The sequence below is a fragment of the Fringilla coelebs genome (genome assembly GCF_963513975.1).
Source record: "Fringilla coelebs genome assembly, chromosome: 12".
NCBI classification, from domain to species: Eukaryota; Metazoa; Chordata; class Aves; order Passeriformes; family Fringillidae; genus Fringilla; species Fringilla coelebs.
In genome coordinates this window covers 2,636,836-2,883,533 of record NC_140038.1, presented here as the reverse complement: position 1 = coordinate 2,883,533, position 246,698 = coordinate 2,636,836, and the positions used below count along the sequence as shown (strand labels likewise).

Sequence of the window (246,698 nt, the reverse complement as noted above, 5' to 3'; positions counted from 1 at the left end):
TCCTGTCTGCTCTCCCAAACCTCCCACTAGTTTAGGAATTTGTAAAGTTACAGCTGAGTCAACCAAACTTTTCCAAACCTATGCAAAGCTGTGCTGCAGTCGCACCTGTATCTGAACAGAGCAATGTGCTCACACCAGGCAGGTGTGCTTGGACTGGACTCACTTCACAAGAAGGCAGGTAGGAACAGGGTAGCAGTGCTGCACAGGTAGTTTAGTTGAAAAGCCAAAAAAATGACTTGCCAGGGAAGTGTTGAAAACCCTGCATCTCCTCTATGCAATATACAAAAAGCTTTAAAATTACTACAGGTAATGCCATGAGGCATTGAACCAGCTTTATAGCGCATGTTTTACAAACAGGTTAATTGTTGGTTCATCTGATGGAGGGTAAGGGAAAGAACATCATGAATCATAAAAGCATGGAATAATTCAGTCCAGGAAGCACCTCTGGACCACCGTGTTCAGATAACTTGGAACCTCTGGAGGCATTGTCTAGTCAAAGCCAAGTGCAAGGTCCCCTGCCACACTGATTCCTCCTCGCTCCCCTCCGCCCAGTGCCCAGAGATTCCAGCCTCCTCTTTTGCGGCAGCTCCGGTCGGGTTTGGTGTGAGAGCTGGCAGGGGCTGCTGGCCACGGGCTGAGGCTGCCTGATGGTGCTCCCCACTCTCTACAGAGCAGCTCTGGGGTTTGCTCCCAAAGAGATGTACAAGTTCCCTCTAGAAGGGGGAAACGGTAACTTTTGTTTTGTTTGCGGCAGATTGCAAAGTCAGTAGATGCTGATTCTTTCAGAGCCAACCATGGATTAAGTCCATTATAAAATTAAAACAGATGGAACGCAATTTCACTTACATTACAAAAAAGGACAGGAACCATCTGCAATAAGATTTAGCATTGCAAAGCTATTGTTATCATGTTACCATTAAAACCTTTGATGAAGAGTTTTCTTTCTTTCACAAACTTGTTCACATGAAACAAATGTTTTATTTATCCATGTTCCTAAGATAGTCATATTTTATTAAAAAGATGATGTGTCTCAAAAAACCTCCCTTGGTCCTAGCAGAATATGGCAAAACAAAGAAATGTTGTCAAACTCCAAGACTGAGATACTGGGAGTTTCGATGGGGAAGATGTAGCAAAATGAGAATTCCCTATCCATTTTCCTTTAAAAAACATTTCCTTGTGTTTGGGCACAATGGCTGATACTGAAAATAGATAATTAATGAGATAATGGGATACTGCATGTCACCTCCTGTCCAATGGGATTATCTGATGGCTAATTATGGACAGATTGTGATTAATGTGATTATGGATTGGATATTAATCTGATTCTGGATTGATCTAGTTATGTTTTAGTCTGCTCCAAATGGTTAATTGGATCTGAGATAATAGAAATGCAGCTTGCACCAGATTTTGCCACATCAGTTGATGAAGTATCTTTTGATCTGGGTGGGTTGCGAACAATAAATTATTTACAGCTGTTGAGAAAATGACTCTTCCTTAGAATGTAGTCATTCATTTTATTTTCGAGAGCCTTTGAAAACAAAATCAATATCCTTTCTAAAAGGAGATGTTGACAAAAGAAAGGCACGTACATAACTCACAAACAAATGTGACGAAATTAAACAGTGGTTAACCCGGTGGCCTAATGTCTGGTGATGCATTTGAATTGCTATGTGGAGCTTTGGGCTCAATTCTTCTGAGACCAGCAGGGGTTGGGAGCATTGCAGGGGAACAGGGCCCAGCGCTGGGGAAAGTGGTGTTGCACAACAGCTACTGCCAGCCCTGCTAGTGATTAAGAGTCAGCCATGGTAACATGGCAAAGGGAGCCCTTGCCATTTTTCCCCTCCGGATAAGAAAGATTCAGAAAGTTCATGAGTGCAGAAAAGACTTATTGGCCCACTCCTCTGGTCTCCTTCACCATGCAATTGGACACAGAATTATTATTTTTTCCCTCAAAATGAGCCTGTTAATTTATGGTTGACCTCAGTCATCTCTTCCAGAGATGCATCTGGTCTTGGTGTCACCTGCCAGTGCAGGAGAGGCCGCCTTGCTCTCACATCCTGCCTGTTAACTACTTTCACTGGAATGCACACCAAGTGTATACTTTAGGTTCAACCCCCAGACACTGGATCTTGTTATGTTATCTGCAGGATTAAAGGCAATGGGTAAATTGCAGACTTTGTAGACTTCATCTTAGACATTGTGACAGAGCAAGAAGGAGGTACCTTAACCTTTGTCACCAGGTGCTATAAGTGGCAGGTAGCTCACCAGAAGGTTCTCCTCCCTAATGGGCTCTGCAATAAAAACATAAATAAAAATATCAAAGATCAAGCAGGTTCCAAAACACTGAAAACAAGGCCTACTGCAGCTGCTGTGCTTACACAAAAGTGCTATTGACTGAGCTGAAACAGAAAGAAAAAAGGAAAAATCAACTTTCCTTGAAAAGTCCTTAGAGGCAGGGAAAGAGTTTTTCCCCTGGAGTGACTGTCCCTGCTGCTGCAGGAATGGCTCAGGCTGGTGTGAGTGGGATCTGGATTCCTTACCAGCAGTGTAATGGGCAAAAAAGCTCAGCTATCCCTTTAAAAAATATTGCTGGTACAACCTGTCAGAGAATTTTACACATATCTGCCATTAAGAACAAGGTTAGCTGCATGCAGAAGGAGGCTGGCAGGTCGTAAAACCCCATCCAGGTGTCTGCACTGGGAGGGCAGCAGAGCTCTTCTCACCAGCATTGTTTCCTTGTCCTCCACAAACCACCATCACTCCTGGGCAGGATAAGCTGCCTTCTAAGGTAACCTGAGCCTTTGCTTTCAGAAGGTTATGAGGGTCCCATCTTGCCTGTGAGCTTGGTAGAAAGGATTTCTTGAACTCCTTGGGTGATCTTGTTCTTTAGGAATATGCAGCCTGATGTTACTCCCAGGCTCCCTGGTTACATGACTGGTAGATGGAAATTATTAGCAAGGGAGAGTAGTTTATCCAAAAGAGAAAATACCTGTCAGTGGTTTTGTAGGCTCAGTTTTAGAAGGTTGCCCCTGCTATGGGGTAGCTTTGGGGGAGCTCTTTCCTCTGTGCTGCACTTTGTAAACAGGGCTTGTGGCATTGTCCCCTTCCAAAGGCTTCCATAAGGCCTCATGAAAGAGCAGCTGCTGCTCTGAGCCATGCAGGTGAGTGGCTGGAAGGTGATCTGAGCAGAGCACTAAGCACACCTGTGGTGGTCTGTTAGAAAGGACCTTCGATGTCAGACACGTGGAGATGAGTCTTTGTGCCAGTGATGATGAGGGGCAGAGAGCAGGGCTCTGGGGACACACGTCCCTCCTTGTGTGCAGCTCGTGAGGGGGCGAGGGGTCACTGCAGGGGGATTGGCAACATCCTGGGATGCCTGAACCACTGGGAACCTGTGAGCTCACAGCACTTGGGCACAAAACATTTCAGCAGCAGAAACCTCTCCTGCTGCTGCTTCCAAGGTGGGTTTTAGTCCTGTCCGTTGGTTTGGGGGCCCTGCTGAGCTGTCAGCAGGTTGCAGTTGCTTTAACGTTATTGGATTTTGACAGATTAGGAGGCGAATCCTTTCGTGTGCTGGGGAAGCCTCCCAAATGAAGCTCTTTTAATTTATCTGAGTCAGCTATCTCCAGGGTGATTGCAGGAGGAGTAAGCTAAGGATGACCTGTGACAGAGGGGACCATCATAGCAGTAATAAAAAAAATTCCTGCTCTTCACTAAATCCCTTAGTCATGAGGCTGTATTAGCTGGATTCCATATGTTTTAATTAGGAATTATGTATTTTAAGAAAACCAAAATCCGATTCTAGGGAAGACATCATTACATACTTGTAATGGTCCTCGTTTCATTTGGCTTTGTAGAGATACCAATACAGGTACGTCCCCTTGTTTGCAACCATATTTTTAAAAGGTTGAATAATCTATGTTATTATTTTTTCTTTTCCCCCAATCCCAATAGTGTGAAAAAATGTAATTCTCTTTCCAATGCAGAAATTAGGTCAGCAGATCCTAATGAAATAATCCTGGATAACAATGCACCATACAAGGATCTGCTTCCACTAATTAATGACTAATTTTTCTTTCAAAATAAAAAGTAGTAACTTCTGCCTGCAGTGGACAGCGATTCTACTTCAGCGGCATCTGTTTGTTGCATGTTTTCCATTTCTATTATTGTCATGGGAAGGTCAAATAGAAAAAAGGTTTTTGCCATGGTTCAGCTTGTATGGATCATGCTGATATAATCCCTACCTGATTACAGTTATAAGCTCCTAAAACACTGGCCATAAGTGATAAAGACTTCCTTTGTGCTTCAGGCTGTAATCCGCATCAAGCCAGTTTCAATAAGGATTTGTGCATCTGAAGTGTTGCTGAGGATTTGAATCAAAATTATAAACAGAAAATACAATAAAAAGCCTGTCATGTCTCTGAATTGGTGACACTACACCTTAAAATCTGACCTGAAGAGCAGCAACGTCACTCTGTATGAAAATACAGTGTGTGTGCTGTGAAGCCAGACACACAGAGAATGGATCAATTTATTATTGGCTATGATGCATTTAGTTAATTTTGATAGTAGATCACTTTTGTTTTAGTGCAAGGCAGTAAAGCCCCAGCTTGAATGAGATCACTTTGTTTATTCTTGGGGTTTGGGGGTTTTAGGTGTATGTTTGTTGTAAAGATTTCATCTGCATGAGATGTGCAGGTTGGAAGCTTAGTTTTGGAGCCCAAAATTGGATTATGAAATTACATGCCATGCTTTTAATGAGTAAAACACCCCAATTAAAAAGACATAATGGGCAAATTAAGGATGCCTAGGATGTTCTTATTTTGCCTTTGCTGTTGCATTTGTTGGATTACCTAGGGTGCAGGTGGGGATTTCTATACTCTATAAATAAACTCTACATCTCTGAAGAGTTACACTGCACCATAACCATCATTCAAGCTGGTGATAAAGAGCCACAGCAAATATTAATCCTCTTTTTAGACCCCTCTCAGGGTACTGTGGCTTCTGCAAAACCATTTCCCCTCTCATCCTCATATAAACAATTTGTTTATTTCACTTGGTCATTTGCACAGATGATGCACAGGCAGTTCCAAACACTCATTTTGTTTTCTTCCTTTTTTGGGGACTGAAGGGTGGATCCAGACCAGGCAGAAGTCAGAGCAGCCCTGGAGTTACTTTAACCCATATAATCAGGCGCAGGCCCTGAAGGAGGTTTGCCACCTCCTTTAGCTCTTCCCTTCACAGCCCTCCTTTGGGGCCTGAGGAGTTAAGGTTCTGCTCTGGGGCCAGGGAGCTGTAATGTGCAGGACAGCTGCTTTTCTTCTGTTCTAGAGACATTTGAGACGAAGTAAATTGTCCATTTAGATGCTTGAGTTGCTGGACCTGGTTAGCATTTGCTGTAAAGCAGCCCTTTTTGGCATCTGATGTGAAAATCACATGGCAGAATAAATTTAAAAGGTGATCCTGTGCCAAGACTGTGGCAAAGTCGAAGAGCCTTTTTGATCAGTCTGCCTTTTGCCTTCTTATGCAGCGCCCCAGCAATGCAGAACGAATCACTGACGTGCTGAAGATCACCGCTGATTCTTGGAGGAACAATCCAATGGCCATAATTGCTGGGGGCAGGGGGAGGAATGCTTGGGGTTTTTTTACACTCTAAACCACTTCAGGATGGGAAGGAAGAAACTGCATTAGTGGCTCACTAATCTTGTGATTTCTGGGATGGGAATTCCATCCTGGAGCATCCCAAATCCATGTGTGCTTGGGGCTCCTGGGCTGACAGAACCAGTTGCTCCAGTGTGGCAGCTCCTGCCAGCTTCTCCAGGACATCGGGTTTTCAGAGAGCCATAGCACACAGCACAGTGAATTTGGCCTGAAACATTTTGCTTCATTGATTTTTAAGTCCCTCTTCTTACCACCCAGAAAAAAGTACGGACAGAAAAAGACATATGGAAAACCAGCAAGTTTCAGTCTGGTCCCTGGAGCACCCTGGCGCCGTGTAAGGGACAGGCACAAGATGTCTTGCCTAGGGTTCTGGGAAATCAGAATAATAATAAAATAGATCTATAAATTATTCAGAGCTCATGAGCTATTGCCTAATGTTGCTTGCGGCCAAGCACAGGGGTGTGGGTGAGGCAGCCAGAAATCTGTCGTGGTGAGAGGATGCCATCCGGGGCTCGTGGTACCTGACCGGTCTGTGAAGTTTAGCTGTGTTTTGGACAGCTGGTGGGGCGCGACATTTGGGAAGCACGGTGACATCTGGCCTTTCCAGCGTGCCACGCACTCCGTCCCTGCGTTATCGCTCCTGCTTCTGCTGCGCCCACGGCGCGGGGAGCGCGCCCGGGGGGAACTGGCGGCGCACGGGCAGCCACAGGCGGGGGCCGCAGTCTCCCAGGCTGCTGCTGGCTCCACAGCCGTAAATTCAGTCTTCTCCTTTCTCCTCGCAAGGCGCATTTCATTGGCTCAGGATAGGATCTGGCAAGGAGCGCCGGCATTTGAAGGCATAACTCTGCTCTCCGGCGTTTTCTTCTCTTTCAAGGCTGTAACCCTTTGCGGAGGCGGCGCGGGGGAACCGCGCAAAGGCGGCCGGAGGAGGCCGGCGCTGGTACCAGGTCAGTTCGGGCTGGAAGGGGTCCGCTACCCTCGAGGCGCTCCGCGGCAGCGGAAAGGGCCCCCTACGGCAGCGGCAGCTCCGCCCTTCCCCGCCGGTACGGCCCGGACCGTGCGGGGCGGGCGGATACAGCCAGCCGGGCCAGGGGACAGAGCCCTCTGTACCGGGGGAGCGGTGCAGGGGCCAGCCGGCTGTGCGGGGGACGGCGAGCGGTGCTGGGGAACATAGCCAGTGGTGCGGGGCACCGCAATCGGCAGTGCGGGCGGCTCGGAGAGGCGGCCGGGCCGTGCGGGGCTCAGCGCGCCCCGCGGGCCGCTCCGCGCTCTCCGCTCCTTTCCGCCCGCGCCGCCGCCGCCGCGCATTGGCCCGGCGCTCGGTCCAATGGGGCGGCGGGGCGGGGCCGGCCGTGCTCTCGCGAGAGCGGCGCGGTGCGGGCCGGCGGAACCATGTTGCGGGCGGTGGCGGCGCAGCGGCTGCGGCGGGCGGTGAGTGCGGGGCGAGCCCCGGGCCGCGCCTCGGGCCGCGCGGTGCGCCCCGAGCGGGGCCTTCCCGCCGCCCCGGCCGGGCGGGCCCTGCCCTGTGGGGCCAAGGGGGCGCGGGGCGGGGCGCGGGCCGAGCTCCTCCCGCCCGGCAGCGGTGGTCGAGGGGGTCTCTGAGAGGCGAGCGCCCCGCGCCGCCGAGCTCGGACTTCTCGGCTGGGCTCCCCTCACAACCCGTCTGTTAAAAATAAAGTTTCGAGTGAACGCAGGGTGTTCCAGAAGGCCTTCCTGCAGTCCCGGCAGGACTGCTGTCCCGTGTGGAAAGCTAACGTAGGTGTCAGGAAAGTCCTGAACTTCTGGGAGTGCTCGCTCGCATCCAGCCTTGAGCAGGGCATGCTGAGCAACAGGTGGAGAAGACTTCTAAAGTTTGTTACTGTAAACTTTTAAGACTACTAGAAGAATCTTAGAGGCTCAAGGAGAGGCTTTCTGCGGTATTGCAGTTAATCCAGCGTTTCTCAGTCACACCTATGCAGAAATGCGATTGCCTTAATTTTCACAACTTGTGGATGAAGCTAATGCAAAGCACCTGTTGCTTCTCCGGTTTGACCTTCGTGTCGCTCAGCTGGGAGGAGTGCTGGGCTTTTGAAGGCCGTTTGCTGCTTGGTGTGTCATCGTGGCTGTGTTACCAAGGTCTAGGTGAACTCAAGGTTAATTGGAGTAGATGATTGATGAGATGTCCCCGAATATCTGTTCAGTCTCTTATTGTGCACTAGGAGATATCCCCTCCCCTAGAATGTGAATTAATAGCCCTTGCAAACAACTTTAAGTCTTGCAAGTCTCTTTTTGAGCTCTTCAAGGCTTTTACACCTACTACAGTTCAGTACAGCTCTAAAATAGTAGTTATGCATATATTAAATGGTTTCAGATGATGAAAATTTTTTAAAAGATGAACAAAGGTAGACCACGTCAGACATGGTTGAATTAATCAGAGAATTTTTACTGTTGTAATCATGAGCATGTGTCAGTTGCCATTAGGCTGCAGGCTTTGTAGAGCAAAGGTCTTGATGATCTCTGAATCATACGGCACTGCTATGTAAATAGTACTTTACTCACATGCTCACTGCACAATTCAGCTCTGTGGCCTGGACGTGCGAGTTCAGCTGCTTGGTTTTCAGCCATGCACATCTAAACGAGTAACTTTATAAAATAAAGCCAGTAAAACATAGCTGCATCTTCAGTGTATGTGTAACAGTGTAGTCTGTGACAGAAGTGAAACAAACAGTTTGTTTTTGTTTACTTTTCAAAAGTGCAAAGTTTAGCCCTGCTGACGCAGTTCAAGAGTGAGTGGAGTCTAGAGAAAAAGAAGATGAGAGAAACCTGTGAAGTATGAGCAGGAAGGAAAGTTGAATTTTTGTGCAACTTAAAGATGGGAGTACTGAGGAGGAATGAGACTGCAAGTGCACAAAAACTTGGTGCAGAGGTGGGAATAAGCAATTTAGGGACTTCCCTGTGTTGAAATACAGTGTTGTATTTCAAAATAGCTCTGTTGATTTTTATTATGGGTTTGCAAGGAGTATATTTGGAAAAGTTTATTGTATATTTCATCTTTCTCTTCTGCTTCAATCTCTTTGTAATATTAAATCTTCATTATGATTGCCAAATCCTTTTTGCAAAGTGGTTTTATTTTTTTATCTTTATTCTTTGCTGCAGTTATAGCTCCTTTTTAATTCAGATGCCTTTAGTGTTTCCTGGAGTTATAGAGCTGTCTTTTAGACCTCTTTTGTAGCCAGGTCTTTAGAGAGGTTCTAGAAGTATATGCTTGAGTTCCTGTCTCTCTCTGAGTTTACCAGATTTATTTAGTTAAAGTTTTACAGCTACAAGACTGTGTCTTGCTAGAATTAGGCATTGCTTTGTTGTTTAGGAATGTAGCCTTTATCTTTAGTAGTACCCCAGTTCCTAGTTTCTGGCGTTCTTTCTTGGGAAATTTGCCCTGTGTTAATGGCTCTCCATGAGATCCAGAATTCCTGATAAGCAGTTTTAAAATTATAGGTTCTGGCCAGTTTGCTTTTACAGCTAAGAAAATCAGCTCTAGAGGTACCTTTTAGGTCCAGTTGTTTGGTGCTCTGCCTTGTGAATGTCTGTTTTGGTTTTGTTCCTGTAACTCCCAGTAGCTCTTCTAAAGAGAGACAACCTTTCTTTTCCCACCTGAAGTCTCTAGCACCCTGTTTCTTATTGATGCATGTTTGAAGCATGGGCCTATGTAGAATTCACCTGCTGCCTCACCTTCATCTCTGGCATTTCTTGGAACAACTTTTTGGCTGACTCATCTTGTGTTGCTGTGCCTGCCACATGTTTTAGTTGGAGCTGCTTTCCCAATGCCGGTGTTGTTAATGAGTGTCCTTGGGGCAGGCTGCAGGCAGTGAGCCACCGCTGCTGCCAGCAGAGGCCACGGCTGCTGCACACCAATCTCACCAAGCACGGATTTACAACGCTTCCCTCTGGGTTTTCCAGCTCTTGATGCAGCTGTTTTTTAGCATCCAAGCAGCAAATCTATATGTCAGAAGCACTGGGCATGTGTGCTGTTCAGGTGGCCTGTGTGTGTGCTGAAAGACCAAGAGATGCTCAGTTTGCAGTGGTGTGTGGAGGGCAGATCACCTGTGCACATTCAGTGGGTGCCTGGATGTGTGTGCTCTCGGCTTCACCTGTGCCCAGATTGCTGATGTTACACTGTGACAGTGTAACTGTAGCAGTGACCAATATCTGGTATTTTGTCTGCAGTCTAGAAATCCAGATATTGTGCTTACATTTTTCATGCTCTGGTTGGGAAATATCAGTGTGTTCCTCAGTGGGGAGCAAAACGGTGCTTTGAGGAAACTTGAGACAATCAGGGCAGGAATCTGTGGCTATTTTGCAAGTGGCTTAATTGATCAGTATTGTACATCTGAGTTAATCTTAGCAACTTTTAGACATCTGGAAGTCAGAGGCCAAGTTTGCTGTACAGTAAATACTGGGGAGGGAAGGGAAGTTGGAAATGCTGGGTGGTTTTCATTCACAAATGTTAGTTGTGGTATAAACTGAGTCACTGTCCAGAGTTTCCACCAGAGAGGAAGTGCAGATGTTTCTGTTGTAGAGGAAACATAAGGTGTGTAGCTGTGATTTGTACCTAAACCTGAGGAAAAAAACTTCCCAGTTGTGCCTCCCTGTTGCTGGGATGTCATTACCTGCTGCCGTGCTGCAGGTGCCCGAGTTGGTGGGCTGTTTATCTGGAGGTGGGTGGCCTCATTTTCCAGAGCTTGGTTTTCATCAGAAGCCTTCTGTGGCACAAGCACTGAGTGCTGTTCCTTCTTAAGACATTGTTTTCAACAGTTTGATTGATCTGTGTGTTTTATTTCTTGTGCTTTCTTTCCTTGCTGCCAGCTGGTTAGGTTTATTCTCTACCTTCCTATTTTATTTTGCTTTCCTGAGTAGGCATCCTGCCCAGGAGCAGCAGTGATGTCAGTGAAGTGATGGGCTGTTCTCCCACACGTGCAGCTGGACAGTAACTTCATCAAAATAACCACTTGTCCTATCATTGACTCATTGCTGCTGCTTTGTTTTCAGGACCACATGACTGGATGAATTACCGTCTGGTTTTACTGCAGATTCTTTATTATAACAAAAAAAAGTCACTTTGGTTTGGTTTTGTTTATAGGGAAAATTATTTCATGTGTCCTAGTATATAAAATTCAGACTCACATAGAAATCTCGTTTGTCATGTAGATTTTTACCCATAATATATAATATGACTTTAAATTTATTTTGAATCTGGTCTTGTCTTTATGTCCAGAAATGTCACCCATGAAGTGACCTTCTGGTGTGCATATTGTGTATATTCCTACAAATATAAAATGTGGGATTATTGATTTAGAAATAATACCTGATTAATGCTGTAATAGCCAGTCTGCTTGAGCAACTTCTATTGCTTGTGTTATTTTTGGTTAAAAACCAATTATTTCTCAGTTTATTCTAGAATGGTTTGACAGAATGATGGTGCTGGTGCAGTGCTTATTTAGGGAAAAAATGATAATATAGGCAGAAATAAGTGTGTGTTTAAAATGCATGTGTCTCCCTTGGAAATTTGAAAACTTGAGGATTTTCCAGGAGTATGGTCCATTTTACCCCACGACGCAACTGTAAATCATTGGAGAGTGGGCTTTTTGCCACAAAGGCATGGATTTATTCTTCAAATGGTGACTAAAATTTCATAACTTTTATTGTAGATGATGTGTGAAACATAATCAAAAATACGGCATCTGATCTATAGTGGCAGTAAATATTTTGTTACTGGCAGTTGGTTTCAAAGGAGCTTAGAGTATTTAGTGACAGCAAGCATAAGCATTATGCTTAACCTTAAGCATAAGAGATCAAATGCAGAGCACTTCTAGAAGAATCCTTATTCTTTTAATCAAAAGGACAAATTATGATCCAGATTCTGCAAAAACTTATCTTTGTATTTTTTTATTTGTGCACTGTGATTTGCTTCAGGGAAGTCCTTGGGATTTGCTTTCCATGTTTGAAATTCAGTATGTTGGTAGGCTTTGTGGGGTTGAAGTCCAGGTACAAATTTTAGCCTCTGCTATTTTCTGAAGCTTTTTTTATTTGAAGTTGTAGGCAAGCGTGTGTTTGGCATGAGGGGAGATGGGCTTGGAATGTAAATTTTAAAAAGTAGTGTTTGGCTGTGCGTCTTCAGGGTTGTGTTAGTATTTGTTCCTTGGTTATTGTAATGAATTTACTTGGTTTTCCATGTGTTCCATCCTACACTGATCATCGCTCCAGTCTTCAGCTGCGCTTTATGTAGGGTAAACAAACACTTGAGGGACAATATTCCTGTTCCCATCCAAAATGTTTTCCCTATCCTAATATTAGTCTTGGAGGAATAGTGCTTTTCACACATACACCTAAATATTAGAGAGGAAGGTCCCAGAATTTAGAATATTTTGGTTTGGTTTTATGGCAGTTTTGTGCCTTTTTTTGTTTTTTGTTTCTTTCATTTTTGCTTTAGAAGCTCAAGTTTGTTTATGCAGGGTGAATTTGTCAAAGTTGTTATTGAAGGACATTAAATTGTGGTGGTAGACTAAGTGCTCAAATGTTTTGAAGGAAAAGAGGGAAAAGTGAACCTTATGCCTGCAAAGATTTCTCCTAGTGTGTTTTCAGGCTGTCAGCCACTGCAGCTTAATTTTCATTCATCCACTGCATAAAATTTTGCTTCTAAATATAAAGGTGGATTCTGTAGCTAGATTTTGTTTAAAACTTATAATAAAACACTGCCAGAGAACCACCCTAGAAAACCAAGTAAATATTCATTTGCAACTGTTGATTTCCTTGTCTAATCCTCAGTCTTTAAGGCACTTGGTTAAGTTGATCAACTGAGCTTGAATGTAATGTGTTAGAATGTTTCTCTTAATTTTGTTCAGTATTTTCCTGTGGAGTTTCAGTTTAAGCACAGCATGTTACAGACAAGCTGAAGTCAAGCAGGTTTGTCTTTACTTAATAAAAATTATCTAGAACGAGCCTAGCAGTGTTTTACATCTCATCTAAGTGATGAATTTCTGTAAAGCCTTGCATGCCCAGAGGAGCAGGTTTTTATTTCAGTGCCAAGTTTCCCACTGAGCGTGTCCCCTGCTTTGCAGGCGTCGGTGCTGCGGAGGTCCCAGAGCACCTTGGTGGTGGCAGAGCACAACAACGAATCCCTCGCAGGCATCACCCTCAACACCATCACTGCGGCAAAGCGCCTGGGAGGGGAGGTCTCCTGCCTGGTGGCTGGCACCAGCTGTGACAAGGTAGGAAATGCTCTTTTCATACCAATGAAATAAAGAACGCAGTGAAACAACGCTTGGCAGCGTCTCGGGCAGCCTGAAAAATAATCTGTAGTCAGGAGAAACTGTGCCAGGAGTTGCTAATCTGCCAGAAAAGTCCTGCACTTGGAACTGCTTCTCTTCTAAAGAGAAAATACGGGTATAGATTGCATTTCACAGGGGACGGTATCAATAATGGTTGTTACATGCTTGAGCAAGCAGATTTTTATGGGACTGAAGGACAATTAACTTTTAAAACGAGATATATCTCTGTAAAGTTTAAATGACAAATATTGCAGTGCTAAGAATTTGGAAAGAAGCTTTTGCCTGTTTAAATGGAAACCAGCAGAAGTGAAAGAACAGCGATAAATTGGGCTTTTGAGCAAGTTGCTGGTACTAACCAATCACTGGTTGTGTAGAGAGTGTTTGCAACCTGAAATTCTGAAATTAGTGCTTCTTGACTTTATCACCCAGCTCATGTATGTAAAAAGTTCCTTGTACATTAGCTGTGCATTTTTAGTGTAATTTTGCTAATTCTAGAGATGATATAGTTAGTACATTAGTGGCACTTCTATTCCAGCATGACTTGGTACTGTGTGAACAGCAGAAGTACAAAAAACTATTCCTAATATTTACATACTGTTTATGCACTGTTGTTTTGAAAGCAACATGTAAAAGGTGTACTTAGAGCAGCTTATTCTCAAATAGGTGGAGAAAAACCTCAGTAGCTATTCAGGTGTTTGAGGTAGAGATGAAGCAAATATTTATCTAAATCAAGAAAATTAAAAAGAAAAAAAGACATAATTGCCTGCCATATGTATCTTTAATTTTCCTTATTCTATGCACTTGCACAGGAGAAAAATGATTGTGAATGTTTTGTTTGTTTTAATGCTAAATATATAAAGTCTGTGTGTTATGGTGGGAAAAAGTATTTTGTAAAAAATGAAGGTTTAGAGATTTTTATTTAAGAGCCAGTGACTCAAACAGCTATTCTGCAGCAGCTACTAAGGATTTTTTCTTTATTTCCTTTTGTTAATTTTTGAGGGTAAACTGATACTCATCAAACTCAGTAAAACTACTCTGTTTCTGGACGATGCATGTGGTCTCCAGACCTCGCTGTCAGTCCTGTTCTCTCTGATCTGTAGTAACCCTTTTATCATTTAAACTTCACTTGTGCCAATTCAAACGAAAAAAATGCATAAATATAAATTGAAAATACACGTTGCTTCAGTGGGCAAAAAATCAGATGCAAACAAAGAGTTGCTCTAGAATTTGGATAAAAATCATAACAGCATTGTACATTTGTATTTGTTTGTATGGTGGATACTGACTGAACTTAAAGTAGGATTTGTTTCTTGGTGATTGTATTGGAATAATCCTCAAGTGTGGCCGTTGTTGGCTGCTGTAAGAAATGCTGGGGTTGCTGTGAGCCCTGCATGCAGGAGGCAAGTTTTCCCGAGCTTGATTTGCTCCGTAGTTCTCTTATTCGCAAACTCATTTTCATTATCCCGTAAGGAGCCGTGCTGTGGATCAGAAGACCAGCATTTTATCCTGTTCAGGTCTGTTCTGATTTTGAAATTCATGGACTTTCGGTTCTGGTTTTATGAATCTATAGGCTGTGGGCTATTTGCAGTGGGGACTCCCTTCTTGTATGTTTGTGGTGCCTGTTAAAACACAAACTAATAATAATTCACTTGTAATCACAGGTAGCATCAGAACTCAGCAAAGTGCAGGGAGTTGCAAAAGTTCTCGTGGCTCAGCATGATGCGTACAAGGGATTTCTAGCAGGTGAGAGTTGTTCTTACCTATTGACAAAAGAAATTTATTTGTGTATTTGTGTTTGTAAATGAAAATAAGATGGTTGTAAATTCTGAGCAATGTATTTTTATTCTCAGAGGAGCTGACTCCCTTGATTGTGGAAACTCATAAAAAATTCAATTACACCCACATTTGTGCCGGAGCATCTGCCTTTGGGAAGGTGAGTAGATCAAAGAGCATCAAAGAGTTCTTGTAGAAAAGAGAAACACACTGCTGTATGTAAGAGTGTGAATCAAAGGCCTGAGAGAGATCAGCCATGGACAGTTCTGCATTTGCAAACTATTTTACAGTAGTTTGCCTAAGAGGTCGTTAGTTAGATTTCATGATTTATGTTTGAGTTCTTTTATGAGCTGATGTGAATAAAACAGTGTAGAAGAAATATTCGGTGGTAACCAGCCAATCCTATGGACACAAGGCAAAATGTGCAGTAAGGCAAACCAGGTTAAGTGATCTGAAAGCATGAAAATTGTAAAGAAAAGCACAGCAAATTGGGATGAAAAATCTGTTATTTGCATGTTGAAAAGAGAGTGTGCAAACTTATTGGAAGCAAACTTTTTTTTGGAGTGGGATTTGCATCTGTGTGATATAAGCCATGTATGTTGAAATGTCTGTAAACATATATAAATAGCACAGAGCTAAGTTCCAGCCAGGATGGTTTTTAATGAAAATACAATTTTTCATAAAATTTTTTTTTTGGGAATGTGTTTATAAGTACATGGAGAGCCTCAGTACTGAGAATCTGGGCAGCACTGTGGTGCAGTAAATTAGAGAAAAGGATCCTTCAGAAATCTTGTCGCTGTAGGACGAGTAATGGCATTGGCCTCCATCTGCCTGCTTTCACTTCAATCAATAGCACTCCATATGCTTGTGTTTTTGCTAACAGAAATTAAGCCTTAGGTTTTAAATTTTTAAAAATTTTTTTTCCTTCTTTTTTATTGCAGTGTCATAGTAGGAGTTAATGGCTTTTGCTTTAAAGCTTACACTGCCATTTTTGAGTGTTTCATGTGAGTGAAGATTTCAGACCTGGGACTTTTTTTCTTGTACCAGATTAGGAGGCAGACAAAAAGCAAATAATCATCTTATCATTGATTTTTTCATAATTTCTGCTGTTCTTTTTATCCTTCTTCCCACTCCTAAAGGTGCTAAGTAATTTTCTAGAGTAAATTTTGGAGCAAGAGAATATCTATTTTAAATATTAAAATAATTTTTTTTTTTTTTGCTTTGGAGGGAAGAGTGCAGGGTTTTTTTTTCCTATAATTTCTGCCATCTAACTTCCAAAAGCACAATTTTTTTTTCCCTTGAAGTGCCAAGATCTCAACAATCCATAACTGTCAATTTTCTGAGTAAGTGGCATCTATATTCAGTTTTAGAATATTTGAAGCAAATAAGTCTCCTAATTTAAGATATTGAATTACGGGTTTACTTACAGTAAGTCTCATAAAATGTCTAATGTTATTACAGTAATGGGGTTTTATTTGGCTGCTAAAGCTACATGAGTAGCCCTTCAAAAATCTCAGTTCTATATGTCTCAGAGACAGCATTATGTGAAATTGGGTCAGCAGTGTTCTTTTACTGACCATGTACATTTTAGTTAGCTTACTTTGCTAACTTTTCATCTCTAATTTCTAGAATCTTATTCCCAGAGTGGCTGGCAAGCTTGATGTTGCCCCTGTTTCTGACATTATTGAAATTAAGTCCCCAGATACTTTTGTGAGAACTATCTATGCAGGTGGGTAATCACAAAAGCTGTGTGGTATTTGTCCAGTGAAGAATCCAGTAGTGCTCATTTTTCTACATGATCCTAATGTTAAAACCCTGGAAAGGGATAGGAATTTTCCCTTTACAATCTCAATTGCTGTGATTCATAAAAAATGAAGCCTGGGGATGGACATGATGCTTCCTGTGTGGGAAAGGAGTAATTCCAAGAATTCCAAGGGCTTTGGCAGAAGCATGTCAGACCCATGTCTGTCACCTTGAGGAACAGAATTTGGTCCCATCCTTTCCATGTACTGTGTTTGTTAATGCCCTTCTGATCAGGTTCTGGAAAGCATAAGACATCAGGTTAATTGTCCAGCTTTATTTAATAGGACTGGCATTAGCTCTGATTTAAGATACCACAGGGTTATTTTTTCTAATTATGAAGACATTGAATGAATCATTTCTAATATTTAATTACCTTAATTTGTAATTATTTTTTCAGTCTTGTTTCTCTAATGCTTGGCTGACACTGTGTGTTATTTTAGATAGTAGCTCATTAGCTTGTGTTTCTTAAATTTACTGTAAAGATTGTACCAGCAGGGTATTACATGTTGAGTTATGGTCCTGGGATGGGGTTTAGTGCTGCACTTTAAGTTACTTCCCAGTAACTCACAGTTTCAAGATGACTTTGTTTGTGAATAGTTGAATGTTTATGAATGTCGCAGCATTTTTTCTTTTAGCATTCCCTGCAGCCTCCAGTGTGAAGTATTGTATTATATTATAGAGAGAAGCACAGTCCCACAGATACTTGGGGGAGGCCTCATTGTCTTCAGTTCTGATGAATTCATGCGACAGGCTAAAAGAGCTACTTTGAATTATAGACATTCTTTATGTGTAAGAATGGCACTTTCAAAGTTGTTTTTTTCATCCCTTCTGAAATTTAAAATCTCATTCATAAGAGATGATTTGAATGCTTTGTATCCTTTAAAAATAGAGGATTTGTATTCATACTTTAGAAACATGGGGCTAGGACATAAATGAAAGTATTTGTAATCTCTATTTAATAAGTGCTAAGTTTTAGTCATCTAAAACTGCATTTTTGGGAAGTACCTTGGTGGATGTTGCATATTCTAGTACAGCTGCTAATGTGGTTTTGATATTAATTTTGTTTTTTTTTTTTAAAGCACGATATGTCTCATAATCTTTAAATTTTTCATGTCCCTTTTTTTAGGAAATATTATTTGCACTGTGCAGTGTGATGAAGCAATCAAAGTGTTTACTGTACGGGGAACTTCATTTGAGGCTGCAGCAGCGAGTGGTGGCAGTGCCAGTATAGAAAAGTGTGAGTATTTGTTCTGGGGTGCTGTTGTTTTGTTTAATGAGTTTCTTTTGCTCACTGCCTGATGATGTTTTGTAGGAGTATTTGTCAAGGCAAACTGATTGTCAGGTGCTTGCACTTTTTAGTGATTTCTGATAAGAGAAGATAGAGATTATGGGCACATTTATATCCTTTTCTTTGACCAGAAAAGGAGATGATCTGTGCTGAAATCTGTGCTTGTTCCACTCGCTGCCTAAACTTCTTCCACTGCAGTCTTGAAACTTTAAGGAAGGACAAGTTATAGCTGTTTGAATAACCAGATGGGTTTTCAAAACAAGACTGAGCAAAAATAGAAGTTTTGGTTTAATCATATTGCAACTGAGATAGGTCATTACATCATCAAGCTAAATTAGTTTAAATTGATTTGAGAATACAGAGTTTTAGATCAGTTTTAACTATATCAGTTCAGTTTACAATTTAATGAAGCCAGTGTAGCTCGGATAATTGAGAAATCCAGTCACAGAATGACAAAGTAGTTGAGGTTGGAAGGGATCTCTGGAGATCATCTGGTCCAGCCCCATGGAGCAGGTTTCCCAGGATTGTGTCTAGTGAGGCTTTGAGAATGTCCACAGGTGGAGACTTCACAGCTACTCTGGGTAACCTGTTCCATTTTGGTGACCTCTGCTGTTTTTCACTGGGGGCCTTTTTGTTTTGTGGCTTATTCCTGCCTCTGAACCGTCCTGTATTTCCTAATGTCTGTGGATGGCAGAAGTCAAACATTCTGAATGAGCGTGTTGCACTGTTGGTGTGCTGCCTGATTGACCTCTCTGCCTGGGATAGTGAGGCTCACACTTGTTCTGCTGGGCTGGTATTGGTGTGTGGCACCTGCAGAGCAGAATTCCTTGGGCTGCAGAGTGTACTGCAGGATCCCTGAACACAGCAGGATTCCTTGGGGTGCAGTGTGCACTGTAGGTTCCTGAACACAGCAGGATTCCTTGGGGTGCAGTGTGCACTGCAGGTTCCTGAACACAGCAGAATTCCTTGGGGTGCAGTGTGTACTGCAGGATCCCTGAACACAGCAGAATTCCTTGGGGTGCAGTGTGTACTGCAGGATCCCTGAACACAGCAGGATTCCTTGGGGTGCAGTGTGTACTGCAGGATCCCTGAACACAGCAGAATTCCTTGGGGTGCAGTGTGCACTGTAGGATCCCTGAACACAGCAGGATTCCTTGGGGTGCAGTGTGTACTGCAGGTTCCCTGAACACAGCAGGATTCCTTGGGGTGCAGTGTTCCCTGAACACAGCAGAGTTCCTTGGGGTGCAGTGTGCACTGTAGGTTCCTGGACACAGCTGTTGAGCGAGGCTCGTTCCTCAGTGCCAGCAGCAACTGCTGAGACTCAGCGAAAGCTTGCGAGAGAATCGGTTCTAGAATGAACTCTGAATTGAGCTTGAGCTCAGGTTTCAGCTTGAAAACCCAAGCTTGAGCTCAGGTTTCAGCTTGCAAACACATTCTTTCTCCTTTTCCTGGTGGGCTTTGCTCATGGGGTGGATGCAGTGACGCCCCCGGCGCCCGTGGGGATGTCGGAGTGGATCGAGCAGAAGCTGACGAAGAGCGACCGGCCGGAGCTCACCAGTGCCAAGGTGGTTGTGTCAGGGGGTGAGTGATCACAGAGAAACTGACTGCTGCTGCATTGCAGTCATGGGACCTCTTGGTAAATCGTGGCTTTAATGGGATGCATTAGAAAAAAGAAGAAATTATGATGTAATTCTCAAATATTCCATGGGGCTACTGGGGAAGCACCCAACATGTATATTTTGTAAAGAGATAACACATGAATTTAGCATATGCTGGGAGGCTTTGTAAGAACATGTTCATATTTGATGAGCCTCTTTAAAATTTTAGCAATATGAATTGTTTTTTAGATGGAAATTTATCATTTTTTTAATGTATCAAAATTTATCATGTATCAAAATTACTGCTGATCATTTCAGTCAGTCTGAACATTATTATATTAATGATTTAAAAACCTGTATTGATTGCATTCTGCTCCTTAGGTATCAAGTGATGGACTGTGATTTTTACTGTATGCCTACAGCTAAAATGATTTCTTACTAATCCCTCTACAGTGTTTTGTTCCTGAAGCCAGCAGAGGGAGCACAAATTAGTTTAAAAAATTGTTTCCCTGGTTTTGGAGAATGACCTTGATGGTACTGTGTACAGGAAGTAAACAAGACAGAGTGGTGTTGGTTTATACATATGAAATATTAATGGCAAAAACAAAAGCTAAATCTCCAAATATTAAATACTGGTTATTAATGTATCCAGAAATACTCCGTGCAACCATATCTTTGAGTCTTTGCAAATGCTAATACTCATACAGAAAGTTTACATAGGCAAAAAAAAAAAAACTTAAAAAAACATATTCTTCTTTCTTGATCTTCTTTTGTTCTTAACTTTTAAGGGAGGGGCTTGAAGAGTGGTGAAAATTTTAAGTTGTTGTATGAACTTGCGGATCAGTTGAATGCTGCAGGTAAACTTGTTTTCCTCCTTTTTTTTTACCCTGTTTATTATATTGAAACAGGTCACATTAAAACCAGAATTCATCTTAAGTCTTTATCAAATGGTTAAAATGCTCTTGGTTTAGTAATAGATAAAGTTTTGTCAAATATACTTAAATGCTTGTTTATGAAGCAAAATACTAACCTGTAATATTCCCTGTGCTTCTCACATCTCCAGAAAAGAAGCTTGCAAACAAAAAGTGAAGTAGTCCCAGCTCATTTTGAAGAGCTGATACTTTCTGCATACTTCCTTTCTAGTGCTTCTATACAGAATCCCACTCACATTGTTGTAGTTTGAGTGGCTCTGCCCTTTTGCTGTGCTTTTGTATTAACAGGAGAAAATCAACTACATACAATGTCTCAGTGAAGTACTTTCTATAAAAGTTGGGAAAGAAGGAAAAACTGTTTGCTCAATGTTTTAATTCCATTAATTTTAGCACTCACTTGGCTTAGCTTTTAAAGTGGTGTTTTTGCTAACTAAATGTCCATATGACATTTTTGAGTTTACTGTGATATTTTTCTTTACCATGCCTGACTTTTGATATTCACAGCAATACTGGGTAGCACATATGTTACATTCAGACTTGAAGGAACATTTTGGGAAGGCATTTATGGGAAAATCTTCTTTTGACAAAGCAACAAGAAAAAAATCATGGAAATATGCCAGATTGAAATCCTTGGTTTAAATATATGGCCCTTTGGTCCTGGGAGTAGGGATTTCCTGTTGCTTATGAAGTGCATTAGCACTTAGTATTTGGAAGTTTTTAGCTGGTGGTATAGAGAGGGATTACCATAAGAGCTTTTAAGAGGGAAGTTTTTAAATATGTGCCCTTAGAGTGTGGGACTCTTCAGTAAAATACATGGGCTTTTATGGTGATAGAAATTTGGCTCACAAGTATTTTAAAAGAAAACATTGAAAATATTTTCTTTCAACCAGTTGGAGCTTCCCGTGCAGCTGTTGATGCTGGCTTTGTTCCTAATGACTTGCAGGTCGGACAGACGGGCAAAATAGTAGCACCAGTAAGTATGGAAATATCCTCAGAGAGCTGGGATGGTTTCTAGCATGCATTTTCCTTCAGAGCAAGCACTTAGAGATGAGCTGAGTCTTAATTCCAGGCCTAGCAGGAGCATCAGTGTGCTCACTGTGATACTGTCACTTGATGGATTTTTGTTTACAAAATGACAGAAGCGAGCTGGGATGGAAACCTCTGCTTTGGGTGACTGGGATGTGTTCTGACACTGCTTTGTCAGGGTTTGCATGCTGCCTTCTCTCATAGCTGCCTGAACCTTTCTTAGCTTCCTAGCAGCTGGCATTGATATGCTAAGAGATGTCATACTGACATAAAGTTACATCAATCCGTGGCTTCATCTCTTGCAATTGTGTGTTCTGGGTTTTTTCAGGTAATGATTGTTAAAAGCTTTTAATAACTGTCACTGAATTATTGCAGTACAGTCAAAGCAAGATTTTTGTAAGAAATGAAAGTGCAAGAAATTTAAGAGAGGAATAATCTGCAGCTTGGCTGCTGTAGAGTGGAATACCAAGAAGGACATACTCTGAATGGCTCAGTATTGGGCAATAACGTGCTGCACGTATTTTTCTGCTATTTCTGCATCCCTGTATCACAGGGAACTGATTTCTGTGTCTTTTTGTGTCTGTGTGGGCCTTTCTGTCCTGCAGAAGTCTGAGACTTCCTTCACTGTTCTTTATGACCCGAGGACATGCAAGGAAAGCTGCAGCCAGATGAGGCACATTTGAGTGTTTGTGAATAGGAAGGTACAAATGTAGCTCACATGAGATGGGATGGTCTGTCAGGGGTACCCTGAGCTCCTTGACTGGAGTAAAGGTTTTGCCTCTCAGTAAGCAGCTCTTTGTGAATGGCACAAAAGTACCAAGGAGCAGCTTTTTACTTGTTAGTGGCTTTATGAGACCAGAAGGGAAGAGTGAGCTGAAACTTAATAGAAAAACTCATTGTATTTCAATTGCTACATTTACCAAATCACAACAATTTAAATAATACTAAAAAGCTGTGTATGTTCAAAGCCTTGATAGGATCCTGAAATGTTTTGCCTTTGCCATTGCTGCAAATCTAAGAAATTCAAACTATGACCATTATTTTTCTAGTAATAAATCCATAGAGTAATACTTGGATGTCAAAGACAGGAAATTGTGATTCTGTTGTCAACTCTGTCTGCTGGATTTTCTTGAACAAATGCTCCATGCTTTTGATTTCTTCTGTCTTAAGTTGTGGATAGGGATGTTTGCTACTTTTTTTGAAGTCCTCATCATAGGCCATCTGGTGATAGCCCTGTGGGCCTGAGTTGAGCTGTTTCCAGACATGCTAGTGTTTAAACCTGTAAATCTGTATGATAACCAACTGCTACAAAACACTCCTTCTGAGAAGTAGACCTGTTGGTAAGACTAAGGTCATTCAAAATCTTGATAGCAGTGATGTTAACCTCTGCTGTGTAAGGAAATTGGGAGGTTCTGTGGATTATAAATGCAACCCCAACTCTTTCTGCTTACCAGGGTATAAGCTAAGTGTCTTTTAAGCGTGTATTTTGAAAGGGCATGAGATGGGACTAACCATCCTTAGTTCTTCTCTACCTAAATATCCATTAATGAGGTGGAGAATATTAATTTGAAGACAGCTCAGCTCTGGTTTGTGTATTAAGGCTCAACAATGAACATTCTTTCCAGAGTCAAGGGCATTTAAACAATTATGTTGAAACAAAAAAGGCTGGTTTTTGATGATGATACAAAGCTGTATTTTGCCACAGATGGCCCATAGCAACATGTGAGAGTAGTAAGAACATAAAGCCACATCATAGGATCACATCAGTGTTGTCATTGTCCTCTCCTAGAGGACTGTTAAATAGCCTTTAGTCAGGAGTCATGAATGAATGTTAAACTCTGGTGTCATAAATGGTCTGAACTGGCACAATTGCATGGTGCTCTATTTGTCTGCAGGCTGATGCATTTTTCTCTCATCTCACTTCTTAACAAGTATTTATTAAATAGTGAGTTGTGCTGAGTACTGGGAATTATATGCTTCTTCTTTCAAATTTCAGATCTTTATTGTGGATCTCAAAATGCATGCAAGGATAGCATTCAGTGCCTTAGAAATGTAGAAAATATGGAATGTTAATTGTAATGGAAGTGCAAGTTGAACTGATATTAAGCCCACAGAGTTGCTGACTAGAGGTTTTAGTTTTTCTGGGTAGGCATCTTAAATATGAAGCAGTTGAAAGCTGCAAATTCTTAATTTAACATTCCTAATTCTACTTCACTGTGTTTTTGGTACTTCAGCTAGAAAATGATTCTCTGCAGTGGAAAATAGAGTTGACTTGAAGAACTGAGCTCTTTTGGTCAGGTCAAGATGACACTGGCTATTTTAGCAGTTCTCAGAAGATGCTTTCTCCCTGTGTGAGCTGGGCTCGGTATCAGTTCAGGGAGAGCTTGTGCTGTTCTGTCTGGGGAATTGCAGAGCAGCTTTGGACCCTGGGCAGGTGGAGTAGCTGAGCCCTGAGTTTTGAGTTCAGTTCTGAGCTGACATGGTGTGTGCCCTCTGGCTGTGTGGGTTTTTAGCAGGGGATCAGTCTCAGGTCCGAGAAGCTGTGGAGTCTGAGGCACGCCTGTGCTCTGTGCAGCTGTTGGCTTCTGCTGGGAAAGCATCTCAGGGTGTGCTCTTCCACTTCTATTAATAGGCTGCCCGGTCTCAGTGGAGGGGGGGATGCATTGTTTGCCAGCACTCTGGAACTGGGTCAGTTTGAGACTGCAGAGGGACAGGGGTTACTTCCAGGCTCAGGAAGAGGGGAGGTGCCCCTGCTGCTGCTTCTGTGCCTGCTGGGGGCTGTTTGTGCTCATCATAACACAACTGGCTGAGAGGGCTGCTTGCTCCTTCCCCGTGCCTGAAGGGCACTCTTGCTCATTGCTCCTTCATAATTCTGTGACTGGCTGCAGTTTTTGAGAGTACAGCCCAGACAGTGCATCACAGAACCCAAGAACTCACAGGCACAGCAGCTTTCCAAATTGCTGAGGTGTTAATACACAAACACACTGCCACTCAAGGGGCAGCTGGAGTGCATGTCACTGAAGGGATGGGGAATGCAGCTCATTAAAGAGCACAGATTGCACCTTGTGGCTGTTTGAGCCCTGCTTCTACACAGCACATCTGCTCTTCCAAAGTAGCCTTGGACTGGTAAACTTCAAGGTTTTGTTCATGTCAGTGTTTATGCATATTGTTGGGTTTTCACTGGATCCTTGGCAATTTTTCTTTTGTACAGTTTTAGTCCAGTTAAAATATTCAGTGTATTATGTTTGTTTCTGTTAGTATCTTTTTTTTAACCTCTTGCTTCCAGGTGATTGCAGCTCCTGTTTGAACATTCTGTCTTATGAAAGAGAAGGCTGATCTGTATTATTTGATGAGATGGAAGGAAATTTTTAGACATAAGTGGATATATTAAAATATAAAATGTTTTCTTCCTAATTAAAAAAGCAATTTAGTATATTCAGTGTCTTTAATCAGTGACAGCCATTTTAGCATATCTTTTACAATTAGAAGCCAGTTTTTCCCACTATTTCTTACATGCAGGTGTTCTGCTGAAAAATGAAATTTCTTTCTCAGGTTAAGTACTGTATGTATTGTCTGTTTAAGGAAAAAGTACTTGTAAGAATGTTAAAATAGCTGGTTTTGGATAAAAATATCCTTCCTATTAGTGCTTAGTACTAAATATTAGTTAAGTATATCCAGTTAGAAAATACGAAATTCCGTAGAGAAATCAAGCCTACCACCATTACCCCAGTGTAACTGCTATTTTTAGATAAGAAATTTCAAATAGTCAGGGGTGTTACTTTCCATGGTAAAAATCTTCCCAGTTCTTTCTCTCATGTTCATAAAGAAAGAAACAAGAACAAAACAGGTGTGCCCAAGAAAGAAAATAAAAGGTGGTTTTTTTCAGTTATTTAAAACTTGTAAATGGAACATGAATGCTTCATTTATTAGTTCAGTATTAGCTTTCCTTACCCAAGGCATAATTAGCAAGATTTCTAGCATGCAAAGCAGTGTGTAATCTTTCTCAGGTGCTTGTGCAGTTTGTCTGATATTCAACCAAAGACTAAACTCTGACTTGTGAGGAAAGGCAAGCGGCTGCTCGGAACCTCTCCTGCCTTCTGTGGTGCTGTGGCCTGTGCAGGGGGGGCTGCAGGTCCCTGATGGGGTCCAGCAGTGCCCCTGAGCCAGCTGGGCTGGGAAAGGCATTCCCAGGGCTGCTGGGGATGCCTGGGACCTGGACACCTCTCGTGCAGCACCCGTGAGCCAGGGGGGCAGTCCTGCACTGCAGGGGCCCCAGGCAGCGCCTCTGAGTGCCCAAGCTGTTCCCATGCAGGTTTGCCCTTGCTGCCTGTTCTAATTAATGATGTTCTTCCCTCAGGTTTTGAGGGAAGGTGGGCTTGTACTGGGATTATCTCACACTCAGCTTCTTGTCCCCAGAGAACAGCCAGAGCCCCAGTGACCCTGAGAGGTGCTTTTCTTGGCAAGTGTGTGTGTGTTTTGTTATCCTCTGACCTTGTGAAGGATCAGCTGCTGCCTGAAAGGGGTCCTTCTAATTTAATCTCTGCAGGGTTTAAATCTTCACTCTTCTAAAATTGGTGCTCTTTCAGGGTCTAACTCTAGAACTGCCTTAGTTTCTGCTGTAGGATTTCCTAGCTGGCAGAACTACTTTCTTTTCTAAATTTTATTATTTATTTTATTTTAAGGTGTTCAGTTGCTGCTCTCTTGTTACTTTCAACATTAGGTACAAAACACTAATAGATGACAAGAAACTGAGGTGGAAAACTCAGGAAGGCACAAATTAGGAAATATGGTGTAGCAATAAGTGACACTGGGTGAAATGATTGTGCTAGAATGTGCCATGATTGCACAGAAGGCAGGTGCATGGTGGGCAGGGTAGAGGGGAGTGTAGGTCTGATGTGATGGCCAGGAGGAAACTGCTGGGCTTCACTGCTTCAGTTCCATGCTAGAGGATCTCTCTGGCTGTAAGAGATTGCAGGAACTTCACAAGGGGGGCAATTTACAGCTGTCAGGATTTGACAGTAATAATGAGAGGAAAAGAGGCATGTTGGAGGTGCAGCTTCAATTGAGACACTGAGGAGTGAGATACTGGTTCACTGGAAAGGCACCAAAGCTGTGTAAGGATGCTGGAATTCTTGTTGCTCCCCCTCTTCTAGAAGAGAATGGGATCCTTTCTGAGCCTCTCTGTGCCCCTAGTATTTTCCTGAGCATCCCTTTGACTGCAGTGAGTGGCTTTTTAGCACTTAGTCATCTTGCTTTGGGAGGAGAGGTAGGGAGAGGCACAGTATCATTTACATCATTTCCATAATTCCTGTATTTTCTGTTTCTTTGTAATAAGTGAATGCTGACTGTCCTGGAGTGTTACTTCCTTCCCATCATTTTCTTAGGCATCCTTTGCTTGTTCAGATTAGCTTATCTGCTGTTTCCCTTCACTCTCTTGTGAGGAAGCAAAAGGAAAGTGAAACAAGGCGTATTTTATTCTAGCATTTCTCTTCTTTTTTGTTCTCTGGCCCTTACCTAAAATTACTAACAACAGAACAAACTAATTAGTTCCCTTGACATCATGAGAATTGTCACTCCTCTTGTCTGGATTTTACTTTTTTAAAAAAGTGTTCTACTCTTTGCTATCAATGATAAGATCTTAATTACTTCCTCATTTGTTGCACATACAAAGGAATATTGAGATAGCAAAGTTTCTCTCTTCAGAAGCATGGTACCTAATTTCTGCTCCCTTCAGCTTTGTAGGAATGTGTTATTTGTGCACAGGTTTGTGGGTGTTATGAACAGACCAGCAGGTGCACTTTGCATGGTATAAATGGTTGGGGCTGTTAGGTAGGTGGCAGATGGGATTAGCCTTGGGAAAACCAACTGTGCTTGGGAAATTGTTTTTGGAATATCTCCTCTGATAATTCACTGTTGTTGAAAAGTAGCTTTATGGTGGCAAACTTTAGAGAGCTGTTTGTATGCAGCTGGGACTGAATTTACAGACTGTCTTTCTCTGACTTGCTAAAAAGCTAAGGATTGACAACCCCTTTCATCCTGCATTATCCAGTGTAGCTTTTAACTCCAAGAAAACTATGTTCACAAATTGATGCTCTGCTCCTTTGGGGTTGGTGCAGAAACATTAAATTGTACTAAAATATTCATATGTGAGTGCATTTAGCTGAAAGCAATTGATGTGCTTTTCCCTGGAGAGAGGGGGGAAAAAAATGCTGTATGGCCCTGCACTCCAGCAGACACCCTGGCCACGCTTAAGAGTAATTACACAGCTTGGCTGATCAAAGGTTCTTAAAGTGAAAAAGAAACTGCACTGGGGCTCCAGTTTAGTGATGTGTGCTTCCTGCATGGAGAGCCTTCAGCTGCACCAAAGCTGGAGAAGTGTGTGAGGTACAGTGTAGCAGGCATGAACTGCTGTCAAGCCAGAAAATATTTTATTGGCCTAATAGCTTGTAAGTGGAAGGAATCTCTTGTACAAAGCAATTTTGATCACAAAGATTTCTTTCTAATTTCATTGTCCTTTCACTCTTGCAAAGAAAATAAAGTATCTGAGCTGCCTTTAAAAATAGTGTGTATGCCAGAGGGGTTTATTAAAGTGGCCTGTTTAAAAGCATGCCATTGGTAGGATGATAAATTGGTGTGTGTTGGAGGTTTTCAGCATAATTCAAAAATTGTCATAAAAATCAATATCAGTTGACAACATGCTTGCAAAGTAGCTACCTCAGCTTATGGGGCACCTGTGGCTGCCCTGTGGGCTGTCACAGCACCATCAAAGCTCTGGAGTTGAAATAAAAACTGTTCTTGTAGTTCTCTTAAGCAAATGTCCCTTAACTGCCCCAAGGCAGCCTAAGGCATATTTAAATATTCTCATAAGTATAAAGGAAGTAATATCATATGCCACAAATTATTCTATAAATAATTGCAGGAGTCTGTATGAACAGGCAAATAACTGCATTGGTATTTTGGTACCACATACAGCACTCCTGTGCATTTGTCCAAACAGCATGTAACTGGCTGTATGGGTTCTGGGGCCAGATGGGCAGGCTGGTGAAGTCTGCCAGTGAAGATGGGTATGTCTGAAGCAGAAAGAGAGTTTAAGGAATGGCCAAGGAGGATTTTTTTTTTTCAATTTAATGATTAGCATGTAATGACTCTAAGACATACTACAGTCATTTCTGTTGGAAAAATGTAAGCCTTGATGAATACTTTAACTAGCAACTGAGAAAATGGAGTTTTGATTTGGAGTCTTGACTTTGAATAGGATCAGTTTGGGAGTTGGAGTGGTGGGGGTTTTCAGGGTGGTTGTGATGCAAGTCTGTGCTTCTAAACTTGGAGGTCTCTGTGAGGGTCCTGCCCGCCACCAGCGTGGTGCAGGATGTGTGGCAGGACAGATGAAAGCCCCTGGCCTCTGTGCCAGTCTGCTGGCAGAGACACCTTGGGCTGCTGCTGTGGCCCTTGGGAGAGGCCTCGTGGGTGCTGGTGACCCCCTCCACATCTGCCTACTGCTGATGTACTGAGCCCTCCCAGCAGCACATCTGGAGTGCTGGTACCTCCCCATGGTACCTCCCTGTGCTCTGCTTTGCAGTCTGGCCTGTTTGGTGCATTCAGTGTTCCCTGTTCCATCCTGCTCTCCTTGCCATCAGCTCTCTTCTCTGGTGTCCTTTCCCCATGCTGACGTCTGCCAGCGACTTCATAAAAATATTTGTGGCATGGCTGTGATGTTTGTACAGTATCTCTGTGTGAAATGAAGTTACTGAGAGCCAAGGCAATTTTCTAAGCTGATGTCATGTCCATATTCCACCAGTACGTTCACTTCCTTGACTTCAGTTGCTTTTGGCACTTCATTTGTTCACAGTGCTGTGAACCCTTTGCTCTGCAATATGTGTGTGCTGTTTTGCTGCCTGTTCTCATGTGGCACAGTGCTGGCAGCAGCCCTTCAGTGGAACTCTGCCTGTGCCCAGCTCTGGGGAGTTCACAAACGCTGCTCCATGGCCTGGGCTGTGCTGGAAGTGCCTGTGCCTGGGGTCTGTGGACCGGCTGCCTGGCAGCAGTGATTAGAGCAACTGCCAGGGCTCCAAAACACTGGGACTTGACCTTGCTGTAAGGCCACATCTGCCCCTGAGAGGTGGGACCCAGCCTCGGGTTCATCTGCTCTCTGCCTTGCCTGGCTGTTCTGCCCAGAAGAGCTCTGAAGGACCCAGAGCTCCTTGCAGAGCCTGCCCTGCCCTGTGCTGCCATGGCCCAGCACCCTCTGCAAGGGGCTCTGCCCTGGGGTACCCAGCTCCTTCCTGCTTCCCTCCCTCACAGGGCTTGGGGCTGCAGTCCTGACCTGGGACTTGGAACTCTGACTCAGCAAAAGGCCTGACAGAAGTTACTGATTTCAGAGAAAACATCAAAACAAGGTTATTACTCTGAAAAGAAATAAAGATTTGAATTTCTCAATGCTTTATGTCATCTCTGGATAACCAGTTGAATTCTCCTCAGGACAGCAGTGAACAGTCCTGAAGCTTTATCATTTAGACATTGTGGGTCCTTTGGGTCCCTCCTACTGAACTGCAGAATAGATTAAAAGGAAGATTTAAGCAGTCCTGTCCCTTTGACAGCACAGAAGTGTTGCTAAGAACCCTGCTGTCCTGTGTGCTCTCTGTGAAAACCTTGCTGAGGTGATCTCCTGTCAGGGTTAGAGCTGACTGGCAGCACCACTTGGCTGAAGCAGGGAGCCCCAAGCACATAACCTGGAAGGCCATGGCCTAGATGCATAATAAGTGCTTTTAGACAAGCCTGGTGATTTACAAATGTCCTTTTAATGAAACATCCTTGTCTTTCCTAGATATTTTAATAGAATATATTCATAGGCATCTGGCTCCTGGTTAGCTGGATTCTTTCCAAAGATTGAACTTCACGATGTTAAGCAGACTGATAAGAGTATCTGGTAGTCTGGATGACTGGCACTTAATGAATTGCTCAAAAAAAAAATCAAATTACAGTAATGTGTCTTTAAAAAGAGCTTGTATTAAAGACAGCATGATGTTGGAATAATTTCTCCTGTAACATCTGTTCTTTTATTTGGTATAATTAAAATATTGCATTCTTACCATGAGTTCTAATGTGGATGTATTAGGTTACATTGCAGCTGTGGTTAAAATGGATTGACCTCCAATAGTAATCCACTTGGTAAAAGCCTGCTGAGGCCAAGGAGTTTCTGAGTGTGTTCACCAGCTGTGTGGTTTTGTGGAAGTACAGGGACTAGATTCCATGATTCAAAGGCAGCCTTTTTGATAGGAAATACTTTGTTTCTGCTTTATTTCCCCTCCCCTTCAGTTTTTATGCTAGAGAGGTTTTTTAATAAAAATACAGAAAAACTTCATTAATTTCATTTATCTATTCCTGTTTAAAAAAACATAGTGAGCAGAATCTGTGGTTGAAGAAACAACAGAAAGCATTTATTTCTTTAATTGCTGTAATGACTCTGAGGCCTGTGTGGCAGAAGCCTCTGTGGGTCTGTGTTTGAACACCTTTGTTTGCCACTCCTGTGTCACTCTGTGCATGTCCCACAGCTGGGCTTGGCTCTTCCATGCTAAAAGCCCCTTAACTGTAATGCAGTTTCAGCTGCACAGTGGTAAGATTGGTTTTGATCCTCTTACCCTCCCTGTGGCCCCCCCAGTACTATTTGAGTTAAATCAGATTTATATTTTCTTGGATATGGAATACCCTTGGTATTTTTAAAAGAGAAATTATGTTAATATTTGGGGCTGTCTTTTGTAAGCACTTGTGAAGTGCCACCTTTTGACTGCTTTTGGTAGATGAGCCCCTAACTAAATCTATGTGTCAATTTTCTGTTATTGAATGAGTTGGTGAAAAGTACTTTCCTTAGTTTTTTCTGTAATATTAGTTAGCTGAGGAGTTCAGCTCTGACTGGAACTGAACTGTCAGGGCCCTGAAATACCCTTGGTTTTGGGTAGATGATAGAATGGGTGACTTTCAGCCCAAGGAGAAGTGATAGTTTTCAGCTGTGACTAAAACAGCTGACACAGATCTATTTATCTCTAAATTGCAATCTCTTTTGCTGTCAGACTCTGTGGAGATGTGAAACTGGAAGCCCCAAGGTGTAGAGCTGCTGGTGTGCCTTCTGTACCCATCACTTCTGGGAGTGGGCAGTGAGTGGGGAGGGAGGCTTGGGAGGGCTGGGTGAGGAACACAAACTGCAGGTGTGCAGGGCACCAGCCACTGGGGTTCCCCAAAGGTTTGTCCTGCTCTTTGGGAAGCCTTTCAAAGGCCTAACACCCAAATTTCAGCTTTGAGCGTTCTGTCTGAGGCCAAGGCTCTGAGGGGCTTCGAAGAAGAGCCCTGGTTTGCTCTTCAGGCAGCTGCATTATCCATCTGTAGGTTACCTTCCCTAATATTTGCACTGGCAATCTCCAGGGTGGTGGGAACATGGATTGCCCTGGCCTTCAGCTGAGCATGTCGTATGTTTTTGATGCAGACTTTGTTTCTTTTTTTCCCCTAATCTGTCTTTGCTGGATGCTCCTTTGGGATTCTCCTTTTGCAGTCACATTGCATCCCCAGGTGGGGAAGGGAACCAACCATCAGCTGCCTTTAGTACTGGAAACTGCTGCATGTAATTGGTTTGGGTTAAGCTTTGGGAGAGCTTAGTGAGACTCTGGTGTGGGGACCAAAAATGTCTGTCTCTTGTTTTCTCCTAGGAACTCTACATTGCTGTGGGAATATCTGGAGCAATCCAACACTTGGCTGGAATGAAAGACAGCAAGGTATGTGAAGGTGGATGTACTAGAAGAGATTTTTGAGCAAGGAAGTGAGCTGACTCCTTTGCTTTTGCATCAGTGCTTTAGATGGTTTTTGTATTTCCTGCTGCCTTAAAACTCTCTTTGACAAAACAAGATACTGTGGGAATACATCTCATGCAGTAGCAAAACCTTTGCACTACAACCCAGAGTGATCAGTGGAAGCAGCTAATTGACTTTGTTTAAAAAAACCCTACCCAAAGCACATATGCCTGAATTCTATACAATAGTTCCATTTGCCTTTATTCCAGACTATGACATATTAATTCATGCATAACAATGCACAATTTGAATTATGAACTTACTATTCCATAAAGTAAAAGATGTCTCTGACATTCCTGTATTTAGCCATTCAAATGGAAACCTGCAATAAAAGGGCAGTAAAACTTTAAAAGGTTTAACTCATTAGCTGCCAAAGCAAATAATCCAAAATTGGAATTGCCAGTTTGGCAGTGTTTGAAAAGAGGAGCAGAGTTACCTGCTGATTGATACTACAAATGGCAGACATCAAAAACTGGAGGTCCTGCCTCCCACAGTAATTTTTTAAAAAGGCTACGTGTTTTTTTTTTTTATTTTCAGAGAATGAACTTAACCAAGCCACAGTTGTGAATAGTTTTTAAAGCTGAGGAAGAGGGTTGCACAACTTTTCAGGTCATTTCTTGTGTTAACCAACGACAGGCCAGTGAGTTGGTGACTGGTGATTGTCCTCACAAACCAGCCTGTGTGGAAGGATGATCTCTGCTTTCTTACCATTTTTTTTTCCTCATGTATTATATAAATATTTAGGGGGGGAAATGATAAGCTTTCTAAAAGCAGAGACCTGAGTGGTGTTAGCATTTGCTGATGCAGTGGAGAAGAAGCAACCAAAATTCAAGATATTAAAGGTGTGTGATGGGCAGAGGTGAAAGTGTCTCTTGAGAAGTGGGAATTATGGCAGTGTATTCCCAAGAGCTTTGGTGAACAGCACTGCCACAGCTTCTGCCACATTCCTGCTTGCAGTGCAGCAGAGGGGGAGCCACTGCTGGCCACAGGTGCTTTGTTTGGAGCTTTGTTTGCAGCAGTTCAGTCTCCAGCTGTGCCCTTGGCTGGGTGAGGAGATGGGCAGGTGGGGTGAGCAGCAGCCACTGCCTGAGAAGTGCATATTGGAAGCTGCATAGACTTGGTGTGACCCTCTTTGTGTTTATCTGCTACCTCAGCTCAGTTCAGGCTGCCAGCAGCACTGGCAACCTCTCACTTGAAGATCCAGAATTTCCTTTGTCACAAAAACACTGAGCAGTGATATTGACCTGCACTGTAACAGCAAAACCTCTGCTTTTATGGCTTTTCCAAAGGCATGCTTGATATTTTGAGGTATTCTGCTATAACAAATAATGACAGATGAAATTTGTTCATATGAGATACTATTTACCCCTTCAATTTCTCCCATAGCTGAGTTTTTTAGTGTAAGCTAATGTGGCTGTTGTAAAATTCAGATTTAGTTATTGGTATTTGGAATGTGTTCTGCCTTCCTTTTAGCTAAAACATTTAGGTGGGGTAGTTATGGAGAAGATCCAGTTTTCCCAAACAAAGAATTCTGCAGCCATGGGAGCTCTCTGGAGCGTCCCCTGTCCTCCCTCAGCACTCTGAATTATCTGGCATTGTGAACTTGCACACTTCAGGATATGTTTTCCAAAGCAGTCAGATGCTTTCTACCAAGTGAAATGTATAATTTATTTGTTCTTTTACAGCAAGGTAGAAAATGCAGCTTTTGAGGAGATCTGAAGAATTGTTGTTGCTTTTTTTCCTTACTTCTAATTCCCTCATGAGAGTTCCCCTATCTTTTCTTACTCAGAGATTTAACTCAGAAAGTTCTGTTGTGAGCAGGGTGGTGCTTTTGCTGCTCACCTGAGTCAGCAGTGAGGTAGGGACCCAAATCTTACTGAAGTTACTTCAGCTAAAGGAGGCAGAGGAAGGACTAAGCTGCCAAACCAAAGCTTCAGACAGTTTTGCAAGCAATTTGTTAATTATTTTTGTGCTGAGGACAGAGCTGGCAGCCCCTGTGGTGCTGGCCTTGGCCAGCATGAGCCCTGTGGATGGTTCTGTAGGGAGTGGCAGGGCCTCAGAAGGGTCAGAGAAAGGCTTCACTGGGCCAGTGCCCTCGGGGATCACAGCCTGGATTGGCTCCCTGCACTGCAGCTTGTCTGGGCAACCTTGCATTTGCAAAGAGGGGTAACTGAAGTAAACTCTGGAAGAGAGGAGAGCTCTGGGGAGAACACTTGGAGGGCAGCATTACTGCAGCACGTGCACGTCCTTGCCAGAGGGCAGGGCAGTGCTTGGGTACTGCCTGTGTGCTGGGGTCCTCTCGGGGACTCTCAGGGGACAGATGGCCAAGAAATGACATTGCTGGGGCCCAAAACCACGGGATTTGTAACGTTCCTCTGAGTTACTGCCACTGGGCCCCTGCTTACTGAGCCATTAATTTTGTTGGATTTTCAGTGGAGGGAGTAGAACAGAGGCAGGGAGTTGTGGTTCCCTGGGTGGGGCAGCAGGGCCTCAGCTGCCTGGTGGGTCACAGCTGTCCCCAGCCATTGTTCCCTCTGGCAGTGTGGATGGAGGAGCAGGCACTGCCCAGTCTGTGCTCCAGGCCCCTGCTTGCTGTAAGGCTCCTTCTGGGGGCCTCTGGCTTTGCTTCAGGATTCTTTTCCCTTCCTCTAGGAGCGCTCCCCAGCCTGCTGCAGATTTTGATGGGGACACCCAGCCAAGCTGATCTTGCTGGGAGCTGTCACAGGCAGTTAAGGATGATTCAGTGTAGGGCAGGGTTTAAACCAAGACGTTTTCTGGATCATTGTGCTGGGATTTGTTGTGCTGTTGTCTACTGTGTGACCAACTAAATGCTGTCCCATTTTAAGTACAGAGGCCTTTTGGGCAGGGCTTTATTGTGCTTGTTGTACCTGCTGCCTCCAGGTTAGTTCTGCAGTGGTGCAGCTTAGAATGTGCAGGTAATCCTTTGTAGTAATTTTTTTCTAGGCTTTTCAACAGGGGAGGATAGCAGAGATGTGTATGATGAGCAGGGAAGGGAGGGTTTGGGTTTTTATTTTCAGGGGATTGTGGTGTATGTGAAGGGAAGGAGGTGCTTGTTTTTGAGATGGACAAATATTAAATGCCCAGATAAATCTTCTGCATGTGGGGGCTTGGAGAGAATATAGCCCATTTCCTGGCTAAGAGCTGGCCCTGTAACCCAGCCCCAGAGGATGATCAGTATCTAGATTCATATGGTGCTTTAACTTTGCTTGCAGACCATTGTTGCTATTAACAAGGATCCAGAAGCTCCGATTTTCCAAGTGGCAGACTATGGACTGGTAGCAGACTTATTCCAGGTGAGGCTAAACTTGATGTAAGGGTAACTTTGGGAGAGCTGACGGGAGCTTACATAATATAATCCAATGAGTGTTAACCATGTCTGTGTGAGGGTGTTTGTTGTTGTTTAAAAATTTGCTTTCTGATGTCATGATTTGCATGCTTAAAATCAAATCCCTGCAAGTAGGTTTTGTTTGGGGGGTGTCACAGCCAGCCCGCCTCAGTTCTGGTCTCCTGAGGTTGAACCATTTTGGAAATAACCACACATTGCTTGCATGTATTTTTAAGCCTCATAAAGTTTGGAAGTAGGGAGTTGGCAGGAGGTGTGATTATTTCTGCCTGGGCTTGCTGCCTCACAGGCTGATGCCCAGGAGGAGCTTGCAGTTCCCTCTGGAGCTCCGAGCCAGCCCTGTCCCAGTGCCTGTGTGTGGCCACACGTGTGAGTGGCGGGAGTGGCTCTGTGGAGGCATGGGCAGAAACTCTGCCAGCACTTAATGCCATTCCTGAAATAATGCCCACTGGCTCCGTGGTGAGCACGGGCCTCTTTGTGAGCCAGAGACAAAGTCACATTCTGAAGAAACACCATGTAGACAATTTCCTTAATAAATTTTGTACGAATGCATTATTTCCACCTAATGGAAATGTAGCTCTCTTAAATAATTAAGAGGCTTTATTCAGCAGGAGAGAAGTGGGGAGTGCTGTGAGCCTGGAGTGCTGTGCTGGGTGGGAGGGTGGGCAGTGTAAGTGCAGGGCTGGGAACTGCACTGGGTGAGTTTGTGGGGGTCAGAGGGGAACGTGCACTACCCTGGCACTGGTGTTTGCAGGCGGTGCCAGAGATGACCAAGCTCCTGAAGAAGAAGTGAGTGCTGGTGATGGGACCCGGCACTGTGGAGTAAGGGCAAATAAAGGATTTTACTGGAAAGAGGTGGGATCGGTCACTGCGCTGTTGGGATGGTTGTTCTTTGTGTTGGGGTTTTTTTGGTGGCAGTTGCATGGCACATGGAGTGGTGGGGTGGAAGGAAGCAAGACAGGGAAAGCAGGTAAGAGACGAAGGCAAGAGCAATAGAAGGCAAGAGGCTGTTTGTCTTTGTCAGTGTTTATTCCCATCTCCACACTCCTCCCAGCCGCGCTCAGCCCCTGGGCAGGGTCAGGCTGGGGGGCCAGGCTGGGCCCAAGCTGTCCAGCAGCTCTGTCCTGCCCCTGGCACCACGGGGCTCGTGCTGGCCCTGGACCGGTGGAAGTTCCACGGTGTTCCCGGCACAGTCTGTTTGTCCCTCCAGGCCCCGTGGGTCCATGCTGCCCTAGGGCTGCTGGAAGGTCCGTTGTTCCCAGACGGCCACTGGAGGTCCCAGCTGGCCCAGGGCTGGCGGCAGGGCAGGTAGGTCGTGGGCACTGGGGAGCGGAGGCGATGCTGGCCGCGCCCCAGGCTGGTGGCCATTGCAGCAGGTGCCACAGGTGACTTCAGCACCGCCACCTCAGCTGTGGCAGCCTCATGGCTGGCAGGGTGAGCGTGTCTCCTCAGGAGTCCCCACTGCCCCAGGCGGGCCCTATGCCTCGGGAACCCTGCCCAGCCGTGCCTCTGGGGGCCCCAGCGCCCCGAACTTCTCCTCGATGGTTGGGGCACCCTGGGGGCAGTCGAGGAGCGGCTTGAGCTGGAAGACATCAAGACTCTCCTGGTTCCTGCGGTTGTAGACGCTGAGCCGGTGGCCCAGCTCGGGGCTGGCCCCCACCGAGCCGGCCGGGCTGGGCAGCTTCAGGTTGACGGGATCCAGCCCCTTCTGCGCCAGGCACGCCTCCTCCGACAGCGACGAGAGCAGCTCCTGCACCGCGCGCTGCCGGGCGGGCGCCGCGGCGGGCCGGGGCTCCTCGCAGGCCGCGCTGCAGTCCGGGGACGAGCCCAGGGTCGGGCTGCTCTCGCTGCAGCCCCGCGTGCCCGAGCTGGCCGTGGAGCGCGAGGCGCTGCCCGACGTCAGGCTGGCCGAGGTGCCGGTGCTGCCCAGGCGCAGCGGCACCTCCACCGCGAACAGCTCCGAGGAGATGTTGGGCCGGTGCACGTCGATGGCGGCCGTGGTCACCACGCAGATGGCGGCCTCGGGGACTCCGCTGTCTGCAGGGACAGAGCACAGAGGCGGCTGAGAGCCCTGCGGGGACGGGCTGAGGGGTACAGAGAGTGAGCGAGTCCATGGGCAGCATTCTGTACCCACAGTGATGGACACAGACCCTCTGAGCCATACACGTGCATATATTACATGTTCAGCAACAGCCCTTTTCTCTATCCCCAGCTCCCCATTTGTTTATACAGAGATACTGTATGCCTGTATATATGTGTGTATATATACACCAACACCTAGAGGCTTGATCATATAGCCAGTGTGTATGTGTGCATAAGAAACTGCATCTACATCCATTTGGCCTGCCTGTGTAGATGGGCAGGCAGTAGGTACCTGTGGGCCACAGTCCCTCCCTTAAATACTTGGAATTAGCTACTGCTGCAACAGCATGCAACCCCCCCCAAAAATAGTACTGGAGATACAGATACACACACATTTATACCTACACATTAACAGCCCCCCTCTCCTAAGCCAGTCTTTAAATTATGCACACATGCCTTGTATGTATCCCCTGTATCTATGCTGGGGCTGTATAGGCAGGGATGCACAGCCATACCTAATGCCACATACCTGCATATACGTACATGAACACACATTTATTACATACAATACACAGATACAGGCTCTCACCCCCTCCCCACCCCATTTTATATACAGAGATGAGGAATCATGTCTGTATGAGCCCCATATAGAATCCATTGTACACAGACCTTCTGTTTTACACACACAAGATACAGTGTCCCTTGAAAGGCAGACAGCTGTCTACCACTAAATAAAATACATACAACCCCCCTACCTTTCTACAGAAATGTGTACATACTTCTCTGTATATATATTTATTGGCTCCCTCTGTATTTACATAGCTGTTGATCACAGAAGGGCCAGGCTGGAAGAGACCTTCAAGATCATCCAGTCCACCCAGCCCCAACACCTCAGCTGAACCCTGGCACCCAGTGCCACATCCAGTAAACACACCCAGGGATGGTGACTCCACCGCCTTCCTGGGCAGAACATTCCAGAACTTCATGGACATACTTTATTTATATATATTTTTTATTTATATACACATCTTTAGACTATTTGGAGATCCATATGTGATAGTGTACACATACATATAATATATAGACTAATAATACATGCCTTCCCTTTAACTACATAGAATTATTATCTATAAATAGAACACACCTGTGTTTTCCCTCACAAGTATACTTACCTTAAAATACATAGATTTCTCACTGTGTGTGTATGGCTGGGGAACAGTTACAGGGATATACAGAATACATTTTACCTATACATGAGCAACATGAACACCCCCTCCCCCTTTTAATCTTTTGATGTGTACATCTATGTAAATATATATACACACATGTACCTTTTTACAGCTTTCCAAGTAAATTATGGGGATCTAGAGATACATATCAATATATAATACCACATACCTCTCTCTACACATGTGCAGACACACACATATATAATACATAGGTGTATCTACACAGTCTTAACCCACATTTTATACATACCTAATCTTTAAATATAGATTTAAGCAGACAGATATGGGGAAGAGCTGTATCTGTGCATGTATATGTACAAGCCCCATATGTAATACATTAGACCTATACACACATATGTACATTTTCTACATACATAGCTGTGTGTCTGTGTACATCTATGCACAGATATATGAAACCGTATATATGTACTAGCTATAGGACAGTTGTTCTCCCCCTTTGAAAATGTAATTGTTACTCTTTAAATAGAATGTATACAATTACACACATGTATACTTACCTTTGTGTAGGACTACTTATGTCTTATAGTGGGTATATATAGATCTGGATTGTATATACATAAGATATACATATAACACATGTATAACTCTATAGCTCTACATGACACCCCCAACCTTTAGACATGTTTTAAATTATATACAAACACCCTTTTATAGGCAGCAAAGTTTATTATGGGGATCTACACATAGGGATATACATCTCTGTGTAATGCAATATGCACCTACATAGATGTGCCTGTCCCGTGTAAATCCATATAATTTATACTGCATAGCCTTCTCCATACAGCTATGGGGAGTGTGGGTGTGTCCATATGACAGACTGCACATACATGCACACACACAATACCTCACACCTGTGCCTATGCAGCCATTTACAGATGCACTCTGCAGTGCCCTCTTTAACTCCATCCAGCTGTCACTTGCAGCTGCACAGCCTGACTGTGTAGAAATGCACAGGCTCATCATGGTGTGCACACCCAGGGACAATGTATAGATCAGGATATACACTGCAGCTACACCTGCACACACCTTACATGTAACAGGTGAGATGTGTGTGCACACACCTGGTCAGAGAGCGACACAGGCATGCAAGGCTAGAGGGAAATCCACAAACAGTAACAGTGCTGCACACCTGTAGCTACATGCACATACATGCTCTGTAGGATACACTGCTACACATGTGCAGTCTGTCTCCCCCTCTCCCTTTTTCATACACAGAATCCATAGATGTCTCCATACAGATATGGGCAATATGTGCATACATGAGCTCCATACAGAGTATTTTACACACACACACGTATATACACCAACATATACACTCTTAATACATAACCCACCCCTTAAATATATATATTTATTACTAAATAACAAAGATCCCACCTCTCTATGTGTGTATATTTATTTATAAGATGCATGTATTTATATACAAATATATGTTAAAAATCCATTGTAACTTTACTTGAGAACTTAAATATATCTTTATTGCTATTTGAATAATGGGGGTTAATATCAAGGGACCTGTGTATATATACACATGCACTTGTAAATAAACAGGATATGCCTGTATATACCTGCTCACTATACATATATATGTATGCACACACACAGAGGCTCTTGCACACAGTCATTCTGCAGACATACAGGCAGTGTGTACATGGATGAAGAGTCCCCTGAACAATATAGCATACAGACATATGGACTTCTGATACATGGAACACACAATACCCCCTCTGCTCTCCTTAAATAGAACACAAATCCCCACATATGTAAGTGTATGTACATACACACATACATATACACACCTATAAATTTGTGTGCACATACACAGGGGCTGCAGCTACAGGGATATACATATATAGTACATTATACATAACACCAATGATACATATTATACATATAAAATTGTATTGCCTCCCCCTTTTAATGTCTCTCAATGTATGTTATGGGGATATACATCTATAAACAGTACCATATACCTGTGTATATATCTGTCTCTACACACATACACATAAAAATACATAGGTATATACAGGGTGTCCCCCCCCAATTTTATATTTACATTTATCCATATAGATGGGGGAATATGTGTGCCTATCTGCCCCATATATAGGACACAATGTATATATCTGTAATGCTTACACACACAGAGACTCACACATATGTGTATATCTTTGTAGATACGTGTGCAATGTATACATACAGAGGTACAAATATGAAATACATCATACTCATGCACAGACACAGTGCCTCACACCTTTCCCTTTTTACATACCCTATACCTCGGTATAGATTCATACCTCTTTATAATATAGTCCTGCAGAGCTTGGGGATGTATGTAGAGGGATAGACACAAATAAAACCAATACTTTATACCTCTATATGCATGTGTGTACATTTTTTAAATAGCTCTCTATGTAATTCATCTGTCTACAGATTCATAGGCTTTCTCTCTCACACATACATATATACCCATATACATAGCTTTATATATAGACATCCATATTTATGGAGGGAATGTCTCTATGCATGTATCTGTGTTTCCCCTTCATAATACATCTACATATGTACACATATTCTATATATAATACATATGTCTCTATATATACACTCATGTCCTTTCTAATACATAAACCATATGCATATTTAAATGGGCTCTCACATGCATCTCTCCCTGTATCCATAGAAGTATCTTTACATATATTTATACACATATAAATACTAAAGTAGTACACAGATCTTTACCTGTCGTTGCATCTGTCTGCACATATATGCATAAATAGCCTCATTTATACACACACAGATATGGGATAAGCCTATACATAAAACTCCATGTACTTATATAATTCTAGAAAAACAAGTATATATTTTTCATATGAAAGATACACACACTTTTTCCCCTCTATGTCTATGTGAGGAATTTATATATATGGGGATGTAATTTATAATATATATACATGATACACACACAGAGATAGGTCCACATTATATGTCATACATATTATACATATTAAAAATATGTGTATACAGCCATTCACATCCCCCTTGATTTATATTACCTAAGAAATATAAAATATGAATATACAGTTTCTCTTACACATCTATAAATATGTGTCTATCCCCATATATATGTGGGATAGACATACATATATACACAATATATGCCACACTGAAAGCATCTTTATATGGACTATGTACAGACTAGATGTATGTATATACAGACTATACACAGCCATATCCAAGTACAGAGCTCTCCATCTATACATGTGGCTATAGACACATCATACATTACAGCTGTATATGCACACACACATGTTCTGTGATGCATATAAAACAGAAATCTATAGACACAAACATGTACAAGTGCCTTCACAGATCTTTAAATGCAGGGGAACATACTGCAGCCATATTCATAGGCACAGATCCTGATCTATGGGCACACACAGAAGCTGTCCTCAGCAAGCACATCCATCTGCCCAGGTACATAAGGACACAGTGTAGGAATTCAGTACAATAGCTGTGTGCCCACAGAGTCACTGAATGCTCTGGGTTGGGAGGGACCTTCCAGGCCACCCCTGCCATGGCAGGGGCACCTTCAGCATCCCAGGGTGCTCAGCCTGGCCTGGGCACTGCCAGGGCTCATCCCTCAGCGCTGCCAGCCTGGCCCAGGGCAGCCCCGGGGCCTCCTCAGGCTCGCTGCAGCAGATCCACGTCCTGCTGATGCTGATCCTCATCCTGATCCTCATCCTCATCCTCATCCTGATCCTGTTGGGGCAGAGCTGGGCCAGCTCTGCAGGTGGGGCTGAGCGGGGCAGCAGCTCCAGGTCCTTTCCTCAGGGCTGCTCCTGATCCCGGCCAGGCTCGTGCTGGGGACGCCCAGGGACAGGGCCAGGCTTCCCCTGGCCCTGCTGAGGGCTGGGAGGCTCCGGAGCCCCTCTCCAGCCTGCCTGGATCCCACTCAATGCCAGCTGGGTTTACAACCAGACGTGCACACTCCCTTCTGGTTAGTATTTATGTAGCCTCAGTTCCATATGAATCTATTTCCAGGATTAAAGATATACAATACATGATACAGAGATATATTTTCATTCCTGTAATATATACACATGTATTTCTATAATATATACATATATATTCTGACCATCTCTCCTCTCACACTCCTTTCTGCATTGGATATATGCATTCTAATAAAATATCTCAGTATGTACAGACACACAGTCTTTCCCACATCTTTATATTTAGATCAAGATCTACCTATATATGTAGACACAAAACCAAAAATACCTTTATAAGTGCACAAATATACTTACATAATACCCATATGGGGATGTGTGTATGTTTGGAGAGACATATAGGATACATTATATATATACATATACAAACATGGTTTATGTTTACTTACATCTTTATCCATGTATATCTATCTGGGTTTGTGTGTGTATATAGATATGTATATCTATATTTATGCATATATAGAACACAGTATTGGTTTATATACATCCACACACATTATATATATACTAGGCATATCTTTATATAGAGAAATATATTGATATATACCTACATTTCACTATGTAGGCATACTATATATCGAGATAAAGTATGTAATACATTCTGCTTATGTATATATACATACATAAATGCATATATATGTATATATACACACATACCTCGTGTATATTCTATGTACATGCATATGCAGCCACACACACATTTTCTTTCCTATAACCTGTGTATATATATATATATATATATATATGGGGATGTGTATGTGGAGATATACAGTTATAACATTATACTTAAGCACACACAAGTTTTTAATAAATATACAAAATGTGATATCCACAAGGGGGGTGTGCACACCCCCATCTGTCAGAACTGCCTTCCTCAGCCCCTCCTGCCCCGCTGTGCCCTGGCTGGGCAGGGCTGTGCAGAGCTGCCAGCACAGGAGAGCCCCCCGTGCTGCCCAGCAGGGCTGTGCAGAGCCCCCAGCACAGGCAGAGCCCCCCGTGCTGCCCAGCTGGGCTGTGCAGAGCCCCCAGCACAGGCAGAGCCCCCTGTGCTGCCCAGCAGGGCTGAGCAGAGCCCCCAGCACAGCAGAGCCCCCCCTGCCAGCAGGACTCCTGCCAGGAACATCCATTTGAAGGCTGCCCTCGGGTCAGGCCCAGCCGCTGAGGTTTCCCACCATTCAGTTTAACCTTTCTGAAAGGTTCCCAGCGTGGTGCTGGGCTAAGCTGTCTCCCCACTTCTTTTCTCTTCATTTATTTTGTCCCTACTGTTCATTCTCAGATCCATTTGAACTGCTCTGTGAGCTGGACAGCCCAGCTACAGGGAATTAACCCCTCCAGATCTCCAAACTATCCTGAGTGCCATCAGCAAGAGCAAACTCGGGGCCTTTCAACTTTCAGAGAATGACTGTTGGCACACACTTCCATGGACCAAACCAGAAGACTCTCTGGTGGGTTTCATTTCCAGGACAGATCCACACCACTGCCCAGTCTCACCTGGTTTACAGCACACAAGGCAATGCAAAAATCCCACTCACGTTTGTGTTTGCAAGCAACACTCACCACTGCTGGGCTCGTTGTAGTATCGACTGATGTAATTATTCATGTCATCCTCTGAAAGAACAGAAAAGCAGCCCTTAGAAGAGCATTTATTTAATTCAATGGCTGAATCCCAGCCCATGGAAAGCTTTCCTCTCCCTGCATGCCCAGAGCCACCCGCTGTGCATTTTTAGGCCACAAGGCCTGTGTGCATTACAGCCCATCCACGCTGTGGCTGCAGCCAGCACAGGGCTGGATTATCCTTTGTCACAGTCCTCTGCAGCACCAGCCTGGGAATGGGGCACTTTGGGCTCCAAAGGAAAGGTGCTCTGTCATCTTTCCAGAGGCTGACACAGGGCTGGCCATTCCCCTTGCTCTGTAGAGACAAACACAACACTGGCCTTTCCCTGGTCAGCAAGGGCTTCCCATCCCACCCAGGGCACACAGATAAACCTGGATTTATCCTGACAGGCTGAACCAAGGGCACCATCACAGACAGACAGACCCATTGCTGCTGCACACTGACATCCCCAAATCACCTCCTTCCCCACAGGAGAAAGGGAGGCACCATGTATGATTTTGATGTGTAATTCCCTACCTTCTAAGATAATATCACTTCTTTTCCATTTTGAATGAATGAAGAGGTACTTTGGTGTATATAACACATGCATATAAGTATACAGCATAATATTAACATTACACTATTGGTTGGCTTAAAACCTACTATAAAGAGTTCTACTAATCAAGGGTGTAATACTAAACATGCAGGAGAGCTACACCTGAACTTCAACACCAAGTGAAAAATGAAGATGTGACCACAGAATGGAAAACAGCAGCTCTACTGCATGTACAGATTTTAGATTTACTGTTATCTTATGGAAAAGCAGAACATTTTACCATTGTGGAAAAAACCATAAACTTCTCTTGTTCTGAGAGAAGGCAAACACTGCTGCTAAGAAACAGTATCGGCAGGCCCAGAGAACATCAGGCTTCCAGGCAACCTGACCTGCCCAATTTGTGGTGTATCTGTGCTCTAAAAGCACTCTCTCCTTTTAAGTGCTCTTTTTGATACCATGTTGCAGAAAGCCGTGCTCATCCCTTTGAGCCAGATTTCCTTCGTCCCCCTGGGTCCCTGTGGCTACAGTCCTGCCTCATCACAGCACATTGCGGTTTGCAGGTGAAAGAAACAGATGTTTTCTGGGGAACACTTTCCTCACACAACAAGACCCAAACCACCAAGCACTCTGTACCTGAAATAGCTGCACTCATAAGAAGGCAATCTAACCTGACACTGAAAGGAAATGTCGTTGTTTTCCTGGTTTCATTGGATCTTAAAAGCTTTTTCGGCCCTTGTTGATCTTTAAATGCCTGCAGTCAGAGGTGTGCTTTGCGCTAATGTCTGAATTTAAAAAAGAGGCCTCAGAGTAGCTCAGGGCGATGCCACTGAATTAGGAGTACATTGCAAGGCTTTTCAGCTATCTGCTACTAAAATACACTTCATTTCAGTCGTGCATAATTGATACTCTCAGTGCCACCAAACCTGCCAGCTACAGACACAGGTTCTGGTTCAGAGAATGCCTCTGGAGCTGCACTTCTGGCAGGGCACTTTCAGCATCTTGGAGTCCAATTCTAAGCAGACAAAGGAAAACAGCACAGCACTTTGGCTGGACGAGGGCCCCTCCCCTGGCACCTGACAAAAGCCACCAAGGGGGCCTTGGGTGCTCCCAGCAGAGTCTCTCCAAATGCCAAGACACTTTGCATCAAAGAGGAAGCGCTTGGAGAAGTCACTCACCTGCTTTTTGTGTCTCAATGCTCAAACCAAGGCTGCCTTGGGACTGCAGACTCTGACTGCCCCACCCCTCCCTGCCAGCTGGCAGAATGTACCCGGGCACTGCTCCCAAACAGCAGCTGTGTCCAAGCCAAGCTAGCAGAGAGCCAGGCTGCTCTGGATGGAGAGGGGCTCCAGAAATGCACTGCCCCTGCTCCCTCTGAGCTGGGAGGAGAATTTATGTCATTCTGTGATGGCTTTATTAATGTCATTGCTCACCACTGCTGATCTATTTAGCTATAAATTAAAAATATATGTATAAATATATCCATGTGTGCATGTGTATGTAAATATAAAATACATATATTCAACCTTAAGTAGTTTCTTACAAATAAAAACCAATAAAGAGTAATGGAATAACAGCAGCAGAATAAATATTTCAACAACAGATTAAGTTTCTGAATCATTACATTAAAGCAAACTGACAATTAACAAACTCATCTGAGTCATATGGGAGTCTCAGCTGCTTTGGGCATTGAAGGTTATGAACAATTCCAGTTACCTCCCATTATATTCTACATTGCTGAAAAAAGGAGTTCAAAATAATGCAACAAACACCCAACTGAAAGCACCCATCTGTGCATGCAGAATGTACCCACACAGCCACAGCACCACAGAGCACTGCTGAAGGGACTGTGGGGATTCCCACATGAAGGCCCTGCTCGGACTCCCATGGGATCAGGATCAGCTGGTGGCACCAAGGGAGTTTGCAGGAGCAAGCAGGGAAGAGCAGCTTTTACACAAGGGGCTGAGCACTTGTATTATTTACATTCTACAGTGTTTTCTGCTGTCAATCTAATCCAGTTTCAGCTGCAGAAAGGGAGTTGTCTTAAGAAGTACTTAATTCTTCACAATTTCCATGGGGTTTTTTTTAAACCCTTTAAAAAAAATTTATTTATACCACCTTGGAATTTTCAGGATCCAGATTTAATTTTTCTCCTCCATCTCCTCCAATACACAGGAATGTTACCTGCACTTCCTTTTCCAGAAGGCAGACCTTTTATCTTTAGCTATAAAGATACCCAAATGGCATTTATAGCAAACTAAAAAACTGGCAGTAAGCAGAAAGGAAAAGCATTCCCCTCCTGATTCCCATTTAAATGGCAATCTTATGAAAATGTCCCTGGATGGTGACTGGGATCCTTTTGCTACATGTAGCAGCAGGAATCACAGAAACTTTTCTGTTGGAAAAGCCACTAAGCCATGACCCTCTGTGCCACATCCACCTTAACAAAGGGCCCCAAGGAAATGGGGATGACAGGAAATTCAGTGATGAAGTTCCAAAAGGTGTGAGCTGAGAAGGAAGAGTGTGGCAGCTCTCCCCCACGTGAAAACCTGTGCTGAACAAGGATTTATCTGCAGTCCTCCCTGCAGAGGGGGAGCATGGGGACAGTGAGAGCCTGGGGAGGGATTCAGCTGAGAGCTCTGCAGAGCAGGGGGAGGCAGGAGCAGGACAGGCTGCTCTCTGCAGCCCTCAGCAGAGTTTGCCAAGCACTGTGGGCTGACAGCTCCAAGGGGGAGGCAGAGAGACCACAAAGGGACAGTGGGGCTGACTCCAACACCACCAGAACTCCCACCCCCAGGAGGGAATGTCTGGCTGGAAGGCTGCTCAGACTCTGCCCCATGTCACTGTATGCAGCCCCCTGCCAGGCTGCTCACTGCAGTGCAGTCCCAGCTCTGCCTGCTGCCCAGACCCCAGTTATTGAAAAAACGTGTGGTTCTCAGTCAGGATCTGTCTGACAAGCACTGGATTTTGTCTGATGAAGGTTTCCAAGTTATCTGCTTGTTCTTTTCCTGCAGGACTCCAAATACACACTGCAATGGTTCAGGGAGTGATAAACTACTTAGAGTACAGTGCCATATAATCTCACCTGACCCAAGAGACAACATTGCAGTCTCTCTCTCTCGGCCCCATAAAAACCTAATAAATTTGGTGAAATATATAAATGACATTCCACTCAAGGCAGAGCTCTTTCAGTTCTATAATGCCTCAACAATGATCTTAAATTGTTTCATCAATGCCTTCATGACTGATCTGCAACTCCCCTGCATACAAGAAAAGGCCTTAAAAACAGGGTTTTATTTTGAAATATTTCATGATTAGAGTGTTTTATTTCATATTTTTATTGCCATTGGTTGTACTGCCTTCTGTCTCTCCAAGCTGAATTTTCTGAACTGGAAGGTTCTTATTTCTGCTGTGCAGCCTCCCACTGAGGAAGTGAGTCCTCAGAGTAATGTCTTACCCCAACTTCCTTCCAGAAAAGAGTCTTTACTAGGAGGTTTCTAAAGAAACAGATCTTTCATCTGTTTCAACAGGAACCAAGAGCAGCCAGCTGGCACTTTCCAGGAGACTTCCCCTGCCTCTGGTCTGAAGACAGATTGGTACATTACTGCAAGCTGCAGTACTCACCCCACTGTTCAATTCACACACATCCAGTCCCTGCAGAGGCTGGATGGATGCCTGGGCCTGGATGTCCCATCTTGAGAGCAACTGTAAAGTCAGCTTGCAGAGAAAACAGAGCAACTGCTTCAGCCTGGTTCTAAGTAAGAAATCAATCTGTGGTCAAAGTCCTTGTGCAGAAGGAAGCCTGGGATGTGCAACAGGCTCCATTATCAGCAGATGCTGCTGGGACAGAAACCCAGAATCCTGACAACAAACGGGGGGCTTTGGCCTCACTCGAGCAGAGGATGCAGCAAGAGCACTGTGAGCTGTCTGCAGCAGGGCTGGCATGCAGCACAGCTCTGTGTCAGGGGGGCTGTGGGCACAGCATGGCCTGGGCGACTCTCAGGGCTCTTCCCAACCTGTTTCCCTGAGTATGGATCAGCAGAGCCACATCTCAGCTGGCTCAGGACAGAGAAACTCAGAGGAACTTGGGTTTGTCTTTGAAACAGCAACATTTGCTGAGTCTAAAATACAAAGCTAAGGAAGAATATGGCTGCCACCAAAACAATCATCAAGATAAGAAAAAAATAAGCAAAAGGATTCAAGAACAAACTGTTATAAACTGGCAACAAATAAATGTAATCTGAGAATTAGGAAAAGACTTGTAACGCTTCAGAAGCCAGGCCCCTGGCAGGCAGCAGAGGGCAGAGCAATCCCTGCTGCCAGGGGAGCCCATCTGCTCATGAAAGGGATCCTTCTGAAAGGCTGCATGCTTGGACACTGGAGAGCATTCCAGCCCTGTGTTCCTCTACCTGTCAGCAATGCCTTCACACCTCTTCACATTAATGATGAGAGACAAGCTCACCCTCACAGCCGTGACTGCAGGCTCGCCCCTTCTGGGAGTGAGCAGTTCCTACCCCACCCATTTGGTGACTGTGAAACACAAGAGCCTGACTCCACTAACTGCACACACATTTCTCCAAGTGTTGCTTAAGGTTTAATTCCTTTGATTCCTGCCTGGCTGGTCAGTGCAGAGAACCACAAAGCCTGGAAGAGGCACCTAGAGAGAAGTCAAGCTGAAGTGGTGTGCACTTAGATACTCCACTTCCAGGAGTAGACTTCAAAGTAGATACATTTCAGCATTTGAAAATAACCATAAACTATTTTTTATCTATTGTTTTGCACTAACAGGGTTCTTTTAGAGCACTAACAGATGATCACCAAAGGAACTGGCTTAGAGTTTAAAAGCATCCAACCAGCACAGACTGCCTTGCAAGGAACAACTGACAAAATCCTTTCCAGTGCCCTGCTTTGCCTTCTCAGACAGCTTATGAATAATGCTAAGGGAAGCCCTCTGAAGCTCCAGAAGTTTTCATGCTCCCCTCCCAATATCCTTACTTTCTTCACTTACAAAACTGTGGGTACCTATGGGGAGGGCAAGCTTTACTTTTCTTTAAAGCATGATCATAAATTGCAGCTGTCCCCCAAAGCAAAAGACTTACTGCTAACCCCATAAAAATGGAAATTTGACTCAGAACAGTCAAAAAAAGGTTTTTGGCCATGTGAAGTTCCGGTTCTTGCTCAAAGGAATAGAAGGGTGGTATATTAATCTTACAATATGGCCATACTGTAGAATTTCAAAAACTGAAATGATATATGCAGGAAAATGAGGAATTTCCACTAGGGACTCTAATTCATATGTTATGGGAGAGATTAAAGAATAATAAATTTTGGAAGGAAGTATTAATGGCTGGAGGGGGCACTGTGAACCTGGCATCCCCTGAAGCCTGGAACTTTGTATACCAAACACTAAAAATGATTTGTGCAGAACAAGAAAACATTAGCTATTATTGTCACCATGACCAGCTACATACTGTACGGGCTAAGAACTCCTTTATAATTTAGAACCTCCTTTATAATTTAGAGATTAATAGACAGGATGATATTTGCCATTATGTGAAATGGCAACCATCTCTGGGAAGAAGAAAGGAGCACTCAGGGTATTTCCCTGCTCTCAGAGAAAGGCTGACCACAATGCTCCTGAACATCATTAGCGATGCTGTGTGCACTCACAGGCAGCAGCTTTCAGCCCAAGCTCTTCACAAACAGAGCTGAAGTGCTCTGAGAGTGCAGCAAATGTCAGAGCTCTGCCCTGGGTTTGCAGCCCCTCCAGCCCTGCCCCTCTCTGGGGTCTGTTTGTTTCCTGCAGTTGATACTGGTACCCTTTGACCTGCAGGCTGAAAACTCTTTGAGCCTTCACATTTCTCTGGTTTGGAGATAAAATTCTTGGCAAGAGAAATAAAACCTCAATTCAAAGCAAATTAAAGGTGAAAAAACTTCCTGCTTCTTTACCATATTAATTAGGAAACACCATATATCCATATATTTTCCACAGTGTTGTTCCTACTGTGTCAGGAGGTCTCTTGGTGAACTGCTCTGGGGAGACAGAAGTGGGAGGCAGCAACCAGCTCATGGTTCCCAGAATTAGCACAGGACTGGCCTTCAGGAGGAGGCATGAAATGCAAGCTGGGGAGTCAAGGGACTCTTTGAGAGCCCATTGTCCATCTGACCAGAGCCCTTGCTTCTCCCACTCTCACACCAGCAATTTAGGCACTTAAAATACAAAGAGCAGGAGATCTGCTGCAGCAAAATCTGGGTGAAAACATGGAATTGGAAACTCCCAAATCAGCCAGCACACCCAGAGCTCTCCTGGTGCAGGTCACTGTGTATCCTTACACAAATCTGCAGAGGTGCTGCACGTACCATGTGGTACTGGGGTTACCTGACTTGCTTTACTGAATGCTGTAGTAAATGGTTGCACAAAATCCTGTGTAAATACCAGAGACAAGCTACAGCTGCCCCTGAGGAGCTTTAACTTATGCACTGTCCCATAAAACTTCCAGGTAGGGAAATGAGTAAAAAGTCTCAAAGCTTTCTTATTCCATCAGCCCTTCATGGTGAAGAATTCTGCACTGAATGTTTCCATTGTTCAATATAGATGGGGGAAATAAGATTAGCCTGAGATGGAATATCCCATTTTCTCATGCAGTATGTTCTCTAGCCAACTCAAGCTTGCTGGTTTGGCAGAATTCAGAGCTCTCTGAAGACAGTGATTTTTTGAAGGCTGACAAAGTTTCAGTTGGCAAAAACACAGGCATTCCATTCCATCCCCCAGCCTCAGGTGTTGTATGTAGGGCTAATGTTCTGCCAGAGCATAAAAGAACAGCACATCAGAGCAAGCTCTGCCAAACAGCTGAATGGTGGCTTTGAACTGCTGCCTTCCTCTCCACAGTGGAGGCAACCTAGTCCCTCATTTCTCCTCTCCCTGGCAGTGCAATAGCCATGGCAGGTATGTTCCAGAGCTCCCAAGTGGCACTCAGGATGATTAGCTGCAGCCCTCACTCTGGAATCTTTAAGGATAAAAGACACAGCTTAGAGAAAATGGTTGCAAAGCAATCCCTAAAGTGGTGTTACACACCTTGACCCAAAGGTTAAAACACTGGTGGCTGAAGTTCCAGGCAGAGCAAGTGGTGTGGGAAGCCCTGAAGGCAGCAGAGCCAGAGTGACTGCAGGAGGATACAGGAATTGTCTGGTCTGCCTGTGCTCTGCACGGCCACATCTCTGATATCTCCATGCCCCAGCAGGTGGGGAGAGGGGAGATCCCACCCAGAGGACAGGGAGGCACCTTCAGCCATGCCCTGCTGCCAGCTGGCACAGCACAGGCAGCTCTGGCTGCCACCTGCACTGCTCAGAAGGAGCAGATCCTGCCAGCATGGCAAAGGGAGGATGGAGAGAGCTGCTGCAGCCCCTGCCAGCCTATCACTGGGAATAAAAGCTGCTGCCAGAGAGCTGCAGAAAGCCCCAGTCGAGGTGGGGAGGGAGAACAATGAGGCAGGGCTGGCCCAGGGTCCTTACTGCCTTCTCCAGCTGTGAGCTGAGACTCCCCAGTTACACAGGAGCAATCCCTAAGCCAGCACTGCAAAATAATCCCAGAAATGCTGTGTGAAATCCTCTGCCTGGACTGCCTGTGCCCTGGGCTGTGCACACTGAACACCACTGCTGGTCAGGGTGTCTCAGGCACTCTGGGTGTGCTGGCAGCCCCATGGGGTGACAGACTACCACAGACTGCTGTAGAACACAGGGAATTTCTCCTGTCCAGCTCCTGCCTCATTCCACAATACTCCTTGTTCAAATACTGTAAACGAGCACTCAAGGCACCTACAAAGACTTTGTATGCAATTTATAATACAGTGCACGAGAAACATTATCTCTGGTACTTTTAGATGATTTCCAGGAATTGGAAATTTATTCTGCATATTCAGTATAAATGTTTAAATATAACATAACTGCATTTGACCCAATAAGTGAAGCAATCCATGTTTTCTTATTTGCTCAATGTCTTTTTTATCAGTGAAAAGCACAAATCCCTCTAATCATGTAACCTAAGTGCAGAAATCAATCCTGAAGTTTGGGAGTCTACCTTGTTTCAAGTGTGGGCAGCACTTTACAGGAAGACATGAATAATGAGTAATTCTGTTAACCTGGATGTTGGAACGAGTACCTTGAACAGAAGAATTTTTAGACCAACCTCCACAGCACTAAAATTTCAGCAAGCCTCCTTACAGTGTGCACAACACTCTCCAGTCCCAAACGTAACCCGCAAGGAACACATGCATAAATTATAATATATCCACTGGGGAAACCTCTGAAATACTACAAAAAAGAGGGAAATGCATTTTAGGGGTCAGTCTGCTCAACTGTCTGCTTTTAAACACAATTTCATATCAGGAATAATTAATGGCTTTACTGTAGTTAGTGCTTAGATATTATAAAGTGGAAAAAACCAAAACAATTTTCTACATGCTTTCACTACTCTGTACAGAAAGGAAAGGATTATAATTTGAAAATGTCTAACAGCTTTTAAATATCTGTGCCTTGAATTCTAAGGAGTTTGACCACCATAAAAATACTGTGCAAACTTTGTATTCCAACAGATCCACAATAATTAAGCCAAGATGCCCAAGGAATACTAACACACCACTAAGGCAGAAAGTGTTGTCTCCTCTGGAATATTACATTAAAGCAGGAGAAATTCTGCACTCCACTGGAAGGGCTGGTGCATCACAGGAAAGGAGCTTTGTCTTTTCCAGAAAAAAAATCAGGTCCAGCCCTTAGATAATAAGATGTGATCCAAGCAGATGTAACTGTTGTTGTCCCCGAAGCACAGAGCTGCCAGCAGACACCCCGAGGCAGCAGAGTGCTCCTCACCACGGCCAGGGGCACTCAGACATGCCAGCAGGATGTCCCCACTGCCCTTCCCTCCTTGCCTGGCCCCAGTGCTGCCCTGCCCAACACTGGCAGCTTTAGGGCACTGGTGAGAGCACAGCCTCCAGGGCAGGCAAGCCCCACAGCTGATGCAGGAGTCCTCTCCAAACCACAGAAATGCATGTGGCCAAAGACTAAAACTGCTTTTCAATGTTCTTCCCAATTCCCCTGCTTCTACCTGTGAGTGATTATCCTCTGGCCAACGTTCATTTGGCTGCTGCCCCTCCACATGGATGAGGCCATGAGGAGACTGGGAAGGTACACAGTGGCCATTTGCTTCCCCTCTCACTTCTTTGGCTCCATTTAGAACCTGCTCCCAAATACAACAGCTCCTGCCACTTCAGAGCAGATGCAGCCCCTCTGCAGCTGTGCAGGTGTTCAGTGGGATGCCCTGTGCAGGATCAGCCATGCTCTCACCTCGTGCAGGTCGCAGCTCTGAGATGTTCTCGGTGGTTTCGTCGTCCGAGTCTTCCGTGGCCACCACCTTGTACCTCTTGCTGCTCTGCTTGTTCAGCACGTGTGGGGCCTGCAGGGCAGCCTCTCTCTCTGCAGCCAGGTCCAGGTCCTGCTGAGCAAGGTGGGCCCTCAGCTGCCTGATTTCAAACTGGAGGGAAAACAACAGCACACACCCATGTCAGGTGAGCACAGCCAGAGGTTGATATGCTACAGCTGGGGACCTACCACTCATCCCTGACACTGCAGGTACAACAAACTGTGCTTGAGGCAGACATGAGTCCAAGGTGCTGCTGCTGCTCTCCCAGAGCCCAGGTGAGCTGGACCATTGCTCACACATCTAAAGACAATGACTGCATCCTGAAGGTAATTTTGGACGATTTTAACAAGTCTTAATGCACAACCTCATGTAACCTTTATTGCAAGAGACCACTTTAGGCATTTAGGGAGTTAGGTTCATGACAAATATCCCTAACCAGACTTTGTAATGAGGCTTCCAGTGGAGGGAAGGTTCTCTGAGCAGCACCCAGAATACTCATCACAACAAGGGGAGGATGCTACAGTCCTCTTCTGACTTGAAATCTCCTGTGCTCAGCAGTGTGCAGAAAACCCTGGGGAAGGTTACCACTTTTCTGGCCATTCCTCTCAAACATGTTCAAGAACTTCTGCAGCCACAAGGGGATTTGCTCATGACTAATGTTATAGAGCAGACTCCTGAAAAAAAGAAGCTACCAGGTACAATCTGAGGGATACAGCAGATTTCATTTTTGATGGCCAGTATCTTCTACGATGCAAGAAGAAAACAAATTTTTTTTAATAGGCTGAAAAGGGGTTCCAGTTTGCCACACCTGGAGACTCTGCTTTCCAGAGCAGCTGGGAAGGAACTACACTAACTGGAAGGCCTATTGCAAGACTCAAATTTAGAAAGCCAAAGGGCAGCTCAAGCTTTCCAGATCCCATTAAAGCAGCTAATCCAGGGCTCTAACAAAGCACACAGCCTCTCCTCCATCTGCAATCCAGCTGCAAAGAGCTGGCTGCAAGTGCTCACTGCTTTTAACCAAAGGTCTTCTGCCAGTGGCAGTCAGGTGGAATCAGCAAATGTCAAAATACTGCCCTGCTCCCCGATTTCCTGCAATGAAGCCTCCATAGCAGATTCTTGTTATTGTGTTAACCTACAGCTAGGAAGAACTGGCACTACTAACTCTGGTCCCAGCCAGCCTGAAGCATCCTGAAGCTCAAGGTGCTTGTACAGTATGAACACAGGGAATTTCAGGTTTTATCCTTGACTTGAAAAAAACAAGGAATCACAAAGAATACCCTATATTCCACCTTTAAAGAGAGAAAGATACCCTTGCAGACACTCCTTTGGTTCAATGGAAGAAATGCACTCAAACAAATTAGGCAAAAAAGAAATTTGGAGATTTTTTTTCATGTTGCCTAGCTCTAACATAATTTATGTTTTTCTACCCTTCAAAAACATTCACATGTGTCAGAAAAAGAAATAGCTGTCATTGAAATACTTAATTCTGGCCTAGAGGTATGGTACAATTTCGTTTTTTCATGCAAGACAAAAAATCTGGCTGGTATTTTTTAACACCAAGAGACAGAAGTTGATAAAAGTCAGCTCAATAACTGTCTGCATCAGATCCAATGTAAGGAGCTTCAGGATTTACAAAGATTTGCTGAGCATTGTAACACTCAGAAGCCTGAACGCATCACTGCGTTATACAGGTGTGAAGGAGAAACGGGGAGAGCCCAACTCCTGTGCACTCGCAGTTCCTGGGGACGGAGTGAGCATTTCCAAACAGCACAGGTTACTGCCATGTTATTGCCAGGGTAGTGCCAGGTTATTGCCAAGGTATTTCCAAGTTATTTCCAGGTTATTTCCAGCTCCCCGGCCGCGCAGCGGTTCCGGCCCCGGGGACACGGGCCCGCCGCGCGGCGCTGCTGCCACCTGCCGAGCGCGGCGGGAACTGCAGCCGCGCCGCCAACCGCGACACACCGGGCACCGGGCACACCGGGCACCGGGACATACCGGGCACCAAGGGACACACACCGGGCACCAAGGGACACACCGGGCACCAAGGGACGCACCGGGCACCAAGGGACGCACCGGGCACCAAGGGACGCACCGGGCACCAAGGGACACACCGGGCACAGGGACACACCGGGCACAGGGACACACCGGGCACCGGGACACACCGGGCATCGGGACACACCGGGCACCAAGGGATACCCGGGTACGGGACACACCGGGCACAGGGACACCCGGGCACACCGGGCACCAAGGGATACCCGGGTACGGGACACACCGGGCACAGGGACACCCGGGCACGGGACACACTGGGCACCAAGGGACACACCGGGCACCAAGGGACACCCGGGTATGGGACACACCGGGCACCACGGGACACCCCGGGCACTACGGGACACACCGGGCACAGACTGAACCAGACACAGACACCAACATCACCCTGTCACAGGCACCAAATCTGGGTGCCAGTGTCACCCTGTCACAGGCAGCGGACTGAGGCACTGGTGTCACCCTGTGACAGGCACCAAATCTGGGTGCCAGTGTCACCCTGTCACAGGCACGGAACCTGGATACCAATGGACCTCTGTCACAGATGAGAAACAGAGTTTTTGTTCATAAAGGAACTACAGAGAGCACTGGCTGGGTAGGAATTGGTTCCTAAGCACTGTCCCAGGATCCTGCAGGTGCTGGAGCACAGTGTCAGCCACTGAAAGCAACCCCTAAGCCAGAGGCTGAGTCTCAGGGCGTGTTCCTTACAGGTGACATGCAGCAAGAGGCTGCATGAGCAAACTGGGTTGTAGGCGCTTCTATCTACTGAAGATTATATTGCACACTGACCCCAGGCAGCTCTAATGTGTACAAGAGCTAATGAGATTGCTCTGACTGCATTCAGGCAGTCCAGAGCAGCTAAAATAAACCATCAAGAGGTATATATAACAGTCTTTTTAAGGTAAAATTCTGGGCCAAGGTAACATGTCCAATTTTTATTTGCAGTAGGAGCTGATGTAGTGATCTGAGCAGACACCTGGAGCAGCACGGCTGGACTGAGGAAACCACGGTCTGTACTTCAGGTACACCATCCTCTCCTCAGCCTGCAGGGCAGGAGCACACTCTACATATCATCAGATGACCAAAGAAACCACATATAAACTTCAACACATGCTTTGATTAGCTTAAATTAACTCATAGGTACTAGCTCTGTGGAAGATACCTTGCAAATCTGAAAGAGAGCCAGTGAGCAAAAAAATGCTCTTGTGTAGAAGATAACTTGTGACCAAGGAGACAAAGGTAAAGCACCTCCTGACACCTAGGACATTCCTGTTCCTTAATTACACATGCTTTGGTAGCTGCTGGTGGGTATTCACCAGTAAGCTCCAACATACTCTGCAATGGAAAAAGTCTTTTTGAAAACTTTATAGAATCCCAGCATAATCTAAACTGCAATGGAACTGGGAGGGCCATCTAATCCAGCACCTTGCTTAAAGCAGTTCCATTTAGCTCAGGTTGCTGAAAGCCTGTCTCTCAAATTCTCACTACCTCCCTGGCAAGATGCTCCAGTGCTTGCCCATTCTCACAAGGAAAATGTTTGTTCTTGGACTCAAACAGGAAGTTTGCACATGCCAGGCTTGTGCACTGTCACTGTGCACCTCTGAGAACTGGCTGGGTACACCCACCACGATGGAGCTGGAGACAGCAACAAAGGTGCAATAAATGTGGCTGATGTGAAAATACACTTATTACCAAGAAAAAGCTTTTTAGAAGAATGAGTAACTAGATTGTCTGGCACAGAGAGAAAGTTCACCAATGGGAATTTTAAACTTACCATTTTCAAAATCTGTTACATGTCCTCTTGCAGCACAAACCTGGCAATGTTTTGTCAGGAAACAAACCAGAAATAATTATGGGGCACTCCTGAGCACTTCCTCACTCAAATGACGTATTAGGTGATTATTTCTAAGCAGGTAAACTGACAGACCTACCTGGAGCTCTAGACAGTAAAACCAGGCATGTGAAAGGAGATGTTAAGTGGGCCACCCATGCTAGCTGATATTTTATAATACACATGTAAGACTTGAAAAAAGACTTAGCAGTGAATCATGGAGTACTCCCCCTTAATGGCCTAACAACACAGTAGGACTGACACAGTTTCTGAGAGATCAATGAACATTTTAGCCAGAAGCTTACTTGTGTTTAATGCAGGAGCAATAACTGCTCAATTCTATTAGTGCTGTCTGTACAGAATGCCCTGCCCTAAAACTCATCTGCCACTGGGATACAATCCAATGTTTATTTCCATTAGTTTAGCCATTGTTGGTAACAATAAAAATCAGGAGACAGTTGCAAACTAATGATTTATGGGTAGAATAAAACATGGGATGACCTTGGCTGCCTTCCAGCCACCAAGAAAATGACTGGTAGTTAGGAATAAATTAAAATTATTGTGAGAGGATGGCATACGTTCTTCCTCCAATAGGTAATTTTACCAGCTAAATAGCCCTGTCATTAAACTGGCAGCTGTTGTACAAATTATATTACAAGATAAAAAAAGAAATTACAGCTCCCATAGTTGTTGCACTGTTAAGAATGCTGCAAACCCCAGTTCTACAGGAACTGACAGAAAAGGAGCTCTGGTGTGATAAGGCTGAGCACATACTCCTGGCTGGGCTGTGTTCAGCTGGATGACTCTTCTGAAAGCTGAGCAGAAAAGATCAGGTAAGTATATCTATTATCACAAATGGAAATTCCTTTACAGGTGATTCCAGAGAAAAAGGAGCAATCTTCCCTGACTGGAATTTGTAGCTAATGAAACTTTAGAACTTTGTTTTGCAATTTAAGCTATCCTGATAAAGCAAAACCATCAGCAATATACTCTGCATATTCTTGACAGTGACTGCAGTGAGCCTTCTTTTCCTTTTACCTTTACCCATTTTTAGAAATCCCTTGTGCTCCATTCCTGTTTAATAACCTCTTTTTTAGGCCAATGGAGAATAAATTTAAAGCAAACTATTCAAACAGTTGCAGTGGGGTACTACAGAGAACAAAGTGGTGGTCTGTGCAAGTTTAATTTATAAATACATTCTGTTTTTCAGATGTACAGCTAGCCAAAAAGCAACATGTGGAAAGAGCAACATATTTGCAAAAGTACATCTCCAAAGTCAGTCAGGAATGGAAATGTACTTTATAGTTGTGATATACCATCACTGGTCAAAAAAATCCACAACTGACAAAAGAAAGAGAATTCAAAAAGATGAAGGGAGGTTGTATCTTTCCTGCTTTTAATTTTTAAAACAGAAATCCTGTTTTTGTCTGCCTAGCATTAAGCACCAGCTTCAAATCAGCATGGGACTTCTCAGAGAACCAGCCACCAATTATTTTTGTTTTAAATCCCAAGCAAAACAGGCTAACTATTTTTCCCAATTCCTCTAATGAAATAATTAATACTTTGCTTGAAACTTTCAAGATCATTTCATCTGCAGAACATGCCAGACCCTGAGAATTCTAACCCCAACTGCCTGAGCAGCAGCAAAGCAGTAGGAAACCAAAGACAGGAGCTCAGAAAAGGAAGTGCTGGGAAACCTTTCCAGCAGGAATGTTCTCAGCCCACTTGTAACTACTGAATAAAAGCAATTATTAATCCCAGAGTGGTCACAAAGGTGCAGCACAGGGTGAGTCAGGGCCTGCCCCCCTGCTGGGCTGCAGGGAACCAGGGTGACCTGTCTGCCCCAGCACCCCCTGCCCTGGCACAGCCGGCACCACACGGGCAGGGCAGCCTGGAACCCTCTGGCTGCTGCTCTGCTCTGGGCACAGCCAGACAAACCTTCCCCCAAAACAGACAAGCACACAGCAACACCAGGAACCAGCTCAGGAACGATGATCAAACGAAAAAGCAAAAACCTGGCAAAAATTTAGACATGAAATACCATTAGGAGCCATTGTGCCCATCAGATGCTGTACACAACGTTAATGTGAATATTATAACGCTGACAACTTTTTCTTGACTGAATTATGAAGCTAATAATTTACAAATAAAGGATGCAGTACTCCTGTCAATGTCTTATGTTACTAACTGCAGCAAATTAGTACATTTACCTGATATTATACAGCCAAGACAGTTGTTTGGCAGTGAGTCAGGCCAGTGAGAGGGATTTAGCATGCTGTCATCTTTCTATAGACTGTATTTTTCCATAGCAGATGACACTTGAAAGCTGCAAGAGAACCTGCTCTGTTTCCTCAGATTGACTCCTCTCCCAGTGAAGCATTTCTTTGTTTGCTGTGCAGGTTGTGATCATCAGAGCTCAGACTTAGGGTGACTCTGGTCAGACATTCAGGAGTACCTGGCTAAGAATGAAGAGCAGCAAGAGCTGCTCCTGAACCCCACCTGGGATCAGACTCTGAAACTGTAACACCAAAAATTGTTTAGAGATTCGGAGTGTGATCTGGCTGTATAGCAAAGTTCCTAAAAACAACTCTTTAACAATTTATGACTGTCAAGACATTTAATATGGTCTGACAGACAAAATACTGCACTGGGACTCAAGAAATCACAGATTTCTCTCCCTTGTAAAATGGGGTGTACACCATTTACCTGGCAATTTCACAGCCTTGACAGGACCCAAATCACTAAGTGTCATTGTGCAGAGGTGTTATGAAGAGGACTGCAGTTTTGCCACCCAAGACAACATAGCTGGCACTTACTAATTTTTGGCAGATGCCAACCTTAGGTTTAGAACTTGTTATGGTTGAGTGACTCAAAACCAGCATTATGAAATGGCACAGCGTCTACAGCTCTCCCTAATGCATCACACAGACAAAGCAACTCCCCACCACAGCAATTCATCGCAGAACCCTCGGCTGACATCCAGGAGACCTGGACCTAAACCTAAAATTCCATTTGGGGACCTAAATATTGATGGTTTTATATTTCAAAAGTACCTGCCACAAGCCAGGAATGGTAGTTGAAGCTAGAAATCTCCAGGATTTATTTGGGCTATATCTCATAGCTCCCCTTTCACTGAAACAAGAAGTAAATCACCTGGGGATCATCCCGTTGTGGTCTGATGGTCACCTCAACACTCACTTATCCCAAGCCTCAACATCCATCCCTGCTTTCTACTTTAAAGCAAGTTAGTCAAGAACTCATTTGCATAAGACAAATGGCAAAAACTCCTGGCTCGTTGCCCCAAAAAATGGTTTTACACCTTTTTCATGTAAAATATATTCACTTGAGATATTTCAAACTTCACCTTCCCTTACCTCTAGACTGAATCACTGAACATTTGGGGCAGTGGGAAGAGTCTTAAATCTTGACTTGCTTCCAGGAACTAGAAGCTTCTACTGCAACATTCTGAGCTTGCCAGGAGTCTCTGACTGACCTACAGGAAAGCCGCCTCTTGCATTTAAAGCAAGGAAATGAATTTCTTTAAACTGCACATCCTTTTCCTAGGAGTACTAGCTGCAGTCTCCAACAATGGCTTTTGGATGTTAGTACTAAGTCAAGCTAGCTGTTCTCATTTAACAAATGGAACCATTCATTTTCTGTTGCTCACATTTGTTTTCCCCACCTCCGAAAACACAAGCCCAGCAGCAGAGGCAGCTGGCTGCTGTTTGACAAACCCCATGCTGGCAATATCCTGGCTGCAGCTAATGCTCCCTTAGCATGAGACCTGTCACCCCTCAGCACAAGTCCCAGTGGTACTTCTCAAAGCTCAGCCTGCAGCGAAGTACATGAACTGTTTGACTTGCCTTGACAAGATATGCGTAAATAAAGACAGAACTGAACTTTACCCCTTGTTCTTGGCAGATCTGGGTTAGTCTTTCCAGCTGCTCATCTTGAATAACTTTTGCCTTCTCATATTGCTGAATCATCATCTCCATCTCCACTTTCACTGGAAGGACGTAGGCTGGAAAACACAAATAACACTTAAAGCAACCCAGCTGTGATTTGGTTTTTAATCAGGAAGAAAACCTTTACAGGCCAAAGAACATCATCCCTTTCCCTTGCATCTGGAGAACTAGAGTACTTCCAACAGCAGCAGCACCAGAGGACATTTTTCAGGGAAGGATTTCTAACATAGGAAATGCAGGGTCTAGATATTGTTTGGTCAGACCTCCATCTGCCTGGCTGAACTGAAATGCGTGCTGCCTGCTCTTCCCAGATTCCATGCTAGCACAGCTCTTTCCCAGGGTTTACCACAGATTTCCTGAACTACTGGGTAGGAGGATTTTATCTTTACAGTCAGTCCCATTCCCTCTAAACATGAACAGCACAGCTCCCTCAGGAAAAGAACTATCCCACAGCCCTAACCATTTAACTCCTAGACTTTGTGGTAAGAAATCAGTTCTTAATGGACACAGCAGACCAAGAAAGATATTTTGAAGAAACAAAAAGGGCATTTATCTTCTATGGCTTTTCAAGCTACAGCCCAGTTTTCAATATGTTTTCTAAATGGCTCTAGAAATTTTGCTCCTGACTTAACTATGGCAAACTCACACTGATCAGAAAAGCTGGTCAATACATACTGCAATCAGTGTTTTCTGAAGCCACACAAAATCCTGCAATTTTTTTTTATGCTCCAATCAGAGGGCTACGACCTCTCCTGAACTCTGAATACAAAGTTTCCCGGGCATTTAAACCCAAAATAACAACTTAACTCTGATTTTTCACACATGAGCATTCATTTATTTCTTTTCCCTAAGCTGCCTGAAGCTGCTGAGCACACAGTAACCCACACTGAAGTCCTTGCTTCCAGGCCCAGCCACAGACTCTGCTCTCTGCAACCTTGACTTGCTGGGCCCTTTTCATCTGCCCTGGCAGATCCCCACAGAGGTCTGTGCAAAAACACCACCAATATGCACTTCATTCCCAGCATGTGCAGCATGCAGAGAGCACCTCCTGCTGGGAATCCCCCCCAGGGCAAGAAAATCCTCCTGCAATCCCACATAAAACTTATTTACTGACAAAAACTTAGAAAAGGAAGTCCCAAGACAGAGCTGGCTGTATGGTTATGAGGAGGGTGCAGCAAATATCAGCAAAGCAGAGAATCAATTACTTTGCAGAATCAGGAATGACAGCTGGTGGCAAGAGACATAAAGCAGGTAAGGACATTTACTTTACAGGACAGGGGATAGGAAGGTGCCTAACAGGAAAACAAACCAATAAATTATAAAGGCTCCTAGAGAGCAGGAGATACAGCCATGATCTGCAGACCTACTCTCCTCATGGGAGTCATAACTCTCTTCTGTTCAGTGCCAGCAAAATGTAAGAGTAAGGACAATGACAGGAACAGTGGTAGCAAGCAATCTTTCTGTCTTTTTGAAACCTCTTTTCCCCAGCCTGTCAGGTGATGTTGCAATCACAAGCTGAGTCCCCACTCACCATCAATGATCCTCTTCACTCTCCATATCCTCAGAGTGATGATAAGGCTGATGGCATCCCACGGGCTGCTGGGGCCGTTGGCCACTGTGGAGGCCACCATTGGTGCCAAGGACAAGATTATGATAGCACCATCAAACACCTGGAGAGAAATCAGCTTTTTCAAACCTTTCCTTAAAATCATATCCCTGCCATTCTTCTTTGAAATCTGGAAGGAGTCCCTCTTTGTCCAGAAGAAATGCAATTATGTACCTATCTGAAAGGGATATGAGAGGTGGCCAAGCCACAGAAAGGCTGCATCCTTTTTGGGTAGCACAACAGAATTCCTCAGAGCTTTTTATGAGGTGAGGAGAGATAAACTGTGGTGGAAGGGAAGGGAGAGAGAAAAGTATTTGGAAATACTGGCCAAAATCCCCAAGGAGAAGTGATAGTCTAAGTGTTATTACAGCCAAAGAGTTTTATCATCACTGGTATTTATTACCTGTTATTTGGCATAATGCCGTCTAAAAAGAAAAAAAATGCAGTCCCTGCCCATAGATCTTACTGTCTAAATGAAGAGATCAAGAAGACAAGTAGAAAAAGATGGAGCCAAGAGACTTGATGGCTCTTGGCCATGTCCTGGCTACACAACACAACACAACAGAACACGTGTGGGGATGGCTGTGCAGCCAGACAAAAGGCTGCCTGCTCCCACTTCCATGGGCAGCAGGGCTTGGGAGGACTTTGACAACTGGGACTGCTCTGAATGCTTCATGTGACACTGGCTGCACTGGGATTAGGTCAGAAAAAGCAACTGTGCAAAGCACTGGACAGAAATGAGGCAGTAAATGTGTTCCAGAGCAGTGGCAGCAGGGCTGTGTCTGTCCCACACTGGCCCAGCAGAGCAGAACAGAGCAGCACGTTCTCATTCCTGCTGAGAGCCTCCCCTGCTGCCAAGGCCCATTGATTAACTGTTTGCATGAAGAGCCAGGGCACAGATTTTTGTAAGAACTACATATTAATATGTAGTTATATTGTGCATAACAATTCAGTGCATTGAAAAGAAATGCTTCTTACTGCAGCCACTCAATGGGCAGTAAAAAACATCACTATTCCAAATTACCAAGATGAATTATCAGAAACTGCTGCATTTAACCTTAATAATAAGAAACCCTGAATCAACTATTTAAGTTTCATTTATTTTTTTTTTAGCAAAACAAGTTGAAATGTTTACAACTTCATTACAAAAATATGTAAGTCTCTACATTGATTATACTCCAAGAACAGCCAGCTTGTCTTCTGGTTCTTCCTGCACAGTAGTGGTTTATGAGATAGTATCATGAAAGAGCTTTTAATTTTCCTGATCTCCAGATTTCTGCTCAGATTGGGATTATGTATCATTTATTACACACAAATTTCCTTTTCTTTCTCTACAAGAGTATATACATTCTAGGTAATTTTTAATTTGAGGTACTAATTACAATGTTTATGAAAACAATTTCACAGTAAAAATGGGGGTTTTGCCAATCTAGTATTTACTACCAGGAAGCTACATGCAATTTTTCAACTAACTCAACTAATTTCAACTCAATTATGGCAATGGGGATATAAAACTCAGGTGACAATTTTTATATTTCAGGGTAGCAGTATTGTCAGACCAGCACAGTTTTAACAACAAAAGTCACACAAAGAGGAAGAAGACCAAAATCCCTCCCTTCATAAAATATTTTCAAATATTGCAATCTTCTGAGTCTCTCACAGAAAAAGGACTGCAGCACCCAGCTATTGATAATGCACATAATGAAAAGAATATGTGTATTTATCTGCCTTAAAAGATATTGCATTTCACCAGGTTAATAACAAAGCCATCTAAAGCAGCTCTTCATGGTCTTACTGGGGCTGCCTGGAAAACAGTACCAAGAGACAGAGCTTACCTCGATTTTGTTTTCAATGTAATCCCATATGCCAAGGACCACAATCCTCAAAATAGTCTAGTAAAATAGATTAGGGGGAAAAAAGATTATGAATGTTATTGCAGTCTTAGATAAACATTTAGGGAATATTTTTTTGTCTTATTTAAGAATTATACATTTCTTCTAAATAATTATCAGGTTCTAGAAATGGCTGAACTTCTATATTTAAAAAGCAGATATTGCTTCCCAACCAATATATTGACTTAGCAAAACCTCTACAAACAAGTTCCAAGTTCAAATGCTCATCAGTCTTTCAATCTTCCTAAAATTTTGCTTTCAGATTTGTGTGATTTAGATGACCAATCCTCCCCAGCCTCCTGACCCAAGCCTATATAAGATCCACCATGGGGCTCCCTCAGTCAGAATGGGGGAAAATTCTCTTTTCTGGCCATCTTTGATATGCCAGTGCTTACTGATTTTCTAAGAGAACAGGCCCTGTCCTGTCCTGTTGCCTAAAGGTACTGACAACTCCATCAACCTGAAGAGCAGATGCTCTTCACTGCAGTTGAAGGCTTTATTGTAAGATCCCAGAAAGTCACAGGATAAGGAAGAAAAATATCTCTGTGATCCATCTCTCTTTGAAGCAAGACAGCAGTTAAGTAGCCTCAACAGATAAAGAGGAATAAAGAAAAAACACAGAATGAACCAATGGTGAATTCCTACTAAAAATCCAATGGCACCTTTCCTAATTTTTAATTTGGCTTTCAGAAAGACACAATAAAAGAAAAAATCCATCAGTCAACTTGCAATTGATATTGAACTGACATCAAAGCCTAATTGGAAGGGATGTTTCCTGCCAACAGCAACAACAAGGTCAGATTTTGACAGACACGAGGAGTCTGCAGCTGGAGCCCTACAAGGGCCACCAAAGTGCTACTTTCTCCTTTAAGAGCAGCACAATGACTTAGTCAGCAGCCCACATGTGAGGGGCTGACCATGCCCAGAACTGGGCAGAAAAAAGTGACTCTGATGAATAGTATGTATCTCCTCTTCACTACAAAAACAAATCTTAAATCCCAAGCAGCTCTGAATTGATGCCAAACACACCAGCAGTACCTCATTGCAGAACAACCCAGAACTGTTCAGCAGTGCTCCTGTGTGTGGCTCTGCCAACCCCCACGAGCCCAAGTGCCCCAGCTGGCTGGGATGACTGTGCTCTGTTCTCCTGGCACTGCAAACCCAGATAACAGCACTTCCCCTGCCCTGCCCAGGGGGACACTGCTGCTGTGGGGCAGATGGTGCTCCCAGAGCCCAGCCCCACAGCACCAGGGAGCAGGAAAGTGAAGCAGCCCACACCTCAGAAATGGGGGATGAAGAGGAACAGGCCAAGGCTGGCTGAGAAAGGGAGGCACAAACCAGAAGACAAAAAGCAGCATCCTCTTTCCTCTACAAAAATGATGATACTCCACAGAGACAGCAGGATCCACCAATGCTGCCAGTCTGCACTCCTAAAAACACTGTACTTCCAAAGCACTTGACACATGCAGCATGGGAGCAAGGCTCTCTCCATAATAACTTATAAATAAACCTCAAGGTTTATTTATTATGTGGAGGAAGAGATGCACAACAGCAGGTGCTCAAGTCCCTTAATTACCCAAACTGGCCAGCACAATGTGATCTGACACAGGGACAAGGTGCAAGCACACGTGCTGCTGAGCAGCCAAGGCACTCCTGCAGCCACAGCTCAGCTCTGAGCTGAACTCTGCCAGGAACAGCATCCCAGCTCCTCTGCCAGCACCCCCCTCACTGCCCACCCAGGAGCTGCACAAAAGGTGAAGTACAAGTGACCTGTGAGCCGTCAGTTCAGCTGTAGCAGGTTCCACAGCAGGCAGAGCCTTCCTGGGGCACCACCTCTCCTGCAGCCACCTGCTGGGAGCACAGCTCAGGCTCTGCTCTGCTTGGGCAGCACTTACAAAGTGCCAGGTCAACAAGCAACCAACACAGGATGGCTGAGCACTTAGCAACCTTACAGAAACTGAAGGGTGAAAGTCTTCCCTCCTCTGGCCAGGTGTGCACAGAGGTGTTTTCACTGAAATGAGGCATATCTGCACAAAGAAAACAGAAACACCCCCTCACAACCCTAAATCTGATTTAACATCGGGCTGGTGAGGGAATGCAAAAAGGTATTTTCCTTCCTGCCTTTTTAATTCCTGACTGCAGCATTTCAATCAGACTGTGCTACTTACTGCCACCTTCATGGGTGTGAGCAGCTCCAAGGGCTGGAAGCTAACACAAATGTTCCATTTCTGCTGCTGTGAATGGAAGTCTGCTTGGCAGACATTTAATGCAGGATTGGGTGCTGGTGTCCAGCACAACATGCCCAGATGATCAGCACCTTGGGTCTCAGCTGGAGCAGACACTGCAGGAAGGTGAGTGTAAGGGTGGGATAAGGCAGCTCCTCCCATCCCGAAGTGCACCCTTCAGAACCAGCTGGGCACAACTGGGGCTAAGCTCAGAAAACATTTATTCTGCATGGAAGCTGTTCAAGCTGTGCCCCAGCACTGTCACTCACAACACCCATCCCCACTGAAGTGCCAGGAGCCAGGAAAGGCAGCCTGCCCTTGGTGACCTGAGCGAGCCCCAGCCTGGCCACCCCTGGGCCAGCACAGCCCAAAGCAGCCCTGGCTGTGCCCACTCTGTGTGCCCATGGCACAGAGAACATCCACTGCTGCAACCAAAGAAATTTGGATTTATGGGCACCTCCTTGATTGCTTAGTATAATAAATGCTTTGACAGCAAATGAAAGTATTGGTATTTCTTATATAGAACATTTTAGTACTTTTTGCAAAGGAATCAAAAATATGTTTCACACAAATACATACATACTGCATTTGACTGTATACTGTCCCTGTACAGAACTTTAAAAATGAGGACCTGTAGCAGAATCTGAAAGAACACAGAGACAGAAATTAATAACCCAGGAAACTTCCTACCTACTGTTCAAGGACCAAACTGAAAGATGCATATGAATTAGAAGAGAACTGCAACTCTAAAACATTCATCACAGACAAAACCAATGTTAATCACAATTCTACCACTTTTAAGTACAAAAGTCTACAAGAAAAAGGGAAAAACTGGAGTAGCACTGCTGTTTCCTACTGATGTGCAGGCATGTAGCAAATACACACAAACAGTTTTGCACTACACCACAGGCATTCTGCATTTCTGAATACAGATTTGAAAAGAACATTAAGAATCAGTGTGAGTACTTTCCTGTTAAAGGAAAGTACTGCCAGATTGGATTTTTTCTGTACTTGAAAAAGAAAGCTTTAATGTTTTTTGCCTAGAAATGTTTTAATTAGAAATTCCTTAACACATGTATTTTTTAGTTATATCAGAAATACATTTTTCTTCTGCTAAAGCTAATTTATTAATGTGCACTAATAAAATGCAAATGACTGGACAGTTGTGTTAATTTCTTTACGCTAAAGTAAACCCAGATAAAATTTTAGATCATTTTTCAGACAGAAATTCAATCTCCTGGTTACACACAATTGTTTGCACAACATTAACTGTCTGCAGTGAGGTTTAGATGCTGCAGGTTCTCTCTCTAATTTTGCAGGGAACCTTGGCCAAGTCCTTTGCTGAGCCAGCTGTGTGAATTCCCCCAGTCTGCATTTGTCAGCTGACTGCATGATACACCAAGTAATTTTAAGTACTTTTCTGCTTGCACAGTTAATATACAATTTACTGCTCTGTCAGTCACTGCATCCAATCCCTCTGTAGGGTGAAATCAGCAGGAGGCAGCACAGGATGGGACCTTGGCCCAGCAGCATGAGGCAAAGGAGAGAGGAGAGCACCTCTGCATTTCATGATGGGGCACAGCTTGGGCAGGAGAGAGGATGGAGGTGGCTGGAAGGGATATCTGTCTGTCCATCCTTCCTGCCTCTCTCCCTTCCATCCTCCATCACAGAGGCCCCAGAAACTCTGCCAATTAAGCTTTTGCCTTTTGCCTGTATCTCATAAGACCAAATAATTATTGAAAGCTTTCCCAGAACACCTTGTACCCAATCTGTGATTTACAGCCCCTCTCACCTGGGTCACTCCCAGAGGCCTTAGCTCATGCAGCCCTTAGAAGAATCCCCTTTTGCCATCTCCTGGGGTGCCTGTACTGAGGAACAAGCTAGCACACGCTGTCCTCAGGCCAGCAGAGCCCAGAGGAACGTGCTGGCACATGTCAACAAACACATCCTTCTGTCTCCAGGGCACAGGCACCCTCCTCACACAGCTTCTCTTCAACCAAGGCACTGAAACTGCAGCCCCAGTGTCCAGCAGCACCCAACCCCATGTCCTGCTCTGGAACTGCTGGGCTCCATCAGCTCGTGGTGCCACAGAAAGCATTCCCTGCCAAAGCCTGGAGCCATGAACAGACACAAACACACTGTGTCTCTCTCACCAGTACTACCAGGACATCCCATACCCAAATGCACCTTTGCACAACCTTTGCACTTCTAGTTCTTCTTGTGTTCTCCCAATACTCTCACAATCTTAATTCTTAGCATACAGGGAAAACCAAGGAATTTTCAACTGACAATTTTGCTAGATTTGAAAGGGCTTTTCAGGCATGGCAATGGCTCACCAGAGGCTCCACCACAGGTGCAGAGTGGCCAGGGAGCTGGGCTTAGGCAGCCCTGCACCACGAGCTCCTCTGGGCAGGGTCACACAAGCACTCATGCTTCTCTCTGAAACGTGGGGTAGGATGTGCTGCACTGCCACTCTCAGGAGATGAAAGCACAGAGGAAGCACTGACACAGCACACTGTAAGTCAGGTGTATTACTGGAAATGAAATGGGCAGACTGGCATTCAGGCAGATGTCCAGCAAGATTCCCAGAACTTTATGGGACCACTTTCCATGGTAACTACTTTGTGAGGCTGGAAAATTGCTTAGTAAAGAATTTTCCCAGTATATTGAAATTCATTTCATACGCAGTAGCAAAGAAAGAAACTTAAATTTACTTTTATAAATCATATTAATATATAAAATCTGTATCTTTGTTCCTAGACCCCACTACTCACTCCATTTAGAAAACAAAACATACAGCAATGAAGTGAATTTATGCACCATGAGAAAAGTTGTATGTACATGGAATAAAAGTAAACACACAGGAGAGAAACCACAGCTTACAGAAGATTATTGGGAGATTATTATCTTCCCACTCAGCTCTTTGAAGCTCACAAATAATACAACAAAAGTAACATAGCTGAGTTTCTCTAATATAAATTATGTGTTTCTTAAGGAAAAGACATTTTTACTTAGTTTTGTCATTTAGGATGTTTTTCTTTTTTAACAGAACCTTAATAGCAGAGTCTCCCTTTGGAGGTTTTATTCCTTTCAAGGGTTGCTATTAACAAGCAGAAAAATGGCAGGTTACTATGAACACTTCCTTTAAATACACAGGATGAGTAAAGCCTTGGAGTTTTTCCTCCTGTGAGCCACAGCTAATGAAACAGATTGTTTATCAGCTGGCACTGCAGACTCACTCTACTAAATTTGAGAGCTGCCTTCTTGGCCACAGATGCCAGAAGAAAGCTGCAGTTGGGTGCTTGCCTGACCGAGTACACAAACTTGGTTCCTCCCAGGGAAACCCTCAGGTGCTTCCCTTCAGCAGAATGCCTGAGTGCTGGGCTGGCTGCAGCACACAGAGCAAGGAAATCCATTCCTGCACACTCTCATCAGTCCCAGTGGAAAAGCAGAGCTGAACAGCAGCCACAGAACCAGGCACTTGTGGCAATGGGATAGAACTGCTCAGAGCAGATTTCAATCCACTTACCTAAACTCTGAGACCTTCCCCATCTGCTTTTCTCAACCAACAATACCAAGGATGAGTTTGCCCTCTGGAGAGGGTACAACTCTGGGATTTGCCCCAGGGCCTCTCTGTCCTCTTCTGTCTTAATGTCTGGGTAACATTTGGTGCACACACAAATCACGGTGATGTACATAAACAGAGACAAACCACTAGGAAATCCTGTTCAAACACTTTGAAAAAAGCAAATAAAGCTGATGTGCACTTCACTTGAATATGATTTTAATGCTGGGAAGTCACAGACAGTGACAGTACAAAATGAATAAAGTACCTTTAAGGCTTGTGGCTGTAAGACAAGCCTAGGGAAAGCAGGAAGATGCTGTGAGAGCAGCTACTCAGCTCTGCTGGCAGATGTTCTGGTGGCATTTGCCAGCTGCTGGCATGTTTAGCCCTCTCCTTTTAACCAAGCAGAAAGCCAGTGGCTGTTTAACTTCAACTGCACTGCAATTACTTGCAATGCTTTGAGAGCACCACCTTTAATCAGCTGTATTCTTCTAAAACAGATTCAGATTTTGGACTGAAAGTTTTATGGGTCTTAACAAGTATTTGACAACTTTGTTGAGGTCTTCCTCAAGAATTGTGTACCTGTATTTACAACCAATGGGAACCAAATGACAAAATAAACACTAAAGATTCAAACTTATAACAGGGAACTTGCAATGGAAACCACCTTTTTGAACACCAGAAACCTTGAATCCTTGCTTTGAGTCAAAAAACAATGACTGAAGGACTCATCAATCCTCAGCAGTTGCCTGTTATACCCAGGTAAGCTAATTAAACCTGCTGATCTCTGGAATATTATCCTGGCCTGAACAACCACTCACTGTAACATATGATCAAATGATCCCAAAACCAGCTGACTCATGGTATGGGAATCAGAGGGAAAAAAAAACCCCTAAAGGGACCAAAGGAAAAAAAAATTAAAATGTAGGAGGGAAAAAAGCCATTTGCAATTTTTGCAGTATTTTGTAACATCTTGGAAAAAAAATATTTGGATGACAGAAAATGACACCCTCTGTTTTTGCTCTCTTAAGACACAATTCAGTATGAAATCAACCTGGCATAAGACCAACCCCAGGAAACCCAGCAGGAAAGGTACACCTGAATTCTTTCCCAGACTGGTGGTCTCTGAAGCACATCCAGCTGCTCTGTGGAGCCACCTCTATCTCTGAGCTGCCAAATGAACCCATATCCAAAAATCTACCCTGGTCTGTGCACCTCACATGGCTGTCTTGTGGCCTCATTTTTCTTTGATCTAAATTCAAACCATAATCAAATAGCTGAAGGAAGCTACTTTGGAAGAAAGAAGTAGATAATGAAGTGAGTGATAAGTTTATAATAAATGAGAACAGCACGTAGACAAAGTAGTTCCAAATATCTAATAAAGAGAGAAAAGCCAATGCAGATCCAAAATGGGAAACTGTTTGGGCTCTGTGAAACACTTCTGCTACTCTTTTCCTGAAAAATACTTCTGAACAAGTCCAACCACTTTGGAGGGTACCCAGCAGAACTGAAACAACCAGTTCCTTCCTTGAGCCAGATGAGCCCTGGCCTCAGGGTGTGTCTGCAGTGGCACACACAGCCCAGGAGCAGCTGTGCAGGGGAGGGACACAGGAGAAGACACTGCCCCAGGTGTGAGAGTGCTGGTGTGCAGGGAATGAAACCAGAACTGCAGAGTGCAGGGAACTGAGCAGCCCAGGAGAGGTTTTTGGTGAGAGCAGCTGCAGAAAGCAAAGGGGCCAGGTGAATGTGGCTGTGCTGCCAGGCTGCTGGCAGCAGTTCCAAGCTGATCCCACTGGGAAGCTCAGGATTACAGACAGCTCCAGGGTACTAATCCCCACTGAGGAAAGATTCCAAAGGGGAGAGGAAAGTATTTCTTTAAAGGGAATGGACACCATCTAGCAAACCTGAGCCTTTGGGAATTAGGATAATTCACAAAGGAAAGACAGCAAGTTCTTTTAATTGTTTAGAGATTATTTTCAGTCATCTTACAGGTAACCTCCAGCCCAGCAGCACTGTCAAAGGATGGGGCCACTTATGGGACCAATCTGTGTCAGTGCAGCAGAAATGGCATGCAGAGCAGAGTGACATCCCTGCCAGCATCACACAACCCTTTCAGAAAGCCCCCACTGACAGCACCAGCTAAAAAACCCTGCTGAGAAATACAAAATGATACATGGAAATGTTTTTCATTAGGAGCACCATGGAAATTACCAATCATATATGATAAGTATGAATTCAATACAAGTGATCCAATAAATCATTTGCAGATATCATATCTTTGTTTTTTGATTATTGGTTTTTTGTAACCCTTCACCTAGTAACTATCTAAACTTTCTACAGAATGAAATCATTAACAAACCTCTCTGGATTATATTTTCTCCTGTGGAACCTGAAAAAATATTTTAAAATATTTTAAGTCCAAGCTGTCTTCCAATTAATAAACATAAAACTTGTTATTGTGAGAAGTAACATATTAAAACCTGAAAAATAGCAATAAAAGCATTTTGGAATACTTCAGGAGCAGTCTAAATGTCTCAATACCAGTGATTTGTTTCTGGAAAAAAGCTGAAAGCTCAGAAAGGCAGATTATCCCAGTTTGGGATATCATGACTAGAACCTTTCCCAGTGCTTACATTCGTACACATTTTGGCAAAGAAATTCACCATTTGTTTCATTCTCTGACTAGGTCTACATGCAGCAACCTGGAATAGATAAACTACCTTAATAAGTTGTGGAAGGAGATAATTCCATTCTCAAAACAGATCTTTCTGTACAAAACTCCCATGGATCTTTATTCTTGAAGAACATATCTTCATCTAAATCCTATACTTTATACCCAGTGACACTGATAACAAATGGATCAAACAATCCTGTCCAGTGCTTGTAGATTCAGAGATAATTATTTCTTTCTGCAGTTTACCAATTATAATTTTTAAGGCAGTATCTTCCCTTCCATGTTTCCTTACCAATTCTAAGCAACTGGCATACAGTGCTAATCTAAATAACACTTTTTAGTTTCCTAGGTAGAAGCAGCCACAGCACACTATTGCTTGGTTTTTTCCTTAAAAAACACCGTGCTACGTTATTTGCAGTCAAACTCCTGTAAAACTCTTGCTAATTCCAGTGACAACATAACGTGGTGAAAGACTTTGGTTATACATACCTCTGAAAAGAAAACAGAGAGGATGACTAGGCTGATCCAGTGAATTACTCCTGCAAACTGGGAAGCACTTGAAACTGCAATTAACATAATACAACGAAGGGTCATTATAGTAGCAGAGTGCAACTTAGGTTTAGCATAATTAGTACTGCCACAAGTTACATATGGTAAAGCTTGCTTTCTCAGATTTTGCAATGAAGCACCAGGAAGAGGATGGGATGCGATGGACATGGAACTCCAGGCCTGCCAGCTGCTCACCTTCATTCACCATGTTAGCAGCTCTTCCCTGGAGCTTTAACAGATCCTGCTGCTGGTTAGCAATGGCAGACACAGCTCAGGTCTTTGATGCTCTGCCACTGCTTCATGTTCTCACCCCAACGCTGCTTTAGTACGAGATGTGTGACTAATTCCCGTGTACCTAAAAATCCAGATCTAGGACTCAGTAAGGAAACAGAATGCTCTACTATCCTCACATTATTCCTTGTGTTCAGTCTTTGACAATTCATGTCAGATGATCAGTATTTATCAGGAACAGGTGCTTAAAAACTAATCCTCAAAATGGGCTTCAAAATACATTTCATGCTGACAGAAAAATGCAGAAGGCTGACAGGGTCCACTAACCGAACTGCTAGTGATTTCTACTCCCACATGCTCCCAAGTTTGGGCTAAGGGAATGAAGAGCAAACACTCTCTCCTTCCTGCAGGGTATTTGTGAATCTAGTATCTCCACAGCAGACAGACCAGAGCAGTCTGTGCAGCCTTGCAGTGCCAGGGGATGACTGTGTAAGGCAAGCAGTGGCTGTGTGCACAGAGGTGCAGGGCTGCAGCAGACTTAACGATTTCCCAAGAACATACTGGGCACATACTAAATGAAAAACTCTCTTTTAAAATCAGAATCGATTAATATGGGAAGGAGAAGAAAAGCATGTAGGAAGAAATCAGGATACAAATAAAACTGAGTATGCCCTGCCACTGGAACCCCCACTGCTGAAGCTCTTTTGGGGTTTGATGAGAGCATTTACTGTGCTGCAGCAGAGGAACTACTTAAAGGTGAAACAAATCGTCAGAATATAAGAGAATAAAGTTTCCTAAGGCACTGTCTCTATCGGGCAGCCTGAAGGACGGGAAACCCTTGGGATGCAGTGTTTCCAACAGGGCTCGACTGACATACAAGGCTCCAGCCGCCCCCTGGCGACACAGAAACATTCAGCAACCACGGATTTGGGGCAACACTCCTCCTGACAAACCCTGAGCGAGCACTGAAGGAGCTCGGAGAAGCAGCACTTCTCTCAGCGGAGGCTGTTCCTCATTTCCTGGCAGATGACACTGCAGGGCTCTGTGTGTGACGCTGCTGGCTCGGGCAAGCCCTGACCCCGTGGTGCTGAGGCTCTGCAGGGCTCTGCAGGGCACGGCCAGGGCTCAGACGGGCACAGCCAGGGAGCACAGCCCATCAGCCCCACGCTGGTGCTGCTCAGGAAGGGCTGCTGCCTTCTACACATGCACCTGCTACAGCTGACTGTAGAATGAGGATGGTACCACCATCATTTCCCCAACTCCTTTTCCCCAAAACTGCTAAGATGAGGAATGGATCGCACAGTCTGTATTCCTGAGGCACTGGAACCTGCCATAAGATTTATTTTCTTTTAATTTTTAAAATGAGGTGCAAGTGAGTTAATACTCATCTATTTCTGCTTTTGCAAAACATCACAAGGCACTGCAATGTTATTATTGCATGTGAGAAGCTTTGAAGACAGACTTAAAAAACCTGATTACAGAACAGAGACCTAAAACAAAACATATAATATATGTCCCTTGCTTTCTGGGGTTTCTAATTCTGGTATGAACCCACTTTGTGCTAAAATACCCTAAAAGGTCACTGACCTTTTCATGTGTGTGTCTTGCAGTTTGTAAATGTGGTGTCAACCTATGAAACCACCAGCTTTGTGTGTGGGAGAAGAGCAACCAAAGACTGCACTGAAAGCAGGAGAGAAAAGCTCTACTCATGTCACAGCCAAAGAAAACACCAGGTTTTTTGTTGTGGCTTTTCTTTCCGGTTGGTGGGTTTGGATTTCTTTTACTAAAGGGAGGCTTCCTAAGTAATTACAGTCTATAGCATGGATTAGCAGTTGTTATTAAGGACAAACTGGCAGTGATGTGCTGTAAGGTATCCTAATGCACTGCTTGGTTTTATAAAAAATAAGGAACCCTTCAAAACTGTAATTACATTTTTGAGAAGCATAGTTATGGGCTAATGGCTTTTCAAAACCTCAGTGTAAATGACACACATCCCTTACAAGGCACAACTGGAATACTTAGATCAGCCTCACTGAGACAGCCTTTATCTGATTTAAGATAGAAGGTACTCAAACTTGTCAAGGCATAAAGCCTCAAGGCAAGATTCATTAGTTAAAATGTAAAGGAGTAACACAAGTGGAATGGACCTGAGAAAATCCATCCTGGTGGCAGGAGCCACCTCTGAACAGTGAAGTCACCTGGCTCAAACACCTGCAGGTCCTGCACAAGGTGTAAGCTGCAGAGCCTTCAGCAGTGCCATATGCACCAGATACACAGGGGAGCAATGATTCCTAAAGTAAAGCTTTCCTCAGAAGGTTCTTCAGAAAATAAATGGTGAGAAAATGGCTGCTTCCAGAGGAGAGTAACCAAAACTGTTAAAGCTCAGAGAAATCAATAGTCTTTAAAACCCTTTGTCTTTACAGGAAGTGAAAATTCTCTACATACACAGAAAGATGTGACACCTCAATAAGTATTGTTGAAAGCTTCTTCCTTAAGGCCTTATACCCACAATTCGCATGCCTGACTTTTTTCCAAGTGGCAGACTTGTCCAAATCTTGGGCTTCCTCATCCAAAAATGGTGAGTGACCAGAAAGCAGAGAAAGTCACAGCTGTAAAGGAGTGGCCATGCCCTGAACAGTGTGTGCAGCATGGACAGATGGGTGGAAATGGGGAGCAACAGCATGGAATGACACACAGCCATTCACATTCATCTCACAGAGTTTAAGATATGGCTGCAACTACCAATGAAGTCCCTTAAAGTCATCTCACTGCAACTGCAACACCTGAATCTTTATGCCACTATGTTCAATTGACAAATTGCAACAGTAAAAGGACTTCAGCAGAATAAAAATTTGGTTTGCTCAGTTTAAAGCTGCCACAGGAGATACCAGGCACTCTTTCATGCTGTGTACCCCTGCATTTATGGGATTGTCTGAACCCCAGCTGCCATTTCAACACATCTGAGATTGCATGGAGATACTAGAGGCTGCTCCTCAACATTCAGCTTAGAGGAAAGTGTTGGTGGTGTCTGTGGTCATGTCAACTTCATATCATAAATGAAAAAGAGAAAAAAAAAAAGAAAAAAAAGGGGGTGCAATGGAGGAGTAGAAGAGTGGGGGGGGAAAGATGAATTAAGAAGCAAAACAGCAGCATTAAAATTTCCATTGTGGAACCTGTGTAGAGTGAATTCAGATAAAACAAAACTCCATTTAAGCCATGATTTGACTCACAGTGTGTTAGCAAAGTAGAATGAAAATCTGTCTCATTTCAGTGCATTACAAGCTAGAAGGCTGTAATTTCAAGCAGAAGTAATTAATAAGAGGTTAACACCAAGAACCCTATTTATTTTTCTATATTCATCACTTTTATCTCTCCACATGTGGTGGGTATCAGAGATTAATGATGCATGGATTTTTCTCCTGTGAATATATAACATGCCTGTAAAGGACAGAGCTTTTCAAGTACTAATGACAACACATGTGAATCTCTGCATGCACACTCTGCTTGTATCCTTTGAAAATTTGTCCTGTACTGAAATTGTTATTTGACCTAGCTTTGGTCAGAATAATAAAGAAGAGACTGACTTCACTATACCAAGATTCCACAAGAACACATTTCTTACCTAGCCTAGTAATCATTTAAATGGTAGGGAAAAAACATTCCCAACGTCCTCCCCCTTCAAAAACCTCCCAGCAAATATAGCCTTTATATCATCAAAATTGAAAAAAAAAATTAAAAAAATAAAAATAAAAAAAAAATCCTCCTACTCACACTGGAGAAGCTTTATATCTATTAGGAGTTCCAGAGTCAGAAGAATCACCACCAATACTACACAGGCTACCAGGAAACTGTTGAGACTTGCACTGAGCAAAAATACCTGCCACACAGCTGCTCGTCTCCCACAGCACGGTTTTAGCCAGTTAGATCTAAGGAAATAAAATTAAGGGAAAAACAAGAAAAGAAAAGAAGAAGAAGTGAAAAAGGAAAAGAGCTAAAGAGCAGTGAACTCAAAATTTTAAGTTCTGCTGTTATGGATACACTCAGCAATAATGCACAAAGACTTTGCAAAGTTCGCTTTCACTGGATTCTTTTACTGAGAGAAATGTAAGAAAAACCTTCAGCCTGAGACCTCCCCAGCTCTGGAGTGCACTGGTGTCCAAGTGCCCTCAGTGTACTGAGCCATGCAGCCCTAATTATCATACACACATTTCTGCTTTCTCCTGTCTCACTAGTTCTCTTGTGCTCTTATTTTGACACACATGCTGCATTCATTCACCAGTGAGTACCAAGGCACAGCAGGACTCTGCTATTTAGAAGGCAAAGACTTTTTAAAAATAATTTCTCTGCTGCTGAATTTTCTAACCATGCACCTTTATCCCTGCTCTACTATGAGACAGATCTGATACGGGCTGCCAAATGTGGGTTGCAACAATCAGTCCATGACATCATGGAAAAGAACAACAGGAATCTGGGAAACACCAAAGCACAGCTACACTGGACAGTAGCAAAGGTACACAGCCTGGCAGTGTCCAGCCCTCATCAGCCTGTTTGTGCATCAGGCCAAGAATTACCTTGCCAGAGTTTGGGGGACAGCATGCACCAGGGACCACTCCCAAACCTGGTTTGGATGAGGTCACCCTTTTTCAGTGGAAAAATCAGGTTTAGGCAGGATGCAGGAAGCTGTGAGGAGGCTGAGCTCAGAGGAGCACAACTCAGGAGGGAAGCTGATGAAGCAGTAAACGTTGCACTACTGTTGTGCTAATGCAGATACACATTTACGTGAGGGTTGCTAATTTTTATTATTTTTTTAGGAGTATTGGTAATAGGAATAACAGTAGCATGGACTTCTGATGCATAAAGTCCATCCTGATTCTGTTCATCTCCTCACTCCTCACCCTCAGTATCACATCATCTCTCATCACAGTGTTCTGCAAGGTTCCTGTACTGGCTCACCTCAGAAAGTTCAAACGGGATGTTTGCCTGACACTTCAGATTTTCAAAGCACTGTAAATACACATTAGGTAATGAAAAGCTGACAGGATTTATTAGCCAGGGCTTAAAAACCTGCAAGTGTGGCGCAGTAACCCCGGCGTCTGACTAAAATATCCCAACACAGAAATCAGAGGTGCACAAGAAGATATGGTGATACTGATCAATTGCTAATAAACACCTCTAGACTCAGTAACTCACACTATAATCAAACACTTGGGAAAACATCACAAAATGTTCTCTGACTTACTCACAAAAGAGGGAGAAAGCGATGCCAAGCAGTGCTCAGAGACTTGACACTTTCAAGCAGCTTCTCAGAATTAAGCACATCAACAACACTTGTAGTCAGATTGCCTGATTGCCTGACTGTAAAAGACCTCCTCAATTGACTCTCCAAGCTTCAGAGAAGATTTGACAAGTGTTACTATCAGCAACTTGCCCTTAGGTTAAACTTTGTTATGGCTCCAGCCTGAATACAGAATGCAATAGATTTCAAATAGCTTGGGTTAAAATATAAGGTGAAAAAAAAGGCATCGGGATAGGGGCCTTTTTGCCTGCTTGATCTTTTAATGGGGTTTATTTTACATATCTCAAAACAGGGTAATTTGATTTTAATGCAACTATGATTTTAGGCTTAGGGTTGAGGGTTTTTAGTGGCTCTGTTTAAACAGGACAGGCTTTGGCTCTATTCTCTGCTTCCATTTATGTTCCCTTTTCCAAAAGACCCATTATGCCAGTATTTTAATATTGCAGGGCAGCTTTTCCTATTCACAGAATCATCACTAGAGGGCCCAAGTACCTATCTCTAAAAGCTCTGCAAAGTCAAGCTTTTCAAATACACCAAATGCATGAGTAGGAATAAGCCAACTGTAATGCTCAGCATACAATACACATAACCATGATAATTATTACTCAAGCTGCTAATTACTTATAGAATCCTGAATAAGATGGCATTATTCTGTCTGTTCAGTAGTATTACTCCAAATTATTAACACCAATTTAAAAAAGCTTCTGAATGAAATTACCAGTTTACACTGATAAAGCAATCAGCTTGAGAGGTCAAGTGCAGCTCACGGGCCCATTTCCACCTCTACCATACTCATAAAATATAAAAATGGATTTCAAGGACACAAAAAGACAAGGAAAAGACCTTTTTTCCTCACTTCAGACCAAAAAAACCCAAACCAAACAAAAAAGCCCAAATTGCCAAAAACCCACAAACTAGCAAAAAAGTTCCCTATTCTGTTCAGAGAATAAGCACACGTTCTATTGGTGTTTGCTTGAAATCACACACAAGTGTGACTTTGGAAAACTTTCCTGCATGATTTCAAACAGGTTAATCAGGTATTTCAGCTAATTAGTCTCTACAACAGAAATATTTTATTTACCTTTCTTGCAATGCCTGGATGAAGTAAATAAACGTACTAGCACAGGAAATTTTTAATTGTTGGTGACATTGAGCTGTAAAGCTCTGTTCTGAGACATTAAAATATATTTAGTGGAATTTTACCAGGGTAGTTTTTTTTTAAAGATACTTTCACACATGGCTTCATCCAAAACCAATCTGTCATCATCCTGCTAGCCTTACTAATAAACAGCTTGGGAAAAAAAGAACATAAGGCAAAACTGGTAAAGGTTGAACATATTTGTCTGGTAAGGAACCACTACAAACAGTTTTTTCTTGCTGTTAACAGCTGTCACTGTTTCTATTTTGTTTCTATTTTCTGGGCTTGTAAACAAATACCCCAAAATCTGCATTATATCTTACCCTGCTTTTTTTTTTTGTCTTTCCTTTGGCTAAACAGCATGTGTTTGCACCTCACAAGACGGTTATGATCAGAAAACAGAAGGATGGATGAGATCCAAATTGCTATCTGAAGGAGCAGAAAGGCCATGGTCAGGAAGTGGCAGGAACACAGGCTAAATAACAATATGAAATGTGGCTGAGCCAACACAGACAGCAGAGCCTCACAGCAGGCTGCAGGGAGCAGCTGGAGGCCTGGAGCAGTAACTCCAAGGAACACACACAGCTCTGCACCTCTCTTATGGACTTCTACAAGCCTGGTTTAACTACAAACTTTAACTATTGACAACACTCTCATCTTTTTACCCCTAAAACTTGTTCTATTTCAAACCCCATGGCACTTCTTGGAAGACTGCTGCAAAACTCTGCTGCTCAAACGGCAGAAGAGATTCCCCTACTTTTCTCCCCAAACTCACCCATGGCCAGTTTATACACACTCATTCTTGTGCCAATATTATTCTTTGCTTGATGAGGTCTTTTCCCCAGCTGGCAGTCTGTCCGTGATGCACTGCACACAGAAGTGGCAGCCACGTGTGTAATTCAATTAAAGCCCATGCTTTTTGTGGAACAGACACTCTGCTTCTGTAACTACCCTAGCAGCCTCTTCTGCATGTGAATACAGAACGGGAGCAGTAGATAATATTTTACAATAGGCTTAATTAATTCATTACATGAATGCTTCCCAGCTCTATTTGAAGTACTTGAAGCTTTCTAGGATCATTTGTGCTTTCTTTATAGGTGTATGTCACACCCTCTGCTCACAGACATCCCGTGATTACCTGGCCTTTTACTCCTCTCACTAGAAAACTGCTTGTTAGATTCTTTTTTATGCTAAAATCTTTAGTGCAATATAACATCAGCCTCAAAAACTCCCTTTGAGAAACATGAGAACAGTCATACTAGAATACACTGAAGCAAGGTTTGGCACCCTGTCCCAACAGTGGTCAGGAGCAGATGCCTCAAGATGACTGAGAACACAGCAAACATGTAAATCCTTCCCCTTAACATTCTCACAGAATCCAACCCTTTTCCATTTTGTCACTTCCCGAGACAGATGTGTTGTTTCAGGCTGTATTTAGTAAACTCCAGAGACTTTCTCTTCCACAAACTTGTTCAACCTCCCCTTGTGGGGATAAGCTGCTCTCAGCCACACACCCTGCAGAAAGCAGCTTCAGGCATCTACTGCCCTCTGTGCCAAGAGCAAACTCTTTTTGTTTCTTTGGAACTGGGCTTTAATCTATTAATGTACCTTAGAGACTGTATTGGGAGGGGGTGTGTGGGTGTCAAACCTATTTTAACCTCTCTGTGTCACAGACTTTGTAATATCAATCAAATCTCAATCAGCCTCCTCTCACCCAGCCTGCAGAGTCCTAGTTTACACAGTAATCTCCAATGGAAGACTTATCACATCTTTGATCTCTGTTTTTCTTTGATTCTTTTCCAGTTCTTTTACAGATACCATATTCTTTCTGACAGGGATCAGAACTGCACTCGTGTTCAAGACATGGACAAAGCTTGGATATATGGAGAGGCACAACAACAGCCTCTCTTTTATTCTCAACTCTTTCTCCTAAGCAATCCTAAGATCTGATTTGCTTTTACACTGCTGCTCAGCATTTAGCTGGTGGTTTTTTTTCACAGACCTGCCTTCTAGGCAAAAATTCCTCTTTTTACATTTCCTCTTTGTCCTATGGCTTAACCATATTTCAATATTTGCCCCAAGTCATATCTTCCCCAATTTAGACAATTAATTCCACTGTCAAGCCAGACAAATTAGACTCATGTCATTTCCAGTCTCCAATAAAGAGCTTTGCAAACAGTGATCTGTAGGCTACAAATGCTACATTTCTATCCTTACAAACTGTCTGGGAAAAGCAAGTTCTGTTGGAAAAATGCAGAAATATCTCCAAACCAAAAAACTCTTAAAATCACTGAGCTGGAAAATTACTTCTTTGTCTTACTTACAGTACTGCTCTCTCTAGCAACTGATAGACGACATGGGGGGGACACACTCAAAGCATTGAGGTACTGGGATAAACACAGCAATGAGCTACTCTGGAAAACAAAATTTACCAAGAGAAACACTTAAAAGACTGTGAACAGAAACAGAAATTTCTGAATCACTGAACACCTCTAACATAGCCCAAAATTTCATGTTTTCTCTACTGAAAAACTGGGTTCTGTTGAGCTGGCTGCTCCTTTTCTGCTGCAGTGCAGGTCTGTCTTGGACCACAGCACTGAGAGCAGCAGTGATAAAGTGCTGCACAAAGAACAGATCAGCACTACAGTCTCATTCACTGCATCCTCATGTTAGGATTTTGCACCATCTTTCTGGATTCAGACTATGACTGGCAGCTAAAACTAAATTACAACTCACTTTTATAAATAGGAGCTTGCTTGCTACATGAAATAGTTGTGCCCTCCAAAACCCTTGCACTTTATCTTGGGCTTGGAGCTCATTATACAACATTATTCCAGATCCAAGATCTGCAGAGGTGCAGAAAACTTTTCAGAAAATGGACTAGAAAAGCAGAAAACAAGAGAAATGTGATAACTTGATCTTTTAGATAAAGCAACTTTAAGTTTCGTAGAAAGCACAAGTAAAATACATCAAAAAATCAAAGTAGCATCAGAAAGATTGATCTGAAAAGCAAAATAATAGCACCTACTTGGTACAATTGGAGAAGACAGACTGAAGGAACAGTCTTTTTTTCTCCCCCAGATGGGTGAATACATTTACCAGCAGAGTCTTGTAACCAGTTTAAAATGAGAGCTCCCAACTCTTCTCTGTGGTAACTTCTGCATCTCTGTAAACATCTGCTCAGTTTTGGTTTCCCTTCCTTTCTCTCTCTCTCCTTATGGTTTACTTTGACATTCCCACTGTTTAATGCACTTTCTAGCTGTGACCATACAAATCTAAGGCTATGAACAGATATCATAAATTATTAAATTACAACAGCCTATTTATGGCTAATGTCAAGTGAGTTGCATTAACTGAACTCACAAACTTTACAGTTTTGATGTAAAACAGGATTTGAAAACATTTTCATGTTTCAAATGTTCAACATTAAAACTCAAGAGCTGCAATTTAAAACAAATACAACAAATAATTAAAAAGTTGGTGTACATCTCTCCCCCTTGTTTCTCAACTCCAATAAACACAGATCTTCATCAAGAGAAAGGCTGATTGTCTACCTACATATTCACACAATAAAATACACTCTGTAGTGCAACTATCTGTCAATTTTTTAATAATTTATTGTGACTGATACCTTTTAACTGGAACTTACAGAAAATATAGAAAATTTTCCTTCTCTACGTTTCTGCATGTTGTCAGTTTTTCTGCTATTCTCCATCACTTTTATTGGACTTGATGCAAAAAAAGCAGACGAGAGAAACTATTTTTTGAAAAAACAATACTTGACTGGAAAAAAAAAGAAACTAAGAGTGGCATTTAAAGCAATCTTAATATTTAAAAATCATCTCACCTTTCTGGGTGATTAGGCTCCTTAAAGAAATGTTGGCATACTCCTTTCATGCAAACTGAGTTCAATACAACCACAGCCTCTCCAGTAAATTCAGGACAACACATTTTGTATTTTGTTTTAGGGTTTCAGGTGGAGCAGAAAGGTTTTCCTTCCCTGATTACCCTTTCACTACTTACAGGTGTACATCAGGGACAGGCATAACTTGCCTCTAACCTGCAGTCCCTTCTTTCTTGTTTAGCACAGGGATCAGCATTGTCATCTAAATGTCTGACAAAACCAGCTCAAATTGTCCACAAAATCCTTCAACAACACCAACAGACAGGAACTGACTGCCCTGAGAATTTGATATGAAAAGGCAAAGACCTCTCAAACTGCACAAAGTAAGGCTTTATTCCAGCATTAAAGCCATGGGAATGGCAGCTTGTATATGGTCTAACAAGGTAGACAGACCATAACTTTCTTTCCTTTTCCCTCTCATTTCTTTCTTTTCTTGTTGGAGGGGTAGCTCGTGAGATGCCATCTGAGAGTTTCCAGGCACACAACGAGGGTTATGACCCACCTATTCCTGATGACCTATTAATATCAGCTTTATTAAGAGAAATATTCCCTCAGATGAAACAAAAAGCTGCCCCAGGGAGCAACCAGGTCAAATTTGTGCTTGGACCCTGAACACCTTGTAGCCTTAAAGAAGAAAAGGTTGAGGAAAACCTTGTGTGCTCCTTGGGGTGCACAGAGCGAAACCATTAAATCAGAAGACTCCTTTCCTGCCCTCTCCTTCATCCCTAGTCTGAAGTCTCTCTTGCTTCTCCAAGGAAATGGAGACTTGCTGGTGAACACCCAGAGTAAGCAGGAACTGCTGACTGTGGGCAATTCTGTTGTCCAGCAAGGCTGTGGAGAGATGCAGCCTGTAACACCTGTGCAAGCACAGGCACCGCAGCCCTGTGCCATCAGAACAACTTGCCTGGATCAGCTGCACACCTGGAACAGCAGAGCCACACAGAACACAGGCAGGTCCATGCAGGCTGGCATCTCCCCTGGCATTCTCTGGGAAATGCATGCAGAAGGTAACACGTGGAGTCTGCAACAAAAGGCAGACTTCCAGGGAAGGGAATCTTTTACTCCCTGGCATTAGCAGGGCCTGCTGGTCTCTCCACCTGCACAGCAGCACTGGGCTAACACAGCCTCAGTCACAAAGATGGATGCTGGCAGAAGCTACAGGGATTTTTGCCATTTTCTGCCACCTGCTGTGCTGTCCTCCCCACATCCCCCTCTTTGCACCTAAGGCAGATGTGGCTGCCACAGTCCCTGGATCAAACTGATCTGACCTGCCCACCTCCTCCTCACTGGGACTGAAGCCATTCACAATGAACGAGGCCATGGGAAAGAAATGACACCACATCCATAAAACCAGATATATCCCCAGCCAAGCCAGGAGGTGGCACAGGGATAGTATTTTACTTTGCTGCTGGGCTTATGAAGCCCAGCTCTGCTCCTAAATTTCTCAGGGCATCAGTTGTCATGGATGTTTCGGAAAGGAAGAAGCCACCATTCCCACAAGGCAGTTGAACACACTTAGCCAAAATGCATTGGTATGTCCAAACTTAAGCTCTGAACTTTCTTCAGAGAATGTGCTCTACAGCTGGGAGGTGTGGAGGGCACCTGCTTATTTCCATTCAGACTGATAAAACCACAAAAGAACTCTCAGTGAAAGGAAAGATCTCTGCTGAGGAAAAGAATGACAAGCCTATTTCCATGTTTAAAACTGCAAAGCCTCTCAAATGGTTATAGTGAGAGACCAGTGCCCTTTGGCACAGTGAAGAATTGAGTTTCAGATCACAAAAATCTATAAAAATGCATATTTGAACTAAACTGGTACTGACTCAGCACCAAAATAGCCTGAGGATTACACCTGCATACTTAAATTAATTTTCAAGTGCCTCTTTTGCTATGCAGGGTATCTTATGTTACAGTTGTAGCGTACTTACATAACCTACTCGAAATGTATTTCCCCTTGTTTGGAGTAACAGCCTTTTGGAGAAGTTTCATAAAGTCCAATTTGGAAAGCAATTAAAGGCAAGAGCCTTCCCCACATCTTGCTTCCTGAGTGCCACCCAGAATACCTGCTGAGCTCAGATCAAGCAGGTCTCTGCTGATTACAGAGCACAGGTTGAAATATACTGAGCTGTTAATAAATGGAGGCGAATATAAAGCCTTTAAAACTCTTCAGCAGCAAGCATTCTTCATGGCTCACTGGGAAGGGCTCTCCCTGGACCTCAGTGACAGGGGAGTAGCTCTGTGCTCAGTGTGACATCCAGGGGAACAGCAGGCACAGAACCAGGGAGGGCAGGCCCCAGCACTCAGCCCATTTCTGTCCCGAGGGATGTTAAACACAGCGTTATCATTCCTGGCAAATGCACCTTCCTGATCAGCAATCCAGCAATTGTACCTCTATCCCCCTCCTTCCCACACACAGCACAAGTCTACCCCAGCACTTCACTGCCCTCACTACCCTCTGCAGCAATTCAAGCCTTTTACTACTTGTCCCAAACATCATGGAGATCAGTAGCAGGCTGCTCCCTCCCTCACTGAAGTCTCTTGGAAGCTCCCCTCAAAGTCTCTTTGTCATGTGAAACACAGTTATTTCAATCAGCACTCCACAGCAGGTTTTCTGAGCCTCTAATCATTCTCACTGCCTTCCCCTGGATTCTCTCCAGCTGACCCAAATCTTTCATAAAGAATTTAGTACAGCAGTCCACCTACAGCCACTTCAAGGCTGAACCAGGCTAAGGATGACTTCTAATGTCCTGTAGGACAACAGTGCTCCATAATCTGACACTGGGCTATGTTTGGGCACACGCTATTAAGAACTGATTAAGATCTTTTATTGCAATGAACCTGGAACCACCATTCTTTGAAAACAGGAGCAGTATGTATATACTGTGTACATCACCAAAGACAACATTCAAACATTGGCAGACTACACAATTCAAATTACTGGGTGTCAAGTACACTCTCTGTCCTGGAATCAGTAGTAGCAGACATTATCTCTCAGTCAGGAGATGTACAGCAGCCAACTATCATCACCCTGAAACACCTTTCTCAAGGAGCTTTCACCAGACCATTCTGCTTATCTGACAGGCCAGGTATTTCATCTGTTTTTCCCTGAGATAAAGCTTCCAGAGAGTGGTCAAACAGTAGCTATAAACCACTTAAAATGATAAACAGCTCTAAGCCAGCCCAGATTAGTGATATTAGAAAAGGTCTCTTCCATCCTGTGACAATAACTTTACATAGAGTTTAAGGACAACTGGCTACACTTCTCCAGCTTAAGGTTTGCTGTTTTATAGGCCATGAAAGTCCTGTTGCCTAAAACTACAAAAATGACAAAAATCTGCCCTTTGTACTTACCCTTCTCTTTGGTACTCCTCATCCAAATTTGGCAAAAGCTGGGACCCAGCCACAGACAGATCAAGTGCAGCTAAAGGTAGATCTCGATAAGCAAAATTAACAAGCTGCACAGGAGCAATGCTTTTGGTCTCTTCTTCTACTTGTTGGGAAATGATCTCCACTTCTGAAACACTGCCTTCAATTGTAGGCCTGGAAATGTAACAAACACACGTACACACAGAAAGAAATATAAATGAGCAAGCAAGTGAAAGGGAGTTAGAGACAAGAACTTCATGGAATCCTAAAGAGCCAACAACTTAAAAGGCCTCTGCAAGGTCATTGAGGAGGTGTTGTCATTAATGAGGCAGATCAAATCTCTCCAAACTCCACCAGCAGATCTCACTGTAATCAACAGAAACCTCACACAGGAGAACAACATTTCACTCTGCTGAATCTGCCTGAGAAGCACTAAATAGAAACGGCTGTGTTTAAACAAACAGAGAAAAAATGCATAACCCCAAAAGGAAAATATTGATGCAAAAGAGAAAGAAGGCATGTAACTATGCCAACTAAAGACTCACTGCTTCCTAAGTTAGCCTGGTGAGCAATGAATAGCTAGGCTTTTGAATTATTATATACAAACCAACTGTTAGCCACTAGGTGCAGTTAGACCCCTCTTCCAGCAGATTTGAATACCAATTCAAACAGTTTTGACATATGGCAGCTTTGTTACACTCACCTAAAAAGGATCATTCTGTCACAAGTTATTTCAAAATAGTACTGAAAGGGAACAGTGATTCAGAAGAATTATGGCCTCCTCCATAAAGATTATCCTAAGTAACCTTATGTATGTACAGCTTCTAAATCTGAACAGGTATTCTTACAGCAGCCCACAAACGCTAATGGGAACTCCATGCAGCTAAAAACAGTCTGACAATGTGTGTGTCTCCCACATTTACAACAAGACACTACATCTGTAGGAATTTTATCTGCTCCCATTAGTGCATGCACAGGATGGCTTGGCAGTAGGACACAGCTTGCACATCAAGGGCTGATCTTTGCAGCACTCAGCAAAGCTGCTTGCCCTGCTTGATTCCAAAGATGTGCAAGCACAAACTTCTCCAGCTTCCTTCTACAGGAGCCTGGTAACTTTGGAAGAAATCTCAGGCTGCTGTCAGAGGTTTATAGCAGGTGTAAAGATACTCTTTTTCCACAGGGATATAGTTATATAAGATATAGTATAAGATATAAGATATAGTATAGTATAAGATATAGTACCCTGTGTTATTTGACTGCAAAAACTGCATCTTATTTAAAGAAGCTTATTAAAATCTTCCAGCAATTTAAGCAACCTGGTCAGCAGTTCCTTTTTTTTCCCCAAAAATAAGAGGCTACTTTAGAAGACAACTGGTACATCTTGTTAAAGATATCATTTAAGGATGTGGGTGAAGGAACTAAAATTCTATACTGAAAGTTTCCATTGGTCTGAGTCTCACCATTAGACTAATTCTTTCAGATGGAAGACATTCTTGAATTAAAAGGAACTAACTGCTGCCAGAATTACCAAGAAAGTAAAATGCTGTTATATGTATTTGGCAGGGAAAGGCTGCAGCTGGGTCATATTGTGGCAGAAAAAGAAGGTAAAAGGAAGTACAATCTGAACAACCTAAAAGCTTTTATTTTATTCATGTCTAACTAATAATGGAAAGTAATGAGATTCTTTAATTTCCAACAGAACTGTATTTTTCTGTAAACAAGAATCTTCTCATTCTGAAATCAGAAACCCAGAGGTAAAAGCTAATTTTAGCAAGGATTTTCTTTGATTTTCACCTTTAATGCTATCCTGTGGACATGTACCTTTATAAGTCCAAGCTGGCTCAGTTTTGCATGAAATAGCATGCAATGATCCAATTGCCGGCAGTATAAAAGAAACAGGAAATGGGTTGGTGCAACCTTCCCTCCCCCAACAGTACTGAGTTTCTGTATTCTCAGACAGAGTATATGACAAATAAAGTCTGATTTGACTGAAAAGAAAACCAAACAGACTGGTGTTGGCAGACAGATCTGAAAACAACATAACATACTAGTTTTCAGCCACTGCTGTTAGTAATGCACATCAGACATGCTCACAGCATCATTCATGTAGTTTCTGCTAATTCACAATCTTCAGACAAATACAAAACCTCCAGGATGTCACATCATTCTCCCCCCAGTAGCAGCCTGTTCCCTTTCATTTGAAGTAATTTGGATCACATGGTACTTACTGAGGATTGGTCATGTTGGAGGATGCAACCAAATCAGCAGTGGTTCCAACGTTTAACTACTTCCAGCTGCTCTGCATTAGTCCTAGCTTTGCAAGATTAGGTCTCTGTGAGAAGCAAAACAAGGTTATCTAAGGCACAGCTGAAAGAAATCCAAAGGGCTACACTGACTTCTGTTGTCATATTGCAAATGTCATTAATAGGTTAGTTTACCCCCCCATGATTCTTTTTCAAAGTATTTTTATTCCAGGTTAATTCCTCCATATTATGGAAGCTGTAAAGTTACAGTGCATTTACTTTTACAAACTTACACATACATAATTCCATAAGAACACAGGTCTTGTTTTAAACCACTGGATTGCTGAGAAAATAACCAATATCAGAGGGGGAAGGGGATTTTCAGAGAAAGCTTACAGCTTCAGGAGTGCAAATTGTGTTGGAAGACAATTTTTTACACTTCCTAGGCATAACCATTAACATTGTCAATGAAGTTTGGGGGTTTGTTCTCCATTTTCCAGTTTGCTATCTTAGGAAGGCTCTTCTGAAAATTAAATCATGTCATCAAACATTCTAGACGGGCTGTTATCAGGACAGTGTTTTGATCAACAAAACCCAGTAACACCTTTGGAAAAGGCAAAATCTCCACTTGTCCTGTACCCGGAGCAGTGCATGGCCAGCAGAGCAAAAGAGGACAAGCCTGGGAGAATAAAACCTACTGATACACAGGTTTTGGAAGCAGGAAAAACAACAAACACCACAACAAACAAAAGCCATGTCATGAAAGACCTTGTGAAGCCATTGTGAAGATTACATACTACAAAATTTTTAAAAGTAACATAAAAACAAACTCTTATCTTGATTAAACAGAAATAAATATTGGCAAATTGGAATTACTTACAATAACACCAATGATCATGAAAAATGCTTTTATACTGAACTTTACCCCAGAGTCACTTTCAGGCTGAATTGTTAGTCAAGTATTTACAGTGGAGATACAAATGTAGCTACGTTAAGATCCTTAACAATCACTTCATACAAAAAAGTAAAATTGAACTTACATCTTTTGTGGAGCCATTTTCCAAGGCTTTATTTCATGTTTTGTAATTTTACAAAAATGCAAAATGTAGCCAATGCATTTTCACATTTTCCAGATAATGCGCCTGGAAAAGATGCAAGAAAAAAAGTTCTACACTGTGATCACCCTCCTCAGGCAGATAAGTCAGCCAAAACCAATTTAATTTCATATGAAGAGGACAACTTTAAAACAAAAGACTACACATACTTTAGAAAGACACACACCCTCCATTTATTTACAATCTTGTAATACTTCTAAAGACAGAGTAAGAAGGAAATGTTTTTCAGATAAAGCTTTGCTAACACGGCAGAAACTTGATTTCATATCCATTCAAGTATCAATGGGAGTCTATTCCCTGGCCTTTGTACACCTGAAATTATTTCATTTACTATACCCCTTAAGGCAGCAAAATACTAAAACATTTGCCTAAATTTATGAATATTTCAATCACACAGAGCTTTCTGATGGCAACTGCTGCACCTACCAGCACAGCAAAACTACAATACAAGGCTCAGACTTCTTTTGCAATGTTAGCTCCTTAACATCTCACTTTCAGTTGACATTTTTACAACACAAAACAACCCCAAACAATTCTCAATGAAAAATTTTACCCAAATCAATTCTTCTAAGCACTGAGCATGAGAAAATGGTCAAAGCACGAGATACTGTGCACCTGTTTTCTGAGAGTGAGAAAACTGAGAATCCTGCTCTAACTGCATTTGCAAGCCATGGGGATCCAGCTGATTTACGAAATGGGAATAAGACTGATGGAAACTGCCCTTAGAGCACAGGAGGCAAAGGTACGTGTGAAGCTTCTTAACCAAGTAAAACCTCACCATTTGTTCGGGAGACACAGCACAGTGCTGGTAACCACAGTCTCACGTGCAAAGGGCACTTAGAAAAGAAAGCAGTGACACAAACTGTACCTCTGGATTTTACAAAATCTTATTTTTTAGATTAATCCTAAGATTCTGAGGAACTGGCCAGGACACAAACATTAAATATTTGTCCCTCCCTTCTCTTGCTTTCCCACAGCTGGAAGTGTCTTTGCAATTAAACAGAAGTGTGTTTTCCAGCTCAGAATTATGTTTTCCTCTCGGGGCTTTAGCTGCTCACAGTGACCCCAAAATACATTAAAAAGTCTCTTTTCCCAGCCCAGCGGTTGAAGAAGGAGTCAGAACTCTTCAGTTCTTGGTCTCAAGGCTGTTTATTGTTTCTTATCTATAAAATTCCTTCTCTGGCCTGCCGAGGTCCTTTCAGCCGGTCAGACAGAGGCACTCTGCCTGCCCTGGGGAGGTGTTACCTTTTTATACTAAAAGCTACATGTACATTATTTACCATAACTTCCCAATACCTATCATCTATGTCAGACAGTGAGCTTCTACTCTAAACCAATCCAAAGTGCCACCATCACAGCAGAAGATGGAGGCCAAGAAGAAGAAGGAGAAAGGCTGGACATGCCCAGATTCCTCCATCTTGCCCCCTGAACCCCCATTCTAAAAACCCCAAAAAATCTATTTTTCACCCTGTGACAAAGTAACTATTATTCTAGGTAGACTTTCATGGCTTGCAGATCCTTATATAAGGTTGGTCATTTTTTCCATGGGTCATAACCAAAGTCACAGGTGTTTTGGGCTCTGTGCCAAGGTCTCTGAGCCCCATGGCAGGGGCAATCCGGGACAGCCAGAGGGATGCCCTGAATTCTGACACAGCCCCAACTTTTTCTGACTATCCACAGCAATGCTTGAGCTTTCCTTCCCTCTGGCTGCCTCTCATCCAGGGGGCTGGGGCTCAGAGTATAACGAAGCTCTTCCCTTGCTCTTGCCAGCACCAAGGTTTGCAGAGAGGGTAATGAACATCCCTGTCCTGCAGGGGCTGGGGCTGCTTCACGCCAGAGGCTTTATTGCAGCATCCAACTTTGCGCCCTTACAAGGCAGCCACAACACCAAATTCTGACATGTTCTTGTAATAAGTCCCCCAAGAGCAGCTTAAGACAGCTGGACAGGGTCCGAGTTTGCATTCAATTGTGCTTTCCAGCTCGGCCGGGGCTCTGAGCCGGCTGAGAGCAGAGGCAGCAGCACCGAGGCAGGCCAGCCCCTCCTGCTGGAGCTGGCAGCTCTGCAGGCTGAGTTTGCTCAGGCCGGGCCTGAAGGAGCCGCTGGCAGGAGGGCAGCAGCTCCTCTGCAGGGAGCAGAGTCCAGCTGCAGCCCGGGGATCGCTACCATGCCCCAAGGAGCTGAGCGGGCCGGGAGCGCAGCGCCGAGAGAGCCGCAGGGAGAGCCGGGGACCGAGCGCCGCAGGAACCCCCGCAGCCCTGCCGAGCCACGGAGCGGGAAAGGTGAGTGAGTGAGTGAGTGATCGCCGGGGAAACTGCCGATGGATTGGGTATCTATCTGTCTCCTAAATGGATCACTGTGATTCATGCTTCTTTCCAGGCTTTATGCAAGCAACAGAAAGAAGTATCTTAACATATACTGGTATTCTGCAAAAAGATGGTTTTTTACCATCCACTCCACCTTATCTATCTGGTTTTAACTTCCTTAAAAAAATTCACATTTCAGAGCAACATAAACAACTTGAAACTTCCACAAGAAATTTCTTTGCAACTGAGTGGTGTTTAAAGGCAGCAGGGATCAGCAGGGAAATTTTATTCTTTTAAACTTATCTCCTGCTTTCATTCCTACAGGATTTTCCTGTAGGCGAAGTGGAATGACATTGCTCTTCTCCCTGCCAACAAAGATAGGCAACTTTTGGGTATTCCATCCATCACCTCAGTGAAAATTTTTCCATGCAGCCCTTTCCCCACCTAACATACTCAATGTTCAGTAAACAAAAATGCCTCATCTCTCCTAGTCCCATCTGATGGAATTACTAACAGGTCCAGAGTTTTTGGCTTTTCTCCCCACCCCGTAGAATTGCAAGCAGGCAGCACACAGCACTCGGTGAGCTGCCACGTGAGCATGGGCAATGCCCAGCCCCGGAGAGCTCAGCCATTCTGCCTGTTCCGTGCTGTGTGTTCCAGGTGAGATGGCTGCAGCAGGAACACAGTTTCCAAAGTTTAGCAGAAACAGTTTGGAAGTGAGCTCTGACAGAAAGGAAAGAATTGTCCCACTAGTTTCTAGTGCAAGCAGTGCAACAACCAGACACATTCACTGCACTAAATGACTGAGATCTTGGATGTACCAAGAGGACTGTGCAATCTGATGGGAAGCATATAAGTTTGCAACTGGTAGCCCAGCTTAAAACTTGTGGGATCACAGCTCTTCCCCCCTCTTTAGCACTGAAGGCAGTTGTACCCCAACCACTGAGCTCTTTCTGAGGCAAGATCTTCAAAATGCTTCCAAGTGCTGTCCTTGCCTTGCAGATCCTTCAGCTTTGCTGTGTCCTCTGCACCCTCAGTACCCATGCCAGTGCTCCCAAGGCTCCTGTCAGGTGCTGGCTGTGCTTTTCCCCCTCTCCTGTGCAGGGCACTGGCAAACACCTGCTCCCAGCTCCTGCTGTGCAGGGTCATGCCCTGCACCGGAGCAAAGGTTCCTGCTGCTGGCCTTGCCCAGCCACATCCTGCCCCGCTTCATCTGTTAATGTTTACATCAATCTTCTACTGTCAGTCACCACACCTTGGCAGCAGCTTGCTAACAGGAGATAAAATCTCGCTGAAACAACAAAAAGCATGGAACAGTTTGGAAAGTGTATGCTAAATCATAGAACAGAGTTTGGAAAGCACATGGCATACATACACTAAGCTAAAACAAAAAACAAAACAAAACTCCAATAGCAAACTTAAAAAAACTAAAATCTATACTCCACTGGTGCATGAAAACCATGGCTTTTAGCATCGATTCAAGCAGTCTTCCAAAATATGTGTCACAGTGTAGTGGGCCCAATTGGGGGTGGGGAGTAGGAAGATTATTTAATTTAAGCCTTTTGCACCAAAGTCCCTACTAACTTGTACCCTATTCAGCTGAGCTGAAGTCAAGACATGATTCAGAGCTGTTTGCTGCACTTGCTCATGTTCTGAGGCATATTATCATGAATCTGTAAGCTCCTGTACAAAATTCAGATACTAACTGAAGCATCCAGTTTGTGCCCTTACAAGGCAGCTACAAAACCAAATTCTGACATGTTCTTGTAGTAAGTCCCCCAACAGCAGGTTAAGACAGCTGGACAGGCTCAGAGTTTGCATTCAAAGGAAATGCCCAGGCCCCACTCAAGGAGACACTGCTGTTGCTGCAAGGTGGGGTTTTGTGTTCTTACCAGCTCCATCTCCTTCCCCTGCCCACACCCCATCCATCAAAAAAAAAAAAAAAAAAGCAGGATGGCTTCTCTGATACAGGTCATAGTACAGCTCCAAAAATAGCTGTGCCAGCAGAAGTGAGAGTGCAGGGCACGGCACTGTGCACAGCCAAAGAAACAAAGCACACACAGCAGAAAGACTTGAGGTCAGAAATACTCCAAGATGATGTGCAGAGCCCTGGCCATTGGCAGTGTCCAACTGGAGCAAACACACAGCACGAAATCACTGCAGAGACTCAGGAAGGGGTGCAGAGGAGGAGGGCTGCTCTGGGGGTTTTTCTCCTTCTGTGTCACACTGGAGAGTTTTACTCTGAATCTAGTCCACATCAAGAAACAGAATTTTGCTTCCTTTGTGCAAACAAGTTACATCTCTACAAGTCTATACACTGAAAGCCTTATACACTTTGAAGTGTAAATGCCAAGGATGGCTACTGTGCCAGCTGGGCAATCCTAGAGATGTCAGGAGCTATTCAGAAAAACAGGCAGAAAAGGAATAATCTGAAATAAGAGTCAGAAGAGTAGGGGAAACACCTAAACAGACATTACCCCCAATGCTTTCAAAGTGAAACAGCAGGAGTGATTTACACATTGAGCTCTTGGGAATTAGCCAAGCCAGATTTTTTGGTGATGAACACCAAGGATATCATCCTGAGGATCACCACGAACCTGATGTGATCACTCATTGCCACTACTGCAAGTTGCACTTCTCCAAGAACTGAAATTCCCAGGCCTGCTGGGATTACCACTGGTTTTGTCCTGAGAATTTGAATTAGCTCCAATCATCTGCATTTAGAAAGTTTAACTGGTCCTGTATGCCAAAACTGTTCCCTTCAGGAATCCAGCAACTTGTACTTCTGAAGGGGAAAAACTGACAAATTTGCAAACATGGTTCCAGCACTTCCTTGCTTTACTTTGGGTTAAACAAAATCGGTTATTCTTCTTCCCCCAACAGGAAAAATCACAGGGTATGATATTAAAAAAAATTCTTTTGATTAAACTGACCTTCCATAATGCCTTATGTAGGACAAGAATTTGATGAGGTATTAGATTTGTCAAAAAAATTATGAATGCAGAGATGCCACACAGAAAACAAAAAGCAAATTAACTTCCCTAATCTCTAACATTACTATGCAGTGTCCAAAAGAAAAGAGGCACAAGAGAAGGAGCTTTTTATTTCAAGGAAGAAGGGACATTTGAATTTTGCATCTTTTTCATTGAGGAATTGATAGCAAAGTTTTTAAATACACCACATTAAAAAAAAAAAAAAAGGAAAAATTCTTCCATTGCAGAAAAGATATTTAGATTGGGTGAAAAAAAAAAAAAAGTCAGGCATTCACAAATTAGGAAATGGTAGATTTGCACTTGCTCATGCAGTCATAATTCTATTCCCTTGTGGAATCAACCTCTATGCTGAAATTAAGCAGAACACTGTTCAAGGAAAAAAAACCCAGCATGTAATTATGTAACTAAATACCCTCATTATTCCTAAGTGGACTGTCACCTTCTAGAAGTCTAGATGGGCCAAAAGAGAGAAAAAATATCTTGTGCACAGTTACACTGTGCACAGTTAATAATCTCATCACAAATGCAACATGATCATTGGCTGAATCCTGAACATTTCAGTACTGCAAATCTGGAGTACAGAACAAATAAAAGTAGCTGGAACCAAGCCTTTAGAGGATGATTAATGCAAAACAGACTCTGAGGAGAGCCAAGTCAAGCCCACCCTCTTCCAAGGAGCCTGCAGGTGTGCAGCACATGGCACTTCAGACCAAAAGAAACAGGAGGAGCTGCTCTGTTTTGGAAGGTTATAAAAAGACTCCACTCATGCTCCTTCCTTGTGCTTTCTCGCCACATGGAAGCTGGGGAGGAGGGCAGGGATTGTGGAGCAGGTCTCCAGACAGGTTCTGTGACCTGCAAATGCTCTAGCATCAATAGGCTTTCAACACAAGAGCTGCCCACAGCTCCTCTGGGCTCTCATTCAGTTCATGCTACGCGGTGCATACTGGCACTGCTGGAATTCATGGTTCTCACACACTGCCAGGATTCTCCAGAAAAGGCACAGGTCTGGCAGGTGCTGCAGGAACTCACAATGTTGCTAGTTCAGAAGGTGCCATGGGGCAAAGAAAAGGTGTTCTCTGCACTGAGGGCCTTCTGCTTGAGGAAGTTTAATACCACGGCAAATACTGAGAGCAGTGTGGATCTCAAAGATGTGCAAAACTTCCATCCACAAAGGCTATCCAAATAGCAAGCTTGCTCTTAGCTCCTCAATAAATAAAAGGCATTCCTTCAGCCAGATTATTCATTTGATCTCTTTCTCTGGAGTAATTCCAAGCATGCCATTTCCCTTTCCATTTTACAAAGTGCCTTTATTTAGCTGTAATAAATTGGTGATCCCCATACTTATCTATAGTTCCTGCATGTGGTGGAAAAAATCCCCACAGGGGAAAAAGAACACCACAGGGTTCTTGAGTCCAGAGCACAATCAAAAGAGAACAATCACATAGCTAAAAGGTCCCTTCACAGATTTGTCTGGTCTTCCCAGTCTGGGCCTCCTCAGAAAGGGCCAGCCCTAAGCAGGCTGTTCCCCAGCAGGACTGGGCACAGGGCTCACAGCACTTCCCTGCACACCTGAGCATCCCCTGCTCTGCTCACAGCTGCAGCAGGACCTTGGCTGGAGTGAGAGGTCAAACCTGCACACTCAGAGCAGCACCTGGGCCAGCCAGGGCTCCAGGGAGATGATTCCTGTGCTCAGCACAGCACAGGGATGGAAGAGGCACCGCGGGCTGGGACGCCTGTGGATGCTGCTCCTGGGCTCAGCCCTGGCAGCTCAGGATCAGTTTGCATTTGAAATGTGCCACTGCACATGCTGATAGGAAGGAGCCTGGCATCAACAGCTCCACTGGACTGAAAACATCCGGTCTGGGACTCAGCATATAGTCCAATGATCCTCTGGACAAATTTCACAACACAGGCACTCCCCCCACGAACCACGATTTTTTGTATCACAAATTCTGTTTCTCAAAAGAAACAACAAACCCCCTCTAACAAAAAAACACGTGCACACACCCCCATCTGAAATCCAAAGTTGGGTTTATATTTCCTTGGCTAAAAACAACTGCATTTCTGAATTTAAATATTTGGGAATGACACTAACCTAGTCAAGTTGCATTAAACCAAACTGGTACTACTGGAAGCAAATCAAGTACCAATTTAGTTTCAAAGCAGTTTGGTTTGCTTTCATCTGTCAAGAGTCAACTCTTGGATGTTGTTTTTAGTTCTCTTTTTCCCACTCCCTGGAAGTGCAGTGAAAAGCCAAACCAGAAACCTGCAGCCACATCTTTTTGTTTTCAAGCCAAGAAAGATCAGTCCAGCTGCTCTTTAGAATAGTGTAGGAAAAAATACATACCCTTTTGAACATGCCAGAATTCATGTTTTTAGGTCTATTTAGATACCTGGCAGGTCATCTCTGACTAAATTTGAGTTTAGCACACATGAACCAAATATTTGCAGCCTACAAATGGCTTTTGAGGGAAGAACAGAAGTCCATTTGAATCCTACAGCAAATTTCATTTGGACAGAGCTGGAAATTCACTCAGGCTTTTAACAACAGTAGCAGAATAACACAAATCCTCAAGACACCCTGAGTATGAGGTATGTGTCAGTTCAGGGCAGTCTTGGTCATGTGAAAGCACCGGTATCTGCCACCACCTGTCAGAGGAACAGACAAAACTCACTACATTTTAATTTTCATCCACCATACGTGCTGCCCATCTTACTTGGAGCTTAAATCTTGCTTGAGTTTCTGATCATACTTAGATTATTGTAACTTTGAGATTGCCTTTCAGCCATTAGCCCTCAACCTTAAGACTCTTCCTCAAGCTACCAGTTTTAATTTTCTTCAGATCCTGGGCCTAATGGATTCTGGAATTAAAGGCCTTTAGAAATTTTAGAAATATCCTCTAGTGTTCTAGAGAACGTAATGTCAACAAAAATACAAAAGATTCACAACATTATAGTAAGAATGGGAGAAAGTACAGAGAAAATATGATAAGAAATTGTTGTCATCTCTTGAAGCTGAGGATTTCAATGCATCTTGCCAATTATGACTCAGTGAGACCCTTAAATATTATGTTTCTAGCTAGGAAGGAGAGTGAGAAGTAAGTTCTTTAGACCAATTCTGTTTTTCACATAATTAGCAGTACAGAATCAAAAGAAATCTAACTAGACTGGTACTAAATCCAGTTGTTAGACAAATCAAAACAAGCATCTAGAACCAAAGATTTCATTCTAAGAACCAACTAAATCACAAATATTATAATTGTGAGAAATATCTGTTTTGTCATTCCTGGAAAGTATTATGGGCAACCTTCCAGACAAAATGCAATAAATTTATATGAATTTATGGCTTTACTGTGTATCTTAAAAGAAAGTATATAACAATTAGCCCATTGATGTGAAATTTATTGCTCTTCTCTTGGACAGTGTTATGCTTTGTAATACAACTTTTGGAAACAAACAACCCAGCTCTTTTGAATGCAAATTTACAAACAGTTGCAGCATTTAATCCCGGTGATGTACACAGGATAAACTCCACTCTGTAAAAACACACTAAAATTCTTGAATTCACATCTGTCTCGTCCCTCAGAGGCAAAGTTATCTCACAGAGGTATGGGGACACAACAGCTGTACTGCTTTTGGCTGGTAGAGTCTTTGCTGATCACCAGGAGCCTAAAAGGCAAGATTTAACCACCTTATTCCAGCAGGCAGAGTACTGACAGCCATTATTTAATATATGCCTGGTGCATTTAACCAGGTCACCCTGCTTCCTTCAGCAGGTGATGGAATGCACTTACTGCAAATCACAGGCCAGGTTTCTGCCACAAAGTACTGATGGTGAGAGACTGGCTCCAAGCTGTGAGCAAGCAACCCAGCCCAGACAGGCCTGTGAAGCACTTGGAGCTGAGACTAGCCCCCAGATTTCCCCCTGCAGCAGAGTGCCTTCCCCTCAGCCCTGACTTAGCCTGAACACATCACATGGCCAGCAGATGTTTGGAGTCTGCCTAGCCTGACCACTGCAAACTGAACAGATAAGGCAACAGTTCTTCCTGCTGGAGCTAGAAAAGGGATAGGAAGCAAGGGCTCTTTTTTACTAGAAGTAATTGATTTCTTAGTTATTTTGTATGGAATACAAAAAGGATCAGTGAAGTATGCAAAAAAAAAAGTACTTTCTGAAAATGTTAAAAAGCATTTGATCTGCACAGGGCACAGGCATGCAGAATTCCTTCAGAATGAACCTATTTGCTTATTCATATAAATATATATTAAAATGCATTCAGCTACTGGTAATAAAATAAACCATACATGGAAAGTGAAAATGTCCAATTTCTCTTTTTCCCCCTCTCAAGAATACCTAACATCACTATCCCTGCCCAGCCCTCATCTTTTTCAAACTCTGCAAGAACAGAGAGGACTGATATTCTTGTCACATGAGGAAATGCAGAGTATCACAAGCTACTGAATAAATTTCAAAGAAGATGCAGGAACACCCACCCATGCACTCCCTTTGATTTAGAGGGGAGAACTGTCAGCTTGTGCTCTTCCACTGATAGTCTCAGCATCAAGATAAACTTAACATCAACTTTTCAATTGCTAAAGGCTCACAAAGTTCACTATTCACTAGGAAATTAACCTTATTTATTGTGATTCAAAACTGTGAGCTTCGAACCAGCTTTTCCTGTGAGACAATAATTTGGTACTACTGCTAACATACTAAGAAATCCATGTTGTGAAGGAATGAGGATGGTACTCTGGGATCCAAATATAAAATTTACCTCAGTATTCCCTCAGGCTTCTGCAATGCACTTTGAACCACAGCCCTAAAGACACAGCCCCAGAAGAACATGAGCAAGAGAGGCACAGAGCAGTAAGAGCAGTGATATCTTACAGGCAGATAAAATATGCACCATGGTTCAAACAGAAGTGTTAATGCTCTGACACTGCCTCAGCTGTTTGGACTTTGGTGCCTGAATGCCACAGCAGGTGCTTTCATAGGACCAGACCTGGCTTCCTGGACCCCAGTTCTTCCTTTATGGAGGAGGAAAAGAATGAGGAGAGAGGAAAAAAACAACTAAAGAAACAAAAAAGAGAACTTTCCTGCCTTAGAAAAGTTTTGGTAATAAATTTAGAGGAACTGTAGTGATAAGACACAATGATAAGGAATGCAAACTGATGAATCTAGCAGTACATGGATCCAAGCTGGGAGATGGTCCTCCTGAAGTGTCCCCAAGAATCCCAGAGGTTCTGCCCCAGCAAGCTCCTGCTGCCACTCACAACAGCCAGGAAGTTCAGGGCAGGGACTGGCACCGAGAGGGACCTGCCCTCAGCTTCTCCAGCAATTCCACAAGTAAACTTTGGAGTAACTGCTCTACCCAGCACTCATCAAATCATAGCAAAATGGGAAGAAACAAATAGCATATACAAACCTCTCATGTATTTTCAATTAAAAGTCATGCATGTTAATTCCTAGGCTTCTCTTTCAATATACAGCCATAGTCGCTCATTTGCAGTTAGGGACATGATGGAGAAAAGTTATTCTCATTTCAAATGCCTGGCACTAACTTCAAATCAGACCTCAGTGGCTTTTCCCAGTGTATTAAATAATTGTAACAAATACCTATTAAAGGAGATAGAATAATTTTCTGTGAACACTTCTATCACAGTGTCTGCTGGAGAAATGTACAATGGACACTTATGCAACAAACTCTGCTACCCTAGAGCTCAGGCAGTACATAAAACACATCTTAAAAAGCTTTGTTTAGTAACTATTTTCTTCAAAACAGAAGATCACAAAGAAAACAGGAGACCCCAACCACACTGCCCCATGAAAAAACCTCTGTCCTCTATCTTTCAGCATTCAGTGGCACCACACAGGCAGAAAAGCTTTGGTCCCTGTGTGACCCAAGGCAGCAGCCATCCTGCCACCCTCCTCAGCTCCACTGCAGCTGTATCTTGTTTAGTACTTCAAGTCCCATGACCCATATCCAATAAGGAGGTTCTGTCTAATACACTGAGCAGATAAAAGGATGCTTTTCAAGCAAAGGTTATGCAACGGATCCATACTGCAATGCAAGCCCCAGAACAGTAAACAAATGTCAAGATATAAATAAAACACATTTTTGCTCTTCAACCTGTAACATGTACCTGTCACCTGCTTGTAACAGAGCCGTGTCTGTTACAGCTGCAAACATAGATTTTTGTTAAGATTTATCAATTCATCTTTGCTAAAAATTTAAAAAAAAAAAAAAAACAAACTACTTTACCAGTATATTCATGAAACATTTTTAGGATATAGGAAACTCAAAAACATGTTAAAAACAGACAGATGAGAGCAAAGAAGCTACATCTGTATTAGCTTTCTGGATTAAGATCATGAAGAGCTGGTGAAACAGCTCTGAAAATTTTCAGAAACGTTTTGTGTATCACCATTGCACTAACCCCTCCAAACCAACCATTATCTGCTAAACAATCTATCAAACTCAGCTGAAGACTCCCCAGCACCTTCAACAGAATTTAAATCAGCTACTGAAAACATACTTCCTAACTAAACATAAAGCCCAAGACCACATATGAAACAGATGCTAATATCTGGATTAGTATTCAAGTTTCTGACTTCTGACCTAGCATTCTGTTGATAAAAATCCTGCCACTTTCCAATAGAAAGAAAAGCCTCAAGTATTGGAAGTGTAGGTTGTTGAGGTTTTTTCAGATACATATGAAAATATTCCAAAAATATAATTTATTGCTTTTGAAATCTTATTTGAATCAGAAATATAAAAATCCAAATCAATACAAATTTTCCAATAAACCAAGAATATCTGTGAGGTATTAAGATGATACTGGCATCAGGTAAGAGATTTACTGCACCTGTCACTGTAAAAACAAGCACTAGAAATGAGACAATCTGCTGCAAAGACCAGTACAGGATTTAAAGGGGCAATATCTTGTGAGCCTTCATTTCTCATCTTCATAGCTCCAAAACACTGGTCCTTGGTAAAACATTCTCTTGTATAATTCTTCTCACTCTCAACATACACTTTTAAAGCAATGTTGACAATTGGCAGCTTGTGAACTGTAGAGCTCACAACACTTGAACAGTGCAGGGTAGAAAGCTTTCAGATGGTCCCAGGCATCTGCTCTCAGTGAGAGCTGACAAAATCCACTGCAAACTCCACGGCAGCCCAAGATGGGAAAGGACAACCAGAATCCAAAGATTTTTAAATGAACAGAAATGAAACACAGAAATGAACACAAGAAAGTTAGCCCATTCTTTAGTTATTCACGTGCTACTTAGAGACACATTAGGCAATTTAGAATGTGGTTTTTAAAGTGACAGAACCCCTGCTCCAAAGCACTTAATCTAATCTGAGGCATTGTTTGTAGTAATAAGATCACACCGTTTGGAACAAGCGTAGATGATACACCTTATCAACAGAGCCTGGTTTCATGGACCTACCACACCAATGCTGAACAGAGGGCCCTTCAGCAGAAACTGCAGCACAGACAGCATGAGAAACGGGGAGTGCTTCAGGATAGGAACATTTCTGTCTTGACAGGAAGATATTGACAAGATATTCCATTAACAAGAAATTTCAAGAGGCACTAATACTGGAAATGCTCTTCTACGGAGCACAAAACAGAGAGATGTCCAAAGGAAGAGAGATGCCACTCAGCAGTAGCGTCAGGCAGCATCCAAAGGGCAAAAACACAGGCAGGCCAAACCACAGTTCAGCCTCAACCAAGAGCAGAATCCTTCAGGAATGTGATGGGACCAAGGCAACCACTGAGATGAGATGAGATCAGGCATCCCCACAGTTCACTTACACTTCACCAGTGCCCTGCCCACTGCTGCAGGCAGAGCACACAGCTGGAGGGCAGAAGTATTTGCTCCTGCTTTTAACCAGAACGTGCCTCGTTTCAAAATCCCAAGGAATAGTTAGTTGTACTCCAGTGTGCTATGTAACTGTAGCATGCATCACATTTCACTCATATAAGGAGTCAACCCATTCATTTTCCATCAAATGAATATGCCCTCCCTTTGTTCTGGAAAAAATATATGGTGAGCCATAAAAACGAAACACACAGACACATCTTTCCCATCTCTGCTTTCAGAGGCCATGGCTAAGTGAAAGAAAAGATTGCTTTACTGTGTCCAGGCCAATAGCTTTCCTCTCTGGATTAGCACTCAGGATTAGCACACTTTGTGCTGGGCTTTGTGACTAGTTGCCACTGGCCAGTTTAAAGCTAACTCAGGTACAGCTGCACAAACTGCACTCTGCAATGCAGCACAAAATTAACTATTTAACTTGAACCCAAATCCATTTTCCCTACTTACTGAAAAACAGCAGCTGATGAACTATGGATCTGGCATTCTCTCACATGCAATAAAATTTGCTGCAAGTATCTAAAAATACACTTCCTGGCTGGCAGCCTAAGGAACCAATCAATGAAAGTTCAAGAGGTGCGTTTCACAGTCCAGATGTTCTCAAACTCTGCTCCACTGACAACTTACAGAGATGGCTGGTAACATTATGCTGACTTTTCTTCTCTTTGTTGTACCAGCTTGTGTCCAGAAGATGAAAAACACATTTGAAATTCTTTAACTATTTCTCCTTAAACATCTCCTTTTGCTAGTTAGCATAAAAATATCACAGCAAATCAATGGGATAAGAGGCTATCCCAAAGACAACTTTGGAAAGTACAAATCAAACTTGAAGTTCTGCAGCAGGATGAACTTAATGAGAGCTCAGAAGGCAGAAACTTTACAGGATCCACATGTGCATACACACATGACAGATAATGACTAGAAGTCCACCTGGCTGAAATGCTTTTCTTAACCCCACGTACTCACTTTGTCAGCAGATACAGTGTTGAAATTTGTGAAAACTGGAGAGGGGAAAGAGAACTTACCTGCTTATTTAAGGATAAAATTCAGTAGGATTTTCTAGGTAGATAAATTGTAATAGTGAACAGTGTTACTAGATCTTATTTCATTAAAAACCCATGCCTGAATGATTTCCTCTAACACTTCAGTTGTATAATATATAACTTATAACAATCAGTTATAAATTATTATATAAATGCAAAACTATATCTCTAAAAGAAGATGAAAACTAATTTAAACATGCTTATCCATGCACCAAAACAACACAAAATTATCAAAACTGACGAAAATCTAAGCTAGAAAACACTGCCACACTTCTTGCACAGGCGATACACAAACTCTAGCTATGGACATACTAATGTTGTCACCCATCCTTTCATCTGGATTTTAAATTAGCAATTAGCAACTTGAACACCTCTGACACCACCCACCACGACAGGCAAGAAGGGAAGCAGCTTGGTCCAGCTCGTAGGTCCAGTAGCTGCTGCTGCTACACATAGACCTGCCCTTGCTGGAATCACAAGGATGCTCATAGTTCAGTCCTTAGAGGGAAAAAATGAATGGAATGTTTAGCTTGATACAATGAAAAATCGTTAGAAATTATATACCATGCAGCTCCATTGCCCTTAGCAGAGAAATTGAAAAACAGGTCATGTATGGCACCTTTTATACACCATTTTTTATTGTGATCTTGGCTTGCAAGTCCTTTGTCTCTCCCTTCCCTGCAAAGGCACACAAATCTGGGAGCATACCCAGAGCAGCCTCTGAGGCTCCTTTGCTGCATTTTCCAGGGAGCAGCCCTAATCTTGCCAAGTCAGAAGAATCACTGATCCATCGTTTCTGCTGGCATGTTACAGAGCAGAGGACTAAAGCAAAATTCTAATATTCAGTGCTTTTCCATGAAAAAAGTGCTCTGCAACTTAACTCTGCTCCATCTTTCCTTCCCTGAATAGAACTTCTGCCCTTGGTTTTATGTCTCTGCTTCAGACACAGGGCTGCTTGATGATAGCAGAACATGCATTACATTCTGTGATTTCTTCAATCCTAAATAACCCAGACAAACTCCTTGCTTTTAGTAAAACAATTGCATGCACTACAATTTTTCCTTGAACACCAAAATTCCAACTCTTGCCCACTAGGTCACTGAATTATCAAGTAACCATTTTTAATGTAAGCCACAGCACTCTATCCAGGTACTCAATTTCTGGTGTGAACAAGAATTTGTTTTCACCTGGAGGTTCATGTGTCTGCAGCACAGGTCAACAGCTTCATGCACTACACAAACCTTTCAGCCAATATTCTGCTAGCAGATTCCTTTACAGATAGGCTTCTAAATCAACCCAACTCAAAACTATTGCTGTGGCTAAATATGGGGCTCAGGTGAGCAGGGGAGAAGTGATTTCCTTAGCTCACCATCAGTCTTGTTGTCTGAGGGGTTTCTGAGATCATGGATGCTGCTGCCTTGGTCTCTATTTTTCACGTCTTTTGGCAGATATATAGAGCAAGACAGATTCCTTTATGTATGATAAATGCTACAATCACTGCCATCTCCTTAGGGAAGGCAGAGTGCTGATCACAGCTCAAATGGATATTCAGCTCATATGGAAAATACAACTTCCCTATTGCAAGGCAGGCTGATCTTCTGCAGGCTAAACAGTCACAGATAAAGAGTATCTGTTTTGATTAGCTGACTACACTGCACTTCATAAAAAAACATTACTTTGGGTGGGTTTGATCACTTTTGTTGTCCTTTAAGGCAGTAATTTTATCACCTTACTGCTTTTCTTTAAAACTCCATCTTGAGAAAAAGAAAGTAAGAAAAAACTCAGACGAGAAAGGTCTGTTCATCATCACCTGCTCCCCAGCTGTACAAAACAGAGTACTGTAGCACTGGGGATTCTCCAAGCTGACAGTCACCTCCAAGCAGAGGCTTAAAGAAATGAATGCCCAAGGAACATGCAAACTTACCTGAGCTCATATTCTGACATACTCATAAAAATTACCAGCTATTGACACTGCAGTCAATAATTTCATATTACACCTTGGGATCGTTAAGGATTAAAAAGCCTAAGTAAATATTCATACAGCAGAAATACTCTCTCTCCTCTAGATAAGCAAAATAATGTGTAGTGTGTGACACAGAAAGACATGGCATTTCTCTCATAAATCCTATTTGCCTGTAATCATACTCTTCTTCTCCTTCATTTCCCTTTCTGCCCACCAACAGGTCAGAAACCTTCCAAACTGTTGTATTCTTCTGGGCATTTTCTGTGTGGTTTGTAATACTGTCTATGTTTAAACGGTCTATATGGTCCCAAGCATTGCTGCAAACACCCATACAAAATTAAATCCAATAAACCAAAAAAATCTCTTCCAACACCTTCAGAACTGCAGGTATGATATAGTCAGTGAGACATGCCCTGCAGAAGAGGCAGCCTACCATCCTAGAAGCTTTTACTGAACTCTGTTCTATTTAGTTCTTACATCAGCTGGATAACAGATGATTTAAAATACAAATATTCTATATCACATACTGCAAATCTAGGCTCTGAATGCAAACAATACCATTATCTGCTTAACAAAGACCAATTATTCAGTGAATAATCAAGCTACTGTGCAAGTTCTGAATACCTGTAATATGTTATTTGATAATATGGTGCCTTCTGACCTAGACAGTGCTGCCTACAGTATATAATTAAAGGTTTCAGATACATTTTGCTTCTCTTCTGCCAAATGTTGTTCATGCAGTATGCTTTATATACTCAGGGAAACTAAGAGAAAAACAGCCTTTTTCAGACTGAAGTGCTTTGCCATTTAAACACAGCCAGTAAAAGCCCCAAGATCAGATGTCCATCTAGGAAAGCAAAGTACCACTGCTATCAGTTTTTCTTGCAATATCGAATCCTCCATTTTATAACTTCATATTTTGAACACTGGCCTTCCCTTTTTTCTACCTTCATTAAAGAACACTTGGCATTGCCTTATGATAGCATTATAACCAAGATAAGTATTTCATTTCATTAGACATCACCAGGAGAGAAAGCTCCCGCCCCACAAAGCCACCAACAAAAAGGGAGTATGTTTAAAAGTGATTTTTAAAGCTTGTGAAACACACAGGCACTAGGGTATAAAGTCCTCCCTCTCTTGACAAAATGCACTGTGCAAACCTGTATTTCCCAGTTAATTTGTCCCACGTACCTTAATCCTTGTCTGGAGGCATGAAGCAGAAGAAAGCTGGCTGACTTCACTGTTCCCTCAGTCCATGAAATCTCTCCATCAAGGCAGCCCATGAAAGCCAACAGTTAACAGTGCTCTTAGATGAGACTGTGGAGCCTTTCTCACTAGAGATGCACTTACTTCATTTAACCCAGCAAACATCAGTCACATCCCAGCTGCTGCCAGTTGCCTGGGCACTCAGAGACCTGGCTGCACTTGCACATGCTTCAAACAAATAACCAATTAGTCTTTGCTTGCTAGTTCACTATACCCAGTGCTTTCAGATTTGGGCCTTGGCAGGATACCAGCTACTTGGGCTGCAGTCCTTTCCCCATGAAAAAGGGAAATCATCTAATACTGAAAGTTCTTCAAAAGCAACAAGCCTATCTGTGCTTCAGAATGAAGTGTTGCAGTCAGATTGGGTAAAATATCCAACTGCTAACGGAAGAAAAACTCCAAGTTTCTTTCCATCACCCCCAAATTTCAGAAAAGCACAAGGGAGCTGCTGCTGAGCATTTTTAATCAAAAGAGAATGTAATTAAAAAATAAACCAAAAATCACCCTTACAACTGGACAGTCCATAGCTCGAGATTCAAAGGGTTGTAACAGTCCCTGAGCTCCTGTTCCTTGGGCTCTGGAGGGAACCCTTTGCCTGGCACCAGGCCTTCCCAGCATTTCAAAGAATACCTTCATTTACACATCAAAACTACTGCCTTCTGGCAGGATATGAAGCCTGGGTACAGCCTAAAAGCAGCACTTCAAGACAACTGTTATAGTCTCTTCCTTAGCTAGAACCATGGCTTTTTACCTGCACAACAGTCAGTTCTCTTGCTACAGCAGAATAATAGATGCAGGAAGATGGCCAGTATCATTAAACTAAAACTCTTCAGAATCTTTAACTAAATAGAATCTTTTTCAAATGTCAGTCTCAGGAGTCACTACGGTGACTATTCTGACTTCTAAAGCAGAGAGAAACTGCCTAACCAGTTACTTCTATCTCATGAGAAGCAACCTACTAAAGGAATTCTTTCTCATTTTCACATTAAAAAACAATAGCAGGGAGACAAGTTTGGTGAAGATGTCCATGAATCTCACTCAGCATGTAACATTTAGATTCATCACAGATTTATCCCCCCACGAACTCTGAAATAAAATATATTTCAGAAAACTTCGGTACAAGTCATATGACACCATGCATTTAAAAACCTCAACTAGTACTCAGATGTACTCTCCGATGCTCTGAGCTAAAGAACTGGGGTTAAAAGAAAAGCTTTGAATTTCTCTGTGCTACCCCTCCTTTTTTTCTTCTTCTTCTTTTGAACTGGAAAACAATTCTGCAGGGCACAAGTCATTCAGCAAGGCAGTGCAAGGTGCAGCTCAGCAGGGATTGAGCAGAGCCAGCTCCCCCAGTGCCGCTCCAGCAGGGGCTTGGCTGCAGATCACCAGCCACAGCCACAGCCCTCTCCCACAGACTCTAACAGAAGCCATGAAATATTTCCTCCTCCCCAAATCTACTCAGAATTCCCACTGTCAGTCCAGTTTCACTGCTGTGTACTGAGGGTTGAATTCCCATTTTAAAATACTTGGAAGACATACTAATGCAGAGAATATCTGCTCAAAAACAGTTCCTTCGGAGTAAATCTCAAACTTCAGGGGTTTTTGAAACTTAAAATGAACTCTTCCCATTGCATGATGCAGTACAGAACAAAAGTTTTTCAGAAAGCTATCTATAGTCCTTTAAGTAGGCTCTTGTAGGATAAAAGGCAAAAAATCTCAATACTTACAATATTTAAAAACTTGACTGCACTTCTATTCAAAACAAAATGAAAACTTTAAAGAATGCAGTGAAGAAACTCTAGCCACTCTCCTCCACAAAGACAAAACTCTTCTTTCCAATCCACAAGCACTTTCATATCACATATCACAGTGGAATCACTGCAGCAGTTCTATATAATAAATATGCATGTAACAATCAAAAGTGAGGATCACTGATCTAAACAGCAAGGAAGATTGTTTCAGATAAATTACTTTCTTCTGACTTATCTTCTACTTGTGTAGCCTGTTCCAATTTAAAAAAATATATAGGCTTTTCCATATGGGTACATGAAAAACAAGCTCTTGACTTATGCAATAGAAAATGTACAAAAGTTAACCCTCCTAACCATAAAATAAATTGAATTTAAAAACTACTTTCGCAGGTACTCTTGTCTGCAGACAAGGTATCAGAATATTACAGCATAAACATCACCTAATTGTTTTTTTTCCTGTGGTACTCCTTCAGATAACTAGAGGAGAGCAAGGTTATTACTATTTCAGTGTTTGCAATGTGGAATGTGATAACAAAAATGTACATGTGCTTATGGTGCCAAAGACAGTAGGACTTCTCTTTACCAGTGTTGATCCTCTATATGCAGGTAAACAAGAAATACCTGGGCATACCCAAAATGCACAGACCTGAATTAACATCAGCTATGCATTTCAAGAGACTGTGTGACAAGCTTGTGCTAGGATGCAAAAATGCCAATGGAATTTTTCATGACATACATACAGTATTATCTCTATAACTAAGGGGCTCCTAAGCACCTATCACCACTCACTATATTCTCATTAAAATGTATTTAGACTGCAAATCCTCTGGGACAGGACTTGTCTTTTATCTGTACTTGAAGAGCCTACTGTTCACAATGAGGATCTGAGCCTTATTTGCTTTAAATACTAGCATAGCACAAGTTGGAGTTTATTTAATGTAGAAGATTGATAATATTCAGAAAGAGCCCTTTGTGTTCATTCTATGCTTAATTCACATTTACAGCTCAGTATAAACACTTCAGCTGTCATTCTAGTAACAGTTTCTCCTACCTAAGAAATTCAAGATGGGGCCAAATTTGCCTGCATAATGATTTCACAGTAAGTGGCAACCAGATGGACAGCACAGTGCCATATGCTCCCCTTTGCTCAGAGGTGGAAAAGTGAGCAAACAGAACCACAAAAAAAGTACAGAGAGTAGGGAGAAAAATACCTCTGCAGCGTGCCCATTAATTCACGTACACACCCCTTCCTAGCAGGAGCAAGCCCCAACTCCCCCGCTCCTCGCAGCTGAGGATGGCAATTCGGGGGAGCAGCGATCAGGGCAGCTGAGAGCAGCTGCTGTCCCCAGCACAGCCCTTGTGGGAGGCAGCTCAGCAGGGCTGCACTCCTGAGAGCAGCCAGGGCACCAGCACGGGGAAGAGAACCAGCACAGGGCCCTGAGAAAGGAAGGGAACAAGATGAGCAGCCTCTCTGGAGCCTGCACTCTTTAATGAACCACCCAGAGCCCAGAGGCTCAGAAGTTGTGCCCACTCTGCAGCCTCCTCTCAATTTTTATTTTTTTTTTTTGCCCAGAGATAACATGCATCAAAAACTTTTAAGTAAACCTTGATGCTGCCCATGTCCTGTACTGCTCTTTAGTTGGAGGAGACAATCTGGCCATATTAGAATGTCTCCAAGGAGTACCTGCCCTTTTGAGCTAGTTCTAAAAATAACACCTTTCCAAGTTAAACATATCTATTTAATTACACTACTGCCCCTGCTCCCAAAGTCCTTCTTCTTATGACTGAAAAAAAGAGCATTCAGATTTCTGGATGTGGCAGCTGGTAACAGAAGAAAAGCAACAAATATGTGCAAGAAAAATCGTTCAGATTGGCTTTTTTTTAATGCACTCGTGCAATTAACACGTGAACTTTGACTGTATCTCCCTTTCCTGTTAAAAACTGCTTTCAAAGCTGTCTACTTTTATCATTCCAGATAAAAATGCAATTATTTACTACATCTGGGTTGTAAAATGCAGGCAGCTATTATATACAGAGAAAAATCATATACAGAGACACACCACATGCCTCATGTTTACATCCTGTATGTTTGCTAACTTTAATTATTACAGACAGGAGCTCTTTAGCTCACTCAAAGAAGAGCTTTCTTTACATTTGTACCATCAGCTAAATTGACTGGTAGTCCAAAAGACTGCTTTCCTGTAAGAAATTATTTGTTAAACTTGAACAAAAGCATTGAAGGCAAAATTATAAAATAATTCAACAGTAAAGGTCTCACTAACTTCAATAAAACTTGTATTTTGCTATTTTTATGCACGAATTTTCATTTTCTATTAGTGGAAAAACCTGGTAGGCACACTTAAATATCAGACACATAACACTTTCCACTACAAAGACTTTCACAACTTTTTTGAGAAGCTCTGACACTTGCCTTGTCTGCAGGCAGCCTTTGAAGTTCCCTGGAACAGCTGAGATGATCTTTGTCTCACAGCAATCCATTCAAGTTAAACTGAACTGTTTTCCTATGCCTGCTTGCTTTTTTAATCAAGTATTACAAAAGGTGGCCTCTCAAAAGCCAATCCAAATGGACCCAAACTCCCCGCACAAAGGGCTGGGCACCTGGTACCTCTGACAGAACAGTGGCAAGTGTGCTGAGAGCACTGACAGGCTGCTGAGGCTAAAAAGCAGAGGCAGGACACAGAGCAGAAAGGAGGATGAAACAGGTCAGACTTCACCTGTTGTTCCCCTACACAAAGCACAGACTCAAAGGTCCTTTCCCCATTCATCCAGTAACGACCTCACGAAATAAGGCAATTACCCGAATTAGAAATCGCCACTGAAGGCTCAAATCCCATTTAGGGATTTTTTAAAGTCAACGAGGGAAGTTTATTCCTCCGTGTAGTGTAATTTTACAAAATAAAACCCAAACCAAACAAACACACAAAAGGGGCTAAGCCTCCCAATACCAAGAGGTTCCACGTTAGAAACTAATTTGCAAGAAGGTTATTTGGGCTGAAAGTAAAGCTGTTGGAAATTCGGAAGCACCACGTTTAGAACAGCCTATTACTTCAGCTCCATTTGCATTAATCCTCCTCTCCACTATCACATACTACTCTCCTGCAAATCATTGCCTCATTCACTGAGCAGGGTGGCAACACAGAACTGTAGCTGCCCAACCCTACATCAGGTATTTGCTGACTTACAGGTCTAACTCTGCAACCAATGGATTTGAACATGCATTTTCAAAGGTAGTTTCATTTGTGTGTAATGCTGTAGGCATGCACGGTGCTTTACAGATGCAAGGAAAGATACAAAAATTGCCCCAAAGAAATTTTGGCTGAAACACATCAAAGCAACACTGAACTCTAGAACATGATAAAATGCAAGTGAGATGGAGGAATAGACCAAGAAATAGGCTGATGTTGCATTTACTTGATAAACATTGTTGACAAGTATCAGAAAACCTCCACTGCCACTTGAATTTACAATGCCTGACCTCACTCTATTCATGCAAACCCAGTGATTTCAATGGGGTTACATGGAGGCAACAGGTTCCACTGGGACCTTATAAGAAAACTAAGAATTAAACCCTAATACATCAACTTGTCACACCAAATCCTAAGCCCAGCAAATGGGTGGGCTGAAATATGACAGACTGAGGTAACCCTGCTGCTGCCCACAACACAGCAGCTACAAATTTGGAGGAAAAAAGGTTTCAATTCACCTTGGACAGAAACTTCTAGAGCCAAAGAATGAAACACAGCAAAGTTCTACCCCAGAGCAATAAGAAGCCAACCTTTTAGTATTTTTTTACTCTTCTTCTCTTGAACATGGCATTTCACCAAGTATGCTCATATCCACCTACAACAAAAATACTCCCAAAAGTTCAGAATTTTTTACAAGTCAAAAATCCAAGACTCCCCATTTTCCAACACCATTGATTCCAGACTTATCCTCATATTACTGAACCTTACAAGAGCGTGGCAAATACCCTTCAGCAGCATACAGAACCACTCTAGAAGCAGTGATTTCTCTCTAGAGGAGAGAAACAAGAGGATTCAAACCTCAGTGCTCCTCTCATATACCAACTAGCAATGTAGATTCTTCAAATGGCATTTATTGGCGACTTTATATGTTAACACATGCAGCAGAAAGGACTCCAGCTCAGTCTCCTATGTCAATATTGGTTCTGCAGTGCTCATAGGGATAAAGTATTTTTTCCTCTTAGTTAATCCCATTGTCCAGGAAGCAGTTTAGCTGAGCACCACTGTAACTGAAGTAACACCCCGTCTGCTGCTCTGCTAAAAGATGCAGTTTTGTCCTGCATAACACAATTCAATTAACTCCTGTGCTATTGCCAGGTAATGCAACTAATTTAAACAAATACCGATGATGCAGGTAAATTTCAGTCATGTCAGGATCTCGCAGGACAGTGCAGTTTCTCCTCCCAGTGTGGACCTAATCACGCACAGGAACACGGAAACCACGCACTCCATCCTGCTGGAGACTTGGTGAGTCCTGTCCCGCCGTGCTGAAGTGCTCTGTGATGCACCACCACTGCAGTGAGAGCCGTCAGAGACAAACAGCAAGCTGCAGGTAGCCAGGTTTGGGGGAGCCACCACTGAACCCACCTTGGTGTGACAGCACTACAGTACCGGCAGCCGGGAGAGGCAAAGCACAATGAGCTGTAAGCATCTTGTACAGGGCACCTTCAGGACTGGAATCACACTTACATCCAACCAACCTTTGAGAACAGGCACAGGGAGGGGGGAGACAGCTACACTGTTATGTTCTGCATTTATGCTGTCAGTCAAGATCTGAAAATACTTCAGCTGAGTAGCAGCCTTGCACTTGTACTCACACTGCAATCATACGTAGCTCACATCTTAATTTTCTTACTGGCCTTTTCATAAACCAGTCCAAGTTCAGATCTTTATCTTGCCTACTACTCCAGTTTTGTGGCTGAAATAGCAGATCTGTACTCTTGCTTCACGTCCTTGCTGTCCACTGCTGTCTTTAGCATAATTACTACCCGATGACCACATCTCAATTTGTGTGCAACTTCCACCTCTTCTCACCCTTCAGGCAAAACCAGCATCTTTCCCTGAACAATTCTGCATCAGGACAGGAGCTGCAAAAACTCCACTTTGCTCAGAAACACAGAGGAATGAGTAAGATGAGTACATGCATGCATTGCTTCGGGAATGGGCTCCTCACTCACACCATCCCCTCACTGACTGTGGGCACACTCTTCCCAGCATTTAGGAACCATGACACGTTTGAAGCAGAACACACTTGCTTCTTATTCTGCATCCTCTGTAAATGAGAAGTATTCCTCCCCTTCTCTGCACAGAATATTCTGCCTCACAAGACAGACATTGTTCACAGCATCAAGACACACATTTTACCATACAAGATACCTGGTGCTCAATGCTAATTGCAGTTATCTCCTTGCAAAGCACCTATGTGCTACTGTTTTGGACAGTCTAATTTATAACCCCCACCTAACGTGACTCTGGTAGCAATAACCCTTTTACAAGTGTCCTGCAGGAATTCTCAGCATCTTCACAGGAGCTACCAAAAAATTATTATCAGTATTGTTTCATCTAATATCCACACTTGGTTAGTAATGTTATTCCAGCACGTTAAAAGTATAGAGGCTGCTTAGCCCTCTTTGTACAAATTCCAGTAATAAGTGTTGCAAAAATAGCAGGATTCCTAAGAGTCACATAGCAAAGCAGCAGTTTCTGACTATGTGCCTGTGAGAGGTGCCCTGCGTTCCGACAAACGAGCCTTCTCTGCTGATTGCATTCCCAGCTGTAAATACCCCTACACCATTATGCATTTTACTTCTTTTACACATGCAATCTTCTGCAGCTGTTACAACTGGTGTCAGGTGCATGCTCTAACACAGAGCTTGTAGATGGGTTTGCTCTTAAACCTTCATGTAAGAACCAAGAAATTCTGGAGACACACTTAGCAGAACCTTTTCCTAACGTCAGTATACTAACAAGCTTTGAAACCATGCATGTTCTCGTACTACTATTTTTAAGAAAAGTTACTGTAACGTGCTGTCCCATTACAGCTCATCAGTCTCTACAATTTAGATTTCACCTCTACAAATCTAACAAAAAAGGCCTTGTAAGTTTATTACATTTTATGGAAGGCAAACCGAAAACTCCCTAGTAAAGAGCACTCTAATTGCATTCCGACTCCAGAAAAGAAACTACTATTCCTTTTCTAGTTGGAGCAAGCAATGATGCTACTCCAGGACAGGGGGTTTCCAACAAGCAATGCAGCACCTTACAGATACAGAGTACTCTGGCGTGAAGACACTGCTGAGGCACCAGCGTTGGGAGGATTTGCACACACAGACAACAAAAGCAACTTTCACGCTCAGGCATTACCGGGGCTGTTCTTATTCGGGATCCGCACACCCAAAGTTGTCCGCCCGGGCCCGTCCGGAGGCGCGCGGGCCAGGCCGGTGAGCGGTGCCGGGGGACGGCGATGCGTGAGGCGCCCCTCGGCGCCCGGAGCCCCCCCGGCCCCGCCGGAACGCCGCCCCGGCTGCGACACCGCGCCCGCGGCCCCGCAATACAGGCGGGCGCGACCCTCGCACCGCCCCGGCCGGGCCGCGGCTCGGCTGACCCCGCGTGAGGGGGCTCGGGCCCCGCCGCAGGCCGGCCCGCGGCACAGCGCCCTCAGGCCCCCGGCCCCACCGCCGGCAAGTTGGCGGGAGGCGGCGCCCGCCGCCAAACTTTGTCCGCCGCGGAGGGGCTCACCCGCCGCCGCGGCCCCCGCCACCGCGGCGCGGGGAGCCCGCCGGGCCGCCCCGCCCGACCCCGGGGACGGCGGGGCGTGCGGCGGCCCCGAGCGGCGGAGGGACCGGGATCCCCGAGCCGCGCACGGACACGACGGGGCACGGCACGGACCCGCTGCCCGCGCCGGAGCGCGGTACGGTCCCGCGGCTCGGGCACGGCCGAGACCCGCTGCTCGAGCCGGAGCACGGCGCGGACCGGGGCTCCCCGCTCGCCCCTCCGTCCCCGGGGCTCCCCGCACGTACCTGCTGCCCGCGGCACCCGCGCCGCCAGCGCCCGGCGCGCGCCCCGCGCGGGACCGGCGGCCGCGCGGGGAGGAACCCGGGGACCGCCCGCGCGCGATCCCGCGCGCGCCTCCCGCCTTCCTGCCGGGTCGCCTTGGAAACGCGGGGCCGGCGCGCGGGTCGGTCCGCGGGAGCGGAGGGGGCGCGCGCGCGTCCGCCGCGCGTCACGCGGGCGCGGCCGGGCCAATCGCGGCGGCGGGCGGCGCGCGCTGGAGTACTACGAGCCCGGAGCCGGCGGCGCCCCCGGCCCCGCCCCCCGCGGCAGCGCCGCGACCCCCGCGCCGCGCCCGGCACGAGCCCGGCCCTGAGGCTGCCGCCGCGCGCGGGCCGCTGTGGCCCGGCCTGAGGGCGGATTGCGTAACGGCGGCGGGGCCGGCGGCCGCGGGATTACGGCATGCGGATTAGGGATTGCGTTGATTCAGCAGATTGTCCTGTGCCTGTCTGAGAAAGATTACACCCGCAGAGTTAAGAATACCCGCTTGCTGTGGTAAGCCCTGGTTTAAGTAGAACAAATTAACTCAATACAAAATTAAATGTACAGGGGAAAAAAAAAAACCAGAAAAAAAATGAAGTGAAACACCCCGAGGTTAGAAAGTTCTTTATTAGTGCTTTAATTTAAGGTGCTTTAAATGGACAAAATAATAGAGACTGAAATTCAGGTTTTGACAGTTATCTCCCCTGTGTTTTGGAACAGCTGCTGTTAGCATCAGCCAGCTATTAGTGCTGGATGAATATTAAAAAATCAAAATCATTATTATGAAGACTAGTTACACTTGATTCCTGATGACTGCCACGTAAAGTAAATATCTAAACTCTTATGACATTCCTTGCTAGTAACTCAAGATTATTTAAGTGGCACTGGTCTATTTTATTGTGTCACCATGCTCTAAACTGTCCCCTTGTACGTTAGCCTGGAATATGGATTTTTTAGTTCTGATTACTGGATCTGAGATTATTGACATTTGAGAGCTGACATTATGAGGGACACTACGTCTGCCACTGAGGTATGAATAAAAATTAACCATGCAGACTTTAAGTTGCATTCATTTCAGTTGATTTCTTACTAGAGTTAGGGATAAAACTTGGAAGCAAAAGTGCCACACAAGAAATCAGCTAGCACACAGAATGACAGAATAGTGGGGGGTTGTTTTTCAGGACTGATAGTGATTTTTCTGAATGCAAGGGTCTTGTAAGATTTAATAATTCCCTTCACATAAGCACACACTAGCTTGAAACTGGAGTGTCTGTCTCAAAATTACAAATCTGTGGTCTGACTACAGTTACATTGGACAGAAGCCTCAACTTTGTGGCTTTGCCAGTGTCTGCCTGAATATCTCATAGAATAGAACTGGGGTTTCAGATGGAAATTTGCAGTTGTTTGCAAGCTGCTTAGGAAATTTTGGCAATGGGAAGTTTTCCCTAAAATTCACTGTAATGCCTCAAATTTCAATTTCAACACCATGATGAGAGCTTTACCTCTTGTTTTACTATATAATTAATCCTAGACATACATTTTCATTTTTATCCACTAAAGTAAGCCTAAATTTTTGCTGTAGGGATTTCTAAGATAAGAGGACTCAGCCATTTGCTATCATTTCAGAAAACTGCAATGGAAAGAATTTTGAAGAACTGTTCCCAAAAAAATTACCCTGTCAACCAAAGTATGTTGAGATTTGTGAGCTATTTGTCATCTGCTTTAGCTTCCTATCTTTTGTCAGAATTCCCTGATACTGTGGTTGTCCCATCCTAAAAGAAACTTACGGTGTATAAATTTGAGTAAAATATTGTTTTTATATAGATTTGTTATAAGATCTCACCTGGAATTCTTCCTAACAGAGATCCTCATTTGTTTTGATGCCTTAGGTTTTAGCTTTTATATTTTTCAGATTCTGTACTGCTTTAGTGTGTAGTTCTGAGCTTGATACTAAGGGATGGTAAGCTGTCATCACAGAGTGGGGTGACAAAACAATTTCTTTCCTAGCTTGGGACCAAGGACAACCACCCAAATTTCAGACCCAAGAGCATAAAGAACGAGGACTGAAGAGAGAAAAACAAGGATGGGACTCCAGAACCTAGAGCTATAACTGGATAATTAACCCAAATATGCAAATGGACCAGAATTTATTAAAGTGAGAGACCTCATGACCCATTGTCCATTTTGGTCCCTTTTGGGTGGATCCCTGTCTGGGCTTTGTAGTGCTCAAGGTGGATCTATTGAGGTCTTTTAATGAATCCTTTTAACTGCATCCAGCCTCTGTTCTAGGCCAGCATCAGTTTCAGGCAGTTTGATGGATTTTTTCTGATGCCTGATGATTTTCTGTGCTCAGATCAGTTATGAGCTTCAGACACTGAAGGTATGAGAAGTTGTACCTAGGTGAGAAAAACAGACTCCTTTTAACAAGACTTCAGGACAGTTCCTGGCTCTTGGAGAAAGTATGAGACTACTGACTGCTTGACAGGTATCAAGGACATCTCAGAAGGAAATTTATATTTAATCAGAATAATAGGCAGTTTTAAAATTTTTTCCCCTTCATTGTTTTCATGACCAAATATTTGAGCTCAATATTGGGGCAGAATGAGATTTTACCTTTTTTGATTTTTAGAAAGAATACATAATGCAGCAAAATCCCATTCTCAAAGACAGCTGTAAGGTGCAACTTAATCTGAATGTACAAACAATGTGTATTTGAAATAGCCACATGACTGAAATTATCTTCTTTAATTTGGGGGAGCGTTTGTATAGAGATTAATTTTAAGAATGTTTGAATAGCAAAGATCCATAAACCGAAGCCCAAATAATTATTCAGTGCTTGCTTTTTATCTGCCTGTGCTCATCAAGACTTACAGGTACTGTGGATGCTTAGGCCAGCTAACCAGTCAAAGTACACAAAACCAAGAGGCAATACAGATTCTGGTTTAAATAGATGGGGAGTAAAGCACACAGGTTCATTTAAAGACAAATCTAACGAGTTCAAGACTTGTTCCAATATATCTCAGTATACACAGGTGATGTATGAGCATTTCAAACAATGCATTACTATTCTTAACATCAGTTTAGATGACAAAGGTGAGGGGAAAAGGGTAAACTGATAAGATTTTTCAACAAGCTGGCACAGAGCAAAACAGGTTATATTTTAAATTTCAGATTAAATACTCTTAACTGGATATACAAAGTAACATTTCAAAAACTCCCAAGATACATGGGAGATAAACATTTGAGCATTCATACAATTGGATTTTTAGCTTCTGTGAGCATAGGCTATTTCTGCTTCTAGAGGAAGACTCAGTTTGGAAAGTGCAAGAAAGGTGCACAGATGATCTTTGTGTTTCTAGTATGAACCCAGTGCACACACAGACCTGAGTTACAATCAAATTTAGCAACAATTTCTGCTGTAGTGCTTTCTTTTCTTTAAATATCTTATTATCTAATGAGACAGAGAGTCCAGTTTATTCTTTTTAGGACACTGATACATACTTGAACTTCTGTTCAGAGTGCAACACCTCAAAGAAAAACATCTAAATACATGATTACCTAATTATGTACTTTTCAGTCTTAAAAACAAAAAAGTCAAAGCTGCAAATGCTGTCAGCAACACCTCTTTAAAAAAACATTTTTAGACCCATATTGTGATACTTATTATTAGAACTTAAAAAATAAAATTATGCTTTCACATTGGTGGGGAAGTATTTTCACTCCCTCCCTTTGTCACCCCTGTTTCCTTGAATACACAGGTAACAGAATTTGAAAAGAAATGATTGGTTGTCCCACAGCCTTCCTCAAGCTGTCTTGCTTTCTACACTCAGCTTATAAACAATTTGTCTTCCATGGAACAATTAGTCCCAGTCCTAAGAGCTGATGAGTTGCACAGCACATCCATTTAACACACTGATGCAGTAGAAAACCATCAGCTTCCCCTAAGGGATTTTCTATCAGATCACTGCATTTAAGCATCTTCTGAAAAAGTTAAACTTCGACCAGGAGCAGTGCCAGGGATGCTGAGGTACATACCAACAGCAAGATGGAGAGGAGATGGGAGATCTCCTTTTGGCAGTAGCAAAACTCAAGCTGTTTTGTCAATTCAAGGATTCATATCCTAATTAAATCTAGTACAGGAGCTAGTAATGAAATTTAGGCTATATATCCTGTTTATATTTTATGAGTGTTATTGGATATTACACAATTTTGTGGAACTTTCTGTGAAAAGGGAAACTAAATGAACACAGACTATTTGCTCTAATAAAACACAAATTTAAGTCAGATTTTTGATGCAGTGTAAAATATATGTATGATACAATTTATGTGAACTACATTTTGTGAGTATTTTGGATTCAGCCATAAACTCTAGTACTGGTAAACCTAGAAAAATATGCAGGTAATCCTGTGAGCATGAGGGGTGTTACCTATTCTGTCCTTGGCCCCTGTACATGTGTTTGTCTTTGTTGTAGCCTCACCCCACTGCACTGTGTGTAAACTGGAAACCTTTTGAACAGCACATATAGAATCCAGATCTTGCCTGCTAGAAAAAGGAATGTCCTGGATGATTTATTTCTTTTGAAAAGATTTGGGTTCTGAAGTGCCCCATGCTGTGTTAATTGTTCTTGCTTCTGTACACAGAGCAAAGTGGAGCTGTGAGCCAGCTCAAGAGGACACCTTTGGGTGGGCCCCTTGCTGTTACAGCCCAGTGTCACAGGGAGCTGCCAGCTCAGGTTGTCTTGGATGGACAGGACAGTTAAAAAGCTGGAGAAGCCACGTGAGGTCCCATGAAAACCAGAACCATCTACTTATAAAGTAAGTACAAATGCATTACACCTTTTGAAATGGGCCTCTACAGAAAGCTGTTAGTTAATGCTGCAGTATAGGCAACTATTTCTCATAAAGCTGATAGTTTATTTTATTTGCTCATTTAATGGTTAAAAAAAAAAATCTTTCTTCCAATATAGGACAGTTTGCTTAAGTATTTACTTTGCATACACTCTGAAGAAAGAAAGAGCAAACATGAGAAAATGATCTATGATGTTAGACTTGTTCAATAACCTCTTTGGTACAGTAAACCTTGGCTCTATAACAAGAAAACAGTAGCTAGGATAGGTGGTTATAGAGTTGGCATGTCTACAGAATAAGATTCTTTTAACAATGTCAAGTGAACATTGGTTTCTGTCCAGGCAGAGGGTTTCTGTTGTAGATTTAAAAAATCATTGTACAAGTTCTGATAAATTCACAGCTGATATTGCTAATTTCACCTGACATCCAGACATGAGGAACACTCAAGTGAAAACATATTGACTCCGAGAAATGACAAATTAGAAAGTTCTTGTTTGTGGAATGGAAGAGTTCTACCACCAAGATCTTACCTGACTAATTAGCAGTCTGAGGAATGGTTCAGTTGTGTGCACTGTCTTTCAAGGTGCAAGTGTCAATCTAATTAGCTAGCCAGAATCAATCAGACTGCCTAAATGCATCAGGTATTACAAATCTGAATAAGCATGGCACTTTTTAAGAAGTATTCATTGTTTAAACAAGCTTTAGTCTGAATTTAGTTTTTATTCTGCCTTCAGGGATTCACTGAACTCAACAGCAGACTTGAATGTTTGCCATTAACTGTGAATTAATGGAACTTACATTACTGTCAGAGTGCAACAGATGTCCTAGCAGAAACACTGAAAGTTGCATTCCAGTAGCTATTTCTTTAGGGAAAAAAGACAAAATTATATGCTTAATTTCCATGTTTGTCTTTAGGTGCTGCTGCCTGAGACCAAGAACAAAAATTGTGGTGGGAATACTATGCGAACAGGTAACTTCTGCCAGGTGTTCACTTGGATAGCTGCACCTGTATCATTAGAGCTCACTGCAGTGGTGTTGATTTTGATAGCTGCCACTGGGACTGTCACTCTGCTCTGCAGAGATGCCATCCCTCACTAGAGTTTAGCAGCCAGTGGTACAAATCCTGTAAGGAGATGCTTGCTTTGATCAATCCTAACAGTTCAATGTGTGATTGGTTAGTGTGCAGCATGAAGCTGCTTACAAGTGAGCATGCATCACCTTTTACCTTCTGCCAACATTTCCCACTCCTCTCTCTCTCTACAGTCTAGCATTTCAGCCTCTGGACTGGGCAAGGCAGCTGTGTCTGCATGTGGATTATCAAGGCTGGCTGGCTCTTTGGGGTTGAGATGGTACTGAGACTGAATTTGGTTATTTTTTAAAGTCAGGACAGTCAGGTTTGAATACAAACAGACAAGACAGTTTAGGGACACAGCACTGTACCAGCCACTAAGAAGAAAATTAACTCTGTCCCAGCTGAAACCAGGACACCTGCATGTCCTCAAAAAGAACAATTAAGTGTATTTAGAGGCTGCTATTGCCTCAGTCAGTTTTAATTCAGTCTAGCATTAGAAAGAACAACCTCATTTTATTCCTCTTCACTTCTTCCACCAAAATTCAATTTTTTAAAGAAGAAACTTTTGTGTCCTACATCTCTTAAATCTCTCACATAGAAGGTGGTATCAAAATACATACCTATATATTATGTACAATATACATTGATAAATTTCTATTAATTTTAAGGCTAAATCTTTTGTGCTTTTTTAATTGCCTGTCATCTCTTGACTTGTTAAACTTTTCTATCTTCATTATGGAGTCTGACTGTAGTATACATTTGACTTTCAAAGCATACAATTTGCATTTTTAGATTAATATAATGTATTGACTTACCTCATGAAAAATCATAACACATTCACCAATGCTAATGTAATTGGGTTCTGGCTTGCAGTGAACCCTTCTGATTCTCCAGTTTACCCTTTTGCATCATTGACTATTGATTTAAAGGGATAAACTGGTGCTTTCACACTTTCCTGTCTACAAATACAGAACCTGTAACTTTGAAATTTGCAGCAAGCTACTGCATTTCAATATCATAGGTGTGGAGTCAATAATACCTATTTTTGTGTTGTAACAAATTACAATTTGTTAGTAATATTTTTTTCCTGGTGTTCAAGCTTCCTGAATTTCTCAGATTGTCTTTCATAATTCTAACATCTACATTAACTGTGTTACTCAGATAGTTTTACTAATCAGTAGCAAAGTATTAAAACACAAAATATAATTAATGAAAAGCACAACTGGATGGCAAAAAGGGGTGCCTGATCCAGGTGGACATAGATGTTTCTTCAAGTTTCTCATTACTGCTAAAATTAGGGTTACCATTTTCCCCTTAGTATTGGAAGAAAAGTCTATCTCTAGAAAGGAATAGCCTATAGAAAAATTGTCTGTAATTACAATCAAAAAGGTTTCAAAGGCTTCCTAGGCACTTTTTGTTCTCTCTCTCCACCTCTCACTTTTTTCTAATAGACCTAAGGAAAGGGCCTGAGGTATTTTGCCAGAACAGAGGTGTCTGGTTGGGCTGCAGAGCTGGGCCTTGGTACAAAGATCACACCTTAACAGGGTTCATTCTCCCAAATGTTCCAAGGCATGAATGACTCGAGGCATTTAGCATTCTTCAGTGCTCTGCCCCTGTGCCAGTGTGAGGCAGGTCTATTTCTGCATAGAGATGAAAAAATAGAACCAACGAGGCAGGGTTTTAAGGAGGCTAACAAATTCTCATTAATGCTCATGAGAATTCTTTTGAAACCTTTCTGTGAGCTGTTCAAAAGTTTTTTTTTTTTTGCAGGGCCTACCTTCTATCATCTTCTTTTTCCCTCTGCTAGAATTTCAACAGTTAACTCCCTCAGACATGTAATGGAGTTGAGAGCAGGTCAGAGTTGGGAGTTTTGTTTCTCTCACTTGATTCTTAAAATTGTATAGATATTCTGATACACTGTTGATGTGTTCAGTGCCCTCTCTTCAGCTAAGGAAGGTTGTAGCCTTCAACTGAATTACACTGGCACAGGAGGTCCACTGTTCTGTTTGAGTAGACTGAAAATCAACTAAGGTGTAGTTCTTGTTTAAAAACCTCCTCCTTTTCTCCATTCCCATTTTATTCCTGTTGCAATTGTGCAGTTACCCATACAAAATAATTTATAAAGTCTTTTAATTGTGAACTTGTAGTAAATGAATTGCCATCAGACAAGCACAGAAAGATTCAGAGTTAATATAAATTTCCATTTAACTTCTAACAAGGCAGGACAGAACACACATTTCTGTGCAACAAGGTCAAACATGAACAATCTTTCCGGCCTTTCTTCTCCCCTCCTCCAGCTTCCTAATTTATCTGCACACAGGCAAGAAGGTCCAGTTACCATTTGGATGCTGGCACTTCAGTAACAGGAGCATGAAACTGAATTCCTCTTGGGCCCTGGGGTATAACTTCATCTTAAAATAATGTAAGGGCTTACTCACACTTCTGCATCAATAGGCTGTCATAGAAAGGAAAGAATGTAGGAAAAGAAGGAGAGTAGAATTGGTAGAGCTGGCCTAGAGGACAGCAGGGTGCACAATGATTTTTTGCACAGAGGTGGAAGTAGCTGAGCATTTCTGCCACTCTTAGAAAAGCCTGGCTTATTTTAGATAAGAATTTGTAGAAGGTCTCTCTAGGGTAGAATGTCTTACAGACACACTTCTTACTTTTATTTTTGTGCAGGAGTAAAGGGGAACCCTAACTCTTTTTCTTGAAGGACAAATAAGAAAACTAAAATCTTGATTCCTCTTAAGTATGTTATGTATAGAACATGTCTTCTATACATAAATAGTGACACAGCAGAATTCTGGTTTTCAGAACTTCTGAGAGAAATACCAGCAAGAATACCTAAAATGTGAGGCAACATATGACTGTCTCCCCTGTGATGTCAAAGACTGGTCTGTTTTTGTTTTGATTGAGATACTGTGGTTTCATAAGATGGAAGAAATATATAAAAATATTAGGTGCCTATATATGAAATGAGTTACTGATGCATTAAATGTGTCATAAATACATTCAGTCCAACTTCCAAATTTAGACTGTTTTCTGGAAGAGTGAAGTGGTGCAGTTAGATGTACTTTTGAAGCACAAAATGGACAAGTGCTGCTACAAGTGCCAACATTAGTGTCCTGTATTTGGGGTGTTATCAGAATGCCTAGTTATGTTTAACACATTAGGAATTCATCTAAGAAGCCTACTGAGTCAGGAAAAAGCCTTTTTGAGATCTGTGGAAATGATATTGTAGCCATTGTAGCAGGCCTGGACACAAGTGAGTGCTTGCAGGCTGTGCCCTGGTTTGGCCACTGAGAATCAGGGTGGGGAATCCCAGGGTGTCCCAGTGAGCTGCATTTCAGGGCAGGCAATCCCAGGGTGTCCCAGTGGGCTGCATTTCAGGGTAAGGAATCCCAGGGTGTCCCAGTGTGCTGTATTTCAGGGCAGGCAATCCCAGGGTGTCCCAGTGTGCTGCATTTCAGGGCAGGCAATCCCAGGGTGTCCCAGTGTGCTGCATTTCAGGGCAGGCAATCCCAGGGTGTCCCAGTGTGCTGCATTTCAGGGCAGGCAATCCCAGGGTGTCCCAGTGAGCTGCATTTCAGCTTCAGTGCAGCCCAGAGCAGTCTCACAGTGTCCTGGCTCTTTCCTGGCATGGGGGCCTCTGGACTGACTGGCTCTATTGCAGGAGCCAGATATCTAAAGGTAGTTTGTGCCACTGGAGCAGGAGAAACCAGACTTCACACAGAACCCTGTGCTCACTGTGGTGAGTGCTCATGAAAGGCAAAGGAAGTAATGCAGAACTTCTCACTGCAAGAGAAAGTTTGATTTATTCATCCACTTTATCTGTTTCACGTCTGATGCGGGGATAAATTTGTGATCTTTTCTCCATATTGTTACATGAAACTGTTCAGCAAAACAGTGCTCTGTGTTGCTGGCCTGGAAGGCAAGACCTATACCATTTTTGCTCAGAGGCTGGTTTCATTTGTGTGGTAGTTTATTTCTGGGGGTTTTTTGGTTTGAAGTCTATTTTTCTCAGTGTTTCTTTTGGTCTTATTTTTAAGATCATGAAGAACTCTGTGGCACCAGTTATGGATCTTTTTGTCTAAATGGAGGGATTTGTTATATGATTCCTACTGTATCCAGTCCATTCTGCAGGTCAGTGAAACTGAAGTTTGTCTGTCTAAGTATTGGACAATAGCTCTCTAAAGACTATTTCTCCATTTTCCTTCTTTAAGGAATCACTTCTAAAGCATTATCTAAAAGAATATACCAATTACCTGTTACTTACCTAGTTTGCAGAGACATGGGGATTTGAGAAAAATAAATGTGTATACTTGCTTGGCAGGTGGAACAGCATTCAGTTATGTATGCATCGAGGATTATATCTATAATTAGAGCCATATTTCCTTATTACAATACAGAAAGAGCAAAATACCCTTTGCCTCATGGAATATAGACTGTGGGAAAGGCATTCAGAAAGGAAAAGTACAGTTTTTCTTACAAGTTAATTATATTGCAAAACTTTTTATAATATAAAAGGGCCTGACCTGATCAAAATGCAGACACACAAAAAATAATATAATCTTTTAAAAGGGAAAAAAAGAATGTAATTCAAAACTTACTGTGTTCTTGCTGAAATACTCAAAGAGCAGCTTTATAGTGACAGCCAAAGACTACTTGATAAAGAAACATCAAGGCAGCAAATAGAGATACTTCTTACACCTCTCCATAACAGAACCATTCTTCCTTTTTGCCCATGGAGCAAACTGGAAAAGAAGCACTTCCTGGTTTTGCATGTATTTATGCATTTCCTGCATAAATACTTCCCTATCTTTTTATTATCTGGTTTAACAAGACACAAGATGCTAAATAAAACCATCACTTTTCAAAGTCCTGCATTTACTAATTCTGAGTTATTAATCAAAAGAAATTATGGTTGATTTAATGGGTTTGCTTAACAGAAAAATAGGCATTCAGACGAATATTAGATACACTTAAGGATATTATCTTTTTTCTTCCATGGAAACTTTTGTTCCCTCTTCTGTCTTGAGCTATAACTAATGCTAACTGGATAAAACAGTTGAAGAAGGAAACATCTTTTCCCAGATGCCTAATTAAAATATTACTTCCTTTTGTTTGGGACAGTTCAATCTAAATACTTAAACTCAAGCATGTAAACTCATTTACTTAGGGAGAAAAGAGGCAATTTTGTGGTAAATGCTGATTGAAAAATATCCACAGTATATCACTGTCATTGTTCAGTGTCACCATGAATCAGATCCAGAAGTGAGATTAAAGCTCTGAAGTGCTGTGTGATGATTTATTCTATCTGCTAAACCTTGCAAGCTTATGCAGTATAAAATGAATACTACACAAAAAAAGTAAAACATTTTGAAATACACATGTTTTTTCCTAGAAGGAATCCTGTATTATTATACATAAATGAGAAATAAATGGTTAAACTGAAGAGCAGCTGTTACACAATTTCAAAGCACCCTCTCAACTGCTGCTGGACTGTGTAACAAGGAATACGTGTTCAATGCAATAACTGTAGATATGAAGTAACAAATACTCAGAAAAATTCATTCTTCAGGAGCACAAACCAGTCAGCATCGATAATTTCTACTTTAACAGCTCCAAATGAAGTAATTTTCAGTTCAGGTACTATAAGATTTTATAATCTGCTGAAGCAGAAAAGTAACATCTTAAGAGCATTTTTGTTATACTCAGGCAATCTTATTGCATTTAAATTATCAACTATTTTTTTCTGTATCTAGTGGTTGATTATGAAGTTAGATGGGTTTAAATAGCAGCATTCTATTTAAGCACATCCTCATTCTAAGCATGTTCCTTAATCAGTCAGAGAAGGCTAATTATAGATGAGAAAGGTTTTGTTTACACACAGATATCTTAGTAATCAGCAGTGATGTGAATAGAAACAACAGAAAAAATGCATCACTATTCAGCAGAATTCAGAAAATATTTGGTGCTTTGGAACTTCATGACTGGCATCATCACACAGTTGCGCAGTTTCTTTGATGAAGGTTTCTGCCAAATCCCACCCAAAGCTCCCCAGTGCTCTCAAATGATCATGTCCTACTGAAAGGAAACTCAAAGCACTTCTAGAGTCAAGGGCTGAATGATTGTCAATTAAAAGGAGGAGATGGAGAAAGAACAGACTGACAAACTGTAAAAATACCTTAGAACACATTTACCTTGGCATGGTACTTGGTCACACAAATGGGTTGTGCCCAGCAGAGTTAGTCCAGATCACCCTGTGCAACATCATTGGAAGTAATTTCACCTTGTGACTAAGAAAAATGCATCATTCTTTAGAAACATGTGTTTTGTAGCAAGTTAAAAATGAAGAGCTGCTGTTTGCCTTTGGGATTTCAGGGCTTTTTTATCAATCACAAATAGATATATACCAGGCAGAGATTTAATATCTGTTGAACATTAATTGACCCCCTCCATGTGCAACAGTAGCAGATTTAAATAGGGCTGACACATGTTAAAACATGAGGTTGCTCAGCTGCCATCCTCCCTCACTGCTTTCCCAACAAGGAGTTCATGTTCTCAGCAGCAAAAGGCACACCTGGCACCATGAACCAGATGAGCTTCAAACCCAGGAACACTCAAATGAACTTAATAAACAGGTAGCAGGACAGAGGAGGATGGAAAAGCAGCTGCCTCAGGTGCATCATAAAACACAAGGCAGAAAGCTGCTTGCCTCAGCCCTGATGCACAGCTGTCCCATAATCACTAATTAATGCACTGCAGAATTAAGAGATTTTGGGTTCTGAGGGGAAGCTCTGGTGCTCCCATTTTTTTCCTCACACTTGGCAGATTTCTGAGAGCATTCTTTCTGTATTGCAAGCAGAATGCAGATGGGATAAGACAGCACACACAGAGCTCTGCTTCAGAGGGCAGTGCATGCAGAAATTACCAGTGAACGCTTTCATTCTGGGACAGGGATCCTGCCCAGGGCTAAGTGCTGCAAGAGACACAGGTAGACCTTGCAGATCTCCCTGAAATGCCTGTTCATCTTCAGGGACAGCTCTTCCTTTTTCCCTCCTTGCAAATCTCCCTGAAATGCCTGTTCATCTTCAGGGACAGCTCTTCCTTTTTCCCTCCTTGCAAATCTCCCTGAAATGCCTGTTCATCTTCAGGGACAGCTCTTCCTTTTTCCCTTCTTTTGCTTCCATCCTAATGGAATCTCTCCTCCACCTTTCCTACCGTAATCCAGTAAATCCCATTAAAACTCCTTCTACCCCTTTCTGTATGCTCCCTCCTTGCCTGGCTGTCTGTCATGGGCCCTTCATTCCCCTTTCAGACATCCCCACAAGTCACACACTTGCTGTGCTTTCAGCCTTCTGAATGTGCACCCTACAAGTTGCCAGGGAAGGACTTCCCAGTCTGGGCTTTTCTTCTTTCTCTGCCTCCAAAAATACACTTTAATGTACCTCGGGCTCTTTTGAAAACAAACTAACCAATTAGTATTTTTCAGTTCTGTTTTGGCTTGAAAGGTAGTAATGAAAGTTAAAATACACACCAAAAGTATAGCTAATTAGATGAATAATTATAATTTCTTTTTAGTGGGACATAAGATATAAAACACAACACTTTCTTATGTGTTTAAAAATTATTAGCAATCCAAATTAATATAACTGCCATATAGGGAAACCTTCCTATATAAACACATAGCTAAGGGAGGGCAGAATAAGCCATTCTTTTAGAGAAGAATAACCCATTCTTTCAGCTTCTCTCCAGCAGGAGCATTTTATTTTACTCTCTGTGTATAGAGAGTAACAGTTTTGAAACTTCTCTAAATGCAAAACTTTTTTAAAAGTTGCTTAGGTGTCCAGTTAACTTTGCCATTGCTTATTCACTTTGGCTGTAAATTCTTTTTCATCCTTACTAGATGTTCTTAGACTGTATGTATTAGGACAACTTTTAGGAGTCTGCTACAGACTGAAGATCATGATTTTGAAGTTATCAGCCATGTATTGCATTGACAAGCAAATAATTTCTTGTCTTTTTCTGCTCAGGGCTTTGTATTTACATGGAAATAGTTTTTATACCAAGAAGTATCAAAAATTTTCCTGATGAAAGGAAGACTAAATGAGAAGTAAAGTCAACACCCTGATAGTATAATGCAAAGCAGTGAGAATCTGCATATTTGACTCAAATTCTACTTTCTACTTTTACAGTCTATCAGATACCTCCTTATGGCAAAGAAAGAAACTTCCCCTCCTCACTAAATCCCAGTGCCCCAGGATCATTGCACTGTCCAACAAGCAGCATCTGGAAGGAGACAGCAGTGATGCCCATGTTACTGCAAGGCTGTTGGGTTTTAGTTACTAATCAGATTGTAAAGGATCAATGTCATTGCACACCTGTTGCTCATCTCCTGACATCTCATCCATCTCATTTTCTTCCACCTTGCACTGATGCTGATGTGATTAATACCCTGTGCTGAAAGATTCTCTGGATTCTTTTCCATATGCTGGTGTTTTGTCTGGAGCTCCTATAGGACATTTGTGTAGAACAGTTAAGGCTGGCTCATTTCATCTGACAAGAGGTGTGGGTGTGTGTGCACATGTGTGCAGCCATCTAGGAGAGCAGGGATCTGCATGCCAGCTGAAAATGGGAGGGTTTAGTCACAGATTTTCCTCAAACATTGAAGTCTGCTGTCTTTCAACTCTGAATCAGAAATTCAGTTTTCTTAGAGGGGGAAGACCTTTTTTCCATTTTAAAAATCAGCTCTGGAATGCTGCCCAGCAGGGCTGGTTAAAGGTGGCACGGGCAGGTGCAGCAGCAGGTTAACAGCCTGCAGGTGATGTACAACAGCAACACCTGGCCAGGGAACACAGTGAGTGCAACTCCTCCCTCCTAGAGCCTCATTCAGGTGCAGGTGCACCAGTGCCTGCCGTGTCAACAACTGCTCTTAACTTCTGTGCTGCTTTGGGCATCCATTCTAAACAGGATAAAGGCAGCTGCCCCTGGCTTTGAGGGGTGTGTGGTGAGACTGAGTGCCTCTGGGGAGGCTGCACAGACCCCGTGGTTCTGGGCTGTGTTCACAGCCCCCGTGCTTCATGGAGACTGCTTCTGTCCTGCTTAGAGTCACTGCATGTGTAACTCCACTGGAATGACTGGAGCTTTGCTAGTGCAACAGGATAAGCAGGTCTTCTGAGAGAATTCCACTGCTAATTACTCAAGTCTGCTTAGTTTCTTTCTCACCTATTTTAGCAAAGGACTTGCAGAAGAAACCTTTCCTGGTTGTCTTAAAGCATCAGTTGCTTCTATCTTTAACAAAGGCTTTTATCTACTTGTACATCAGGAAAGGTGACTTCATAAAAGCTTGTTCAAACCAATATTTGAACATCTGGATTTTCAGAAATGCCATAACTGTAGGACAGCTTGGTCACATTAGGTATAATTTTATTATTAAAATGTAACACCTCATCTTAATTTTCCTGTTTCTGTGAAAACCTACATAATTTTTAGGTTATATGACAGCATTTTCTAGATAGCACAGAATAATTTTCAGCAAGTGTGTCAACAGGCCAGCCTAGAGAAAGTGAATGGGTAGCTTTGTAATCCCCAACGCATTGCTCACAGTTAAACAGATACTGTCAAACCAGCCAGTCATATTTCTACAACTTGTTTTTGTTACAACCATGCAGAATTAAAAGGTTCAGCATCCATGATGTCTTAAGTTTGGCATGTGCTTCTTTAGTATAGGCTTTTTTCTTTTTGCTATAACCTTGGATTCATGTCACTATTGTTTTCCCCTTACCATCCTAGGCCTTCAAGCTCTTTTCCCTCTTAAAGATTTGTGACTACCTTAAGCATCTGGTTCTGTTTTCTGTTTTGTAGGAAGTGCTACGATCTCAGTGACCCTTTTGCTGTGCTGTCAACACATTCCCAATTCTTTTCCTGCTGCCTTTGCAGAACCTGAATGCAGCTCCCATGCACTGTTCACACCAACTCCCTCCTGCATCACCACATTTCAGTAACCCTTCCCCTTTACCTGATCCTCTGGGCAGCTCTCTGCAGCTGTGACTGTCTTGTCCTCCTGCTGCTATATCCTGCTCTTTAGGCTCTGACTTACTCCCTTTACACTCATTCTTTAGAGCTTTTCCATGAGCCTTAATTTGATGCCAAAACCTACTTTTTTTCTTCCTGTATCATTTTAGCCTTGCATTATTCTCCAGTTTTCATTGCTATTCAAGAATACTCCTATGAATTTCTTATTCCATTTTCTTTCCCTGTTACTCTATTCAGCTCTCCAAAGCTTTTCTCTCTCACTTGCTAAAGAACAATGCCCCACTCAAACTGCACTTCTATTCTTAAAGTATTCTACAGTATTTCAGAAATAGGCCACTGAAAAGCCACTACACTTAGAATAAATATCTGGAACATTATCTCAAGCAATCAGAGCAGTCTGCCTACCCTTGCTTCTCCCAGCAGTGAAACATCATGACTTTGAAAAGCCTCAGATTGTCCTTAGTAAATGCTGTTTGATCAGTTGCATAGCTTTAATATGTGATGATAATTAGATGTCTTTTTTTAGTGTCTAAATCTTCTATTATATTTCCAAAGACAAAGAATTAAAATAAAAGGGTAGTAACTCTCTGTGCAGTGGTTTAGGCCAGCAGGACTGAAATACTGGTCCATAACCTACAGAAAGTGCAGTGGGAGTCACATCAGGCATCATGTCAGAAAACTCACAGGGATCCTTTGGTCTTAGTTAGATATGCTAAACATTCTTCTTTTCTGGCAGTTCCTCCCCTCTCCACCTTCCTACCCCTCATCTGAAATTATACCTTGCAGCTGCCAATGGCAGTTGAGAACTTCAAGTATGTTGCAGAGTTTAGCCCATTTTTCTCAGCTGGAGCCTGAAATTGCTTATGTCACAGATTATTATGACTTCAGTGCCAGAAATAGCAAGAAGGAGCAAGATCTTTAGTAATACAAATAGAGAGAAGCAAATTTACATATATAAAAAATACCCACAGCATCTAGATATTGAAAGGAGTGCCTCCCATTTTCTGTAATGAAATCAATTCCTTAAGAAAACTTAGCAGAAGAAGTGCAAAATACATAACAAATGAAAATTAGTTTAGTTTCAACCTACCTATTTTTGGCTGAATATTAATTACTAAGCCATTAGTTTTATTTACTTTTACTAAAATATCATACCATTTTACCATGGTAGAATACCATATTTGTTTCAATCCTTTCTTCAGAAGAGTTTTTCAGAAGCTGAACACATAAAATAAGCATAGTAGGGAAGACTCCTATGTAGGTTTCTCCAAGAGGGGGTTATTCAGCCAGCATGTAGCATGTTCTGGCATGAATTATTACACTGTATAAACTACTTCTGCAGTTTGAGCTGTACTGTGCCCCAATGAATTCTCATTTCCTTGCTCTCTTTAGCTGACACTACTGTTTTCAACAAAGGAAGCCAGAAAGTTCCCTGAAGCAGGGAAAAGAAAGCATGACTACTGCGTGTGAGCCAGTGGGACGACACAGTTAATATTAAGAAGTAGGCTTAATTAATTAAATCTGTCAGGGATGAGTATATTAAACTTAATATATAAAAGCAGTATGCATCAGAATGTAAACTTGGTGCCCAACATGCCTAATTCCCTTTGTTCCAGAAATACAAGGTGAGAGGAAACTCTGTAAGAAAACTTGCTGTGAAGCAAATACAACCTTTGAATTGAGTGGTAACAAGTTCTGTACCCAGGAGAAGCCTTTTGTGCTTTTCATTGTAGATGACAAGCTACCATCTAATCCAAATATAACTTGGTTTCCCAGGTGTATTGAGAATTACACAGGAGCTCGGTGTGAGGAAGTTTTGCTGCCCAGCATCAAATCCCAAACAAAAGGTGACCTGTTTGCAGCTTTCTTGGCTTCCCTTCTTCTTCTAGGAGTTCTTGTAATTGGAGCATTCTACTTCCTTTGCAGGTAAAAGTGATTCATAAGGCTGAAGCTATTCAATCAAGTAGAAATTTCTTCTGGTAATCATGTACTAATTATTTGAGTGTAAAAGTATGTAATGAATTATCCATAAGGTTGTATGGTTATTCAGCATAATGAATGGGGATTCTCAACTTGTGGCTTGTAATATTTGCTTCCTGCCTTGAAGTTTTCTCAGTGTCATTTCTAAGCTCTTACAGCTTAGACTTACAGCTGCTTTGTAAAAAACACCCACAGTACACCCCTAGCTGAGATTTTACAGTCCATCTAGAGTTAGTGCTAACATTTTAAAACATCAGTCTACCTTATGTTGTCCAGAGACTGAGAAGTAAATTAACAAAGTGCCTAGGGATCAGAAAGTGTCCCTACTGAATTGGGAACTGAAGCAGCTGGTGCCATTAGCTCCTAATTCTTCTACCACTCCCAGTCTAAAAAGAAAAACTAAGGAAAGAATGAAATTGAAGAATATTTCCAGGTGGATGTTTACTATCATCAGGACAACTCAGAGAGCTTACTAATTTGTCCAGGATGATCCAGGTTTGAGTAGAAGGCAAATGTCAGTGCCAGACAGCAAATGCTGCAGGGTTGGTTTTAGTAGCTTTTTAGGCATATTAGGACTTGGAATGAAAACACAAAGATTTCCTGGGATTGAGGCAACTATTTGATGCTGTACATAGATCACTACACTTATACCAAACCCAAACAAACTTAGCATCTTCACTTGCAATGCCCTCTTTATGTTGCACCTGTGCAATGCACCTTTGTCCCCTCTTTATTTTTAGAGTACAGCCCTTTTTGTAAGAACTCATTTTGCCATATACCAGTAATATGAGTTTATGCATCTGTGTCTCTGTGAGGCAACTTATAGCCCCTGTAATTCTTTACCATCCCAGACTTGCAGAGTGTTCTCTTTTCTCCTGTACTGCATTTCTCCTTGCTTATGATAACCAAAGGTTCTTACAATTCTGTTCTTTGTGCTCCCATGGTCACATTGCCAAATCAACTTTTCTGATCTGTGCCTTTCAATGAGCGACCTTTGGAATAGCTGGTCTAGTTTTACCTCAGCTGCTGTCATGGAAACCCACTGAATGCCAGCTTCTCCCACAGCTGAATGGATTTAGAAGAGATAGAGAGCATTTGATAAAACAGTTGGTATAAAAAAATCCCTTGTTGTAAAGGATACCCCCACATTAGCAATTTTAATTAAATTAATTTTGCTTAGCCACGGAATGCCACAGTGGTCGTTTGCTAAAAAACATTTGCGAATTACTATAAACTTATTAGAACAAAATACAGCTTAAACTAACTTAAGAAAAATTTATTCAAGTCTCATAGAGATACAGACAGTATTTCTTTAGAAGTAAAATTGTCTGTGAGAGAAGGAAAAAAAAGTCTTCAGAGAGCAATGTGTTAAAAGATCCCTTTTCTTTCACATTCAGTAAAATTAGGGGAAGCTGGAGACAATCTATTGAGTTTTATGGTCCGAGTACAGAAGCTTAGAGTGACAGCAATGACAGCTCTGTGAAAATTCTTTTATTAGATAGTTAAAACATCAACTTCTCTTTACTCACACTTTACCTGACTGGCAGAACAAGTAGCAGTGCCTCTTTATTAGCAAAATAAAAAGGGCAACAACTCAGTTGTAACATAGTTGTCCTTGAACCCCATCTTACACACAAGACTAATTTGGGAAATATAATAAAACCATTATAAACTTCTTTAGTGCAGATGAAAGAACCTAACTGGCTAAAATTGTCTTACCTTTACACTTCAGAGGCTGATGTAGGGTGGGCATCTGTGAGAGAACTCATCTATAAATGAAACATTTTACATCTCTAAGTCCTTATCTCTTGGCTGGAGCGACCAACACACGAGGAGTCTCAAGGGGATACTTTAATCTCCCCTGTTTTCAGCTGAGTGAGCGAGCAGTATTGCCAAGAGCTGCCATGAATCCCTGCTTTCTTCTCAAACTGCATCAATCACCAATATCTTAGAAGAGGGTGGAGCTAGGGCATGTAGGGGTTAGCTGAGAGTTTGCATCATCTTTGACTTGGCCTCCTGACAGGATATGTTTAAAATTTTAAGAGACATTCTGTGCTAAAGTTTCCACTACTCCACTTGATTAACAAAGACATTTGATCCACAATCAGAGAGCAGAAAGCCTTTTTCCTGATAACTGTGTTAGTAGTGAGCTTTTCCATGGCTCTTTCAGCAGAGGGTTCTAGTGGGGCTTTAGGATAAACAGTAATGTAATCTGGAGGGCTGCAGAAGAGGAGATACTAATGGAAGGAAACTGAATTCCTAAAATTATACATCAAATAGTTTGGAATACAGAACTCAGTGCTCTGTTTTCTTGTCTGTATCATTGTACCTCCCTCCTTTCCAAGTTTTCTTTCTCTCAGGCTGTTTGGGGCAGTTTTGAGGACCAAGCATGTGCAAGTGCATTTCATGCTCCCTAGAAACAAATCCACTCAACATACCAGGGTGGAGGTTGCTGCTTATAAACTAAATCATAACTTACAGTGAAAGTAATCCATAAAAGAGTAGGGCTGCACATGAAAGCTCTGGGTGAACAGTGGGAAATAATTCTCCTTTTGCATTTAACTGAGTCATCACATTTTTATCAGCTCATGATCTATTTTTTCCAGTCTGCAGAGCACATGGAGGCAGGGCAAACACAGATCTAGCAGCTCCCCCCAGCCTCTCCAACAAACAGTGCTGATCAAGCCTGTCCCTCTGACATGGGCAAAAGAGGGCAGTGTACAAACCCTGCTATCACACTGCTGCTGAGGAACAAATGGCAGATTGTGCTCCCAGCAATTCACCTGGCACACCAGGTCCATCTGGTCTTCTTCCTCCAGAAACATATTTTGCCAGGGTTGCTGGAAGAGGAATAAGAAAGGTGATGAGAAGTGATGCCACATGAGCCAGCTTTTCTTTAAAAGCCTAAATGCCACACATAGAGCTCAGAGGAATAGAGCAAACCCTAGGAAAAATCAAAATAAATCTGCAATTAATTTCCATATTTCACTAATGTAAGTGCATGCTAAAATGCCAAATGACCTGTAAAGTAAGTGTAATATTGATGAACAAGAACTCAGCCAGCCAAAACAACAGGGTCTAGGAATAAAGCCATTAAAGCTGTCCAAGACAACAGACTTTGTGGAGGAGTTCCATCACCACAGGACACAAACTGGACAGAACAGAGAATAGCTCATGACTCTTCTCAAGAGAGCAGATGTCTAATTACTATTAAAAGAAAGGGAACTAGACAGCAAATGATCAGCTCCATTTACAAGATTTGCTTCTCTTCAACAAACTGAGGAAAATTTCACACCATTTGCAAACACTAAGAGAATTGATAAATATTTCTGTGCTATTTAATAATTTTTAAAATAAAGACTTAAGAAATCAGACAAACGAGAACATTACCTTCAGGAGAGAAGCCTTGCAAATGCTGCACTGTCCTCTGATCTCTGCTCTTCTCCCTCAAACACATGCTTCTCAAAAGCAATGAGTGTAAATTAGAAAATCATTGGAGAAGATCCATGTCACTTTTTCCAATGATAGAATAATTCTATTAATTTGTCTCTTCCCTGATAATATTTTTCACTCTGTGTGTATTTTTCTCTCTCTCTTTCTGTTGTTTCCTTTTTGTTTTTTATGGTCAGGAAAGTTTCCATTCCAAGGACAAGTTCTTCAGAGTGTGGTGCCAACCTTGTTGAATCTACAAGCAGCAATGGCTGCAGCAGTGAGTATGGCTTAAAATTCAATGACTGGGCTCCACAAGGCAAGTGGGGAAGGAAGGTTTTGGTATTAAAAATCACATTTTATTTTTCAGAAATAACAACAGCCTAAAGCATTAGAGTGGAAGAATGGTGGAGAAACAAAATGCAGAGCAACCCTGAGAATCTAAATTGTAGAGGGTGACATGGTGAGCAAGATGAGAGAAGAAAGTTGACTGAAACAGGAGGCTGACATGTTGGAGAAGACTACACCTAAGGCTTAAACAGTTGCACTTAGTGGAGTTTCTATGTACTTTTAAAACTGTCAATTATACAGAAATCACTATAATTTATGTTTGAATTCTGTGGGATTTTTTTATGCTTTTCAGTAATGCACAGCTAGATGCATGAGATAATCTTGGGTTTTACTACATGGGAAATAAATAAAATACAAATTTTTTTTCACTGCACAGAGAATATGAGATATCACAGGATTTTAGTGTGAGGTGATATTATGAATTTTTGATAGGGGTTTTTCATTTTTCACAGGATTTCCCCAGAGGAGCTGAAGCCTGTCTTGATTCAATAGTTTCAAAGTTGAGATTTGTGATACATGTCCAGAATTTGGCTTGTTTCAGATACCCTTACCACATGTAGGGGGAAAACCCCTACCTTTCTCCCAGCTAATACTTACTTTTCTTTTTTTTTTTTTAATTGTAACACAACATCAGCACGAGGTAGCATTGGTAGTTTATTGCCCAGGTTCCTGGCACACTATTTTAATTAAAATTAAAGGGAAATATTAAGAGATTGATAATGGTTAAAAAAAAATTTAGGCAGAGTTTGGTGTACATTCCTAATACTAAGCAAGACATCTTCCTTGATGGTTTTTAATTTTGTCTTTCTTCTGAAAATCTCACTACTGAGGGAAATTCAAACTTTACCTTGAATATTCCAGTTGACATTTCAGATAGCAGAAATGAGGAATTTTGTTCATCAGGTCAATTTCTGACACAAAATACTATTGAGATAGGTATCTTGGCCGAAAAAAATGCTGCCCTCTCCAAAGATTTCTTTCATTTATTCACATAAGCATCTGTTGATCACACTAATATATTATATCCCACACTTTGGTCTCTTACAGGATTCTCTTACTCAGACAAAAAGAGGCATCTGCCATGGTCCATGTCTTTCTTTTGCCTTCACAACACAAAGAGAATGTCTGGTTAGTCAGAGGCATAGAAAATGTGAACTGTTTTTTTTTTAATTTATTTCTAGCACTGGAGGCAGAAACCAGCAAAAAATCAGATATGTTTCCATAATGGTACATTACCAAGCAGGTCTTATATGGGATTTATAAGGTTGTATTGAAGGGAAGATTTGCTGTGAAAATTCATTAATTGAAAGGAGAGAAAATTCAGAACAGAGATTTCTTATCTCCAAAAGAAACAACCTGAAGATGTCTAAAAACACAGGTGCAGAGAAAATGTTGAATAAGCTTCTATTTCTAGGATGCCTACTGCATGCTTTAGTGTCAGAAGAAGCAGTGTGTGCTTTGTATCAATGTAGGCAGAAGCACAGGGAGGGGGAAGAAAAGGCACGTGGGTACAGTGCCTAAGGTGAGAAGTCAAAGAGAAATCACCTTACAATGGCTACTAGAACAAAATCAGAATGTTTCATAACCTTCTGAAAACCTCTGGCAGAGGGGTCAGAGTCCAGGTTAGTGCTCAGCATGTGAAAGGAGAATCTGAGGGCACCAAATCAGGCAGAGGACCTGATCCAGAGACTGAGTTATATAAAGCACTAGAAGATCACTTTCTCCCCAAATTAGCCAATCATACATGTTATTTTCTGGACTTCAGATCTTCAGCAGATAAGCTGAAGGAAGCTGATAATACAGTTTTAAAGGCTAGGAAAGATAAAAGTCATATTTCATCACCTAGGGACAGGCCACTGTTGTGCAGAGTTCGAGAGATGGGGAGCAGCACTGCCAGCTACATCAGGATCAGCGCTCCCTCAAGTACTTTGCACAGCCTCGGTGAAAATTCATCCCCAGTGACAGCTGGTAGATCCCTTTGCTGTGTGATTGATCATAAGGCAGGCAGGCTCTCAGCCTGGTGTACTGTCCCCACTGAAGAAGGAAAAGGCTTGTGGTCACTTAAGTGGCAATTCAGGAAGGAGATATTAATAGAAGATATAAGAAATAAATGGCCTGAAGTTATTCTGTATAAGCTCTTAGAATCCTCTCAGCTTTCTAGACAGACATGGAATAATCATTGTTACTGAGCTTGTTTGCATTATTTGGGAAACTGTACAAAAAGTGGGGCTGAACAAACTGACCCCATGTTGAAATGTGAACAAGCTGATTGATGGATCACTGTTATCTGGGAAGGAAATGCTGTTAGCAATTCAGACCGCCTCAAACCCATCACATCTGAGAACATTTCAGCTTCTGAAATTATTTCAGTTCACAAACTTTGTGACTATGAAGTTCAAGTCAAAATGGCATCAGGCTACAAATTCATTTTCAGGTGGTCAAATGTCACAGAAAGTGGAGGGTAGCCAGCATTATATATAATTTAATAAAATAGTGCAACACTCTTTAGCAATGATTGCTTACAAAATTCATCAAGTAGTCCTGTGAGCAATTAAGGAAACTCCAGTTCCAATGGATCAGATCTTGTGGTTGGAGTCACTGAAGTCTTTAAAATCATTACATGTTTATAAAAGGGTGAGTAATAAGGGCTCTCTAATCTGTTTGACTCCATTTTCATGAAACAGATAATCTCATCTCTTTGAAATTACCTCTCCACCAGCTGAAAGGATATGTGGGGAAGAAACTGGAAAACACTGATTGCCTAAGAAACTCCATTACTATGATTAGACAACAATCTTTTAGAGTGCTGTGGCAAAACTTCTTTTATGCCTGGGGATCATGTTATCCTGCCAGAACCTTGTAGAAAAAGTGTCTTCATAAGATATTGCAAAAACCTTTTGATCACTTGCAGAACTGACAGCCATTAGCAGGAAATCTCTTTATAGACCTATAAGTAAAAGAGGTTACTTATATGTTACTCAATATAGAATTGTTTTTCATTAGCTGCCCAAACAAACACTGGAGCAAAGTACAGTTAAAGTTACAGTTAAAGAGAGTCAAATGGCCTTTCAAAAAAAATGAGAATTTCTCTGTGCTGCATAGTCTTTTGATTCATAATGTTAAATATTAGGCAGAAAAACCAACAGAAGTCCATTTGGTAGCACTCCCCATTTTAAAGATAACTTCAATGTTGTGTAACTCCTTCAAAATTTACTGCACTAAAAGAAAACATTTTCCTTCTGGCTCTGAATTTTTGAAGAGCTGTAGAGAGGCTCTGATTGTGTAACTCAGTTATTTGAAACTGGAAAGCCGAGAAGAAATGCGGGATAGAACTTCTCACAGCAGAAATGATCATTATTCTGAGTAAGTTATCTGCTTATGCTTATCCAAGCCTGTTCCTGCTCTCCTGGCAACTGCAGCCTGTTCAACATAATCTGTGTGTAAGGCAAGAGATCCATTTCATGATAGCAGAGCAGGCAATACAAACCCTGTGAAATATCAAGAGTCAGGCTGCTGCTCAGTTCCATCTTTGACACTGATACTCCACTAAACCTTCCAGCAGGATTCATTGCTAGAGCTGCAGAACCTGAAATAACAAGAAGATACTGCTGGTTTCGGTCCCCAAATTAAAGCCACAACCAACTTTTAACACTTTTTCATGTACCTATGTCAGTTTCTGTACCATTTAAAAACTTTTTCCAGTGCACATTAAAAGAGACTGTTTTCAAATTTTCCTCTCAATGCCAGTAATATTTCATCTAAACCTCTGTGCAGGCCAACAGTGGGCTGTAAAAATCTGGGTGAGCTTCCACTGGTGGCGTTTTTTTAAGAGGACTGACTTGACTCTATGTTGTACAGTCTCCCTCACAGAGTTTGCTGCCATTCAGATATTTTCTAAGAGAGTTGCTCTTTTGAGAGGATTATTGTTTGCTGTCACCATTGCCATATTGACAACTCAGCTATGATGCATTTATTTCCAAAAAAGCTGTTTCTAACTCATAGCTGTGAAAATTTATCATGGAAAGGTGACATGACCTGCCACTGACTCTGATGTGAATCTCTGAAACATTAATTTTCAGAATTTTGTGCTACCTGCTCAGGGAAGATATACCTGTGAGATGTAGTGATGACAATTTATACATTGTATTTCAAAAGCATTTAAAAGCACAAATCCCAACTATTTGGGAATAAATGTTTTTCACCTAAACAATCAAAGCACTTGGAAAAAAAATCTAATTAGCTATTTCTCTGCTGATAATTCTAATGTGTCTAGGTGATATCACTTCCAAATAATCCAAACATCTCTCAGGCATTTCCTTTGAGGTTCCAATTTCTCGCTGTAGCTGTAAGATCTCTTTAGAATAATACCCCACACTGCCCTGAAGTGCTGCTAAGCATGGAATAATCAATTAAAAGGCCCTACAACGTTTAAACTTCTGTTTGTTTGACCTAAACCAGTAGTACAGGACCAATGCACACCAGCAGCAGAAGCAAGCTTGGTCTGCCTTGCTGCACACCTTGGAGCCCACAGTTCAGAAGCCCCTGGAGCCCTGCTGAAACAGCCTCTCCTGAAGCTTGTCTGGCTGAGATATGGGCTTAGCAACAGGAGAAACTGCAGATGATAACTGGACTCAATGTGTTACCTCCATTTGTGTGCAGAACATACAACTGCTGTATTAAGATTAAATGGATTTTAGAGAACTACCAGAGATTCATAAAGTAAAAAAAAAATTCTCCATCATAAAATCATGAAAAATAATCAGACAGTGGAGGAAATCATTATTTCCTTAATCTTTGCAGAGTGCTCAGAGACTACAATAGATCCTATAAAAGACCACTTAACTGCACACTGAAGATCTTTATAACTTCTAACTATGCAAACTTCCATACTTCAGGTGTTACTTTTCTCTATCATTCTGTTGAGTAAAACAGAAGCAGGGATCCGAATGACAAATGCATTTTGCTTGTTCTCTCACAGGGCCAAACTCCAGAAAACTTAATTCCAAATTCTGATATGAAAGCTAAGAACCCCCACCACAGTTACTTCTGCTAGGAAGAAGTTCTCCATTTTTAGAAAGAAAAATGGAAACTATGAGGGGGTAATGACACTGAGTGAGTTTTGAGGTAAATTTTAAACTAAGAATTAATTCAGAATCATATGTAACTATATGTTGTTAAAAGTTTTACTCCTCTTTATCAATTTATTCTCACTTTATTATGACTGCATGTTACAGAAACATCCTATAATGAGGAGATCTTTGGATGGTAACTTTAAAATAAAAGTGACAGCAGCAATAGCTTTTTGTTTGGTAGTTGCTGCTTTGGTTGTGTGAGTACAGGGTTATACATCACACTGCTTGCCTATTACTTTTTGTGGTTTTGAGACCTACAGACCGATTAATTGAATGATGCATCAACAACAAATGTGCAGCAAAGCATTCATATTCAAAACACTGGAAAAAACAATGTCTTTACCTTTTGTGAACAAAACTTTCACTCCTCCTGCAGGTCTTGTAACTTTGCAAGTTTTACTTTTTTCCTAACGAAGACAAAATCCAGTTGTGGTCGCTTAGGGACTCTATTCTCTTGCTGGAAACACGTTACTGTCAGCCCTGTAACTGCAGATAAACCTTATCTTTAGGTATCTTTTGAGTAGTCCTGCTATTTACATTTGCCTCAATCGCTGAATTTAAGTAACTTTACCCACTTTAAAACCTCATGCTTGCTTCTTTTGAGTGACAGAAGTATAAATTTTGGCGCTGCAAAACTTTCTATCGATTATCTCTGCCTTTTGGTACATGCATCTTGTAAGTAAATATATTTGGGGTTCTCTCAGGGGTTGTTGTGGTTGAAGAGCAAATAACAGCATGGAGGCAAAATGAATCTGGAGAGCAAAACACTTTAATCACAGATTGCAATTTTATCACTTACACCATTTCCCTGTCACATGGAAGGCATAATGTGGCACGGGACAGACGTTCCAGTGGTTCCAGCTATGTGCATGGTTCTGGGGTATTCATCTGCACACTTCCTGATGCTGGAGAGAAGGATTCCTGGATTCTGATGCAGACCCCCCCCACCTTCCACCCCCTTTTCTGCACTATGTCTACCTCTGAAGCTTCCTCAGCTACAGCACCTGCTGAGTGTCCCCTGCAGACCACCCTGGTGGTTCTGGTTTAGCTGTGCCATCGTCCAGCTCAGCATCAACTTCTCTGACCTTCTGGCCGAGTCTTTATTGAGGGCACGTGCTCGATCACTCACAGCACCCAGTTAACCCTCCTAGGCTGCTCAGCATGGCTGACAGCACCAGGAATCCCATCTGCATTACAGAGATGAAACATTTCCTTTCTGTCCTGTTAAACACAAAGATTATGCACGCACAAAAGGCCAAATGTGACATTCTGGTTATGCTAAAATAACACAGTCACCTCCCAGCAAGGGGCTTCTCTGAAAATCAAACCATACTCTACTTCCAGATACGTTTTCCTCTAAATGAAATAACTAAATGTTGTCCAAGTCACACCCACACTTACTAATCTTCCATCCACAGACGGCCACTGGGAGATCACAGCTCATAATATCTTCTAATTAAAAAAACCCCATCACCAGTACAGCCATGGGGAAGTGCTGTCTGTGCTCAACTGACACCAACAGTTAATGCTTAGGACAGATACACCCCTACTAAAGCTCGCTAGGCCAAGTTCAGGAAAAGTTTTAAGTAGACATGGGAATAAAGTTGCTAACAAGTCTTCCTTGGTACATTTAAAGCAAAACTTGTTACTTTGTTGTACAACATACAGGTAAGTATTTTCTTTTTACTACACTGAAAATGGACGGCTGCCATTTTCATTTAGCATTTTGATTTAGCATTTAGAAATCTGGTGATATGGTGCAAAATCAATGTTATTTTCTTGTCATTCTATTACTACGTGAAAATAAAAAGGAGAAAAGAATTTAAAAAGCAGCAAATATATTATTAGCTATACTGAGACTATGCTGAATATACTTACTTGATACTGCATGCCAGCTGCAGCAATCAAAACAGGTGACTGATATAAAAGCATGGGAAAAACATGCAGAAGCACAAGTCTTACTTAAAGGCTCTATATAAATATAATATAGGTAGATCTTGTGTGTCCCACAATTCCAAATTTAAGAGCAAAAAACTTCCTATAGAAACTTAAAGATAGATAGACTTATTTCTAAGCACTCTGGATTTAAAAGATTGTAATCACACTACAGGGGAAGAGGCAACCACTATATTCTGAGCCACACAATTGAGCAACTGAAATTCAGTTCAAGGTGGTGAGCCCAGCCGAACTCTTAGCTGGACAACATCTTTAAATCAGAGCTTTTTCTCTAAGAATAAAAGTCAAGGTACTTCGACATACTTCTATCTTTATTTAACAAGTACTTTGTTACTTTTCTCTAAAGATTTTCATTGATTTTATCTAGTAAAACTTCAGTTTCGTAAATAGGACTCTGGGAAAGTTCTGCATCTCTCTAGAAATAGAATCCAGGAAACAGTAGAGTTAATGCATCAGTAGTTTTTCTAGAGTGGCTTATATGCATAAATAGAGCACATCAAAGTATTGTTTCTTTCTACATTTGGGTTTGGGTTTGCCACTAACACTAAACTGGGGGGAGCTGTCAACTCTCTCAAGGACAGAGGCCCTGCAGAGACATTGGCAAAGAGAGATGGGCAATCACCAGCCACATGAAATGTAACAATGGCAAGTGCTGGATTCTGCTCCTGGGACAGGGCAGCCGCAGTTGTGAGTACAGACTGGGGAGCAGGAGGGTGGAGAGCAGCTCTGAGAAGAGAGCTGGGCTCAGTGGTAAGCTGGCTATGAGCCAGCCGTGCCCTGGCACCCAGGAGGGCCAATCATGTCCTGGGGCATCAGGCCCAGCACTGCCAGCCAGGCCAGGGAGGGGACTGTCCTGCTCGGGGGCCGTCTCCAGTGCTGGGGGCAGTTTTGGGCACCGCCGTATAAAAAAGACATCAAGTTTAGAGGGGGTCCAGAGGAACGCCATGAGGAAGTGAAGGATCTAGAGGAGAAGCCTTATGAGGAGTGGCTGATGACACTGGGTTTGCTCAGCCTGGAGGAGACTGAGGGGAGACCTCATTGTGGTCTTCAGTAACTCTTCACTCTCATGACCATTGCCAGAACTCGAGGAAGTGGCCTGAAGCTGAGTCAGAGAGGTTTAGGTTGGATATCAGGAAGGAGTTTTTCACCCAGAGTGGATGGACACTGGAACAGGCTCCCCAGGAAAGCGGTCAGAGCACCAAGCCCTGCCTGAGCTCAAGAAGAGTTTGGAAACACTCTCAGGCACTTGGTGGGATTCTTGGAGTGTCCTGCTCAGGGCCAAGAGTTGACTCAACGATCCTGATGGGTCCCTTCCAATTCAGCGTACTCTAATATTTGTAGAAACCATTTTCATTTTGGAAGAAAGAGGCTTTCTTCACATGCAGAATTCCATCAAATATAATTTCCTGCAATTCTGATGTGTACAGGGGATTACAAAAAACGCAAGGCTTTCTCACAGATATTACAGTAAATGCTATTGCAACTACAAGACTCAATAACATTACCAAAATGATGTTTATGATTTGGAAGGGGCTTTGACTGCAAGATGTCCACTCTTCCAGACTTCTCAGCTCTCTGGAATGAAACAAACAGCTCACTGCAGCATTAAACCTTACTTATGCTTGGTTTGTTTTAGTTGAACCAAGGTGAATAAGAGTCATAACAGTAGTATAACCATGAAGGAGGTCATCCTTTATGTCATTACATTCTCTTAACACGAAATTCCCAGTAACTATTCGATCACATCCTATTTCCCCATGTCCAAAAAAGCCAAAGAGGGGTACATTTGGAAAAAACTTCCTAAATGCATCCGCTTCCATATTCCTTTTGGTTTTGTAATGCCGATATCCTCTGCCAACACAGGCAAACATGAAGCCAATGGTGTTGTGCTCTGGGATGTTCGCTGCTTTGAGACGCTGCATGGCCGCTTCTGCTGTCCTCTCATCAGCCACATCCTGGTCTAGCAGGACAGTGGCACTCTGGATCTGGGGGCCGCTGAAAGCCAACCCAACCACACCACAGGCGTCACCGGGCTGGGCGTGGTTACTGAAAGGCAACAGGCACCGAGTTAGAGAACGTTTTGGGGGGACCACTTCTCACCACACTGAACTGCTGCTGCAGCAGACCTAGTTCAAAGCAGCTGACACTGCAGTGATTCTGACACCAATCAAAGTTGAAAAGCAAACCAAAGACTTCATATTTTAGCAAAGAAAAACTTCCACATCCATTACTAGGTATTAACCATGAACTTTGTTCACTCATGCCAAACTCAGTAGTTGGTGTATGCCACAGCTCTGTAATTCCAACTAAAACATCAGTTAAACTTAAGCAAAAGCACAGAGGACTTATATATCAAAGCAGGGCAGCAGTCAGTAAAGTTTTGGATTCATGTTGCTTTAAATTGGTTGGCCAGGACACAGGGGGTCAAGTAGTTACGCACTTAACCTTTGTCTGCAGTGACTTTACTTAAGGTCAGCTCTCTTATCTGGGGCAATGGTGCAGCTGGCAAAATCAGATGCAAGAAAAACATTAATATTAGTATGGACTCCAGAGCCACATGGGACCAGAGGAGCTATGGGCATGGCTGCACCGCGCTCCACGGGACAGAATGCCGCGTCCTTCAGCAGCCAGGTAGATCAGGTGAGCTCCTGGGGCACAGCCTTGCTGTGTGCAGCCACTGCTCCGTGCTGTGAGCCAAACTGAGACACATACACACACACATTCACATCCTGGGCTCCTCACAACAGGCACTCATTTACTGGCACTCCAGAGATGAAATGCTGACTGCAATAAACACACAAAGGTATCTGAAGCTAGAAATCTCCTTTTCATTGGGTTTCTCCTAGCTGGGTTTCCAGAATCTAAATTGTAACACAGCCATACCAAGCTTCCAGCTTTTCTGGCTACATCACAGTGTGGCAGTTGTGGCATTTTTCCCTTTAAGAAATTGTTATTTTACTACTGGTAAAGGGGATTTTCAATATAACTAGAAGGCTATGGATCTGCAATGTTTCTCTCACGCTAAATCTTTTTCATCATTTACCTTGAAAAAAATACCTACTTCTCAGAGGTCAGTGATGTAAAGCTCTCCACTTGTCCTCCAGCCAGGATGATACTTTTCTCATTCAATGGATTGACTATTTGATGAAGAAATCGAGTAGCTCCAGTCTTCCAGGAGTTGTAGCCAAACAGAAGAACAACACGGAGATCTGGGTTATTCTTCAGACCTACAAACAAAAGCCAACACTGATCCCCTTATTTTTAAATCCTGAACTCTGAAGTCCAACCATCCTAGTTTCTCCTCAAATATTACATCACACCTCCCTCTGAACAGCTCTGCTTGAAATGTAACTGAAGGAACTGGAAACTGATACTCAGATAACTTCTTACTGCTCCAGAGACTGGGAGGAGCAGACATGCACAGTCACCAGCTGGAGCCCCACAGAGGCTCTTGGAGCCAGTACAGAAGCTGCTGGTTCTACTCAGAACTCCACTGGCACCTCAGAGAGCAGCACCTCACAAAAGCCCACAAAAAGGAGAGAAAAATGACATACCTGCTTCAGCAAATTTGTTTTCATCAAAGACCCTGTTCTTCACGTCTTTAGAAAAATGGAAGGTATGAATTTTCACCCCATCAATTTTGGGAAACAACAGAGCAAACCCAGCTTCGCCCTCTTCAATTTCTTGAGGCTGATTGCTGCTTGAACCCATCGGGGTAACTACAGAGACAAAACCAAGTATCTTCTGTTCAGAGATTCTAATACATTCTTGCACTGACATGAGCAGAAAGAGGTTGAACAGCTCAGGTGACATTAAACATGACAATCTATTTCCATAACAACTTATCTAACTGAAAACTGTGATTTTTTTGTTAATATTTTGGAAAGATGAAACATGTAGGTCCTGTTGGCTATTGATCCCACTGAAGTCAGTTTTGACATGGAGACATGGATATATTTACACATATCTTCCCAGGCACACCAAATATAAAACATTAGGAAAACAAGAACAGTGCAATACAAGCCTTCCTGCCAACTTCTGCAGGCACACAGACATATGCAAGTTTTTAAGGTGTCCTATAAGCATGTGATGACAGCATAAAGCAAAACTGACACAAAAATTGGGGGTGTATTATTAAAATATGGTAATGACAACAATCAAATACCTTACTTATAATGTGGAAAGTGAAATTAAGGTGACAAACTATAAAAAACCAACTTTCTAACAATAAAAATGAAGCATGAGAAAAAGCCTGTCACAGGAGGCTGTGAATTTTCCAGTTACTGCATATGCCTGCAGCTAGACTATTACAAACAGGCATGCCCTCTACAGTTAGTCACAATATGACTGAAATGTATACATACATCCAAGCAACATTCAATAAGTACATTAAGGTGCCAGGGAAAGCTGCCTGCCCAATTCAATCAACCCCTTTAATTATAACTGCAATACACGAAGTAAGCTCCACATCACTTAGCAGCGACACTGTGAACTCCCTGAAATTGAGACCAGTGCTGAACAAGGTAGGAGATGACACCTCCAAGCTGACCTCTCAAAACCCCACACATCTTGCTCCTACCTACGATCCCTGGGGTGACCAGTCCAAGAACCTGACATCGCTTTGGCAACAACTTTTCAAGTGCGAGGGCCGTTTCTTTACTGTTTCTTTTTCGGGCTGTTAAAATAAGAAGAAACCAAAAAAAAACATCACACAGCAGTAAAAGTGTGTTCTGAGCAAATCCCACAGCCAGCCCTGTCCTGTTTAACCAATGCTGCCCATCAGTGGCCGCCGTGGTAACAGCACGCTGCTCTGTGCTGCTCCCTGAGAGCACAGGCTGCCGGGGGGCAAAGACACTCAGCGTCCTCCAGAGAAGGGAAAGGAACCCGTCTGTGCACATTAACAAAGATCTGGGAGCTGCTCCCTGCAACAAATGCAATACTACGCAGTCGTGGTTTCTGCAAAACATTTCCTTTCCATTGAAACCAAAACACAGAGAATCCCCTTTCAGCTGACTACACCCTGCTTACATCCCAGCGTATCCTTAAGTGAGTTAGGTCCAGGCTTTACCTTTCTTTTGCTCGTGACACTCCTCGTGCCCACTGAAGGTCTCTGCATCAGCGATGTAGAGCACGGTCTGGGGCAGCACATGCACCTTCTGCAAAGACACAGGTGGAGGAGTACATAAGACAGGACAGAGTGGAGGGAAAGTGGGGGCAGAAACCAAGGAGAAAGTGCTGCTGCTCCACCGCCAGCCCCCGTCGGTCCCCTCCCCCTTATCAGGCTCCTGTTATCTGTCAGCCGACAGATTACCTCTCATTAGCCTCTGAAGTGCCCAGAGGAACTTCTGCCCACAGGCAGGGAGCTGACCCAAACCTCACAGAAGCTAGAACAGCTCAGCAGACTGGCCCATGACTCCACTCCTTCTTTTAGCACTATCTAAAGTCCTTGCATCCTTGGTTGCTGGCATCTACTGTTCACCAGTGCTGATGCTGGGAAACAGTGTAGAAGCGCTTCCGGCCCTTCTTGTCCCAGTTGCTTTAACACTGATCTGCTGAGGCCAAATTACTGCGAAAGACCCTGACGTGAATCTTTGTGCAGTGAAGACCCAGCACCAGGTTAATAGTGGAAAGAAATCCTGCCAGGCAGAGAAGTCCTGCACTGTTTACTGTGTTTCCCAGCCTATGAGGGTTAGCCTCTTAACAAGATTGCCGCGATGAACAGATGTGCCCTGAACCGCAAATCCTCGGCGTTTTGATCGGTGTATTAACACGCAACACTTGAACTGTCAAAACCACCTACGCCTCCGAACACGTCCCTCCTGCCGAGGGGCTGGAAAGAGCGCGTTCGGCGTTCAAACGAAGGCGCCGGGTTCGCGCCCCTCAGGCGCCCCCTCAGCCGCCGCTCGCGCCCCCTCAGCCGCCGCTCGCGCCCCCTCACCTCGAGCTCGCGGGCCAGCGCGCGCACCAGCGCGTGGTTCTCGGCGGGGCCCGGCTCCAGCGCCGACACCCACGCGATTCGCTGCCGCGTCCGCAGCGTCCGCCGGGCACACTCCCTCCATAGCCGGCACACGCTGCAACACAACACGGACACACCGCGTCGGCCGCACCGCCCCCGCGCCAACCGGAGCCGGCCACCGCCTACCCCACGGCCCCGGCTGCGGCCCCGGCCCTTACCAGGCGGCGCGCAGCAGCGCCTTGGTGGGCAGGAAGCCGAGGACACGCTCCACCACCTCGGCGAGGTTGGCGAGGACGTAGCTGCCCTTCCCCGCGGATTCCATGGCCCCGCCGCCTCCCCGGCCCCGCTGCCCTGCGTCAGCCGCGCGCCTCCGCGCCCGAGGCAACTTCCGGTCAGCGCGAGCAGACACGAGCCCCTGGACAGTGGCGCCGCCTAGCGGCGAGGAGGACCCGTCCCGCTCTCACCTCCGCCCTTCCCTCGCGCCCCGGACCCCAGCACGGACACAGCGCTTCGTAAAATGCTTTTTATTCATAAACTTGATGCAAGTTTACAAATTACTGTACATTGCCAAGGAACTCTGCCAGAAGAAATGGAACCCAAACCGAAGCATGCGCCGCAGGGCGGAGGCCGGGGCCGCCCCAGCCCCGCCGTGCCCGGCCAGCGGCACAGCCCCGGCGCTCGCCCCGCGCCCCGGGAGCGGCGCCAAAGCTCGCCCAGGTCGTTTCTTTCGAGCTAAAAACTGGATCTAGAAGCAAATGCACAAGGACCCACGGGCGCCTGATAGAGAAAAGAGCACAAGTTCGATAGTCAACTAAAAAAAACCCATAAAAACATGCTTCTGCACTTGTGAAAGTGCTTAATCCATGGAACACATCCTTCGCTCGGCCCCGAGGAGTGCACAGGCCTACGGACTAGTACTACTACCAAAATAAGAGTCGATTCCGGTAAGGCAATGAAATTGTGTAAGTACACAGACCCAGACTCATCTCCTAATAAAGAAAGAACAGTTCCCATTAGTCTTTCAATAACAAAACCACCGTCATGACTATGGCAGCATTTCTTATGCCTCTGAATAGGATGACATGTTTTTGTACTTTATTGTAGTTTTTCTATAAAAATTTTTCATTCAAGGACTTTCATCTCAATTTGTGCCAATCACTTTATAAGTTCATTAGTTTAGAAATGATTGCAACAACCCGTTAATAAAATGGAACACCTAAAAAGGTTTTTAGTATTTTAAATAACTTCAAGCTTCATACTGTGGCTCTTCTTGTTAAGGAGGTTGAGCCAACAAGTAGCAGGAACAGCCCAGCAAGTTCTGACGCCCCAGTGGAAGTGACTAGTTACAAGGTTTTATTGGCACAGCCTTGCTCTGCATAAAAACAAAAAACTGAAACAAAATAAAAAGAAAAAAACCAAACAAAAAAATTAAAATAATCTAAACAAAGAGCATCTTTTCCAATAAACAGTTCATATTCTCATACAGCCATGAAAAATGTTTAATGACTTAACATACATGTGTTTTTCCTATATCATTAATTTGGAAAATACTACAAACGCTGTCATTTTAGACCAGAAAAACTACTGTGATTTGCAAGACCTGACATTTCCTAAAACAGTATTAAACAATGTATTAAACTTCTTGGCTTTAAATGAAACAACACAATGCAAGTCTCTGCAGTCTGCATTTTGCAAAAAGTAAGAAATACACAGAAGTGTGTGAACAACTCACTCCTATTGTATGATCTTTAGTAAGTTGATAGCCTGCTGCAGGGAGAGTTTATGCTTTCAAATAAAAAAAGGGAGAAAGGAGGACGTGGCCCAAATCTGCTTAATCCATAAGAACAAATATGGTAAAGGCCCAAACTGCTCAGTCCAGATGCCTAAGAAGAGCGGAATGGTAAGGCTGTAACTTATACTGTACGTGTCAGTTGACAGATTATCCACTAACTTATCTAATAGCTAATGTCCTCAGTACAGCTGTTATAGGGGCACTCATAGCTTGAGTCTGTGTGTTGGAAAACATAAAAAAGAGCTTGTTTTGTTGACATTGGTCCAGGTATACAACAGTCCTCAGCATTAGCCATCTTCTTTTGGAGGAGTGTACCAGCCTGTGGAGAACAGAGACACGTTAGGTACCAATGCTGCTGCACCAGACCATCCTACCCTTCACCTGGGAGATGGAAGCCTAACCTGGCTCAGTCCTTCCCTCCTACAGAGGCCAGCTCAGGGAGAGCCAGTGCCCTAAATGTGAGTCAGCAGTGGGAGACAAACCATGTGGCACATTCCAGGATCTGCCCCGGTATTTGGGTGCGCACACACGGATTTCTGTGGCAGCAGCTATCCTGAGCTGGACAAGCTGAACACCAACAAGAGGAAGCTGCTGAAGGAGGAACATTGCTCTAACCAAACTTAATAGAAGAGAGGGAAACCCCCAAGTCTTCAAGATACTTAAAACATAGACATACAAACATGACTGCACTGGGACACTTGTATAAATCCCATTTTCTGTAGAGTTGGGTATGCACAAGCAACTGAACGGTTTATCCTACTTCTGCAAATCTTACTGGAGGAATAAGCTCACAAATGTAGTTGAATAACTGGTCTCCTGACATAATTTGACATGTTTAACAGCTGAATCATACCTGATCAGGTGTGCACTGCTTTTTCTAGGGACCTCCAGAGCTCCAATCTCAATTCTCCTAGCCTCTCTTGTCACATTAAATGTGTGTACAGTGACTACAAGCCTAATTTGTGCTGTCCCAGAGGGCACACAGTAGCTCAAAGTTTAAGACACCTTTCACAACAGCACTGACTACTGTGAATGCTTTGTGTTCAGCTCCTGAGGCAGCATTGATCACTTGTAGCACATACACAAGTAAGCAGCCACGCTGGCTTTTGTAGCAAGCAAAAAGAGCAAAAGGCTCAGCAAACAGCAAGATCAAAATACTGCAAAACTGAAGATGATGTTGAAGTCATTATCTTTGATCTTCCTCCCAAGAGTACAGGCATTATGTTCTGCCTTAGCAACAGGGAAACTGAGGTGCTCACTGCAGTCACAGAAACACTTCCACAGTAACCTCAGTTCCTGGAGGACACTGTGTCCAACCCAGAGCCCTGAACACCAGGGAAGTCTAACTGCACTGGCTCCCTCATCACAAAACCAGAGTACCAATTCTGCGGACTACCTTTATGTAACATCTAAGCTACTTAAACCTTCTAAAGCCTCAGGCTTCTCATACTGCCACAGTAAATTCAATTATACCTGAAGCACTTGCACACTTGTTTTATGCAGCAGAGGGACTTTAAATAGAGTAAAAAGGCCCTCACTGAAACAGGTGTTTCCCTATTCTATTGAACACTTTCCCAACTAGTACACCTCACTTGGACTTCTTGTATTTTTCAGTCTCAGGTCTTTTTCCCCACTTTCTCTCTTCATTAATGATTATTTCCACTGGGTTCTTGACACATTGAAACTAAATCTTTCAGGGAAAGGGATAAACTCCCAGCAGATACTTTGCCAACATTAAGAGTCCTTAAAGCTACAGTAACAATGAAGTTCTAGATCAACTGGCTGAACATGAAATGCAGCTGCCATTCAAGAAGCAGCAGGAACACACACACAACATTCAAGTAAACTGGAAAAGTTGTGATGATTGCAGTCAAGTTATTTAGGCACTACTGTTTTTCTAGTGCAAGAAGAAAAGAAGAAACATTTATGGGCTTCCCAAGCCAAAATAAGACACTTTGTCGCTTCAAGTTTCTCTGTGGCAAACACCAATTCCCAGGGTGCTGTACAGACAAGAACAAAGAGGCAAGAACATACATACCATTTTTCTCATGTATTTGTACTAGTGACTTATAGGACTGCTGTGCTCTTGCTAGATTATATTGATTCTGAAAGGAGAAAAAACTAATATAAAAACCTGCATCTAGACATGCAAGACTCTAAAAACAGTTCTAACAAGAAAATTCTACAGTGGGCTTAAAAATAAAGTTCATGCACAATGTTAGAACATTCCTGGCTTTCAAGATTCCCTTCTCAGAGCCAGAAATTCCAAATCCTCCCAATTCTAATTGTCCTTCCCTCCCCTCCCTTGCCAATACAAGGATAGCAAAAGCCTACCCTGTCCATCCCAAGGTCTTACCCACCTCATATGCTTGTAGTTACATAAATATTAAATTGCCAATAACATACTTATACAGGCACCAGACAATTTGAAATGCATATATATTTGCAACAGCAATTCTGTCATTAAGCATCTTCTACACAAGTCAGCAAGGAAATGGCAGCCCAACAGTGATTTGTGTAGTTGAGAAACAGCACATTTACCTTATTGGCTCCAAACTGTACTCTGGCTTTTCCTTTGACTAAAGTGGCATTGATCTGCATGATGACTGATTCTATTGAGTAGGCACTGCTCCAGCCCTGGAGGAGGAAAGGAATGCTAACATACAACAGGTACTCGCTTCTTGTGCTCACCTTGCAAATCTATTTTGGAACACGTGCTTTGGGATTGTTTTTTCCTGCATTCCAGTTTCAAATACTTATTTTCAGTTAACATTTATTTTCCACAGAAAATCTGTAGAATTATATACAGTCCTAGTACTAAGAACTCATAAGAAGAATCAAAAGACTGAATTACATTTCCAAAATACAGCAAGACAGGAACAAAACAAAGCTCCATCCTTACACCATTGACACATTTTCAGCAATGTCACAACTGAAATTACAACTCCTTTTTCTAAGGAGTAGAAAAGATTGATCTCTAATGAAGTCAATTCAGTATATTGTAAGAATTCTGCTCATCTCTGGCATTGCTTTACCTTCCAGAGCTCACAAGAGTTTCTGCCAGAGCCTGCAATACGTTACTTCATGAATTTACTTAAAGAGAGAATCACTCTGTCTACACAAATCATCTATCACTATAATCATCTGTATTCCTCACTTCTCCAGAGCTCACTTTATGCAGTTGAAGAGGCTTCTAGAAAAGAAAACAACTTGTCTTGCTCCCCCACACTGCCTTCCTCACAGAAATTCTGAGAGCTCCAAGCTGGCCTGCTCACACTGCCTGCCTCTTCCTCACATCTCTTGTAAGCCATCCAAGGCAGAAAAGATTTCAAACAAGATCAGCGAGGCAACTCTTGTGGGATTGAGGTTTAATTCCACCATGTTTCCTTTGGAGTGTGTAATTTATTCCACAAAGGGATACTTCAACTCAAGAGAAGCATCTATTTCCATTATTTTCAGACATGTTTTATCATCCAGATAACAGAGCTCATATTCACCTGTTTAGTAAGAAGTTCCATGCATAATGCACCTCCACCTAGGACATACCTAGAAACAAATGTGAAAGAAAATATACTTGACATCAGCAGTTAGTAAAAAGATGCAAGTGCTCACAGCACTTTAAGCCCTTGCCAGCTTGTTTGTTCAATTCTTTGTTCATAAAGCTGAAATGCCCTTTAACCAGTAATAAATTGTAACTAGTTAGCCATGTCATACTTAGGCAAAGAAAATTAGCATAGTGAGACAAAAAAGCTGTTTGCTAACTAGACTCAGTTTAAACCACTAGCTGAGCTATTCTGCACAACTGCAGAGACCATGGAAAAAGGAAAGTTACTTTTTATGGCTACTCTACATATACATGGTACAGAGGTGTAGCTAGAAGAAACCAACAAAATTCAATTGTGTAAAGAAGTTTAACACCATTTCAAACAATGCAGGTGCACTTATAAATAATATGAGATAACCAGATCTTTTCTTGCTCTCTTGCTGTAAATACCTTTCATAAATTTCAAAAATACTTTATCCATTGTGCTGGCTGGGACTCAGCAGAGCACCTGAGCACGACAAAACCTGGACTGAGGGAAGAGAATTTACCACTGCCAAAATGTATTCTCCTCTATGATCAAGACACTTATACCTCATAGATCCATATGACATTCAGAGGGAAGTGACCACTGAAAAGCCATCCTTTTTTCATTCTAAAAAGAAATCTGAGTACAATCAAATTAGAATCCAATTAATTTTCTGGTGTTTGGGTCTGCTTGTTTAATTTTGAGATAGCAGCACCCCTCAAGAACCCTATTTAACTGCACTAACCATTTACTGAATTAAAGAAGAATACATGACAATTCAAATCACATAAGAATCAGCACCAGATACCACAGACTGCATTTCCAAAAGCAGGTATCATTTCCTGTCACCAGGAGATGCATAAAAGCCTTGGAAGCTGAATTTAATTGTCTATCCATGGTTATATACAAGTCCCAAAGACAGCACTTCAAACATGCTTTAGATGACATTTGGAGCATGTTTTCAATTAAGTTTTGTGGTTTGGGATTAGCATTTGAGGAATTTTTAAACAAAACTTTATGGCAGTGTTACAAGCAAGAGAGAGACAGGTAAGACTTCACAGCAAACTTAAGGCAACACAGGGATCATGACCCATTCAAAGCACCAACCCAAAGCACCCTACAACAGGAGAAGGAAGAGCAATGTCAACCCCCCAGAAAGGTCAGTTCTTACACATATGTCAAGCACAGAGTTTTTCAAGTTGTAACATTTTTACCACAAAGCACAATTTCTGCAGGGCAGCTGAAACCTACCCTCCTGTGAGCACAGGAGACACCACTCGCACAAAGGGAGGATCAAAAGGGAAGTTATCCTGAGAAGAATAAAAAAAAAACTGGTTAAGGGAAATACTGTGACATTGCTTCCCAAACAGAAAGCATTTCAATAGCTTCATCTGTCAAATCAGATTTGAAGTACTACAATTTTTCAGTTCTGTAAAAATTCACTTTCCATAGTATTGGCTAAAAAGCATTTTTTTGGGAAGCTTCAGAGATTAACTTAAAAGTTAGTTTTCTTTTTCCACCCCTTTTTTTAAAGCCACAGATCCATTATTACCCAAGTAACAGCTGAGAGTCATTTCAGTAATTTTCTATAGTAAGCCTCAAATTTAACTGCAGCCTTTCGTCCTACAGACACTTACCTTAAAAGAGAAGTTGAGTAAAATGTATTCTACACCTTCTTTTTCTTTTAAGACCTGAAGATCACTATGCAGTGGGCTATCAGGATCAACCCTATAAAAGCAGCAGGGGGGAGACCATGGATCAAGTTAGTATTTTCAATACCTGTAGTTCCTCTTAAATACAGTAGTTCCTCTTAAAGACTTCCTTTATGTAATTGTAGTTTACAAATTGCAGTTTAAGGTGAAATGTAGGAAATTATTGCTCCTTTTACCAAGTAAAAACTTTGCCACAAGATCAGCATAAAAGCTTGCTGCAATGTACAACATTCCAAATGCTATCAAGAGTTGCTTAAATACAGCACGAAATAAGCTGTTTATTTGCAAAGAGCGATCTTAATTCTCTTCAGTTCAATTGTGTTCAAATAAGAGGGGAGAAAAACAGGAAGACTGTAGTCATCTTGTTTTCAGCACATAGTTAGTGAATCCTTTATGGAATATGTAATTGTAGTTCTGCATCAGCTGTTAAAAGTAATCTGCATCAGCAGAAGTACTAAAGCCAGCAGCTTCTGCTCAGCAGAATTTCAACAACTGTTTGTTCCAAAATGCTGGTGGTTACCAGCCTGGCCATTAATGCAGACCCCACTGGGTTAATCTGACACCTCATCTGCTTTTAAATAGAAGAGACTAGTCAAAAAAAAAACCAAAAACACCTGCAGCAAGCCAAAAGCAGATGTTAAAGGGACTGAAAGGCCCTTAAATCTAATCCTCTACTACAGCTGAAACTACAAAGTTGTAAGATCTCATTTCAGAACTTCATGGGTAGGTAGTCCCCATCCTACCAGTGTGAAGTTATTTCAGGAAAAAATCTTCCACTGCTTAGGAACCTCTCATTTCAAGCCATGGCTTTTGCTGGGCCAGTTCAAAGGGACTTGTCCTAAGGAACAATACTGTTCCTTCCTCACATGGGCTCTTTCCTCTGAACATCTACCCTTCAGCTACTCTGCTCATAGTGCATTTGTTTCCAGATACTTCTTGCTGCAATAAACAAACACAACACTTCTTTTCTTAGACATTCTGGAAGGCATTTGCTGCATGCACTCTCTTTCCTCTTTTCTGAAGGCAGAAAATGAGACCTGTTCACAGCACTGGAACAGAGGCTTCAAATCACTGCACATGGTTTGAGCACTTGGCTACAGACACACTCAATAGGAAAGGCCTCCAATAACGTGACACAGATTTCTCTGATGTGCCATTCCTGCCATTTTCATCCTCAAAACCTTCCCATGCCCATGATTACACTAAGAAGGAAACAAAACAATTTCAGCAGCTGGTGACCCAGTTTGCACAAGTCTCAGCCCTAGGACAAGGCAGTGATTCCTACATGCATGTCAACTGCTGTGCTGAAGCAGCCTCTGTCCTTGTCCCCCAGGGCACCTCTGAACCCATGGAAGCTCCTTCCTCCCCTGCCAGCTGCTGCAGCCACCCAGCACACCTTGGGTAGGCTCTTCCTTTCTTTAGGATACTGTACAGGGATGCCAGCAGATGATCCTGTTACCAGGAAGAATTCCACTCTAACACCTCTAGGATTAAAGTTACAGGACTATGGATGTAAGAAGGTGAGTTATGTCCTGCTTTTCACTTGGTAGACTAGGCAATGACAGAAGACAAGGTACATGTAATTATATAATTCACATTTATGTGACAGTGAAAAGTTTCAGTCCTGTGAGCCTGTTTAACTGTAGAAATAAACAGCTAATGACACTCAGTTCTGTTCTCTCCTACATCTTATGTGCAACTAGAAGCTGGATTTTCCTGTCATTCAGAACAAATACAAATAAAATCAATGCAAAAATTCTTGAAAAGAATTTTCATCATTTAAGAGTGCATATTTTGGAGCAGTTTTAGAATTGAAAGTAATGACACTTCATGCAATACACACAGCATTGGCATGGAAAAGCAGGTCTGTCTTTTTGCCAGCTCAATCACTAACATCTCTACATGTTTCTACTATCAGAATTACAGCCACTATTTAGTGGCTACAATTACAATTACTGCTACCACTACAGCAATGGTGAGTATATGCTATGGCATATAATGTAATGGTAATTTATATACTATGGCTAGAGATACTCATTTATCAAAAGAATCTCTCCAGCAATAATAAAACAGATTGTTCAGAACACATAAAAACTTAATTAACTTACTTGAGAAGCTTAACATGCCATTCATACAAGCTGTCATTTACCAGTTCCACTGAATATATCCCTGTAGAAATATTAGATGGAATTAATTATGCACTAAAAGTGTAGATAGAAAACTTAGCAAAACCATTCTTTGCTCTAAATTTGAATATTGTCAGCAGGTGAAAGCAATGGGTAGGATACTGATACTGAGGCACATCCTTCCTCCAGTAGCAGATGAACTTCTGAGGAGCTACAAGGAAAAAAATGCTTTTGCTTCTATTAAAAAATTCCACCTTATTCAATTTTTTTTCCGGGTACTTAACCATTTCACCTTCAAACCTCCCACAACAACAACTCCAACTGGCTCATTACTCACTGTATTTTACACCCAGTACATCACCAACGTGTTTTTAAGACACTTCACAACACAGTGTGAGTGTGCAGCATTGTGTTTCCCAGGCTCTCAGCAGTACAGGCAGACCAGGACAGCACACAGGACAGTGCATGCAGGAGAAACCCAACAAAAAGGAGATACAGCAGTGGAGGAAGCACATTCCCAACAGCTGACTGAGGAAGCCAGAAAGATGCATCTAAAGAATGGAATGGTCTGTGGGATCCAGCTGGTGACTTTCAGTGGCCTGTTTGTTTTAAGCATGTTAAACAACAGTTGTGCAATTCATTCCCAGGGGAGGATGGAAATTATCTGCCATTTTCTTGTATATTCAAAGCTTCCTCTCTGCATAAATTCACAAGCAGCTCTGGAAAAAGCAATAAATCTTTAACCACCCAACAAAATTTAGAGCATGGTATCAGTCATGTACAGAAATTAAACTTCCTCTTTCACACAATATCCACACATATAGACTAACCCACTATTATTAAACTTGTTACCTGGCCTAATATTTAACTGCATCCTTGTCGCTGACCTAATTATTTGGAAGCCATATACAAATCAGGAACTTGCCTAGGATTTCTGAAAGCAATACCAACCACCAGAACGCAGTCACCACATTCTTCCCAAGGAACGGAGGATATTAATTTCTGAGTTTTATTATTCTAGCATAAAAACAATCTTACAGCTGAAGCTTATCAGCATTAGTACTTGGAGTACACATGACATTTCTAGCTGTCCAGACACCATTATTTCTAAAGCATTTCAAAACTTGGCATACAAGTTAAAGCAGCCATGCTTGCTTCTCCTTTCTTAGTGCCACTAACAAGTGGGTACTGCAGCCAAGAGCGCAATTTCTAATTTTTCTATGTCTAGAATAACAATGTAGGCCTGAACACATACTCACTGTGCTATTCATGTACCTTTTAATCAGTAGCTACTTCAGAGAAATGACATCTGTGTTTGAGGAACAACCAAAGGAGCTATTAAGGACTTTTTCCAATTCCCCAGATCCAAGGACACTATTTTCTGAACTGACCTTGGTGTAAGTCACAAACTGTAAGAATTTCAATTTGTACTGCTCTGATGCAATAACAAAAGAGTTGACATTTAGAACTCTGCTTGTTGTCAACTCCCATTAATGACATATCTATTCCATTGTTGTATCCAGCATATTTTCTTCCACCTGCCTCCAAGTGGAAGCAAACAATACTTATTACAGAGAAGGCAGTAAGTTACAGTAAGGCTCCTGACACTGTGCTAAACAATGGAAGATCACAAGAGAACTTCCATCCCTTTGTTCACTCCCTAAGCCTTCAGCCTCACTCCTGCACTCCTCCCATCATGCTGAGCCTCCTGCTGCTGTTAGCCACAGTTCCTGTGCCAGTCCAGCTCCAAGGCCCAGACACTCTGCCAGCTCCCCCAAAGGAAGAGCTGTACCCCCAAGAGCTGGACTGCAGCTAAGCCAGAAGCTGCAGGAGGGTTCTGCAGAGAGACAGGCTCTGCTCAGGGCTGAGCCTTAACACCAGCACAAGGCACTCCAGCAGCCTCCAAGCTCTGAACCAAACAGCATCTGCCAAGCAGCAGCAAGGGGGCTCCAGGCCTTGATACAGAAACTATTTAACAACACCATCCAAAGCTGAGGGAAGGTGTTGTTTGGGGTTTTCTGAATAATCAAGGGGATGCTATTTGGAAGTAATTTATGTGCTTTTCTTGTAATTTTGACAGTGAGAGGAAAAAGGTTCCTGTCAAAAATAATTTAACTTACTAACAGCAGTTTTAAATTAAGGAGAAGTCCTTAATTTAGGAAAGGAATCCAGGTAGGTTCCTCTTGCTTAAATACTAGGTGGGGTGGGGTTTTTATTACTCAAAGGTGATCAAATAGAAGACGTGATCAAGTAAAAAGAAACCCACAGAACCGTGAAGCAAGCAAAGAAGTAAGACATTGAAATGCAGAAAGAAAAACAATTCTTTTCAAAACAGAGGCAACATCTTACTTAGGGCAACATTACTATAACAAAAAGTAAATCCCACACAGTCTTTGGATAAAAACAGGGAATTGAAGTCCATGTGAACTATATCTGAATAAAACAGATGTTAAAGATATGAACAGAAAAGATTTCATTTAATGTCCCCAAATTCTTTGTTTCTTGCCCTCCTTTCCCAATCCCTTAAATGACATTAAATCGTTTGTGAATCTCCATCTGATATGTGGAAATGAGATAATCTTGTTTTACAGGACTTGTGGCTCCCATTATCTGAACAGGCTAATTAAACTAATTCACAACAGTATCCTAATTTTCTAGAGTATTTTTTGTTTCTGTCAGCTCATAAGAAAATTATTTTCTGTTTCTTTAAGGGCAATTCTTCCCCTAGATTTCCCAGGTAGATAAGCAACTGTGCTGTTGAGAGAAAGTTTGTAATCTTTTGCTTGAACTCCAGCAGCATTGCTTTATTTGATAAAGGAAATTAATTTCTAAAATAGATACTACCTTGAATGTACATCTGGAGTTGAAGCCACTGTCTTTTAATAGTACTTTTTTATAAAACAGTCCAAGAGAAAAAAAAAATAAAATACTATTGCAACAAGTATTATTCACTTCAGAACTCCCAGTGCTCTACAGTCAGTCCTAAAAACATGTAACCTCATGAAAACTAAATAAAGTGATCCTTACCCAACTAAAAATCTGCCTTAGCCTTTCTGGCTTGCCTTACAAAGAAATGAAAACAGCATTAAATTACCTTCAACAGTTACAAGAACCTGGGAGTTTCACAATGGTTCCCTTTGTGCATTAGTAGGAAGAAATTAAATTTAGGGTAAAATGGACCATGGGGCAACAAAAATGACATTAAAAAAGCCAATTGCCTGCCACAGCCTGGGCACATGGTGACAGTTACCTAACAAAAGGCAGAACTAGGCCATGAAAGCAGGAGTTTTGTGCAAAGGAAAAGAACCAAGAACATAAATTTACTCAAGGTCGAAGAATAAATGAAACCGTAAGGAATGAATCCAAGCAAGTTTTATAACAAACAGCATCAATTTAGTGGCAAGATGTAATAAATGTGTCAGTAGGACGGTGTTTCAAAGCAGAATTGCCATCATCTTTGTAGCGTCAACCTCCACTTGACACTACTTCTTTACCATGTCTCAGAGATCAACATGAGGCATCCAGCTGCAGTGCTTTTACATATTTCCAAAGCCAATAGCTCTAAGTTACTGCACTCACCCTTTAAAACCTCATCTTTCTGTAAAGTTTAGCAAGATTTGCCCTCTCATAATTCAGAGTACGCTTTCCTACCTCAGGATCAGTCTTTTGCAACTCGCTCAGACTTGTTTCTCTAAAGGCAAAAATGGCATTATTAGAGAGCCTAAACCCTCCTCTCAAACCACAGCTAGCCAGGGGCCCAGGCTGACTCCAGTGGTACCTCCACATGACTGAGCACCCCACAGCACTCTCTACAGTCTGGTTTGCTATAGCCAGCCTTCGCTCTGATCACCAAACAAACCCTCAAGGTCAAAACCGGGCAGTAAAGCATCCCCCATGACTTCACAGAGATCTGCTTCCAGCTCTTCCCCAGAGCCACTAACCCATTCCTTCCCAGAGAGTAGTGACTGGGGCAGGCTGGCAAGCACTCAGCTACAACAAAGCTAAAAGAAGGAGGCTGCATTAGATCAACACCAGGTCACCTCATCAAATTTATACCCCAGACATTTTAGCACTGTCCCCAGCACTTCCACACATGAAACAATTGATCCAAAAGCTAAATATGACAAATCAAAACAGGAACCTATTGTCTCTTCACCTCTGTCCTTTTACACATGATTAAAATGGCATTGCCAAGTGAGGTTTAAGTCCACTAGAAATAAATATGGGCAGAAGTCCAGAAAAGTGAAAACTTATTTAAGTTTATAATGACTCCCTAATTAGGCATTCCTCCTGTTCTCACCCTAGCCTGCACCAGGGTCTGACACCTGGCTGCAGTGATGGAGTTGTCTATTTGGCAGACCTAGAGGAATACAACTTGCCCAAAATCCATGTAATTTCTATTTCTCATACAGTAACACTCAGATGATTCAATATGCTGAATCCTTTGCTGAGCTACTTTAGCTACAGCTCCCATAAGGAAAAAATGAAACAGCCATCCATTACATCACGATAATCACTGGTCATTACTCAAACTAATTTAAAATACAAGCTTGTTTTCCACTGTAATTCACATCATTCTTGCAAGGAATACATGTTCTGACTTTTCTCCACAAATAAACTACTTTATGTAATAAGAGTATATACAGTGTATCTATGTATTTTTACATGAGTGCACACACAAACATGCACGTATATACAAACACAGGACAACAAAACACAGAGAAGTTAGCAGCAAGTATTTCCCAAGAGAATTCATTTAAAGTATATTTTTAAAAGGGAAATCTGAGGCATTTACCTGTTTTAAAACTCTGTGATCTATATATATCCCTGAGTTCTTTCATAAGTCGATCTGAAGCCTGAACTGACCCAGAGACTGCACCCTGAAACAAACAAAAAAGACTCCAAATAAGTGAAAAGTAGTATTTACAAACAGCTTTACATTACTAACTAGAAGGCATTAACCATATATTAATTTCTGTATGAGAATTGGATTTCTGAAAAGTTAAATATTCTAGTGAGCAAAGTCTACTCCAAAGAAACAAGGCCCTCCAGCTAAAGAACATTAATATATTCTACTAAATGCTATAGGTGATACAAACTTTTAATCCAGGTGCAACAGGTATTTTTCTGTAAAGGCACTAAATCTTTGGCATTTTAATTTCCAAGATGGCTAACAGTACATCTCAGAGTGAAAAATTTATTTTTACATTCTGCTTTTATACACTGGAAAGAAAAGTAAGCCTAATCCTAAGAGCAAGCTTTTACACATAAGGTTTTATTGCTTTCTCAGAGGTATATTTTTATTTGGTCATTGAAAAAGGTACAGGAGTTGGTAAGTATCCACTCTAGAACAGCAGCTTCCAGAGGAATAAGACCAAGCAGTGAATTTAGAAAATGTGGAACAAAAGCAATATTTATTGCAACCGAGTGGAAAAAAAAAAATATCATAATCCCCACAGAGGAAGACAAAGTTATGTAAACCCTAAAACACAAATTATTTCTTGTGACTTGTCATAGTTCTTGTGATTTATGCAACTATGGCAAAATCTCTTCTGTTCTTTTAGAGCTCAGTTCTGTACTGCTCAGCACCTCAAAGTGAGAGGAAACTCAAACCAATTTTCTTATTTGTTACATGATTACTCTGCTTATATATCCCACTCAAAATACCATTTTAGGTTCAAGAGTTTTGAAAAACAAAGATAAAAGTTAGCATGATAAGATTGAAAATACAGAATAGGAAGAAGGACTCTAAATGAGCTAAGGTAGTTACCACCCCAAACCCTGAGCCTGTGACACTTGGGCTTTCACCATCAGTCTGTTTCCCAAAGGTAGATTATTCCATTGGACCTCTGCAGTTCCCTCCTGCTCCTGTTCTTCAGTCACTGCCACTGGAATACAGGCTAACATGGAGCTCAGAAGCATGGCTGGGGGGAGAAACCATGACAAAAAATAAAACTGCCCCACCACCAAATAAAAAAGACCCACCTAGGATAGATAATTCAGCCTGCCTGTATCAAGTACTAAATAAGTAAGTTGATAAGGCTGCTTTTTTACTCCATCAAAAAATTCAAAGATTCTTATTTTTTCAGTTTCCTTCCAGACACTGAACACCTATAAACATAGCCTTTTTGGATACAAGTGTCAGAAAAGTATTTCTGGAAGAATATGAAGCAGCTGTGACCATTACCTAATACCCAAAACATCCTCCCTGTCTGCCTGAAGTCTACAGTGGTGTTTTATATTCTACAAGGTCTTAATTGTAGAACCTGAATAAAAAGTATCAGTAAGAGTTATTTGATGGTAAAGCCTCCACACAGTCCTCTGTCTTCTCCATCCAGTATTATCCAGTAACAATACACTTAGCTTCACATTACAATCTGTACACTTTTCTTTCAAGGCTATTCATTTTCATACACCTTTGGATTTAATTATGCAGATTTCTGAAATTCCACTAGTTTTTCTTAACAGACCGGTATGAAGGATGAACCATGTAATTAAACATGTAAATAACAGGCAACTCCTTTCATCTGATTGAAACAAAAGCTACATAGAACCAAGACTTCAGACAAGTAATTTCTCCATTTACTGTGCTTCTCTCTATAGAGCAGTATCAGACAAAGGGATTTCTCAAACACCAAGTACATGAAATTTTATGGAAAAAGGTTGTTTATATGCAATATCTGCATATCACTGCTATTTATGCCCACTATTTACAGATTAGCTAAAAAAGGAAGCACTACACTTAACCAGTTAACACAGCAGTGTTAACCACCATTCTTTGTATAGTTGCTGTTCTTTGTGAGCATTGAGACTCATCAATATGTTGAGTCTGGAGGAAAGCCATTTCATAGACAAGTGTCAAGACTTTGGTTTTCTTCTGAGGAGAGCTGTGCAGATCCTTGTCCCTTCCACTGTATTTCTTACTAAAAGAAGGAATTTTCTTAACTTTCCACAGATTGTCAACTTATCAATATAGGCAATTTAAGAACAAGTTGGATGGTCAAAGACATCCTGTGGAAAATTGCCTCTCTCATTGCATCACTATTTCCATCCAATTAAACTACTGAATTTCTATACATAATGTTGGAAGTTCATCTTGACAAACGAAAATTTAAGCATTTTCTGTACTAGAGACATTTAAAACCAAAGCTTAACACACCCACATCCCCCTGACTTCCATGATAACTGCTGATAAATGAGGTGGCATTAAAGGAGTTAGCTGTAGCGTGTGTAAGCAAGCCTCAACACACTTTGTCTTTGCCTTCACCCTTCTTCCCCCAGGAGTTTCTGGTTGGGCTGCTCACTCCTTATATAGCAGCATTAAATATAGTTACACTTGCTACTCTAAAGAATCAATGGACTGTAAACCAGTTATCTACAATCAGGAGAAAGAGGATAGCAAGCTTAACTTAAGGAGTTTAGCACAGGGGCTTATTTTATGTGCTCTGAACTACCCTAGGAGGAACCTGAAGAGGACGGTAACAGCTAAACCTGACGGTAAGCCTAATGGCAAACACCACTGCTCTGAAGCACGTCTTCATTCTGGTGTCACTTTGGGTTTTGGAGCCACTGGAAAGTGCAGTTTAGAAGAGAGCACAACTTGCATCTCACCCCTGCATGATACAGAGCATTGAGGTCAGTTTTGACTACAGTGATACTAAAATTAAAAACTTTTTCCATAACTCACTACACGCAAGTTATAATTTCAAAGACTGAACCCAGATATAAATAACAGTATCCTTCTGGAAAAGTGGGACTTGACACTCCAAGGGAGATAAAGTTCCCATTTCTTGAATTGTGACAGTAAGATTTATAGTTGCAACTGCCTCAGACACAAGTGGTCAATCATGGGACCTGATGGGTATCTGTCACATGGGGCTGATGCCAAGAGCAGGAAGGCAGAGCCATTTCATCTGAAGTAGTTAAATGAGCTGCAGGACCAGACCCAAGGGACTTTCTTTTCCTAATAAGTAATCAAACAGGCACACAAAGTCTCACCTAATCATCCTGTCCTGTACTATGCTGTGGCTCTCCAGAACAACGAGCAGGTAAGCTGGAGAAATCCCTGCTACAAGAGGCAAACATCTCTGCTGACAACCTGCCAGCTGCTGAGAGCTGCAAATAACTGAAAAACCCGATGCAGGAATTCTCACAGCCAAAACTGCTGGACATGACAAATATTCGTGAGATGCCCCCCTACAAACCTGTGCTGCTCTCAAACTCTTCCCCCCAAGGATGAGCCACTGCTGGGAACAGGAACCTCGTGGTGCAGACCAGCACTTGCCATTGCCCTGCTATACTGAGGCCACAGAGACATCAGGGGTTTCTTTTCCCCTTCCAACCCTCAAATTGCACCCACAGCCTGCTCTCCCCCCACATTACAGAGGATAGGAGGTGCAGTTCACTGCAATTTTTTATCCAAAGATCTGATTGTTTTCTGTCTGATCAGAAAATTTCTGTGAACACATCAGAACGCTACAGGAAACCTCTCTGCTCAACACATTTCAGAAGATTCAGTCACAAGACCAAAAATCACCTGCTGAAACAAAACATGAAAACTTCTCCAAGGTAATAAACTGAAATCTAAAGTAATCCAAAAAGAGCCAAAGAACATAAGCTCCATTTGTTACCAAACTTTCTCCATATTTGTGCAGAAGCACAAATCATTCCTAGAAGTTAGTTTCATACTTCCTTCAAGGATTAGGCTAAAAATAGAAATGACACCTCAGATTTCATAAAATCTGAAGATGAAAGTAGAGACATTGGAGACTTCTAAAGGGAAGTGCTTAAACTCCTCAGCATGAAACAAGAAAAGCTAATAGCATTATCTAAATATGAAAGGCATTAGTCTCTGAAATGACTATGTGGGGAGAGACCTCTGAAAAGCAAGCAGCAGCAAGTTGTTAAATATTTGAAGTTAATGATTCCAGTTCAAAGACCTATTTTAAACACAGGTAAGGAAGTGGTTCTTTAAAGTTATTACAATGTTAAGAGGAGGATTAATTCTTGCTCCAAGTTACATACTGTACCAAAAGCCAAATTTATTTCCTGATGCCAGCAAGAAGAATGGGATTAAGGATACTGCCAAGGATAGAACTCATTTACAAAATTAGTACATACACATTCTTAACTTGTACAACACACATAAACCCTAAAAACTCCTATGACAACATCTTGAGAAGCAGAGATATGTTTTTCACCTATCAGGAATAAATGACAATGGGAGTGCATGCACTGCTTTCCCATGACCAAGCCTTGAGCATGATCTGCAGCCAAGGGGAGAGAGGACCTGGCCCAAAGAACATGGGAAGGAAATGAAAAGTCTTCAGGCTGCACTGGGCACCAGTCAAAGCCCTGTATTATGCTGCACATTCACTTTTCCAACAAGCAGCATGTAAATGGCAGGGGCTTGTTTTACTGGCCTCTGCTGAGGAAACAAAGTATCCCAAAAAGCTAAAAACCCAGATTAGTTTAGCCACTGCACTGAGGTTTGTGAAGCTCATAGTGTCCTCTAAGAAACCCAGTAAGGGTTGTAAGGGCTGTACAGATTTAAATTTTGCTTTGTGTTAGGACACTTGGCAAACAACTGCTCTTAGCCCATGGTTACCACACTCTATCAGAAGCCCCTGTTCTGGCAGCATGCAGGACCTATCAAGTGCTACTGGGCTAGCTCTTTCCTAGGTCAGTAGCACAGCTACAGCTTTTGGTTCTCCAGCACCTAGGAGTAAACCCTCACAAGTCCTTGGAGAAATTATTTCAGCAGCACAGCTATTTCTGGTGACCCACAAAAATACCACAGTTCCTCAGCAGCAGCTGAATACCCTGTTCCCTGCACCCAGCTGACCTTGTTTATGCACCAGCACCAACGAGAGAGTCCTGGCAGGAGAAACAGCTATTATGTAAGTTGAATCTGCTGTTGTCAAACAGAAAACCAGCAGTGTTCATTTCAGCCCCACTTAATGTGGAGGGAAAAAGCAAAAGGAAAGGCACATTGGAAAAGAATAGATACCAAAAGAAAACCTGCAGCTTTAAGAGGCTTTCTGCACCAAGGAAGAATGCTGACATTACAAAACCCTTTTTTCTGTTCTACCACATTTTAGATGATTGTAAAGCAGGCCATGCCTTTCAGGCTGCAAGAGGTTATATTTTCTTTCACAATTAAAAACTCCTTACTATTAGGAGTTTGAGTTATACACACAGAAACACACAAAACCTCACAAGGCATTGTCTCAAACTGTGAACATTCAAGTTTCCACAAAACCAGTAAGCGACTGTTGTGCTTATGGCTACTCAAGTCTCAAAACAGGACTTGACTATACAGCCAAAGCAGTTTTGGACCTTATGTTTACCTGCTTTTAAACCCTGAAATGTCAATCAGGTTTAGGTGTTAATTTTAAAATCCTGTGGATGAAGCAGATCATAAACACAAGTATTAAATTTCATGTTTTATACATTCTAAGCCTCTATGAAACAAAAGCTTTGATTTCTTTGGGAGTCAGGGTAAATAAAATTAAGGTTGTATGACATCATCACACCCTCCTACATGCACCTCTGAGCAGAAGAAGCCTCTCTGGAACCTGGGACAGAATGTTTCTAAGCCTCTGGAGAACAAGCACTTTTTCTACAACTGCCTGCAGGTAAGACCACTCAGAAAACTGACAACAAAGCTGCAGAGCTGCTGAAGGCTCTTTACTTTATGCATGGCAATAAAAAAACTGCACAGCAATCCACCACCCTCCAGTAATTTCCAGGTGGCACAGCTATTACTAAAAAATAAACTCATGCATAAAGTGGATTTAAAGCACAGGTTTGCCAAGTACTTTAAGTCCCCCATGACTTTTAACACAGGCAATTTTAATTATGGTTTTAGTTTTTTTACTTAAATAAGGGTTCAGTAACAAAAGTCAAGCTCAAAGCCTGGAGGCATTCTGCTGATTCTGCAAGGAGAACTAATGCTTGTAACAAAGGCACCAAGCAAGAAATAGAGGGACAACCCATGGATACCTCTGGAGATGAGTAAGTAAACAGTCAGCTACAGTTTAATTTATGTCTAGGTGTATAGCAGTGACCTTTCTTTGCTGAAAACCACCTCTGTTTTGAAGTCAGAAGTATTGCAAGAAGAAGCATAGAATCATTAACTCACATTTAAGTGATCTTGCCTTTGATTTTTTCTGATTTTTTCTAAGATTGCAAGGTTCTCTTTTTCAATGCCTTCATCCTCAGATTTCTTCCCATCAACTGGTTCCTCCTCCTTCATATCATAGTGATCCAGATCTTCAATGTCCTACGAGAGAGAGAGAAGTTAATTGTAAATAACTGTCCTGTGCTCTTCATTCAATGAAACCCTCTCCAAAGGCATGTGAGATACAGTCACATACTGCACAGCACTATGGATATGTGATTGCTGGATGCCATTTCTATTTTGTTCTAACTTCACCCTCAGCCAACATAACCACTGGAAGTATAGGGAACCTTCATAACACAAATGAAACCAAATTCACAACATGTTTCTGGTCACAGAAACAAGTACTACCTCTGCAAGAAGATAAGACTGCAGAGAATTAGCTCACTGAAGGAGGCAGCAAACTGGACTAGAGAATCCAAAAATACCCCAAGGTAGGGTGGCTCACAGATGTTTCTAAAAGCAGGCCCTTTTGCAATTAGAATCCTACTATACTACACTTCTCACAAACTGGGATTAACCTATCTGGCAGGGCTACAGCAACCCTTCAAGAAAGTTAAATATTAGAAAACTATGTGTACTTTATTCAAGGTTAACATTTCAGCTAGAGATTAGATGCAGTAATTTTGGAGTCAGGATATAAAACAAAATTCTGTGGTCAAGCATTCTGATCACCCAAGCCAACACTTTGGTTCCATGTTCTAGACAAAGGCACTAGAAGGACTCCACTCTGTATCCTGAGATGGGCTTATCTTTGTGGCAGAGAAGCACTCTGAACTTCAGACAATTGCCTGAAGGTGATTCAAACGCTGGCTGTGGAGAGGAGGGGAAGCATGTCAACAGCCTGACATGAAAAAGGAAGCATTGCAGCAGCCACACCAGCAGGCTGTGGTTACACAACCACCAGATCCACTCCAGTATGCACAGCTCTGGCACACCTGGGGCTGCTCTCCACGCACCCTCAGTTTGCAGGGCAGGAAAATCCAAATTCAAGGATGTCCTATGTAACAAGAAATACAGCTGGTGCATTTGACAACACTGTTTCCTTCAGCTGTAACAGACTTCAGACTGAGTATTCTTCAAAATGCTCATGTTTCTCCAATGATAGAGCTGAGGAATTGAAAATTAATTCTCCATTTAGCACTGGGACTAGATTACAGGTTACAGATATCACTGCCACACACGATGCCCCCTAACAGCTGATAAATAATGGCAGACCATTTCTTTTATTTTTACAAAATAACCCAAACAGAATGCAAAAGGCTACTCCAGCAGTCTGCAAGCAGAGCCTTGTGCCAGCAGGACATGGGACAGAGCACCTTTACAGAAACACCAGCAAATGTAGTCTGGATCAGGCTAAATATGGCATAAGAAAGGCTGCTACAAATTAAATTAAGAACTTGGTAACATTTAGATATTTTCTATAGGAAGATCATTTATTCAGAGAGAGTTGTTCATTCTTACTAAACCTTAATTAAAAATCTAAATCTGAAGCAGTCAGAACAGTTCTACTATAATAAGGCAGTCTATAGTGGTGTAGAAAGCAAGCATCTTGGAGCTATTCTAACATGTAGCAGATGCAAGCAAAAAGGGTGATTCTGACAACTAAAAAGAGAGCACCAGGTTGCCAGACATGGACATAAAAGTTTAGTGTGTCTGTTTTGATGTCCTTCCAGTCCCTTCAACTTATTACAGTCCAAAACTAGCTCACCCATTTAATGAGTCAGCAAACTGATTTACTCTTAGCAAGTCTGCTTCAGTTTGGGAGGCACTTCCAACTATATCAGAGCCAGTTCACATGCTGCTTGAAATAGGAGTTAACAATGCAAAAACTTACTGATTTGGCACACAATGTTATGTATTGTTTGACTAAAGCACAAACAGATGTCCAATTCTCTGTATCCAAGTACCTCCCAGCTGAGATCTAGGTTTAAGAAGAAAATTTCACTAGGTTTCTGGTTGAAGGGAAAGCTGACATTCAGGTAAACATCCAAATTTTAATTATCTTTTCTGTTGAACTCCAGGGAGGTTACATGTTAGAGTTTGGTTTAATTATTAGCCTGATATTGCAGAGCAAAATGACAAAATTCTACTAGATTAGGACAACAATCTCATATATAGACATACTTCACCCATATCATCTTCTTCCTCCTCCTCTGATGTAACTTCTTCTGTTGTTCCATTCTGCAATACAACAATGAAAGTTCTGCATAAATTTTGCATATGCTCCTTGCTTTCAAAATCAGCAAGTCTACTCTCAAAGAGAAGCAACAAATGCAGAAGTTACATATCAAACTTCAGTCCTTTGCAGATAAGGGCAAGATGTATAAAGATGCTTTCCTGGAATATGTGAAGAGACTTTTTCGAAGTAAAAACAAATAGAATGGCTCAATTAATTCCAATTAAGTTGTAAATAGAAGCTTTAAATTCAGATAAGGAACATCCTATTCTGAGACACTGACAAATGCAACAAACACATCAAGTGGGTTACAACCCACCATGTCTTAAGCATGAAATCAGATCATGGCTCTGACTAGAATCCACCTACATGCTACACCCCTAGAAAGAAAAAACTCAATGAACTTTAGACCACTAGAATTGAATGCATTCTTTTTCTCACTACCTGGAACTTCCATGCAGCCACTAGTATCCTCATGTAGCCATTGCTATTAGCCTGTTTGAGGAAATATCAAAATAATACGTGAGCTAATTTTTATGGACTTTCTCTTTCAGGATACCACTCCAAGCTCAGGAAATCTGAGCTGCAGAAATACTCAGGAGCATTCTGAGATGCTTGTCCTCTGCTCACTCTTCCTTTGGTAAAGGAGTAATGACACTGCTCTAGACAATATGTGGGACCAGATGAATCTTTGGTCAGAGTTACTAAGGCCCCTCTTATTTCCCTTGAAACTGTCTGACATTTCTGACCAAGAAACCTTTCATGAGTTTATTTTTGAGCTTCACAGCACATGTGAGACCCTTCACACAGCTACAGCCTAACAGCACAGCCCATTGCCTTACAGGTGCACTGCTGAGTGGGTGGCTCAGAGAAGGGACCTATAGGATTACAATTTGGCATGTGACCAGAAATTAAGCAAGTTATTTGTTATTACTATAGTACTGTCACCACAGGAAAGCATCTGTTACTCTAAAGGAGTATTTTAGCAATCATGACATCTTAATTTGTACCAACAAAAGAAGATCCCATAATCTTATTTAAAGAACAGAAAAGAACAGCTACTGTCAGTTACCAGTTCTGTTTTCAACACAATACAAAATATTTTGGTTAAGAAGCCCACCTCAGGCCTTCACAATTCTTAATTTTTCAAGCGCACAATAAATAAGCAAGGCACCTCCCTACCCAAAGTAACATATGGCCTTGATATCCCATGTCTCTGCAAGGGATTGAAGAAGGAAAACATCAACAGTAGTTCATCCAAGTGCACACTGTGAAACACATACTCCTCAACAAAGAGCCAAATATTTCAGAAAAAGTAAGTTTGGGAAGCACTCCAAGTGCACAGAGATTGGCTTGAATAGTGTTTAGGAGGGAATTAAACTTGACAGCACTGGTGTCACATACACACCTTTCAGTGATACAGAAACTTCAAAGGGAATTGTGCAATATTATCACACCATTATTAAATGGATTTTGCAAACAAAATTCAGATTGAAGACACCGTAATGCAAGAGTGCTTCATATCTCAGCCCTGGTTTACACAAGTTTCAATCTTTCCCATTATCTTGTTTCTTGGAGTTAAAAAACCAACTCCTTTACTGGCATACGAAGGTGTACACAGCTTTTTGATTTACCTGTCCAGCTGGCAATGGCTGATCTAACATTTCAACATCTGGATGCTGAGGAAGATTATATAATCTGCACAGGTCACATATTAATCGCTTCAGCTGCTGAAGAAGCTATAAACAACAAAAAACATGGATAAGTTCCTTTAAACCAAAGCACAGAGAAATATATTTAGAATTTTCTTCACACATTGATATTGAACTTAAAGTCAGTGCACAGCATTTAAATCTGCTAAAGCTGGAATAAAATTTCCTCTGTAATCTTTGTAGAAAAGTCCCCACAATAGAAACTCAAGGACACGGCAAGTTAGCAATGACTCCCATTCGTCTTCCTATGTATAAGAAAAAAGCCATGAGCAGAAAAACAATTCTTGGTCTGACAGCATCATCTATTCCAAGCATAGGTGTCTGAGCCACACATCACTATGGAATAAGCAAATGGTCACATTCCATGAGACAAAATGGCCCATTCCTATTTGCCAGCTTAAATACCCAAGGAGGAACAGTCTGGTTTCCATACCCTGAATTCCTGCACAGGGCACACCAGCGAGGCAGCAGAGGCAGGACCAACCCTGTCCAAGTCCCAGGAGCCAGGCAGGCTCTGAGCTGGAGCCCAGGCACTCTGCTTGCTGTATCTTGTGTCAGGGTGAGGCACAATCTGTTACTATCTCTGATTTGTGTTTCCAACCTGTTCCACTGCATGTGCTCTGGTAACTGCAAACTATGCACCACCTCACACTCACTAATGTAAGGCAGAAAAAAATTGACTTCTGCAGAAACAAAAATTAAGTTTGCTCTTTGATCACCACACTAATGAAGGCGATTTCTACAGCTCCTCACTTTCTCTAGGGAGCCTCAGATTCCTAGCTAAGGGCAAGACATGAAAGACTATACTACTGCATTTCCTACCTCTCCAAGCTCTTTGCACAGCTATGTCAGGAAAACAAAAAAAGGACTGCAAAATCCATTTGTAAAAGAGTCAACATCTCATCATTTGCAAAACACTAACCTAGAAGAAGCTTGCAGAAATTATATATCAGTTTATGGGCTTTTCTTCCAAAAACCAAGGAGAATTCATCCTGCCACTCATCAAGGGCAGCACGCAAGACAGTCATTTCTGCAGACACACTCCAAAATAGTTGTCTAAAGCCTTGCTATTGGCCAGTGTAAATGCTCTCACCTTACCCCACTGGAAGTGAAAAATTCAGTCTCTCCAGGGTTAAGAGCTCATTTCCAAGCCCTAATCACTAGCAGTGAGAGGAAAATGTTGCCCTTATGCTATCTGAAAGCTTCAGTGCTTTTCCCTTCTACAGCAGAACTCCACACTGTGTTTCATAGGAATGTTATTTATCCATCTGAGGCCATGAACTGAGGTACCAGCCTGCATTAGGACACTATCACACCAAGTCTGCTGTTTCTGCATCATTCATGGTAGTCAACCCAACCCCAAAATAAAGCAGATAATCAACCTAACTCAAAAATAAAGCAGATATCACCTAAAGGACTGGGGCACCAGCACCACATTTCTTAGGAGTATATACATGAGACATGATAGGTTTTGGCAAAAACCCTTCTGTAACAATCACGTTCCTCATCAGCATTGAGACTCTACACTTGTTTGAAGCTTCCCAGGTATCCAGAACATCATGAAATCTTTTAGCAGACAGGAATCAGGTTAATCAATCAAAAAGTTAGTTGTCAGATAGAATCACAGGTCTTAGAACTATTATTTTCAGTATGTGCAAGATGCTTAAAGTTGCACTACTATACATTTTATTGAGAAACTTTTTCTCTGCACAAACATTGCCTCATGGAGAGCTGGAGCATAAACCATACAATTCCAGGAGCTGCAATTTTTCTCACAGAGCCAATAATTTGTTTAAATCTTCTGTGAATCATACAAAAATAAATCTAAGCAGTGAGGGAAGACTGCCACCATTGGGCTTGTCAACTAGCACTACCCTTGGAAAAGCATATGAATACAATATTAGATGGGCCTTGACAGAGAAACAATAAGGACTGGAGAGTTAAGAACTGCTTCCTGCCCTGCTTCCTTCACTCCCCCTTCTCCCCACAAATAGTCCTGTCAGCTGAACTGGAATTCAGAAGGGACTTTTGCAGCCAGGACCTAGCACAATGTAAGCTTCCCTTGCTTCCAAGCACAGCACCACAAGCAAGGAACAGGAGCACTCCCAAAACAACAAGGTGCTGGCAGAGCCTGGGCTGAGCCTGTGCCTGACAAGGGCCTCCAGCAGCTCTTCACCTTCTCACTTCCACTGCACCACAGACCACACTACTCTGTGGCAGCTCATCAGCCTTGTGGCAGATCAATTCTGTGTGCTTCAGCACATAAGCACCATTTCATCATGAAGGGGGAGGCAGAGACCTGCTGAGAGCAGGGATCCCCTTCCTTGGCCGGATTCTGCATTGCAGGGTTAGTTAGCAACTCATACTGCAGTTCATTTTTATAGATCAGCTGCTTTATTTGCAATGACTGTCTACAATTTGCAAAGGTGGTGGCAGGGCAAGAAGCTGATCCTGTCTGTATAACCCTTCCACCCTTCTTCCTTTTTGCTACCTTTTTCCTCCACAGGAATGAATTTAATACCATTGATCTTTCTGCCATGGATCACCATGACTGTTATCCCTTATCCTCTGTTCATCTGTATGAAAAATCACAGGGTAATTGGAGCTGAAAGTCACGTCTGGAAGACATCTGATCCAGCCCTGTGCTCTAAGCAGGGCCTGGCATGATTTGGTATGTGTTGGTATGTACATGCACAGACTATCAAAAGGGAGAGCAGATTTCTGTCATGTATTAATGATTTAAATGTATTTCCAGGGTAACTTCACAGGCTTGGCTAATGTAAAATGAATGCTTAACACACACACTTGGAGGCTACTGAAGAGAAGTGAGCTATCAGCACACCAGCAGCCCCCTGGAATACAAACTGCCTGGAACACAAAGTAAACAGCAGCCAGAACCCCTAACCCACAGGGTAAAGGAGTGATGTGAACAGCCTGCAAAAGGGAAACCCTCAAGTGACCAAACACAACACATTTCTAAATTTGTTATAATGATTATAATTAATAACAAAATAACGCCCTTAGAATACACATCCTCTATAATTTTTAATGCTTCAGGAGTTCTGAGAAGTTGGTGGTTCTTTTGGACACCATAATGCTGGTTTAGAACACAAACACCTCTTGGAATTTTGTTTCCTACCTTAATGTCCTACACATCTGAAAACAGTTTAAAACATTTTTTTCTGAAACCCAGCCTACACTAGGAGGCTTTTTTATGTATGAAGATCTCTTCCTAATGTAGTATGAAAGCATTAACAATTTTAGGATACCTTTGATGATATTAATATCCTGCTGGGCTCACTGTGAAACACCCTGTTTCCTGATTACAAAGAAAAATTAATTGAAGAAGTACAGTTTAGGCATAGAAAGACTTAACAATTCTATGTGTCTCTACCTACACCCACAACATCTATATAAAAATAAATGCATAAATCTTAGCCTACCACTGAGGAAGTGCTGAAGAAGGCCACAAATGGAAACAGAGGAAGCAGTAATTGCCACTTTGAGTGTGGCCACTACTTGGCTATCAGGTACCAGTGACAGTACCTGGCCTGGCCTCCCCCACACTCAGCAGCTTCAGGCAGCTTCAGACTAAAGCAAAGCTGATTCCTGCATTTTGTCTCTTCAACTCCCACTGCAGAAATAGCTGCTGCCACACTGGGAGTTTGCAAGAGACAGCATTCTTCCCTGAAATGCCTCCATGTGGGACTTAATCTAAAATATTAGCACAGAAGCAGTGTATTTCAAGACAGCAGCTTACCCAAGCTGTAAACATACTTATGCCAAGAATTGTGTACTTACTTTTGACATCTTTCATGCAAATTTAAGGTCTAGAGTCTGAGAATTAAAGCTGCATCTCTGAATTTCAGCCCATTTTCCTAGTTCTCTTTGAAAAGCAAAGCTCCAAATAGTGTAGAGTTATACTTAACATCTCATGAAATAAGGTTTGAGGCTTCAGACTCACATCATGTAACTTCCATCATATTAAACAGAACAAGGGAAATCACAGTAAGATTTCTCTTTTGCATAGCACAGCCACTAGAAGGCAGATGGCAGTTTCATACTTAGGAAATCTAAAGCATGGTTGATTTTCAGAAGGAAATTCAGGAGACACTAGGGGCTAAAAGAACTCTGTAGCCTCTTCATCTGCTGACTGAAACTTGCCCAACATTGAAAACCAAGCAGCTAAGTTGTCCAAACCTGATGATATCCATGCTGATCACATTCTTAATAACCTTTCAACATTTTTAGTGCTTTAACGAATTTTCATAGTAAAAGCAACATGCTGGTGCAAGGTAACTAACACAGTTTCAGACTCACAGAAGCTTTTCCAGGAAACACATGTACGATTTCAACACCATTAACCAGTTTTTGTGTTACCATGTCAAATGACAACATGTCAAACATTAATGCCTGAAGAGCATATTCTTCAGTTTCCCAACAGCTGACACCTGTCCCATGTTACAAAGCAGGTAGAAAGGGCAGTAAATACCAAAGGCTAAACCAGGGTACATGTGCTAGCACTGCTTTTAGCACAGCTGAGCTCCTGAAGAGTCCTATGCCTTCTTCCAGTCAAAATTTGACTGCTCCAGTCTCTGAGTTCAGAGCAACATGGCACTAACCTGCAGTAAATTAAATGAAAGCTAGTTCAAAACATTTTAGATTATTCTAAATTAAACAAAGTGAATTTGTATGACACTGTGATAAATTAGAAGCCTTTAGATTAGTACTCCCCTATCCCTTCCTACTTTGCTGCAAAAACTCTGTGTGAATGCTCCATGCCATTGAAAGGGAGGAAGTTCTATGGGAAAGAGTTGTAGGGAGGAGAAAAAAAAAAAACAATTAAAAAGTCACAAGCTATGTCTTTGGAGCAAAAAAAGAAATCAGATTTTGTAGCACAAGTATTTGTCTCCTCAACCACTCCCATCTGCCTTCACCTTGGCAGGGCACAAAGCAGGGCGGGTTCCTGAGAAACCAATGGGCCATCACAGGTGTCTATTATATCAACCCATCAGCTTCTTCACATGGGCAAGTACAATCTTGAGAGCAGAAGCTGTTTTCTTACCAGCTCCATAAGCAGTCTGTGTGCATGTGCAATTCAGCACAGCAAGTCCCATGCATGTTTACAACAAGCTCTCCAGCCCCTGGCAGGCAGCTGCACACAGGAAATACCTTGTTCAGAACCTGTAGGCTGAATATCAGCCACACCAGCTTCAAGCTGCACAATCTTCTGAAAAGTGGCTTTAAGCAAAAAGATCATTTGGCCACATTTTATGCTACTGCGTCTTGCCAGGCAAACTTGAAGACTAAGATTTATAATATTCTTCTGAATGTAGTTCAGTCAAATCATAGGTTGAAGTAAAAAATAGAGATGTACATGTTGTGCAATCAGATCCAACAAAATGCAAAAAAGCCCTAATGTCCCTTAACAATTGTTAATTATGGCAAGGCCCACAAAGACTCACTTTTATTACTTTCCTAATTATTTTTGCTAGAATGAGCATCCTATCTTCAAAAAATGCATCCTATCTTCAGATGCAAACTATCTTCAGAAAAAGACACTTGTACATTCTTATGTAAGGCTGGGTATCCTAGATGAACATTATCCCAGGAAACATAACAAGTAGTGGGTTTTCTGCAGAAAGAACATTCCAAATCTTTCCCAAACCAGACAAATACTAAGCACATAATCCATGCAATAAGCAGTATTCTTATTTGTCTAGTATGTATTGCATTCATGTCCACCAAAATAAACACAAAATGTTAATATAATTAATAAGGATCACCTGAGTTGGTCAGTATGCTGCAATACTCCTTTTTGAGGCACAAACTGCATTTGTACTGAAATTTATTTCAAAGCACTATTCAAGGACAGTTTCCTACAGAGACTAGGAAATGAATTTTTATATTCATGTGCCTTTCCCCGAGCTCCCACTGCTACATGAAAGGGTATTTAAGTAAGATACAATGCTTGAGAGTTTTCTGAAATACAAAACAGCCATCAGAATCTGTATACAAAGATTTCCTTTAAGTAGCAATTGTCCAAAGTCACAACACTGCTTAAATGAATCAGTACCTAAGAACATTCTGATGAACCAGAAGCTATCAGGTCAAGCTTCCTTTTGAAAGAAGGATTAAAGAAACCAAGAATTCTTGGTATTAGAGACATGGTTTGGAGAATATACATTCTCAAGAGTACAAAGTTTTGCCTCTGCAATTGATTTCTGTGCAAAGAAAACTCTACAACACCTGTCTTATTCAGCAGTTTTAACATTTTCATCCACTTCACTGTTTAATTATTTTCAGAAAACATCACACTAATTATTGGGGCTGAAGCCTTACTTAAAAGCTTACTCTCGAAAAGAAGTTATCTTTTCCTTCTTGCCTCAAATCTTTTGGATTACTTTTGGCTGTTCAGCTTCTTTGGAAGAGAAAGTTGTGTTTATAAAATCCCCCAAATAACCCTTAAACTGAACTAGCTGACCTGCTTGTTAATGTGACAAAGTCAAGTAAGCACACAGTCCCAAGTAAATGTTCAAAATAACCAAAACACTTCACTCACCAGAGTATTGCTCTTCTTAATATCTTCTAAACGCTCTAAGACTGAAGTCAGGTTTGGGTCATCTGATTCTACAAACCATATTGGTGATGAAGAGGGGTAAGATTCCTGTTAAAAAAAACCAAAAAACAAAACACAAGACCCAACAAATAAGCAAAAAAATGCCAAAGCTTTAAAAATCATTTACCCCCAAAATTTCATAACAGTGTTAATATCACCTTTAATCTTGCTCTATGTCTAACACAGAAGCTTTTAACACCACATTTTTAGCTAATGCAAAAGAAATGGAAAGAAATCCAGCCAACTGGTTCTTCTAGTATTTCAACCTATTTTTGTCTCTCAGATGATGGATGTACATAAGAAACAGTGCTGAAATGCTTAAAACCTTGGGGGCAGGTAGGGCAGGAGGGAGAAATTTAAGAATGTGGTATGGGTGATAATTAGCAAAAAATGGAATCACATGTAGTACATATCAAAGAATAAAACTGATGCTGATTTTTCATAAAAACACAGCTTCCTGCAAAGAAAAGCTGTGAAAGTGATAAAACTTTGTGTCTTTAGATTTCCTCCTCAAACAGGATTATTGAAACTCTTCAGGCCCTGACCCTAAGCCAAAAGCAATGCACCTTAAATGTCCTGGAGGACAGTTTAACTGGTAGATCAGAGTTTAATGACAGATAAAATGTGCCATTTTATCTTTGTACCACCCCTGTTGAAGATCTGTCATGCAATACCCTGAATCCAGGAGAGCTCACAGCATAACTCCATTCCATCCAGGGTCCCACAGCTGGCAGGCAGGTGCCAGGTGACACCAAACAAGCTCACAGGATTACAAATGTGCTCTGTTTTCCCCAACAAGCGAAGGTTTGGGCACGTGGAACCCAAGGAAGAGATGTGACCCACAGCTGCTCATGGGTACCCCAGCATGCAGCCCTCCCAAAGGTGCTCAGCAGACTCCTGCTACAGAAAGGTAAACAGAAAGCCCTTGGCTCTTGCTCAGACATTCTAAAATCCAACCAAACTTTTCTCCTCACACAGATTTGGTAAGATTGTGAGAATGGAAAATACCATGTAGTTTCCAACTCAACAGTAATTGTCCCTTCATGTCATTGATGTGTGTGGATTTTACTTGTTTTGCTTTAGTTATTTAAGGCATTCTCCACTTCTCACCCTTCCAATTAAATTTTAGTAGCTGAGGACAAATTGCTGAACCTCAGTTTTATCACCCAGATATTATCTTCGTATCCTCGGGTCTTACAAAATAATGAGGGAATTTTCATTCATTTCCCTCACTGCAGTTGAAAAGGGGAAAAAAAATCCATCTTTCTCATTCCAGAGACAATAAATTATACTTCATTCTTCAACAGTTAACAGACAAGGTTTGAAAATGAGAAAAACAGATGAAGAAAGCATGTCAGAACTGGCTTTTAATACAGCATATTTCCTAACTGAGCTTCTATCAGAAGTGCTGAAACCCACAAACAAAGCCATATGACTAAAGAGCATCAGCTTTGGCAAAACAGACTGACACCATACTCCAGAGAAGTTCTAGATAGCAAGGTCTAAAATCCCACCTGTAAACTGAAGCCTCTACATAAACTTATTTTTTAACAAGTTCAATCCCCTCAAGTTTACGTATAATTTATTTTCTAAATCACAGCTAAAAATTCCTTAAAAGAATACATGATATTCCCAGTATCTTTATGAAAAGACATCTTTCTTCTTCACTTCAAAGCACACTGTACTATACTTCTCTTGCTCTTTGTATTTCTTGATGGGAATGCTGGTGTAATCTAAAGTCATGACAGCAGTGTTTACCCTACTGCCTTTCTCTTAACTTCCTGAGCTGGACAGAGCAGTTTGGGTCGCAAGAGCAGCTGGGTGAACCAAGTATTCAGGCAGTGGGGCCACACTTAGCAGAGATTCCCTTGTGCTGTTCCCCCACGAACAGAGATCTTTGAATATCTATTCTTGATGAACTAAGGCCTAATCTCAAAGACCTATCAGCAAAGTCCAGCTTGCCAAGATTTACAGCTAAGGCAGGCTTACCAGTGTGGTTTAATCACCTTCCTCCTTTACATAACACAGCTCTTCAGAAGAGTGCATTTTCTCCTCAGTTTCATGTAACAGATGAACCACTAGGTCTGTGGGAGAAACAAGGCTGAATTCCCCATTGCCACTGGGTTTCTAAACTGTTATTTTTAGGAGCTAAACTTCATTACAGATATTTCAGGTTTTGTACTGATAACGTCTCACTCATTTTTAATAACATGCAAGCTACTCGTCAAGTCTTCTGCACTGCTGCAACCTTCTCACTCAAGCCTTTCCCACTGCACACTGATCTGTGTGTGCAGGGGAACAGCACAAGGGAATCTCTGCTAAGTGTGGCCCCACTGCCTGAATGCTTGGTTCACCCAGCTGCTCTTGCGACCCAAACTGCTCTGTCCAGCTCACGAAGTTAAGAGAAAGGCAGTAGGGTAAACACTACTGGCATGACTTTAGATTACACCAGCATTCCCATCAAGAAATACAAAGAGCATGCAACATCCCTTCCTACATTCACCGAGCCATCTATTTCTTTAAAATCCTCAGACTCAACAGAATAAAATATTCTCCAGATACAGTGACACTGGTGCATGCATGCATAGTCCAATTCTGCTAACAGGTATTTTTGGCTTTTTTTTTTTCAATCAAGCATTTTTTAAATTTTGTTAGCCCAGTCCATTTTTTAAATTATGCTATGAATTGCAAGGATTTATAGAAGACAAACACCTGCTAGTACCCTCTCCTAACTATATCTGGAATCTGAAGACTGCTTAGAAAGCGGAACTCAACTCTTCCCTGTCTATATTCCTTTTTTCTGACAATTTTATTTCTTCCCCTGAAGAATTTAAGGAACAACCCCCACAGCAGGACACTCCTTATTGCAACCAGTATCTGTTGCAGTGTGGGGGCCTATCTCAGTATCTCCTCCAAAACACCTGCAGCATGTCTGTCATCAGCCAGGGACATGACTGGCAGTGCAGATCTGATCAAGCAATCCCACTCTGAGTTTAAATACACTGCAGGGGCTACTTGAGCGTGCTGCTGCCTCCTGCTCTGAGTGACAGCTCTTACTCATGGTTTACACTCACTCCATTTCGTGCCCTGGAAACAAGCCCTCCCCTCCTGCAGGTGAGAAAACCTACAAGGACTCGGTACTGCCTGGATTATTAGTGTATAGCACACATGAATGACTATGTCCTAAAAATTATTAACCATTCATATTTTTAGACTGATCTAGCTTTTGAAACATGAATGAAAGAACGCACTTCTCAGAAAGGCTCTTCTTTAACACTGCAAGCACATTTACTCATCTGTATCAGAAAATACTTCAAGTTTTAGATTTCTGGCATATGATTACTTAATTGCACATTCCAACTTTTTCACAACAGATGATTACTATAAAAATACAAATTCAATTAAACCTCTGTTTTGTTGCCACGCTCGATTCTTCACACTTACCAATAAATATATTCATTTAATTTAAAAATATAAATGGAATTAAGTTTCTTTAGATCTGTAAGTAATCCATATTTTTAGAACAGCTGATTTCCACGCGGATATGAGTCACTATATTTTGAAATACAGAATTCACACATGAACTTCAAACATTCTGAACTTGAGATATAAAAAGGCTCATGAGTTTGTAATAACCACAGCAGGCAACTTACAGCTAAGCTTGTGTCTTGTAAGGTCAAACAACTGAAGTTCACATGAGCTAATTCTGTTGAGAGAATTAAGTCAGCTTTTTTTTGGTATCTGCATGCTACAGAGATAAGAGGTGGGTTTGAGCTGTTGAGCCATGTAAGGAACACAGGCTTCTCAAAGACATTTCATGAGAGGAACCCTAAAATAGCAGTTATTTTACTATTAATTGTCAGTGGCTAAAGAGCCCCATTACTCTGGTCCTTTCACTAGAGAGCTGCCATGCAGTGATTTTGTCTCCATAATCTCTCTCAGCTGCACAGCTCTCCCCACATTCAGCACTGGAGATGTTTTATGTAACTGCTGCTTTCCTGCTGCTCTCCACAAGCGAAGGCAGGGGCTCACTGCCCAGGCAGGGCCGTGGGCACAGCAGTGACAGGACAGCAGTGACATCACACCTCCCTGCACAGCAGGACAAAGGCAGGATGTTTACAGCAGCACAGATACAATTACAATTCATGGCATCATCACTTCTAGAGACTCTTTGTATCAGCACCGGGACAGACTGGGAGCTTTGTGAACGCAAACGCTTCTGTGACAGAATGCGGTGAAAGAATTTAGCCCGCTAATAAACACACAAAATACAAAGGGAATAAAGCCCTGCACTCCTGCCATGGGAACAATTTCAAAACTGATCAAAATCATTTAGAAAAACCACTGTGTTAGAAGAATACACACAGGATCTCACTGTTCAGACATTCCATTACATCCTCTCTAAGAGCTCTACTTACATTTAATAATTTTGCTAACCAAAGGACAGAAAAATAAAGCAGCAAAATGTGACAGAAGATTCCAGGAACACACACATTAAGACAGCTTTTCCTGGGCAGGATCTGTCATCTAAGTATATCCTATCTAAGCTTTCTCATCCTTAACAATAAGGCCGTTTCCTTGCCATGTTATATAATCTTCAGCCTGCTTTCTAAAGCTACAGCGACACAATTTTGACATCAGTAAGAGACTTTTAAATGAGACATTTCTAAATTACTACAATACTTTTAGAATTGTGATGTTGCTAAATCAAAACAAAACATCTTGCTCTCAGTCTTAACATTAGAACAACCTGCACTTGCAGTTTGCTACAAGGAAAAAGAGTAATCATCTCTCCTTGTACACAACTGAGCCATTTTATCACAGCTAAATGGTAGGAACATACATTTAAACACATGGCTACTGCATCATGATTTAAAATCATGATGATGTGGTGACAGTTCTTAATTTTCTTTAATTTCCCAATCATACTAGATGGAAAAAGTGTGGGGGTGGTTTCTTTTAAAAATCCTTAGCATACTGTCTGAATAAATTTCAGCCAGTTTTGGTTATTTTCTGTTTGTTCGTTTTCACAAAATCCCCACCATAGACAGAACCTAGCTCTATTCTTTTCATACCAGATACAACCAAAACTTAAATAATTTTCCTAACAGTCCTTCTAATAGTCATTTTCTCAGTCCCAAAGTTTTTCTTCACCCTACTTTACTTACAAAAAGCAGGTCTTTTAACCAGCTTAAATACTTAAGAGAAGGCTGGAAAGAGACCATTCTTGCTCACCCAAATCTTGGTAATGAAGTAAATCCTAATGGAACAAGACATCTCAGAGGCCTAATACAATCTTCTCAAGGTGAATATATTTGCAGCTATAAACATGTGCCAAATAATTGATTTCAAATCACAGATGGCTTTCCAACTTTGTCCATTTAATTAAACAGCAGAATCAGATCTTTATTAAGGGTCACATATACATCCTACACAAACATTCAATAAACACTGAAGAATAAACGACAATTAGGTACACTTTAGTACATGTTATTTGTAATTGTTAGTCAATTATTCACCACTTATTCTTCCACCTGTATCAAGCTGCCTTTGGAGGAAAATACCCACAGAGTTAATATTAACAAAAATATCAGGATTTTGGAAGGTATTCTTAAAGCTAAAGTTTAGCTTGGTGACCATAAACCACTAGTACTTACAGCTACTTAAAACAGCATTAGTTGTGATTACACAACTGACAGATTGTTTCCCATTATTAGAGGCCAAATTTTCCAAAGGCAGCTTAAGAAGCAGCAAGCATTTTCTACCACTAGCAGCTCAAGTGCCAGTGAAATCCAGAGGCTTAAGAATCTTTAAAAGCCAGCAGATTGTCATCTGCCTTCTCAACCAATCCTTTATAATAATTAAGAAAGAAGAAAGCATGAATAATCACTTTCATTGAAAGTAATCCAAATCAAACTGTTTTCCAGAAATCTCCTGTTATTTAAACCCTCCAAACTTTTATTTTTGAACATTCAGACGCCACCATTTGCTGTGCTGTGTAGATCAAGTCATTGAACACTACAATACTCCAACATTTGCACTTTTAGATATGAAAAACTTGTAATTTCTTAAAGAATCTAATATGTCAGTGATCCTGAGTTCTAAAAGATAAGAAAAGTCTTTGCAATGGAAGGTTTAAAATGAAATTTAGTATTTGTGGTCGCAAGGAAGCAAAGTGAATTTTAAACATCACTACAAAACAGGAGGAACTTGCTTTTTTTCTTGAATATTAAAATCATATATAACATGCTATTCACATGCCCAAAAGCCAGCCTGTATTGCTTTACTTTTCCATCCTCCCTAAAGCCTGACAGCCTCAGTTCAGGGAAAACACTTGTTATAAATCCTACACTCGGTACAGCACCAAGTTCAGCTGTCTGAAATACACATCTCTCTCTACAAGATACAAAATTACTGCAATTCTACTCTCGAATTTAATGGCTGCATTGACAGCTACAGCCCGTGCACAACAATCCCAGGTGAAGCATCATCCTTTGGTAGGATCCCTGGGACTGCAAGAGCTTAATCACCCTGCACCTTTGCAGGAAGAAGGTGAAAGAATCCCCTAATCCTGTTCTGTGTCAGTTCTGCTAATACGCTCAGCGCTGCAGAAGCCAATACCTTCAGGAGCGCATTAAATCAACACAAGTGACGGGGTCACAGCTGGCCTCTCCCACACACTCTCCAGGGAAGGAGCCAAGTGCAGCAGAGGACCTTGTTCTAGAATTGTTCATGTTATTAAACACAGCCATGCTAGAGATAGGAGGGTCAAAGGTACGTGCCTCATGGAGCAGAAGGACCATAACAAACCACAACTCTATAGATGTCAGTAAGATTCACTCTGCAACCACAAATTGTCCCAAACAGAAATACAGTTCTCTGTACAGTCAAGTTCCGCTGACTGCATAAAGCTACCACAAAAGTAACCAGGAGGAAATGTTGGAGATCCCCTCTGAGAGCAAAGTCGCTGCCCTGCTGTCACATCAGGTGTAACAGGCTCATGTGGGCTGCTCTGACACTGCACCTTCTCCAGCTGCCTTCTGCACAAGAGAACAGGGGCCACAGCAGGGATCTGAATCAACTCATTTAGATCATGGAACACTTTTTGCAATATACAGATTCAGCAGCATCTGTAACTGCCAATCTTCACTGACAACTAAGGAAGTATCAAAAGGGACAGTATTTCACTGGCAATTCACTTGTGTACAAATTATTCCAAAATCCAAGCAGTTATAATCTACTTCTTCATCTGCACCAATTTCCAGTTCAACCCAAGCTCACAGAATTATCTTGAAATTATTAAGCAATCTTTAACTTCTTAAATTTTTTTATACACCCAAGACAGAAAATAAAACTTTGAGGAAAAAAAAATCCTGAAAACTTTAGCAACTGCTGCTTTCAAACAGACACATACAAGAGGTCAGTAACTTCAGAGTTTGTGGAATAATCTAAGATATTTAAGTGTTTTACTTTCATATCTCTGTCCAGGTACACACATGTCTCACTGCACAAAACATCACTACCTGATAAGAAGCCAAAACATCAACAACCAAAGTAGAAAAGGCACAGAACATCACTTCGAAAGGTCACAAACATGAATGCAAATGTAGCATTATAATTCTTACATTTCTTGTGGTCAAGTTTTTATGGCCAGTTCTTCAAATTATTTAATCTATGCAAAATGTCCCAACAGCCAATTCCCATACATGAAATTGCACATAACCCTGGGAAAAAACAGGTTTATCAGATTCTCTTATCAGCTGCCACCACCTCATTCTCACTCCATACCAAGCAAAAGGCAGGAGGCTACTTGTCCAGTGGAACAAAGCTACACAGAATTAAAAGACAAATTTGGAGCATAAAAGAAAAAAAAAAGCACTTTTCTGAAAAAAGACAGTTACTGTTTATCACTGTGAAGCAGCATTTTACTCTCCACATCATCCTAGTGCAGCGTGTTTTCTCTCCATTGAAGGAAATTCACAGGAAGAAAAACAAACACTCCCAACACTTTTGTCCAGACCCAAACTAAAAATCCACCAAATGTTACTGAACTGCTGCTCAAACACAACTCAACACTACAGGATTGCATTAACAGCATGGCAAGTCAGTTGTCCTCGAGAAGCAAGCAATCCCTGAATATGTACACTATTGTGGAGGGCCAGCCTAAGGGAGTTAAGGAACATTGCTCTGCCAATGTTAACAGCAACAAATGAAGTTAAACATCCTCCACACTCAAAACTGAGCCAAGCACACAGCACTGCTGAAGACTAAGTGACTTGCTTGACCCGAGATGATGTCCAGGTTTCTATTACAGCACCTCACAGCAGCAGGACCAAGCTATCCTGCCCCTCACACACAAAATCCCACTGTGTGCTCGTACCCTCAGCCTGTCAGTTGTCAGAGGCTGCTTGTTTGGGAGCCCTCAGACACAAGGGGATCTCTTTAATGCACACATACTCAAGCTGGCAGTGCTTTACCTGAGAGCAGCTACACACACACATGGGCTCAAGAGAAAGGTATTTTGTAAATCTGATTCTGCAAAACTCTTCACTTGCAGTACAGAATCTGATGTGTCCAAACTCCTGCAGGAAGTCTAGTTACGCGAAACAAATTATCAACACATTCTAATCATCAAGAGGTATTAATTACCTACTTCTGCAACTATACAGGCCAGTTATCAACATGAGTGTCACAAAGCCACAGTAACAAGAAATGGCTTCTAGTATGGCTAGAACGGAAGAACTGGTTATAACTAAGTTGTGACATATCCCTCTCTCTCCAGCTTAACTCCAGAAAGTTTTCTTGCAGACCTGCCCTCACCTTTATCACAGTATGCATATTCTGATATCACCTCTGTTGTCACCCAAAAGATCCATGCTTCCCCTTCTTCTAACTTCAGGAATTTACATCTTTCAAAGTGTTCAAACCTCTCAGCATCACCTATCTGTGCCCCTTCCCCTTTCTGAGAGCAATCTCCTCTTTTCCACCTTTGCTCTTTGCAAACTTGCTGTACTCCAGACACACCTGCAGGCAGAATAATTTTTATGCTCTCACCCACGGCTGAGAGAGGTCCTGCTGCTCCTTACCCCTGAGAGCATTCCAGCCACCACTCACCAGCCTCCCCAGCTCTCTCCTCACAGTAACATGTACACAGCTGCCCTGATGCTGCTCAGCCACAGGCCTTCAGATTACAGCCACTTGGATGGAACTTTGTCCCCCACATGCAAAATTTCAGTACCACGGAGTTTAACCAGCGTTTACCATTAATAAATTTAATGCCACAACTCTTACCACAGTTATTTCCTACTTGAAGAATTCAAGGAAGCCTGTGGTATCTTGAACACCACTGCTCAGGAACGCTTTGATTTTTTTCTAATGCCACTATACAAGTTCTAACAGAGCTTATGCTCCTGCCCTCCTGAATACACAGTGCAGAAGCTACTGCAAGATCTCCAACTGCATTGAATTCTTTTGCTGCAAGGGGACAAAAGATTATAAGGTCCAAGAGAAAGGAGAATATAGCTCATACTAAATCTTCAGAAATCATGTATTAGCTGTTTTACAGCACTTAGTACACCGAGATGTCTTGTAAGCAAGAGATAAAGAAAAAAATCCTTACATGTAAGGTTATTATTTTCATACCATGCTTAGAGATTACAGCTGGACACAAGACATAAGTAAGACATACTGGTATGCTTGATTCCACCAGAGATCAACTGAGAACTACTGTGATCATACTAGCTTCAAGTGAACTACATACATGCAGACTGATGGAAGAGCTAAATGCTAAATAGCATTTTCTTCCTTTAACCAGTCATTTAATTTTCCAGTTGTCTTCTAGGAGCTGGTGAAAGGTCATTTTTGCTTCTCCTACATAGCTTGTAGCTGAAGAAACACAGTAGAACACATACTAAATCATCAACTATCATGTTTCTTAAAAAGGATATTACCATTTAAAGGAAAAAAAACCCCCTAGTACTCCAGCCAAGAATTCAGGCATTTACTACCTTTCAAAACTTCATCAAGGCAAACAATCCAACAGTACTGAACAATAGTCCCCACTGAGGCATAACTAAATTAGCACTAATTTCTGTTAATCAACTTCTACAAACATTTGTTCCTATCAAGAAATTTCACCTCCTCTTTTTCTTTTCTAATAATAACACTATTTAGAGAACCGTCTCCATCTCTGCATCTTGCAGTCTCCAGCAAAGAGTCAGATTTTTCAAGTAAACATACACCTTGCAGTTAAGTCTGGCTGTAAGAACACAGGCACTGGTGCCACCCCAGGCACTGCACCCAGGAGAGGTCAGTCCCAAGTGCCACCCTGGGCTCTGCCAGCACTGCTGGATGCAGCAGCTCCTGCTCAGTGCTGTGCCCCTGCTCTGATGGGACAGATATTTGTGCAGCTAAACCAGACCAGGAAATAGTCCAGATCAACAAGAACTCTGTAAGAATTTTTACAAACCAGCCAGGTCCTTAATGCAGCAAACTCAATTTCAACCACCTCACAAGGCACATCGCCTCTGCTGGCCTGCAAGAAACAGCACCATTACCACCACACTTCTTTCTTACTAAAATTTCCAATGTTCAATACAGGTTGTGGATATCAACAAGGCACCAATAGACAAAACCTCCTGAACAGCTCACAGGAGGAAGGATGTTGAGTGAAAAGAATGCAATTCTTTCTACAAAACTTCTTAAATTATCAAAGTGCAGAGAGAGCTCTTTCAAGGACCACGACAATCCCAGTTCTGAGGTTACTGTCATCAACTCACATGAACAACCCATTGGAAATGAGCACAATTTACTTTGACACCTCAACATATGCCAGCACTCCTATTTGAAGCCCACTACTGTGGCTGTCTAGGCTATTTTAGGAGCACTTCATACCTTGTAGGGAAGAACCATCTCTGAAGTCCTGAAGTACTAGTTACAGCCTTTCACACATCACAGAACCAGACTGTGGCATCAGAAAGGTCTTGTCTTCCAGACAAAAAAGATTCCTTCTACTCCTTTTTTCGATATTCTTTTTCTATTTTTTCTATTCTAATTCTATATTTTTTTTTGTTAGCTTAATTTTGGTCTGCTAAATAAAACAATACTAAGCCTGGCAAATTTCTATTGCATGTTATGTTTGATAATAGTTGCATGAGTGCCTTTTTAAAAATCAGCAAGTATATCTAACCCTAGCTAAAAAGTACATGTTATCAAGATAAAGCCATGTATGCTTTTATACTATGCTGACATCCATATACTGTGAGACAAAGTCTCAGCCTCACTACAGAATGCCTAATGATGTACAAAAAAATAAATTTAAAAAAATGCATGGTTGGAACAGAGCGCCTCGTTCATTATGTGGTTACTTCTGTGTACAAATAAATAACCTGTTAAAAAGGTTACCAGCTGTTTAGACAATAGCTAGGAATGAGCTCAATATGAAAATCCTACATCTTTGAAGAACTGCCCAGGTTCCAATACACTCTCTCTTATACACCTAACTTGACAAAAGCTTCACAGGTAATATCTTTTCATCCATTCTGGTTTTAAAGGAAAATAAAGTCTTCTCCCATCAATTGCAGTTATCTGTAGGCAGCAACGTTTTCAAGTCTTTCATAGCAGCTTCTAACTCTTGATTTAGCAGCAGGGTATTTTTCAGCAGAAGCAGAAGCTGCTTCTTTCCAACAGAGAAGCAGGAGTTTACTGAGCCAGCCACATTACCTGAACTGAATTGCTGAAGTATGAAGGATATCACTGCACATCACAGCCCTGGATCCATTCAGGGCAAACCTGCTCCCACATGGAATTGGCACAAACCCCCATTCTACCTGTAAGGGTCACTTGAGGATACAGAATTTCAACAGGAATTTTGCATATGGGTAGAGAGATATTAATATCCAGTTTCTCTTTGAAGAGATAACAAAAAATACAAAACGTTTTACAGCAATCCCAAGTAGTCCTTTTCCTTGAAATAACAAGGAAAATACTTCGGTATAGAATAATTCTAACACGCCCTTTGCAATTCTATGACCTAAGTCTGATAAGGTACCAAACTGAAGCCAGAGATTGTATTGAAGGATACTTACCTAAAGTCATGACCAATAAACACACTTCTCTAAGTAAGGCCATAGGCTGGATACTATTTCAAAACACATGAGGAACAGGACAAGGTTTATTGAACTTGATCAACTGGAACAGTGCTGTTAACTAAAATGGAAACCTGAGGAAAACAGAAATAAAACTCCAAATGGAGACACTGCTGTTGGCATAACAAAATGGGAATGTGAAAGTACACAGCCTGAACAAGTTCAATTATTGGACAGTTCTCAGGAATAAGCAGCAATATTTCTGACAGGGATGACTCCACCCTTAAGTGCCTCTTTTAAAATAATCTGATTAACCATGTAAGCTCTAATACAGGTCACTACCAGAAATAGTGAAGGACAGACTTGGACAAAGTTGGGCTGCCACTCTATAAACAGAGGAGCTACCAAGTAAAATGCATCTTGCTTTAATTTCTAGCAGTGTTCAGTGTCACAGGTACAGCATCCCTGAGATGCTATAGCCAATACTGAACTTTAATAGTTCTACAAACTTATACTACAGAGAAAATCAGCAAATGATCTCAGTGAGAAATGCCAGTGGCAGACTTCTCAAACTCTCAATTTTAGTCTAGAAAATTTGTGGAGACCTACACAGTTCCTAAGCATATATGCTCCCTCACATCTCCAGAGGAATATTTCCTCTTCCCTCTAGGCTGGAGAGAAAAAAAGATTTGTTGGGAATTTCAGAGCCAACTTAGTTATCAGATCACTTTTCAGCTACTGAAAGCTTCCTTCCCTACCAGCTATTTCTCCATCCCATAACCTCAGCAGCTCTACACACTGCTAGACAGCTGTCATTTTACATGAACTATTGAGGCAGGCTAACAGAAACACGAAGAGAAGAAGTGGTGGTTGAGCTCTGTGCTTACTCTTCCCCCTTGAATAGGATTTTTGAACATCCAGACATTGGGTGTTTCTGCTGAGTAGAAGAAATACCCTGGCTGGATCAGTACCAGAGGGGCTAAACTAGTTAGAAGAAGCAAACAGTTAAAACTGCATATTTGCTCTGCAAATCCAAAACACTAAGACAGCAGCTTCTGATGTAGTGATTCTGCCCAAAAAAATGTTTACCAACAACTTTATAGCCTTACCAGTCTTTGCATGATACTACTGCTATTTGAAGTCCTATTTCCTCAGTACCTGCAGAGCCACTGAAGCACAGTAAGAAAAAGACTCAGGCTCTTCTAGTTTACTGTACCCACAAAAACATCTGCAGGCTATCAGGAGTCAGGGCCAAGGGACTCCATTCAGTGGGAAGGGGGAGAAAAAAAAAAAAATCCCTTTTGTGACACTTAAGAGTTCTAAAATGTATGTCAAACAACTAGGATGGAAGCCCAGAGATGAGCTTTCTCTTCTTGGCTCTATCACCTGCTGCCCATTTGTTTCAAGGGAGCCACATCTATATCTCAAGTTGCCCTATCTCATTTATTTTTAACAGACGGGGAAAGTAGCCACCTGCCTCGAAGAGCAAGAAATTAGTCAACATCAGAAAGCACCAAGCTGCTCACAGACAAATGTAAACAGAACTTTCAAGAAGCTCAGACACAGCCTTTCATCAAAGCAGAAGTCTGAGCTCTGAGGTTTCAAAGAGCACTTTTCCTGTTCTTTTTGCAAGTTCATTTGCCACAAGTCTCATGGCATGTGAAAGAGCTCCTGACCTTTGGGACAAGTGACTGTAACAGCAGACTGCAGAAACTGTTTCCTCATTAACACAAATATGACAACAGTGAGCTAAGTGGTTTCTTGCCTGCTCACCTCATCCAAAGGCCTACAGCTCAGGTGGGTTATTTCTTTGCAGTAAGAATTACTATTGGAAGTAATTGCAATGAAAGCAGACCCAGAAGTAGATAAACACCACAGCAGAAATCCTGAGCACAACTTCAGGTCTTACTGCTGGCTTACCTGGTACCTGTGACTTGACAAAGAAGAAATAACTCATCAAATTCAACTGGCAACTAAGGGTGCACAACCATCAGACCTTTCATTTTATTGTTTAGAGCAAGACTTATGAAATAGATCATGATGTGTGGAAACAAAAAGCCAAATTTCTCTGCAATGGAACACTCTCTACTGAATAAAAAATATTTATAGAAAGCCACACAATTCATCATCTGATGGGTCGTGTCTGGAAACAAGAACGCCAACGCTTGTTTATTTTACCATAAAACCCCAGAATCTTATGTCCTACAAGTACCCAGTAAAACAAAGACCTGTCCCACGACCTCAGAAGCAACTTTTCACAACAGTTAACTGCGAAAACTGACAGATCCACTTAACAATTTGCCTTTAATTTAATAAAGTTACTTTAAGGCAAGTGAGAATCTGGTCATGACTGTTATTAGACTTGCCTGGTTTGCACACACATTTTCATCTGTCAGTACTAAAACATTTGCATTAACATGAATGTTTTGACCACCATGATGTTTAAAAATTTCATACAAAGACAAAAAAAGGCAATAGAATTTGTCTTCCTTAAACACAGTACTATTTTCACCCGAAGTGTTTCAATATGTCACTGCTCAGCTGAATCTTGATAAGGCATTTAAATTCACCTAGAACTGCAACCAACCCAACAAAAATGAACCTCCAGCACTTTCCTGTACATGAGTCACAGATGCCAACATATTCAGATCCTTCGGCAAGTTTAGGCCTTAAACTTCTCAAGAACCAGAGGATTGTTACCACGTCACACAACACTGAACGTTTGATTCAGTTTCTCTTCCACTCATATAAAAAATATTAAGCCAAACGAATTTAAGGGGGAAAAAAACCCACGGAAAGGCGGACCTTCACAGACAGCAGACCCTGAGCTCGGACACAGCTGCTCGCAGCCCTGACAAGTTTAAACGCACCGTTATGATAAAACGGCCCTTCGGCGGCGGAGCAGGGCTCTGCCTTACCCCGCCACGACGGAGACACCGACAAGTTTCCCGTGGCCGCGGCCGCCTCGGGCTGCCCCGCGGGGGAGGCCGGGCCCGCCCCAGGCCGCGGCCGTGTGGCGCACTCGGTAAAGCGCCCGCCCGCCGCCTGCTCCGGGCTCCGCGCACGGCGCTACCGGCGACCCGCGAGCCGCCGCAGGGCCGGGCCGGGCAGCGGGGCCCCTCTGCTCCCCCCGCCACCGCCCCGGGGCTCTGTGCCCGCTGCCCCGGGCCCGGCCGCCCTTTGTTCCGGCTCGCGGTTCCCGGCCCCGAAGCGGCGGCGGCGGCGGCCCCGGCCCGCGTCCTTCCCCCGTGCCCGGGTGCCCCGGAGGAGCCCCCGCCGCGGAGGAGGAGAGGCCGGGGCCGCCCGCCCCTGTAACTTTTGTTATGGTGGCAGCGGGGAGGGCGCCCGGAGCCCCTGAGGAGCGGCCCCCCCCTGCTGAGTCACCCCGGCGGGGCTGCGCCCCCTCCCCGCGCCCCGCGGACAATGGCGAGGGCGGGCCGTGCCCGGCCCTCCCCGCCCCGCGCGGCCCCCGCACCGTGATGTTGCAGTGGATGGTGAGCGGCGGCGGCGGCTGCGGGCTGGAGCCCGGCGGCGGCGGCAGGAGCACAAACTGGCAGTGGAGCTCGTCCAGCTTCCAGGAGACGATGCGGAAGCGCTCGTGGTCCTTGTCGAAGATGGACTCGAGGAACTTCAGCTCGGCCTTGAGCCCTGACACCGACATCCTGGCCTCATCTCCGGGCCCGGGCCTGCGCTGCCGCCGCCTCCCTCCGACTCAGCCGGCCCGACCCTGGCCCCGGCCGCGCCTGCGGGGCGGAAGATGGCGGGGCCGGGGCAGCCCCAGCCGGCGGGGCACGGCGAAGCTCCCTTTGTACCGGCCTCCGGCGCCCGCTCGCTCGCTTAAAAGGGCAACAGCGCAGCCCGCTCCCCTTCCCTTCCCTTCCTCCCCGGCGGGCCGGGCCAGCCGCGCTAACCGCCCCGCCCTCGCCCTGCCCTCCTCCCTCTAGCCCGGCCCCGCGCCCGGGACACGCGCACCGGGGCCGGCCCGCGCCCCGCTCCTCCCCCGGGGCCGCCGCCCGGCCCCCCTGGCCCGGCAGGGCCGGCCCGCAGCACCTGCTGGCGCTGCCCGCCCCAGCCCTGCCCGGGCGCTGCCTCCTCCGCTCCCTGTGCCGAACCGCAGGAACCGCTCGCCCCTGCTGCTCCTCCTCTCCCACCGCTCAGCCCTGCGGAAGGGCACGCGGTATTTCTTCCTCGCCGCGCTTCTGTTTTGCTGAGAAAAATCTGCAGCATTGGGTTTGCTCTCGTCATCTCAGAGTCCCGTCAGTCCTTCAGTGCTCCTCGGGGGTCAGTCGACTTAAGCCAGGGATTCCTGTCCTGATGTTTCTGGCGGATCCATACGCATAAAATCTGCTGTCAGTCACTGCAGGCTGGAAATCAGCAATACAGAGGCCAAGAAAGATTGCTACTCCATTTAAGCTCCCCTATAATTGTTTGTACAACATTTTTATCCCCAGAAAAAGCATCATGATGCATGAAAGCATCGGTGGTGAAGTGAATACCTGCTACATTCAGAGATCGAGAGGTGCTGCCCCTTCCTGACACTGGAAATACCATCTCTGCACCTTTATCTGTCCCTTCCCCTCTTGATTTTGCATATAGATGGTTGTCAGTTCTTTGGGAATATGGAGTGGCTCTCACGTGGTGAGAAGTGTGTTACAAGCAATGTTGTTGTGCTGTGTCCTTCGTGTTTCCCAACCAGGTATTAATTAATGCAGCACACAGATAAACCTGAAACAGGGAACTGCCTTTTTTAAAATTGATATTTTTTATAGATCTTTAATTCCAGACAAACTGGCAGCACTTCACAAACCACAAGCTGAATCTTGTCAAGTGGTGAGAACTCTAATCTTGATCCAGAAGAACAGTTATGCACATGCCCAGCTCCAAGCATATGGAAGTCTTACTGATTTGTGGGCTTGAGATTCCTACCCTTCCAGCAAAGAGATCTGCAAAGAACAGGCTTTGCTACAAAAGGACTCAGGAAGGATTGACACTGGTTAAATACTCTGAATGAAAGATACCAGAAAGTCCACAGGATTTTTTAGCTGTTGTATGAAAGACTGTGATTATACAGTGTGTGCAGCTCGGCTCCTCTAGACAGGCTAAACTATTGCTTAGACTGTACAGCCTGCAAAGTGAACCCAGAGTGGATATAACTGTTGTGTGTCAATACATCAACAGGCAGGGCAAAGAACTTTGAGAGATAAGGGGTGGTTTCAGTATAGGGACAAACTAGCTATAAATAAGCAGCAGAAAATTACTATACCTATTAGAAAGGGAGAGCCGGTAAGAGCCTCCCTATGGAAACCCCAGAGACAAAACCAAACAAAGCAGACTTTGTCAGGCATTGCACGGTGTGATGCATGAAACAGCAGAGGAATGAATTGGGTGACTCAGCCCAATTTCCCTTGTACAATGGGATTTTGGCCTGGAATGCCTCACTGCAGCAGTTAGGTGAGTAGGCTTAGCAAGTTCAAACTGCACCTTCTGTCATACCTTACCAGACCTGCCTCTGTCACTGCCTCTGCTCTTCCCTCCTCCTTGTCTTCTCATCTGCCTTCCCTCCCCTCTGCCTCTCCACTGAGTGTGACACCACACTTTTTTTGGCAGCTGCACAGCTGAGATGTGTGCATGTGCTGGCTGTGAGGACACCCTGCCACAGTGTCTTCTGAGCACCTGGCAGGCCAAACAAATTGTTTAATTGGCCAGGTGTGTTCTGCAAACCTGGTCTAGAACTTTCCCCAGCTCATTCAATCTGCCTTTTGGTTGCAGGCTTCAAGAAGTAACCTGCAGCTGCACAGCCACCACTCCTCTGAATTCTCCTTTCTCAGTATTTAGTAGGCATTGTGCAAGCTGAATTAGTTTCTGTGATAAGACCTTGAGAACACATTGGGGCTGTTTCCTCTTTTGGAATTCAGAGGCTGCTTCAGAGGTGTGAAGAGCTGTTAGACATGTGTGACTCATCCTGTTTCTTTCTTCAGGACTTGCCATGGGACACTGACATGAATCTCATGTTGGTCATAAGATGATTCAGGAAAGCCCAGAGTTTCCCAAAGACCAAAATGATTGTACACAGGGCAGGACCTGACATCTCAGGTTAATAAAGGTCATGAATCTTGGTACAGCCCCCAGGAGCATTCTATCAGATTCCAGTAGTTACAGTTACTCTTAAGTTCCTTGATCTATATTGCCTGTAAGCACCATTGTTTTCTAACTTGCATCTTCAACATAATGATTACCTCTCTCTAGCATATCATACAGCCCCTCTCCCAGGGGATGAACTTTGGCCAAAACCCTGTTTTGAAGATAATATACCTTCATAACCTTCTTTGTTTCTTTTCCCTCCTTTTTATTTAAATATAGGAAATTTTGTAAGAATCTTCGACTGAAACTTTCATACAAAGCCCAGCAGATTCCTTGTTGCATTCTTGGGAAGAACAAGGAGACAAACAGTTTAGACCAAAGTTGTCTTTCCCCTCAGCATTTACTGCCAGTCCTGTTTCCAACAGATCAGATAGGCATGTCTCTGGCAAGACAGGCCAGCAGCAAGGGGCAAAGGGAACTGAAGGAAAGATGAGCTCAGAATGAGCCATTAAGAAGGAAATGAAGTAAAATATAGGATAAATGGGCTTTGATAAAAGCAATAGTTGTCTGTCTAAAGAAAGGATATTCCAGAGCACAGATGAATTTCAGTTGTGTTTGTCCCTTTCTTCCTGTGAATGCCTTTTCCAGGTCTGCTGTATTTCCAGCTTTACCCCTGAACGAAGCTCCTGTACATTCAGTTGAGTGTGCCTAGCAGAGGATTGATTTGCTTCTCTGAGAGTAGTTTTTAGTTTTGGTTTTTTGATCTCACTTCTCTCATTTACAGCCTAGCACTTAGAAAGGGGTCTTTCTGTTTAATTCTGATGTCACTTTCCCAAAAGAAATGTCAGGCACCAAAAAGGAACTGCCATCTCAGAAAAAGGGAAGGCCCAGATCTTTTGTATCCCTGAACCTCAGCAGACAGAGAAAGTGAAGGATAAAGTTAATGAGATGGGAGGAAGTGTAAATTGATTTTACTGATGGATGATGCAGTTTGATAATAGTTGATTCCCAGGTAAACTCTTGAACTTTTTCACAGATAATAGCAGCAGAACCTGAGACTAGAAAAGACAAATAATACCTGACACCCATAAAGAGAAGGACAAGAGAGGGACCCTACCTGAAACCTTAGACAAAGGCAGAAAGAGTCAAGAGGATCCTGCTTCACCAAGATACAAGTCAAGCTGTCCTGCTTGCCAAAGCCAGGCTTTCACATCATTCTGAGCTCACAGCACCAGTGTCACTGCTTCAATAATGAAGTCACCTTCAGAGCATTGAGAAAAAAACACACAGCAGTGCATGAAAGCTGATTAAATGGCCAGTTTCAAGAAGCACCGTGTGCAGCGGGTGAGGGATTGATTAGGCCATCCAACACCAATTTCCCTTCTAAGGAATGGCAGCTAATTCCCAGCTAAGGAATGGCATTCCAAAACCAATCTATCCTAGAGCAGCTTGGGATAGAGAGGGATAGTGTTGCCCAGATGTTCAGTAATAGGTGTCAAAGAGATGTCTGCAGGCACTCAAATACCATGGCCATGAATTTAACATAAAAAAAAAAAACAAACAAGTTGCATGATTTTACCCAGGATGGTCAGAGTAGTTGTCAATTCCAGTTCTTCTGAATCCATCCCTGTGGTGGTCAGCAATGAAGTCATTTAGGTCCCTTTTTTTGAGTGCTTTGGCTCATCCACTGAGGAGTGTTTGTAGTCCTGTGCAGGAAACAGCAATAACTTGGTGGAGATCATGGTACTTTTTGTGAATTTCAGTGTGGTTCTGGCTGTACTTCCATCCATGGCTGAACAGTGAATATTTCTGAACTGTCAAAAGCTGGATGGTGTCTGCAAGGCAAGGTCAATGATATGTTCTTGTTCTACATGAAAGCTGTGGGAGTTGATTTATTAGAAGAAAGGTGCCCCAGGAAAGCCAAGCCATGCTAATCACAGTCTTGCAATGCTGCAGATGGGGGTTAAAATCCTCTTTGTATACACATCAGAAATCAAACTCCTTGTGCATACAGTGAGAGAACACACCTAGTTCTCTCCTTAATGGCTCACACAGCTTCCTGAAAACAGATTAAAAACATCTCTGAAAGCAATAAGGATCCATGCAGCCATATCTGAGGCATTCCATTTGATAAAATAAATGAACAAGCTAGAGAAAAAAGGAAAATGTAACATCATTTTTCCAAACCCAGCTGGGTGAGGGAAGCAGTAGTTGCACAGAACTGTTCAGAGCAGAGCACACACCTTCCCCTGACTCTCTAGGACCTGCACTCTTTCCTTGGGGCCTACAGTCTCAGAAGCCCTGCAGGGCTCAGCAAGCTCATCCTCCCTTGCCATCACAGCCTAAAAGGGATGTTCAGGAGCAGAGGTTGGATGCCAGGCTCAGTCCTGGTAATACCCTTCTGCCTGGATTGGGAGGCAAGGGAATGGCCAGGCCCCCAGCTCAAGTGCTCCCAGGGCTGAGATGCAATCATAGCCACAGCTGAATACTCAGCCCCTCCATGCCCATTTTGATAGCAGATAACTTTGTCTGCATTTAAAATATCAGCACAGGGCATCTGAGTTGGCAGACACTGAGGTGAACAGGGCAGGTCACAATTATTATTCCAGATGCTGCAACCACATCACCTAGCATGGAAAAGACAGATCAAATGCATCTCAGCAACCCTACCGTCCACAGCTTCGCATTTACCTCTATCTCTTTTTGTAGGCAAGTTTAGACTTTGGGGAACAGAGTTATGCCTGGGACAGTACTGTCCCTGTTCAAACCCTCCACAGAGTCAAGTGCTGCCTTACCAGTGTCACACCAAACCAGGTGTGACAGGATGCAGCCTCATTTGATACGTGGGGAAGGACAGACTGGGAGCTAAACCAGTGGTTTTCAACAATTTCCTGATTTGGAAATCACAAGTGTCCACAGGCCACAAGTCAAGGTCTACCAAGCCCCAGTATTTTTACATAATCTGCATCTGCTAAATTTAAAATATCATATGCACAAAATTGAGTTTGGTAGCTACAACACTGTAAAAAAAAAAACCCCAAACCCCCCAAAAAACTCCCAAAAAATCTCCAAGGACAACAATGCAAAACCACAAAACCAACCAATCAAACAAACCCCCCCACCAAAAAAAAAAAGGTAAGGTAGTGAAGTACATCTGGAAATCTAAGCCATCTACCTTTACTGGTGGAAGAAGGACAGAAAATATAAGATTTTTTTTCCATTATAAAGCTGACTTGAAGTCATCTTTCCTCAGAATGACTGAGAAAAAGTCACAGAAAACAGTCTGAGAATCAAACGTGAGACCGAACCTCAGAAAAAGAAAGATAACAGCAATTACTTTTTGTAAATCTGACTCTTTTCCTGCTAGAAACAAATTCTAAACACAAAAAGCTGCTGAAACAACTGAAGGATAACAGACTCAAGCAGTTATATGTGCCCTGGAGTTTATAAGGAAAGGAACTTCAAACAGATTTACAACATCCATGAGTAAAAGGAAAGGAACAGAACCAACATACTTGGCTTTAAACCAACATTTGGAAGACTGAATCACAGAATTCTGAATATAACTAATTCAAATCTCTTTTGACATAACAGCACCCACATAATTTGAGAACTGGCTTGAGAATTGTGAATAAGGAATAAAAATAGCAAATAACTGAGCAGGAAAAGGTACTTAATGTGTTTAAAATGGATCATGGTAGTGCTGTGTTAGAGTTCAGATCAAGGCTTTCAGTGGGATTTAGAAGAGACTGTAATTGATGAAATTATCAGATGACAGAAAGATTTTGAACAGCAATGAGGACAAGAAAATAATTCCAACAGGTGCAGAAAAATCAATTTAAAAAATCACATCCTTGATCTATAAAGCCACAAACCTGGTGATTCCTGCTCTCCTGCAGATTGCATTTTTATATCACCGTCACACTGGATCTCACTTGGGCCCATTCTCTAACACCCCCACACAATACAACACACACCTTCCCAGTTCCTTCCCATGCCTCCACACTTCTTACTTTCCAGAGGATTCTCTGTATTTCCACCCACAGTTACAACCTGGTCTGGCTCAGGGAGGCAGAGCAGATGCTGTCAGAATTTACCCTGCTTGGTACATTCAATTGTGCTCTTTACCTAGAACACTACAACTGTGATTTGGCAGAAAATTATCAAAAGCCACAGCAGAGTGTGGGACTTGGAGGACAGATTTCTGATGTGAGACCTAATAGCATTAAACACCAGAGCTAGATTCTCTGAGGCAGCCAATGTCCATTAGGATACTCCTTTACACACCCCAATCCTAGCCCTGGCTTGCACTCACTTTAGCTCCAGGCACAACTGAGCAACCTCAGAAGAACATCTGTGTGACACCTGCAAGAATGTAGTATGGCAATGTACTCACCAAGGTGGTTTTTTTTCCTAGACAAGAGTCTTAACTTGTCCACTATCTGCTGAGATAAATCTGAAAGATAAATCTGAAAGATTTATCTGGCTTGAAGAACCAGTCTCATATAAACGGTTTTAACTTGGGAATAGTCAAATAGGAATACACTGTCTTCCCACAGGGACAGGGGAGAGGAACAGGGCTGGAGGGAAGGAGCTAAAGGACATTTATCCTCTCTTCATTAGTAGGGGGTTGTATCACTTAGCCGAAAGTACAGCCCTGCCTTTATGTTCTGGCTCCCCAAATCTGCAGGCTGAGAGCACAGTGTAAGGGATTATTTCGTTCTGATGCAGAAAAGAAGCAAGAAAAGTTAAAGAGGAAAACGTGACCTGAATGTTGGCCCGAAGATTCCTGCCACTCTGGAAGGATTGCCTACTCGAGGATGCAATGCCGTCGGGCAAAAGAGCTGCCAAGAGCGGTCACCAAACCAAGGGTGGCCCAAGGTGAGCACGGCAGGGAAGGCCAAGGGAAAGGGCCGCGCTTTTACAGCGCCAGGCGGGCTGGAGCGAGCGGAGTGCGGGGCAGCGCCGGGCAGGAGGCACTGGCCCGGCCGGGCCCCGCTGCGCCCGCTCCGGTGTGCCGGGCGTGCCCCGGGAGCTGCCCCGCTCCGGTGTCCCGGGTGTGTGCCGGGTGTGTGCCGGGTGTGCCCGGGTGTGCCCCGGGTGTGCCCAGGAGCTGCCTCATGTCCCGGTGTTCCGGGCGTGCCCAGGAGCTGCCCGATGTCCCCATGTCCCCATGTCCCAGTATCCTTCTGTCCCGGTGTCCCGGTGTCCCCACGTCCCGATGTCCCTCTGTCCCCATGTCCCGATGTCCCCGTGTCCCGGTGTCCCCATTTCTCGATGTCCCCATTTCACGATGTCCTCATCTCCCGGTGTCCCTGTGTCTCGGGGCCTCCATGTCCCCGTGTCCCGTTGTCACTGTGTCCCGTTGTCCCCGTGTCGCTCTGTCCCCGTGTCCCTCTGTCCCCGTGTCCCGCTGTCCCCACGTCCCTCTGTCCCCGTGTCCCTCTGTCCCGGGCTCTCCCCTCACGGCCGCGCTGCGCTCGCACAGCGCCCCCTGGCGGGCGGTTCCCCGCCGGCCCGGGGGTTTCGTGCCCGGCCCGGGGGGGTTCGGGCCCGGTCGGCGGGGGTTCGGGCCCGGCCCGAGGGGGTTCGGACCCGGTCGGGGGGGGTTCGGACCCGGTCGGGGGGGGTTCGTGCCCGGCCCGGGGGGGTTCGGGCCCGGTCGGGGGGGTTCGGACCCGGCCCGGGGGTTTCGTGCCCGGCCCGGGGGTGGGTTCGTGCCCGGCCCGGGAGGTTCGTGCCCGGCCCGGGGGGGTTCGGACCCGGCCCGGGGAGGTTCGGACCCGGCCCGGGGGGGGTTCGGGCCCGGCCCGGGAGGGTTCGGGCCCGGCCCGGGAGGTTCGGGCACCCAGCGCCCACAGCCGCGGGCGGTAAAGGAGGGCGCTGGCGCCCGTCTGTGCTCCGAAATTGATTTCACGCCTTCAGGACGGTCAGTCGCATTTTGTCCATCACCTCCGAGGGACTTCAGCGAACACTCGGCAGCGCTACGAGTCAATTCTTAGACTCAGAGGAGCTGTGTAAAAACCACACTTAAGCCCCGTAAGTATAAAGTAGAGAAGTAGCTTACTGTTTCCTTTCCCTATCTTGTTTTCAGCTTAAATTAATTACATTTATACAGTATTTTTAACAATCTGGAGAACTTTCCCTTTGTGTGTCTGCTGGTGAATATGGCTGACCATAAATTCTTACTCATTTTTTGGTGTGAATCCTGCTATTTTATGAAATGCTTCTATGGACGAGAGTCTTTTTGTCCAGGTACTCTGAAATCAGCAGAATCAAAGCACGCTCATCAATTTATCTTTGTAGTCATACAAATGATGATACCTTCTTCTCCAGGCAAGGAGATTAGTCAGGAACATTTTTAAACCCTTTTTCCATTCACAAAATTTAAACTTTTTACAAGAAGGGCTTTTAGAAATACACAGTCATTTACCAGCTGGTGGAGCTCAGTAAATAGCAGGAAGATTTGTCCACAAACATCCCCTGAACTGGAAGAGAGCTGTGACTCAGCCACCTTTATTAACCTTCTGCTTTAATTTCCACAAAAGCTGATGCCTTTGGGATATTGCTGCTTTTTTATTTCTGCTGACAGGAAGCATTACAAATGCACTGAATTTACTGTGGAGTTGCTACTACCTCGATCTACTGAAGTTCTACAGAACAGGAATATAAATGTATAACTTTATATAGAACAGCTGTAACAGATGTGGGTATAAAGTGCTGAAATTGGTCAAAGCGTTATCCCATGCCTTTGGTTTTTGATCATGAGATCAAATATGAACTATAAACCACCTACTTCTGATAAAGAACCCACTGAGCTCCAGTGGAAGCCTGGAATTCCTGCCCAGCAAGCCTGGAATGAGGCCCTGTCTGCAGGGGAACATTTAGTCCCTGAAAAGGCACCCCAAACATTTCATTTGTAGTGTGATCTGGGGGGAAATACTGTAGTTAATGTAAATGAGTGAGATATCATATTAATGTGAATGAGTGAAATATCATTCAAACACATTTGCAACAAAATTGAATATTCAACATGGACACCTGCTCAAAGATGTTTTATAACTCCCAGAACTTCAAAGTTTTCTTGTTGTTTTCTTGAAGACACAAGGGATACTTTCATACTTTCCTCAGCACTTTGAATGCTAAAACGTACCTTAAAATTAAAACAGAAAGTGTTAAACATTTAAATCAGAAACTGAGTTTTCAAAGAAAAATACAAAATGCTTCATGAACAGCTACACTAAATGGGTTATTTAATTTGGGAGCATGAATGTTTCTGTTAGAAATTATGATTGAACTTCTATATATTCTAGACTAATTGAAAAAATATTCTCCTTATACAATCAGTAGAATTAAGAGTTGTCCATTGTCCTAAGTGCTGGAAGAAATTGTGAAAAGCATTCTTCTAATGCTTTTTCAGGCTGCAGAAGCAGAGACAGTGATCTAATCAAGCATTCAATTGCCAACACATCTTTTTAAAAAGTTCTGTTTGGACTCTCTTTAGACATTCCTGTACTAGTAATTTTTCTGATTGTGAAACATGCATACTGTTTGAGCTTAACTAAAGAAACCAGGAGGTTTTACTGGGCCACATCACTCTCACACAGGAAAAAAATAAAGTGTAGGCTTTGTTCTAGGCATACAAGCAGTGCCACAGAAATAGTTGGAATTTAAGCACATACTTTATATTAAAAGCAAATGCTCAACTGTTTTGCAGGATCAAGAGCTGCAAGTCTCAGTGATGCCATGGTTTCTATGACAACTAAGTGTGATATTACATGAAGGATTATGATTTAAAGGAAGAGACATCTGGCCTTTTCCACTGATGTGGTCCTAGTTTATCCTGCACGTACCTTGTGTACAAATCTGCTCATCTTTGTGGAATCACTGAGCCTACAGCCAGGAAAGGCAGGCCTCAGCAGACCAGGCAGAAAGCCAGTGAAGTGCACTCTATTCCTGCAGATTTCAAGGAGAAAAAATAAATTCAGACTTGGGGCTGCACTATCCTTTCAGGCACAGCTGCAGCACAGGGATTGCTGGTAGCTGAGGGTATTGCAGCAGCAATGCAAGAAATGAAGTGCCTGGTAGAAAGCAGCAGGTGCTGTGCACCCACACTCCCTCCCTTCGCAGCTCTGGCTTGGTTTCCTGCACCCCAGTCTCTCCTGGGATTGGCTCCACATCCTGTTGAAGGCTGGAGCTGTGGAATTGTTAACCAAAGCCTGGTCCCAGCAGGTCACAGTCTCCTCCTCCATCCCAGCAGTGATCGCTGCTGGCTCACTGCTCCTCAGCCCTGAGCTCTGCAGAAACTCCACTTCCACCCTGCTTTCTGATTAACTTATTCTCTATTTGTCTCAGTAGGGAACATGTTTGATCTCTTGGAGATATACTCCAGCTACCTCCATGGTCCTCAGTGATCTCTGCAAACATAACCAGAGAGGTGTTTTCGTCCCTTGGGAGCAGGTGCCAAAAGTAATTCCACTTGACTTAGTGCTAGAAGCTAGCTCAGACTAGCTAGTTTGGAACAGGGTAGGAAATACCTGAGAAAAAGTAAACTCTCTCCCTGTCCTTGGTGTGAGAGCAGCAGCCTGCTCTTTAACTGAGAGTGCCTAAACCCATCCCTGCATGTCCCCAGCAGCCAGAAGGCTGCAGCATGTTCCCAGCTTCTCATGTGCTGCTGCCCAATTCATCTCAGCAGTTCAGCCATTTTGGGTAGGAATATGTTCTCTTCTGTCTCTCTGCCTCATTTTCACAGGGCAGCCTGGCCCTGGGCTGCTGTGCATTCAGGACACACTGATTCACCTGCTGCTTTTACAGGCAAATGATTGCCGGTGTTTCAGATTTGTTCAATGGCCCTTTCAAGTACATGGCTGGCTTTGTTGCAAACAGCTCCCTTTAGATTAGGATAAATGCTTTACCAGGGAGATTAGTGCCATTGCACTTGTGAAGTCATGATATTCCCTACAAATAAAATCAGTGACTATAAATAGCCAAAACATCTTCCATCCTATGAGATTATTAGCGTCTTCCTTGCAAAACAGATGAGCTCATTGGGAGATAATTTTGTGATAGCCAGATAGCTTCAACAGAAGATTGAGCCCATCATCATTAGTCCAATTAAAGCTCCTTTTTATACCAGTAAAATAATTGATGTGCTGATAAACTGCTTCAGTTCATTGTTACTGCAATATCCACAGCTGCTCTGAACACATCCATGTAATCAATATGGCCCACTAAAAGGTTTCTAAATGAGTTAACTCTTCCAGGAATCAGCTGGATTTCTGAGGACTATCATGCTTTTTGTTCTGTGTTTCTTTTATTTACAGAGCTATTAAGTCCAATCACAAGCTGATCACACACACTCCAGCAGAGCATAATATGAATGTTGCATGCTATTATTGTAATAGAAGTTGAGCAAGAGAACCTGGCCTTGAGGCTACTTTTCCCATATTAAAAAAAAACCAGCTAACCTAACCTGCATCATTCTGACAGAACTAGGTTAGGGAGTGACTGTGTGTGCAGTCACGTTGGCAGAGCAGGATGTACCGTGAGGGACAGCAGAGAGGAGCCAAAGACAGGGAGCTCTCACAGCCAGAACAGCCCCTCCCAGAGCAGCCTCACACCATGACCAGGAGGGCCCATTTCAGCTCCATGCCAAGCAGCAGCCAGCCCTGAAGAGAGGCTGGGGCTCCCTCCATCCCTCCTGTTCCTGTCGGTGCCAGGCCCTGTGCTGCAGGTGCCAGGAGCTCTGCAGCTCCCAGGGCAGCTGAGAACAGAATCCTTGTGCAAAGGTGTGGCTGTAGGTTCAGCCATCAGGTTCCTGCCCTGCTTGCTGGAGCGGATTAGAAGCATTCTCAGGAGCCACAAAAAATCTCTCTAAATGTCTTACTTTACTGCAGGTCCAGAAAAACAAATCTCTCAGGTCAGCCTCTCCCTGCCCTGCTTCAGGCACTGTGGGGAAGACAAGCCTGCACACATTTTTTTAGGGGGCATGGAGCTTTTGTTGTTGGCTGCAATTAAAAACCCCAACTGAAATGCCAAAGCCTTTTAGAAGTTTTGTTAACCTGCTACGAGGCAAATGCTTGGACTTCAGACTCACTCATCCACCAATCTCTCTTTTTGAATCACCTACTTCATGCACTTGCCACATTGGGGAGATAAAGGTTTTTTGGCAGCTGTGGATACCTATGCAGAAGGAATTTCTTCTTCCTGATGTCTGCAGCATTCCATGAGACCTTCACAGAGTAAAATGCAACTGCCCAGTCTCTGCTCAAGGTTCACTGCCAGCAGTCTCATACCAAGCACTAAGGCTGGTGCTGCACATGTACTAGAAGAGCTAAAAGAGGTGGGTTTTTGTACTTAGAGTAGTCATCCCATGCATACATCTCACTATGAGGACCAGGCAGTGATCTAAAAAGAGATTTTCAGCTGTTTGTTGCTCTCTGCTGCTGATGTTGCCACTAGAAATGCAGAAAGGCAACTCTGCATTTCCCCTGCTGAAACACAAACCTTTAGTGAGTTTATTTTGAATTGTGTCTCAAAGACCAGGCAGAGATAGCTAGTAAAGTGCACAGCTTTAAACAACTTGTCAAGATCCTTCCAGGAAACAAAACACCATACATTTTTTGAGGGGTTCCCATCTGTCTGAATTTCTAATTTGACTTTTGCAGCTTCCACAGCTCAGATGGGATTTAACTGAGAATACATACCCTGAAGCTGGGTTCCTGAAGTTTCCTTCATACCAGGATGGCACCTACATAAGAAAATTCTTAAGCTGCTGAGCTGCAGCTCAGGCTCCAGGTCTCCTCTCTGCCTTCTTCAGATCAGGAGGGTCACCCAGCCCCAGATCCCAGACAGGGTGCCCCAAATGTGCCAGGCACAGCTGGAGGGGAGCAGCTGGAACAGGGGTGCAGCACTGAGCTCTCCAGGCTGCCTCTGCCTGCCTTTCCCCTCCACCACTCCTGCTGGTCCTGCTACCACCTTTTGTCAGCTGGTTTGGTTGAAAATCCCTTTGGAGTTTGTTTACAAAGGCTTTGGCTCATGGGAAGCACAAGGCCTGCTTTGAAAGGGTGCCCAGAGGCAGTGAATTCTACATTGCTTCAGTTGTAGAACTCCACCTTAGAGTTCCCATCCAGGGGAGGGAGCCAAAGATAGCTGCCTCTTCCAAAGAGAGATCTTCTGGAGTCTGTATCACCCCCTGATGTTTTGAAATTTCCAGTGGACCACATCAGCCATGGTGAAGTGAGAAGCAGCATTTACACTCAAACCTTTCACCAAGAAGTGCAGCATCATCTGTGCTGAGGATACCATCCTGTTTCAAAAATCCCACCTCTGTTAGAATCCTTTAGGCTCCTATTACAACATACAGTGACTAAAAAGAATTGTTTTTTTCCTGGTGTTTCAGTCAGTTTGCTCTGTGTGCCTGGCAGCATTTTGCAGAGTTTCACTGTTTCCCCAAGGCTGTCAGTCAGTTTTCCCTGTTGTTTGTGTGGGCTTTTCACACACAACACAGAAGAGGAAAACACTAAAAACAATCCAGGAAAATGTGATAATAATGCACTTAAAACAGCCAGCAGGGGGATGTGCAGGACCAAGAACTCCTCTGACTTTTTGAAAAAAGTGAATGCATTTCAAATTTCCTATGCCTGGTTATCTATAGAAAATATAATCTCTTTCTGTAATAAAAGGCTGATGACTTGTGCTCTATCACTGTCTATGGCAATTTCAAAATCAGCTGAAGGAACACAATTTCATCTCTATTGATTAAATTATATGTGGCTATGCAGGTTAAATGAGCAGAAGAAGTCAGTGATCAACTTCTGCCTAACATTCTTAGAAACACAAGCTGGGTAATGCATTGCTATTTTTAGGATGGGAAAAAGTAGGTAGTTATCAAGTCAGGAAAGCCAGAAATTTTGGATTTTCCCTCCCAGTAAACAATAACTAGTTCTATTGTTTACAGATCTTTAGTTTTACTTCTGTTGGTTTAATCAGTTATGGGCTTCAATCCCCAAAGGTAAGACCTGCAACCCTCCAAGGAGGGGCACCTTCTTTGAGCTTTTCTGTCCCAGCAGCTCAAGCTGCTCCTCTGGACACTGATCTGATCCAGGAGGCTGCACCTGAGAGCTGAGGCACAGGAGCTCCATGGCCCTCACTGTGAGCAATTTCAGAGCAAATCCCTTTGTGAGGAACAATTGCTCACTTGGCAAATTTAAAGAGGTTTATTAAACCTTACAAAAATACAGCAAAGGGCTACATAAGGGAAAGGCTGCAGTGCTGGGAACTGCCCCTCATGGGTACCACCAACCAGTTCATCTTCAAGGTGGATGCTCAGGCTTTTACACCCCTGGGGTGGCATCAGCCAGCCCTGGCCCCTCCCAAAGTCTGTCAGTCAGCTCTGCTTTGCCATTTATCAGTGCAGACTGCTCTGTAACTGGATTGGAGTTCAGGTGTTGCCATGCTGCACCCCCTAAGCACCCCAAGCTTTTCCATTCCCACCTGCCCCAGGTAAGGGACACCTGTGCAGCTCCTTTGTACCTGTCCTGGACAGCCCAGGCTGTCTGATGGGCACAGTGCAGGGGGGAAGGGAACTGTGGGGAGAACAGAGCACATCCAAACTGCAATAACATAACCATACATCACACAACAGTTATCTTTTAATTGAGAGAGCTCAATCATCTCATGGTCCATCTATAACACCTTGTCACACTCCTTGGTGCTAATGTTTGTCCCCTTTTACAGAAGAGGTGCTTTAAGAAAAACCATTCAGGACACGTAGAGCTCCTATCTACACGGGCATGGAGCTCACAGTATTTTTTGTGACTTTCACGTCTGTGAGCAGACCTGGTGGTTAATATGAGCAGCTTTCTTCACACACCTCCTCAGCCGAGTGCCATCCCCATCAGGTACGGGCTGTTCTTCACAAGCCAGGGAAAGCAGCAGGAAGAGGGAAAGGGCACGCCAGAGAAGGGCATTTCTCACGTCGATAAATGCTCACTTTCTGCGTGCAGCAGGACGTGCAGGCAGTGCCGAAGAGCTGACCAGAAGATGGAGACAGAGGAACACTTTTGGCAGCACATCGGGACCCTGACCCTCGGCAGGGCCCTTGGAAGCAGGGGAGGGGCCAGACCCATCCCACGGGACACAGGGATGGATGGATGGATGGATGGATGGATGGATGGATGGATGGATGGATGGATGGATGGATGGATGGATGGATGGATGGATGGATGGATAGCTATCAAGCTGGTTAATTACAGGGACATTTCTGCTCTGCAAATCCCCGTTGCCCTGGAAATCTGAAATTTTCTGATAATCTATAAAACTTGAGTAAAAATAAGAAATTACGTCTACAAATCTTTTGAGGCAGAAGGGGAGAAAAGAATTCATAATATTCTTTAGACATCATGACTCTTTCTCAGCTGTGCAGACACTACACTCTTTGGCAGGGATCTCCTGCCAGTGACACTCAGGTAAACCTGGAGCATTCTTATGATAGCACAGGAGCTGCTATGGGTCAGTATTCATCCAGAGGAGATCAGAACATTCAAAGGACATTCAAAGATAATTCCTTATATGTTGCCGTGGTTATTTTCTTCTCCTATTGAGCTGATGTGCAAGTTCAGAAAATACTCCTTGAATTAAACTGAACTATTAAGTTCAAACAAAATGTTCTATTTCTAGACAACTGTTCTTATTCATTTAAGTCACGCTAATTTCACTATTCAGCATCTTGGCAATACCACATGGTATTTCCAGTACGGGATTAAATGTTTCTGGTAATTTTAGTGTTCCTGAGAACCTATAACATACTTTGAATTCTGAAAAAGCACATAGAAATCTATTTTTCTGAGGTTCATAACGCCTTCACCTGTTTGCCAGTATTTACTTTGTCTCAGACCGAAATCAACCAGGGAATTAATTCTGTAAGATAGCCAGAGAGAGTTGTGATGGAATTTTACCATCTGAGTGCAGCACAGGATGGTTTGATGAACAGTTTTCAGTGCAGATCCATTGACAGTGGTTACAACTTAGTGTAAAAGGAAAGTATGCTCACATTAATGTTCCAAAGCTAGTATATTCCATTTTATTAAACGACCACATTTTCACAGGAGAAAACTCTTTTTGGAGAAGCACTGTTGCTCAATATTTATCCACAACTTCTTTCCCTTTTAATTTCTCTTTTGTTCACTTTTCCCACCCCATTTTCAACTAGGAACACTGGAAACTGTTCAAATATGTCCCGATCAACCTTATGTTACTATCTTGTATATGCTTATATCTTTAATCTCAAAATAAAAAGGACTTCATAGGAATAATCCACATTAGCTATTAAACTGGAATCTTCAACATCACTTATTTTGGTTACTGACCCAGCATCCAGTGGCAGCTCCCTGCTCTGCCCTGCCTGCCCTGGGTCCTTCCTGAGCCATCTGACATCGGGAGGGCCCTTCCTGGGGGCAGGTCCTGCACAGTCCCACTCTAAGTAACTTTGCCAGGGTGGCTTTGGGTCTCTTGGAAAGCAGAGAGAGCCACTCATCTTCAGAGGCTCTGGGAGAAGTGAGGCAGTGTTACAGACTGTGTTTCCCCCTGCACATGCAGTGTTGGCTCTGGTACCTGCCGCCCATCTGTCACACTCAGAATGGAGCCAACTGCTCGGCAGTCTGCTACAATGTTCTTCACTTTTGTTTGCTATTAACCTTCTGCATTACTGATCTAGCTGCTGATTGACTATGGTTTCTTTTGCAGAGCATGGTAAGAAATATTTGGAAAACGCCCTATCAATGACATAACTACATCCCATTTCAAGTGGGTTTTGTCAGTGCTACCTTACATAAACAGTGTGCAAATATCACTGGCTTCCTCCTTAGGGAAACTCTTGTAAGACTCATCTATTTGTGGAAACAGGGCTCCTAAATGATAGAGGTGGACATGGGAGACTCATACTAAAGACTTACCAGTTGTACACCAGCAAACAGTTAAAAAAGAACCTCTGAACACACAACTTAGGTAACCAGTGGCAGAGAAAAAAAACATGATAAGCTGTGAGCTGCAGAGAAGGAACAAAGGCTCCAAGAGGAATATTGGGGCACACAAGACAGAGAATACTTTGGATCTAATTAGCATAAGAGAGCTGATAATCAGGATCCTTTGTCAAGAACAAACAGAGTTTTGAGGATTGAATCAGGACTGGCTGAAGATTGAATCAAGACTGGCTGACAGGAAAGGAAGATTGAATCAACTTCTGCAAGCAAGAGATGTTGCAAAATGTATTGTTTGTTTATGTGATGATTAACCCAATCATAGTAGTAAAAAATGACTGGCCTTTCTAGAAGAGTATATAAGCATGTGTAGTCCACAGTAAATTTGGCCTCTGATCACCACTTGCTCTGGCAAGGCAGCTACGACTGTGTGCCCAGGGGAGCAAACACTGAGGCATGCTGAATAGCACCTGCTTATAAGAAGTTCAGAAAACAGAAGTACAAATGTACCCTCCAGCAGAGAAAACATAATGAGAACTAATACAAAATACTGGTGCTGCAGTGAAAATTCCCTAGTATAGCTGATAATCTCTTCATCTTATTTGAGTATGAAAGTCTTCACTTTCCCAATAAACAGAAGGTGATTTCAACTCCACCTATGCCCTGTACAGCACCTCTTTGCCACAAGAGTGCATCCTTGCAGCTTGCACCAGGCACATTCCTCTTGCTGCAGCATCAGGGTACCTTAAATCTTGAGTTGCCTTGCACCAGCAGCCCTGAGCACATGCTCTGATGAGCAGCTGTTTGCAAGTGCTTAGTTTGATATAAGATCTGGTTTATAGTGGTAGCAAATCAATGGGATGTAACTAGATTTAATATAGGTTTTGGATATTGGCACACTAACAAAACACTGCTAGAAAAAACATTATCCAAAGCAATATTGAAATATCCAAAGCAATATCTCTGGCCAATTTTCTTAGGATTTCCTTGCCATATTACCCTTTCCCTAACATGCTAACAACAAAAGATTAACTATCCTAAGTAGTTTAACTCACAATTCCTTACCAGGTGCTGGCCATGTCTTTGTCAGCATTGCAAAAACTAGTTTTGTAAATTAAACTTCTCAGCTGATGATCTCCAGGCACGTCTCTAGGAACAGCAACCAAAGTGAATAGAAATACCACAGTATCTGAAGTGTACTCTTGGTATTACACAGTCCCACACACCCAGGACTATGAGGCTTGTATGTAAACCAGGAGAAGGGAAACCTGATGAAAGCAAAAGTCTCCTCAAGTTTTCCCCTTCTAAAAGAAGCTATTCCATCTTTTTGTGGATTTTGACTTTCCCACCTGAGCTTGTTCACTCCTGTGCTTGCCCTGCACAGTTGGGTACAGAGTTGGAAACCTAAAGAGAATGTTGAGTTGAGTATTTCCTACTTTGGTCAAAGAATATTCGTGCTGAGATCCTATGAATTAGCAGGAGCAGCGCAGCTGATCCCCAGACAGGCTATTTCATTTCACAGACATCTTTCTGGAACTTTACTGCTGTCTTCCCAGAAACAGCTCCCTCTGGGAATGAGCTTATATTTTACAGAAGTAGAAGCATAATTTCTGATATTTCCACAGTTTCTCCATGATGATTGCCCTGTGAAAAAGCCACTATAAATAATCCCATTTCAGTCATGAAGGTTCTGCAGATTATACACTTATTCCTGATCATTTTTCCTGGGCTGACAAACAGTTGCATTGTTTTGATTTACAGCCACACTGCACTGCTGGACTCTTGGCAAGGTCTCACTACCTGCTGCTTTGGAGAGTGACTGGTCTGGAAGCTGTGCCAAAGCCACGGGGACACAGACAGCTGGATCACTGTCCCAGCTCTGTCACACACCCTGCACGTGGCACCTCACAACTGCCACGGGAGCTCAAGCAAGTCACAGAGCTGCTGGTGCCTCCCTCTCCTTTCCACCTGTCATCTGTCTCAGCTCTTCAGACTCAGAGCTCTGCAGAACAAGGGTTTCTCCTTACAACAAACTCACAGGTGTGGTTTCTAGACACAGCTGCAGCACAATGGGAAGGACAAAAGCAGAGCTGAGCTATTGTCTGAGGTTGTGCCCAGCATGAGGCTGGTGAGCCCCAAGAAGGGCTCTCAAAGGCTGTGTCAAGGGCAGAATTCATAACAAATAAGGTTGCTCATCTGAATGTCTCAAAGCAAATGAGTGTGCACATTACAGTCATTAAATTCACTTAAGAGGCAGACAACTAATGTGATACAGTTGTGGATAGAGAACAGACAGTGTAGTCACTGAAATCATCTGACTAATAAATACTGGAGGCTGTTCTAAGTTTCTCAATGAGCTAAAAAGATTTTTGTTTTCACCTTCTCAAAAAGGAAGGAAGAAAATGTTTTTGCAGAAAAAGGAGGATTAAACAGGGAGATCAATGCCCTTGGTTAAACAGATACATGTCAGAGAAAAATACTTATAGTAATAACTGGTGGTTATAAATGTGGAACAGTGTTGGATGTGAAAAGAGAGGCAGGATATTGGTGTGAAGTGGTGGCACTCCTACTAGCAAGAAGACAACAGTTCCTGGATAAAAAAGAAGAACAGGGCAACAGAGAACAGCACTTAAAAAACACTTCAAAAATCCCAAATTTCTCATAGGTTGAAGAGGCCGCTACTAGAAAATATGAACAAGAATCTGATCCCAAAAGAGATATAAATATGTCCCAAATCTCACACAAGAGATTTTTTTAACATCTCAGTTCAAAAACTCTGAAACTGTGACTTTTCACTCAACAGCTGATCGGTTCTCCATCAGTAAAAAAGCCAGAACAGCCAGCAGAGGATAGGAGGTACTCGAAGTTTAGAGTAGTCTGATTAGCAAAAGGAAGATTTCCTGCATCTCAGTGATTGAGAATCAGCTGCTACAGCTGTATCTGCCAATTACAGGGTTTGGACTTTTAGGAATTAGGAGTTATTATTCTTTACTTTTATCTCACATCACTAATGAATCAGTTAATCCAGAACAACTTCTTGTTGTATGCCTGAATGACAGCTCTCAAATGGAAACTTTGTGACACTGAAGTTGATCCCTTTCTCTGAAAGAAAATTCCCTCCATGCAGGTAAATGTGAAGCAGCACAGTTATGTTCTCCCAGCACGCCACCAGGCACTGCCTACCATCTCTTTTCAAGAATTTCAGGCAATAGGTCAGATCCTGCTTTCAGGCCTATGTGATTAGCTGGGGATCAAATTAATCACAGGTGAGAACAGCTGTGACAGCCAGGTCAGTGGGTCTACTCATGTGTGTCTTTGGAAGTGCAAACACAGGTAAAATTGTTTCCAAAATGTCACTGTGGTGTCAGAGGCAGGGATGTGACACAGCCCAGCAAGGTTTGTGCCCAGCAGCACTCTGTCTCACCCTGGGTCTTAGCCACCACGATATCAAAATACGGCCTTACTTTTCCCATACTGCTAACAAACTGAAATAAAGTCTGCTAAGCTATTTTCCAGTGGGATTTCCATGATTTACCTGTGGGAGAAAATGTCATCCAAGCAGAGGGACAGGCCTCTGATGAGCCTTTTCTTGGCTCCAAAGACCTCTGAGAGAAAAAGTCAATTCCACTCATTTTCTTCAATATTGCTCATTTGTGAGCAAAGACAGACACCCAGCAACAGACACCCAGGGAAGAAAAGGACATGGGTGTATGAAAGAGGAACACTGTGACCTGTTCTTTGGTCTGGGCATCCTGCAACACCATTCTATTACTACAACAAAATATGGTTTTGCAGCCTGCTAAGAAGTTCTGAGCTGCCCCTAAACCTGCACAGTGGAACTGACACAAACTTTGACAGCGACATCATCTGTGGAAATATCAACTGGAAATGGCTTCTGGTTTTCCACAAGTCAGAGCTGGAGGAGGAAGCTCAAGACCTCACATATGACTATTCTGGGCTTGGTCAAATGGACAAATGATGGGACACAGCATCAGGTTTTTGCTGGTGCCACTAGCAATGCACACAGAGCAGTTGGGATCTGGGTCAGTGATTTTGGGCTTTCCCTTGACAGAATGGCTCTGTCTCAGAACTTTGCTGGGCTTTTGTGCACAGGAAAGCCCCTGCTGCCTGTCAGCAGAAACTCCAAGACAGGTCTGGAGATCCTCGTGTCAGCTGCCACCTTCCAGTTTTCCTGGTTTTAGGAAAGCCAAGGAAAACAATAACTTGTGGGTCAAGATCCTCCATTGCCAAACAACACAGTAAGACAATTTGTCCTCCTTGTTTAGGCCCCCTCTATCAGTAATTGCTGCTGATATCTTTTATATACAGGTGGATAAAGGAATGACCTAGTAGCAGCCAAGAGCTGCTTTTTCCTTGCAATGCAGGTTTAAGAGGCCCAGTCCTCCTCCAACCCCTGCAGCAGGTGCTTAAAACAGACAGTGAGTGATGAGTCATCCCACTAACAGCAGAAGAATTGTGTTCATTATTTACCAGTCCCTGGGGTTCTGTGCTGCTTGGAGATGGCCTCCATCTCCTCTCAATTATTTAACACATTCCAGTTCAGTGCAGTTAATACAGCTCAGAGCACAAATCTTGTCCAGAAGAATCTCTCACTGACTGCTCTTTTTGTGCAATCTCCTCCCCAGTCTCATGTTCCTTCACCAGCTTTATAACCTACTGGCCATGGCTCAGCTATTTTTCACTTTAAAAATTCATCTGGTGTTCACAAAAGGTGCCGAACTGCCAGCACTCAAAACTGCAGTCTGATGTCCCACAGAGCAGGCTCTGCAGGTACAGGGAGGCTGTGGTGTGTGGTACTGGCATGATAATGCATCTCATTCATCCATCTCATGTGCCTTTTATGAGGCACAGTCTTCAGAGGTCAATTAGGTACATGTACAAACAAATCCATTTCTCACCTTCTAGCTGAGAATATGCAAGGTCCAGCCATACAAAGCTGGACTAAATATTCCTCTGGCCTCATTATCCTGGATCTCCTGATGTCCAAGCTAGATGCTCCAGGAGGAAGGCAAGAGAGAAAGTACCAGCCCCAAGTACCCTTCTACAGACTGCAGCTCTGAGACCTCCAGGGTGTCTTGGTTTGAAAAGATAGGTGTCTGCTAAGGAAGGCAGGAGCCTCTCTTGAAATGGAAAATGTAAACCCCTTCTTTTTGAATTATTATAATTTTGAAATTAAGGTGCTTTTAGGTAAAGCTATGGGAGTTGGAATAACAGTTCTTTATTAGGGAAAGAAAATGAAAAGAAAATATAAAAATAAAAGTGCAGTAATACGAAACAACACTGCCAGAGTCAGAAGAGGAGCTGACCCACTGTGTGTCAGGGTGGGGGCACAGCCCCATCCCAGGGGGGCTCAGCCCTCCTGCAGTGCCAGCTGTGGTTCTGCTGCAGCAGGATCCTGCACAAGGGGGGAGTTTTCCTCTGCAGTTCCAGGGCTGCTGGAGATGGGCCTGCTCTCCCTCTGGGAATGCAGGGCAGGAGAAAGCTGCTCCTCTGGGAATGCAGTGGGCAAAGGCTGCTGGGGTGCTCCAAACCTCAGATTGTATCCAGGTAGGAATGTGTGAAATCTCAGATTGTATCCAGGTAGGAATGCTTGGCTCCTCCCCTGGGCAGAGCATCTCCCCTTGGGATGATGGAATTTGATCAGCCCTGCAGGGACACTCGCTGGCCATGGACAGCAGAGATCTGCTGGAGGGAGGGTTGGCTGTGGGAGAGATAAAGAAAAACCTGCCCATGAGCAGCAGAGAACTGCCCCAGCTGTAACAGATGGCAATAGAGTACACACCCCCAGCCACATCTTGCATTTCCAACCTGAGACACCGGGTTTGAGGCATTTCGTAGTGCCTAGAGAATATGAATATCTTTCCACAAACTTGTTCAGGGCATCTGCAATCCTATAGCAATAATCCCATAGTTAATCTACCTGTTGCAATAACCCTCATATTCTTTTTCCTGTTGTGGACCTCCCACAAGAGGTTCACATGACCAGACAAGATAGTGATAATTGTTGCCTCGTCTGCCAATAACCTACCCCAAGATGCAGGACAAGATACAGCATATCTCTAGAGCTCTGCTTTCCCCAGGTCAGAGCAGGAGTTAGAACAAGCAGGCTTTTCTAGGACATCTCTGGATGAAGAGGTTTGTAATGTGCATTTTTGCCATGCTGGTTATAGCCTAACAGACAGAGAACAAGGTCAAACCACCAGGTCACTAAATGGTAGGTTTTGTAATGCAGCTAATCTGGAGCAAATACTAAGCAGATGCTTAGATGTAGGCCAGGAGCTCCCTTCTGATCCTCCCTGTTGATCCAAGGGTAACTGCCAATGCAACAGTGCTCTTACACCAGCATCCTCCCTCAGGGAAACAGCTAAAAACCCTCCTGTGTCCCCATTCAGCATTTCTGGAAGGAAGGTGTACACTGAATATTTGCTGCGGCAACTTGGAAGGCAGTGCAAGTTTGAAAGGATTTAGAAATATTCAAAATTAAAGACATCTGGAGAAAAATGTCTATTACATGTTTGTCAAACACAAACAAGGTTTCCTGGGAGATGTTTTGAGTTTTCATTGCAAACCACAGTTGCTTAAGGCAAAATTGTAAATTCAAGATTTCAGAGTATTTTCCCTCTCCATTTTTGACAGCAATATGACTGCATTAATAGAAAGATTGTTTCTTTATGTTTACTAAATCTTTGGTAAAACTAAACCAACTCAACCAACCCTTCTTAAAAACCTTTATCAAATGGAAATGTCAACAGATGATGAGAGAGAAATAAAAATGAAATTTTTGCCACTTAGAAGACTTGGTGCATTAAAAAGAAGGTAGGAAAGAAATTATGGAAGAGAGAAAGAAATTGGAAGATTTTTTTTTTTAAGGTAGAATCCTGTTATTGTACAAGCTGGCTTGTACTGGGCAGTTAGTTTGGCTATGAACAGGAAATGCAGGCAGCTCCACAAACCAGCCCTGGGCTGAGTGACAGAACCACGGCTGGAGGAATAAACTCTGTTCTTTGCCACACTGGGGTGTGTTGTCCCTGTCTCCAACCCCCAACCCCATGAAACACGTGGATATAAACCTAAGAGAATCCCATAGGAAATCCAGTGCCATCCACAGGGGTTCAGAGGGACAGCTCTGTGCCTGAGCACCTTGGCATTGATTTATATGAACAAGGAAAGTCGCTGTTGCTCCTTCTCCTGGTGCTATTCCAAATTGCTTAAGTTCACTGAACAGTTTATTGGTTGTGTCTTACCCAGGCAGAGCAGAGCAAACTGACAGTGAGGATATTTATTCTTCAGGGCTTTGGATAAAGCCAAAGTGCTTCAGTCTGCCTGAGAACCAGGGGATATGCATTTGTAGATTATGACTTTGGAAGAGTTTTCTCCAAAAAAGACAAACATTAATTACTCCCATGCAATACTCAGTATTTCACAACCACAGCTATTTCCTTGACTCATTTCTGCAACAAAACACAGCAATGCACTTGAGGCAATACCATGGATTGGTGTTTGCCTGGACTAATCCATTAACTCCAGCACTAGCAATTGTTACTACTTGTGCCCATTTTCTGTCCAAATATTTTGAAGAATTTTTGGGATGCAGGTCTGTATCTTCTGGAATACATAATGAAAGGAGAACATTTTTCTGATAGCTTTGGCAATATTTCTCCCCACTACCAATGATGACAGGAACTTTCAGTTGTCCCCAGGCTTTCTCACAACTTACTTATGTGCAGCTATTCTGAAGTCAATGCATTCTTCATGATTACACAGGAGACAGGCTGGCAAATACCCTGTATGAAGTAATCAGTTGCAGTGACCATGCTCTTAATGTAACATGACAGCTCTTCACTCAGCAACCTTGCAAAAGAAGTTCTGCTATTTAGAACTGTTGTTTTTATTTTTAACTTACCTGGTAGGAGATTATGCCTGAGTTATCCTCAGGCTAAAGGAACACAAAGTCTGTGTGCAGTTGGAGCATGCAAAACCTTGTGTGGCTCTGTTTTCCTCTGGGTGAGCTGGGAATGACACCTACCTAGCCAATGGAATCCAGCTTGAGCAAGGTAAAATCCCTCATGATTTTACCTTTAATTTATAAGTATTTTATAAATTTATTTTATTTATAAATTTATAAATTTATATTTAATTTATAATTTATAAATATTCAGAGTATAGACTCACAGAGTCAGGGGACAGTTTGGGTTGTAAGAGACCTTATAGGTCACCTAGATCCAGCATCCTGCCATGGGCAGGAACACCTTCCACTAGACCAGGTTGCTTCAAGCCCCATCCAAGCTGGCCTGGAACATGTCAGGGATGGCCATTACACAGCTTTTTTTATTTAAACCATGAACATGAAAACCTTGCTCCACATGCAAAAAATTTCAATTATGACCATATGCTGTTGAAAATATGTAATGTATTTATATTTTGCACAGTAAAAGGTTGGGGAAGGCAGCCTTGGCTGTACCCACACGTGACCCTCACTGAAACCTTCCTTCTGTTATAAATAAGAAGTTTGACTAGGCCAATATTCAAGCAGCAATCAATTTATTAATTAATTATGGTAAAGTATGAGCAAAACAGCGCTGGGTACAGTGGAGGCAGTTTTCCCTCCAACTGCACACCCATATTTGGCCTTACAGCTATTTATAGGGGTACTCAGAAGCTTTCTCAGCAGTTTCTATTCCTACTTCTTTACATCACAATCCTATACACGATTGTGATTTAGTTTTTCTCAGGATGCATCCCAAAAAGGAGGATCCCCAGATGGTGGTGGCAGCCTCCGAGATGTTGGTCCAGTTTCTGCAAGAACAATGACAAATCCCATCTGGTGAAGTCCAGCTCCCCAGATGTGGGTCCCCCTTGTTATCACAAAGGCTATCAGTGATGTCCAGCTCCCCAGACGTGGGTCCCCCTTGTTATCACAAGGGCTATCAGTGATGTCCAGCTCCCCAGATGTGGGTCCCCCTTGTGATGTCAGCTTCCCTTGGAGTTGTAAATCCTTGAGAGGATGTCCCTCTTCCTTTCTCAAGCTGTTTTTCTCAGTTTTGTTAAGGAGTGAGATAAGCACATTGCCTTTCTATACATTCCAAAGCTATAGTTTCAAGGATACAATCAATATTCCCAAATTATACCTAAAAAGGTTACCACTGCAGCACTCTTTAAGGCCTGACTACAAGCAAAGAGCAACATCCTGAATGCTGTAATTCAAATGCTCCTAAATTAATCCAGGTTAATTGCAGGCAAAGGCTAGGTCCAGAGGCCTTCTTCCATGCTTTCCTTTCCTCAGTTATTATTAGAATTTGCAGTTGTCCCATGGTTGGTGTCCACACGTATCACAATCACAAATACACACATTTCCCTTCTGTGCCAGACACGAAACACAGCTTTGTATTTCACACTTCTCAGCTGTGTCTGCTGGCTGCTCCCTTTGTCTCCTCCCATCCAACATCCACATGTGGTACCCCTGGGTGAGCCCCTCTCTTTCTGTGTCTGGCTCAGGCCCCTCTGTGCTCTCCTGGAGGCCCTTGGAACAGGCTACAGCACAAACACAGCTGCACCTGCACTCTCCAAGGGCTCTCATGCACAGACACTCAGCTTCTCTAGCAGTGTGCAAGAGCTGAAATCACCAAAATTTTTTAAATAGCATTCCACGTGTTGATCTCTTTCTTGAGTTCAACACTACATCAGCACAGGAGTGTTTGCTTGACTGACAGCTGGACTGAAATTCAAGCAGCTCTGTTTTTAGGGTGCAGGAGTGTTAAGAAAACCATGAATACTAATACACTTTGTAGAACTGAGAGGGTGAATCAACACACTTTTATGACTCATCTGTGACACTATTTAAGCATTCCAAGGAGTGAGAAGTTGAACAATGCACAGATGGTGTACTTCCCATTGAAAAGAAATTTGTATTTTCGTACTTCATGAGAGTAGTTTGAATTCAGTGAAGCATTGTAACAGATAAGCTGGAACTGCTGACATTTGCAAGCAGTGAAATGGCTCAGTGTTGAGTGCTGCAGGCACAAACTCTAGCTGACAAAACAGTTCCTCTCAAGTTTATTGGGAGGTTAATATGGCATGGGTTGTGATGATAATGCTTTTCAGGTTCAGCCCTTTGTGGAAAAGTCAAGCCACAAGCACAAATATCCTACAGACCCCAGCATCGCCAAAGTCACTGCAATTTAGCAGCAGTTGTAATTTTAATTGTTGCATCTACAAGTGGAAGTAGAGGTCACAGGTAAAATAGGTTCTCCTGGGTCCTTGCTGAGCATGCTGTATTTGTTCTTTCATAAATCAGGCTTGGAACAAGCACAGCATGCAGCCAGGAAGGCAAATTGCACAGGTGGATGTGGTTTGGATTTTTAGTGGTTTTTTTTGTTTGTTTGCTGGCTTGTTTAGTTTTTTGAATAAAATGCACCTCAAAAATATTTGCTACAAGTATTATTCAAGCCTCTATCTATTGAAAGCATTGAGGAGAATGTTTGTTTGCCATAGGTGGAAGATGATCTCATGATAGCCAAAAGAAAGAAAATGGTTTTATAACTCCCTTAAGAAAAATAATCTTGTTCCAATCCCCAGGTACACATACTTTCCTAATTGTCACTCTTTCTTAACTCTTCCAGTCAGAAAGTTAAATACTAGGCATTTATTCTGATGCATGTTCTATATATTGTACAGGTAATTATAGGAATGTGCCCTCTGTTGATGGAGTGACCAAACTATCCTTTGCCTCCTTAAAAAGGAAAAAAGCCTGAAAGTTTCTTTCCTCAATTAGTGAAAAAGACACCTCATAGGACCTGGGGGACTTCCCCTCAAACCTAAGGATAGCCAACTGGACAGGAGCCAAAAAGGCCCACCCAAACAAATTACTAGAAAGAGAAGAGAATAAAGAAATTAATCGCTTTTGTGAGGTGTTTTTCTCTGTAAAGAGTTTTGTCATTTTGCCTTTTATTAAAACCTTTTTGTTTCCAACACTGCAACAGGAGCCATCCTGCTGATTTGATGCCTTCTAAGGCAGCTGAGCTATCTTGGGTGTGAAATAGATCTCCAGGAGCTGGTGAGAGCTGGCTCAAGGAGAGCCCTGTTTCAGGTAATTACCACAGGGAGGTAATGGCATGTTGTCCCTGTGGATTCTACTGTTCTAATTCAGAAGAAATAGCAATGTGACACCTGGCAAACTTGGACCTTTGATCCTGAATCCTTTGATTCTGATGGGTTCTGGAATGTTGTACAAATTTCTGCTGATAGATCCCTCCCTTTTAGTCAGTTCTGAAATGCATTATACCACTCCCACAGCAAGGCAGGCAGTTTATCCATCACACTCACCCAAATCATCATTTCTGTTGCAAAAGTAGCTGCTGAGACTGGGAATCTGGGAGAGAAAGATTCACCATCTGCTCTTAAACCACAAAATCTTGAGCCCAAATCTTTCATGATTGAAAATTTAATTCTAATTATTGCTTGCTTTTACAATCATTTCTGTCTCGTGCCTGAGAAATTTCCTGACAGATTTTGACCAAACTGAAATGTTTCTAGTCAGCTGTTACACTTTGCAATGAGAAAGTTTTCATCAAAACATTCCCAGCCTTCTCTGCTTTTAATACAATTTGTTTATTTAATGATCAAGCTTTTCTGCTAGCTCTAGAAACAAAGACACTGAAAAGCCCAGCCTCACCCATTATTGTGTTACTTGTTCTTTCTACCTGCAGCCACAGTTTTGCAGCTGTGTCCAGAGAGTGGCTCTGGAACTTGAAGAGCTGCCAAATTGTTATATTTGTTACATTCAAATTGTTAAATGTGCATTTAACAAGCAAAGTTTAGGATATTTACTAGCCAGGTTTCAGCACAGCTCAGGCATTTGGCCAGTATCACCGGAGACGGAAGAACGTTCTAGCAACTCTCTTACAAGTTTTAAGCACACAATAAATAGAAAGACTTGAGCCAAGAAAGAAATATCACCTTTGTAGTCCTTGGCATAGGGAGAAGCAGAAGAAACAAATCTCCTGGAAATCCTTGTGACTGTAGGAAAGTCAAGTGATGCTGGAACTAAAGAAAGCACAATTTCCTTTCCACCTGAATAGCCTTACAAAGACAGAGAGCATTGGCAGCTGCTGTTCTCAGCCAAAGCTGATAAGTAGAAACAGAAGAGAGGGAAAAACCCCCAAATTTACAATTAGAATAAGACTTCCAAGGAGAACCAAGGCACAGCTTTCACACAGAAATGGCTACAGGGAATGTCTGCTGAAATTTGTGGTAAGGAATCACTTAATGTGATTTTAACACATTGAAGTCACCTGATTCTTTCATCCCATTAAGTGTGATATGAGTGAGAGCTCCTTGAAATGATGATTTAGACAAAGCATAAACTAGACTAGAGGATTACCTACCTCACAGTAGGTAGGAGTAGCTGGCCCCTATAAATGCCAAAAAACATCATCTTTAGCTACACTGCAGCTGCAGGCACATCCAGCATAGGCATTCTAAAACCTGCAGGCCAGCACACTGGCACAAGTCATTCCTGGTGGTCTCTAGCCACTGTTATTTTTCTAGCAACCCTCTCTACTTACCTCCAACCCATCAGCCTTGTACTTGCCCTAAAAAATCCATCTAGGGCCAAATCTGGATGACTGGTCAGTATCAGAAACAGAGCTTCCCCGTGGGAAAATATCTTTCATCAAATTTTAATGCTTGCTTCCAACCCTGCAGCTTCAGCCACAAAGCACAGATGATAAAATTAGTCTCCATCATCATTAAGTGTACAATTTTGAAAGTTCAAGAGTGCTCATAATTCCATTTGGATTTCCATTTAGGATGAGACCACTGTTCCACAAATGACACTGCCTATGAAATACACAGCTCCTGTAAAGTGACACTAAATCTTGTTTCCTAATACTGTCTCAGTGATCTCATGTTGTAAGTACAAGCACACAGACAGAGAAAAACAGAGAAGGAACTTTTCAAAACCCTCTTGATGATTCCATTATGCTGCTCCTTCTACCAAAAATACTATAAATTTGAGAAACAGACAATTTGCATCCTGCATGTCTATTAGCAAAGTCATTACAATCCCATTATTATATGAGATTACAATGTAAAAACAACTTTAGTGCAACGCAGCCGAGACCCACTGATGATCTTTTAGAATGAAACTATAACAAGCTTCTTCTGAAGATGAAATCACAAAATTGAACAGTTTTAATACAGCTTGCACAGCTTTTCAAAAGAACATAAGGAATTAAAGACTGGAATGTTGGTACTTTTCCAAAGGTGGGTGGACATTTGTGCCAGGTCCTAATGCAGGTGGAATAAATGCTGTATTTACACATTTCTTCAGTCTGATTAGGCAAATAATGTTTGGATGATTTAACCAAGGAAAGATTGCTATTGATGTAATATATTTCTTAGACCTTTTGAAATAAGCCAATCAATAGTCCTTCCATTTCTTCTCTGTCCCACTGGACTGCAGTAGCAAGATTTTTTTCCCCAAAATTCATCCTCGTTTTCCATTACCTTAACATTCACCCTTTGACTAATCCTTGAAATTAACCTACTCTCCTCTTCAGTGCTAGGATCCTCTAAAATGGTTATATGATAAAACACACTCTATATCTGTTGTTTGTGTATTTGTTTCGAAAATAAACCCATGCTAAAGCCACTGCAGAGGGAAGGGTTAGATGGACAGAGCTCAAAACAAACCTCACTCTTATACCTCCCTCTGGTCTCAGATGAGCTTTCAATTAATGTATCAGGACCCTCCACTGGCCCAAAATAGAGCAGAATTGGGACAGCTGTTCTTTGAAATGCTATGAAGGGGTGGAGGTGCTAACACAAAGCAGTGCCTGTAAAAGCTACATTCAGAGAGAGAAGATTTGTGTGAAATGATAAATGCCCAGATAACAATCTGCCATCCAACCATAAAATGTAGCTTATGCCCAGGTGCAGCACTATCAATAAAGACAAAGAACATCAGCAAAGGCCTGGGAGGACAGCATTGGGAATGCTGCTAAGAAAATGCTTTGGGCATTTTCAGATAAAGCATCTGCAGCAGGTGTATAAATAGAAAACACAGTTGAAGCTTGAATGGTTATTCCAGAATGAAGGTTTGCTCTTCCAAACTTTCTGGGAGAAGTTTCTTTGTGCATATATGCTAAGACATAACACAAGAAGTTGTGCAAAAATAAATAATGCCCTCCCTGGCTGACAAGTTTATTCATTGTCACAAATCCTGCAAGTCATTGCATTCAGTGTTCTCTTCTAGACATCCCAGATAGCTTCAGACACGAGCTCTGAGTAGCCAATATTTCATTAAAAAAAGAAAAAATGTTGAATGTAAAGTTTAAAATTGCAAATCATGTCTGGGCTGAATATTGTACTGAGAAGGTCAGCTGGAATGCTCAAACCCAACCCCAAATCATCATGAACAAGTGCCAAAAATCACAAAAAAATGTGTCCCATTCAGCTGCCAACAGCTTCAGCTGGTCCCAATACAAAAATCTGTGGTATGGGAAGTGCTGACAGTGCAGCACAGCCAAAACAATAACATCTGTCAGTATCACAGCAATCTGCAGAGTAAGTGCTGTGTCTTTCAAAACCTCGTGCCCAATCTCAGATCCCAGGCATTAGAACCCAGGCTGGAAGAAGATTAGGAAAAATATTTGTCACTACAGAAATGCCTCCAGATGATTTGGAGCTGGGAGGAGCATCATGGATGTGTCATAATTTCCTGTAAAGCACCCTGCACTCAGAAACCCTGAGCCCAGCTTAGACTGGGCTCTCCAGCTGCTGTATCCTTGTGTTCTGCTCAGGTTTAAGGTCCCAGTCCTGCAGGATTTACTCCCATGTTTTTCCTTATCTCTGCTCAGTCCAGACAAGTTCAAAGGACCTGTTGGCATCTGAACACCAAAAGACACAGGAATCTCTGCAGGACCAAGAAAGGACAGGTTCATGTACTGTTATTTTAAACTGATCCTGGCCCAAAGACAGAGAAAAGAGGAAGAGGTTTGAATGATGTTTTCAGTGTCACACATCTGTCCCTGCTCAGCACATAACAAAAAGTCATGCTGGGAGTGCATGGAGACTGAGACACACACAGTTTGGCAGCACCATCATAAATTCCTGTTACCACATTAAGCTAATTGACTCTGAAGAAGGAAAAATAATTAGGAGACAGAGAATTCTCACAGTAGAAGAACACATAGCATTAATGAGCATTGCTATTTATTGCTCACATTCCTGCCTGTCTGTTTTTGATACAGAAAAGCTCTATTGCACACTAGCTGGAACTGCTGCATAAAAATATAAGAATGAAAAGCCATTTTCTTTAACTGGTTATTCAGAATAGAAGTAGATAAGGTGACAGCAACACAGATGTGACAAAGAAGGTGACAGCAACACAGATCAGAAATGAACAGCAAATTGCAGGATATGATGAGGAGCAAAATAGGGACAAAGTCATTTACCCCTTAAGGATGCCCAGGTTCTGGCAGCTGCCTCTGGAGGTTTCAGAGTTTGTGCAAAAGAGAGAAGCAAAGCCTGGACTTGGGACCAAGCCTGCATGTGAGAAAGAAGTGCAGGGTCTCTGCCTGCCTGCTGACAGGGCAGGTACAGAGAGCAGCAGGTGAGCATCTTTACAGTCTGAAGGGCTTCTGGTCATGTTGTCCTGGAGCAAACCTGATAACCCCAGTGAGCCACTTTGGTGCCACTGAGCCCTCTTCCCTCAGGGGACTGTGGTCAGGAACAGCTTCAGTGAAGTTAATGGAAACCCTGCAGCAGGGCAGAGCAGTGAGATCAGAACAGAGATATCAGAGCAGTGAGATCAGAGCAGCATGGCAGAGTGGTGAGCTCAGAGCAGACCAAATGGATGGTCAGGAATGGAAAATTGTGAGGGAAGCATCACAGAAGCCTGGTCCAAGTCAAAGAGAAACTGCAGCCTTCACTTGGGGCACCCCAGGGCCCTCATCTGCTGCCTGGGAGCACAGGCAGAGGAGCTGAGCACAGGGATTGCAGAGCTGGCAGTGTCCCTGTCCCTCCTGGCAGTGTCCCTGTCCCACTGCCAGCACAGCCCCAGGGCTCCACACCACAGCTGAGCTCACACACCCAAGGTGTCCCAGGAAACTCCTCTCCCCCACGCTGCTCTGGGACAAAGGGATCTTGGAAACACTTGACCCCAACCTCAACCCACAAGAGGCACAGTTCAGGGGCTTTGAAGTCTCCAATTCTGAAGTGAAAAAGGGAGGGAAAGAGGACAAGGAGGAAAGAGTTGTAGGAGTCTCTGGGGCCATGGAGAAGCTTATCAGCTGATGTGGTCACAGCTCACCCACCCAGAAGTGCTGCTAGTGCTGTTTTCCCTGATGCTTGGCCAAGGGGAGATTTTGACACAACAGAACAAAACTCTGTCTTCTTTGTGAAGGAAAACCATCACTACCCTGTGACCACAGACCATCCCTACCCTGTGTGCACAGAGAGGCCAACAGCAGCATTTTTCTTGGCTTGGGCAGAAGTGAGATCATCAGTCACATTGCAATTGAGATAAAGAAAAGGTGGGGGATCGGGTGGGAGGGAGAACATGCACACATAAGTAATTTCCACTCAAGAACAAGACTTTACCATGCCTCTTTTTCTACCCCTTACAGAGTTTGTGGAGTAAAATAGGACAGACCAGATTAGATGAAACTGATAGGCTAATAAAAGATGTAATAATTACCAGAATTAACAAAAGCACTTTCCTATGTGGGCAGGCAAAATGGAATTTGGGGTTTTCTTTGTGTAATAGAATGCAATTTTTAAGTTAAATCTCACTCCAGGCGTGCAAACCCCATCATTTTCTGCTTACATTACATCTGCAGCAAAAATAGCAAACCAGAAATTTATTTTTGCAATATAAAAGCTCCCTAAAGGAAGGCACTGCTAATCTGAGCTACTATGGAATCAAAAGGCAGATTCAGAAGCACTGGACATGGAAACAATGACAGTTAAGGGAATGGCCTCAATGAAGTGATGGATTCTTCCCTGCCCTGCCCTGCCCCAGTGACACAAGAACAGCAGAAATTGTATTTCCCAGGAGTCAGGGATCCAGCTGCTTGCTACTCTGAGGTTTTTGAGCAGCAGAACCTCCTGGGATGATTTCATTTTTGAATGACCAGAACTGCTCTGTGACTCCTTCCCCTGTGCCAGGAGCAGCTGGGTGCCAGGTAACTGCAGCTGCTCCCTGGGGCTGCTGAGCCAAAAGAAGCTGTGTCCTGTTCTTGCAGTGTCCAGGTTGTGAAAAACCCCAATCAGTTCTTTTTAAAAGTTTAAAGGTTTAACAGTAATAAAATGGTTATAGAAATAGCAATGCAGTTAGAGTAATAATAATTTGGACAACTTGAATTAGGACAATATGAGACAATAGAAACAGTTACAGATGTCCAGGTACCTTTGTCTGGGCAGCACAAGCCCAAAAAAGGACCCCTGTTAGCAAAGGATTAACCCTTAAAAACAACAGCCTGTTGCATATTCATACACTTCATACATGATGCATCAATTCCATTCAAACAAAGGATTTGGTCTGGTCATCCTCACCTTCCTCCTCCTAATCCTGACAGCGCCTTCGAGGTGGGAAGAATTTCCTTTCTTCTGATAAGAGGCCAATAAATTATTTTTCTCTGAAAGATTGAGGTGTCCTGTGGCTGCTAGCTCGCTGCAAGTCCTTTCTTTAAAAAAAGTATCCTACATAGCATAGTTTCTATTTTAACATTATGTTATAGCCTAGAACTATATTTAACACAATACTGAAGAGAATTAATACAGCATCACTTTCTAACACAACACATAGAATATTCATTTTAATATTTGCGAAAAGCCAACCATAAAATACACATTTTTCACAATGTCTTGCTCACAAAGAGAGACCTGAGCACTGCACCTAGAGGCAGGACCTGCATGGTGTGAGCCAGGAGTAGGAATGCAGTCAGGATCTGGCAGGAACAGGAGCCCCAGTGCAGCAAATGCAGCCCCTGTGCCTTGAGCTTCACAATGCTGCCAGAAAAACAGAGAGTGCTCACAGGGTAAATCCACGAGGGCTCATTTTCAGCTCACCTGCCCTCGTTCCATTTGAGTGAGGCTCAGGATTCAAATCAGGGGCAGAAAGAGCAAAATCTGCCCGAGAACAACTATTTCCATTGGATGGGCCAATAGGGACCATTCCAGTCCCTTCTGGGACCTTCAGTGCTTTTTGGTCTCCAACAGGTTCTTTTCTAAAAGTGCCAGGAAAGCTTCCTAGGACCTGTCATCTCCTGAGCTGAAACCTTCCAGCATTCCTGAGGCTCAGTTAAACTGGGTACTGAAGTGGACACAGATTTTTTTTAGATGGCTCATAAACTCTTTAGATCTTTAGTACTATTATTCCTAGTGGATGGCTTTATTACAGGATTCAGGACCTCATGAGGGATTGCTCAAAACCATAGAAGATATTATTAGTATGTGTCATGACTGGAAAATTCCTTTTACTGTCCTATTTTCTAAATGTGAAATTCTTCACTGTTGCTCTACTTTCAGGAGAGCAGAGTTTTGGAGGGCTCTTAGAAAATCTCATATTTGACAAGAAACAGATTTGCCCATGTTATTTTTTTGAACAAACAAGTAAAGCACACAAATTCCCTTCTTACATAACTCTTCTTTCATTTCAGAAAAATGTCAAGATTCTTATAAAAAACCCCACACAGGTATACAGACAAAGAGCAACTCAAAGTACAGGTCATCACCGTAAATCAGATACCAAGAAATCACTCTGTCAGCTTTAAAAGCAAATAAATTTTTCTTGGTAGACGTAACCTTCATTGCCAAGGTGAAGTGTTTTTCTACAAGCCTTTGGAGATATTTAACAAGCAGTGTGCACCCTTTTAAAGCTCTCTTACACTATTAACACATATTTCATAAGGCCAAGGAAGCAAGAAGAAAAGAATAAAATGTCATTAGAGTACTTCCAGGAGCTCTGCAGATACAAAATTTGCAAGGCTTGCATGTCCAGACATAATGCAATCATCACCACCTGCACAGCTGTGGTAGCCCTTTTTTCTTTGAACTGTTCAGCTGGATGCACATGTCTGCAGACAGCAAACACACACTATGTGCCCCCCTGGAGGATTGGCTTTTCTTTCCTCTTTATTGTTAACAAGGCTGAAAGTTCACTCTTTTGCTCTGTGTAAAAGGGAACTATATAAACCTCATTTTGCCCTGAAACTATATAAACTTCTGCATGCAGCCTCTTTAGCCTAACAAAAACATTAATGAAGCTCAGTTTCAGCATCTGTGTTTGATTCTCTCACTTCCTTACAGCTGATGCATTTTTTCTAAACCCATCCTTTTCTGCCCATCCATAAATGAAAAGAACAGGGTTCCTGTGAGTGCTGTGCATGGTAAAAGATGACATTTGCTGACTTATTGCTACTCCAGCAGATGAGGTTGTTTGTTTGTATCTACCTCAGTGCATTTAGGTAATGAACCCAAGAGGAAAAGAAAAGCTCTGGGGATCTACACAAAATCTGGCATTTTAGCTATCTTGTTTATGTACAGGCAACTGTCCCCAGTGTGTTTAATGCACAGGATTAAATCAGAAAAGCTTCTTCCTGCACAGGAAACCAATCTGATAAAGGGCAATCTGATTCTAATTTGACTAATTATGAACTTCACAACTGTCAGTTTGTCATACGGATGTGTTTGTAAAAATATAAACCGATGTATTTTTGCCTACAGACTTTGCTCCCGGTATGAAAACCTACAGAGAGTCTGAAAGTGCTGTTCTGAGAGGAATGATCTGCTCAGTTCTCAAACTATCCCCTACCACTATCAGTCTTAGAAGTTCTGCTTATCTACATATTCAAACTGCTCCTGTCATCCTCATGATCACTTTTCTTCTTACACGTGAGGATGCACAATTTCAGAAGCTTGCACTCCCTCTGGGATTGGCAAGTGCAGTTATACAAATAGATGGATCTGGAAGCAGTTCTGTTCCTGTGGCTGTGGGAAATCTCACACATTTTGCTGCCTTGGAATTGCACAAATCACAGCAGAGGGATCACACATAACTGTTTTCATAAAATCAGAAGGGAAGAATTAGAGCAGCCTTAGTGATATAAAAGCTGATGGCAGCATGTTCTGCAGGTGCAGAAAGGAAAATAATGCTAACCTGAGAGAACACTTGCCTTGACAGTAAAGGCTGAGAAAGAAATAATCGATCTTCTCTCCCCTCCATCAAAAATTCAGCTGCCGAGTGGTTTTGTGAGGAAAAGAAGGCAGTGGTAATTCTTCCTTGGTTTATTCCCAACAGAAGACAACAAGATGCTGCTTTCCTTGCCCAAATTGCTCCCTTTGAACCTCCCAACAGAGCCACATCCCTGGTGGGCTGGGAGCAATTTTGTCTTTCAGCTTTACTCTTTGGCCTTGATGCCAGTGTTACCAAGATGACAAGAACACCCAAGAGTTTGCCACGGGGAGGTTTGATGTGGACTGTGTACCACATCCAAATTATTGTCAGCAATATCTGAGCCCCACAATCACTTCAAAGGAGATTATAACCCAAGCAAAGAAAACCAAATCTACACCAATTCAGCAGCTGAAGACCAGATTCTGAAGAAGTTCTTGCCTTGTGAGAGAACTACAGTACACAGAGTTAGAAAAAGAAATGTTTGAATAGTTTGAGTACCTAAAATGTTAGGAAGAAACATATGGGAGGCAAATATAACAGGAGGCACTATCACTCTTGTCAAACCTGCAGGAGCAGATATTTTGTAGTTTTTTCAATTTACAACCACTTCATAGATACCCTCCTTGGAGACCACCTCCCCACTTCCTATCTTCTTCAGGCTCCTAACAGAGCACCAGTAACCATACAGCACCCAAGCCTGCTTTTACAGGGAGGGAAAAGAAGAAATGGAGAAAAGGGAGAAGGAGGAGCTGAAGGGAAATTCAATAATTAAGCTTCTTTTCAATCCCAGGTAGAAGACATGCAAGCCTTCTCTGCTTCTCAGTTTTCCTCTGTATCCAGTAAAAAAAATTGATGCAAACTACAATTGTCAATCAGGAGAGAAAAGCAATGGGAAACATACCTGCCTTTTACATTTGTTAATCTAGAGACAAAAGAACACAGCATGAAGAGTGCTTTAGATGGCTGTGTAGTCTGAAACGTGGCCTATATCCCAGTACATCCTTGTGTTTCATTGTGCTCCATGTTGTCAGTGTAAGCAGCCAGGCTCAGTTTGCCTGTCTGCAGGGTGCAGGACCCCCAGAGATGTGGGGCTGCCTGCAGCGCTCGGTGCCTGTCGGAGTCCACGGGAGACAAGCACATCCCATGATGATCAACAAGGCTCAACTTTATTTAGGCAATAAGCATACTTTTATAAGCATAGTAATAAGGTTCATACATATTGCAAAGGTAGAGCTCATAATTGGTCCGCAGGTGGAGGTCAGCTCCACCTCTGCTATCACATACTCAGGATGCTTGTGGTTTTCTGCTCTGGCTAGACCCTGTTTTCTCTGTCTTGTCGTTATATAACTTCTTGCTCAAGGAGACAGTGTCCTTGCCCACGACCCTATTGCTTTACCAGCTGCAACTTATCATGACCCCTCTCTTCTGACCATCCATCCACAAAACTCTCCACAGGTGCGGGCGCTGCCAGCTCTCCCTGCGGGCGGGCACTCAGCCCCGGTGCCTCTGCAGCCAGGGCTGGGCTCAGGCACAGCCTTGGGTCCACACTGGCTCTGCAGCTTGGATGTACCCTGCTGACAGCCCTGAGCCACCACTGTCATTGTCACTTCATTTAATTTATACCACCTTCACTAGACTCTGCTGTAGAGCTGTCAGTCAAAATGACAGTCGGTCCATTAAGGCTGCCACCAGTCAAATGCAGTTTTGGGTAACTCAGAGGAGGTGAGCTCACTCACTGTATGAATCCTGACAAATTGGCTATCACCTCCTCCCTGCCTTTTGCACTTTTTTTAAAGTCACCATGTGAGCTGTTTCTTGCATTTCTAGTAATCCTATTAACTTCCAAAGTGATGCAGCACGGGAGCCCAGTCAATCAGCCAGGCAGTGGGAATTAATGTACAGTGGAAAGGCTGCCTGTGATAGATTGAACTTTCATGAAAGAAAATTGGAAATGCAAGTGAAAGAGTCAATGGAACAAGCTGCAGTGGCCTGGGGCTCTGCCAGCAACTGAGTGAAAAATAGCTACAAAACACAATGTGCAGCACTCTGCAAGAGCCTGACCCTCAGATCAGGGACCAGGCAGATTGCTCAGGCCACAGAAGGATAAGTTCTGATGTCAACACATTGTTACCAACCTCAGGTGGAGCTGCTAACTCGTTAGTGGAATTCGGCTGGGGTAGAAGAAGATGAGGCACTCTGTTTTGGAGACCATCCAAACCACCTCCAAGCCTTTTATACAGGGGTGGGGAGGCTTATGAAAGGGCACAGAACACAGAGTCCTCCAGGACAGCTCACTCTGTGTCTGCTCACCTCTGTGTCACTTAATAGAAACTGATGGCAGCTTTTCTAGCAGAGCACACCAGAGATAAATGCAAAGTTTCCCTTCTTTTGGCAGCAAACCACTGTTTCATCATCCAGGATCTGAGAGGGAACTTCAGGGCCTTGGTCAAACTGAAGGGCTAAGGCAGTTTGATTGCAACTCTCAAGTCTTCTGCATATGAAGCAAAAAATCACATTTTGGCTGCTTGAATGCATTCTGCATTGATACATTCAAATAGAAAAGCAAAAATCTCCAAATCTGACAGGTGGTTCTGGGAGATAATCCTCCTTCCAATAGGAGTAATGGGAACAAACCTCACCAGTTGAGGTGCACAAGCCCATAGACGAATGCCTGAAAGCCAAATTTTGGTTGTCTGCAACAGCAGAGGATAAGGTGTGTTGGTTCCCTCGGGTCACATGTAGGCAGACCACGGTCAAACAAGAGCTTTTATTGTCACACAAAAGCAAACAGAAACACAACTGACCTCATTCTGAGCCTTCAACACTGTTCTTTCATAATTAGTGATGCTTGATGCTGTGCATTAAAGCAGTGCACATAGTACCAAGAATAAAAGGACCAGCTTTATCACTCTCACAAATAAGATTTTCTTGGCCCTGTGATGTAGAGAAGCAGATAAAGATGGCTTGTGATGCTCTTTAGTCCTACGTACCACCTGCATTATCCAAATGTCACAAACCTGCTCACTTGTATCAGAACACATCTGGGGGAAAATTTACCACTGACACTGCCCAACATGCTTAAATTCTGTAAAGCAAGTGTGCAGGGGTGTCTGCTCACTCAGTCCCTTCTGAAGAGATACACTGGAATCCAAGGAAAAGCCCCAAAACGAGCCACACAACAATAAACATCTTTGGTTGGGGTTTTTTCCCCTGCATGTTCCAAGCAAGAGATTTCAAGCAAGAGATGTAAATATTCCACTTCTGGAGTCTAATTTCTGTAGGAGTGAATCAAATTATCTTTTGGAAGAAGTGATTTCTGGCTAGCACTCTACTTAATTCATTCTGTCAGCGTGTACTTTAGTGCTTTGTGTGGGAGACTGACTTTGTCCCAGACTGATGCTCTCTTCTCTGTAAATTGAATCCACTGATGCATAATTGAGCCCTTGACTATATCAAGCATTTGCTTCACCAGACCCTTTTCTTGCTTACTTTTGCTATATTTGCTCTGTGAAAAATATGCTGTTTTCATTCTAGGGAATGAAAAATTGAGAGCTGTGCTGAGCGTGCTTGGAGCCCTGCAGAAATAGGTAATATTTGGTACATGTCAAGTGACACCTTTGATTTCTATTTTGTTTTTTACAAAATGTTTTTCAGCAAATCTTACTGGAAGCAAAAAACCAGTGTGTGTGTTGAAATAGTAATTATTCTGCTTTTGGAAAGAAAAGAACCAGGCTGACTCCGTAGCATCCTGTGAACCTTACAAAGCTCACAGGGCTGCTCTTGGGGAAGTAACCCAGAATCTGGGGTCTTTTGGGGAAGTAACCCAGAGTCTGGGGCTTTTTGGGGAAGTAACCCAGAGTCTGGGGCCTTTTGGCATTCTCTGATTGTGCAGCACCCACCCTGCCACACACCTCAGCTACTTCACCTGCAAAATGAGGGAATGTTTTCACTCGCCAAGTGTCCCACTGGGACACTTTCCCTGTCCCTCTGTCAGTGCTAATTACCAGCACATCATGACTGGGTTTTACTCCTTCAGAGAGCAGCACAGAGCAGCAGGTTGAGATTTGGAAGCTGTTGGGAAGCAGCTGCTCGGAGCCCATGGCTGGCAGGCACAAGTGTTGAGCACAGCAGGCTGAGCCAGGTGGGGCAGCCCCAGCTCAGAGCCCTCTGCTGCCCCAGGGCTGCCCTGCCTGTGCTGCAGCTGAGCTGTCAGAAGGATTGCCTGCTCTTCTGTGCCTGGTGGAATGTGGGAAGGCACCAAGGTGCCGCCAGCACCATGAAGAATGGATCAGATAACGAGAAAGGAGGAAGCAAAAGTCAAGTTTTAGCCAACACACCTATTTGGAGAAGCATATTTGTGGCTAAACATCACCAGGCCTTTTGACAGAAGGGGGAGCTGAGAGGACAGAACAGCTTGAAGTCAGACCATTACTGCAGGGATTGCTTGTAACACTCCTTAAACTCTTTGTGCTGTAACCAGGAGCTGTGTGACTATGTTAGCCTGGAACAGAGAAGCTTATTCCACAAGCATGACACAGTCACACTTCACTGGGATATGGTGGAAATGCTGCTAAAACCTTTGAGGATCTTGTTAATCTTTCCTGGCTCAATTTACACTGACTTTGTAATTCTGGAGAATTTCAAACCTGAGGTTATCACCTCCAATGCAGATTACCAGCTCGATTTATTTGGCCCAGACTTCCTGCATGACCTGGCCAAGCTGCTCTCTGCCCGTCTTGCAGAGAGAGAAGAGTGCTCTTCCTTCACCAGCTGGTGTCCCCACGTGGGACACCACAAATGGATGCTCCTTGGAGTGGGGATGATGTTCCAGAGTACACATTCAGTGCAACAGGGCTCTGATTTTAAACCATTTAAAACCTAACAGAGTGGCATGGTGTATGTAACAACAATCACCTCTGGACAGGGGATTTTCTGTTTGACAAATCTCCATTATCAGCAGCACTCATCCCCACCAGAAGACATGATCTAGAACCTTTGCACAGGAAATAAAAGAAGTGATAACAAAGAAAATTGAGCAATAATTAGAAATAATTTCAAATAAAGCCACCCACAGCTAAACAACTGTGCTTGGAATTCTATGTTGAACTCACAGAAGTTTGCCATCGTTTCCTTTGTTGGGTTTTGTCAAGAATGTATCTGGGGTATTTTTACAACCCTGATGTCACTGGCACATGTGAGCTATCTCATGACTGTCATTCATAACAAAATGGGGACAGGTTGTTACAAGTTTAACTTTTTCTGGAAGCCCTTGGGTTTCTCAGCACCAGTTAGGCAGATTGGTTTTGACATGTGGGCTGCACTTGCAGATGCCAGTCAGGGAGCAGCAGAGAGCCCAGAGCAGCCTCTGCCATCCCTCCAGCTCTAGAGGTCACTGCACAACCAGGATTACACTCAGCACTGGATGCAGAGCCCCTGGCTCACCCACAGCTGAACACACCCTGTGCTGTCACAGGGCAAGGCACACATTCCTGACTTGTTCAGATTCTCCCTACATGTGTCATTAATAGCATGTTCTGCACCTTGCTTCATAGCAGTCCTCAAATAAAGCAAAATCAGAAGGCTTTCAAATGAAGGCTGCTGTGAAAAATGGTAAGAGTACTACCTGATAGCACTAAGTTCTACATTTACTAAATTTTCTGAAAGTATTAGGGTTTTTTTTTTTTTGGTTGGTTGGTTTTTGATGGGTTTTTGTTTGGTTTTTTTTGTTTAGTTTTTGGTGTTGTTCTTTTTGTGTGTTTTTTTTTTTTAATGAAGTTAATGCAGAGAAGCTTTCTGCAGGTATAAACTGTCCAGCCTGGAATAACTGTACATCAGCATGTACTGGAGCAGGACCCTAGGATGTGATTTCCAAGTCCTGGAGCAAAAAGGAGTCAATTATTTGCAAGCATATTGTGCAAAATGTAGTTGAATTACACTGCAGAAAATCTGTTCCCAAGCTCTTAAAAGCCCAGTAAAGGTCATTACAGCTTCACATGGCAGCACAGCAGTGCAGGCACAGCTGAGGCTTTTGGGGGGGTAACAGAATTATTCTTTCTGGAAGGAATCCAATACTCATGAAGCAAGATGTTTCTCAAAGGCACAAAGAAGCAGGAAGGCTCAGCTCCCTCCTTCAACAATTCTAACTTGTCATTATTTCCTTTATTAATTATGACCCTCTTTCTTCTGCAAAACAAGCCTCTTCTCTGAGCAGGCTTTCCTCTCCAGCTTTCTTCAAAGCTGTCCTTTTATCATTCACATCCTCTCACCTCTACTCAAATCCAGCATTACTCTCTCTCCTTCCAAATGGACCGTGTCAAATACATCACAGAAAAATGCTCTCAGATCAGCTCCAAGTTGGAAAAGCACACCAATACCATGTCCATGAGCTGTCTTTTCCTCAGTGCTGCAGTGTGTCAGGATAATTCATGCTCTCAAGTTACTATGGACTGACTGCACACTGGAAGTTGTAAATTACAGACCAATATTTTAATGCCAGCAGCCAATCCGGATTTATTTACAACTCAATTACTCGTGGTCTTTTCTGTATGGGGCTGTGAGAAGTTAATATAGAGCTGCAGGATATTTTGAAAGTAGAAATTTTATCAAGCCTATATATTTGGGTTCTGAGGTTTTTAAACTGGTATTTTGACAGTAAAGAAATAGTGGGATTTTTTTTTTTAATGAAGATATGCTCTCTCTTTATTAAGTGACCAAATATGATCAGATAAGATTCAAAGCCTCCCAAGTGTAATCATATTTTTAACCTTTTTTTCACTACTTTTTTTTTAACCAACTGTTAAAAAAAACCCCTCAAACAAACAAATACCCAGGAAGACAAACACATTAGATGCTAGCTCTATTACTACTGGCTTGAAAGCATAAAGATCCCAGCCCTCCTGACATTTCCCTTCCAAGATCACTCCAAGGGTTTACCCTCAAGTGCACTGCAGAACAAGCCCAGCACAGGATGCCAAGTCTGCATCTCAGGAGCAGGTGCAGCTCTGGCTCTGGAGGGTGATGCCAAGGCTCAGTGGGCATTTCAAAGCCTGCAGCTCAGTGAAATGAACCTTTAATGCTGCAGTTTGCTCTCAGCAAGTCATTCTGAGTTGGTGAAGTTGGCCAAAGCTTTTTAAGTGTAAGGGCATTTCTGCATGTTGATTAGCAGCCAGGGGCTGTAAGCATGGAAATGCCATTTGAAGCACTCACAGCATAATTTGCACATGTTTGTTGCAAAACCTAATCAGGATTGCAGTGCTTGAGACAGTAAATCAGACATGTCATGAACTTCTGCAATGAGTTCATGCCCAGCATTCTGCAGGAGCTGGGCAAACATTAGTGCTGAAATAGGAGTGCAGTCCAGTGCAGGTTCCCACATCCACAGAACTGACACAAGTGCATTTATATTCAGAGAAGTTGTACTGCCCTCTGAAGTTACCTGTTATGAAAATGCTGCCTAATGAGGACTGACCTCATTTTAAGAATGTTTGCTTCTCCTTCCACTGCTCATTAGCAAGAGCCTTCCCCTCCAACAGCCCCTGACCAAGCCAGTACAACACATGGCTGAAAAAGGCATTTTTTTCACCATCCCTTCAGGATCTCATTGTAATTCCAAATTGCTCAGGGGAAAACAAACACCACCAGCAGCCTCCCCTGCATCTGAAGCTCAGGGTCTTCTTGGTTCTCATCCTCACAGCAGGGCCAGAGGAGTGCTCAGAGCCCCTGGCTGGGGAACCTCAGTCACCTGCAGTAACTTCATTAATACACCATAAGGAGGAGACAACACTGCAAAGCAAATGAAAATATTTCTCTGATTGCATTGAAAATTCAGCTCCAATTAAAAAATCACTGACACTGGGAAAAAAAAAAAAAAAAAGATCTGCTTGTCTCAAATGGCTCCTAAATTAGAAGTCTGAGAGAGGCCTGTCACCCAGGCAGATTTAATGAAATATTATTTCAGAAGTAGAGATCATGACTGCACAGCAAAAGCACTTCATCAAAGGGAATCTGACTCATAATGCACCTACATCCTAAACAGAAAAGATACAGCCAAGGTGGAAGGGGAAGTGAAAGCTGTTGGGGTGCAGGCAGGGTACCCAAAATCAGGACTGGTGTCCTGACTGCTCAAGCAGTCTCAAAGGGCTACTGCTCACTGCATAATCCTCCTTCAGCTGGTCAGGTGTGGATTAAACTAAACACCTTACATGCAATTTCTGCATTAAAATCCTTTTTTTTTTTCATATAACCAATGTCTTCCATATAAACCTGGAAAACTTTCCTGGAAATACACCTGGAAAACTTGCATTTGCTCCTGTAAAAATTCACACATCTTTCCACACCCAATAAGCTTTAAGTTTTTGCATGTCTATTTATTTTCTCTGCTATTTCTATGACTTTTTTTCCATAACACTGATACAGTATAAAGAAAAAATAAGAGAAGCTGAAATATTTTAATTGTGAAATTATTGAAGTTATCAGGATTAGGGAGCTGCTGAATTATCTGAAATTACTTGATTCTCTCTTCTGCATGTCTCAAGAAAGCCTTTTTATGGTACATACAAAGAAACTGCTACTGAATCAGACTAATAAACGAGTAGCTGCATGAAAAGCTACTGGATAAACAGCCAATACTCAGATCAGTAATGCAAAAAGAAACATGAGTGCATTTCTCACTGCCTCTTATTACACAAGTGAAAGACAGGGGTGGCCTGCTCTTTTCACATCTGGCAAAAAGGAAAATGAACAGAGTCGTAGTATGAATACAGTAATTAAGTAAGACAGCTCTTTCATATTTATGGGCAAAACTAAAACCAGTAAAAGATTTGTTTTAATCCTGTGGGCATCAGCTCCATAAAGCACAGCTCTAGGTACCAGGGAGAGCTTTGTAAGAGATTATGTGACTTAAATGTTCTTCTGTTCAGCCAGCTGAAAACTCTCAACTCTTTTCCATAGAAAGGAAGAAACACATTTTTGTTCTGAACTGAGATACACAGTGCAAAGAACCTCTGACTTTCCTTCTGAAACCCCCTGGCCTGCCATCTAAAATGGCATGCAGTTGGCAGTGGATCAAGCTGCCATTCTTGAGACATTTTCTTTCCCTGCTGCCCACAGGGACCAGCACACAAACCTGCTCCCAAACCACTGCCTGCCCCATCCTGCCCTTCCAGGCAGGTCCCATTCCATTTTTTCCTCCCACTGCCACTTCAGGCCAAGGATTGCTGCTCCTGCTGCTGCTTTGTGGCCCCTGGGCTCCTGGCAGGGCACAGGGTTGTGAAAAAAGCCCATCACTTCTTT

At 42.7% G+C, this 246,698-nt stretch overlaps 5 protein-coding genes across 7 annotated transcripts; 2 read left to right on the top strand and 3 right to left on the bottom strand.

The window, feature by feature from the left end:
- The first annotated feature begins 7,001 nt into the window (after window positions 1–7,001).
- Window positions 7,002–36,439, top strand: ETFA (electron transfer flavoprotein subunit alpha). The gene is made up of 12 exons (XM_084214124.1): window positions 7,002–7,092; window positions 12,756–12,905; window positions 14,627–14,708; window positions 14,816–14,898; window positions 16,368–16,467; window positions 17,668–17,778; window positions 19,309–19,410; window positions 20,216–20,284; window positions 21,250–21,332; window positions 32,083–32,148; window positions 35,457–35,537; window positions 36,342–36,439. The coding sequence occupies exons 1-12, from the start codon at window positions 7,054–7,056 to the stop codon at window positions 36,378–36,380; spliced, it is 1,005 nt and encodes a 334-aa protein (XP_084070250.1). The 5' UTR covers window positions 7,002–7,053; the 3' UTR covers window positions 36,381–36,439.
- Window positions 36,440–36,571: 132 nt separating this feature from the next.
- TMEM266 (transmembrane protein 266) lies at window positions 36,572–118,532 on the bottom strand. 2 transcript variants are annotated; one of them, XM_084214123.1, is made up of 12 exons: window positions 118,397–118,532; window positions 92,057–92,158; window positions 91,002–91,105; window positions 88,759–88,947; window positions 78,841–78,995; window positions 74,779–74,852; window positions 65,769–65,825; window positions 63,859–63,997; window positions 62,268–62,383; window positions 54,413–54,599; window positions 44,484–44,534; window positions 36,572–37,624 (listed from the first exon to the last, which is right to left on the bottom strand). In XM_084214123.1, exons 3-12 carry the CDS (start codon window positions 91,013–91,015, stop codon window positions 37,065–37,067), a joined length of 1,542 nt encoding a protein of 513 aa, XP_084070249.1. In that variant the 5' UTR covers window positions 91,016–91,105; window positions 92,057–92,158; window positions 118,397–118,532; the 3' UTR covers window positions 36,572–37,064. The 2 variants fall into 2 exon arrangements, with proteins under 2 accessions (XP_084070249.1, XP_084070248.1); XM_084214122.1 differs by lacking the exons at window positions 78,841–78,995; window positions 91,002–91,105; window positions 92,057–92,158; window positions 118,397–118,532 and having other exon boundaries at window positions 88,759–88,904.
- A 237-nt stretch (window positions 118,533–118,769) lies between these two features.
- NRG4 (neuregulin 4) lies at window positions 118,770–140,745 on the top strand. Its single transcript, XM_084213679.1, has 7 exons — window positions 118,770–118,922; window positions 123,051–123,224; window positions 124,173–124,227; window positions 128,379–128,472; window positions 136,144–136,293; window positions 139,977–140,056; window positions 140,147–140,745. Exons 3-7 carry the CDS (start codon window positions 124,218–124,220, stop codon window positions 140,161–140,163), a joined length of 351 nt encoding a protein of 116 aa, XP_084069805.1. The 5' UTR covers window positions 118,770–118,922; window positions 123,051–123,224; window positions 124,173–124,217; the 3' UTR covers window positions 140,164–140,745.
- A 5,482-nt stretch (window positions 140,746–146,227) lies between these two features.
- FBXO22 (F-box protein 22) lies at window positions 146,228–153,519 on the bottom strand. The gene is made up of 7 exons (XM_084213520.1): window positions 153,390–153,519; window positions 153,154–153,286; window positions 152,284–152,371; window positions 151,795–151,890; window positions 150,770–150,934; window positions 150,277–150,442; window positions 146,228–149,261 (listed from the first exon to the last, which is right to left on the bottom strand). Exons 1-7 carry the CDS (start codon window positions 153,491–153,493, stop codon window positions 148,832–148,834), a joined length of 1,182 nt encoding a protein of 393 aa, XP_084069646.1. The 5' UTR covers window positions 153,494–153,519; the 3' UTR covers window positions 146,228–148,831.
- Window positions 153,520–154,652: 1,133 nt separating this feature from the next.
- On the bottom strand, window positions 154,653–200,053 carry UBE2Q2 (ubiquitin conjugating enzyme E2 Q2). 2 transcript variants are annotated; one of them, XM_084214134.1, is made up of 14 exons: window positions 199,624–200,053; window positions 184,006–184,110; window positions 177,366–177,470; window positions 175,680–175,736; window positions 175,390–175,476; window positions 173,514–173,654; window positions 167,166–167,250; window positions 162,353–162,413; window positions 160,170–160,260; window positions 159,784–159,842; window positions 158,461–158,509; window positions 157,505–157,600; window positions 157,002–157,068; window positions 154,653–155,282 (listed from the first exon to the last, which is right to left on the bottom strand). In XM_084214134.1, the coding sequence occupies exons 1-14, from the start codon at window positions 199,807–199,809 to the stop codon at window positions 155,251–155,253; spliced, it is 1,221 nt and encodes a 406-aa protein (XP_084070260.1). In that variant the 5' UTR covers window positions 199,810–200,053; the 3' UTR covers window positions 154,653–155,250. The 2 variants fall into 2 exon arrangements, with proteins under 2 accessions (XP_084070260.1, XP_084070259.1); XM_084214133.1 differs by lacking the exon at window positions 175,390–175,476.
- Between the last annotated feature and the right edge of the window lie 46,645 nt (window positions 200,054–246,698).

Coding starts and splice junctions, on each gene's coding strand:
- ETFA (XM_084214124.1), top strand. CDS start 7,054: ATGTTGCGGGCGGTGGCGGCGCAGCGGCTGCGGCGGGCG. Junction 14,899..16,367: donor GAGCATCTGCCTTTGGGAAG/GTGAGTAGATCA, acceptor TCTAATTTCTAG/AATCTTATTCCCAGAGTGGC. Junction 17,779..19,308: donor CAGTGCCAGTATAGAAAAGT/GTGAGTATTTGT, acceptor GGGTGGATGCAG/TGACGCCCCCGGCGCCCGTG.
- TMEM266 (XM_084214123.1), bottom strand. Junction 74,853..78,840: donor AGATATAAAGCTTCTCCAGT/GTGAGTAGGAGG, acceptor TGTTAATTGCAG/TTTCAAGTGCTTCCCAGTTT. Junction 65,826..74,778: donor TCTCTGTTTTCTTTTCAGAG/GTATGTATAACC, acceptor CTATTTTACTAG/ACTATTTTGAGGATTGTGGT.
- NRG4 (XM_084213679.1), top strand. Junction 128,473..136,143: donor GTATCCAGTCCATTCTGCAG/GTCAGTGAAACT, acceptor TTGGTTTCCCAG/GTGTATTGAGAATTACACAG. Junction 136,294..139,976: donor GCATTCTACTTCCTTTGCAG/GTAAAAGTGATT, acceptor TTTTATGGTCAG/GAAAGTTTCCATTCCAAGGA.
- FBXO22 (XM_084213520.1), bottom strand. CDS start 153,493: ATGGAATCCGCGGGGAAGGGCAGCTACGTCCTCGCCAACCTCGCCGAG. Junction 152,372..153,153: donor CGCTGGCCCGCGAGCTCGAG/GTGAGGGGGCGC, acceptor GTGTCTTTGCAG/AAGGTGCATGTGCTGCCCCA. Junction 150,935..151,794: donor GGTCACCCCAGGGATCGTAG/GTAGGAGCAAGA, acceptor TTGTCTCTGTAG/TTACCCCGATGGGTTCAAGC.
- UBE2Q2 (XM_084214134.1), bottom strand. CDS start 199,809: ATGTCGGTGTCAGGGCTCAAGGCCGAGCTGAAGTTCCTCGAGTCCATC. Junction 184,111..199,623: donor CCATCCACTGCAACATCACG/GTGCGGGGGCCG, acceptor TTTTTTTAACAG/GAATCTTACCCCTCTTCATC. Junction 175,477..175,679: donor AAGAAGATGATATGGGTGAA/GTATGTCTATAT, acceptor TCTTAAACCTAG/ATCTCAGCTGGGAGGTACTT.